At 41.7% G+C, this 278354-nt stretch overlaps 2 protein-coding genes and 2 long non-coding RNA genes across 10 annotated transcripts; 2 read left to right on the top strand and 2 right to left on the bottom strand.

Annotated features, from left to right (window-relative positions):
- Positions 1-34867: 34867 nt before the first annotated feature.
- On the bottom strand, positions 34868-48980 carry LOC118561968. The gene is made up of 3 exons (XR_004930404.1): positions 48892-48980; positions 38853-39000; positions 34868-35950 (listed from the first exon to the last, which is right to left on the bottom strand). It is a non-coding gene; the product is annotated as an uncharacterized LOC118561968 (long non-coding RNA).
- A 1114-nt stretch (positions 48981-50094) lies between these two features.
- On the top strand, positions 50095-193175 carry rcor3 (REST corepressor 3). Of its 5 annotated transcripts, XM_036134216.1 has the most exons (13): positions 50099-50551; positions 50649-50705; positions 84757-84834; positions 84911-84963; positions 86072-86233; positions 121691-121815; positions 135358-135436; positions 142975-143190; positions 148769-148846; positions 149632-149685; positions 154149-154206; positions 156382-156626; positions 156853-157407. In XM_036134216.1, exons 1-13 carry the CDS (start codon positions 50428-50430, stop codon positions 157228-157230), a joined length of 1707 nt encoding a protein of 568 aa, XP_035990109.1. In that variant the 5' UTR covers positions 50099-50427; the 3' UTR covers positions 157231-157407. The 5 variants fall into 5 exon arrangements, with proteins under 5 accessions (XP_035990110.1, XP_035990109.1, XP_035990111.1 ...); XM_036134217.1 differs by lacking the exons at positions 156382-156626; positions 156853-157407 and adding an exon at positions 155944-156064 and having other exon boundaries at positions 50095-50551; XM_012856947.3 differs by lacking the exon at positions 149632-149685 and having other exon boundaries at positions 50118-50551.
- Positions 193176-210590: 17415 nt separating this feature from the next.
- On the top strand, positions 210591-226166 carry LOC118561957. 3 transcript variants are annotated; one of them, XM_036134222.1, is made up of 2 exons: positions 210591-210625; positions 224505-226166. In XM_036134222.1, exon 2 carries the CDS (start codon positions 224954-224956, stop codon positions 226022-226024), a length of 1071 nt encoding a protein of 356 aa, XP_035990115.1. In that variant the 5' UTR covers positions 210591-210625; positions 224505-224953; the 3' UTR covers positions 226025-226166. The 3 variants fall into 3 exon arrangements, with proteins under 3 accessions (XP_035990115.1, XP_035990114.1, XP_035990113.1); XM_036134221.1 differs by lacking the exon at positions 210591-210625 and adding an exon at positions 220866-222393; XM_036134220.1 differs by lacking the exon at positions 210591-210625 and adding an exon at positions 222400-224407.
- Positions 226167-257216: 31050 nt separating this feature from the next.
- On the bottom strand, positions 257217-269352 carry LOC118561960. The gene is made up of 3 exons (XR_004930387.1): positions 269322-269352; positions 267335-267553; positions 257217-257325 (listed from the first exon to the last, which is right to left on the bottom strand). It is a non-coding gene; the product is annotated as an uncharacterized LOC118561960 (long non-coding RNA).
- Positions 269353-278354: the final 9002 nt, after the last annotated feature.

The raw sequence follows: 278354 nt of genomic DNA, 5'->3' as shown, positions 1-278354 counted from the left end.
GTGGCAGGCGCCTTGCTAAATCTTCAGAAATTTTTCAGTTAGGCGCCGCCATAGCTTGCAATGAGGAGGCAGTGCTGTGCGCAAGCACAGCACTGCCTCAATGCAAATGCATGGAGGCACCTATTACTATTCACCTCTAAACGGCTTATTATTATTCTTTATTTTTCTTACATCACGATAAATGCGCGAAACGTAGCGAGCACCCCCACGATATAGTATCAAAACTTGTGGCTCGTTACGAGAGGTGCTACTACTTTATTGGGGTTCGAGTTACCATGGCAACAAAATTAGCGAAAAACCACCCCCAAAAACCCCCATAGGAATGAATGGAGTCGGGTAGAAAGAAAGCCTCAAAAAAGCCTCCAAATGACCATTTTCAACGCTGTACTGTGTCGTCATGCTTTCACCTACGAACACCGTTTAACTTCCAGTTTGTAGATATATCTGTGAACTATTCAGAAGTGAAAACGGGATGTGGATATCTTTTATCGTCTCTTCACAGTTACTCCTCAAAGCTCATGTCCAAAAATCAGCGAAATCATCGTTTACAATGAAAGTCAATGACGGAATTCTCCAACCGCTAGAGTGGCCCACTCTAGCTTTTTAAAGATTTCAAAACTCCGAACAACTTGACCTTACTCGCTCAATTTTCACTCTATGTAGACAAATTATACATCAAAACGTAGGTATTTTTGTCAGGATTCGGGAAATGTAACCCTCATTGTGTGGCATTTATAGATTTTTCGCAAATCACCTCAGACCGACACAAACCCGAAACCTCCCCCATTCATTTCCTATGGAGCGGTTTTGAAAAATGACGTCTAAAAATCCAAAACATCACATGTTTTCGCATCGTCGCTACTCCTAAACCGTTTTATGTACAGACATGAGACTTTCACACATGAATGTCCCAACCCTTCTGGCCACTCACAAAAAAAGAATTTTGTGGATAACTGTTACGGTTTTTCCACAGGAACAATTTGTTCGGGAGTAGCGAATGTGCAAAATCCTGAAATCGCTTTGGAGCTGCATTTTCCCACATCATCCACTTTTTACATCGTCGCTGTGCCTACACCGGATTTTTGTAAAAATATGAAAATGAGCTACATGGTCAGCAAAAGCCTGCTCGATACTCACAGTGAAAGAATTATTTTGATATCTCTTATACTTTTTTAGCCAGAAGCGATTTGTTCGGGATCATTTTCAAGGATTCTGAAATTTCATAAAAATGTCCTTTAGATCATAATTTTTTACGCCTTTATTAAACTTTTCCAGCAAAAACCGATAGCAATTCTTTCTTCCCCTATCCTTTACGAAATAAAACACAGAAAAAATTACGTCTCTACCATTACGTTCCGGAGAAATCGTGCGTTGTTCGAGGCAAAGTTATCTCCATTATAATCCAATAGGCAGACTTGGACACCAAGTGTCTGCACTTTTTTTAGACTGGCCCGCTGCAGCTGTGTCAGTGAGTTTCCATGACGACGGAAACTCTGAGGGCCAGTGGGAGACGTTCCATTGAGATAGAATGGCAACTTTCGACGCCAGCTGCAGCGGCTGTGATTAATGTAGAAATCTGAAATTCGCACAGTCACTTCCTCTTAACATTTTAAAATTTTCATGTGACTTTCAGCCATGTGTCACTTTACTGTTCCATTTTGGATTTTACATGCTTTCCTATTGGGTCTTTGCTTCCAACAGGACCTGGCATGATGCCTAGACACGACCCAATTGGCCAATACAGCACCACCCACATGTGGGAAATGGCACTACACACCATTTTGGTCAAATGTTGAGTTCTGGGCCCAGATGTGGTGAGGCTGAGTTGCTAAAGGAGGCCAATCTGACCAATGAACTTTGGTCACGTTTGGTGACATTAAGTATTGGCACCCCTATTTGAGGCACTTCCCAGTACAGGATTTGGACCAAACTGACAGAGTACAATCACCCGGTGATACTGAACACAACCATGTTAGCGGCTAACTGTTAGCATGTTGCTAACCGGAAGTAGCTCTAGAAAGGTCTCACCATCTTCTGCTTCACAGAGTCTGTTCTTACTTTAGAGAGAAAGCTCCACAAGAAATTTGGGCTACGTGGCATAAGCATCTCCAAGCTATGAGGTGTCAAACATCCAATGCTTTTCAATGGGGGGACCAAACCCCTTATGGTCCCAATACTGCATGCCCATATATGGCGCTACAGTATAGCTCAGATGGAAAGTGCAGGCTTTGCATGCAAGAGGTCGTGGGATTGAACCCGGCGTGGCAGACTAAGGATTTTTGTATTATAATCCCCACAGTGTGTATATTAAAACATATTGTGCTGATCCCATGAAGTATTTTTTTGTACCACCCGCCATTTTCAGTTACCATGGCAACGTTATAAATGACGTATTTTTCTCCCTATTGAGGCTCATCCCAGTACAGGATTTGGACCAAACTAACAGAGTACACTCACCCAGTGATACCAAACACAACCATGTTAGCGGCTAACGTTTAGCATGTTGCTAACCGGAAGTAGCTCTAGGAAGCCTGTACAAACTTCTGCTTGACAGATTTGGTGAATTTTAGCATTTTCTCCCTTTTTAGGCACTTCTCAGTACAGGATTTCAACCAAACTAACAGAGTAACATCACCCGCTGATACTGAACACAGCCATGCTAGCGGCTAACCGTTAGCATGTTGCTAACCGGAAATAGCTTTAGGAAGGTCCTACCAACTGCTGCTTAGCCAGAGTTCTTCTGCCTTTACAGACAGAGAGGGCTGCAGCTCTCACTGAGTCTCCATGACAACGGTGCTAGCAAGAGGCTCCTAGGAGGTCCATTGACTTAACATGGCACCTTTCAACGGCCGCTGCGAGGGCTGTGAAGGTCATAGGAACCTGAAATTTGCAGTGTTACTTCCTCTTGCTATTTCTGACGGTACGGTACGCACCAAGTGGCAGGCGCCTTACTAAATTTCTTCAGAAATTTTTCTAGTTATTCTTTATTTTTCTTCCTTCACGATTAATACGGCCCAAAACTTAGCGTGCACCCCCACAATATAGGCATCAAAACCTGTGGCTCGATCTCGAGATGTGTGCTACTACTTTTATTGGGATTTCGAGTTACCATGGCAACAAAATTAGCGAAAAACCAACCCCCAAAAAACCCATGATAATCAATGGAGTCGGGGAGAAAGAAACCCTCAAAAAACCCTCAAAAGGACCATTTTCAAAGCTGTACTGTGTCGCCATGCTTTCACCTACGAACACCGTTTAACTTCCAGTTTGTAGATATATCTGTGACCTACTCAGAAGTGAAAACGAGATGTGGATATCTTTTATCGTCTCCTCACAGTTACTCCTCAAAGCTCATGTCCAAAAATCAGCGAAATCATCGTTTACAATGAAAGTCAATGACGGAATTCTCCAACCGCTAGAGTGGCCCACTCTAGCTTTTTTAAAGATTTCAAAACTCCGAACAACTTGACCTTTCTCGCTCAATTTTCACTCTACGTAGACAAATTATACATCAAAACGTAGGTATTTTTGTCAGGATTCGGGAAATGTAACCCTCATTGGTGTGGCATTTATAGATTTTTCGCAAATCACCTCAGAGCGACACAAACCCGAAACCTCCCCCATTCATTTCCTATGGAGCGGTTTTGAAAAATGACGTCTAAAAATCCAAAACATCACATGTTTTCGCATCGTCACTACTCCTAAACCGTTTTATGTACAGACATGAGACTTTCACACATGATTGTCCCAACCCTTCTGGCACTCAAGAAAAATGAATTTTGTGGATAACTGTTACGGTTTTTCCACAGGAACAATTTGTTCGGGAGTAGCGAATGTGCAAAATCCTGAAATCGCTTTGGAGCTGCATTTTCCCACATCATCCACTTTTTTACATCGTCGCTGTGCCTACACCGATTTTTGTAAAAATATGAAAATGAGCTACATGGTCATCAAAAGCCTGCTGATACTCACAGTGAAAGAATTATTTTGATATCTCTTATACTTTTTTAGCCAGAGCGATTTGTTCGGGATCATTTTCAGAGGATTTCTGAAATTTCATAAAAATGTCTTTTAGATCATAATTTTTTACGCCTTTATTAAACTTTTTCCAGCAAAAACCGATAGCAAGTCTTCTTCCCCTATCCGTTACGAAATAAACACAGAAAAAATTACGTCTCTACCATTTACGGTTCCGGAGAAATCGTGCGTTGTTCGAGGCAAAGTTCTCCATTATAATCCAATAGGCAGACTTGGACACCAAGTGTCTGCACTTTTTTAGACTGGCCCGCTGCAGCTGTGTCAGTGAGTTTCCATGACGACGGAACTCTGAGGGCCAGTGGGAGACGTTCCATTGAGATAGAATGGCAACTTTCGACGCCAGCTGCAGCGGCTGTGATTAATGTAGAAATCTGAAATTCGCACAGTCACTTCCTCTTAACATTTTAAAATTTTCATGTGACTTTTAGCCATGTGTCAGTTTACTGTCCCATTTTTGATTTTACATGCTTTCCTATTGGGTCATTGCTTCCAACAGGACCTGGCATGATGCCTAGACACAACCCACTTGGCCAATACAGCACCACCCACCTGTGGGAAATGGCACTACACACCATTTTGGTCAAATGTTGAGTTCTGGGCCCAGATGTGGTGAGGCTGAGTTGCTAAAGGAGGCCAATGTGACCAATGAACTTTGGTCACGTTTGGTGACATTAAGTATTGGCACCCCTATTTGAGGCACTTCCCAGTACAGGATTTGGACCAAACTGACAGAGTACAATCACCCGGTGATACTGAACACAACCTTGTTAGCGGCTAACGGTTAGCATGTTGCTAACCGGAAGTAGCTCTAGAAAGGTCTCACCATCTTCTGCTTCACAGAGTCTGTTTTTACTTTAGAGAGAAAGCTCCACAAGAAATTTGGGCTACGTGGCATAAAGCATCTCCAAGCTATCAGGTGTCAAACATCCAATGCTATTCAATGGGGGACCAAACCCCTTATGGTCCCAATACTGCATGCCCATATATGGCGCTACAGTATAGCTCAGATGGAAAGTGTAGGCTTTGCATGCAAGAGGACGTGGGATCGAAACCCGGCGTGGCAGACTAAGATTTTTGTATTATAATCCCCACAGTGTGTATATTAAAACATATGTGCTGATCCCATGAAGTATTTTTTTGTACCACCCGCCATTTTCAGTTACCATGGCAACGTTATAAACAACGTATTTTCTCCCTATTTAAGGCTCATCCCAGTACAGGATTTGGACCAAACTAACAGAGTACACTCACCCAGTGATACCAAACACAACCATGTTAGCGGCTAACGGTTAGCATGTTGCTAACCGGAAGTAGCTCTAGGAAGCCTGTACAAACTTCTGCTTTACAGATTGGGTGAATTTTAGGATTTTCTCCCTTTTTAGGCACTTTTCAGTACAGGATTTCGACCAAACTAACAGAGTAACATCACCCGGTGATACTGAACACAGCCATGCTAGCGGCTAACCGTTAGCATGTTGCTAACCGGAAATAGCTTTAGGAACTTCCTACCAACTGCTGCTTAGCCAGAGTTCTTCTGCCTTTACAGACAGAGAGGGCTGCAGCTGTCAGTGAGTCTCCATGACAACGCTGCTAGCAAGAGGCTCCTAGGAGGTCCATTGACTTAACATGGCACCTTTCAACGGCCGCTGCGAGGGCTGTGAAGACCGTAGGAACCTGAAATTCGCAGTGTTGCTTCCTGTTGCTAATTCTGACGGTACGGTACGCACCAAGTGGCAGGCGCCTTGCTAAATTTCTTCAGAAATTTTTCTAGTTAGGCGCCTGCCTTGCATGTGCAATGAGGAGGCAGTGCTGTGCGAAGCACAGCACTGCCTCCGATGCAAATGCATGGAGGCACCTATTACTATGCACCTCTAAACGGACTCTTTATTAGGCGCCTGCCATAGCATTTGCAATGAGGAGGCAGTGCTGTGCGAAGCACAGCACTGCCTCCCATGCAAATGCATGGAGGCACCTATTACTATTCACCTCTAAACGGACTATTTATTATTCTTTACTTCTTCTTCCGTCACGATTAATGCGTTCCGAACTGTAGCGTGCACCCCCACAATATAGGTATCAAAACCTGTGGCTCGATTACGAGATGTGTGCTACTACTTTTATTGGGATTTCGAGTTACCATGGCAACATAATTAGCGAAAAACCACCCCCAAAAAACCCATAGGAATGAATGGAGTCGGGTAGAAAGAAAGCTTCAAAAAAGCCTCCAAATGACCATTTTCAACGCTGTACTGTGTCGTCATGCTTTCACCTACGAACACCGTTTAACTTCCAGTTTGTAGATATATCTGTGAACTACTCAGAAGTGAAAACGGGATGTGGATATCTTTTATCGTCTCTTCACAGTTACTCCTCAAAGCTCATGTCCAAAAATCAGTGAAATCATCGTTTACAATGAAAGTCAATGACGGAATTCTTCAACCGCTAGAGTGGGCCACTCTAGCTTTTTTAAAGATTTCAAAACTCCGAACAACTTGACCTTACTCACTCAAATTTCACTCTATGTAGACAAATTATACATCAAAACGTAGGTATTTTTGTCAGGATTCGGGAAATGTAACCCTCATTGGTGTGGCATTTATAGATTTTTTGCAAATCACCTCAGACCGACACAAACCCGAAACCTCCCCCATTCATTTCCTATGGAGCGGTTTTGAAAAATGACGTCTGAAAATCCAAAACATCACATGTTTTCGCATCGTCACTACTCCTAAACCGTTTTATTTACAGGCATGAGACTTTCACACATGAATGTCCCAACCCTTCTGGCACTCAAGAAAAATTAATTTTGTGGATAACTGTTACGGTTTTTCCACAGGAACAATTTGTTTGGGAGTAGCGAATGTGCAAAATCCTGAAATCGCTTTGGAGCTGCATTTTCCCACATCATCCACTTTTTTACATCGTCGCTGTGCCTACACCGATTTTTGTAAAAATATGAAAATGAGCTACATGGTCATCAAAAGCCTGCTGATACTCACAGTGAAAGAATTATTTTGATATCTCTTATACTTTTTTAGCCAGAGCGATTTGTTCGGGACCATTTTCAGAGGATTTCTGAAATTTCATAAAAATGTCCTTTAGATCATAATTTTTTACGCCTTTATTAAACTTTTTCCAGCAAAAACCGATAGCAAGTCTTCTTCCCCTATCCTTTACGAAATAAACACAGAAAAAATTACGTCTCTACCATTTACGGTTCCGGAGAAATCGTGCGTTGTTCGAGGCAAAGTTCTCCATTATAATCCAATAGGCAGATTTGGACACCAAGTGTCTGCACTTTTTTAGACTGGCCCGCTGCAGCTGTGTCAGTGAGTTTCCATGACGACGGAACTCTGAGGGCCAGTGGGAGACGTTCCATTGAGATAGAATGGCAACTTTCGACGCCAGCTGCAGCGGCTGTGATTAATGTAGAAATCTAAAATTCGCACAGTCACTTTCTCTTAACATTTTAAATTTTTCATGTGACTTTCAGCCATGTGTCAGTTTACTGTCCCATTTTGGATTTTACATGCTTTCCTATTGGGTCTTTGCTTCCAACAGGACCTGGCATGATGCCTAGACACGACCCACTTGGCCAATACAGCACCACCCACATGTGGGAAATGGCACTACACACCATTTTGGTCAAATGTTAAGTTCTGGGCCCAGATGTGGTGAGGCTGAGTTGCTAAAGGAGGCCAATCTGACCAATGAACTTTGGTCACGTTTGGTGACATTAAGTATTGGCACCCCTATTTGAGGCACTTCCCAGTACAGGATTTGGACCAAACTGACAGAGTACAATCACCCGGTGATACTGAACACAACCATGTTAGCGGCTAACTGTTAGCATGTTGCTAACCGGAAGTAGCTCTAGAAAGGTCTCACCATATTCTGCTTCACAGAGTCTGTTCTTACTTTAGAGAGAAAGCTCCACAAGAAATTTGGGCTACGTGGCATAAAGCATCTCCAAGCTATGAGGTGTCAAACATCCAATGCTTTTCAATGGGGGACCAAACCCCTTATGGTCCCAATACTGCATGCCCATATATGGCGCTACAGTATAGCTCAGATGGAAAGTGCAGGCTTTGCATGCAAGAGGTCGTGGGATCGAAACCCGGCGTGGCAGACTAAGATTTTTGTATTATAATCCCCACAGTGTGTATATTAAAACATATGTGCTGATCCCATGAAGTATTTTTTTGTACCACCCGCCATTTTCAGTTACCATGGCAACGTTATAAACGACGTTTTTTCTCCCTATTTAAGGCTCATCCCAGTACAGGATTTGGACCAAACTAACAGAGTACACTCACCCAGTGATACCAAACACAACCATGTTAGCGGCTAACGGTTAGCATGTTGCTAACCGGAAGTAGCTCTAGGAAGCCTGTACAAACTTCTGCTTGACAGATTTGGTGAATTTTAGGATTTTCTCCCTTTTTAGGCACTTCTCAGTACAGGATTTCAACCAAACTAACAGAGTAACATCACCCGCTGATACTGAACACAGCCATGCTAGCGGCTAACCGTTAGCATGTTGCTAACGGAAATAGCTTTAGGAAGGTCCTACCAACTGCTGCTTAGCCAGAGTTCTTCTGCCTTTACAGACAGAGAGAGGGCTGCAGCTGTCAGTGAGTCTCCATGACAACGCTGCTAGCAAGAGGCTCCTAGGAGGTCCATTGACTTAACATGGCACCTTTCAACGGCCGCTGCGAGGGCTGTGAAGACCTTAGGAAGCTGAAATTCGCAGTGTTGCTTCCTGTTGCTATTTCTGACGGTACGGTACGCACCAAGTGGCAGGCGCCTTGCTAAATTTCTTCAGAAATTTTTCTAGTTATTCTTTATTTTTCTTCCTTCACGATTAATACGGCCCAAAACTTAGCGTGCACCCCCACAATATAGGCATCAAAACCTGTGGCTCGATCTCGAGATGTGTGCTACTACTTTTATTGGGATTTCGAGTTACCATGGCAACAATATCAGCGAAAAACCAACGCCCAAAAAACCCATGATAATCAATGGAGTCGGGTAGAAAGAAAGCCTCAAAAAACCCTCAAAAGGACCATTTTCAAAGCTGTACTGTGTCGCCATGCTTTCACCTATGAACACCGTTTAACTTCCAGTTTGTAGATATATCTGTGACCTACTCAGAAGTGAAAACGGGATGTGGATATCTGTTATCGTCTCCTCACAAGTACTCCTCAAAGCTCATGTCCAAAAATCAGCGAAATCATCGTTTACAATGAAAGTCAATGACGGAATTCTCCAACCGCTAGAGTGGCCCACTCTAGCTTTTTTAAATATTTCAAAACTCCGAACAACTTGACCTTTCTCGCTCAATTTTCACTCTACGTAGACAAATTATACATCAAAACGTAGGTATTTTTGTCAGGATTCGGGAAATGTAACCCTCATTGGTGTGGCATTTATAGATTTTTCGCAAATCACCTCAGACCGACACAAACCCGAAACCTCCCCCATTCATTTCCTATGGAGCGGTTTTGAAAAATGACGACTGGAAATCCAAAACATCACATGTTTTCGCATCGTCACTACTCCTAAACCGTTTTATTTATAGGCATGAGACTTTCACACATGAATGTCCCAACCCTTCTGGCACTCAAGAAAAATGAATTTTGTGGATAACTGTTACTGTTTTTCCACAGGAACAATTTGTTCGGGAGTAGCGAATGTGCAAAATCCTGAAATCGCTTTGGAGCTGCATTTTCCCACATCATCCACTTTTTTACATCGTCGCTGTGCCTACACCGATTTTTGTAAAAATATGAAAATGAGCTACATGGTCATCAAAAGCCTGCTGATACTCACAGTGAAAGAATTATTTTGATATCTCTTATACTTTTTTAGCCAGAGCGATTTGTTCGGGACCATTTTCAGAGGATTTCTGAAATTTCATAAAAATGTCCTTTAGATCATAATTTTTTACGCCTTTATTAAACTTTTTCCAGCAAAAACCGATAGCAAGTCTTCTTCCCCTATCCTTTACGAAATAAACACATAGAAAATTACGTCTCTACCATTTACGGTTCCGGAGAAATCGTGCGTTGTTCGAGGCAAAGTTCTCCATTATAATCCAATAGGCAGACTTGGACACCAAGTGTCTGCACTTTTTTAGACTGGCCCGCTGCAGCTGTGTCAGTGAGTTTCCATGACGACGGAACTCTGAGGGCCAGTGGGAGACGTTCCATTGAGATAGAATGGCAACTTTCGACGCCAGCTGCAGCGGCTGTGATTAATGTAGAAATCTGAAATTCGCACAGTCACTTCCTCTTTACATTTTAAAATTTTCATGTGACTTTCAGCCATGTGTCACTTTTCTGTGCCATTTGGGATTTCACATGCTTTCCTATTGGGCCTTTGCTTCCAACAGGACCTGGCATGATAACCAGACACAACCCAATTGGCCAATACAGCACCACCCACGTGTGGGAAATGGCGCTACTGACAATTTTGGTCAAATGTTGAGTTCTGGGCGCAGATGTGGTGAGGCTGAGTTGCTAAAGGAGGCCAATCTAAACCCATGAACTTTGGTCACGTTTGGTGACATTAAGTATTGGCACCCCTTTTTGAGGCACTTCCCAGTACATGATTTGGACCAAACTTACAGAGTACAATCACCCGGTGATACTGAACACAAGCTTGTTAGCAGCTAACTGTTAGCATGTTGCTAACCGGAAGTAGCTCTAGGAAGGTCTCACTATCTTGTGCTTCACAGAGTCTGTTCTTACTTTAGAGAGAAAGCTCCACAAGAAATTTGGGCTACGTGGCATAAAGCATCTCAAAGCTATGAGGTGTCAAACATCCAATGCTTTTTAATGGGGGACCAAACCCCTCTGGTCCCAATAATGCATGCCCATATATGGCGCTACAGTGTAGCACAGATGGAAAGTGCAGGTTTTGCATGCAAGAGGTCGTGGGATCGATTCCCAGTGTGGAAGACTTGGAGTTTTGTATTATAATCCCCACATTGTGTATATCAAAACATGTGTACTGATCCCATTAAGTATTTTTTTGTACCACCCGCCATTTTGCGGTACCATGGCAACGTTATAAACTACTTATTTTCTCCCTATTTAAGGCACATCCCAGTACAGGATTTTGACCAAACTGACAGAGTACAATCACTCGGTGATACTGAACACAACCATGCTAGCGGCTAATGGTTAGCATGTTGCTATCCGGAAATAACTATAAGAAGCTTGTACAAACTCCTACTTGACAGATTTGGTGAATCTTAGGATTTTCTCCCTTTTTAGGCACTTCTCAGTACAGGATTTCAACCAAACTAACAGAGTAACATCACCCGGTGATACTGAACACAACCATGCTAGCGGCTAACCAGAAGTAGCTTTGGGAAGGTTAGCCAGGGTTCTTCTGCCTTTACAGACAGAGAGAGGGCTGCAGCTGTCAGTGAGTCTCCATGACAACGCTGCTAGCAAGAGGCTTCTAGGAGGTCCATTGACTTAACATGGCACCTTTCGACGGCCGCTGCGGGGGCTGTGAAGACCATAGGAAGCTTAAATTTGCAGTGTTGCTTCCTGTTGCCATTTCTGACGGTACGGTACGCACCAAGTGGCAGGCGCCTTGCTAAATTTCTTCCGACATTTTTCTAGTTTATTTATATTCCACAACAAGATAAGCTGACAGCTTAGAGCTACTTTGCACTTTTAAAAGATGGCGATTATGACAACATATGACCTTCAATCTTGCGTGACGTGTGAGGAGGAGGTCTCAATGACGTCTTTGGTGCACACGCCTAGTGAAGGGCGGCCTTTAGCCAGGAGGTAGTTTTACTCCTGAACACGGACTTCAAAGAAAGTGAGCAAAACTGAAAAAGGTAGACAAAGCGATCAAAAATGAATGTTAGAAGAGAAAGAGAAAAGTGGCCCTCGGGCAGGGTCCGCTTACAATCAAACCAAAAACAACACAGCCAAAATCACTTATAAAATGCATGCACACACATCAGAAATATCCAGCACAGTTAAACAACTCCGTCTCGGAGTTATTAAATGTGGCAAGAGCGGTACACTTGGTACTCTAAACACTAGCACTGTACAGGGATCAACCAACGCCACCCCAGGAATTTCACCTGGGGAGTATGAAGTGGGAAACACTGAACCTAAGGTGCACAGGTGCGATATACATAAGAAGGGCCGCAGACACTGATCCAGTTTACTTGTTTATTGAAACTCACAATCAAATAGTAAAAGTAATTCATCTTTATTTCATCAGTTTGTTAATAAAACAATTGCTTCTCAGTATAAAACACACTCACGCTAAAACACACACACACACACCAACAGGGGACTGAGGCCACTCTGGGACGTGGACAACCAAGGAGGGGCTACACACAACACAAAAAAACACACCACCACTTACAGTGCATTGCAAAGTCAAATACCACTACCAGAGGGACCACCACCGCTGTGTTGTAATTTGTTATAAGCAGGTTTTGTTTTGTTGTGAAGGGCCCAGCAGGAAGCACTTGGCGTACTTCCGGGTGGATGTGTTGAGAAGCAAAATAAAACGAGACAAAGTTGTTCTACAATAAGTTGCCTGGCTTCTTTTAAAAACCATGAACACGACATGGTGTCAGAAGTGGTGAGGACTGCTTGAAAGAGCTATTATCGGAGAGTGACTTTGACCAGCTCTGGGAGCGAGAACGTGAGTTTTATCAAGTTAAAACTATGTCGGATGCACTGCCTCGAGCTGTACCGTCCCAACCGCAGGCAGATGGCAGCAACAATGCTAACGCCAACCCACCTCCTAATGCTACATTCACCATTCAGCCTCCAGAAGCATTTGATTTCGCAAAGCCACAGCAATGGGAAAAGTAGATACGCAGGTTTGAAAGGTTCAGACTGGCTAGCAACCTACACCTTAGCCCCGTCCGTCCGTCTTCTTCTGCTTATCCGGGGTCGGGTCGCGGGGGGTAGCAGCTTCAGTAGGGAGGCCTAGACGTCCCTCTCCCTGGCCATTTGGGCCAGCTCCTCCAGGGGAATCCCAAGGCGTTCCCAGGCCAGGCGGGAGACATAGTCCCTCCAGCGTGTCCTGGGTCTTCCCCTGGGCCTCCTCCCGGTGGGACGTGCCCGGAACACCTCACCAGGGAGGCGTCCAGGAGGCATCCAGACCAGATGCCCGAGCCACCTCAACTGGCTCCTCTCGACATGGAGGAGCAGCGGCTCTACTCTGAGTCCTCCCCGGTTGACTGAGCTCCTCACCCTATCTCTAAGGGAGAGCCCAGACACACTACGGAGAAAACTCATTTCAGCCGCTTGTATCCGGGATCTCGTTCTTTCGGTCACGACCCAAAGCTCGTGACCATAGATGAGGGTAGGAACGTAGATCGACCGGTAAATCGAGAGCTTCGCCTTTTGGCTCAGCTCTCTCTTCACCACAACGGATCGGTACAGTGCCCGCTTCACAGCAGACGCTGCACCAATCCGCTTGTCGATCTCCCGATCCATCTTCCTCTCATTCGTGAACAAGACCCAAAGATACTTGAACTCCTCCACTAGGGGCAGCACATCCTCCCCAACCCGGAGAAGGCACTCTACCCTTTTCCGGTTCAAGACCATGGTCTCGGATTTGGAGGCACTGATTTTCATCCCGGCCACTTCGCACTCGGCTGCAAACCGCTCCAGTGAGAGCTGTAGATCATGCCCTGATGAAGCCAATAGGACCACGTCATCCGCAAATAGATGCAATCCTAAGGCCACCAAAACGGATCCCCTCAACACCTTGGCTGCGCCTAGAAATTCTGTCCATAAAAGTTATGAACAGAATCAGTGATAAAGGGCAACCTTGGCAGAGTCCAACTCTCACTGGAAACGAATCCGACTTACTGCCGGCAATGCGGACCAGACTGTGACACCGGTCGTACAGAGACCTGACAGCACTTATTAAAGGTTCCGGTACTCCATACTCCCGGAGTACCCCCCACGGGATCCCTCGGGGGACACGGTTGAATGCCCTCTCCAGATCCACAAAGCACATGTAGACTGGTTGGGCAAACTCCCATGCCCCCTCCAGAATTCTGCTGAGGGTATAGAGCTGGTCCAGTGTTCTACGGCCAGGACGAAAACCACACTGCTCTTCCTGAATCCGAGATTCAACTATCCAACGGACCCTCCTTTCCAGAACCCCTGAATAGACCTTACCAGGAAGGCTTAAGAGTGTGATTCCTCTGTAGTTGGAACACAACCTCCGATCCCCCTTTTTAAATAGGGGGACCACCACCCCAGTCTGCCAATCCAGGGGAACTGCCCCCGATGTCCACGCAATGCTGCAGAGCCGCGTTAACCAACACAGCCCCACAACATCCAGAGCCTTAAGGTACTCATCCATCCCCGAATCTCATCCATCCCCGGGGCCTTGCCACCGAGTAGCTTCTTAACAATTCAATTCAATTTATTTATATAGCGCCAAATCATGAAACATGTCATCTCAAGGCACTTTACAAAATCAAGTTCAATCATATTATACAGATTGGGTCAGATTATACAGATTGGTCAAAAATGTCCTATATAAGGAAACCAGTTGATTGCATCAAAGTCCCGACAATCAGCATTCACTCCTGGGGAACCGTAGAGCCACAGGGAGAGTCGTCTGCATTGTACATGGCTTTGCTGCAATCCCTCATACTGAGCAAGCATGAAGCGACAGTGGGAAGAAAAACCACCCATTAACGGGAAGGAAAAACCTCCGGCAGAACCGGGCTCAGTATGAACGGTCATCTGCCTCGACCGACTGGGGTTACAGAAGACAGAGCAGAGACACAACAAGAGAGACAAAAAAGCACAGAAGCACACATTGATCTAGTAATCTGTTCTACATTAGATGGTAGTAGCGGGTGAGCCGTCTTCTCTGGATGATGTCACAGTTAACAGAACGCCAGACCAGGTGTACCTACTATGAAGAAAAAGAGAGAGAGCAAAACTGGAGATCAGTAGACTGAAGAACAGTAGAAATCAGTAGAGTGAGAAAATTAGACCCTGATGTCCTCCAGCAGCCTAGGCCTATCACAGCACAACTATAGAGATAGCTCAGGGTATGAGCCACTCTAACTATAAGCTTTGTCAAAAAGGAAAGTTTTAACATTAGTCTTAAAAATAGATAGGGTGTCTGCCTCGGCAACCTCAGCACCAAAGATGGGAGAACCCGACCCAGAGTCCTCAGGCTCTGCTTCCGCAATGGAAGACGTGTTGGTGGGATTAAGGAGGTCTTCGAAGTATTCCGCCCACTGAAACACGACGTCCCGAGTCGAGGTCAGCAGCACACCACCCCCACTGTAAACAGTGTTGGTACTGCACTGCTTCCCCCTCCTAAGACGTCGGATAGTGGACCAGAATCGCTTCAAGCCGTACGGAAGTCCTTCTCCATGGCCTCTCCGAACTCTTCCCACACCCGAGATTTTGCCTCGGCGACCAGTCGAGCCGCCTGCCGCTTCGACTGCCGGTACACATCAGCTGCTTCCGGAGTCCCACAGGCCAAAAAAGCCCGGTAGGACTCCTTCTTCAGCTTGACGGCTTCCCTCACCGCTGGTGTCCACCAGCGGGTTCGAGGGTTGCCGCCACGACATGCACCAACAACCTTGCGGCCACAGCTCCGACTAGCCGCCTCAACAATAGAGGCGCGGAACATGGTCCATTCAGACTAAATGTCAGTGTTTAAAGTTCTCCAGGAGGTGGGAGTTAAAGCTCCGTCTAGTGGGGGACTCTACCAGATGTTCCCAGCAAACCCTCACAGTACGTTTGGGCCTGCCTGGTCGGACCGGCTTCCTCCCCCGCCATCGGAGCCAACTCACCACCAGGTAGTGGTCGGTGGAGAGCTCCGCCCCTCTCTTCACCCGAGTGTCCAAGACATGCGGCCACAGATCAGATGAAACGACAACAAAGTCGATCATTGAACTGCGACCTAGGGTGTCCTGGTGCCAAGAGCACATATGGACACCCTTATGCTTGAACATGGTGTTTGTGATGGACAATCCATGACGAGCACAGAAGTCCAACAGCAAAACACCACTCGAGTTCAGATCAGGTGGGCCATTCCTCCCAACCACGCCCCTCCAGGTCCCACTGTCATTGCCCACGTGAGCGTTGAAGTCCCCCAGCAAAACGAGGGAGTCCCCAGGAGGGGCACTCTCCAGTACCCATTCCAAGGACTCCAAAAAGGGTGGGTAATCTGAACTGCTGTTTGGCGCATAAGCGCAAACAACAGTCAGAACCCGTCCCCCCACACAAATGCGGAGGGAGGCCACCCTCTCGTTCACTGGGGAAAACCCCAACGTGCAGGCACCGAGATGAGGGGCAACAAGTATGCCCACCCCTGCTCGGCGCCTCTCACCAGGGGCAACTCCAAAGTGGAAGAATGTCCAGCCCCTCTCAAGGAGACTGGTTCCAGAGCCAGAGCGGTGCGTCAAGGTGAGTCCGACTATCTCTAGTCGGAACCTCTCAACCTCGCGCACAAGCTCAGGCTCCTTCCCCACCAGAGAGGTGACACGTCCCAAGAGCCAGCTTCTGCAGCCAAGGATCGGAACACCAAGGTCCCCGCCCTGTACTGCTACATTGCACAATGCACCCGACCCCTTTGGCCCCTCCGACAGGTGGTGAGCCCATCGGAAGGGGGACCATGTTACCTCTTCGGGCTGAGCCCAGCCGGGCTCCATGGGCAAAAGCTTGGCCACCAGACGCTCGCCAATGTGCCCCACCTCCAGGCCTGGCTCCAGAGTGGGGCCCCACAGACCCGCGTCCGGGCGAGGGAACACGACGTCCAATAATTGTACTGGGTGCGATTTGCCGGGGGGGGATTACCCCCCCCCCCCCTCTGCTTGTGACGTCCCCCCCGTCTGGTCATTCATGTTTTATCCCTGGGGGGGATACATTCCTCCCCCCCTCTGGTCTGAATTTAAAAATGTATATGAATTAGGGCTGTCAGTTTTAACGCGTAAGACCACAACGCCGACACTTTTTTTTTGTTGCCTTTAATCGCGCGTCAAAACACACACACACACCGTTCCCCTAATGTTTTTCCCCACCGCGCTCTCCGGATTGAGGTTTCTTTTAACCTTGGTGCTTTCCATAATTTCAAGAGCCTTAGAGACTGTAGCAAAACAGACCCGCGCTCACTGTTGCACAGCCTGTTCATTTCATGCGACTTTGGGCTTCTTCTATTCTAAAGGCGCTTGTAAATTTTGTAAAGTCACGGGTTGCGTTTTGTTTTTGGGCACGTTTCTGAAAATGAAATCCCTTATTCGGGCTCTAAAATAAGTGACGACACAGCGGTTATTAAGAGACCTGCCTGCACCAGACACTTTGTATCCAGTTGAAATATCCCTCCGCCATAGAAGCCGACAGTAGCAAAGGCAGACAGAGCAGCTCTGTCTGTATTTTCTGCAGTTTACGTTGCAATAACCGGTGTTAACTGCTGAAAGTAGATTCCTTGGTGCAGATCACCATTTTGAGCAGACATTGGTTCTGAAGATGAGCTTTTAACATGCTGAGAACATTGCAGAAACCCAACCCATAAACCACACTTTAATGCTTATTAATTTGTTTTCTCTGTATTTGACAAACTAAGACTAAATTTTGTTGCCAAACAAAGGACCTGGAGTTACTAAACAGTTGCTAAACAGTCTCATTTAGGGTATTAAGCTCCTGCCCAGTTGCAAGCAAAGTGTAAGACTGGAATGACCTGGAGATTTAAAACCTTTTTCCAGGCTTAAACTCTATGAATATGGATATAAACAGCAAGCAAAAATATTCAAAGAAATTATTGTTGGTGTGAAAGCTCAGAATAGATGTGTGTGTGTGTGTGTGTGTGTGTGTGTGTGTGTGTGTGTGTGTGTGTGTGTGTGTGTGTGTGTGTGTGTGTGTGTGTGTGTGTGAGAGAGAGAGAGTGAAAAAACGAACAATAAAACTTATGACTTTATTGAAATGCAAAATTTTTATTAATGCCTTTTATTAATGCCATGTCTATCTTTGTTTAAGAGGCAAAAAAATATATTGGCATGGTATTTATTTACAAATTTATTTACACATTGTGTAAACATCAGGGTGGCATGATTAGTCATTTAGCCGTTATAGTCCAGAGTTTAACATTTGGCACTAGGATGTTTTCATTCCAATTCTCAAAAGTGCTTGAAAAATAACAAAATAAATTTTTTTGTACAAGCATGAATTTTATTAGTGTCATTTATTGCAAAATTGCATATTAAAATTCCCAAACAGGCTATTACACTTTCAGAAATAAAAGGATAAAACATACAATTAATTAGCAATTATTCTCTAGTTACCTATCAACATTATGAGATTAATCTAGGAAATGACCCCCCCCCCCCCTCTGTTTTTTTTGCAAATCGCACACTGATTGTACTCATAATAAGGGGCTTTTTGGGCTGCGCTTTGTCTGGTCCCTCACCTAGGACCTGTCTGCCTTGGGTGACCCTACTAGGGGCTTAAAGCCCCTGACAGCATAGCTCCTAGGAACATTGGGACACTCAAACCCCTCCACCACGGTAAGGTGGCAGCCCAGGGAGAGGCCTACACCTTAGCTCCTAGGCTAATCAAGTGAACACACTCATCTATTGATGAAGCAGATGATATTCTGCGGGGCCAAGCATTACCAGATGCTTAAAGACACCAATACCAAGCGCTGAGAGACATTTTGGATGCATATTTTGTGCCCAGGAAAAATATTATTTATGAGAGAGCCAGATTTAACCAGAGAGTGCAGCAGCCTAATGAGACTGTTGACTCGTTTGTCACTGCGCTTTATGCTTTGGCTGAAAACTGCAACTACGGTTAATAAGTTAATAAGGGATCGCCTCGTTGTGGGATTGAGAGATACCAGCCTGGTGGAAAGACTTCAAATGGATAAAGATTTGACGCTGGAGAAAGCAGTGAATCAAGCCCGGCAGTCTGAAATCATAAAGAGGCAACAGACAGACAACAGGGGGGAAAATAAAGTGGAAATTGATGCTGTTTCGGCAAGATACAAAAAACAGAAACATCCTTCCTACAAGCCCCAAATTCAACCAAAGCACACTACAAAAGCAAAAACATCAGGTGAGAGATCATGCTACAGGTGTGGTAAATCACCCGCTCATGGAAAAGGACAATGCCCAGCAAAAGATGTGAATTGTCATACATGTGGTAAAAGAGGACATTACAGTAAAGTGTGTAAATCTGTACAATCTGTGCATGTAATAGAAACCAATGGCTGTAATGACACACCTATGTTCCTTGGTTCTGTAGAGGCAGGTTCTGATCCCTGGTATGAAGACCTTACGATCAGAAATCACAAAGTTAGATTTATGATAGACACTGGAGCTGATGTATCAGTTATTCCAGCTCAGACATACTTCTGCATTAACCCAGACACGAAAGGGCTGTGTAAACCAGATAAACCATTGTTTGGTCCAGGTGGTACTCCACTTAATGTGGTTGGTATGTTTACGGAAACCTTGTGTAGAGGGGAACATGTAGTGCAAGAAAACATGTATGTAATAGAAGATTTACATGTAGCTCTGTTAAGCAGACCAGCAAGTGTTAAGCTAAACCTTGTATCCAGAGCAGATAGCATTGACATTAAGGTGTTAAAGGACAACTACCCCAAATTGTGTCAGGGTTTAGGAGTGATGCAGCAACCGTACACCATCAAGTTGAAACCTAATGCTGTACCTTTTTCCCTGGCCACACCCAGACGCGTCCCCATCCCTTTGCTGGGAAAAGTGAAACAGGAACTAGGGGAGATGGAGTCAATGGGAGTCATCAGCAGAGTTGAAGAGCCAACGGCATGGTGTTCAGGTATGGTCCCAGTGCCAACTAAAAATGGATCAGTGCGCATATGTTTGGACCTCACTCATCTTAATGAAGCAGTGTGCAGGGAACAATACATCCTGCCCTCCGTTGAACAGACACTTGGATCCCTGGCCAGAGCAAAAGTTTTCAGTAAGCTTGACGCAAACATAGGCTTTTGGCAAGTTCCACTGTCACCAGAGTCAGCACACTACACAACATTTATCACCCCTTTTGGACGCTACCACTTTAACAGACTTCCTTTTGGGATTGCCTCAGCCCCTGAACATTTTCAGCGTAGAATGTCAGTAATCATAAATGGACTGCCAGGTGTGGTTTGTCACATGGACGACATTCTGATTTGGGGACAAGATCAGCTGGAACACAACACCAGACTTCACACCATGCTTAAGAAGTTACAAGAGGCCAGAGTCACGTAAAAACATGCACAACATGTGCACAACAAAAAGCGTTCGATCAACTGATCGAACTGAATGATCTGACGTCGACACCAGTCCTCACACTTTATGACCCAAATAAAGAGTTGAAACTGTCAGCAGATGCCTCATCCTATGGTCTGGGAGCTGTTCTATTTCAGAAGGAGGGGGCGCAGTGGAGACCTGTAGTATACGCATCACGCTCCCTAACAGAAACTGAACAGAGGTATGCACAGGTGGAGAAGGAGGCGCTTGGACTAACGTGGGGATGTGAAAGATTCAAAGACTTTCTTATTGGGAAACATTTCTCATTAGAAACGGACCATAAGCCACAACAAGCACTTACAGAGCTTCCTCCCAGGATCCAGCGGTTCCGACTCAGGCTTATGAGGTACAGCTACTCTATCACCCACACTCCAGGTAAAGCTCTCCTTACAGCAGACACACTTTCATGTGCACCCGTTAACCAAGATCCAGATCCTAGAGCTACTGCTGAACTATTGGAAGACACAAACATTTATGTGGATGAAATCATCAGAAGCCTACCTGCTAGCTCAGCGTACATCACACAGCTGAAAGAAGAGCTTATAACAGACAGTATATGTTTAGAGGTTATGTCATATTGTCAGAAAGGCTGGCCTGACTACAGCTTTCTTTCTGGCCCTATAATATATATATATATTGGCCTCATAGAGACACTCTAACTGTACTAGATGGACTGCTATTGAAAGAAACCAGACTTGTTATTCCAACCACTATGCGAAATTCTGTCCTTGTCGCCCTACATGAGGGACATCAGGGATTGTCCAGATGCAGAGAACGCGCCAGAGAGACAGTTTGGTGGCCTGGTCTGAGTGGTCAAATCAACGAACTCGTGAAAAACTGCTCTGTATGCATAAAAGACCGTGCCAACCCTGTGGAGCCTTTAATGCCTAGTGAGCTCCCAGAGAGACCCTGGCAGAAGGTCGGAGCAGATCTTTTCACCTTAAACGGCAGTAATTATTTACTTCTGGTGGACTACTACTCCAGGTTTGTGGAGATAGCTAAGCTGACTCCTACAAGATCTGAGGATGTCATTGTGCACATGAAGTCGATATTTTCCAGACATGGAATTCCCGAGCTTTTCTACAGTGACAACGGTCCCCAGTTCTCAAGCCAGCAGTTCAAAGACTTTGCAGCAGCCTATGGTTTCAGACATATAACCAGCAGCCCAAGGTTTGCTCAAAGTAACGGTGAGGCTGAACGTCATGTCCAAACTGTAAAAAGGCTGTTAAAGAAAGCAAAAGACCCCTATCTTGCACTTTTGGCTTACCGTGCAACCCCATTGGCTAATGGATATAGCCCAGCTCAATTACTAATGGGATGGAGACTTCGCACCCCTGTACCTCAGCTTCCCTCCTTGCTTATTCCCAGCTTGCCAGACAAGAATGCGGTGGAGTCGAGAGAGAGGGAGAGGAGAACAAAGGACAGCAAAATGTTCAACAGGAGACATCGGGTGAGAGACCTTCCTCAACTTTCCCCAGGACAGCATGTGTGGATAACGGACACCAAAACTGAAGGGATTGTCATCTCACGTCACTCCACGCCCTATTCGTATGTGGTGGAGAGCCCTTCTGGTGCCATCAGGAGGAACAGACATCACCTAATGCCACTACCTGACTTCACACCAAAGGTACAACTACCCAGTACACCCACAAGTCCTACAGAAGCCGCCTTGCCACACCAAACCAGCCTGAGAACAAGGTCAGGAGTCAAAGACAGTTTCACCAGCTCCTGTCAGAACAAGATCTGGTACAGAGGTTATAAAGCCTCAAAGACTCAACTTGTAATTTTGAAAAGGGTTCATATAAAGAGAGAGAGAAAAAAAATGTGTGCTCACATACGAGAAGAAATTTGATGTTAGAAAGTTGATGATGTGAGTGTTCATGTAGTGCATTGTTTTCTAAGAAAGGGGGATGTGGTGTAATTTGTTATAAGCAGGTTTTGTTTTATTGTGAAGGGCCCAGCAGGAAGCACTTGGCGTACTTCCGGGTGGATGTGTTGGGAAGCAAAATAAAACGAGACGAAGTTGTTCTACAATAAGTTGCCCCTGAAACCAGACAAACAATGTTAAAAATCAATCTCAAGACACACGGATTTACAATAGATATAAAGTACAAAATAAATATAAGATATTGCACTTCTCCCAGTAACCCGTCACGGATTACCTGTTGTAAATGTCCACTGAAAAGACAATGCTCGCCTGCCCAGAGCTCGCTGTATGCGCGTGTGTAGTTCACTATGGGTGAACAGTCTTGGCATAAAAAGACCGGCGGTGTCAACGGAGCACCGACCAGAGCCAACACAAGACGGCTACGACTACGCCGTACTATCCAGCGCCACGTGTAACCACGGCAACAGCACTAGCGTACGTGCTATTAGCACGCGAGCATACCCATATGCACACAGACAGGACAAAACGGCAGCGTCTAGGTTAGAAATGGAGGAAAGTTAAGATTAGAATTTAAAAGTTCATGCACCAGCGACAGCCACCACTCACCATTCAAGGCACTAAAACATCATGCAAGCCGTGCAGAGAGAAGCAGGGGCAGAAATCACCGCAGCCTGGAGACAGAATATTTACAACTAAGCATCTACAGACTCTAACGGCCAATCACAGGCCCGATCCCTCACCATTAAGACGTGGAGTGGCTCCTCGGTCCGCACATGTCTCCGCGCGGGTCCGTACTACAATAAAGAGTATTATTAGCGGACGGCTCTACAGTTTAAATTGGAGACATTGGGATCTCCTTACCTGCTGCGGACAAACGCGGAAGTGAATGCCGGGGGGCAGGCCCTTGCGAGAAGTCAAAAACGGGGGAACGGCAACCAAGACAGTGCTTTTATGGCCTGACCGCCAGTGCAGGCAGCCAATGAGAACCCCGTCCCTCAAGTGGCCAGGCCTACATGGCGTATTACCACATAAGCATTAAACTAATTCCTAATAGGTTCTGCCCAGGCACAAAATTTATCACCTGATCAGAATCAGAAATACTTTAATGATCCAAGAGGAAAATTACTTATCGGTGAAAAGAGAAATAAAATAGGAAAAGCAGGGATGAGTTTGATTCGGAAGTTCTCGGTCCAACGAGAAATCGAACACGTGCCACATGGGGGAAATCCCAATGAGATGAACAGCTGTGTGTGTCTCCTCAGTTTGGTGGAGTGCCAGCAAAGAAAGGAGAATTGAGCGCGCCAGTCGCCTTTATATCGTATCATAGCAACGTTACCTTGTTGCTAGGGCCGGTGGTTGCGTTAACCATATTGCATGCTGGGAGTCGGTGGCCATTTCGACCATATTACATGCTGGGAACTGGAGTCTGTCACGTCATAACAATCTATTTAAGTGGACTCTTAGAACATGACTATGCCCCATCCATACACGGCTCAACCGCAGCATCATACCACAGCAAACAATCCTCTCCCTCACAGCTTCCTGCAAAATGAGCTACGGCAGTGGCCGAACTTGCAGCAAAAGAGGCTGACTATGAGGTTGTACAACAGGAACAAAGAGGAGGAGCATAACAAACAAATGGCAAATAAGATACAAGCATATTAGTATTTGTCCATTTGCAAGAAAATATCCACAAACTAATTAGGGTTTACTATCAGAACCAATACATTCATTTAACATTAAGCACATTCTTGGATAATGAGTCCAAGAAACACATTTTACAAGCAGGGTACTGAATGTTAACACTGTGACATTCAACTCTTGTCAAGTTTGTTAATATTTGCAACTTTACAATCAGCTCTGTGTGTTTAAGAGATAAGTCCTTACTTCTGACTTTGCATTGCAAATCCAACTTTTCCAGGTCGAGTTTGCCACTGGCGGTTGCTCTCTCCATTGCTGGTTTTTGAGCACGGGCGGAAAACAGATCACAAGCACTGTTAGCTTTTGGGTCGTGTAGTTCTTTTCTTGGTAAAAACTACAAAACGGTGGCAGCGATCCTACATTTTTTATTTTCTATTTTATTTTCTGGCATCGTTCCTAGTTTATTGTACCTCCTATTGGTTTGCTCTCACTCCCGTCTGCTCCCGTTGACATTTAATCCTGTACCGTCTCAATCACATGATCTTTACTAATGTTGACTCCCATCCCGCGGGATTCCCACAGGAATCCCGTAACCCGTGGGATTCTTGAAAAAATGTCAGCCTCTACTCTGCATACATGGGGTAGTGGCGGAGTGGTGTGTGGACAACATAAAGTTCCTGGGTTGTCTTGATTATAATGGTGTTATGGTGGAGATTTATTTCTGGTGTTGTGCCATCGAGAACTGTCTCAAGTTATTCAATGTTTAATACACCACTCTCTGTCTGTTAGGTATTGTCTGGTGAATATATATGGAATAAATGAGTGAACACTTCTCTTCAAGTTCAATAATTTATTAACAGAAATAAATGAACATCCAGAGAACACCACTATAGAATGGTGTTCATCGGAATCAAGACTATATTTTAATCAACAAATCCACTCTACTAGCCTAGTAAAATGTAACTAAACTAATAAGCAAAATTAAGATAAAAAGTGTAATGGTTAATGCTGGTGAACCCGATATTAAGTTGTTACGTTTTCTTTCAAAGGTTTATTTTGAGGGATGAGTGGTGGTGGGTGAGGCAGACAAGCAGAAGCAGACTTGAGAGATGAGTTATGGCTGATGATGCAGGCAGGCTGGGATAAGCAGGAGACCAGAGGATGCAGGTAGTGACAGACCAGAACAGGCAATGTGGACCAGGGAACCACCAGAACAGGCAGAGCAAGTGGCTGGAATTCACGGGGAAACAGGCAAAACTGCAGCATGCAGACACAGGCAACCTTTAACAGAAGAGTCCAGCTGGCTGAGCACACAAGAACTGGTAGAAGCAGGGCACATCACACTAGAGGAAATGAGCGGATCAGACAGGACGAGAAGATAAGAGAAGAAACGTTCTGGCAAGGATGAGTTGACTGAGGCAGGTATAAATAGACAGGTGCACAGGTGAGCCGAGTTGACTAATTACTGGCAGCAGGTGGAGTTGATCTAGAGTAGAGTGGTGGCTGGAGGGAGGCTGAGCTCATTGGATGATGGCTGGTGGCTGAGAAGTGATAGGTGGATGGGAAAAGTCCAGAAAAGTCCAAAGCAAAAGAAACAAAACCCTAAATCATGATAGTACCCCCTCCTCAAGGGCATCTCAAAAGTCCAAAAAATCCAAGCAAAAAACAACCTAGAAAGGGTGGTGGAATGGGGCCTAGGACGGAGGGATGGAGTCCAAAAACTCCAAACAAAAAAGTAACCCAAAAAAGACAATCTAAGGGCTCAGCCGGGCAACCCTCAGCAAGGCATGATCTCTGCTGGAGACAGACCTCAGTGTGGTAACATCTCCAGTGGGCGCCCTGGAGACAGACCCCAGCTTGGCAGTGTCTCTAGCGGCGACCCCGGCGTGGCATCGTCTCTGGCAGGTGAACCCGGCATAGCAGGGGCTAAGATGGGTGGGCAGAACGGGACCAAGTCACACATCCACCGTCAGACCAAAAGACCCCAGTAGTGACATCATCCACAGAGAGTCATTAGGGTACACCCCACACAGGGCAGCTATTCCAACAAGAGAGAGCAGTGGAACCCCCACAAATTGATACATAGATGCCACCACGATGATGCCCATATCTCCTCAGCTAAAGCCCAACTCATGATTGCTACACCAGGGAGACTGCCCGGAGAGCGAAATGCAATTTGTGGACTTCATGATAGTAAAAAATTACAATAGTCCGGCCTTCGATTACCAAATGCATGGACTAGTTTTTCAGCATCACACCTGGACAGACTATTTCTAATTTGGCAATATTCTGGAGGTGAAAAATAGCCGCTTTGTTGGTTGGTATAAATGGTCTGGAAAGCACGTTCTGACTCGTTTGTTATCAATACCGGCAATTGACATGGCTGGCGATGTGGCAAATCAGCAAGACATGTCTTGACTATGAGACCTCCCGGCAGGGTGCATGAAGCCGGATGTTCAATTACAACAGATTTTTCTCTTTGCAGCGACCGAGTGGCCAGGGTTCCCTCAAGGACAGTCGTTTGGCCATCAGAGATGGTGTATAGCAAGCAATACCAAGGTTTTGGATGGTTTGATGACTGAGGTAGAGGGCGGCTGGCCTGGCGTGGTGCTGGCCTTGACTCTGTTCTTCTCTGGGCTTTCAGGAAGGATGACATCTGGCATTGGAGTTGCTGGATCTGGTTCTTCAGCTCTTTAAGCTTGTCACTAGAACTTGTGTGGCCACATGAACAAGTGCTTTGTGACTAAATGGTAACCTTTTCCCTGGAAGAACTTGACCCGATGTACTTCTTCATCAGCAACTCTTTTGCCTGTTGCCTGTCCTCTTCCGTGCGTAATAGCAGAAGAAGTTCAGAGAAAGGTGGTGGATTGTCTCTGCATTGTTCGAGCTGCAACTTGGTGATAATGTCATTGTTCCAGCATCCACGCACAAATTGTTTCAGCAGTTGTTTGTCCATATCATTAGCATTCACTCCTCCTCTTTTCCATACAGTTGTCAACATAAGCTGAAGCCGCTGGAGGTAAGATGATGCTGTCTCACCTGGGTTTTGGAGTATGTTCAGGAACTGGGCATATAACTCTTCACCGTCTTGTACCGTGCCAAAAGCTGAATCTAGATGACGCAGAAGCACAGCTGGTACAGTGTTAGGGCCCAAACCTTTAATCAAGTCAGCAGCAGGAACCAGCAAACTCTCCATGATCCTCCTAGTTACATGCAGGGCAGAAAGGCTCGGGTCTGCAAGTAATAGTTCAATTTGTGAATGCCATGATTTATAGTCTGCTTCACTACTGGGCTTCGGAACACGTCCAGAAAATGAACGGAGGCGTAGTGAAACTGAAGCAGTCAGGTCAGTATTTCTCACAACATGTTCAACAACAACCCTCTGAATTTCAGGAGGATTGAGATTGTTGGGGTTCAGAGACAATCTTTCTGCAGAACCAGTATGTATGGGATCTGCTTGGTGGCTTTTGCGTGGTTGTGCCCAAAGTGGTTCAGTGCCTGTAGAAAGAGGGGATGGCTGAGAGGGTTGAGGCGCAACTGGTGCGGTGGTCAAACCGGTCACTGGTTTCTTCTGGTTCTGCATCCGCTCCGTTTCCAGTTTCAATTGCTCCTTGGGTCTTCAAATGCTGATGGATCTGGTCCATCACTGTTTTGAGAATGTGCTCAAAACTTGTCCCACTCTTTTCAGCCATTTCTTTAAAACTGTGGATGTAGTCAGGGATAAGGCTGCTGCTCCCCGCTGTGGCAGCATACTCAACTCTGAGAGCAGTGACACAGTACACGCGGTTAGCAGCAGACTCTGATTTATATCTATAGGGCAGAAGTGAAACTTACAGCAGAAAAGCTACTTGCTTCTTCAAACTCAACGATCAGGTTTTTATAGAAGGTGCTTTTTGGATCATAAACCGATAAAACTGTTTTAAGTGAGCCGTGTGTGCGTAGTTTATCAAGGATTTCATTATCTGACGAAGTATTAGTTACACCCGAGATCAAAACAGCGTGTGCTATATTCATACCTGTTTGCGCAACAAAGTCCATCTTTAATCAGAAGATTATTCACACCGTTTGACTCCTGGCTAGCTCGCCACTTGTAACGCTTGGGCTTGAATGACTGCTAAATGAGCTCAGAAGTATATTTGGCTACAGAGTCAAGGGGTGTGAATAAAGGACAACACAAGAATTATGATTAACAGTTGCATATTTAATGTTATACTAGAAAGAATATTGGTTATATACACGTTAATAAGCTATATAATATAATTTATATGGATATGAAAAGAGTACTCACACACACTCACACACACACAAATTAGACAATCAATGTAATTTCCAGGGAGAGAAAAAAACAAAAAATGTTCCAACCGGATAATTCAAAGAAAACAACAAGGACCAAAAAAATGAAACACTTCAGTTCAGGTTGTTACAGGTTTTTCCAGTTCATGAGGTCCATTGGAAAATCAAATTCTGTGGATCCAGGCTTGTACAAAACTTTTTCCTACCACACGGTGATTCTCTGGTAGCTCGCCACCCAATGGACAGTTAAAAGAACAGCACACAAAAAACCTGACCGATGAGTAGATGATTTGGGAGAGGATTGAGGGAATGTCCATCAGGTTAGGAGGTGTAAATCGAATTGAAAGAAGCTAAAATTAACTATGGTGAAGGCATCAACAGAGTAAATTAAGCAGCGGTGGAGTGTCAAGGTGGGTTTTTTTTTTTCAAAAACAACCGAGAAGCCACAGCGAGGAGCAGTTGGGAGCAGCGTTGGCTGTAGCATTTGTGGAGCCATCTCTCTGGTTCAGGGACCCACCACCCTTTATAAAGGGACAGGGCGCACTACTATCAGATTGAACCCGGAAGTGGGGCCTTATGTGCCCTGGGTTACATTTGCAATGATTTTATGATCTTTACAATTTAGGGATTAAATAAATAACAATTAAAAGGTAATTTTTGCAAATCAGTAATTTATATACGTAATAATGAAATCACAGATAATAAAGTGCTATATAAATTAATGAAATGGTTATGGCACATTAGAGCCCGTCACCACTGATGTTTCTAAACATTTCTCTGACTTTCCTAGATTAAACAAGTTAAAGTATTGATTTCTGTTTCATGTGTCGTATATCCAAAACACTCAGTACAAGTGGGGTTGCCTTAGGGGAAAAGAGTTGGGTCTACCAAAGGTGTTTCACCGCTGACAGGGTGCAGTAGCTAACATTGAGTTACCATTTTAATTTTTGGACACCAAGCAGGTGTCTTTACTTTGAAGACATGTGATGCCTGGAAAAGTCAAACTTGCCCACAAGGTGCAACTTAATCCACTGATTGAAAGATGTTTTCAATGCAGCTGGAGCAGTGGACCAGCATCTGAGCATCAGGGGTTTATTATCACTTAACCAATGCTGGAAGATGTGATAGATGTGATACCCATAGAATCTGGAGACCTGATAATTCAGCCAACATAGAAAAAAAACATTTAAAAGTTGTATTGAATGAACTTGTGTAGATGGAACAGGAACTGACAGGAATGGACTCAGGAACTACTGTGGGGGAGAGAACAGGGTTAGTGGCTGAGAACAACTCAGTGAGATTATTTTTTTATTTTTTTTATTTATTTATTCATTTGACAGGGACAGTACAATTAAACATTGCAACCAAACAGGTGGCCGATGTCCAAGTACATAAGGCTTGTAGCCATGGGCTAATTTGCAGCCTTCGTCCCTGGTTAGGCTTTTAAAAGGTGTAAGCATTACGGGGAGGGAGGTTAGTAAAAACACACAAATACATAAAAAACAAGAAAAGTTAAAAGAAACAATACAGTACAAGCCAGTTTAGTGTTCACACTTTTGATTGTCTTTGAGCCATTTTTTCAATCTTGTGGAGAAAAGTTTAACATCAGTCTGTGACTTAAGCTCCAGAGGCAAAAAGTTCCATAAATGTGATGCTTTCACTGAGCAGGCGGACTGACCCATAGATGTCGACATCTTTTAATCCTGCAGTTCCCACTAGCTCCAGCTCTTGTCCTGATTCCTTCATCCTAATAATAATCCTAGATTTCTCTTCAGTACAGTTGCCAAACTTACCCAGAGCCACAGCTCTGTTGATCCATCCATTCCCTTAGCTCTTAGCAGTAATGATTTTATGGGATTCTTCATAAATAAAATTGATTCCATTAAAAATAAAATAATTGGCATCCTCCCAAACATGATTACCTCATCCTCAGTAAGTGAGGCAGCATTGGAGGAATCCTTAGAACCTGCGCAGTGTCTGAACTGTTTAAAAGCAGTAGAGCTTTTTGAGCTATCTAAAATTTTAGCTTCATCTAAACCTTCTACCTGTATGTTACACCCAATCCCAACCAAGTTGTTTAAGGAGGTATTCCCTCTGATCAGTGGTCCTATTTTAGACATGATTAATCTATCCTTGGTAAATGGATATGTACCACAGGCTTTTAAAGTAGCTGTTATTAAACCTTTACTTAAGAAACCATCTCTTGATCAAGATGAGTTAGTAAATTACAGACCTATATCTAATCTTCTTTTCTTATCTAAAATTCTTGAGAAAGTAGTTGCTAATCAACTATGTGAACATTTACAAAGTAATGAACTACTTGAGGAGTTTCAGTCAGGCTTCAGAGCTCATCATAGCACTGAAACAGCTCTGGTGAAGGTCACCAATGATATTCTCATGGCCTCAGATAATGGACTTGTGTCTATACTTGTCCTGTTAGATCTCAGTGCTGCATTTGATACAGTTGATCACAATATTCTCCTACAAAGACTTGAGCATACTGTAGGGATTAAGGGAAAAGCATTAGGCCTGTTTAAATCTTATCTGTTGGACAGATTCCAGTTTGTTCATGTTAATAATAAATCTTCCTCAAACTCTAGGGTCACTTGTGGAGTACCACAGGGTTCAGTCCTTGGACCAATTCTATTTACTATATATATGCTTCCGATTGGCAAAATTATCAGACAGCATGGGATTAATTTCCACTGTTATGCTGATGACACTCAGCTATATTTATCCATAAATCCTGATGAATCCAATCAGTTACTTCGACTGCAGTCATGTCTTGATGACATCAAAAGCTGGATGACTTTAAATTTCCTGCATTTAAATTCTGACAAGACAGAAGTTGTAATCTTTGGGCCAGAGTCTTCAAAAAATAAAGTTCTTAATCAATCCCTTAATCTGGATGGCATTAACTTGGCCTCTGGTAATAAAGTTAAAAATCTTGGTGTTGTTTTCGACCAAGACATGTCATTTAAATCCCATATTAAACAGGTTATAGAATATATAGCCAAAATTAGAAACATTCTGTCCAGGAGTGATGCTGAAAAACTAGTCCATGCATTTGTTACTTCAAGGCTGGACTATTGTAATTCTTTACTATCAGGAAGTCCACAAAATGCAGTTTGAAGTCTTCAGCTGATTGAAAATGCTGCGGCAAGAGTTCTGATGAAAATCAACAAGAGGGATCATATGTCTCCAATTTTAGCTTCCCTTCATTGGCTTCCTGTTAAATCAAGAATAGAATTTTAAATTCTCCTTCTAACGTATAAAGCCCTTAATAATCAAGCTCCATCATATATCAGAGCTCTGATTACCCCATATGTTCCTAACAGAGCACTTCGCTCTCAGACTGCAGGTCTGCTGGTGGTTCCTAGAGTCTCTAAAAGTAGAATGGGAGGCAGATCCTTTAGCTATCAGGCTCCTCTCCTGTGGAACCAACTCCCAGTTTTGGTCCGTGAGGCAGACACCCTATCTATTTTTTAAGACTAATGTTAAAACTTTCCTTTTTGACAAAGCTTATAGTTAGAGTGGCTCATACCCTGAGCTATCTCTATAGTTGTGCTGTGATAGGCCTAGGCTGCTGGAGGACATCAGGGTCTAATTTTCTCACTCTACTGATTTCTACTGTTCTTCAGTCTACTGTTCTCCAGTTTTGCATTGTATTACATTGAAATGACTGTCGTCATTTCAGCTTTTAACTTTTTGCTCTCTCTCTTTTTCTTCATAGTAGGTACACCTGGTCTGGCGTTCTGTTAACTGTGACATCATCCAGAGAAGACGGCTCACCCGCTACTTCCATCTAATGTAGAACAGATTACTAGATCAATGTGTGCTTCTGTGCTTTTTTGTTTCTCTTGTTGTGTCTCTGTTCTGTCTTCTGTAACCCCAGTCGGTCGAGGCAGATGACCGTTCATACTGAGCCCGGTTCTGCCGGAGGTTTTTCCTTCCCGTTAATGGGTGGTTTTTCTTCCCACTGTCGCTTCATGCTTGCTCAGTATGAGGGATTGCAGCAAAGCCATGTACAATGCAGATGACTCTTCCTGTGGCTCTACGCTTCCCCAGGAGTGAATGCTGCTTGTCGGGACTTTGATGCAATCAACTGGTTTCCTTATATAGGACATTTTTGACCAATCTGTATAATCTGACCCAATCTGTATAATATGATTGAACTTGACTTTGTAAAGTGCCTTGAGATGACATGTTTCATGATTTGGCGCTATATAAATAAAATTGAATTGAATTGAATTGAATTTGCATACTTTAGAACAAATTTACAGATTACTTCAGGGGCAAGACCATTAAGGCATTTAAAAATAGCTTTTAAAAATGAGAAATTTATAAAATTGTCAAATGTCATCATGTTGTATTTTTTAATAATTTTGCAGTGATGCCACTTTACCGGTTTTTGATCGAATATTTTTAGTGCTTGTTTGTAAAGTGAGAGTAAAGGTTTTAAAACAGACTTTGTGGCCTGGGCCCAAACGATGGAACAATAAGACATATGGGATAAAATCATTGCATGTAAATATACTTGTGCAGCTTGATTTGATACACATGGTCGAATCATTCGAAAGCAATTTATATTTGTCTTTATAGTTTTCGTCATTTTCTTAATATGGGCATCAAATTTCAATTTTGAATCTACAACTACCCCCAGATACTTAAATTCACCAGCCGGCTTTATTTCATGTTGATTAATAATTATTTTGAGTTCATTGTTTGTAATTTTCTTAAGGGAGAAACACATGGAGACAGTCTTGGTGTAATTCAGAGTTAAGCAGTTATTTTGGAGCCACTCTGATACGATGCACAACTGTCTGTTTAAAAGATCAGAGGCCTTTTCAGGTGTGTCTGCTGTCACATAAATTATTGTATCATCTGCATACATTTGACAGTTGGCATCTTTGCAGATGTTTGGAATATCATTTATGTACAAACAGAAAAGTAATGGGCCCAAAATGGACCCCTGTGGTACACCCACATTACATTTTTGGATCCCAGATTTGACGCCATTAATTTTAACGCACTGATGTCGTTGCTCAAGATAAGATTTAAACCAACTTAGGGTTTGTTTCGAAATATGTAGTTGTTCCAGTTTCCTGAGCAGAACTGTATGATTTACAGTATCGAACGCTTTTGTAAAATCTAGAAATACTGCCCCAATACATTTTCCTCCATCCAAACTACTTTTTATGTATTCCATAAAATGGCATACAGCCATTTCCGTGGAATACCTTGGTCTAAATCCAAATTGTTTGGAGTTAAGTATTCTTTTCTCCTCTAAATTGTGAGAACACTGAATAAAACTCACAAACTTTCTCAGATGTCAGGAGGGGGTAGCACTAGCTCTGATGATTGGCTCCAGTGGCTCCGTTTGTGAGATCCAGATCATGTGATGTGGATCATCCAGACTGAATGATCCACATCACATGGATGATACTCAGGGCAGAGGTAGAAGGGTAATCCAAAGTCAGGTCTTGGGTCATACACAGTAAGCACTTCACCAGGCAGATATTTCCAGGAGGGCTTGGGCAGAAGGCAAATCCGGAATCCAGGCTTTGAGTCATTAACAGGTGCACACTCCAGACAGGGGTACCCAGACAGGGTTATAGGCAGTTAGGGTTGGTAATGAAGGAACACTGGATGGTTTACTCACACAAAAGGCTTTCAAGTATCTGGCAGTTACACACCGGGAGCGGCTGGTATACATAGTGCTCATCCCAGGTGCAGTGACTCCACTTAATTGGAGCCATCCTGGTTGTAACTGCTCAGAGCTTGATTACTAGGCAGTGCAGGAGCAGGAGCAGGGATTGACATTATAAAGACTGCAGACAGGGTTTTCACAGACAGGATCAGACGTAGTCATAGCAGGAAGGTGTGGTTTGTTTATTTGTGGTTAAATCCAACAAGCCTAATCACCTATGATGTAAGCTTCTTTGGCCTGACCCAGCTTCCCCAGATGTGAAGAAAAATATATTACTTTTTTTGTTTCGTAAAGTTGCTTGTAATGATATTTATTGTGAGTCTGTACTATATATATAAACTGAGAGAAATACTGTAGTTGAAATAAAATGGAATATGTGTGAAACAAAATGATGTAATTAAGTTAAAATGGATGACTGAATGTCAACATTTCCCAGACATGTCTTAATGGATGACTGAATGTCAAGAGTTTCCAGATACTTTTTATTTATCCTTAAGAGTTATGTAAGCATACCAACTTTCGACAGTTCTACAAGCATTTTATTTGGCATAAGAGGAAAAGGACAGAACAAAGTTGGTAAACATTTACATTCTGATAGGTTTTCACATTGCTTTCAGTAAATGGTCTGAACTTATGTAGTGCTTTTCCAGTCATCCTGACCAATTCAAGTGCTTTACACTATGACCAATTGCACGTATTAACATATAAACATTCATACACCGATACGCAGATCGGTAGGAAACTTGGGGTTAGGTGCCTTGCCCTGGGGCACATTGACATGTGACAGGGAAAGCTGGAATCAAACCCACAACCTAAACCCACTCAGCCACAGTTGTCCCATGGTGCTCGATCCCTTTTGTTAACCACAGAATTATCCTATTCAGTTCCAAATAATTTTTTTAGTTATCAATCTTATTATGAACAGAACTGTAAGATTACTTCAGAAATACATACATTATGATATATTGAGAAGAGAATCAATAATGGCCTGCAATTTCTACTTTAGTCACATTTTTATTCAAGTTGAATATAGTTGCAGCACAAAAGATGACATGGAGACTGCAGGACAGTGAGGTGCTCCTGAAGTCTCAGCAGATAAGATCATTCTACCTACCGGTATGAATTAATGCCTAGAATGCCTTTCATTACAGAAAGTGTTTAATTAGACATATTTCACCAGTGACATACATACTGAAGAGAGAAATACACTGTTTTGTACAGTTTATTTCATATTTCCAACACCAGATGAAAGTAGTTTCCTGATAAATAGAATACTGTTCTGGGAAAATGTGTGGCTAATTTTAACAAATTATTTAAAACAAAGCATTTGTTTAAATTGGGAAATTAAATAGAAGAAGAAAAAATATTGACTTTGATAAAAACCTAAAAGATCAAGTATCATTTGTGTGAGTGATGTAGCCATGCAATGATTGTATATGTTTTCTTATGTAACAATGTAATGTTATTGTTACATAACATTAACATGTAACAGTAACATTCTACTCCTTTTTCATTATTATTGTTACCAGTAGTAGTACTAGTAGTAGAAGTGGTAGTAGCTGTAGTAGTAGTAGCAGCAGCAGCAGCAGGACAAGCGGTATTAGTTGTAGTAGTAGTAGCTTTAGTAGTAGCAGTAGCTGTAGTAATGGCTGGCATGTAAAACATTGTCCTGTAATAAAATAGGCTATTTGAAAAGCGTTGGCTCAAAAAAGTGAGATAGTAGTGGGCTTAACCATAGAGAATTTTATCAGTAACTAGTTTGAGCTGCCTAAAGACTCAAACCAGATACAGTTAAATTATGAAAAAAAGACAGTAGGGGTGGTCTACCAACACATCTATAGGAAAGATGTGCAAAGTCACAATCTGTACTGTGACTGTAAAAAAAGAGGTGTGTTGTAAAGTAAGCCCTCTGCATTATTCTCTTCTGTTCATTCTTTGTGTTCCTTTTGTTTATCTTTTGCATTTTAGTCCTTTTTGAAGCATTCATACAACACAAAGGTTGTCTTTTTCTTTGTCTTCCATGAGCAACTTTGCACTGTCAAGAACTCAGCTGAAGTGGGACATTCGGCTGCTGGTTCTGTAAGAAAAGAGGAAACACTTAAATCTGGCATTTTCAGAAAAATAGAGCAGAAATAATCAAAGAGCAAGGATATCAGTAAGGAGAAATACATTTTACTACAAGGAGAACAATTAAAACAGCAGGGGGCAGGAACAAAAGGCATTGCACCTGAGAACATTCAAGTTTAAGAAAGTTACAGTAAAATATATTTTGTATTAACTCTTGGAGCTGTGGGGGAAAGTAATTTGTCAGTACTTTACAATTATTGATTTCAAGCCCTTGAACCTTTGAACGGTTTGTCATATTTCAATCACAAATTTGAATTTATTTTACTTTTATGTGCATGATGTTTTCATAGTTAAGACTTCTTTCACTTGAAGTGGTAGTAAAGTGTCTGAGTTTGTGTCCAATTATATCCAATTATGTAGTAAAGTCCAATTATGTAGTAAAGTGTCTGAGTTTTTGTCCAATTATATCCCCTCTGGCACCTCTTCACCTCCTCTACCACTAACAGATTTTAGTGCCTACTCAACCTGCTGACTGACTGCAGCCCATGTAGACATTCCCCAACTGGAAATTTGGGGCATAATCTGGCAAAAAATAGTGTCCCCATAGAAACTATAGAGTGAAATAAAAAGCAGTCTAGGTCATGACCAGTCATAAGCCAATGCGAACCCAGTGAGGGCAGGGTGAGCACAGGACAGGCTGGTGGCGCACACAAGCACTGGGGAAGAATCATGCAAAGCTGAGAGATGATCTGGCAGAGACTGGCTGTGAGAGACTGCTATTATTTATAGCAGTCTGCTGTTTAATTACCAAGTTGATGATTGAACAGCAGCAGATGTTGCAGATTGTGTTGAGTGGGATGGAGCAGGAGGAGGAAAACAGCCAGTCAGCCCAAAAGCAACAGAACAGAAGCTGGTGGCAATGCAATTGTTCTGTATATTATGTTAAGGATATCTAAAAAAGCAAAGCTTGCTCAAAATTCCAGGATATGTTCTTGCTTTGCTCATTTTATCAAGGATACATTCTTGCATATGACGATATAAGATAAAAAAACTAATTTATTATCCACAATGGGGAAATTTGGGCGTGAAAGTGGTAATAGATCTATGCTTCTGCATTCTTGGGACAACAAGACCTTCTTTCAGATGTTTGTTTTGTGTCTTACATTTCTTGTGGGAAACTGCAGTGGGCAATTTCTTGAGACTTAGTTTTTTCCTAAGTCATCCTGATAGGTTTACAATTGTCTCACAATCTTCAAATGAGGGATTGAGCAGTGTTTTGTGAAATGTTTTTACAGTTTAGAATATTGTTTTAGATAACAGTGCTTCAACCTTTCCACAGCATTCTCTGTTCTGCACATTATCAGTCTCGGACTGCTCCCATTGAATCCATTTGGGGAGCTCATTGGGCGAAGTCACACCTAGTCTCCACCTAGTCTGTTCATATGTTGGTTTTAGCCAATCACAGTATCAAATGAAAATGTCGTAAGCAACAGGCACCATTAGAAACCACAAGATATGCAAGGCATGTTTATTTGGATAGTGACACTTATGACAATTGTGGAATTTGACAAAACATGTGATAGCAGAGCATCCTCCTGCTCTGCCATGTTTATTTTGGTTTGGCTGTAGGCTCAGTACCTCACCTGCTTTTGTTACAGCTGCTATTAAACCATAATACTACAATGTGAGTGGCTGTCCTGTTTTGAGTCGAATTCAAACCGTTGAGGTGGGAGTGAGACAAGAGGGATTCTCATATGTTTGTAAATGCACAAATACAGCAAGAATTCAGCTTGCAGGCAAGGTTAGCATCATCTTGGGTGAGACCAAAGTAGAGCCAATTCTGCATTGAAAGACGTCAGTTGAGGTGGGTCAGAAATCTGATTAAGATCCCTTCTGAGAACCTCCCTTTGGAGGTTTCCCGTGCTTATTTCAATCAAAGGAGGCCTGGGGAAGACACAGAACTCACAAGAGGGACAGCTTTTCTGGGCCTGTAACACCATGAGATCACCCAGAATGAGTTGGAGACTAATCGATACTATGGAACAAAAAATAAGATGTGGAGAAAACCTTCCTGCTCTCTGTTAAGTATAGTGGAGGTACTGTGATGTTTTTCTTTCAGATACCCTGGGAACTCCTTAACATACCTGCACATTTTACATAAAAACTTGAAGATTTCTCCCAGAAAACTAAAAACGGGTTGCCAGGTCTTTGAGAAGTATAGTTATGAAAGACCAAATACTCTTAAAAGAGAATATATTGCTGTGTTTTATTTTATGATCCTATTTAATGTAAAGAGCTCTAGTTTTGCTTTTAGCAATATCTCCATCAAAATAAAAAATGGTAGTTGCGGGACAATAAGGGTAGTTCTATTCTAATTTAGAGCGTAATATGTGCATTCCTTTCTGTGGTTTACTTGCAAGCCTACTTTTACATTAGAGTGCAACTCAGAGTCGGAGTCTTTGATGGTAAGCAAGCCAAGTTTTGAATATTTTTTTCAAATGTTGTATTGCTGATTCTGTGTTAAAAACAAAAAAAGACTTATATACCATCCATAAAAATATGGTTATTTTAATTTGTTTTACATCTTTACCCGGGTGTCCTGGAGGATGCCATATGCTCTGAGATTAACACTGTCAATACTTATTTGAGAGAAATGAGTTACAACAAATTAATTATGAAATCCACAAAGTTTCTTTGTTAAATGCAGATTTGGTCTGACTTTTCTTTCCTGCAGAAACATACCTATCTATAAAGTTGGAGGGAAAGAAAATCTTAGAGAAGAGTTAGGGATGTCCAAACTAGAGACTGTAAAGCTTGGCTCGTTTGTCTCTTTTTCACCAGTTACTATATTTGTTGATATATTTGGTAACGTGGACTTCAGCATTCCACCATGCAATATAAGCCATATTTACCGCTTACGTGGCCTTTGCTACTTTTGTGCGCTTCATCCTTTTTCTTCTCATGAGGGTCACCTGGGGCCTCTTTAACCCTGCGATAAGGAGCAGCAATCTGGGCCGTGACTTGGTGAGCCAGCTTCTCAGTAGTGTCCCTTTGGGGAACCTGTCGAAACATATTCAGTTTATGTTAAGGAATCTGGAATTACTCATCTATAATACCTGTAACTCTTGTCTACTTTTAAAGTGTACCTTAATACAATAAATACAATAAAAAAGTAATTCAAACCTTTCACACTTTATGTAGTCTGTGTATTACCTGGCCTTCTTGTCAAGGTCCTTGGGTGTTTTGATTTTTTGTGGCAAGCCTGGATCATGCTTTGTTTAGTTATTTAACCTTTAGTGTTTAGTTAGTGGATTCTATTAGTTCATTCTATATAATTTTGTATTAAGCTCTGTTAGATCTCTCTCTGTGTTTCTTCCCTGTTGAGCGCCTGTCAGTCATTGTCCCTGCTCCCTTAGTTTGCTGCATCCATTGCTCTTAGTTGTCACCCATAATCACCAACTTACTTTCACCTGCTCTTCATACCATCTCTCGTCACTCCTCACATTATATAAGCTACCTGGATCTCCCCCGTCATTTGCTGCTTTTTTCATAATTTTACCTCATGTTCATTTCCCTGCTCCCTCCTTTTGTAAGTTATTGTTCGATTTTATTAAACCTTATTTTTCATTATATCATCTTCGGATCCCTGTCTGCACTTTTAACCTTCTAAAGCATAACACTTCGAGTATCTGTTAGTAGTCCTGGAAGGGGTACTGTGGGTACTGTGGTATTCAGTGGTGCTCCTGGAGGGCTTCATTGCAGATTGAGGATGGGCATGCCAATTTTTGTAAAAGGCACAGATTGTCCATAGTGAACACCTTGTTCGTGCACAATTTAGTCCACACGTGTACTTGGCACCAAACCACATTAGGTCATAGGTTGAGGACCAATTTTATAATCATATCATCAGACCTCCAGCATTATGTCATGGACACGTGGACTAAGAGAGAAGTAGAGCTGTCAACTGATGGCCACCTGGTAGTGATTTGGATCTGGTGGCAGGGGAGGCTGCCGGACAGAACTGGTAAATCCAAACGAGTGTTGAGGATGAGCTGGGAACGTCTGGCTGAGGAACCTGTCTGAATGATATTCAATTGTCACCTCTGAGAGAATATATCTCTCAAAGGTAGGTATATTGAATTGGAATGGTAATGTTCCACTTCAGCTTCCAGGAGCTGTGGTCTGAAGGTTTACAGTGTTCTTTGCGGAAGAAACAAATGGACCAGCTGGTGGACACAAGTGGTGATGGAAGCCCTCAAGCAGAACATGGAGGCTTTTAGGGCTTGGTTGTCCTTGGGGACACCTGAGGCAGCTGACAAGTACCAGGCAGCCAGGGACTACATCTTTCAATTTTTTTTATTTCAATTCAATTTTATTTATATAGCGCCAAATCATGAAACATGTCATCTCAAGGCATGTCATCTTCTGTGGCTGTGGAAGCTAAAACTTTGGCATGGGAGGAATTTGGAGAAACTACCGAGAGGGACTTCCAGTGGGCCTCAAGGAAGTTCTGGAAAATTGTTTGGTGACTCAGAAAAGTGAAAAAGAGACCACCGCAAATTGTGTATGCTTTGGGAACTGTATCCACAAACTCATCACAAAGTTGAGCCTGTTCCACATGTACATTGGACTTCACCAGGGCTGCCCCTTGTCACAGATCCTGTTTGAGAGGATTAGGGACAGGATCTCAAGGCATAGTCATGGAGAGGAGGGTTTCTGGTTTGGAAACCTCAGGATCATCTTTGCTTTTAGTGAAAGGAGTTTGTCGGAGATTCCTCTGTTTTTGTTAGCCTTCAAGACGATGGAGGCTGATCCTGATTGCATCATATATTGTGCAATCAAATCTGTTAATGCAATGGCTGACTTGATATACCACACAAAGGTAAGTTATCTTTATTGTTTTAATGCAATGTGGCTGATTCATTTTAGCTAATCAACTTAAAAATGTTCTGTGGCTGCTTGTGAAGAAGAAAGATAGATTTATCTAAATTGTAGGGGTACATATGTGTGTAAGAGAGAGGAATCATTTTTACAGTAGGTTGGATTTAAAAATTATGTTGGTTCAGGTAACTATTTTTGGTTGCTCTGACACCATTATTGGGAAAGCGATATTTGTGTGATGGTCATTTGCTTGACTGGTTGGAAACTTGTGGAACCTCTCCATACAATCTTTTTCCTTTGTGCCAATAGTTGTTTGCAGTTAAGAGTTGTTTTCCAGTGATGTGTTTTTGTGTGTAATAAACAGCTTTTAACATGAGTTTATGAGATGTGGACTGTTTTTTTTCATTGAGGTAGGCGCTTTTATATTGTATTGTGGCTGGAAACAGTTAGATCTGGTAACCCTGAGTGACAGTCATCCTAGCCGTTAGCAGTTAGCATTAGCTTCCACCATTTTATTAAACTGTTTAGCAGTTAAGCATTAGTGAAACTAATAGTTTAGTTATGGATTAGTGAAGCTAACATTTTGGTTAGCTGTGCCCACCACTGGTCTCCAGCCTGTTTTAAAACTCTATGAAGCATTCAGGTTGATTATTACTAAAAGTTCCAGCACGGGAACCTTTTTGGGTCCCACATAATGATTATGGTTTCTTTGTGTTTTCTTCGTGTTCATGTGATGAGTCATCTTGTTTTCCTTTTTGTGAGTGATCACATAGATAAAATATTATCTCTGTGATCAAAGGGGTGGAATGTTATTGGAATATTATTCTGAAGTCACTATGGCCTGACACCAACTTGGACATTGGAGACACAAGGACACATAAGGAGCTGGACATCAGCTCTGCTGATTGCCAAGGCCAAATGCTTGGGGTTTACTGTGCAGATAATGAATGTCCAGGATATGACTGTAACTGTTATTGTCGGGTATTATTAGAGACACGTGAACGAAGGCTGGACAGAAACAGGGCAGACAGGCTGGCGGCCAGACCGAGGGGTGCGATTACTTTTCATCTATGTGATCTCTGCTTTGTTTCTCAGTAAAAGTGCTGGAACTTCATCATTCCACTGTTTCCTTATTCAATAACTCTAGGAAGTCTTATTGTTTAGAATTCCGATCACACAATTGGATGAGCAGAGCCAAAAAAAGGTCCGACCCTCACCTATGGTTATGAGGTATGGACAATGACTGAAATAATACGAAACATCTGAAATTATCTTTCTGGAGGGTGGCCAAGGTAAGCCCTAGAGACAGAGTGAGGAGCTCTGACATCAGGGTCGAGCTCAAAGAAGAACCGCTGTTTTTCTTCATCAAAAATAGTCTTTTGAGGTTGTTTGAGCATTGGTGCCACTGTTTCCCCTATAGTAAGAATGAACAGCAAAGTGGAGACAACTCGGGACAACTTTCTCCGCCAATGACACAAGGTGTGGAGCCATTGCTAAGCAGTGTGTGCAAGGCTGGATACATTCAATTCAATTTTTATTTATATAGCGCCAAATCATGAAACATGTCATCTCAAGGCACTTTACAAAGTCAAGTTCAATCATATTATATTATACATAAACAGAACAGCATGGCATGCATGCAAGGGTTGACCATTTGGGTTATCCATCCGAACAATGATCCAAAGCACCAGCAAGCCCACTTCAGAACGACTAGAAACAACCACAGAAAACTTTGGGGTGGCCAGGTTAATCATTTCAAAATTAATGAGATGCTATGGCATGAACTTAGACATGATTTTGAAAATATAAAAAAATCCCAAATATTAAAGTAATATTAATGTTTGAAATTGGGTCAAATTGCAATGGATATTTTTTCCTACAAGTAATCAAAATATTATTTGAAAACTCAGGGCTCTCAACTCTCACGCATTGACCGTGTGACACACGCATTTCACTGACTTCACACGCTCACACGCAACACATGACATTTCACACGCAAACATGGAATTTCTCACGCATAAAAATTACAAAGCCCATCTGGGCTGCGGACGACAAAACTCTGCCTTCTGCTGAGCTGTTTCGGCTTTTTTCACAGCTTGTGGCCATCAGTAATTCCTGCAGCAGTTCTTTTTAACAGAGCAGCAGGACGAGTAATCAGAGTTATGAATAATTTTAGTCTTAACAGTGGTGAAAGTAAGCCGGTAAGGTCCTGTATCCATGTACACAGGAGGGGAGGGGGCGGGGGGAGAGCTGCTGCCAGATGACCGGTTCATTCAGAACCAGTCATGGCTGCACGCTGGATAATAAAACAGTTCTGCTAACCAGATGCAGTTTAAAACGCCACTTAGTCTGTATATAAGTTTCGTTTTTATTAATTCTGTATTTTTTAACTACATGCACCGTACTTCTGTGCCTCAGCGCTTGCTCCTCTCCCCCCTCCTTTCCCTCGGAGCAGGTGCTTTTATCACCGTTCACCATTCAAAACGTGAATCACTACGTTTAATGTCCTCACATCGGTAGCAATGTGTGCCAGTTAAAGTCAATAGGAGAGTTGGTAGCTGTGTTTCATGCTATTTTTTTTAACATTATTCAGTGGCGCTTCGGTGGGCGTGCTGCCGTGCGCTTTAATTCAGGTGCGCACTTTTTAGGATCATTTTAAAGAACTTGTAAGATCAGGGGCTTCATCTCAGACTTGTCAGTACCCCTGTTCCCTTTATAGGAGCCCTTTACAGTAATTATGCATTTCCCCCACTGTTTATCCGTCGCACGCAGCGCACGGAGGTAAAATCCGCCCACCTCACCGCCCAAAGCGCACTGACGAGAGCAATAGAAATTTGTCTGGTCAGCACGGCGACTGACTGAGAAACCTGTCGCTGTGAAAGGTGATGAGAATGTTATAAACTGTAACAGTCTAGAAGTGCATTGATCTGAAAAGAGGGAGACATCAGCAGCTGGATCGTGCATAAAGACGCAGCGGGAACCTCTGTGTGCTTCAGTGTTGCTGCTGAGGGGAAAATGTTGACCATAAAGGCTTGATGAAATGCAGCCTGATCCACTAATCAGGTTATAGATTTACAATGATAAACAACCCATAGATGAATGTGTAACAGTGTAATAATTCGGTCAATAACTTAAAACTACTTAATTTTATTCAGTGTTATTTGAACAATTGTGTATTTTTTTATGTCCTACTCCATTAACTGAACAATAAAGTATTAATACGTCTCTTTCTCTTTTTAACAAAAGTAATACATGTCTACTTCATTGTCTGATGGAGTTGACTCCACCGGCTCTTCAAGGGTCCGGGTAGCCCCGCCCCCAAACAAGCCCACGCCCCCAAATTAGCATAATCTCACTCTTAACTTTTGATAAAAGTTGAGAGGTCTGGAATACTGCTGTTGGTTTTACGCAGGTGAGATTTGTGTAACTTTGAAATTCGCTTGATTATCCAAATTTAAATGTGACAAAGGAGCCTAAAGAAATCTGTTTGAAGGGAGATGCTTTTTCAAAGCACTGAGTTGTAATGGCAGCTGGTTACTAAGTTGCTACAGCTGCAACCTTTGTATTTGCAAGAGTTGTTACCTGCTGAGCACAAAAAACAGAGAAACCCCCCTTTTATTGTTAAGGTACACTGAAAACAGCCACAGAGAAATCTGGCAATGTTTAGAGATGGAAGGGCTTGGTGATGCTATTGTTGTTGTTTGTTGGGCTTGATGTTAAACGTAGCGAGGGTAACATTGTTTTTGTTGCTGAACCTGCTACCCCTGCTACCTCCCTTCCTTTTTTATTATCCTCGTCAAACTAGCTCCCTTAAACCTTTATGTCAAACAGTGGTCATTGATTTTCCTGAAGGAGACAGAAACAATTTTTTTCATTTATTATTTTATTATCTCCTTGTGAATATTTGTTTGCCTTTGTTTTAGTATTTTCCTCACTCCCCTTTTCTGGGCCACTGACTTATTTTTCTTCTTATATGACAGTCTACACAGCAGAATCAATTTCAGCGAGTCAAAATCTTAGATTTTCAAAATTAAAAACTCACACTAAATCAAACTCTTCTGCTTTTGCAATTGAATTTTCAGTTCCTTTACATTTATTCAGTTCCCCATTGAAGCCCAGCACCACTTCCTTCCTCTCTGCAGCAATTGCTTTCAATTACTGACCAAAGGGCGGCTTAGTTGACTAACTTTCAAATTACCAAGATACTTTCTCCCTAAAAGTAACCCAAGTATCTTAGCATCTTGCTCTCCAGTGATATTAGGATGGGAGGGGAGATGGACAGATGGATTGGGGCTTCCAACAATGGGTTAGGGTTGGGGTTCGGGTTATGGTATGAATTATGACCGAAAAATGAGATCCCAGATAAAAGCGGCACAAATGAGCTTCCTCCAGAGGGCGTCCAGGCTTGACATTAGAGAAAAGGTAAGGAGCTCTGTCATCCAAGGGGAGCTCAAAGTAGAACCGCTACTTCTCCACATCAATAGGAGTTAGTTGAGGTTACAAGATGGCCCCTGAGCGCCTCCGTTCAGAGGTTCTCTTGACACATCCCTTCGGAAGGAGACTCCAGGGAAGATCCAGAGCTCACTGGAGGGACTATATATTCCATCTGGCCAGGGAATACATTGGGATTCCTCAGAACGAGCAGGAGGATATTGCTGGGGATGAAGGAAGCATGATGTCCCCCTGCTCTGCCCCCCCCTCATGTTATTGGTCACATTTTTTGGGTGCGGTGTCACTTGCATCACCCAGGCTGGATTATAGCCAGGCATATAATCAAGAAATCCCTTTAATAGAACCTGTCTGACAACATAAATTAGACTAAAGCCATGTTCACACAACAATGATCCATTAAAAAGTAGATTATTTTTCAGTTTCTCTTAAAATGATGGTTTAATTATGACTTTTTTTGCTAATAACAATCAAAGAAATGTTAAAAACTGTGTAATTTCCCTGCCACACTACAAGTACGTGACTTGTTCTTTGAAACTCAATAACATGCGCAGCTGTACAATTATGCTTATAAAGACACCACTACCAAGTCTTACTGCTCATGTTCCGGGGTTTCCTCATACAGACATAAAAGATCTCAAAAGGCAACAAAAAGCTTGACTTAAAAAAACTTAAACAAAGACAAAACGGAAAAAGTCACTGACATTTAACAGTACACAGTGAGAGCCATTATCCACAAATGGAGAAAGCATGGGACATTAGTGAACCTTGCAAAAATTACTCCAGGAGTATATCACTGACTCACTCAAGAGGTCATTCAAGAACAACATCTAAAATACTGCAGAGCTTTCTGATCATACAATAACATTGAGACTGGTCAAAAATGGCATTCATGGGTGAAAGAGAACATTGTAATGACTGCCCAAGAACTTTGAGAAAATATTTTTTGACGGAACAGATGAAAGAGGAACTTTTTAAAAGGCGTGCTTGCCATTACAGCTGGGAAAAACCTAACATAGCATTTTCGAAATACATCAATAATAATAGTAATACATTTAATTTATACTGCACTTTCTATCAAAAGATCTCCAAGTGCTACAGGGAAAGAAAAAAAAAAGATGTGTGAGGAGGGAAACAGACTGGACATGCCCCTGCACATCATAACCTACACTGAAGTAAAGTGGTGGGGTGGGATGATGTGAGGCTAATTTACCAATGACCTAAGAGCAATTTAACCAAAGCAGAATTTAGAAATCCAGGATAAGAGAGAAAGCCAGGCTTGATGTACAACGGATGTACCAATCCGTTGTGGTGAAGAGAGAGCTGAGCCAAAAGGCGAAGCTCTCGATTTACCGGTCGATCTACGTTCCTACCCTCATCTATGGTCACGAGCTTTGGGTCGTGACCGAAAGAACGAAATCCCGGATACAAGCGGCTGAAATGAGTTTTCTCCGTAGTGTGTCTGGGCTCTCCCTTAGAGATAGGGTGAGGAGCTCAGTCATCCGGGGAGGACTCAGAGTAGAGCCGCTGCTCCTCCACGTCGAGAGGAGCCAGTTGAGGTGGCTCGGGCATCTGGTCAGGATGCCTCCTGGACGCCTCCCTGGTGAGGTGTTCCAGGCACGTCCCACCGGGAGGAGACCCAGTGGAAGACCCAGGACACGCTGGAGGGACTATGTCTCCCGGCTGGCCTGGGAACGCCTTGGGATTCCTCCTGAGGAGCTGGCCCAAGTGGCTGGGGAGAGGGACGTCTGGGCCTCCCTACTGAAGCTGCTACCCCCGCGACCCGACCCCGGATAAGCGGAAGAAGACGGACGGACGGACGGGCCAGGCTTGACTTAGTGTGATCAGTGCATCCTGGCTTTGCCCTTCTCACGAAGGCCAAACCAGGCTCAGCAGGTGCTGCTATGTCAAGCCAGGTTTAAGTAATTCAAGTTAATGCCAGTGCCCAGCTTTTTCAGGATACATTGATCACAAATTCACTGATGCTACAATGAATATGGTGCATGTGCCAAACTTCAAACCAAATGAGCAACATCCTTTGATGGAGCTTTATCATACTCAAGAAAGGAAACACTGCCACTATTATTAAGGAATACACATTTCTTTGGAGCTATGTCTTTTGCAAAAAAAAAAAAAAGTTAAACCATTTTCTGTAATCTACCCGATTTTGTGATTCTAGAGAATTTGTTTTATTGTAGAATAGCTGATATGCAATAAAATAAATAAATCATAACAATATTACTTTCCTTAACAGTTGTTAAGTCACTGAGCCTTATGGTTTGTATAGTTTTCTTTTCTTTTGGGGTCATGAGATTGCATATTTTGCTCTCTTGAGGAGAAATACTTTTCAAACAAACAGCATCTCTCTTCAAAAACACAAACAGTAATAATTCCCATATGGATAATAATAACATTAATAATGGTATAGACTACTGTAATTTTCTAATTTCATAAATATAAAATAATAATAGTACTTGATTAAATGCCAATATGTATCAGTGGTATTTTAAAGCTATAGTTGGTGATCCTATTAAGAAACACTTTTTGTTATACTGGGTGAGATGATCCTTCCATCCTGACAGTAGTCAATACATTATGTATTCTGAAAAAAGAAGTAAAAAAAAATTAGATCTCTGTGAAAGCTGCAGGCCTGTAAAAACTCTGACCAATCCCTACCATTTGGATCGGTCAGAGTTTTGGTTCTGTTCTCACCCCCTCTCTGTCCTTCAAGCTCTGGGGGTATCACCTTATCTATTGGTTGTCCCACATGCTAATCATTCTGATGTGCCAGTGAGCGTGCTCATTCATTGTTAGTTTCCGCTTGTTGGCTGTACATGCTTACTTCTTGTGTTTCAGCCTGGCTGTTAGCTTGATCTGGAGCAGACAACAGAATAAATCGCCATGGTAACTTATGTGCTACTGCTTTTGTGAAACCAAGCCCAGGCCTGATTCAGCCAGGATATCTGGAAAATCCAGGTTTAATGCTCTAACTTGGGTTTTGTGAAACTGCCTTATTGGTGATTTGCTGCAATTGATAGAACCATGGATTCTGATCTCCAGTCTGACCATTAGTTTGTGACCTTTACCTCAAGCACACTTGGGTTATGCAGCAAGACAGAACAGCAAGTCCACTTCTGAGTGAAATAACTTTAAAAAGGTTGTTCATACACAAAAAAACTCAAATGTGGTGGAACCTCAAGCAATTATCCAAAGAAGGTTGGGCCAAAATTCCTCCACATAGCTCTAAAAGACTGGCACGAGCAATTATTAAATTCAGAGGGTAAAAGCTTTCTCCACCTAGGGCCATGTTTGTTTAGATAGCTTCATTACCTTCAGAAACAAAATGATTAAGTCTTTTCTCTTTACTCAAGTTTGCTTTATCTAACATTTAAATGTGTTTATGTACTAAAAACATCTATGTGTTTTTAGACCATAAACACAAATAACTTTTAACACATCAACAAAACCCAGAGTTAGCAAATTAAATAGAGTCCAATGTCCCACTGTATGCAATCCAAGGCTAAGCTTTCGATCCTTATCACATGCTTTTATCAATTTAGGACACAATTTAGCACTAATCCCTATGTACACAAATAAAGGAAGAGAGAGAGAAATCCTTACCAATTGACCCCACACATTTGTTAGGTTATGCCCCTGGTGTCCTTACAGACACACATATATGATCGTCTCACACAGGAAGGTTCAGCCAGGATGTACAAACAACTATGTGAAATAATAGGACACCACAAACTGTTCTGGTTGGGAGGGTGAGAGCAGGGATGGAGCTTTTAAAAAAGAGGCTCGACTCAGCACTTCTGACGGCCCTAGAGTGATCCAATAACAAAAAACAAATCATGGAACAGACGTACCCAGTTCCACAATGACTGGTATAGATTGGTATGGAACGGTTCATGAATGAATAAGTGATGTACGTGACAAATGAACCTCTGCCAATTGATGTACTTGAAACATACTGATAGATGATGTTTTCCTGATTTCTATCCACCTTACTCCTAAGAAGGCTACTGTAGAAAAGATGGGCATAAGTCTTAGATTGCTGTTTTGCTGGCCTAATACAATTTAAATTTCTTATCTGTAATTTGTAATAAATCATACTGTAGCCCAGGGGTGACCAACATGGTGCCCACGGGCACCAAGTAGCCCCCTAGGACCAGATGTGGTGCCCACAAACCTGTTCTAAAAAAAAAAAAAAAAACCACAATCCACCAGTGAGCTGCATCTAAAACTTTATTTTATTCCGTTACTCATCTTGTTTAATCACACTTGCATTTATATTGTGTTAAAAATGACAATATCTCTAACAAAGCATGAAAAATGTATTTATTTTACATAAAGTTAAGGTAAACTCTGACTCTTCCAGTTCAAAGGTAGCCCTTCCTATGGCACAACAGCAAATGAATTTGCCCTCAATTTTAAAAAGATTGGTGACACCTGCTGTAGCCTAACGTATGAGAGTTTTGTGCTGTGTCTCCCTCTGCTGGTATTTGTGTAGAAGAACGATTGGTTAATAAATTTGAAAATATTAAGAAATACTCCGATTGAATAGTGAGAGTAAATTTTAGTACTTAATCCCTAAAACAATGAGAAAACTTTATCTAATTTTACTGTGATTGGGCTACTGTACCATTTTGTGATTTATACCTAATTTTGCCTTGGAGTTTCAACATAATCTAATTCAATATTGGTTTTTGTCTTTGGAGCTGTATTTGATTACTGTCGTAATAGTTTCAATTGGCATTTTCTTCATGTTTGTGTGGGTTAGTACTGCAGGCGAAATAATCTATTAGTGATAGGTTGCAACCAACATACGAGTCACATTGTAGCTGAACTTCGCGTAGAACGCTTCCGCCGCAGCAGTTAGACCCTTCGCCGTCAATGGTTATAAGAAGATAAATCTCCTCGGAGCAATCTATTTCCATATTAAAAATTAATATTCAAATAAGATCGCACCTTTGTACCTTTGTTGTCCAGTCTGTTAGAGCACAACATGTGCGTACAAACACGCCTTAGCAAAACGTAGAAAAGTGGTACAGCGTCAGGGTCTGAGGCGCGTTGGAGGGAGCCGTAGCCGAATCCCCTTCCAGTTGACGTATTATATCAAGACACCACATATTAAAGATTTATTTAATCATAGAAATGCCGGGGATGATGGATAAAGGCTCTGAGTATTTAGGAAAGGGACGGTCAAATGGGACTAAAAGTCCGTCCAACGCCTCTAACGGACATTTTTCTGACGAAAGCGGCAGCGACGACGAACATGGTGAGTAATAGCCTCGAACATTTAGTCTCGGCTCACTGTTCGGTTAGTAAAATGTTTCCCACTGGACTATGCATTTGCGGTTTTTCATCTTTTGCAGATATCGGAATGCGGGTGGGAGCAGATTATCAAGCAAACATTCCCGAATTTGAGCCCGGTGAGGTTTTTACTGGTTTTGCTGAGCGATGGATAGTGGTAGCCTCTGTCCACGTACAGTGAACGCAGACATTATTTGCGTTAAATGAGTGCATACTACAGAATTTGTCTAAGGCTTGCACTCCATGTATTATTTAAGTTCTGATTAAATACAATTGCAATAAACCCAAAACAGGGCACGGCAACAAGCAATGATCGAGGCTACCTCAACCTTTCCGGAAACAACTTGAGACCAAAATGGATTTAATGAAATTAGTTTGAATAACAGCAATTTGTGTTTGTCTAATCTTCCTTTTAATAATGAAAGTGAATATCATCTATACATCATTCTCACTTTGAGAAAAAGTACTACCTCTTTGAACTTAGTTTATAACCAATAAGCAATCTTTTTATAATAAAAAAAAGAAATAAACTATTTACAGATACACAATATAAAACCACAGACAGTAATATGTTCTAAGTAAGAAAGTATGACTACAAAATATGCAGAGGATAAAACAAAGGTTACAAATCAAATTTATCACACAAGGCTTTGAGTTTCATAGCTTTAGACAGAGTACAAAGTTTTCCCAAAAAACAACAAAAACAGCAATACAGGCCTACTGGGGTATTGAGCCAGAGGGGGAACAATGGGGGTACATTTTCCCAAGTTATATTTACACTGATAAATGTCACAGTTGCAATTTAAATATTTTTAAATATTTATAATATTTTTAATATTTAAGTTTTTAATTTTGAAATGTTTAATTTCCTTACTAAATCTTTCATTTGCAAACTAAATGTTTAGCTTGGACCTAATTATTTAGTTTGGAGCTAAATATTTAGCTTGCTGCTAACTAAATATCTAGCTTGGCTCTAAATGTTTTGCTAATATGTAAATCGACTTGCCGATAAGTGGAAGCGGACTACCAAAAGAAAAGCTTATAGCACAAAACTCTTATAAGCTTATAGCTGGTTGACAGTGTGCTTACCTGCCTCTGCTTTTGATACTCTAACCACAGCAGCGTGACCAGCTACCAAAATACCTGTTGTTGTGCACACCAATAACAAGTATTGAGAGTTGAAAGAAGCAAACCACATACAAATTTATAAGAAGAGAAAGAAATAAGGCCAGAGTGGATTGGAGAAAATAAATATTTTATTTTTACACTAATACTTTTTTTTTTGAATAAATATTTAGTTTGAAACACCAAATAAAACCTGTTTAACATGAAGTGTAATGAGGATTTTAATTTTGTTAAGATCATACCAAAAGGTTTAACTAAAAGTTTTTCATTTTCCAAAATAACAAAAGGAACACAGTGGAATGATGTTATGAATATATTAAGCCAGTACTGAGTTAACAGGATACTCTCTCTGTGTAATGTTTTTAAAGACTTCCCAAACTTTACTTGAGACAAAAAAGAATTCTTGGCAGCAACCACAACTGTTCCCAATAATCAGAATACAGGATTGTTCCAGAAGAAAATTGAAGCAGGTTTACTGATTGTATTTCTTTTGTTTATTTCTTTAATATGTTTTTTTAACACTAAGATAAGGGTCTGAATTTGCAATAGATAACTCTGGGAACAGAGGATATTGCACATAAATTTTACCTGCTGTGGATATGAGCAGTTTTAAACCTGCTGGGACAGCATTAAAAACAATAGCAAATTATTTAGGAGATACAGGGATGTTATATTCAGACAGAAATTCACCATATTTAAACATTAGTTCCTCTTTGAGCAAATAAAATATCATAATCCACCCAGTTCATAAAAAGTATTCATGTTTGTAACAAATTTTCTGGCTATTCCACACAAAACAATTATGAAGGGAAAAGTTGTGTTTATAAACCACTGTTGTAAAAGTAGTTGCTTATCTAACTCAAGTAAGTTTACAGAAGGTTTTTCTATTCGGTAGTTCTTTGAAAACCCTAGGCCACCCAATGATTTAAATGTGTAGAGAGACAGTGCTACATTGAATTTGGATTCCCCAGATATCTTTTGACACATTTTTACTTTGGACGTACAGTGTAAGGTATGAAAGTACAAGATGCTGAAACTTCCTGAACTGAGTTTATTGATAATCACATTTTTTCTAATAAGATTACTTAAAAAAAAAAATAAAATCAAATATGAGCTGATCCATTTTGTACAGAGGCTGTTAGGGGTATCAAGGGCTGAACTTGCATTGACAAGAAAGGCCAGCTGGACTCGACCAGTTAGAGTCAGGTCTTTCTGTAACTATAAATTACATCTTTGTTGAAAAAGAGGCATAATTGTATCAATGTTTTTGCTTGTTGTTGCAATTTGATCTCTTTAATTCAATTCAAATTTATTTATATAGCGCCAATTCACGAAACATGTCATCTCAAGGCACTTTACAAGGTCAAATTCAATCAGATTATACAGATTGGTCAAAAATGTCCTATATAAAGGAAACCAGTTGATTGCTTCAAAGTCCCGACAAGCAACATTCACTCCTGGAGAAGCGTAGAGCTACAGGGAGAGTCGTCTGCATTGTCCATGGCTTTGCAGCAATCCCTCATACTGAGCAAGTATGGAGTGACAGCGGAAAGAAAAACTCCCCATTAACAGGAAGGAAAACCTCCAGCAGAACCGGGCTCAGTATGAACGGCCATCTGCCTCGACCGACTGGGGTTACAGAAGACAGAGCAGAGACACAACAAGAGAGACAAAAAAGCACAGAAGCATACATTGATCCAGTAATCTGTTCTACATTAGATGGTAGTAGCGGGTGAGCCGTCTTCTCGGGATGATGTCACAGTTAACAGAACGTCAGACCAGGTGTACCTACTATGAAGAAAAAACAGAGAGAGCAAAAAGTTAAAAGCTGAAATGACAACATTCATTTCAATGCAATGCAAAACTGGAGAACAGTAGAAATCAGTAGAGTGAGAAAAATAGGCCCTGATGTCCTCCAGTAACCTAAGCCTATAGCAGCATAACTATAGAGGTAGCTCAGGGTAACATGAGCGGGCAGAGGGCTTCACCAGAGCTGTTTCAGTGCTATGATGAGCTCTGAAGCCTGACTGAAACTCCTCAAGTAAGTCATTACTTTGTAAATGTTCACAAAGTTGATTGGCAGCTACTGTCTAAAGAATTTTAGATAAGAAAAGAAGATTAGATATAGGTCTGTAATTTACTAGCTCATCTTGATCAAGAGATGGTTTCTTAAGTAAAGGTTTAATAACAGCTACTTTAAAAGCCTGTTGCACATATCCATTTACCAAGGATAGATGTCTAAAATTGTGCCACTGATCAGAGGGAATATCTCTTTAAACAACTTGGTTGGGATCGGGTCTAACATACAGGTAGAAGGTTTAGATGAAGCTAAAATTTTAGATGCACTGTAACGAATTGCTGTAAAAACTACAGCATGAGAATACAGCCATGAGGCTGGGTTTTGAAAATACAGCTCTTAGCTGTAAACAGAAATGCTTCTGGAAAGAATATAGAATTTGATTGGACCGTTGGCTCACGTGCATAACTGTACTGTAAAATTTAAATGTACAACTGCATTGTGGGACATTTACCAGCAGGAGACCAATGTTCGCGCCGGGTAGGAGAGCGGGAGGAACAAGGACTTTCTCTGGGTAAGTACTTTTTGCAGTTTTTGTGTCGATTAAAGGACATAAATAAATGTTATGTGATGATACTGAGCTTCTCACGCATTTATCGCGTTGTTTGCTTAAGCTATCCTCTGTCATTTCTAAGCTAGCATTATGTGCAGCACAACTGCTTTTTAGTTCCGTTTTTTGACATTTTTGGCAAAAATATGCCGATGGTTAGATATTTAGCTGAAATGAATATTTATAATGTTATCGGGGTTAAAGGTATACTATGCAACCGGGGTTGATTTTCTGCAAGGCTCCCCCCAGAGGGCGAAAGTAAAAGTGCACTGTCGTAAATATGCTCAGCTGTTCTCCTGGTTTCTCCGTCAAGCCAGGCGCGGTTGTTTTGAGCGCAACGAAAAGTTGAAAAAACGGCAGTACAAACAATGACCAACACAGTAAAAGTATGAACATGCACACAGAGAGAGAGAAACCATTCCAATGCAGTGTTTCCCCTAGGAATTTGCTTAGACCGGCGGAGCGGGGGAAATAGAGACAAGCTTTGCGCCGATGACTGGCGGAGCGGAGCGGGGGGGAGACAAGCTTTGTGCGCATATCGAGTTAGTTTTTTTAAATTATTAATATTTTTTGGAATGTCGCCGAGGCCGTAGCGTGAGGGAAACCCTACAATGTTACTTACAATCGCATCAGCAGAAACGAGAGGTCAGCTCAGCCTTGCAGCCTTCTTTTTCTTTTAGCTCTCGCCATTCGGAAAAAGCTTGCCCGGTGTTCACCCGTGTACGACTCCTCTCTCTGTCCAGAACCCTTTTCCTCTTTCTTGCCTGCTCCGACATGGGCTTTCGCTGTTTTCTTGCTGGTTCCGCCATGATAACTGCACAAATATCGCCACTGCGCTAGCAACGAGCATGCCTTTCACTGGGGGCGTGTAGCAGTTCTCGCCGTAAAGCAAGACCGACTCTCGCGATCTTGCACGAGATTCTGAGCCTGTGGGTGCGGGCCGAGGGCTCCTGCAATTGCAAGTGTGGTATAGGGTAGTTCATTGTTATTGTTTTGATGCGGGTTTTTCGCGCATGCGCGTCGGACTGGTAGGCAAAAACCGAACACAATGGCGGACGCAAACAGAGACACCAACGAGTTCTTTAGATAACGTATCACAAGATCGTTTTTAAAGGTAAGTTTATGGTTGATGGTATCAGATTGCCAGATCCACACAGCAAAAGCCTGAAGGGATGGAGCGAGTCTGTGAAATGCTGGCCAAGGGTTCCTTGCTGCTACAGCAGCAGCAGCCGCTTCTCCGGCCCGTGTAGCGATCGCCACCTCCCCTCCGCCGCTATTTAAGTAGAACAATGACTAGAGCAGAATTAAGTTGTATTTACCGGAGATGAAGTGTAGACTGCAAATTCTGTCGTAGTATGATGGCTCCCCCAGTCCATTGGGAGTGTCTGCCTGCGCTCTTTTCATTAAAAATATCCATTTCTTTCTTCGTCCTTCCTCCTTCGGTAAACGACAGAAACGTACATCCGACGATTTGGAATGCCTCTCTGTGCAACTGGGTGCACAACAAGTCAGAGGCATTGTTTAGATTCCAAAAATAAACGAAGTAAAAGTACGCTCTAAATCACCCGTTTTGTCATGTAGTAGACGAGAACAGTACTGTTTTTGCCTACCCGCGGGACCCGGATGTAGCGCTGACGTCACGCGTGAACTACCCTATTTCCCCCACAGACCACCAGGGCGGCCGAGAAAACCTTTGTTCAACCTGAAATGACTTATTTAATCATCCAAAACAGTATGGAACACATTAATTAACTGAAAAATGTTGCATAGTATGCCTTTAATACGTCACTTTCTGTCTGATACGTCAGTGACAACAGCAAACTGGCATATTCTGTGCCTAACTCTGGCACACTGCATCTGAGACGACATTAAAAGGTTTTTTAAGTGAGCCTCATCCAGACAGTTGCATGTTAGTTTCTGCTTTATTTGGTTAGACTTCGTTTGTAATCACTCATTCCTAAAATAATTACCATTTATACATGTATGTTCAGGCAACTACCTAAATAGTATTTGATGATGGCGGACTGGATTCACCCTCGCGCTGCCGTTACTCTTAATCAAATGTGGTCGCTAGCGCGACCTCCACTAATAAACTATTGCATCTTGCTGTACCTAACATTCACTCTGAAAAAATATATAATTTTCTGTGCGCCCATCCTACATCTAATTCGTTGTTAGAGTGAGTATCTCTCTCGGATGGTTTGATGTTAGAGCTCAGGCTACCCTGCTGTAATAAATCATATTACATAAATAAATTATAAATCTATGTACAAAAAATAATTAATCTATCTTATGTTCTTGAATTTAATAACCAGTTGCTGCTACTTTATTTGAGTCTAACGTGTGCGACATAAAATATCGTTTGTTATTAGACCTTTAATATCGGCTAAAGAGTTTTCTTCAGCTGGAGAAAAAAAGAGATTGGTGCTTTTTTTCCATTGGGCGGGAGCCTTAACTATGCTTTTTTTTGCTACACTTTACTGGTAGTTTAACAATTGTATAAACATAGGAATAGGTTTGTTTTTTTAGGTTGTGACAGTATGAGAAAATCTGAATTATTTTTAACTCTGGAACTCTCCTTATTGACTTTTTTTTAGGACCAAATGAACAAATTAACACATTAAAAATGTATGATCAGCTGATAAAGAGGTTGGGATCATGGTGGCCAAGCTTCTCCTCGCACATTTCTGAGATCAGGATGGGCTTCTGCTTTATGCAGATGTAAGTATACAAAGGTGAGATGTGCCATTAATATACGATTTTGTCTAACCTTGTTGTGATGTTTTTTTTAGAGGTGTACAGCTGCAGATCTTGAAGGAGCACACAATCTGCCACCAAGTCCACGACTCATTGCCCTTGGTAAGTAGCATATGCACAATATACTCTTCAGTGTGTCTGTTTATTCTTCTGTCTATAGACACATCAATGGAAGCTCCAGAGAGAGATTGACATCTTCTGTATCTGTTAGCCCTACATCTATAGACAGAGGGGTGGGAAATGCAATGTGGACAGAGACAGAAGATGTGCCTGAGGAGTAGCAGATACGTCTATATGTCACTGATATAGGGATGTATCTGCCATCCCTCTGTCTGTCTGCTGTCCCTAGAAATATCTCTATAGACAGTGGACACCTCATCTCATTGTGTCCATAGGCAGAGGGATGGCACATCAGCTGTTTCTGTTGCCCCTGTCTGTGCAATTCTGAATAGTCTGAATATTATTAAATGTACTGGTAACACATAAAAATAGGAAACTGAAGAAACAAAGTACCTAAACTGTAAATTAAAATGAAAAGTATCAGTGAAGATTGTTTTGTTTTTTTCAGGAGACACAAATACCCTTCATCGGTGGATGATGAGCATTGAGCCTGAAGTTGTTTGTGAAGGCACACAAGCTGAGTTCCAGGCTGGTCTCGCTGCACTTTTTGCAGTGTTTTATGTTTTTAACCTTGAGTATCCAGAGGAGGCAACATGCACACTAGAGTTTATCCAAAGGTAAGAACAAATTCACTAATCCTTTTGTTAAAATGATTTGGTATTTCTCATGCATTTTATCTAAAAAGAAAATGTATAAGAATGAAGAAATGGGTCTTTTGAACACTGATCTATGTATTCTCATCTGTTTTTTGACTATTCATGGGCCTCAATCCAGAAAGGGGAATTGAGGCCCAAAATCCAAAACAACAGAACGGCTGGTGCAAAGGAACATTCAGCGGTGAACCCACATGTCTCCATTCTACTTTCCAAGCTCATGGACTATCAGTGGAACTCCTAAAAAGGTAAAATTGCACATCTACACACAACCTGTTTTCTCAGTCTGTCCTCCTGGTCATGTTATGGACAGGAGGGCAGATTGCGAAAAAAAACTTTCTGTGTTTCTCTGTCCCTCTCTGGCCCTGTTTTTATTTCTGTCTCTGACTGTCTTTATCCCAGTTTGTCTTTCTCTTTCCCTGTTTGTCTCTGTGTGTGAGAGCGAGAGAGAGAGACACTCTCTCGCTCTCTCGCTCTCGCACTGTCTTTTTCCTTGTCTATCCTGTCCATTTCTAACAGGACAGGGAGACAGCTACAATTAGGGAAGGTCAGAGAAGGATTGTCTGTCCACTAAATCTGTCCTTCTCATCCTGTCTTTCTTTAACTGACATAAATGCAGTTAAATTTAATGAAGATGTAATTTGTTAATAAAACATTTTCTTTTGATTATCTTCTAGCAACCCCTGGCTGGTGTCTGGTGGTGTTCAGGAACAAGCCCTACTCAATACTCATGTTTCTTCCCATTCAGAAATCGATACCTTTGCTTGGCAAGGCAAGGCAAATTTATTTATATAGCACAATTCAGTACAAAGACAATGCAAAGTGCTTTACATGATTAAAATATAGCAAAATAAAACGGAGAAGAAGCAAGTAGGAATAAAATGTAGATAGAAAATGAAAAAAAAAAACTAGTGGTGTTTCAGTTAAAGGCCCATTCATACCTCACGTAAAAGACGGATACGTGTGTAGTGTTTCATACGTTCTAACCGTCGATTTCGTCCGTATTTTGACACGAAAATTCGGAGCTTACGATTACGGACGAAACGGATCACTACGGAGCAATACTACTGGAAGAGGTGGGGGCGCTATTGAGTTTGTAGTACAAAATGTCAACAAAATCACGAAGAAGGATAGAATTCTGGGCTTTAAACAATGGCGGGTTTTGAGGAATGACTTTCAGAGATTGTTCGCAACTACCCACATTTATATGATGTGTCGTGGCACAGGGACAAACAAAAAGTTATGAATAGCTTTCAGGAAATTGGGGAGGCTCTGGCCATGACAGGGGATGTCGTAAAGTCCAAGTGGGCCGCAATTAGGGAGCGCCCAGCAAAGCCACCTAGAGGAAATATTGGTTATTGCGCACCTCAACGGACGGAGGTATGAAGGAGTCAACGGATAGAACGTACGGACAGAAATACGGACGTGTAGGCCAAACGTAGGGTATGAATGGGCCTTAACTAGAACAGTTGAAGGCAATCCTAAACAAATGTGTTTTTAATCTTGATTTAAAGGAACTCAGGCTTTCCGCACTTTTACAGTTTTCTGGAAGTTTGTTCCAGATCAGTGGAGCATAGGGACTAAATGCTGCTTCTCCGTGTTTGGTTCTGGTTCTGGGTATGCAGAGCAGGCTGGTGCCAGAAGACCTTAATGGTCTGGAGGGTTGATACACTGATAACAAGTCTGTGATGTATTTCGGTGCTTGGCCATTCAGAGATTTATAAACTAACAGAAGGATTTTAAAGTCTATTCTCTGAGATACAGGGAGCCAGTGAAGGGACTTTAGGACTGGGGTGATGTGCTCTACTTTCTTAGTCTTAGTGAGAACACGGGCAGCAGCGTTCTGGATCAGCTGCAGCTGTCTGATACACTTTTTAGGCAGACCTGTGAAAACACCGTTGCAGTAATCAATTTGACTAAAAATAATAATAATAATAATAATAATAATAATAATAATAATAATAATAATAATAATAATAATAATAATAATAATAATAATAATACATTTTATTTAAAAGGCGCCTTTCTAGACACTCAAGGTCACCGTACAGAAGGGTAAAAAACAGAATGTCAGAAACAAAATCAAAACAAAAAACATTTAAAAAATAAATAAATAAATAAATACCGAGGCTGGGACAGGGAAATTGATAATTAAAGAGAATAGGTGGTCTTAAACAGATGAGTTTTGAGTTGTGATTTAAAATTTAGAAGTGAGTCCGTGTTTCTAAGTAGGGGTGGTAGAGAGTTCCAGAGGCGGGGGCAGAGCGGCTGAATGCTCTGCTCCCCATCGTGGTGAGACGGGCGGAAGGGACAGACAGGTGTAAAGCAGATGAGGATCTAAGAGCACGGGAGGGGGTGGGAATGTGCAGGAGGCCTGACAGATAAGGGGGGGCTAGGTGGTGAAGGGCTTTGAATGTCACCATGAGAATTTTATATTGAATACAGAACTGCACGGGGAGCCAGTGAAGCTGTTGGAGGACCGGGGTGATGTGGTGGATAGAGGGAGTTCTTGTTATGATGCGAACAGCTGAGTTCTGGACCAGTTGTAGTTTATGGAGTGATTTCTGAGGAAGGCCGAAGAGGAGAGAGTTGCAGTAATCCAGTCGGGAGGTGACAAGGCTGTGCACAAGTATGGCAGCAGTGTGTGGGGTAAGGGAGGGACGGAGGCGGTTGATGTTTCTTAAGTGAAAGTAGGCAGACCGGGTAATGTTATTGATATGGGACTGAAAAGATAGGGTGCTATCGAGGATGACACCCAGACTCTTAACCTGGGGGGAGGGGGAGATGGAGGAACTGTCAATAACAAGTGGGAAACTGTCGGTTTTGGAAAGGGTTGATTTGGTGCCGATGAGGAGAACCTTAGTTTTACTACTGTTTAATTGAAGGAAGTTGTTAGTGATGAAAAATGAATGCATGGATTAGTTTTTCCAGATCCTGCTGAGACATCAGTCCTTTAATCCTAGAAATGTTCTTCAGGTGATAGAAAGCCGACCTTGTAATTGTCTTTAGATGCTTTTGGAGGTTCAGGTCTGAGTCCATCACTACACCCAGATTTCGGGCCTGATCAGTGGTTTTTAGCTGAACTTAGACTTAGACTTAGACTTTTAGACTTAGACTTTCTTTATTGTCATTTTGTATGCACAGAGTGCATACAGAACGAAATTTAGTTTCCATACAGCTCAGAAAAACTGCAGTAACTCTACAGGATACCTTGTAGTGAATTACAGTACAGGATAAAAAGCGACTGAAGCTGAATGCTAACCTTTGATCTCTCCTCAATTGGTCCAAATATTATTACTTCTGTTTTGTTTTTATTCAACTGAAGAAAGTTTTGGCACATCCAGGCATTGATTTCTTCTAAACATTTACTTAGTGCCTGAACTGGTTCATAGTCACCTGGTGACATGGTGATGTGAAGTTGTGTGTCGTCTGCATAGTTATGGTAGCTGATGTTGTTTTTTATTATGAGCAAGAGGGAGCATGTAGATATTGAAGAGGAGGGGACCTAGAATGGACCCTTGGGGAACCCTGCATGTGATATTTGTAATCACTGATGTAAAGTTACTTACTGATGCAAAAAAGTCCCTGTCCTTTAAGTAGGATTTAAACCAGTGGAGAGCTGTACCAGAGAGGCCGTCCCAGTTCTCCAGGCGCTCTAACAGAATGGAGTGATCGACAGTATCAATGCTGCACTGAGGTCCAATAGAACCAGCACGGTGGTTCTTCCACAGTCTGTATTTATATGGATGTCATTAAACACCTTGATAAGGGCGGTCTCTGTACTGTGGTGAGCACGGAAGCCAGACTGGAAAACATCAAAGCGGCTGGTCGTTGTTAAGAAGGTGTTTAATTGTTGAAACACAGCTTTTTCAATAATCTTACTGATAAAGGGGAGGTTTGAGATGGGCCTGTAGTTCTGGAGTAGTAGTTTGTCTAAATTATTATTTTTCAGCAGTGGTTTGATAATTGCTGTTTTTAGTGACTGGGGGAAAACACCTGACAGAAGGGACGTGTTTATGAGTCAAATCAGACGCTATGGCAGGTAAAACCTTCTTAAGGAAAACTGTGGGTAGAACATCACGTCAAAAGGAGGAGGAACTTAGCTGCTGATTGATCTCCTCTAAGCTTTTGGAGTTTATTTGGCTGAATTGGGACATTTTGTCAGGATAAGTCCCAGTTGGATACAGCTTTGGTTCTAGAGTTAGTATGGATGTACAAACTGATCCTCTAATTTTTAGAATTTTCTCAGTAAAGAAGTTAGCAAATTCATTGCAGGCCCTGGTGGAGTGGAGTTCGGAAGCCACTGACACAAGAGGATTTGTTAATCTGTCGACAGTGGAAAATAAGACACGAGCATTATTAATGTTTTTCTTGATGATCTCTGAGAAGAAAGATTCTCTTGCATTTTTCAATTGTAAGTTATATCTGTAAAGTCTCTCTTTATAGATATCATAGTGAACCTGGAGTCTGTTCTTTCTCCACCTGCGTTCAGCTTTTCGACATTCCCTTTTTTCACCTCTAACTGCTGGAGCATTTCTCCACAGAGATTTATTCTTCCCAGAAAAAAACCTTCACTTTAACTGGAGCAATGCAGTCAATGATGTCTGAGACTTTAGAATGAAAGTTATCTACTAGTTCATCAGCTGAGTTGCAGCTCAAGGTTGAAGTAGCAGAGTAAGCTTGAATGAAGGTTTCCGTGGCATTATCCTTAAAGGTGTTTTCTTATGATGTCCCTTTGGCTAAATCACTGGAAATTATACATTCATAGGTAACAGAAAAATGATCAGATAGGGCAACATCAGTTACATTGACGTTAGAAATGTTTAGACCTTTAGTGATGATCAAGTCTAAAATATGTCCCTGTTTGTGTGTTGGCTGTTTAACATGTTGAGTTAAACCAAAGTTTCTAAGTGTGTCACACAGTTCTTTTGCACTTCTGTCTTCAGGGTTGTCAACGTGAAAGTTGAAGTCTCCCACAATAATTAAACAGTCATAATCAACACATATCACAGACAGGAGGTCACTAAAATCCTTAAAAAAGTTTGACGTGGACTTAGGAGGCCTGTAAACATTCAGAAACATAGTTTGTATCGGGCTCTTTACCTGGAGAGCCAAATGTTCAAAAGAGTCAAATTTTCCCAAAAATACCTTTTTACACTTTAGTGAATTATTAAACAATGTTGCCACTCCTCCACCTTTCCTGTATTGTCTTCTCTCACAAAGAAAATTGTAGTTTGGAGGTGTCTACTCCATCAGTATAGCTGCTTCACTAAATTCATGCAGCCATGTTTCTGTTAAAAACATTACATCAAGATTATTGTCAATAATGAAGTCATTAATTAAAAGGGATTTTCCTGACAGAGATCTAATGTTTAGTAAACCCAGTTTATATGACTTAGTGGTTGGTGGTGTCTCTGTGGCAGGTTGCGTCTGACAGTTTATGACTTTTAAGTACGATTGATTATTCCTGTTTGTTTTCCTTTTGCTTTTCTTATTTCTGCCACGTATCATAACAGATATTCCATATTCTCCGTCAAGAGGCCCAGGCTGATGCTGGAAGCAGTCTTGTCTTGATAAACGTGCAGCCAGGGCCCGGTGAACATCACAAGGAAGTTATCCGAAGGTCTTCAGGACAGGCATGTTCTGTGATATGTAGAGGAGGAGGAGGATCTGGACCTCTGCGTCCTTTGGAAGATACTGATTTAGTCACAGAACTGCGGTTTTCAGAATTAATATGTGGAGAGGATGTCAACCGTAGACTAAACTTAAGGACTTTGTTCATGTTATGAGAAAAATCAAGAAAAGGAACCTCTGGGCTTTGTGCAGAACAGGGGGAGAGCGGTGCAGTCTTGATCGGTGTTTGTGGGGGTGGAAGTTTTTGGTCCTCTGTTGAGATCCGGGATGAATCCTCCTGTAATTCTGACGTAGCCTCTTTCTGTGTCATCTTTCTGGCCATCTTTATCTTGGCTTGTTCGGGCTGTACTGGGTTTATCATTTGTTTTGGCACTGGTCGAGCTTTGTTTTGGAACAAAGCTGATTGTGCATAGTTCACAGAATAGAAGATGTTTGAAATCAGCCGCTTTGCACCTGACCTATTTAGAGAGAAACCATCTCCTTTGAACAGATGTCTCCTCTCCCAAAAGATGTTAAAGTTGTATATAAAGGTTACAGTTGTTTGTTTGCATGTTTTTTCCAGCCATTTGTTTAGCATCAGAACTCTGGAGAAGATCTCGTCTCCACAAGTAACGGGCGCTTGAGGGCCGCTGAGAAACACCTTTTTAGTTATTTGTTATTTATCTATTTTCACAACAAAACATAAAAACAGAATCATGTTTCATTAAAAAAGAAGAATATGTGATTGACAACTGCTAAAAAACCCTCAAGGGGCTTAATGAGTGGCAGTCTCCATAATAACAAATATGTTTCAAAAACAACAACATTTCAATATATAAAACAGTTAAAAATATCATTTAGACCACAAATCCATATGGAAAGTTCAGACAACTAAGTAGCAGCAATTTTACTCTCCGTTTAAATTGTTCTTTAGAATAATCTGTCAATGATGTGGGAAGACTGTTCCATATTTTTGATCCTCTGTATAATACACTAAACTGTGTTTGAGTTGTAACCCTAACCCTAACCACCTTGACATTGGGGACATCAACTAAGTTCAACAGACGAATGTAGTCCTCTTTCAATACTTCTGATTTTCTTATCTAGAGGACGTTGCCCAGGGCTTCAGCTTGTATTATGAGTTTTTCCAAGGTCGGGCGTTCTTTCAAGATCCTTGGAAGGATGTCTGATATATCAGACATCAGGCCACAGTTCGAATCGTAATAAATCAACACCTCTGTGTTTTTCTTGTTACAGAAATGTTTAATCCCACTTACAGATCGATTGCATAATATCAGGGTCCTTGGCCCCGTGGCATGTCTTTTCTCTGATGTCTTAGAGCGAAAATCATTGACGTACCTCTGATTGATGTCAAGATCCTGCTGGGTCACATTACGGAGCGGAGCAAATCTGTTTCTTAACGGAATTCCAACATTTCCAGCAGGCTTACTCCTATCATTTGTTGTGGGAACAGCCCGCTGTTGTTTCACTTGTCCTGGGACAGTTCTCTGTAGTATCGGCCAGTTTCCTTTGTCTAGGTGCGGGGTTCGTTGATCCTTCGATCTTGCACCCAGGGTGGTCCAGGGATTTAAATTTTCCTCAGGGATCTTTTTGTTCAGTGAGTTGCTAGGCTGGTGGTCGCCGTCCGGAGTCACAGGCAGGGTTGTTAAATTTCCATACGTGCCGTTTACATCATAATTCAGTTTGAGTCGGCATATCTTCTGTTCTATAACAGCGATCTTCTGTAGAAGCGTGTCAAGGTCCACCGTGGTGAAGGGAGGCATCTTTCCAAAATAAAAATAAAAAATAAATAAAAGGAAAATAAATAAAATAACTAAATCCAACTTTCTGTGGCTTTGGCAAAGAGATAAAAAGGAGATAAAAAGTAAAAGGCAGGAAAATGCAAGCAAGCAGGGAGCAGAGAAAAAACGTCCGAGCAGGCAGAGAGGCAGAGCAGTATGCTAACAGTGTGACTTCCTCATTACGTTTTGCATTAGACAATGTAGCTCCCTTGAAAAAGAAAGTGATTATTCACAGGAAGCTGGCTCCCTGGTTTAATTCAGAGCTGCGTTCCTTGAAGCACAATGTTAGGAAATTGGAGAGAAAATGGCGCTCTACACACCAAGAGGAATCCTACTTAATCTGGAGGGACAGTCTATTGTTGGATAACAAGACCCTTCGCAGAGTTAGAGCAGCATATTTTTCATCATTAATTTAGAGAACAAAAATAATCTTAGATTTCTCTTTAGTACAGTTGCCAAACTTACCCAGAGCCACAGCTCTGTTGATCCATCCATTCCCTTAGCTCTTAGTAGTAATGATTTTATGGGATTCTTCATAAATAAAATTGATGCCATTAAAAATAAAATAATTGGCATCCTCCAAAACATGATTACCTCATCCTCACTAAGTGAGGCAGCATTGGAGGAATCTTTAGAACCTGCACAGTGTTTGAACTATTTAGAAGCAGTAGAGCTTTCTAAGCTATCTAAAATTTTAGCTTCATCTAAACCTTCTACCTGTATGTTAGACCCAATCCCAACCAAGTTGTTTAACGACATATTCCCTTTGATCAGTGGCCCTATTTTGGACATGATTAATCTATCCTTAGTAAATGGATATGTAACACAGGTTTTTAAAGTAGCTGTTATTAAACCTTTACTTAAGAAACCTTCTCTTGATCAAGATGAGTTAGTAAACTACAGACCTATATCTAATCTTCTTTTCTTATCTAAAATTCTTGAGAAAGTAGTTGCTAATCAACTTTGTGAACATTTACAAAGCAATGACCTACTTGAGGAGTTTCAGTCAGGCTTCAGAGCTCATCATAGCACTGAAACAGCTCTGGTGAAGGTCACCAATGATATTCTCATGGCCTCAGATAATGGACTTGTGTCTGTACTTGTCCTGTTAGATCTCAGTGCTGCATTTGATACAGTTCATCACAATATTCTCCTACAAAGACTTGAACATACTGTAGGGATTAAGGGGAAAGCATTAGGCTGGTTTAAATCTTATCTGTCGGACAGATTCCAGTTTGTTCATGTTAATAATAAATCTTCCTCAAACTCTATGGTCACCTGTGGAGTACCACAGGGTTCAGTCCTTGGACCAATTCTCTTTACTATATATATGCTTCTGATCGGCAAAATTATGGGATTAATTTCCACTGTTAGGCTGATGACATTCAGCTATATTTATCCATAAATCCTAATGAATCCAATCAATTACTTCGACTGCAGTCATGTCTTGATGACATCAAAAGCTGGATGACTTTAAATTTCCTGCATCTCTGACAAGACCGAAGTTGTAATCTTTGGGCCTGAGTCCTCAAAAAATAAACTTCTTAACCAATCACTTAATCTGGGTGGCATTAACTTGGCCTCTGGTAATAAAGTAAAAAATCTTGGTGTTATTTTTGACCAAGACATGACATTTAAATCTCATATTAAACAGGTTTCCAGAGTTTCCTTTTTTCACCTCCGGAATATCGCCAAAATTAGAAACATTCTGTCCAGGAGTAATGCTGAAAAACTAGTCCATGCATTTGATACTTCAAGGCTGGACTATTGTAATTCTTTACTATCACGAAGTCTACAAAATGCAGTTCAAAGCCTTCAGCTGATCCAAAATGCTGCAGCAAGAGTTCTGATCAAAATCAACAAGCGGTATTATATTTCTCCAATTTTAGCTTCCCTTCATTGGCTTCCTGTTAAATCAAGAATAGAATTTAAAATTCTTTTTCTAACGTATAAAGCCCTTAATAATCAAGCTCCATCATATTTCAGAGCTCTGATTACCCCGTATGTTCCTAACAAAGCACTTCGCTCTCAGACTGCAGGTCTGCTGGTGGTTCCTAGAGTCTCTAAAAGTAGAATAGGAGGCAGATCCTTTAGCTATCAGGCTTCTCTCCTGTGGAACCAACTCCCTTTTTTGGTCCGTGAGGCAGACAACCTGTCTACTTTTAAGACTAATCTTAAAACTTTCCTTTTTGACAAAGCTTATAACTAGAGTGGCTCATGTTACTCTGAGCTACCTTTATAGTTTTACTGCTAAAGGCTTAGGCTACTGGAGGACATCAGGATCTAATTTTCTCACTCTATAGAGTTCTACTGTTCAATTATGCATTACGTGTTGTCATTTCTGCTTTAACTTTCTGTTCTCTCTCTTTTATCTTTATAGTAGGTACACCTGGTCTGGCGTTCTGTTAACTGTGACATCATACAGAGAAAACTGCTCACCCGCTATTACCATCTAATGTAGAACAGATTTCTGGATCAATGTGTGCTTCTGTGCTTTTTTTGTCTCTCTTGTTGTGTCTCTGCTCTGTCTTCTGTAACCCCCAGTCGGTCGAGGCAGATGACCGTTCATACTGAGCCCGGTTCTGCCGGAGGTTTTCCTTCCCGTTAATGGGGAGTTTTTCTTCCCACTGTCGCTTCATGCTTGCTCAGTATGAGGGATTGCAGCAAAGCCATGTACAATGCAGACGACTCTCCCTGTGGCTCTACGCTTTTCCAGGAGTGAATGCTGCTTGTTGGGACTTTGATGCAATCAACTGGTTTCCTTTATATAGGAAATTTTGGACCAATCTGTATAATCTGACTTAATCTGTATAATATGATTGAACTTGACTTTGTAAAGTGCCTTGAGATGACATGTTTGATGAATTGGCGCTATATAAATAATATTGAATTGAATTGAATGTTGCCTTTGTTTGGGTGTTCAGTAAGTTTTAACCTCCAATTTTAAAGTTTGACAGTGGTTGATCCATTTCTTCCTTTATAAGGACAAAGACATTTAGAATTTTGACAAAGGATGTTTAAAAGTTTGTTCTTGTGCCTTTGTTTGATAGACAGTTTGGAAATTTTGACCCTTAGGAACTTTTATTGTGAAGGCAATAGTATAAAGTGTATGCAATATAATATCAACATATGGGTTATGCATTTTTTTATTATCAATTGTAATGTATTAAGATGAGTTCTTGTAAAAAGCAAATTTTGCTGTTTTAAGACATGTTTTTTGTTATGCTGCATTTTGTTGGTATAAATAAAATTGAATTGAACTGAAATGAGAATGATTTGGGTTGATTTTTACAGTGAATGTCTTATAGCTCCTTTAATGAAAAGAAAACAGAGTTTAAATGTAAAAAATTACAGTAAAACTGTAATAGAATTACAGTAAATTCTCACAAAATTACAGTACAGCTGTGATAGAATTACAGTTAAACTAAATAAAATTACAGTAACCTGACAGTAAATTTTACAGTAACCGGCTGGCAACACTGCTTCCAGTTATTTACTGTAAATTCTACAGTATTTTTTACAGTGTAGCTCAGAAAGCTCCACTGCGTCTAAACAGCTCAGACACCGCGCAGCCGGCCTTCGGATTACTATAGTGATCCCAAGGCATTTAAAGGTAGAGTGGTAGATTTTTCCAGAAATGTAAGTGAGAAACACCCAGTCCCTTTTTGAACAACTGCACATGCACAAGACCATCCTACCTGCTCCTCCGCTCCTTAGGGGATCGCGTGAAAGAATCTACCAAATACACTGGTCTTATTTCTGTCTTATGAGGCCCTCCTCTTCCTCTCATAAACTTGTAAGACACTTTGCTTCTTGTAACTCTCAGCCATTTTCAGTGTATACTTCTAAATTCAACTATAGGTTGACTTTATAGACTGTAGCTATATGATCAAATATTGCATTTGGGACTACGGAGGATTCATTTAATAATTGTTTTCGGATGCTTTTTTTTTTCAACCTGGGAGAAGGATGCTTGCCTTCACTTTGATACTCTGTCTCGACCTGCAGCAGGGTATCAAAAAACAGCAGTGCTGAAAGAGCCATTTCATCTCAAATTTGAGCAGAAATTATTACACACTGCCTCATATCACCACTCATTGGGCGTGCTGTTTTACTGGGTAGGGGTAGTGTGGTCAAGGTACGTATATATCCTGGAGATGACGCATAAGGACTGCTCTATGCAGACACAGTCACGGCTCCACAAGCGCCCTTAACATTAGATACAGAAACCTTTAAATCCTAGAGATTTGATATTCGGCAGGTAGATATCCTCAATTCAACAAAACAAGTCTCTTGTAGGTATGCCCTAAAGCCAACAGGAAGTTGGCCATTTTTGGGTCAAAGTGTGATTTTTGGCAATTTATAATTTTCATACAAGTTGAACCTTAACAAACTCCTCCTAGGGATTTTGAGCTAATGAAATGATGAGCTAATGACTACATGAAAGTATGTGGGCGTAGCCAAGCCTCAAAATCTGACTTTTCGCCATGAAAGACGAAAATTTTATGATTTAAACACACTAGGTCACAGCAGCACCAAACTTTCTGTGCGTCATATAACACATTTTCACTACAGTCATGTGCTCATTTGATTACATCACTTTAGCCGCACCCACTTAAAACAGGAAGAAACCAATTTTAATCCCGGGTTTCCTTATTTTAAATGATTACTCACAACTTTCAAGCAAAGTGTAATCCAACAAAACAAGTTGATGCTGAATCCTGTTCATAAAGTAACAGTTGGCTGCCGTGTGGGCCTGACCTGGGTATTTCATTTGCAGGCGGTCTGCATACGGTTGGCTCTAAATCACACATGCATCATCCGATTTGCTTCAAACTAGATATGAATGATATTTTTCAACCTACCAAAAGCTGCATTGGATTACATTAGTATTTTGATCAATAGTGCCCCTTGATTGATTATTGGATCTTCAGATCGGTAGATTTATTGGTTTTCAGTGTTCTTGTTGAGAAATTTTGATCAATTGTATTGAGAGTCCAGCTGACCAGATGCATAATTTACAATTTTGAGGATATGTAAAAAGAGGCTCCAACAAGATTGATAGAAGCAGAAGCAGGGACGATGAGGGAGAGGAGAGGAAAGGAGAGGAGAAAAGCGTCCGCCTTCACCAAGAACAGGAAGGAAAAAAGACTGCTCCCCACAGTAAAGGCAGCAGCTGTCTGCCTTCCACTGGGGGGAGCAGCGGGGGGCTTTTGCAGAGGTGCCCGCTGAAAGCAGTTCGTACCCAGGGAATGCCGTCAAGCTCGGGAGCGCTAAATCATACCTATAAAAATAATTTCCCTGCAGTTAAAATTGTTTTGTGCTCGTCACTCATGGCATGCCTGAGGCAAGTAATCTCATCAAGCTGTACATTTTAACTCCATGAGACAAACTCACACTCTCTCTTTTACCTAGGCAGACAGAGCAGAGGAAAGTAGGCAGAAGTAGGGGTGGACAATAATTCAATATCAATTCATTTTGTGATATAAATTTATTCAATGAAGGTGATGTGACATTTCCAATATTTCACTATATATTACAGTGTATGATTACATCCATCCATCCATCTTCTGCTTACCCGGGGTCGGGTTGCGGGGGTTGCAGCTTCAGTAGGGAGGCCCAGACATCCCACTTCCCAGCCACATGGGCCAGCTCCTCTGGGGGAATCCAAAGGCGTTCTCAGGCCAGCCGAGAAACATAGTCCCTCCAGCATGTCCTGGGTCTTCCCCTGGGTTTCCTCCCGGAGGGATGTGCCTGGAACACCTCACCAGGGAGACGTCCAGTAGGCATCCTAACCAGATGCCCGATCCACCTCAACTGGCTCCTCTCGACGTGGAGGAGCAGCGGCTCTACTCTGAGTCCTCCCCGGATGACTCAGCTCCTCACTCTATCTCTAAGGGAGAGCCCAGACACACTACGGAGAAAACTCATTTCGGCCGCTTGTATCCAGGATCTTGTTCTTTCGGTCACGACCCAAAGCTAATGACCATAGATGAGGGTAGGAACATAGATCAACCGGTAAATCTAGAGCTTTGCCTTTTGGCTCAGCTCTCTCTTTACCACAACGGATTGGTACAGCGCCCGCTTCACAGCAGACGCTGCACCAATCCGCCTCTCGATCACCCGCTCCATCTTCCCCTCATTCGTGAACAAGATACTCAAACCGTCCACTAGAATCAGAATCAGAAATTCTTTAATAATCCCAGAGGGAAATTGTTGTTTCAGTACAACCGCCATTACAAACAAACAAACATCACAAACATTTTAGGGCAAGACGATTTACTGAGGCCTTGCTGCCAAGGTCACCACACGGTGCCTACATGGCGCTGCCTTACTCTGTGAAAAGATAGAGGCCACAAAAAAAGGAAGGTGTGAGAGGAAAAAACATAACTCATAGTTTATCCTATAACATGATACAGTTTGAGATATCAAAAAACCTCTTGCACAAAAAGCACAAATAAGACGAGACACATTTAGCAGAAGGTAAACATTTGAGACCAGTCACATGTACATAAGTTAATCAGTTTTTATAAACATCAGTTTTGTGTCTCTGTTTGGGTGAAAGTGTTTATATTTCCGTGAACACTTCCTGGAGGCCACTTTCCTTGATGTTATCAGCCGGCCAACAGTTCACAAAAGCATCCACAGGTGTCAGCGGGGAAGGGGGGTAGCCGGGGAGCGTTTCTGAGCATTCTCCGCCATAACAATCCAGGAGTAGAGATAGGGAGGGCAAATATGTTATTTGTTATGAAGGCAAGCTGCACTGCCTTTCCTGTCAGTTTAAGTCTTTTGCTGGCCCAAAATGGTGAAATCCAATTTTCCAAATTGTTGGGCTTTTCAATTCAATTCAATTCAATTCAATTCAATTTTATTTATATAGCGCCAAATCATGAAACATGTCATCTCAAGGCACTTTACAAAGTCAAGTTCAATCATATTATACAGATTGGGTCAGATTATACAGATTGGTCAAAAATTTCCTATATAAGGAAACCAGTTGATTGCATCAAAGTCCCGACAAGCAGCATTCACTCCTGGGGAACCGTAGAGCCACAGGAAGAATCATCTGCATTGTACATGGCTTTGCTGCAATCCCTCATACTGAGCAAGCATGAAGCGACAGTGGGAAGAAAAACCACCCATTAACGGGGAAAAAAAAAACCTCCGGCAGAACCGGGCTCAGTATGAACGGTCATCTGCCTCGACCGACTGGGGTTACAGAAGACAGAACAGAGACACAACAAGAGAAACAAAAAAGCACAGAAGCACACATTGATCTAGTAATCTGTTCTACATTAGATGGTAGTAGCGGGTGAGCCGTCTTCTCTGGATGATGTCACAGTTAACAGAACGCCAGACCAGGTGTACCTACTATGAAGAGAAAAGAGAGAGAACAGAAAGTTAAAGCAGAAATGACAACACATAATGCATAATTGAAGAACAGTAGAACTCAATATAGTGAGAAAATTAGATCCTGATATACTCCAGTAACCTAAGCCTATAGCAGTAAAACTATAAAGGTAGCTGAGAGTAACATGAGTCACTAGTTATAATTTTTGTCAAAAAGAAAAGTTTTAAGCCTAGTCTTAAAAGTAGACAGGGTGTCTGCCTCACGGACCAAAACTGGGAGTTGGTTCCACAGAAGAGGAGCCTGATAGCTAAAGGATCTGCCTCCCATTCTACTTTTAGAGACTCTAGGAACCACCAGCAGACCTGCGGTCTGAGAGCGAAGTGCTCTGTTAGGAACATACGGGGTAATCAGAGCTCTGATATATGATGGAGCTTGATTATTAAGGGCTTTATACGTTAGAAGAAGAATTTTAAATTCTATTCTTGATTTAACAGGAAGCCAATGAAGGGAAGCTAAAATTGGAGAAATATGATCCCTCTTGTTGATTTTCATCAGAACTCTTGCTGCAGCATTTTGGATCAGCTGAAGGCTTTGAACTGCATTTTGTGGACTTCCTGATAGTAAAGAATTACAATAGTCCAGCCTTGAAGTAACAAATGCATGGACCAGTTTTTCAGCATCACTCCTGGACAGAATGTTTCTAATTTTGGCGATATTCCGGAGGTGAAAAAAGGAAACTCTGGAAACCTGTTTAATATGGGATTTAAATGACATGTCTTGGTCAAAAATAACACCAAGATTTTTTACTTTATTACCAGAGGCCAGATTAATGCCACCCAGATTAAGTGATTGGTTAAGAAGTTTATTTTTTGAGGACTCTGGCCCAAAGATTAAAACTTCGGTCTTGTCAGAATTTAGATGCAGGAAATTTAAAGTCATCCAGCTTTTGATGTCATCAAGACATGACTGCAGTCGAAGTAATTGATTGGATTCATCAGGATTTATGGATAAATATAGCTGAGTATCATCAGCATAACAGTGGAAATTAATCCCATGCTGTCTGATAATTTTGCCTATCGGAAGCATATATATAGTAAAGAGAATTGGTCCAAGGACTGAACCCTGTGGTACTCCACAGGTGACCCTAGAGTTTGAGGAAGATTTATTATTAACATGAACAAATTGGAATCTGTCTGACAGATAAGATTTAAACCAGCCTAATGCTTTCCCCTTAATCCCTACAGTATGTTCAAGTCTTTGTAGGAGAATATTGTGATCAACTGTATCAAACGCAGCACTGAGATCTAACAGGACAAGTATAGACACAAGTCCATTATCTGAGGCCATGAGAATATCATTAGTGACCTTCACCAGAGCTGTTTCAGTGCTATGATGAGCTCTGAAGCCTGACTGAAACTCCTCAAGTAGGTCATTACTTTGTAAATGTTCACAAAGTTGATTAGCAACTACTTTCTCAAGAATTTTAGATATGAAAAGAAGATTAGATATAGGTCTGTAATTTACTAACTCATCTTGATCAAGAGAAGGTTTCTTAAGTAAAGGTTTAATAACAGCTACTTTCAAAACCTGTGGTACATATCCATTTACTAAGGATAGATTAATCATGTCTAAAATAGTGCCACTGATCAAAGGGAATATGTCCTTAAACAGCTTGGTTGGGATTGGGTCCAACATACAGGTAGAAGGTTTAGATGAAGCTAAAATTTTAGATAGCTCAGAAAGCTCTACTGCTTCTAAACAGTTCAAACACTGCACAGATTCTAAAGATTCCTCCAATGCTGCCTCACTTACTGAGGACGAGGTAATCATGTTTGGGAGGATGCCAATTATTTTATTTTTAATGGCATCAATTTTATTTATGAAGAATCCCATAAAATCATTACTACTAAGAGCTAAGGGAATGGATGGATCAACAGAGCTGTGGCTCTGGGTAAGTTTGGCAACTGTACTAAAGAGAAATCTAGGATTATTTTTATTCTCTTCAATTAATGATGAAAAATATGCTGCTCTAACTCTGCGGAGGGTCTTGTTATACAACAATAGTCTGTCCCTCCAGATTAAGTAGGATTCCTCTTGGTGTGTAGAGCGCCATTTTCTCTCCAATTTCCGCGCTTCACTTCCAGATTTTATCCCATCACACCTTTGAGTTCAACCACCGAAGCCAGTCTGCGTACCAGCACATCCAGCTTTTCGGCTCTGCTCCTCCACCTTCCAGAACTGTCTGTTCACTGCCTTAGTGAGCGCGTCATAAGCAGCCGGCAGCCTGATCAAGGCCAAATGGCTACCGACATCCACTGTATTTGCTGATACGTCAAAAATCCACAAAAACCAATAAGTAGGAATCCAAGTATCCTGAATCCAATCATGCAAACGTTTCAAACGTCCAAAAATGACAAAGTCGAAAGACACACCGTTTTCCATCCAAGAATTTAGGGTGTATCCCACAAAATGAGTCAAATCAGGACCCGACATGTCCCCTTTCGCTGCCTACCCGTCGAAAAAAGTTGATTAATATCATTGAGAGACCAGCTTACCAGATCCATGTTTTTCAGAGTTCGGTTGGTATGAAGAAATTGCTCAGAAAGACAAGACATAGCAGCAGGACAGGGGTGGAGTGAAAGCTGGAGAGGAGAGAAAGACACGACCGACCTCGACGAGAGACAGAACAGAAGAGGCAGCACATCCTCCCCAACCCAGAGAAGGCTCAAGACCATGGTCTCGGATTTGGAGGCACTGATTCTCATCCCGGCCGCTTCACACTTGGCTGCCACCGCTCTAGTGAGAGCTGTAGATCACGCCCTGATGAAGCCAATAGGACCACATCCTCTGCAAATAGCAGAGACGCAATTTTAAGGCCACCAAAACGGATCCCCTCAACATCTTGGCTGCGCCTAGAAATTCTGTCCATAAAAGTTATGAACAGAATCGGTGACAAAGGGCAACCTTGGGGGAGTCTAATTCTCACCGGAAACAAGTCTGACTTACTACCGGCAATGCAGACCAGACTGACACCGGTCATACAGATTCCAGTTCTCGATTTAAATGTTCAGTCTGACCATTTGTTTGTAGATGGTAGCTAGAGGTGAGGGTGTGCTTGGCGCCGAGGGCGGAGGCGAATTCTTTCCAGACACGGGAATTGAACTGTGGGCTGCGATCCGAGAGGATGCCCTGGGGAATGCCATGTAATCGAAAGACGTATTTCACAAGGAGCTGGGCAGACTGGAAGGCAGAAGGGGGCTTTCTTAAAGGAACGAGGTGACATGACTTGGAGAAGCGGTCGACTATGGTAAGGATGGTGGTCGTTCCTTGAGATGTGGGCAAACCGGTTACCAAGTCTAAGGCAATGTGAGACCAAGGGCGTTTAGGTATGGAGAGTGGCTGGAGGAGATTATGTTCTCGCCAGTATGCGTGGGACTGGCGAGAACATAATCTTTAACATCTTTGTTGAGGGATGGCCACCAAAAACTTCGGGAAATTTGAGCAATTGTTCAGCTGGTACCTGGATGTGCAAAGAGCTTGGCTGAGTGAAACCAATTAATGACTTGGGACCGTACAGCGCTGGGGATGTAGATCCAATTTGGCGGACCAAATTTCCTATATAAGGGAACCAGTTGATTGCTTCAAAGTCCCGACAAGTAGCATTCACTCCTGGAGAAGCGGAGAGCTACAGGGAGAGTTGTCTGCATTGTCCATGGCTTTGCAGCAATCCCTCATACTGAGCAAGCATGAAGCGACAGTGGAAAGAAAAACCACCCATTAGCGGGAAGGAATAACCTCCAGCAGAACCGGGCTCAGTATGAACGTCATCTGCCTCGATCGACTGGGGGTTACAGAAGACAGAGCAGAGACACAACAAGACAGACAAAAAAGCACAGAAGCACACATTGATCCAGTAATCTGTTCTACATTAGATGGTAATAGCAGGTGATCTGTCTTCTCGGGATGATGTCACAGTTAACAGAACGTCAGAACAGGTGTACCTACTATGAAGAAAAAGAGAGAGAGCAAAAAGTTAAAAGCTGAAATGACAACAGTCATTTCAATGTAATGCAATGCAAACCTGGAGAACAGTAGACTGGAGAACAGTAGAAATCACTAGAGTGAGAAAAATAGGCCCTGATGTCCTCCAGCAGCCTAAGCAGCATAACTATATAGGTAGCTCAGTGTAACATAAAAATCCGTGTATCTTTCATTCTTTTTATTTTCAATTGCAAATCAAAAAACGATAAACAAAAAATGGACAGGTTATTTTGTTTTTTGTTTCTTATGCTTAAACCAAAAACAAAAAACAAATTGGTTTTTCATATTTCAATTATAAGCTCAGATAAAAAAAAAACAAAATGGAAAAACGGACAGCAAAGCAGAATTTGATTTTAATATTTAATCGGCGCAGTTTACGTGACCCGGAAACAGCTGTTTTGCGACTTCAGTAAAGTTAGAAAGATATAGGGCTTGGGCGTCATGACGTATTACTTTGTGTGGCCGCCATATTGAATGCCTCCGCCGCCCCTACTCAGACTACTGCCTATGACTACCGCGTACTCTACTCCCTCTCTCAGCTGTGTTTTAATTTGATTAATTTTACCTTAACTTGATTTCAACCATGGTAAACCGTTGCTATGTTGTGGGCTGTAACAGCGCAACACATGATCGCCATTGGAAAAACATAGAAAATGGGTTAACTTTCCACCGCTTTCCTGCCTGGAGGCGCAACCACGGAGTTGTTGGCTCGCTTGGATCGCGGCTTTAAGACTACCGATCATAACTTTCCACAGTATCCCGATGTCAATGAGAGTGTGTTCCCTGCATTTTCATTCTGGTAAGTTAAAGATGCACGGTTTTATTTTATAGCCTACATTGTTTCTTTCCTTCAACCGCAACACCACATACATGCACATAAATACTAAAACGGCAGCGGGAAAAGGCTCAAATACGTGAGAAACCCGGACGGTTTAGGGAGGGTTGGCAGTTAACATTACTAACTACACCTTTGAAACACATAGCAGCTAGTTAAAAGTACATTACATGCGTGAGTGGTTGTTAGCACTAACGGTTAGCAGGTGCCAGAGCCTGTCTGAGCACACCTTACCTTTGTACGAATTACTGTGTTCCCACTGTTTGCTGGCTTTATGATCTGCAGCTCCTGAACCCATCCATTCATGAACTGCACATGAGACTCCAAGGACTTGTAGCTTTTGAATTGTTCTGAAGTATAGGCGCTCACACCACAAACAAGGTAGCCGAAGACGTGTGATATGCAAAACAGTGGCAACAAGTCATTGTCGGCGCTCCATAATAATGCTGATTTTGTCAACATACCGGTCCCTGGTTTCTCTATTTAATTTGTCCAGGTAAATTTCAGATCCTTTTCGGGATTTTAACATATTTTTTCTATCTATTCTTTCTCAACTCTACTTGTACGTCTCTTCGTTCAACAACGTTATGTCAGAGGTATTTTAACGTTGCGTTGCCATCAACATGGCCGCCACGTCCCACAATGCAACGCGGATCCCAAGCCCTATTCACAGATTCGGCTTTTCCGGATCAGTAACTCATCTGCAAATGATTTATTCTACAAAACAGACACCTCTCTGTAACCACAGCAAGGCAGACAGTCAGCTACAACCGTAGTTTCCTCGAAACGAGTCTCCCACCGCGCTGGGAGAATTACATTGGACCCAATGCAGAGCTCGCTGCTCCGCAGATGCTTAGGGACCGTCTGCAAGTTGCTACACCAGAAAAATAATCACAGAGAAATATTCAACAGCGTCACCAAGGAGAGGTGGATTATTATCAAATTCATTTCATATGTATCTGATCTCATGTATATCATACCACATTTATTGGATTTGAAAATAATAAATTTTTTGAGGAATTTCCCAAAGCCTAAATGGTAAATGGCACCTATTTTATTATTAGAATAAGTACAACATGAGCAATGACTACACCATAGATCATTGTAGTGCCACCAAACTTGTAGAATACACAGATAACCTCATCTAGTTCATACTATAACTCTTACTTTGGAATGATGGGCCACAGATATTTCAAATATTCTCCATGTAACATTAGGGGCATAAACTATTATCCATCCATCCATTTTCTGACCCGCTTATTCCTTCATTCATTCTTCATTCTTCATTCTGTAATTCACTGCAAGGTATCCTGTAGAGTTACTGCAATATTTCTGAGCTGTGTGAAAACGAAATTTCGTTCTGTATGCACTCTGTGCATACAAAATGACAATAAAGAAAGTCTAAGTCTAAGTCTAAGTTCATGGGATCGCTGATGCCTATCTCCAGCGATCACTGGACAGGTCGCCAGTCTGTCGCAGATAAAGTATTATCATCATTCACAAAGTAACTTTTATAAGTTGTAGGGTGACAAAAATCACATCCACATCATATCAGATTTATTTACACAGCAAAACTTGGCTTCTGAATTTTGACTCTCAATTCTGAGGAATAATTTCACATAAAAAAATAATACAAATCTTTCTCCATCGTTTTTATTAGCAGTACTCAGTTTAAACTGCAGGAATCTCTAAGCCAACACTCTTGCCCTGGAAATCCTTTTCAGCATTTCTTTTCTTTACAGGTATAATATTAATTAAAAGTACACTTGGAATCTAAAAACATGACATTTTCATGTGTTGTCATTGATTTTTACTTTATTTCAAAGATGTTTGAGCTTTGGTTAGTTATTTAATTTATTTGATTAAATGTGCTGGTATTGACTTTTTACCTCATGGTCACTGCCTTGCAACCACACCACCTGACACAATCAGACCAATTAGATGCTTATTATAATAAAGTCCCAGCCAATCATGATTAGCCATCAATTAAGGTCAGTAGAGCAATAATCTTTTTACAGTTTAGCGAAAAAGAGAGATTATGAGGAAGTTGAAATATGAACAGAATTTCCACAATAAGTCAAACCATTTTTCTTTTCCGTGTCATTTTGATAGTTGTAATGAATGATAAATGTTTATATGCCAGATTAAATTCAGTTTCGATTGTGACCTGAAGCTTGTGACCTGATTCAATGCTACATTAATTTACCCTCTCTTTAGCTACATATGTAACTGTTGGCCATATTAGATATTTTAAATTTAGACTTTAACAAGTTCTTTTTTATTTCACTTGTATTAGGTCAAATTTGGATATTATTTTTAGTAATATATATTTAGTAAAATATTTAAGTACATTATAACTTTAAAAAAATCTTTAAAAAATTAGTTTAGCACATTTTCCCAAAGTAAGAGTTGTAGTATAAACTAGATGAGGTTATCTGTGTATTCTACAAGTTTGGTGGCACTACAATGATCTATGGTGTAGTCATTGCTCATGTTGTACTTATTCTAATAATAAAATAGGTGCCATTTGCCATTTAGGCTTTGGGAAATTCCTCAAAAAATGTATTATTTTCAAATCCAATAAATGTGGTATAATATACATGAGATCAGATACTTATGAAATGAATTTGATAATAATCCACCTCTCCTTGGTGACGCTGTTGAATATATCTCTATGATTAGCAACTTGGGGTAGCAACTTGCAGACGGTTCCTAAGCATCTGCGGAGCCGCGAGCTCTGCATTGGGTCCAATGTAATTCTCCCAGCGCGGTGGGAAACTCGTTTTGAGGAAACTACGGTTGCAGCTCACTGTCTGCCTTGCTGTGGTTACAGAGAGGTGTCTGTTTTGTAGAATAAATCATCCACAGATGAGTTATTGGTCCGGAAAAGCCGAATCTGTGAATATCTTTCTAACTTCACTGAAGTCGCAAACCAGCTGTTTCCGGGTCACGTAAACTGCGCTGATTAAATAATAAAATCAAATTCTGCCTTGCTGTCCGTTTTTCCATTTTGTTGTTTTGATCTGAGCTTAGAATTGAAATATGAAAAACCAATTTGTTTTTCGTTTTTGGTTTAACCATAAGAATCAAAAAACAAAATAACCAGTCCATTTTTTGTTTTTCGTTTTTTGATTTGCAATTGAAAATAGAAAGAACGAAAGATACACGGATTCATAAGCCACTCTAATTATAAGCTTTGTCAAAAGGGAAAATTTTATGTCTAGTCTTAAAAGTAGACAGGGTGTCTGCCTCACAGACCAAAACTTGGAGTTGGTTCCACAAAAGAGGAGCCTGATACCTAAAGGATCTGCCTCCCATTCTACTTTTAGAGACTCTAGGAACCACAAGTAGACCTGAGGTCAAGAGCAAAGTGCTCTGTTAGGAACATATAAGGTAATCAGAGCTCTGATATATGATGGAGCTTGATTATTAAGGGCTTTATACGTTAGAAGAAGAATTTTAAATTCTATTCTTGATTTAACAGGAAGCCAATGAAGGGAAGCTAAATTTGGAGAAATATGATCCCGCTTGTTGATTTTGATCAGAACTCTTGCTGCAGCATTTTGGATCAGCTGAAGGCTTTGAACTGCATTTTGTGGACTTCCTGATAGTAAAGAATTACAATAGTCCAGCCTTGAAGTAACAAATGCATGGACTAGTTTTTCAGCAACACCCCTGGACAGAATGTTTCTAATTTTGGCGATATTCCGGAGGTGAAAAAAGGAAACTCTGGAAACCTGTTTATTATGGGATTTAAATGACATGTCTTGGTCAAAAATAACACCAATATTATTTACTTTATTACCAGAGGAAAAGTTAATGCCGCCCAGATTAAGTGATTTGTTAAGTTTATTTTTTGAGGACTCTGGCCCAAAGATTACAACTTCGGTCTTGTCAGAATTTAGATGCAGGAAATTTTAAGTCATCCAGCTTTTGATGTTATCAAGACATGACTGCAGTCGAAGTAATTGATTGGATTCATCAGGATTTATAGATAAATATAGCTGAGTGTCATCAGCATAACAGTGGAAATTAATCCCATGCTGTCTGATAATTTTGCCGATTGGAAGCATATATATAGTAAAGAGAGTTGGTCCAAGGACTGAACCCTGTGGTACTCCACAGGTGACCCTAGAGTTTGAGGAAGATTTATTATTAACATGAACAAACTGGAATCTGTCTGACAGATAAGATTTAAACTTTCCCCTTAATCCCTACAGTATGTTCAAGTCTTTGTAGGAGAATATTGTGATCAACTGTATCAAATGCAGCACTGAGATCTAACAGGACAAGTACAGACACAAGTCCATTATCTGAGGCCATGAAAATATCATTGGTGACCTTGACTAGAGTTGTTTCAGTGCTATGATGAGCTCTGAAGCCTGACTGAAACTCCTCAAGTAGGTCATTGCTTTGTAAATGTTCACAAAGTTGATTAGCAACTACTTTCTCAAGAATTTTAGATAAGAAAAGAAGATTAGATATAGGTCTGTAATTTACTAACTCATCTTGATCAAGAGAAGGTTTCTTAAGTAAAGGTTTAATAACAGCTACTTTCAAAACCTGTGGTACATATCCATTTACTAAGGATAGTAAATATCCTTAGTAAATGGATGTCCAAAATAGGGCCACTAATCAAAGGGAATATGTCGTTAAACAACTTGGTTGGGATTGGGTCTAACATACAGGTAGAAGGTTTAGATGAAGCTAAAATTTTAGATAGCTTAGAAAGCTCTACTGCTTCTAAACAGTTCAAACACTGTGCAGGTTCTAAAGATTCCTCCAATGCTGCCTCACTTACTGAGGATGAGGTAATCATGTTTGGGAAGATGCCAATTATTTTATTTTTAATGGCATCAATTTTATTTATGAAGAATCCCATAAAATCGTTACTACTAAGAGCTAAGGGAATGGATGGATCAACAGAGCTGTCGCTCTGGGTAAGTTTGGCAACTGTACTAAAGAGAAACTAAGATTATTTTTATTCTCAATTAATGATGAAAGATATGCTGCTCTAACTCTGCAAAGGGTTTTGTTATACAACAATAGACTGTCCCTCCAGATTAAGTAGGATCCGATAAAGATCTACTATAATGGAATCCTCTTTTGGGGGTAGAGAACTCAGTAAGATTAAACTCAAATGTTATTAAAAAATTATCAGACAGGACAAGGTTGTGAGAGAATACTGTTAATTCTTCACAATCAATGCCATATGTCAGCACAAGGTCTAAAGTATGGAGCCGAGAGTGCATCGGTTTATGCACATTTTGAGCAAAACCAATTGAATCTAGGATAGTTTTAAAGGCTACACTAAGGTTATCACATTCAGTGTTAACATGGATGTTAAAATCACCCACTATAATACCCTTGTCAGTATTTAACACCAAATCAGATAAGAAATCTGACAGCTGATCCAAAAACTGAGAGTAGGGGCCTGGTGGACGATACAAAACAACAAACAGAAGAGTTTTTTTTGCTTTGCAGTTTGGATGAGGGAAACTGAGGGTTAAATATTCAAAAGAACTGTAATTATTAATTGGCCTGGGAATAATTAATAAATCAGACTGAAAGATGGTTGCCACTCCTCCTCCTGTTCCCACAGATCTGGGAATATGAAAATTTGAATAACTGGAGGGAGTTGACTCATTTATACTAATGTAGTCCTCTTGTAGCCAGGTTTCTGTGAGACAAAACAAATCAATCTGATTATCAGAAATCAATTCATTAGCTAACAAAGTCTTTGGAGGGAGAGACCTTATACCTTTTATTTTTTGGTTCAAAGTAATCCGTATGAATTTTTATTAGATTTTTATGATTTGTTCCTTTTAGATCAGTTTTTGATCTGTTAAGTTTTGGCCGTGGGAAAGACACCGTCTCAATAGGATAATGGGTGGGTAACAGTACAGAAGCTGCAGAGAGGTGTGTTAAACTACGGCTCTGCTTCCTGGTCTGGACCCTGGGTTGTCAGCATTTAGGAGAACTAATAAATCCGGCCAGATTCCTAGAAAGAAGAGCTGCACCATCCAAAGTGGGATGAATGCCATCTCTCCTGATCAGACCAGGTTTTCCCCAGAAAGTTCAGCAGTTATCAATGTAGCCCACGTCGTTTTCTGGACACCACCTAGACAACCAGCGGTTAAATGACGACATGCGGCTAAACATGTCATCACTGGTCAGATCAGGCAGGGGACCAGAGAAAATTACAGAGTCCGACATTGTTTTAGCAAACTCACACACCGAAGCAACACCAACTTTGGTGACCTCTGATCGGCGTGACCGGGTGTCATTACCGCCAGCGTGAATAACAATTTTGCGGTATTTACGCTTATCCTTAGCCAGTAGTTTTAGGTAGGATTCTATGTCGCCCATTCTGGCCCCTGGTAGGCATTTAACTATGGTCCCTGGTTTCTTTAGTGCCACATTTCTCACTGTCGAGCTCCCAATAATTAAGGTTGGCTCCTCAGCGGGTGCGTTGCTGAGTGGTGAGACGGACTGGTGGTGATCTGGGGGCTGGGATCTAGAGCTATGCTTCCTACGAACCGTTACCAGGCTGTTCGGGTGCTACTGCTTTTGGTTCGCTACGTGAAGTCACTCTATGCGGCTCCGCGCTAGCAAATTAGCGGCTATCAGCTGGTTTTTCAACAGCATGGAGCTGGGTCTCCAATTCTGACACCCTCACCTCCAAAGATACAAAAACACTACATTTATTTCATGTACCAGTATCACTAAAGGAGGCACAGGAATAACTGAACATCTGACACAGAGAGCAGCAGATAGGAGACTTAGTCAGAGACGGAGAAGCCATTATGAGGCTAAGGCTTGGCTAACGCTAGGCTCGCTCCCTGTTATCACGCCAAAGAACAAACCGTTTGAAACACGAGGAGTTCCCAAACGTGATGAGCAGCCACAGAAAATGTTTTTAAAGTGCTTATGTTTGGAAACAGATGTTGCAGCAAAGAGGTTTAAAGATAAAAAGCGAGAGAGCCTGGAGCAAAAGACCTTCGTTCACACAGCAACAACAGGAAGTGACACAATACGCCTTACCGCAAACAGGAAGTCAGCTATCCTTTACTCAATGATGAGTCCTATAACTGTATAGCCTATATACAGCCATCACTGAAACTGACTGATCTGTTCCGCTTTAGTATCAAATCTATTTGTGATGCTTAAAAGGTTACATCTATTAAATGAAGCAGCTATACTGAAAGGTGTTTATGTTTTTGTTTTTGTGTTTGTCCACATTCAGGTTTCATTAAGTATACAGATAAAGATAGTGGTGGAATGTTGGTATGGTCTCCATATCACTCCATTGTGGACTCCAAATGTAAGTGATACAATTCTTATCCTGCTCGCGAGTCATTATACCAGGCCAGACTAACAGTGATCCTTTCCCTTCACAGTGGATGAATATATTGCTATTGCCAAAGAGAAACATGGCTACAATGTGGAGCAGGTGAGTCTCAGTCCATCTGAATCTGATTGTGTTTTTTGTATCATAAAAGAGATTGAGGAGTTTGCTTTTCATTTAACCAAATCTTAACAATTATAATATACCACTGAGGCATCTACATTCTCACAGCAGATATTTGTAACTGGTTTGTGATCTTACATAATCTAAACTTTATGTAGTAAGTGTACATCCTATGTTTCCTGTTGTTTAAATATTTCATACTAAAAAGTGCTTTGATTCCAAACCCCCAGTTTGGCATGAGACGGGGTTTCTCTTTGAATGTTTTGAACAGTAAACTTCTCTATTAAATACATTATCTTGGCATGCAAAACTTGATTTATATCTATGCCATTCTATACAACGTATTAATCCAATCTTCATAAAACAAGGGTGTCCAAAATGCAGCCACTGAACACAGTTCAAATTTAGTTTACCAGCAGAGGTAAGTGAATGGACTTTTAATTATTCTAGGGTTAGATTGCCTCTGTCAAGCTAGGGTTAGGGTAACCTTTAAGCTGGAAAATATCACCTCCACAAACATTTATTGACTTTCTGTCATAGCATGATCAGGTGCATCAATTCATTAAACTTCAGTAAATCATTTTCACAGAGACCCAATCCCGTTTTTGTTTCTGAGAAGACAAGAAAAATCACCATGGTCAGATTACTTTATTTTGATTGATATATTGCATGTTTAGTTTATTATTTAGAAGGTTAAAAAAAGTCACATGAAAGTTGGCTTTGTATTTTGCTTTTTTAAAATAATGTTTCTTTTCTGTGAATACTTTTAACTTGACCCTTTTGGCTTTTTGTCACACACAAACATTTTAACCAGGAAAAAAGAGGAGAGATTGTGGGTGGATATTGGGGTTATTTCCACTTTGACATTGTGGATAAGGCAGAAAGAGATACAAATATGTATGTATATCCTAATCAAAGCTGAACAAACATGTCAGCCAACATGGAAACAATATGTTGCAACTCATTACTATTATTTAATTAATATCTACAATAGATGAAGGTCAAACTCTGCTTCAGGATTTTATTGGAAACATGCTGCTGGATCTATCCTTGATTAACACTGCATTTATGTTTGTGGATTTTTATTCAGGCTCTTGGTATGCTGTTCTGGCACAAACACAATATAGAGAAGTCCCTGGCTGACCTGCCCAATTTCACCCCTTTCCCAGACGAGTGGACCATAGAGGACAAGGTCCTGTTTGAACAGGCCTTTAGCTTCCATGGCAAGAGCTTCCATCGTATCCAGCAGATGGTAAATCCCCAACATAACTACGGTATTTTTCGGACCATAAGGTGCACTAGATTATAGTAATAATAATAATTGATCTTTATTGATCTCACAATGGAGAAATTCACTTCTGCATCTTAACCCATCCCCTTGGGGAGCAGTGGGCTGCCACTGTGTGGCGCCTGGGGAGCAATTGGGGGTTAAGGGTCTTGCTCAGGGACCCAGAATGGCAGCTTGTGGGAGTTGAACTCAGAACCTCTGGGACAGAAGCTCTGTGCTCTAACCACTAGGCACACAGTGAATTAACGTGTCTATGTGTGCCTTTGTCCACATATAAGACACACTGGATTATAAAACGCATTACATATTTTTCCCAAGTGTGTAATATCATTCTGCCCCTCTGCTAGGGTGACCAGATGTCCCCATTTTCCGGGGACAGAACCAGTTTTGGATGACCTGTCCCAGGCAAAAGCTGTCTCCGGAAATTTCCCCGATTTCAGTGTATCCCGATGGAGTAAAACAGTTTAGCACAACAAGGGTTGTTTACCCAGTCTTGTCGCTGTCCCGACATAGTAGAGCTTTGCCAAACGCACCTTCCCTGCCCCATCGGCGTTGCAGTTCAGACAAAACAAAACAGCACCCAGGCAGAGATTCTGTGCCTAACAAAATCAGAGACGTCCCCAGTTTTCATTAGAGAAATCAAATCTGGTCACCTTAAGGAGGAAATACACTGGCTTCGTAACGTAAGCGGCGCGACTTGCATGTGTGTTTTTAAAAGCATAAATTCACATCAGACGCTTCAATGTATGCTCCACAGCTGTGTGATTCTGCGGAGAGAAGAACTTTTTCATGGGTAATTAATTAAAGAAAGACAAATTACCGGTAATATATGGGTAAGGTATTAAATTACCAGTAATATATCCCATGTTATCACCTAAAAGTCAGTGTCCTGACCATATCTGATTAGAAATCGCATATTTTAGTTTGTTAGCTTGTCACAAATACATAATCCATGCCGATTTCTTTCCAACAACTCTTATTTTGGGATACTTTCAGAAGTGAACACAGGATGTTGTTTTCCCATTTATTCCCTGCCAAACAGGAGCATATATGCATCTGAAATTAGAAGATGCACGTAATGCTGCTTTGCTGCTTTACTGCTTTGCTGCGCTTATGCACCACAGCGCGTCTAGTCTGTTTCCTCCTTAACACAACTCTCTCCTGAGAGGGAGAGTTATCAGTTTCTGCCGGGGGGACAGAGTAGTTGGACGACACTGCCCGGTTTCTAACATAAGGCCAAAATAAACTGAACTTTTATATTAAATTAACTTATTTGGTTTGTTGTTGTTGGCGCATACTCTGGGCCAGGCGCGGGCTGCCTTACATGAATGCACTTCTAGTTTAGACATTACAGTCAGGCTGTCTTGTAGACTGCTCAGGGGTCCGATCATGTAGTGACTGAGTCTACCGTAATGCTCCAAATATCCATTGAGCGGAGCGGCTTCGTTGCTAACCGAAGTCGTACTTACAGATTTAAAAATTTTTGAGCGCATTGTACCACATAAAATTGGTCAGTAAGTACAATGGTAATCATATATAAGACACACTGGTAAGGTGCACCATCCATTTATTGAAAAAATGTTATGGATTCTACGTGTGCTTAATAGTTCGAAAAATACAGTATGTTTATTTTCATATATGCTACATGTGTCATGTTCTTTAGGTCATTGAGCATTTTTAGAGGGTATTCCATTTGTACCCAAAATACATAAACCCTATGGACACCTCATAAATGTGAAACTTGTGAAAAAGTTTAGTATTTTGTTCCTCATTTTAGATAGTGAAACTTGTATTAAATAGGTTCATTACCCAGTGTAATTTTTCCAATCTTTATTGTAATTTTGTAATTAAAACTCAAAATTCAGGGTCTCAGAAATTTTTAATATCATGAAAAGGTTATATATTGGAAACTCATGGTGGCACATGATAATCAGCTAATTAACTGAAAACATCTGCAAAGGTTTCCTGAGCCTCTCAGTGCTCTCTCAGTCTGGGTCAATATCAATGGGAAGACTGTTGACCTGAGAGATGTTCAGAAGACATTGATGGACACCCTCCATAAGAAGGGTTAGCCACAAAAGGCCATTTCTAAAGAAGCTACAACAGCCTTGCATTTTTTGTCCAGAACATACTTCTAAATCATTCTAAATATGACAACAATATCCCCTGCTGTTTGGTCTGTACCTGCGGTCAGGAATATGATGACTACTATTAAGAAACTCCTAAAAAAAGTAGAAAACTTAATGTCACTGAGGTTTGTCTTTAATATTAATGGCTTGACATTCTTTTTAACATAGGTTCATAGCTAGTTAAAAGTTGACTACCGGTAGAGTCAAGCTAAAAGCCATTTATATTGTTGTTAATATTATATAGTTTAAATGTGACAATGTTGAAATATTCTAGTTTTTAGAAACCGTTGTAAATTAACCCCCTTTATACAATGTTCCTACTTTAAGGGGGGGCACAGCAGAAAACATTTGAGAAACACTGACATATTAATCAAAAGTTTGAATGAAACCTACTGTACCCAAAATATACAGTATTATTTAATAGGACATTTATGAAGTGACAGCTAAAGATAATAATAATATGGGTTTTCTGTATAGAAGTGAGTCTGTAAATACCTGAATCCAAACACCTGTAAGTATTTGTGAGAGCGCACTTGTGTATGTAAGGTTTATCCATAAGAAAAATGCTCAGTAGTGGTTGGAAGGAGCCAAAGACCCGCCCCAGAGCACTGAGAGAGCAGCAAGGGGAACCAGAACCCCAGATGCCCAAAGGGACCCCCAGAGCAAAGTTTCCCAAGAGGGGCCAACACAGGGAAAACTGCCTTCCCAAGGAAGAGCAGAGAGGAGACCCAGGCAGGAAAGGAGGGTTTGCACTCAACGAGAACGAAGAGCGAGGTCAGAACGTCAGGGACAGTGGAAAAAAGGGGAACAAAATGACTTCTTGTTGAACCAGGGGAATTCCTTCAGATGCTGCAATGCTTAACGCTTAGTTGAGAGGACCTATCCAAGGAGGATGAGTGGGGAAGGAGTTCTGTGGTCGTGAGCTTACTGACGATAGGTAGTGGCTAAGTGACGGAAGGGCTGGCAGGTGTTTTACTGGCGGCGAGCTCGAGCAGCCCACAGCAGGGGAGGCGGAAGGAGCAGCTGGAAGAACCAGGGTGAGTCCAGAAGTACCAGGGAGAATCCAGGAAGGGGAACCACGTGCCCGGCTTGGTAACACCAATTGAGTTTGAGAGGGAGATCGCCAGGGCAGAATCTGAGCAGGCAGGGATCCAGGAGACTGGTCTTCTGAGCAGGGAGCCACACGGGTGAGTAAATCCAAAAACACAACAAACTGGAGGAGACAGGAGACAAAGTCAGATCCAAAAACAAGGAATCCAAAAACTCACAGGTACGAAGGACAGAAGATCATGGCTTAGGCATACCACAACGAGGGTAACACTGGCATCTTCCAGCTGAGTGAGCACTCCCTTTAAACCCGTTCACTGGAAAGGACGGGTTTAATGTTGGAAACATGAAACGTCGGGTGGACACGGGAATGAGGTGGCAGGCGAAGATGGACCGATGATGGGCTGATGATCCTTTCGATTTCATATGGACCAGTAAAACAGGGAGCCAGTTTCTTAGGGGATAGATTGGTGAGAACGTCTCTGGAGGATAACCACAATCTCTGACCGGGGCGGTATTGGGGGGCAGGAACTTGGTGTCTGTCTGCAAACGTCTTGTTCTGCTCCGCGATGCGATTGAGAGAGGTGATGGTTGATTTACAGGTTTCTTGACAGCAGAGGATGTATTGGTTGACATAATGTACAGGTATGTGTAGTTCATTGGATGGTAAGAGGGGTGGTTGATAGCCTAAGGCTACTTCCAAAGGCGAGAGTCCGGTGGCAGAGGAAACATGAGAATTTAAGGCATACTCTACCCATGGCAAAAACTTATTCCAGTCAGACGGGGATGAAGAACAGAGACAACGGAGATTGGTTTCGAGTTGCTGGTTCATGCATTCTGTTTGGCCGTTGGACTGAGGATGATAACCGGAGGTGAAAGTATAGCAGGCACTGAGAGCGGAACAGAAATGTTTCCACACCTGGGAGACAAACTGCGGGCCCCAGTCACAGAGGATGTCAGCTGGGATTCCATGGAGTCTAAAGACATGTCTGATGAGGAGTTGAGCCGTCTGAAGGGCATTAGGTAACTTGCGGTGGGTATAAGATGACAGGACTTCGAGAATCGGTCGACCACCGTAAGTATTGTTGTCATCCCTTGAGATGAGGGCAGACCAGTGATGAAATCTAGGGCAATGTGGGGCCATGGGCATTTAGGAATGGGAAGAGGATTCAGCAGTCCAGAGGGGGTCGATTAAACTGTTTATTCTGAGCACAAACTGGGCAGGCAAGGACGTACTCACGAATGTCGTTTCTCCAAGAGGGCCACCAAAAACGTCAAGACACTTGGGACTGGGTTCTATAAATTCCGGGGTGAGCAGAGAACTTAGAATCATGAGACCAACGTAACACATCGGGACAAACAGATCGGGAAACAAACATAAGTCCTGGTGGTCCGGTTCCTGGGTCTGGATCCAGTCGTTGAGCCTAATTAATCCGATCCTCGAGATCCCACCGGAGGGCTCCAACGGTGCAGGTAGGGGGGAAGGATTGGTTCAGGTTCTTTCTCCTGTTCTTGGGGAGCATATACTCTGGACAGGGCATCCGGCTTGACATTTCTAGAACCAGGGCGATATGTGATGGACAGATTGAACCGGGAGAAAAACAGAGACAACCGTGTCTCACGGCGATTTAGACATCGGGCGAACTGCAGGTAGGAGCAGTTCTTATGATCAGTCCAAATAACTATGGGCTGCTCGGATCCCTCCAACCAGTGCCGCCACTCCTCTAAGGCTAGTTTGATGGCCAATAGCTCTCGGCCACCTACATCATAGTTACGTTCGGCTGGAGACAGCTGACAAGAGAAAAAAGCACAGGGTTGGAGCTTCTGATCAGAGCTAGATTGTTGGGATAACAGAGCTCCAACTCCGGTATCAGAGGCATCAGTCGCCAAAGTGAATTGTTTTGACGTGTCGGGGTTTATCAAAACGGGGGCTTGAGAAAACGTGTCCTTCAACTCCTTAAAGGAGGCTTCAGCCTCCGGGCTCCAAATAAACGGAGTCTTGGGGGATGTCAGAGCATGGAGAGGGGACGCTATCTGGCTGTAACCTCTGATGAATCGTCTATAGAAGTTAGCTAAGCTTAAAAAGCGTTGCAGCTGTTTTCTGGAGTCTGGTGTCAGCCGCTCAACTACGGCTTTAATCTTATTGGGATCAGACTTTACTTGTCCTCCCTCTAAAATTAAACCAAGGAAAGAAACAGGTTTGTGAAACTCACATTTCTCGCCCTTGACATACAACCCATTCTCAAGCAGGCGTTGTAACACTAAGCAAACATGTTGCTGATGTTGGACGGGATCACAAGAGTAGATTAAAATGTTATCTAGATAAACAAAAACAAAGACATTCAAAAAGTCCCTAAGGACGTCATTAACAAGGGTCTGAAAAACTGAAGGGGCAGTACAAAGGCCGAAAAGCATAACCAAGTACTCAAAATGGCTGAGGGGAGTCTTGAAGGCCATTTTCCACTCATCCCGCTGGCGGATTCGGACCAATTGGTAAGCATTGTGCAGGTCAAGTTTTGTGAAAATGACTGCATCCTGGAGTGGTTCTAAAGTGGAGGATAACAGAGGGAGCGGATACTTGTTTTTAACCGTGATTTGGTTTAACCCTCTGTAATCAATGCATAGCCGAAGAGATCCATCCTTTTTTACCCACAAAGAAAAATCCTGCACCCAAAGGAGAAGAAGAGGGACAAATTAACCCTGTAGCCAGGGACTCACCAATATACTTCTCCAGCGCCTGACGTTCTGACCTCGAGATGTTGTATAGTCGGCTGGTGGGTAAAGGTGCACCAGGTAGAAGGTCGATGGCGCAATCATATGGGCGGTGCGGTGGGAGAGAACTGACCTGACTCTTACTAAACACTAGGTGTAAATCATGATAAACTTCAGGGATCATACTAAGATCGATGGAATCCTCTGTCTTAGAGGATGAGTTGGAGGGGTGGCTAATAGGTTGGGCTGACAAAAGGCAGCGCGCATAACAACTGGGGGACCATGACTCCAAGCGGGACTCCGTCCAATTAAGGAGCGGGTTGTGTTCCTGCAGCCAAGCTAAACCTAAAACTAACGGAGCATGACTAATAGGGAAAATGAAAAAAGACAAGAACTCCCTATGATTGCCCGAGATTATTACTTCTAAAGGTTTAGTTTGATGAGTGATTAAGGTTAATTGTTTACCGTCTAATGACGAAACCTGAAGGGGTGTAGACAAAGGAACTGTCTCAATCTGAGGCTGTGTAACGAATCTCTGGTCCATTAAGTTACAATTGGAGCCAGAATCAAATAATGCCGACACACTAAGGCTATCCTGGCCAAAAACTAAGGTTGCCGGCAGGCAAAAACGAGACAGACTGGATTCGGACTATTTGGGGGAAGAAACCGCTGTCTCCCCCACTACAGGCGACGGACCTGGTCTTTTGGTCGCATGGGACAAGAGCTAATAAAGTGTCCAATAGCCTCGCAATACAGACACAGATTAGCAGCGTAACGCTGTTGTTGTTCTTCCGGGGTAAGGTGAACATGACCAAGCTGCATCGGCTCGGGGTGACGGCGGCACCGCAGCGGGTGGAAAGGCCGGCCGCGTGGTCTTCTCAGATCGCTCCTGAGCTCGACTACGTAGACGGGCATCCAAACAGACGGTAAGAGCCACCAGAGCCTCAAAAGTCTCTAGTTCATCTACACAAGCTAATTCATCCTTTAAAGATTCATCTAGCGCCTCAAAAAAGACAGCCTGCGTTGCTTCAGCTTTAACAGCTGACGGGATTGCTGAATGGGGTTTTGTTCGGCGGAGAAGACGGTCTTAAATTCACTAATGAATTGATCGAAAGTGCAGCCAAACAATTTGCAGTCCGGGAAGCGAGCCTCGGCCCATCTTAGGGCTCTACCGGTTAACAAACGTAAAATAAATGAGATTTTGGCATGATCTGTGGAAAAAGTGCGGGCGAGCGATTAAAGTTTAGGGTGCACTGAAAAAGGAATCCTCCGAACTTCTCCGGACTAGGAGACAAACCCTTGAAGAAAGGGGTAGGCTGGTCAGAGGATTTGGCTGACGGATGCCGAGAGGCGGAGCGCTAGGAGTAGCTGAAGCCGGCGGACTAGATGCGGCTGTTAGGGCAGCAGTTAGCTGATTTAGCTGCGACATACTGCATCTGTTCGTGCGCAGAGTTTACTGTGACGCCAAGAGCCAATATTTGCTCCTGCTGGGCAGCAAGCTGCCAACCAAATCTGTCTGCTGGGTCATGCTGGTCATGGTGTTCTTCTGTCATGGTTTTAAGGTGTTTGGCCCACATGCAGACAGAATCAGATCCAGGAGTCGCAGGTGTGGGCCACGCCTACCCGTCAACTGCAACCACCTGTGAATCAGAGTTAGTGGAGCACAGACACACAGAATCCTGACACTCTGGATCTATTTATCATCTGCATGTAAATCTGAGAACCAGAGGGACAGTTTTTGGCCAAAACAAACCTATTTGGTCACATTTCATTAGTTTATAGTAAAATCTTTTTTTCTACAGCTCCCTCTGGTTGTGGATGATAAGCACAATGTATTTTTAATTGGAATCCCAGAAGTTTGCTGATTTCCTGCAGAGCTTTGTTCACAAAATATGTCCCATTATCACTGGAAATGACCGCCGAGACCCCCTAATGTGGTAGGATCTCCATCAATAAAGCTTTTGTGACGGCACTGCTGTATATGTATTTTGTTGGAAAAGCTTCAACATACATGGGAAATATATCCATGACCACTAGACAATATTTCTTTCCTTCAGCAGGTGTCAACTCAATTAAATCCATCATCAGATGTTGAAATGGAAATTGTGGAGGTGGATGTGCAGCTTTAGGCTGTGCAGGAACCCTACATGGGTTATGAGAAGCACAGATCAAACTCTTTTTACAGTAATTTTCAGCTACCACTGAAAATTCGTTTGTGTACCAATATTTTTATAACCACATCCAGCATCGCCCCTCTGGATGCGTAATCCAATCCGTACGTCCATATCACAGTTTTTCCTTCCGCCAACTTACAAGCCTCAGTTAAAGTGATGAGTTCAGCTGTTTGAACAGAGTAGTGATGTATGTGGTAAAGGACCTAAGTGCAAAGGACCTGAGTCAGAACACAGCAAACATGACTTGATTCAAACCTGGAGCAGAACGGGAAGAGGAGCCATCAACATACAAGACAAGATCGGCGTTAGACAAATGGGTGTCTTGTAAATCAGGATGAGAGGTACAAACAACATTTAAGACAGCTGCACTGTCATGACTTTCCCCATCTCCTTTGTAGGCAGAAGTGTGGCTGGGATTAAAGTAGTGCATCATTTTACGGTGATGTTAGGCATGTCCAATAAAATTTAAGAATATTTGAGCTGCCTTGATGCTGATAAACGAGAAGTCTTTTGTTCCAGAAGGATGATAGAAACAGAGTGTGGAACAAAAACTGTTGTTGTAGCCAACAATGTCACGTGACGCTAGCACTGCTTTCTCAGCTGTAGCAATAGCACGCAAACAACTAGGTAAACCAGCTGGAACTGCGTCAAGTTTACTGGAATAATAAACCACAGGTCGCAATTTGTCACAGTGAGATTACAACAAAATAGACGACATAAAACTAGATTTTTCATCTACCATTTTAATAAATGGTTTGTCAGAGTTTGGCAAAGACAAGGCTGCTTTCAGAGCAGAGAAACCAGTTTTGCCTCAGACGTCCATGTGATTTTATCAGCAGCTGTTTCTTTGTGATTAATTTTGGGATTTGTAGAACCATTTCGAAGTGACAACTTCCGGCTTTTATGTGAGAGAACATGGCCATTTTTCATAGAGATGTTTAGGCAGTTTTAAGGTGTCTGCCCTGCATTGATCAGCTGATTGCACAGATGATCAAATCATCAATATTAGATTAGATTCAACTTTATTGTTATTACACAGGTACAGGTACAAGGCAACGAAATGCAGTTTAGGTCTAACCAGAAGTGCAATAGCAGCAAGTGCAGGATAAACAATGGTTCCATAAGTACAGGACATGGGTTTTCACTGAATAAATATTAAATTCAATTAAATTTTATTTATATAGCGACAATTCATGAAACATGTTATCTCGATGCACTTTACAAAGTCAAGTTCAATCATATTATACAGATTGGTCAAACATTTCCTATATAAAGGAAACCAGTTGATTGCTTCAAAGTCCCGACAAGCAGCATTCACTCCTGGAGAAGCGTAGAGCTACAGGGAGAGTCGTCTGCATTGTCCATGGCTTTGCAGCAATCCCTCATACTGAGCAAGTATGGAGTGACAGCGGAAAGAAAAACTCCCCATTAACAGGAAGGAAAACCTCCAGCAGAACCGGGCTCAGTATGAACGGTCATCTGCCTCGACTGACTAGGGGTTACAAAAGAAAGAGCAGAGACAAAACAAGAGAGACAAAAAAGCACAGAAGCACACATTGATCCAGTAATCTGTTCTACATTAGATGGTAATAGCGGGTGATCTTTCTTCTCTGGATGATGTCACAGTTAATAGAACGTTAGACCAGGTGTACCTACTATGAAGAAAAAAGAGAGAGAGCAAAAAGTTAAAAGCTGAAATGACAAGTCATTTCAATGCATTGCAATGCAAAACTGGAGAACAGTAGACTGGAGAACAGGAGAAATCAGTAGAGTGAGAAAAATAGGCCTCTTCCAGTAGCCTAAGCCTATATCAGCATAACTATAGAGGTAGCTCAGGGTAACATGAGCCACTCTAACTATAAGCTTTGTCAAAAAGGAAAGTTGTAAGATTAGTCTTAAAAGTAGACAGGGTGTCTGCCTCACAGACCAAAACTGGGAGTTGGTTCCACAGGAGAGGAGCCTGATAGCTCAAGGATCTGCCTCCCATTCTACTTTTAGAGACTCTAGGAACCACCAGCAGACTCTAGGAACCACCAGCAGCCTGAGAGCAAAGTGCTCTGTTAGGAACATACCGGGTAATCAGAGCTCTGATATATGATGGAGCTTGATTATTGAGGGCTTTATACATTAGAATAAGAATTTTAAATTCTATTCTTGATTTAATAGGAAGCCAATGAAGGGAGGCTAAAATTGGAGAAATATGATCCCTCTTGTTGATTTTGATCAGAACTCTTGCTGCAGCATTTTGGATCAGCTGAAGACTTTGAACTGCATTTTGTGGACTTCGTGGTAGTAAAGAATTACAATAGTCCAGCCTTGAAGTAACAAATGCTTGGACTAGTTTTTCAGCATCGCTCCTGGACAGAATGTTTCCAATTTTGGCGATATTCCGGAGGTGAAAAAAGGAAACTCTGGAAACCTGTTTAATATGGGATTTAAATGACATGTCTTGGTCGAAAATAATACCAAGATGTTTTACTTTATTACCAGAGGCCAAGTTAATGGCATCCAAATTAAGTGATTGATTAAGAAGTTTATTTTTTGAGGACTCTGGTCTGAAGATTACAACTTCTGTCTTGTCAGAATTTAAGTGCAGGAAATTTAAAGTCATCCAGCTTTTGATGTCATCAAGAAATGACTGCAGTCGAAGTAACTGATTGGATTCATCAGGATTTATGGATAAACATAGCTGAGTGTCATCAGCATAACAGTGGAAATTAATCCCATGCTGTCTGATAATTTTGCCGATCGGAAGCATATATATAGTAAAGAGAATTGGTCCAAGGACTGAACCCTGTGGTACTCCACAGGTGACCCTAGAGTTTGAGGAAGATTTATTATTAACCTGAACAAACTGGAATCTGTCCGACAGATAAGATTTAAACCAGCCTAATGCTTTCCCCTTAATCCCTGCAGTATGCTCAAGTCTTTGTAGGAGAATATTTTGATCAACTGTGTCATCTGAGGCCATGAGAATATCATTAGTGACCTTCACCAGAGCTGTTTCAGTGCTATGATGAGCTCTGAATCCTGACTGAAACTCCTCAAGTAGGTCAATACTTTGTAAATGTTCACAAAGTTGATTAGCAACTACTTTCTCAAGAATTTTAGATAAGATAAGAAGATTAGATATAGGTCTGTAATTTACTAACTCTTCTTAAGTAAAGGTTTAATAACAGCTACTTTAAAAGCCTGTGGTACATGTCAATTTACCAAGGATAGATTAATTATGTCTAAAATAGTGCCACTGATCAGAGGGAATATCTCTTTAAACAACTTGGTTGGGATCGGGTCTAACATACAGGTAGAAGGTTTAGATGAAGCTAAAATTTTAGATAGCTCAGAAAGCTCTACTGCGTCTAAACAGTTCAGACACTGTGTAGGTTCTAAAGATTCCTTCAACGCTTCCTCACTTACTGAGGACGAGGTAATCATGTTTGGGAGGATGCCAATTATTCTATTTTTAATGGAATCAATTTTATTTATGAAGAATCTCATAAAATCATTACTGCTAAGAACTAAGGGAATGGATGGATCAACGGAGCTATGACTCTGTGTAAGTTTGGCAACTGTACTGAAGAGAAATCTAGGATTATTTTTGTTCTCTAAATTAATGATGAAAAATATGCTGCTCTAACTCTGCAAAGGGTCTTGTTATCCAACAATAGACTGTCCCTCCAGATTAGGTAGGATTCCTCTTGGTGTGTAGAGCGCCATTTTCTCTCCAATTTCCTAACATTGTGCTTCAAGGAACACAGCTCTAAATTAAACCAGGGAGCCAGCTTCCTGTGAATAATCACCTTTTTTTTCAAGGGAGCTACATTGTCTAATGCAAAATGCAATGAGGAAGTCACACAGTTAACAAAGACATCTATTTGTGAATGGGAAGAAACAACATTGCTGCTATCTGCAGGGTATTTCTGCAATACTGACGATATTAAGAGGGGGACAGACTCTTTAAAGTTTGATGCAGCATTGTCCGATAAAGATCTACTATAATGGAATCCTCTTTTGGGGGTGGAGAACTCAGTTAGATTAAACTCAAATGTTATTAAAAAATGATCAGATACGACAGGGTTGTGAGGAAATACTGTTAATTTTTCACAATCGATGCCATATGTCAGCACAAGGTTTGAAGTATGGAGCCAAGAGTGCATCGGTTTATGCACATTTTGAGCAAAACCAATTGAATCTGGATGAGGGAAACTGAAGGTTAAATGTTCAAAAGAACTGTAGTTATTAATTGGCCTGGGACTAATTAGTAAATCAGACTGAAAGATGGTTGCCACTCCTCCTCCTCTTCCCACAGATCTGGGAATATGGAAATTTGAATAATTGGAGGGAGTTGACTCATTTATACTAACGTAGTCCTCTTGTAGCCAGGTTACTGTGAGACAAAATAAATCAATCTGTTTATCAGAAATCAATTCATTAACTAAGAAAGTCTTTGGAGGAAGAGACCTTATATTTAATAAACCACATTTAATTGTTTTATGTTTTGACTCAAGGTGAGCCGTATTGATTTTTATTCGATTTTTATGATTTGTTCCTTTTAGATCAGTTTTTGATCTGTTAAGTTTTGGCCGTGGGAAAGACGCCGTCTCAATAGGATAATGGGTGGGTAACAGTACAGAAGCTGCAGAGAGGTGTGTTAAACTACGGCTCTACTTCCTGGTCTGAACCCTGGGTTTTCAGCATTTAGGAGAACTAATAAATCCGGCCAGATTCCTAGAAAGAAGAGCTGCACCATCCAAAGTGGGATGAATGCCGTCTCTCCGGATCAGACCAGGTTTTCCCCAGAAAGTTCGCCAATTATCATTGTAGCCCACGTCGTTTTCAGGACACCACCTAGACAACCAGTGGTTGTCATCACTGGTCAGATCAGGCAGGGGACCAGAGAAAATTACTGAGTCTGACATTGTTTTAGGAAACAAATTGTTTTCCTAATAAAGCACTTCGCTCTCAGACTGCAGGTCTGCTGGTGGTTCCTAGAGTCTCTAAAAGTAGAATGGGAGGCAGATCCTTTAGCTATCAGCAGTGTTGTAGTACTCGAGTCCGAGACTCGAACTCGAGTCCGAGTCATTAGCTAAATTTAGAGACTCGTTACTTGACTTGGACTTGAGCACTGATGACTCGAACTTGGACTCGGACTCCTACATTCAGATCATTCTGACTCGGAAATTGAGAAAAAGACTCGACTTTTTTTTATATCATTAGGCTATAATTTTAATATGTCATTAGAATATTATTTGGTGTATGATTTTAATATCTAAATGTCGTACCGCGCACGTGACGTCACCATCTCATGAGCAATGCCCCTTGCCGCTAAGGTTGGGCAAACAGTGTGAGAGCGCAAGTAGCAACCAGCCATTACACATGCAACAGATACAAGGATGTGACCGACTTTACAGCTGTTAAACTTTCACAAAAGAATGTCCAGGCGCCCAGTTTACTGGTAGAACTGTGGAACAACATACCAACGTTCAGCTCAAACGATGGCTTGAGTGTCGAGGGCTTGGAAAGCCTGGAAAAACGGGCCGAGTTGATAGGAAGGTAAGTCCTTGTTTTTCTCCTGCTCGGCGTTCATGGCGTCATTTGCAGTTTTTTTCTGTTTGTAGTCACCGTCCAGGAATCGGTATAAATTTTCCGGCCCGCCAAACAATTTAGTCCGGTCCGATGGCCATGCATTATCATTATCCAACGGCTGTATCTCCTCGCTGCATCGACCGATCCACACCAGATTTGTTGTGAGTCATGTGGGAGCGCTGCCAAACGCGTTTGTGGGAATCGCCCGGTGGACGGGCAAGGAAAATGCGTGACAGCATCTGCGGTGGCGGGCGGCCGGCGGTGCGCGAACCCCGCCGGCCGCCCGGAGCCGCGGCGGGGTGCGAACCCCGCCCGCCGGCCGGCACCGCGGCGGTGTGCGAACACCGCCCGCCGGCCGGCACCGCGGCAGTGGCCAATAGGCTGGAGTGCGCTTGGCTGCGAGGGCCGATCGACGCCGCTTGCGGCTTTAACATCCTTCATATGTGGCCTATCAGCGTACCTCGAGTCGCTGTTGCACGTTCCATAACAACAATGTTTAAAAAACCATGGTTAGGAGACGTCTTAGACTTGGAAAAAGCAGTAGTTTTACCGAGTAAAACCAAGGGTAACTACAGCGAAAAAGTTATTAGTGCAATGGAATGTTACTGCTTCATGTCATACATCACACGTCAATAGTGACTCGACTCGGACTTGACTCGGATGAGTAGTGGACTCGACTCGGACTCGACTCGGATTTTTTTTTTATGACTTGGACTTGACTCGGACTTGAACACTGGTGACTCGAACCTGGACTCGGACTCGAGGCATAGTGACTTGACTACAACACTGGCTATCAGGCTCCCCTCCTGTGGAACCAACTCACAGTTTTGGTCCGTGAGGCAGACACCTTATCTATTTTTAAGACTAATGTTAAAACTTTCCTTTTTGACAAAGCTTATAGTTGGAGTGGCTCATACCCTGAGCTATCTCTATAGTTGTGCTGTGATAGGCCTAGGCTGCTGGAGAACTTTTTGCTCTCTCTCTTTTTCTTCATAGTAGGTACACCTGGTCTGGCGTTCTGTTAACTGTGACATCATCCAGTGAAGACGGCTCACCCGCTACTACCATCTAATGTAGAACAGATTACTAGATCAATGTGTGCTTCTGTGCTTTTTTGTCTGTCTTGTTGTGTCTCTGCTCTGTCTTCCGTAACCCCAGTCGGTCGAGGCAGATGACCGTTCATACTGAGCCCGGTTCTGCCGGAGGTTTTCCTTCCCGTTAATGGGGAGTTTTTCTTCCCACTGTCGCTTCATGCTTGCTCAGTATGAGGGATTGCAGCAAAGCCATGTACAATGCAGACGACTCTCCTTGTGGCTCTACGGTTCCCCAGGAGTGAATGCTGCTTGTCGGGACTTTGATGCAATCAACTGGTTTCCTTATATAGGACATTTTTTGACCATTCTGTATAATCTGACCCAATCTGTATAATATGATTGAACTTGATTTTGTAAAGTGCCTTGAGATGACATGTTTCATGATTTGGCGCTATATAAATAAAATTGAATTGAATTGAATTGAAACTTACAAACCGAAGCAACACCAACTTTTGTGACCTCCGATCGGCGTGACCGGGTGTCATTACCGCCAGCATGAATAACAGTCTTTCTGTATTTACCCTTATCCTTAGCCAGGAGGTTCAGGTAAGATTCTATCTCATCCGTTCTTGCCCCTGGCAGGCATTTGACTATGGTCCCTGGTGTCTCTAGTGCCACGTTTCTTACTATAGAGCTCCCAATAATCAGGGTCGGCTTCTCAGCGGGTGTGTCGCTGAGTGGGGAAAATCTAGAAATCTAGATCTATGCTTCCTATGAACAGTCACCCAGCCGGCCTAGTTACCCAGCTGCTCGGGTGCTTCTGGGGGACCACTACATAAAGTAACTCTATGTGGCCCTGCGCTAGCAAAGGGGCGGCTATCAGCTGGTTTGTCCATAGCACGGAGCCAGTCTCCAATTCTGACACCCTCGCCTCCAAAGCTACAAAAACACTACATTTATTACATGTACCATTATCACTAAAGGAGGCAGAGGAATAACTAAGCATCTTACACAAAGAGCAGGAGATAGGGGGAGACTTAGACAGAGATGGAAAAGCGGAGGAGAGAGTAAGGGGGGAAGCCATTGTGGAGCTAAAGCTATGCTAGGCTAAAGCTAGGCTAGCGTCCTTTTACCACGCCAAAAAAGCAAACCGTGTGAAACACGAGGAGTTCCCAAGCACGATGGGCAGCGACAGAGAATGTTTTAAAAGTGCGTATGTGTTAAAAACAGATGTTACAGCAAAGAGATTAAAGATAAAAGCGAGAGAGTCTGGAGCAACAGACCGTGAAAACAGGAAGTGACACAGTACACCTTACTGCAAACAGGAAGATGTAATATAGGGATGAATACTATTATTAACAGAATTTTACTGATAGATTTGTCCTATGAATAGAATATATAGATAACTAGTATTATGAACTAAATTTACAGCTGGATATGTACTGAATGTAATATACAGGTGGATATTATTATAAATAGAGTTTTTACAGATATGTACAATAGCATAATATGCAGATGGTTGTTATTATAACATAGTTTACAGGTGAATATGTACTATGAATATATGTACAGATTTCTATTACTATAGGTAGAATTGTAAGCATAATATACTGGAGGCTTTTACTATAAAATGAATAAAGTGTGACCAAAGCTTTTTAAATTAAAGTGAAGTGGAAGGTAATTGCATATTAGAGTTAAAGTATGACCGCCCTATGATTTATGACCCCCACTTCCAGACCCCCACACCCATCCCCCACTTCCGGAATTCACACCCGTTGCCCACTTCCGGCTGAAGTTCCGCCCCGGAAGTCCCCTTCACCCCGCCCCCAACCGCTTCTCTCTTAATATAAGCCCATTTCTCAAACCTCCGTAGTGATTGAATACTTTTCAACATGGCGTCTTAAGGGAAGAACCAAGTTTGAACCTGTTATGATATATTTTTCTGGGATGAACCCGGACTCAGCACGCACACACAGAGTCAGTTCTTATGAGGGAGTTTTATTGAATAGTTTGGAAGATGGAGGATGAGACCAGAGTCTTTCAACGGACGGAGGTGAAGGGTGTAGAAGCTGGCTAGCAGGAGGAGTGTGGAGAGACTGACCGGGAGGAACACTGGAGCCGAGCACTGGAGAGCAGGACATCTGAGCAGAGCCGTGGAGCGCAGAGCATCAGAGCCGAGCAGAGCAGTGGCGAGCAGAACGGCAGAGTCGAGCAGTGGCGAGCAGATCATCAGAGCCGAGCAGATCATCAGAGCCGAGCAGATCATCAGAGCCGAGCAGATCATCAGAGCCGAGCAGATCATCAGAGCCGAGTAGAGGCGAGCAGAGCATCAGAGCCGAGCAGAGCAGTGGCGAGCAGAACGTCAGAGTCGAGCAGTGGCGAGCAAATCATCAGAGCCGAGCAGATCATCAGAGCCGAGCAGATCATCAGAGCCGAGCAGATCATCAGAGCCGAGCAGAGGCGAGCAGAGCATCGGAGCCGAGCAGATCATCAGAGCCGAGTAGTGGAGCACAGGACGTCCGAGCCGTGCAATGGAGGGCTGAACGTCTGAGCCGAGCGGTGGAGGTCTGAACGTCTGAGCCGAGCGGTGGAGGTCTGAACGTCTGAGCCGAGCGGTGGAGGTCTGAACGTCTGAGCTGAATACTGGAGGAAACAAAACTGTCGGAAAGTCTATGGGCTGACTGTAACATGACCAGGTGAACGGAGTCTTCAGGCTGACGGGTACGAACGGAGCTGACAAGAAAAACTGGCAGGGACTGAGCGGGAGTGAACGCTATGGACCGGCGACGGGAACAGAAAGAGGTGAGTCTGATAAAGCGGTGGGAACAGGTGGAAGCAGTTGTGGGTTAATTGCAGCCTGCCAGGTGAAACTGATCAGGCTGCACAGGAACAAGAGAGAGGGAGAGAGGCTCAGCATGCAGCCAATAAGCTGCATCCTGACAGTACCCCCCCCCCAAGGCCGGACACCGGACGGCCCAGAATCCCCACGCCGGGCGGGTGGAGGGGGCCCAGGAAGGCGGGCAAGAGTCGAAACCGAACTCTGAGGGACCAAAGAGCCTGCAAACACAAAAGGGGCCAGAGAATACGGGGAACCAAAGGGGCCAGAGAACACTGATGTGCCAAAGCACAATCAGGGGGCGGCACATCAGGGAAAGGCACGAACGCTTGACTGCGCCGGGGGAAAAAGCGAGTGCTTGGCAGCGCTGGGGAAAGAGCGAGCGCAACACAGCGCCAAAGGGAAGGAACGGGCGCAACACAGCGCCAAAGGGAAGGAACGGGCGCAACACAGCGCCAAAGGGAAGGAACGGGCGCAACACAGCGCCAAAAGGGAAGGAACGGGCGCAACACAGCGCCAAAAGGGAAAGAACGGGCGTACACAACGCCAAAAGGAAAGGATCGGGCGTATGGAAACGCCAAAAAGGGAAGGATCGGGCGTATGGAAACGCCAAAAAGGGAAGGATCGGGCGTATGGAAACGCCAAGGGGAAGGAACGGGCGTATGGAAACGCCAAGGGCAAGGAACGGGCGTGTGGAAACGCCAAGGAGAAACAACGCCGAAGCGTGAGAGGAGCGCTGGGGCCCAAGGAGCGAGATCGCCGGGGCGTGAGGGAAACGCCGAGGCGAAACGGACGCATGACAGCGTCAAGGGGAAAATATAGGCGTACAAAAACGCCAAGAGGGAAGAACGGACGTACTTAACGCCAAAGGAAAAGAACGGGCGTACAAAACGCCAAGGGGAAAGAACGGGCGTACTTAACGCCAAAGGGAAGGAACGGGCGTACTTAACGCCAAAGGGAAGGAACGGGCGTACTTAACGCCAAAGGGAAGGAACGGGCGTACTTAACGCCAAGGGGAAGGAACGGGCGTACTTAACGCCAAAGGGAAGGAACGGGCGTACTTAACGCCAAAGGGAAGGAACGGGCGTACTTAACGCCAAAGGGAAGGAACGGGCGTACTTAACGCCTAAGGGAAGGAACGGGCGTACTTAACGCCAAAGGGAAGGAACGGGCGTACTTAACGCCAAAGGGAAGGAACGGGCGTACTTAACGCCAAGGGGAAGGAACGGGCGTACTTAACGCCAAAGGGAAGGAACGGGCGTACTTAACGCCAAAGGGAAGGAACAGGCGTACGACAACGCCAGAGGGAAGAACAGGCGTACGACAACGCCAGAGGGAAGAACAGGCGTACGACAACGCCAGAGGGAAGAACAGGCGTACGACAACGCCAGAGGGAAGAACAGGCGTACGACAACGCCAGAGGGAAGAACAGGCGTACGACAACGCCAGAGGGAAGAACAGGCGTACGACAACGCCAGAGGGAAGAGCAAGCGTACGACAACGCCAGAGGGAAGAACAAGCGTACGACAACGCCAGAGGGAAGAGCAAGCGTACGACAACGCCAGAGGGAAGAGCAAGCGTACGACAACGCCAGAGGGAAGAACGGGCGTACTTAACGCCTAAGGGAAGAACAGGCGTACGACAACGCCAGAGGGAAGAACAGGCGTACGACAACGCCAGAGGGAAGAGCAAGCGTACGACAACGCCAGAGGGAAGAACAAGCGTACGACAACGCCAGAGGGAAGAACAGGCGTACGAAAACACCAAGGCTCAACAACTCCTGCTGGAACACGACTGGTGTACAGAAACGCCAGGGGAAAACCCGCCGGGGCGTGAGGGAAACACCGGGGCTTGGGGAAGAGAACGCCGGGGCGTGGGGAGAACGCCGGGGCGCGAGGAAGAAGAATGCCGGGGCGCAAAGGGAACGCCGGGGCACAAGGGAAACAGGAATATCTAAAACACCAGGGAACAAGAACGGAGGGCGTACTAACACGCCGAGGAACCGAGAAAAGAGGGCGTCCTAACACGCCGGGGAACCACGAATTAGAGGGCGTCCTAACACGCCGGGAAACCGAGAATCAGAGGACGTCCTAGCACGCTGGGGAACCGAGAATCAGAAGGCGTCCTAACACGCCGGGGAACACTAAATCTAAACGCCAGGAAAACAGGACCTAAACACCAGGGAACTAGAGGGTGGGCTAGGCAGCAACAGGCCAAGCGCGCCAGAGGGCACAGACAGCGACTAAAGCACCGGAGGGCTCTGGCAGCGACCTGCGTGCGCTGGGCAGCGACAGGTTGGCGCACCAGAGGGCTCAGCCGGCGACATAGGGGCGCCGGAGGGCTCTGGCAGCGCCTAAACAAGGGAACAACAACAAGAGGGTGAGCTAGGCAGTAACAGGCCATGCGCGCCAGAGGGCACAGACAGCGACTTAAGCACCGGAGGGCTCTGGCGGCGACCTGCGTGCACTGGGTAGCGACAGGCTGGCGCACCAGAGGGCTCAGCCGGCGACATGGGTGCGCCGGAGGGCTCTGGCAGCGACCTGCACGCGCCTAAACAGGGGAACAACACAGATACACTAGGGCAAGACAGAACAAAACAACTACGGAAGGGAACTAAACTAACCTAAACAGGGCAAAACATACAACGAAAACAGGAGAAGGGTGTAGGGACCTAGAAAGCGCAGGGACCTAGAGAACGCAGGGACCTTTAAGAGCGCTGGACTCCATCCAACGCAGGAACCCATACAGCGCAGGAACCCAGATGGCGCAGGAACCCTGACACCTAAATACTAAAGGGGGGGAAAAATAAGGACAAAACAAAACTAAAAATAAGAAAAAAAAACAAAAAACAAATACAGAACAAGACTAGAACTACAGGGCTAGGACAGAAACTACAGAGGCTAGACTGGAATTACAGGGGCTAGACTGAAACTACGGGGGCTAGACAGGGACTACAGAGCTAACGAAACAGAACAGGGAGATGAGGGCAAGTACGACTAAATTAATGAAAAACTAGATAACTAAAGCTAGAAATCTGTACAGAAGCAAGCAAGAAGTCTAAAATAAAAAACTGGAACTCAAAAACAAAACTCAGAAGACTAAGGCGAACCTAGAACACTAAATCAGGGCTATGGCTAAAACAAGAAGACGGAGAACAAAACCCGAACTAGCTGACTAAGAAAACCAAAAACTAGACTACTAAAAAAAACCCGAACGACTAGAGTAAACCTGGGACACAAAAACCCGGACAAAACCAACAAAATAAAACACAATACTCAAAAGCAACATAAATCTCAAAAAATCCTAAGTAAAGCAAAAACTAAGGTTGAGCCAAAACAAAGAACAGAGGGCGGAAATAAATCTTCTAAAACAATAAAAAATACACAAAAAGACTAGAAACTAAAGCAGATCTAGAACACAACACCAAAAAATAACTCCAAACAAAAACCAGAAGGCGCTGGGCAGCAAAGTCTGAATCTGCTGGGCAGCAGCAAAAGTTAACGCTGGGCAGCGACGACGAGGAGCGCCGTCTTTAACGGCTGCGCAGCGTAGGAGGCGGAACTTGCAAAAGACGAACCAGGAAACAGAGTCAGAAGCGGGGCGTCGCGGATGCGACCTCGGCAGACGAACCAGAAGCGTAACGTCGCAATCCAGCGACCATGGCGAAACAGAAGCAAGGCGTCGCCGCACGGCGACCCAGGCGAGGCGAGACGGAAGCGTGGCGTCGCAACTATGCGACCCAGGCGAGACGAACCGGAGGCGAGGCAGATCCTACCAGCTTCTACACCAGGCTCTGTGCGTGCTCGGGTTCATCCCTTGGCCGGTCCATAATGTTATGATATATTTTTCTGGGATGAACCCGGACTCAGCACGCACACACAGAGTCAGTTCTTATGAGGGAGTTTTATTGAATAGTTTGGAAGATGGAGGATGAGACCAGAGTCTTTCAACGGACGGAGGTGAAGGGTGTAGAAGCTGGCTAGCAGGAGGAGTGTGGAGAGACTGACCGGGAGGAACACTGGAGCCGAGCACTGGAGAGCAGGACATCTGAGCAGAGCCGTGGAGCGCAGAGCATCAGAGCCGAGCAGAGCAGTGGCGAGCAGAACGGCAGAGTCGAGCAGTGGCGAGCAGATCATCAGAGCCGAGCAGATCATCAGAGCCGAGCAGATCATCAGAGCCGAGCAGATCATCAGAGCCGAGCAGATCATCAGAGCCGAGTAGAGGCGAGCAGAGCATCAGAGCCGAGCAGAGCAGTGGCGAGCAGAACGTCAGAGTCGAGCAGTGGCGAGCAAATCATCAGAGCCGAGCAGATCATCAGAGCCGAGCAGATCATCAGAGCCGAGCAGATCATCAGAGCCGAGCAGAGGCGAGCAGAGCATCGGAGCCGAGCAGATCATCAGAGCCGAGTAGTGGAGCACAGGACGTCCGAGCCGTGCAATGGAGGGCTGAACGTCTGAGCCGAGCGGTGGAGGTCTGAACGTCTGAGCCGAGCGGTGGAGGTCTGAACGTCTGAGCCGAGCGGTGGAGGTCTGAACGTCTGAGCTGAATACTGGAGGAAACAAAACTGTCGGAAAGTCTATGGGCTGACTGTAACATGACCAGGTGAACGGAGTCTTCAGGCTGACGGGTACGAACGGAGCTGACAAGAAAAACTGGCAGGGACTGAGCGGGAGTGAACGCTATGGACCGGCGACGGGAACAGAAAGAGGTGAGTCTGATAAAGCGGTGGGAACAGGTGGAAGCAGTTGTGGGTTAATTGCAGCCTGCCAGGTGAAACTGATCAGGCTGCACAGGAACAAGAGAGAGGGAGAGAGGCTCAGCATGCAGCCAATAAGCTGCATCCTGACAGAACCTATATTTTCTGAGACACCTGTCACGATCTGCCACGATCAGAGCAATTTTTGCCGAGCTCAGCAGACCCCTCACAAGGCTACGCTGTTTTTATGCAGAACTCAGATGCCTCCAACCCTACCTCTGCAAGAACAATGGTCTTTGGAACCCTATGGAGCCAGCGGTAAATGGGGGTACGTATTCAAATATGATTCCGGTGAGATGTACCTCTATCACCTGGATGAAGAAGCCGACAAGCTGCAAACTATCCACTCCTTGGGCATGCTGACATCAAACGATTGGGCTGTTCTGAAACTCGTCATGCTCCGCAGACTATGCCCTGAAGAGTCGAATGCAGCAGGCCCTGCTGTGAAACAAGAAACCGACGATGGAATCATGGATTCACCGGTCGCCAAGCGCTGCAAGCTGGACCAGCCCCTCCTGAACGAAACTGGGATATATTCAAGGAATTGGATCTTCTCCGCTACTTGGCAGTCAAGGACGGGGGTTACCGGCTGATGGTTTTTCCATTGGTTATTTTCATGCTTGAGTATTATAATTCTGACTGCGGTGTGTTCAGGACATTGCTAGCCATTCCCTTTCATGCGTGGCGTGACAAGATGATTGTAATAGCACACTGGATTTCAACGCTGTTTCACGACTGTCACTACTGGAAAGACATTTAGGCGGTCAAGAAAGCGCTCTCTTTTTAGACCCACCCCTCACAACAGCCAATATCACCCCTTCAACGATAACGCCCTTCTCAGTATAAAAAACAACCAGGCAGATTGATCGGGAATCCGTGCAGCTTCACTGACCAGACTTCTAACATATGAAACCATGAGGAACGGCGCAGGCAGCAGTTTGACATTCTGCTGGCTGGATAGCTCTCCTACTCCACCGCCATCTTCTTTAAATTATTCAAATGCTTCAACATCACTGCAGCACGTGTCCCCGGACAGCGACAAATTCTCCCCGGAGCTGTACCACCCTCCTTCGCCCGCATCCTCGGCAACTCCTGATTGTTCTTCCCAAAGCGACAGCTGGAGCGAGAGTATTCTCACAGCGCTGCAGAGGCACACCGTCGACTGGTCCAGGCCCCCCGGATGCGTGAAAGGCAGCCCTGAGTACTTTGTTTTATGAGATAAGAATTCCAGGCTTCCTACCATGCCGTCTCTATCAGAGACCCAGGACGAAGATTCACAAGCTGTGAATCTTCCAGCCTACCCCGACCCTTCTCAGTCTGAGGACTCACAACTTCCCGCTGGACAAGGAGATCCATCCTCCCTGAGGCTTTCCCAGCCTGAGGACTCACAATTTCCCCACAGCCAAGGAGAGGCTGACACGGGCTCCGATGAATACAACGACTGGATTCGCTTTGGGTTCATCAGAGCAGTGAAAACCGCGGTGCATCATCTTGTGTACGTCGCGATCAACAAGTACATGCATGATAAGTGCTACAGATGCAACATGGACCGTCCTAGTTTAAGAGACCATAAATGTTTTGAGCATCTTGAGGAAGGATTCTTTGAAAGCAATTACTATCGTGTAATGCAGGTACTCTAAAATACACGGTTCATTGATGCCATTCGGCAGTTTTTAGTCGTTCGCAACATCCATCAAGACAGCAGCACAGTCAGCGCTGTCGCACAAGCTTACTTGTATGAATTGACACTGGTCAAGCACGTGCATGACCCTATCAAAAAGGTGTATGAACAGTTGATTCGAGAAAGACCTGAAATAAGAGATCCACTTCTAGCCGCAATGCAGTACTGGCAGGGATGTTGAAACCAGAGCATGCATATTTTCTCATATCCTTCTGTTTTATATTAAATTACTGTTTTCTACAATTAGCTTTTTTTTCTCAATTATAAATTACCTTACTTTAAGAGCCTTCTTTTCATCAGGTCTGGCTTACTGATAGTCTGCTCTAAGTACTAAATATAATTAGACAAATATACACACCACCAGAGTTTTCCTTTAAAGTAGAATTCGAGCAACAAGACTTTAAGTTTGTTATGGTAAACCCTGTCTCCTTTCACATTCCTCCTTACTGATCAGTGCACCTCAATATTCCAACAGAAAGTGTCCTTTTTTGAAGATCTATTAGCAAAGATTCCACGACCTGGGTGAAAAAAATTACTGTCAGGAACCTATTGTAATTTCTTTTATGCAAGACCACTAAAATTCCTTCTACCTTTGAAACCATTCATGTATTTGATAATGAAGCCCTCTTTCGTTTCCATTGCCAGCATAGTATATTGCAACTTCCTTTGGATTAATTCATCTTTGCCTTTTCATGTTTTATTGGTGTATATATAACAACTATAAATAATAAAAAAAGCAGACAATCTGTGTCACTGTATTAATTTAAACAAAAAAGATTGATATTAAATTTATATTTAGGTACACTAGTGATGTACACAGGAGCCTTCATAACCACAGAAATTACATTTTACTTGAATCTGCTAATAAAAAAGTAGCTTTAACAACTACAAATATAATTGTTGTTGAATACAAGATTCAGATCAGACCAGTGCAAGTGCAGTCTTGCTAAAACCATCCCCTGAGTGACATGCTCAAGTATTACTTTGTTGCAACAAACAAAACAAACAAAAAAAGTTCTGCTACTCATCTTTAGTGAAAGCACAGTTTATCATCCCCACCAGAGCATGACACCTGTTGTTACAGAACAGCTTATTCCAAAAGGTCCAGAACAACCAAAGCATGGGGAACAAGTTTATATTGATGCATCTCTTCCCACATATCTTTCTCTACATGTCAGCTTTCACTAGCTTTTTCTACACAATATAAAAATTGTTGCATATCTTACCAATACCTTATACATCAACAATTGCTGTATGATAACCTGAGTATTTTTTAGGTTTAAGTGCTTTTAATTATTTATTAGCTCAGTAAGTCGAAGAATTTACTGAAAGAGGCACTGGATACCACCTCTAAGCAGTGAAATATCAGTAAAACCTTGAACACTGCACAAACATTGCTAAAGTCCTCTCACCCCTGTGTTTTACACAACTAATTGGGAGTCTGATACAGTGGCGGCTGGTGAAAAAAAATCTTGGTGGGGCTGGCCAATAGATTTCCCTGCCTAACCCAGTACATGCATTTAAATTAAAAGTCGGAAAATTACTACGATTCCACAATAAGCATTTAATTAATGAAGAAATATTGTTCACAAAGGATTATTGTGGTGTTTTTGTCTTATTAATCCTTTTCAGACTCATGCCAGACGGTTTGCATACATTGTACATGTTGAACGTTTACGTCTTGACTTAAATATATATTCTATTTTTTATTTATATAATGACTTAAGTAGAACCATGACTAGTGCAAATTTAAGTTGTATTTACCGGAGATGAGGTGTAGACTGCAAATTCTGTCGTGGTATGATGGCTCCCACAGTTGATTGGGATTGTCTGCCTGCATCCTTTTCATTGAAATTATCCACTTCTTTCTTCGTCCTTCGGTAAACGAAAGAACCATACATCCGACGATTTGGAATGCCTCTGTGTGCAACCGGGAGCACAACAAGTCGTAGGAATTGTTTAGATTCCAAAAATAAACTGAAAGCACGCTCTAATTCACCTGTTTTGTCACGGTGGTAGGCGAACAACATGGTGAACTGCAGGTTCCAATAGATCAAGACTCAATCAAATCTGTAGTCAGGTCTAAATTCTAAACAAAATTGATAAAAGGTCCCCAAATCCTCTCACAAAGGTACCGTTTGGAATTCCTAATATATGTTATTCTTTCTAATGGCAAGTTAGACAGCATCTGTTTTAACCATTGCGTGATACTTGGTCTACTGACATTTTTCCAAGCCAAAGCTGTAAATTTTTTTGCAGCCAACGAGGTTATAGCTATAAAAGTGCATTCTAGCTTGCTAAAATCATATTTCCCAGGGTATAGAGCTAACAAGAACAATTTAGGATCCAGTGGAACTTGTTTTAAGATAATATTTTTTAATTGTATCTTTCACCTCTGTCCAAAATGCTTTGATAAGTTTGTATTCCCACATACAGTGTATTAGAGTCCCTTTAGATTTACATTTTACGCAAAAATCTTGGGTGTTATTATTGTATTTATTTAATTGTACAGGCGTAGCATTAGCCATTTAAATTGTAGAATTCTAAGGAGGCTGTTTATGGACATTGTTTGAGCCTTAGTGCAGGTCTTTTCCCAATCCTGTTCACTGATATTTGCTGATAAATCTAAATTCCAGTTTATAGGCTTTTTGTTTGAGTTCTCTAATAAGTTAGAAATTAGTTCTTTATAAATGTCTGAGATGATGCCCCTCTTTGTTTTGTTCCGAGACATTAACTTTTCAAGTTTCGTAAGAGGGGACTTATTAAAACTGTTGTGTTTTGCTTTAACAAAACTTCTTATTTGAAGAAATTTGAAGTAATGTTTTTTTTTCAGCTTGAATTTGGTTTGTAGCTCTCCAAATGCCAAAAATTCATCAGAGTTTGATGAGTAAAGGTCCCCAACACTTTTTAAACCCTGTAGTGCCCATATTTTAAAAGTTCCATCTGCTCTGCATGGAGCAAACAGCTGGTTACCCCTTATTGGGCTAAATTGGGATATATCGTTATAACATCCTGCCAAATCTTTATCATATTTTTCAGGATGGGATTAGTGGTGTGTTTCTGTAATTTCTTTGATGTGTCAGAATTTATAAACAATGGAAGAGCTAAATTTAAATTGTGAGACTCCATTTTTACACAGTGAGGATTATCTTTATCTGTAAAATAGAACATAATAGTCCTTAACTGACTTGCCCAATAGTACAATTTAAAGTTGGGGCACTTTAACCCCCCTCTATCAAATGGTAAATAAAGTAGCGAGAGATGAAGTTTAGATCTTCCGTTATTCCACAAAAACCCCAAAATGCTTTTCTTTTGCCAATTGAATAGTTCAGGAGGAGGCAGCAAAGGAATACTTTGAAAGAGGTATAATAGCTTTGGAAGTATATTAATTTTCAAAACATTGACTCTTCCCAACAGAGATATAGGTAGAGATGTCCAGTTTTCAATTGAGGCGGCTATTGTTTTCATTAGATTTTCGTAATTGAATTTGACCACCTGCTGCAGCTCTGGGAAAATCTGAACACCCAAATATGAAAAATGTTCCACTACTTTAAACTGCTTAATCTCATTAATTGGATTAATCCTTTCGCCTGGATTTAATACCAGAATTTATGATTTTGTATTGTTTAATTTGTAGCCTGAGATTCTCCCATATTCCTTGATCACCTCCATCGCCTCCGGGATTGAATTTTTCAGATCTGTTAGGGATAAAATGATATCAGCGAATAAAGAGATTTTGTGCTCTGTGGGACCCACCGTGATCCCAGAGATTTGTGGATGAAGACGAATAGCTGATGCCAAAGGCTCGATCGCTAGTGTGAATAGTAAGGGAGAGAGAGGGCATCCCTGGCGACAACCCTTTTTGATTTCAATTGCCCTTGAAAATATTTTGTTCAATACAATTTCTGCAGTTGGGTTGCTATATAACATTTTAACTCATTTAATAAAATTACTTCCACAATTCAACCTTTGCAGTATGTTAAAGAGATAGGGCCATTCGATTCTATCAAAAGCTTTCTCCGCGTCTATTGAGAGAAGGGCTGTGTCATTAGCATTCTTTTTGGACCAAGTAATATTCAGGACCCTTCTAATATTATGATATCCTTGCCTCCCAGCCACAAACCCATTTTGATCTTTATTTATAATATTTGGTAAGATTCTTTACAGTCTCAATGCCAACAGATGATTTTGAGATCAGAGTTAAGTAGACTAATGGGTCTCAGATTTTCACATATATTAGGATGTTTACCCAGTTTTGGCAGCTGAATAATTAGAGCCTGATTTAAAGATGGAGGTAATGCGCTATTTTTTAATGACTACATGCCTATAAATGTTTTTGTCGATGGGGATACCATCGGGTCCTGGTTGCTTACCAGATTTCATGCCATTAATGGCCTGTGCTAGTTCCTCCTTATTTACTTCTATATTTAAGTCCACTCTGCACTCCTCTGCAATGATGGAGGTATGTAGTTTGCCCAAAAACCTGTCTAGTTCCTCTTGGTCCAGCTTTACATTAGTCATATAATTTCTCATAATAGTCTCTACAAGCATTATTAATATCCCTTGGATCTATTAGAGTTTTATCCTGTGTTTCAATTGACGTAATCGAGGTTGTTGTTTCAAGCTGTTTAATCTGCCAGGATAGAAGTTTTCCAGCCTTGTCCCCCTGTTTGTAGAAAATTTTGTTTCAATCTTAAGAGACTGGATGCAGCTCTGAGACTAGACATTTTGTCATATTCTGCTCTAAGAATCAACAGCTGTTTTTTCAATTTGGTGTCATTTATTTGCAAGACCCTCTCCTGAATGTTTTTTATTTTATTTTCTAGGTGCTGTCTTTCAGTCTTGGCTTCCTGGACTTATTGCCTGTGAAGCTAATAATATGACCTCTAATAAACACTTTAAAGGCTTCCCATCTGATGCATGCTGTTGTTTGGTTGGTGTTTAACTGAAAGTACTCATCGATTTGTCTTCCCATATATTTAACAAAATCTTCATCCTGCAACCATTTATGCTGAAAGCACCACCTAGGGATCCCTGGTAAGGTTCTTATCACAGTAGGTTAAATAGCATGGAGCATGGTCCGAAATCACTATGTTCCCATACGCACAGTTTTAATTTTGGGTATTAATTCTGATGATATTAAAAAATTATCTATTCGTTAGTAAGTCTGAAATGTTGCTGAGTAACATGAATAGGCTCTAGTTTGTTGTTGAAGTTCCCTAAATATGTCTACCATTTTAAGATTCTTCATAAACATCTGTATAGTTGTTTCTACAGGTATTATGTGTTGGATCTGCCCCTGTGGATCTATCTATTTCTGGAGTAAGAGTACAGTAAAAATCTCCTGCAATCACCTAACGTCCTTGTAGCAATGAAAGCAAGAAGAATAAATTCTGGAAGAATTCAGGATCATTTGTGTTGGGACCATAGACATTAACTAGGTTATTTTTTTCCGACAGTAAAGAGCCCTGAACTATCAAGTATCTACCCCGCCCATCCTTGACAACATTACTTACAAAAAATGGGACAGATTTGTGAATAAGGATCATACCACTTCTTGCTCGGGAAGAAAATGTTGAAGTGTATACATTGCCTCGCAACCTCCTCCTGACTCGACCCTCGTCTTTTTCCATAAGATTCGTCTCCTGTAGAAATACTATTTTGGAGTCCAAATCATGCAGTTTGTTAATAACTTGTTTGACCTTCCTCAGATGTTGTAGGCCCCTTCAGTTCCATGTAACCATTTTAAGCTTCAAGACTTGTGACATGCAAGATCCACTTAATTACCACAAATGAAGAAGAAATATGGAACACTGTTTACCCCATTCGAACACGAACATTTGAGAAGCTTAAACAACAAAACAAAACTTACAACATGTCCCTTAAACCTAAATTCCCCCACCAAGTCCGACTTCCGAGGGACTCCCTCCCCCCACCATACACCTCCCGTTACCGCATGAGACTAATCCACATGCAGTGAGTAGCAGTCAAACCACTCTATATCCAAAAAAAAAAAGTTATTTTACCGATGCTGTTCACTATATTAACAGTAATTCTAACCTTCCACTTATTTGCTTACAGGTCCGAACTTATTAGTAGGCACACCAACCGGTATGTGCGTACTTCCTCTTGCCATATCTAAGCAGAAATAAATGCATTCTTAACAGATCCCTGTTGTTTCCCCTTCAGTATAATTGACAGATAAAGGCAACAGCAAAGTTATAGGAAGCCGTATGGGCGTTAAACTCATTGCTGCCTCCCCATTAGTTTTCTTCTGGATTCTCTGTAGAAACTGACGTGCAGCCGCTGCTGTTTTGAAAGCATGAGTTCAGTCCTAATAAGTCACCAGAAGCTTGGCTGGGTGAGCCACCCCGTGTCGTAAACCCAGTTTGCGCAGTTCTGTGCGTATCGGGTCAAACTGCTTCCGAAGCTGGAAAAGATCTGCAGTGGCATCTGGGTAGGACCGGACCTGATGATCTTAGTATTTAATTTCAGTTTTAGATCTTGATGTTAAAGCAATGAGCTGCTTATCTTTGTAACTGAGAAATCTCACTATTAAGGTGTGGGGCGCTGCGGTGTTGTCCCTCCGGGGTCCAATTCGATGCGCTCTTTCCACGGCCACCGCTCTAATTCCGAGGACCTCCGGCAACAATTTCTCTAGTAACTCAAATGGATTCTGCCCTTCAGCTCCCTCTGGCAATCCGACAAGCCTTAGGTTGTTTTGCCTCAACGTAGTTTCCAAATCCATAACTTTATCTTCCAAGTATTTCTGCTTGGACTCCAGCGCATCCACCTTGTTTCGTAGCATTTCTATCTCTCCCTCCGCGTCAGAAATGCGTGTTACGGTTTCTGCAATTCTTTGGATACAGTCATTTATCTCTTTTTTCACATTGTCGATGGAGCTCAGAACTTCATCAAATCTAGAAGAGAAATTCTTCTGTATCGAGTTAACGACAGAAAGTATTTCATCCACCTTGTTGCTTTGGAAATTCGGGTTTTCTTCTCTGTCCGTGGCAGCCATTGGGACCGAGCATGAGATTGTATTAACTTTCTGCATTTCACCTCGAACATGGTATTCCGTTAGTTTATGCTGTTTCGCCTTTTCACTTATTTCTTGGGGTGTCTTTGCTGCTTTAGGTATTATTCCGAACTTGCACGCTTAGTTGTCCTTTAGTATATTTTGAAAGGAAGGAGTTTTAAGTAAATTCTTTAACTGGAACAGCAGAGCGGTGAAAAACACGTCCTCTCACATGGCCGCCCTAACCGGAAGTCCCTATTAAGAGTTAAAACACTTTCCAAAAGATGCAGACAGTGTTTTGGTGTGTCAGCCTTAAATCCATTAGAAAACATTATATTATTTAGACACAAAGAAATTTGAGTACACTTTTTAGGTGAACATTGGCATTGTCCTTAAAATACCCCGAGGTCCATGTAATATAAGTACATACCCCGTGTACACACACACACGCACACACACACTCCTCAGTCTAACATGCTGCAGGCACCTCCATCATGGATGACTAACTATTGTTCTGCCCAGAAATGCACATCTTTCAGGTCTCAGCTGTCATCCACCCCCTCTGCTTCAGATGACTACACGAATGAGCCCCGCTCCACCACCATGTCCTTCTCAACACTTCAAGCGAGGAACATTCTGCAAATAGCAATGTGAAGAAGGCTGATGGCATCAGCTCCGGGCTCCTAAGTTGCTGTGTGGATCAGCTGTGTGGCATCATGGGGCACATCTTCAACATCAGTATGAAGCAGGGAAGAGTAACACAGCTGTGGAAAACCTCATGTGTGGTACTGCACAGCCAAAAGTCCTCAACAGCTATGGGCCAGTAGCACTCATGTATCGCAGATACGGCTAGGCGCCTGACTACGGCCATAGATGTCAAAAAAGGATGTCAGATAGGTTCGACTATGGAGCCTGTGGGTGAATAATTTACAAACCAACAAGTAGTTAGTTTAAGTTACTGTATTGAACATGATATTTGTTTCACATATATTCAGGAAAATAATCAACAAACAATAATACAAAAAGAAACAACACTAATAACAAAAAACTAATTAACATAGGAACAAATGAACCTAGATAACACCCAAGAGTTTCTCTTTTTCAAGTTTGCGCTTTCGGCAGATGGTCAATGATCCATTAAACAAAATTTAATTGCCTGGATTTTTCCCAAAATCCAGGCAATAGGTCTAAAAACAAAAACAACAAATAGTTTGGTCCTACCGCACTATTTCAGTGATCTGGTAGCTCGCCATCCTGGGTTGAAATAGGGGTATGCAAAAATAACTGACCTAAACAAGGTCATACAAAACAACAATTAGCATTTAACAGGGTTAAAATGCTATCCAACCAATTAAACATTCAAAAAGAAATGACTATATTCCATAAAGTATTTATAAGGAATTATAAATAGGGGTAGGGCTTAATAAGCTTATGCTTCATCCTACTCCTTTTTGAAACATGATGTATGTTTATGAAGTATTAAATGTAAACATTGTTAAATCATATCATGTTCCAAAATAAACAACAACATAACATAACATAACTCACAATGAGTTTCAAGTTAAAAATTACATAAATGGTACAAATTCAAATAAATGTACAAGTAAAGTACATAAAGTTACCGGTCAAGTTTCAATTAAAGTCATCAAGTTAAGTTACTAATCAAGTAAAGTTATTATAAATATAAGTTATAATAAATATAATAAAGTGCACTTCCAAGTGATAATTAAGTTTAATTGGCATTAAAATCAATCAAACTCAATTAACTCAACTAATTCCAACAAACAATGGCTTGGGTGTTATTTCATTTGTTGCGTAACTCCAAAATCATTACCCCATTCCAAAATTCCATAGGCCGTCGACAAATTTAAGGAAAAGTAACTAAAATATCCCAGAAAGGGCATATTTTAGGGAAATTAAAGGGCTTAGTTAATACTTTGAAGATATAACTTCTATTCGGCTACAAAATTAAACAAAAAGAGAATGATCTTTTAACTACAAGACCATTTCCAAAACGTCAACACACAACTTTCGAGCGGGCGCGTCGCTGCCGCACTTCCACTCATGCTACAAAGCAAGCAGCATAAAACAAATGACTCACCGTCGAGTGGTCACCAGGAAACACTTATTGGAATCCTTCGTCGCGGTAAGTTTGGTAATATACTCCAGTGAGTTCGGGACAACGGCGACACGAGCAGCTAGCCACAGGGACAGCAGCATCACCAATGGAGGAGATGTCAAATTCACCTCTAGCCCGGAACCTATAGTGTGCTGCTTGTTGACCTGCCAAAATAAAATTCAGGATGATTATTTTGTGCAGGTTACACTAGCATCAAACAAGAGGCTGTTCCTTAACCATCTTTGCGCTTCAGTGGATCCCCTGCGGTTTGCCTACCAGCCTGCCATTGGGGTGGATAATGCCATTATCTACCTGCTGCACAGAGGTCTGACCCAAAGAAGAAGACCTTCTTTAACTTTGTGGTGGCATTAGCCATATTCTATGGTGTGGTTTGTTGGCACAGCAGCTTATCTGTAGCTCAGAGAAATGGGCTGGAGAAGCTCATTAAGAGGGTCAACTTTGTCCTGGGATACCCCTTGGACCCAGTGCAGGTGGTGGTGTCTCCCACCACTGTAAAAACTGTAAGAAGCTGTTTCATCGCTGGAGAGCTCTTTCAGCTCTCCAGCTTGGAGGCCCTTCCTCCCAGCTGTTAGATTTTATAGTCTCTGCTGCTCAGAACAGACTCAATAGCTGTTTACAACCATGCAAAGTCCCACAGGTTCTGATCTGATCATGAATCGTTTCACTGTCTATCAGATGCTAAGGTACACTTGCACATGCCTTAGCTACATCGAGATGCTGCTGTACTATCCTGCATAATGCATAGTATCTCATATTGTTCTTTTAATAGGCTAGTGTTTTTCCACAGTTTTACCACTATTTAACTTGAATCTTAAATTGTTTTTAACCTGAGTATGCCATATTATCAATAAAAATTCATTTCTTACTCTGGTAGTTATTTTTAGGATTCTTAGCCCACAGGAGTGAGCGAAGGCCATGCCGGGCATGACCGTTTGCCTGCCCCTTGCGGAGCAGGAAACCCTATTCTAATTGTAGTTTTTTTTCCCAAGTATTTGTCATTATTATTATTATTATTATTATTATTATTATTATTATTATTATTATTATTATTATCATCATCATCTGGTAAATGGCCCTGGCCATAAAAAAACAGAAAATGCTGGGAAAAAACTGCTAAGGTAGCCTACTTGGAAAACGGCAATGCTACTGAGACAATACATTTCAGATCCTCAAACAACTAGGGGGCGTTATTGCAAAGGGCAATGCGTTTGGGGTTGTAACTCCCAAAGCGTAAGTCTCACACTCATTGTTCAGTCCCACTGATGTACTACATGGTATTTTAGAGGTTTTTCAATCTGGTTTAAAGGTTTGCACAGTACTAAAACTGCTTTTGTAAGAGTTTTTAATGATGTGCTTTTAGCAACTGACTCAGAGGACTGTGTTATTATTGTGCTTCTGGAATTAACTGCTGCCTTTGACACAGTGACCATAATTTTTTTATTTCTTGTTTGGAGCAGTGTGTGGGTGTCAGGGCTACTGCCTTGCAGTGGTTTTAGCTGGTTCAATATCTGTTGAATATTCCTCCTATAGCTGGCTTTCTCATCAGGGATATTCTGTGCCTTGTCTTTGGAGAAGCACAGTACCTCCCTAGAGGGAAGTTTTGGTATACTATGCAGTCTGTGATGGCATTGATGTCATTACCAAGCTCTAAACAACTGTTTGCCCATATTGAACATTCGGCAAACAGTTCACAAAATGTGTTCTAATGGCCAAACCTTCCAGGAATAGGCATTGTCTTGCCAATTTTCAAACTTGGACAGCATACAGGAGGACGGGTGACTTGGGGCTGATATGTGGGAATGAATGAGCGTTGGAAGGGGAGGGGCCAGGGGAATGTGGTCGTAGTTCCAGTTACTTTTGTGTTTGGCCTTTCTGATAAACACATTCTCTGTTGCTTTAGAACTAGCTCTAGATCAGCTTGTTTTTTTTTCAATACTAAATATTGTGTGCAGCCATGTATCTTTGCCACTGCCATGCCCAAATTTCCCCATTGTGGAATAATAAAGAAAATTCTTATCTTAAATCATACCTGTCTGTTGCTGTTGCCAACGTGATGTGGGACTCCTTCAGCTTGCTGGACGCATTCTCTGATGCCGTTCCAAAATTAGAAATAAATAGTCCCATAAGATATGATTAACCCTAACTAAACAACTTTATCTAAAGGAGCGTTATATGCTGCCTCAACATTGAACTCTAACACTGATTGGCCTCTAGATGAAGACTATGTTTAGTTTTGTTAAAATCTCATCTATTACAAAACAATGCATTTTTTAGCACTAAATGTGGAATCTTTTTATGTTTCATTCAGTTACCAGACAAATCCATCTCCAGTCTTGTCAAGTACTACTATTCTTGGAAGAAAACTCGCTCCAGAACAAGTCTTATGGACCGACAGGCCCGTAAACTAGCTAACAGGAGCAGTCAGGATGACAGGTAAAACTCAACGATTACACCATCACAAAAGTGTTTGTTTGTTGATAGAACTGATCATTTTACCATCAAATCAAGTTTATTTATATTGCACATTTTGGCAACAAAGCAGTTCAAAGTGCTATACATCATGAAAACATAAAAAATTCATAAACACATCAAAAGGGTCATGAGACCAGTAACAAACATTACATTTTATTAGTTGAAAACATAAATACACATCAAATATGTTGGTCAATGTACCTGTTATTATGTGTCAAAAGCAACTCTAAATAGGTGGGTTTTATGTCTTCGTTTAAAAGGAACTCAGTGTTTCAGCTGTTTTTGCAGTTTTCTGGAAGTTCCAGATTTGTGGACCATAGGAACTAAATGCTGTTTCTGAATGTTTGGTTCTGGGTATGCAGAGCAGACCAGAACCAGAAGATCTAAGTGGTCTGCAAGCAACAGCAGGTATTTTATACAGTTTGGTGCTAAGCCGTTCAGTGATTTATAAACTTACATAGGTATTTTAAAGTCTATTCTCTGAGATACAGGGAGCCAGTGTAAGGAGCCAACTGAATACTTAACAGTCACATCTAAGGAAAACACATCTAAAGTGATTTAAATCCATACTGCTCAAATTTGTTAAAGTAACACTTTTAAATCTGAGTATGATATCAAGTCAATTAAGCCTCTGGAATATTATCTGATCAGTTAAGTAGTAAAGGGGGTTGTTAAACAGCATTGGTTATTTTTGTGTTGATGAAATCAAGACTAAAGGGACAGCAATGAGAAGACCCCAAAAATAGGAATGGTTTTGCATGTACTGTAGAGGCCACAGACATTTTTCCCTCCTGTTTTTTTGTTAACACTTTTTAGTGGTTTTGACCAGGGTGTTTATAGATAAAGAGGTAACACCTGGACGCTACAGAAGGGACACAGGCAGTCCAACTCCACCAGGATGGCACATCATTACCTGCCATTGCCAGAAAGTTTACTGTCTCTCAGCACAGTCTCAAGAGTATGAAAAGGATTCCAGATGAGAAGACTTTAAGGTGTAAAACCGTGGATTTTTTTTAGTCACTACCAAGTAGGTCCACTCACTACGTTCCTATCCCTGAAAGATATGGAACATTTTATTAAAATTAATTAACTTTTTTAATCTGGAGCATCAAGGTAAGTTTTGCAATGAGTCATGAAAGGGTCCCCATGTTTCAAATTCAAATTTACCAGTTGAGTGTTGAAGAGAACACCTAATTCTTTCCAGTTTCAGACACGACATGAGGTCACATAACCACTGCTTGTGAGTTGGAGGAGCTACACCCTTCCACCTGGTCAGAAACTGTGCGCCTCACCAACAATGAGCAAAATGCCAGTGCCTGCTGTTTAGAGGCCGGTAAAGGCAACCCCTCACCACTGAAACCAAACAAAGCCAACAGAGGGCCAGGTGTTACCACCACTCTGGCCAAACCGGACATTGTACGGAAAACATAGCTGTCCAGAACTGACCAAGAGCTGGGCAAGACCAGTACATTGGACCAGTGTGGCTATGGCAGATTTGCTTTTTTCGCAGTATGGGGTGACTTCTGGATAGAAATGGGATAATTTGTTTTTGGAGAGATGGGCTCTATGTAATATTTTAAACTGGATGAGGCAATGGCATGCACACAGATGTTGTATTCACCAGTTTAAGTATAGAGTCCCATGTCTCATCCAGTATGGTCATATGGTCTTCTTCCCATGAAGCTTTAAGTTTAATTGTGGAGGTCTCTTTCATAATCAACATTTTATTATAAAGCCATGAAACTAGCCCTTTACGAGTTGGTTTCAATAATAGGATGGTTTCCAACAGTGTGTGCTCTGGCAGAGAGATTGAGCTTGACAAGTGAGACTGAATAAAATTTGTGGTTTGTAAATATCTAAAAAAAAATGGGATTTAGGTAAACCATATTTGTTGCTGAGTTCCTCAAAGGATGCCAAATGCTTCTCTATGAAACGGTCCTTAAAGTAAGTAAGTCCCCTCCGGTGCCTCTCTAGAAACACCCCATCCTGAACAGATGGTTTAAAAAAAATGGTTAAGTGCAATTGGACTTTAGAAGGAAAAATTGTGGAGGTTAAAGTATTTCCTAAACTGGCCCCATATTTTCAGCGAGTGTTTCACTACTGGGTTTAAAATAGGGTTCGATGAGGAAAGTGAGAGTGGAGAACAGAGCATGGCCGGGATGGACAAATCATTACCACTGCATAGCTCCATAGCCACCCAGTCAGGACAGCCACCCTGGTTATGATAAAAATACCAGAACACTTGGCATCTAAGATTGGCGGCCCAGTAATAAAAACGAAAATTGGGAAGGCAACCCCCCCCTTGCTGTTTAGGTTTTTGGAGTAGTAATTTATTAAGCCTTACCCTGCCAGATGAAAGACGAAAAAGTTGAGTCTAGCTCATTAAAAAAAGTATTATAAAAATAGGTAATGCCTGAAAAAGGTATAAAAATGTGGGTAGTATATTCATTTTAATTGAGTTGATACGTCCCACAAAGGACATGGAAAAGGGTGTCCACTTTGTTAGAGGTCCCTTCACTTGGTTCAACAGCTGGATCAAATTCTCATTGAACAGATTTTTATATTTTTTTTGTCACTGTGATGCCAAGGTATGTAAATTTTTGTCTTTGAATTCTGAACGCCAGATTAGCAAAATCTGACATGCTAGCTTTATTACCTATGGGGAAAATCTTGCTTTTGGTAAGGTTCAACTTATACCCGGAAATCTGACCCAATTGGCAAAATATATTGAGAGAAAAAGGCAATGAGGTTGATGGTTTGGAAATAAAAAGTAGAAGGTCATCTGCGTAAAGCGACACTTTGTGTTCGTTGTCGTTCCTCCAAATGCCGGATATCTCTTTACTGGTTTTAAGTGCAATGGTGAGGGGCTCTATGGCCAGATCAAAAAGCAGGGGTCTAAGAGGACATCCCTGACGGGTGCTTCTTTGTAATTTAAATGGTTTTGAGATCTGAAAGTTGGTACGAACTGTGGCAGATGGTTGCTGGTATAATAGTTTAATCCATGAAATGAAGTTTCCTCCAAAGCCAAATCTGCTGAGGACCGCAAATAGATAGTCAAACTCAACCCAGTCAAAGGCTTTTTCGGCGTCCAGAGAGACAACACACTCAGCCGAATCTGTGGCACTAGAATAAACAATATTAAGCAGTCTTCTTACATTAAAATATGAGTGTCGACCTTTAATGAAGCCTGTTTGGTCTTTTGAAATAACTGAAGGTAAAACCGTTTCAAGTCTAGGGGCAACGATTTTGGCTAGAATTTTTACATCAGTATTTAGGAGAGAGATAGGTCTGTATAAGGTGCATTCCACTGGATTCTTTGCCTTTTTTAGGAATAAGTGTGGTACAAGCTTCGTAAAATGAGTGAGGAAGGGATCCGTGTTTAAAACAATCAGTAAAGGTGGAGCTGAGCTGCACAGACAGTAAGTCTGAGAATTGTTTGAAAAATTCTGCGGGGAGACCATCCGGTCCTAGACATTTGCCAGATTACATTGAGGCTATTGCTAGGAAGACTTCTGCATGGGAAATGGGTTCATCTAACTCAGGGGTCGGCAACCCGCGGCTCCGGAGCCGCATGCGGCTCTTTGATGCATCTGATGCGGCTTAGCTGTGTACCTCATGCAGGCAGTCGTCAATGCTGGCTGACGAACACTCCTCACCAGTTGGTAGCAGTAATGCGCACTGAAAAGATGTTTGCCAATTGCCAATAAACTCAAAAGGAAGAAATAATGCTTGCGAGTGGCTGCAGAGCGAAATAAGCAGAGAAGGCGGCATTTTCAGATGCTGTTTTTTTGTAGTAAATTCTACAAATGACAAGGGGACCACGGTGACACGGGACCTAAAATAACATGGACTCATTGATGAGGGTGAAGAGAGCTTAACAGCAGAGTCGTAAGAGTCGTTTCTATATCTGACATTTGGTTGTTTTCGAAGTGAGGAAAAGCGAACAGCGCTTGGCTCGAGGCTGTGAGCGGAGTCCTGCGCGGCTGAAATCGAGCTTCAGGTGCCGCCTGAACGTCTGATAGCTCGTCTAATGCAGCTGTTAGCTTGTTAGCTGGTTAATGCCAGGAGCTACGTGTGTAACTTTCCCGGATGTGATTAAAATGTGTTCAGATTAAAAGAAAAGTATTCCGAAAGTACCGTTTATATGGGATGAAAATCAAATAATCCAACCATGACGTGCGTTTACTAGCACCAAGCTTTATTCAAAATAAAAACTCTGACATTAGCAGAGTTGATGATTTCCATAAAACAATAGAAGTTTTGTACTTCTACAAAAAAAAAAGGCAAAGATGCGTTGGTTCTGCTCCCGGTCCATTGTGTTGCAAAAAAATGTGTTATATGCAGTGTGATTTAATTTAAAATTTCAAAAGGGTTTTGTGGCTCCCAGTGTTTTCTTTACTGTGTGAAACGGGTCCAAATGGCTCTTTGAGTGGTAAAGGTTGCCGACCCCTGATCTAATTTATTCGTAAGTTCTAGTGAAATTACAGGAATATGAAGCTTAGCTACAATATCACCAGTCATGTTAGAATTGGTTTGTAATTGTGAGCTGTAGAGCTCCTCATAAAAGTCCCTGAATGCATCATTAATTTGACTGTGGTCTGTGACTATACTACCATCTTGTTTTCGAATTCTGGAAATAGTTCGCCTTGCCCTAGAACCCTTGAGCATGGTTGCTAATAATTTATCAGCTTTGTCGCCATGCACATAGAACTTGGATTTGTTCGGTAAAAGCAGCCGTTAAGCTGAGTGTGTTGTCAATAGGTCAAGCCTTGTTTTAAGTTCAACACGTCTTTTAAACAGTTCAGGACATTGATTCAAAGCATATTTTATGTCCACCGCTTTGATTTGCTGAATTAGATTGTTCTGTTCATAGGTGGCTTGTTTCTTTTATTTTTGCTGAATAGGCAATAATCTGGCCTCTGATGTAGGCCTTCAAGGCATCCCATACCACAAGGCTGGAGGTCTCGTGGGAGGAGTTAGTTCCAAAAAAGAAACGTATCTCATCTTGAATAAACCTTACAAAGTTTATAAACTTTGTAAGATTTATTCAAGATGCACCTGTGTTTAACGGTTTGCAGTAGTGAAATTGGTTAATTGATAGGTCACATTATTCCAACTCCATATAAACACCCAACGAAAGGCACCTGAGGTAATTGAGGATGACTCTTTATTGTTGCTCTAGCTGGTTCATGAGTCCAATCACATAACACCTCGTCTCCGGTTAAACATGGGTTAAGATGTCCTTGTTGTAGCATACATACCATCCCTTTATCAGCAGTCTCGCATAGATCAAGGTCGTAGGTGTAGTTTGTCTGTGGGTCAAACCAATCACCATCCAGTTTCAAAAACCAATACCCATGTACAGTCACTATGGGCAATATATAATAATGACAGACAGTAGTACTATCAGTTACATCATATTGTGTCCAATGTCCTTCACACATTATATCATCACAATAGGTCTTCTGTGGTTCTAGTTGTAACCAACTATTGCTACTAATGTTCCATAGTTGTCTCCATTTGTGGAAATTTCCTGTAGTAATCACATGCTTGAACCGTTTTTGTTGTATATGAGCGTGTATCATTTGTACGTTACATACCGTCCAGTTCAAAGTTATAGAAATGTTCGTTAACACTTCTGCTGTTGCGTTTCACATTTTTAATTGCCAGCGCAGTCCTTTAAAGAAAATCTTTGCAGTTTCTTCTTGTGATGTTACAACCGTAGGCATCCACATTCCAACCTGATGAACAGCTCTTGATGCATTTATTTATTTGAATAGGGACAAAGCACATTAATGAACATCAGTATAAAAACAAATGTAAATATGCCGCATTATAGCTACAAAGCTAGTTTTCATCCGTAGTCCCTAGGCAGGCAAATACATAAGAAAGAACATATAATATGCAATATAAGCATCACAAGGAAAATGTTAAAAGTTTAGTGATCACATGACTGCATGCATGCTGTTCAGTGTTTAATAACCAGTGTTAGGCACTTTACTTTGAAAAAGTAATTTGTTATAGTTACTAGTTACTTCTCCCAAAAAGTAACTGAGTTACTAACTGAGTTACTCCACTACAAAAGTAACTAGTTACCAGTAAACGTAACTATTGCATTACTTTTTCATTTCTCTCCCCCATACCCCCCTCCCCCGGCCCCTACCTTCTCAGAGCTTGTTTCATAAGCTAGATGAGCACGACAACAAAGACAAGTACCTGCACAGAGGTTTGCTGATGAAGGCACTCTTAGTTTTATTATTTGTTCAAACAGGACTGGAAAAAAATACTTTTATCCTTAATTATACGGTGAATTTTGTTATACATATAATCTTGTACTAAACATTTGTTTTTTTTAGAAAGTAAAATTATCGATTGAGATTTTAGTGCCCTCTGGTGTACACATAATAAACTAGAGAAGACCTCGTCATTATAGCAGCCGCATTGTTTATTTTTTTACAAAAACCGAACAGGGAATAGAACAAAGAACACACATAAAGCCAAGGCATACCTTATTAAAATACATTTATTAAGCACAAAATACATACATATGCATATCAAATAAATTATAAAAAAAACCTGAAGAATATTCTAAATCAAATACGTTTCTATACACCTATACATCTATGTGTGTTTATAGCTGGGTATTTATGTACTTTCAGAAATGGTTTATATATTTTTATTTCCCTAACCACGACTGGGAAACATTTTTGCTATAAAAATAAATAAACAATGTATTTTTTAGGTATTTCTGTTGTTTAATTTTTAGAATATGCAATATTGACGCAAATACAAAGATATACAAAAAGAACCCCCCGCCTTGAAAAAATACAAAAGAATAAAAAAGTAAGAAAAAAAAAATATTGCCTACCGGAAGTTATTCTGTTTGCACACGCGCAACTGAGCTGATGGTACGGATCGTGCTACCAGTACGGATCGGGTAGTGACAAGCATAGACAATATATAATATATAATGTCTATGGTGACAAGCACTAAACACCCGCCACTGTGAATGCGGAAACACCCACCTACCCAATATCTCTGATTGGCTGAAGACGTAGTCTTACTATACATCAGCCAATAATTGCTGAGAGGTTATCTCATCCTACCTTCTCTCATGACAACATGCACACAAGTCCTATCATGAAGTGAAAAAAAAAAGTTAATTGTGTGACTTGAGTAACGTGCAGTAACGGGGTGTCGGCAATGATAACGTCATTATAGTGACAGTGAAAGTAATTAGTTAGTTTACTCGTTACTGAAAAACGTAACGGCGTTAGTAACGGCGTTTATTTCAACGTCGTTATTTCAACTATGTTAATAACATAGTTCTTGTTACTTTGGTGTCAAAAGTGTTGGAAACACTTAACACAGTTTCTGTTCCACCAAGCAACGTTTCATCCTAGTGCATGTTGGCAGAGGAGGAAAAAACACTTTCCAGTGAACTTTATTTATCGTCGATTGTGCCAATTGTTGACAAGTGTGTACAGCAGGCGCAATTTGAGTGTGTGTCTTCTTACACGCTTGTTCTGTAGATGATTCATATTGGCACAAACCTCTCCTTGAAACCACTTTAACGTTACATCCCTTGAAGACTACTGGTATGTTTCTTACACGCCACCGAGAGCATGTGTAGTCATCCTAGATTCCGTTGCGCATGCTGTCACAGTTGATACGGCTGAACCACTTTTTTCAGGATCTGGCCAGGTGTTTCTGCCCAACAGAGGTGTGCCAGCAGGACCATGGCAGCGAGGACACGGAGGATGATGGCCCCAGATCCTGCACCAGCCCTGTGGTGCCTCCCATGGTTTGGGACGTCAGCCATCCCGCTGTCACTCCGGTCGTCCAATCAGCAGATCCCACGAAAACATGGATCTGAAATCAAAATTAGTACTGCTATAAGACAAAAGAATTTGATTAGTTTTCTCTTACATAACATTTAGACACTGGCACATTTATCCATTTTTTTCCTCCCCTGAGTAATAATACTAACATAGTTGCATCACTACCTTGTGCAATGATTTCAGCTGGTCTAGGTGGACCATTTTCTTGTCTCACCCAAACTTTGGCTCCTGGTTTATCTGTTGAGCCAAACCCCCCTGTTCCTCTTACAGTGATGTTAGTGGGGGCAGCCACCCATTGAACCTCTGTCATTTCACAGGGTTTCACTAGCAGTTGTGCTATTTTTTCTCCTTTCTCAATTACCAAGGGATTTTCTCCTTGATAATCCCAATCAATCACTCCAGCTTGTATTGTCATTACCAGCTGAGACCTGCAACTCCACAGGCCCCAATGACACAGCTGTAGATGTATGGCTTTCTTAGTCAAATCTAATTCTCTTTGCTGTGCTTCTTCCCAAATAAAATGTTCTTTTTCAGGCACTTTTCAGAATTGGAATGACCACATCATTGTGCCATAAAATGGTAAATTCTAGCCAATAATGAGCTAAATCGCAAATCTTAATGCCCTGATGTTTACACAATGTATAAACAAACGTGTAAATAAATGTAGGTAAATTTCATGCTGAATATTTTTAACACCTGTATTAAGCATTTACATATACATTAATACATTTTCCATTCAGATAAAATCACAAGTTTTATTGTTCATTTATTGTTACTCTCTTATACACACATATAATCTTGAGCGGTCCCTCAGTTAGTCAAATGCAGAGGCAGTAAGTCTGCCCCTGGAGCAATTGGCCTATTATTCAATTGGGCCACTGCTTGCATCTATTTAGGCTTCCAATCTGTCAAGTCATTAATATCAGACACATACAACCTCGGAAAAAGGTTTAAAGACACTTTATCTATTTTTATTTTTTTTAAACAAAACTAGCAAAAAAAAATTCCTGTGTTGGATGAATTGCCTCTCGCAACATCTGGGCCATAGAATTTAATGGATTCAACCCAGCATAAATCCTGCTCAGTTAACTTTTATGCCTTTCTTTTGACATTTTTGTTTCAACTCAGCAGTAGATAACCTATCAATCTCTCTGCTGCAGACACCGCAGCATTTATCAGTGCCTTCCACAACATAAAACATAATGGACCCTGTTCATTTCTCCTGGTCCGTTCGCGGCCCGCAAACCTGAGTTTGTTGACATTGTGGTCTGTGTTCCTCTCGCTAGCCCCATTTTCCCAGATTTCGCAGCTCCATAATTCGAGTTTTAATAATTTCCATCGGGGCATCTGGAGCTCCCAGCATCACAGTAAAAAAAGAGAATTAAAATCTTCAATCTGTCCCCCCATTGATATCCACGCTGCACAATCCTATTGATTTTCACGAATATCCTGATTAAATGCTTCCTCCATACTGAACACTTTTACTTGTTCCTCAAGACTTAACTCAAAACTCCAGTAATTTTCCACTGTAAATTACGCTCCAGAGCTATTCTCAGTTCCCTAATACACATTTCTACACACACGAACTTACACACAAAGTCCCATTTACACACACACTCCGCAGATTCAAACATTCTCCTTTACTCATTCACACACAATAAACCCATTTTAACCGACAAGATATGACAAAGACAACATATCAGACAGACAGTCTTCTGCGACACTTTTTCTACGGAAATTTTTTCCAAGCCTTCGGGATCCCACCCAGACCCCAGTCCAGCTACAAATTAACAGACTTTTTCGGAGGCAGACGGCATAATTTTTTTGTTTCTTTTTTGTTACCACAGACACCCTAGCTACAGCTTTTTCTGCAACACTAGTTATCTGTTCCAGCTGGTTACTCAACATTTTCAGATGCTGTCGACACAGCGACTCAGCAGATTGCAGCTCTATCATTTCCTGCTTGTCTTTTAACTGCTGAGTTTTTTATTGTTGGCCAGCTTTATACTGTTGTTTCCATGCAGTGTCACAGATCCACAAACGCCACTGCAATCCGGCTACCGGAGCCTTTTTTTTTTTTTTTTTGCACTTAAATTTTCTGCAACACTGCCAATAAGTCTTTGGGTCCCGCTGCAGCACCCCAAGGTTCCGGTCTTCTTCCACTATCGCGCAAACACACCCAATTTGGCAGGTTTGCAATTCAAACAGAAAATACAGCATTCAATTTGTGTAACTGACCTGTTTGGGGCAGCTGCGCACCTTAGTTGCTGCTACTTTGTTCTAAATGCATTAAAGTGTAACTCACCCCCATGTAAAAGCATATTTCCACCCCCAGAAAAATGTCATCAAAGTGGGCGGGGATACGTGGGAAAGGGGGGCCAGCAGGCGCAAGCTTGATTTGCCGTATACCATATAATCATGGAGAGTGAGCAGAGTTATGATGGTAGTTACGCCATGGTTCAGCCTTTTGAGGTGGAGGATTTTTCACCCCCTTCGCCCTCCAAGTTTGAGGCTTTGTGAAGCCCAGCGGGACAGAGCTTTATCAGTTTGAGCCCAGCGGGATCACCGGCAGCTTTTCACATCATGATTCATTTGTAATGCGGACACGAAGCATGGTTGATCTTCACTTTGATCTTCAGTGGCACCTGCCACCTGTTCAAGCCCATACAGGGAGGCTGAGCTGGGGCTGCTGCTCTCTGTCTGCTGGCCGGCTCTTGAAGAAGCGGAATGCGAATATCCAACCTAATACTAACTTCACACCGGTCTCTCACCACACTCTTCCTGGCTGCCTACAGACACTAACGGCAGAACAATTGGTTGCTTTCACGTAAATTTGCCAATAACACATAAAAAGTTGCTATATCTGTTTCTAGCTGCTTTTTTGAAGAAGGAAAAAGTTGCTAGAGGGTTTGAAAAGTCCAACAGTGCAGACTATGAGGCACAAGAAGGAGGGAGCTGTGCTTTTTTTAATTTTTTTTTTTTTTTTAAAGACGGAGCTGCTTTTATACCCCACAGTGGCAGAGCTCCCAACAAAATAGTCTCATAAAGCAATGTTAATTCAAAATTCAATGCAGTCCACCGTTTTACCATAGGAAGGGCGCCACACTGATTTTAGACACAAAAGCAGGATTTCAACAAATATGCACAAATTTGTCAAAATATGACCAGGATATGTAGACAGTACTATAAGACAACCATGGATCCCAAATCTTATGTTTCAATGACAAATCTTCAATTGTCATTGAAACATAAGTAACAGAAGAAAATCTAAGTAGTAACATTTACAACATGGGCTTACGTTGTGTTAAGCTACACACAACAAAAACATTTCTCAGGAGTAAAGGGAAGAACCAAAAGTTAAACGGTGTTATTATTACACAAGGAAAAGAAGTAGAAAAACTTGCTAGTTTTTGGTGAGAGCAGCCAGTGTTTATGCTGAAAAGTGCATACCTGCCGAGATTTTTGTGTGCCATGTTGCAGGAATGCACATCGCTCAGTACAACTGTATGTTGACTACAAAAACACGTTAAAATATTTAGTCTGAGATACTTTTTCTTATATTCCCAATATCCACTCGTTTATTTTCTCCATATATACATCTTGAAGAACTATTTTTGGCATATTAATTCAAGAAATTGCAGCTTTTTATAAATGTTGATTAAGTCAAAAGTTTTAAATGTATCCAAAATATGTTCTCTGCTCAGTGGTTTGCAATTACGGCTCACTGTCCCCACTTTTCTACCAACTCAACAAGGTCTAAAGCTGTGTTTCACATGTAGACCTGTTAAATTAATGATTTTACGCCTGTATGGCAGTGTGGGTACGTATAGAACAATGAAAGTGAGAGTATATTTACATCCCATGTTGATGGAAAGTGTAGAGTTTGGTCTTTTGTTGGGTTGAGATAACTCAGCAGTGCAGTTATATGAAAAACATTGCATTTAAACTGGTGGACTTTGACAGAGGAAGAAGTGTTATTGACTGTTTTGAAATTTGAAGACACTAAGTTGGATGTTCAAAAACATAAAAATAAATAAATTGAACAGAATACGTTTAATTTACAAATAGTGTCTATTGTTGTAAGGAAATAAATGTATGCTTTTCTCTTATCTTTTTAATGATACTTTAAAATAAAAAAGATGTGTGTGTCTATAAAATCAAGTGCAGCATTAAATTATCAATAAGTTTGAAAAAAATCCATCCTGGGTGTTGGTGTATGTGCACCCTTCTTCAAAAGCTTGAAATGGGCCTGTTATTGTGCAGTTTTCACTGTAGCATCACTACAGAGGGAACAGCATGTAAACCTAAAGGTGCACCTTAATACCACTAGTATGTAATACGTATACATTTATGGTAAATTCTTAATTTCCTTTACATTCAATTTCTTCTTTCAAAATTAAAAATAAACCATATAATTTATATTATCAGATTGTACTGAGGGTGATTGTAAACAAGGCTATACACAAAAAGAAATAGTGGCTGGTAAAATGTTTCACTGGCTGGTACAATTTCTTTTCTACCAGCCCCTGTGGCCGGTGGAAAATTTTTAATTTTCACCCCTGCTGTTTACAGTAATAGTAACAGTAATATCATCTTTATTGTCATTGAAACATACATTACAATGAAATTTGCTCTCTGCATTTATCCCATCCCCTTGGGGAGCAATCAGGGGTTAGGGGTCTTGCTCAGGGACCCAGAGTGCAGCCACTGGGGATCGAACTGGGTACTTGCATCCTTCTCTGAGTGCAAGCGCGCTGCTCTAACCACTAGGCTGCTACTCCCCATTACAGTGATTAAGGTAATTGCCTCACACCTGGTCACAGTTTCTGTGTTAATTTGTGGTACACTTTACCTGGGTGACGTGCGTAATGGTAGAAATTGAATTGTGCTGACTTCAATTTCAGATTTGAGTTGGCTTACGGGCCTTTTTATGTATTCGAAAGGTATTTATGCATAGTTATGGCTCACCAGTGTAAGCATGAATAACATTAGCACTGTGTGCTTGTGATAAAGTCCATCTATGATGAAAACTGGGTTCTCTAAAGTCCATAGTCAATGCAGTAATTTCCTACGAAATTTTGGATCACAAAATTCTTCCTTCTGACAAAGTTTATGAAACGGCTGGTTTCATTTACCAACAAGAATTGGCATGTGCACACTGCCAAAGGTACCAAAAGCTGGTTAAATGATCACAGTGTTATTGTGATTGCCTTGCAAACTAGCCTGATCGGAACCATGTAGAGAATCTATCATCAAGGGGTATTGTCAAGAGGAAAATCAGAGTCACCAGACCCAACAATGCAGAAGACCTGAAGAGCAAAGCAACCAAGCCTTCCATTACACCTACACAGTGTCACAGGCTGATGCACTGATGCAGTAATTCATGCGAAATGAGGCCCAACCAAGTATGGAGCTCTTAGAGCTGAACATACTTTTCAGAAGCTTGACATTTTGTATAAGTATCTTTTTTATTAAACTCTGTGATATTCTGAGACATGGAATTTTGTTTTATTATTATTTATAAGACATAATCATCAACATTACCATCAATAAAGGCTGCAAATATTTTGCCCGGTTTAATTAATCTGCAATGTATGAGTTTTCATCTCATACATTTTATTTTCATTTTGAAACTTTTATGTCTTTGTTCTTGTTGTCATAGTGAGGAGGAGATGGAGGAGACCAATCATATTGAAGCAAATGATAGTGACTATGATCCAAACAAAGATGCCAAGAAAGAGGTGAGCCCAAAAGATTCAGGCCTTGAATTTGGTGCATGTCTTTCTTGTTTATATTTCTATATTTGTGTATGAATTATTCTTTTAGATAAAACAGAGGAGGCCAATTCCAGTCTTTCAGGGCTGACGTTTTGCATGTTTTAGAAGCATCCTTGCTCCCCTAGTTCAGAAATAAAGAAATAAATTATCTCTTTGACTTGTCACCATATTCTGCAGTCATCTGCTTAATATTCCTTTATTTAAATGTGCTTATTTAACAGAAATGTGTAGCAACTAGAGTACTTCTCTAGTAAGAAACAGAAACTATACTTTGAGACATTTAATTGAAACAAGCCAGAAAAATTATATAGCTCAGTACTGGGCTCTTATATTGATCACAATGCAGGAAAAAGGGAACATCAGGAAGGGCCCAGAACAAAGGTAACATCACCATTTTATAGAACCGACAATGTACACTCCCATGCAAGGGAGTGTACCCATGACACCAGTGTTTCTCACATGACATTGGAGGACAATGTCTCATCAGATTCCTGAGTTGACTAAGCTGTCTCTGTTACCTTTATTAGTTTACTTTGTCCAATCCAAGTCTGTCACTTCTCTAACGCCCACAATTTATATGAGTCATCTGTTATCTTCCCAGTAACTTCTTTCAGAAGCTACAGCAATCTGTACTTTCATAAAATACCCCCCCCCCCCCCCCCCCCCCGATGTGCCCAAGTGTCTCATCACAATCAAATAGTTCAGATAAGGCTGATAGCCCTCCTGTTAATTTGCCCAAGTGGCACAGCACAACGAAGCAATTCAGATAAATGGGCTGGAAAAAAATCAACAATCAAAAATCAACCAATAATCAGCATTAATGATTCACAAATCAACATTTTTCACTCAAGACTATCATTTTAGCATATATCTACAATTGTGGGGTCATCTGATTAAGTAAAGGCTGGTTTAGGTTACTATGTGCACATTATTTTAATTAACATTAGATTAGGTAATTAAAGCCTGTGTACTAATAAGAAGGTCTGTAGAATACAAGAGAATTCAACTTTATTGTTATTGCACGTCACACATACAAGCAATGATATGCAGTTTGCATATCATTACACAATAACATTGCATATCAGTGCACAATAACATTGTTATGATTGTTCTATAGTTATAAATATAAATGAATATAAGTATATGCAGGCTATGAGTGTAATATAACTGTAAGTATAAATATATACAGGCTATGAATGTACAAAGTATGAACAGGTTATGAATATGAAAGATTATAAACAGACTGTAGAGAATAAGTATATGAAGAGTATTTACAAACAGGCGTAGATTACCAATACAAAGTAGATTATCTATACAGTATTTACAGTTGTAGTGAGCTAACAGGTGGAAGTGCAGACAGGTAGTTGTAAGTGGTGGTTAAATCCATGTTATTGTTGTGTGTATGAAGATACAATTCATGTGTTAGTATTGTGTGTATGAGAATAAAGTCCAGTCTGTCGTTTGTTCAGATGTCAGTAGGCAGAGATCAGGAGTGTGATAGCTGTAGGGTGGATCCGGCCAATGGCGGAGCCCACAGGCTCGTACCCACTGCTCCCCAGGGAATCGCTCTGCCTCTCTGCCTGCTTGGACCCTCTTTTCTCTGCTACCTGCTTGCTTGCATTCTCCTGCCTTTTTATCTCCTTTTTATCTCTTAGCAAAAACTACACAAAGTTGGATTTAGTTATTTTATTTATTTTCTTTTATTTATTTTTTATTTAGATTTTTTCCCCCGTGTGGACTATTTTAGTTTTCAGCTAATCCACACAAGATGCCTCTTTACAACACCCCAGAGGAGTCAGTTCTCAGGAAAAACTCTCTTATGGAAAGAATTCAACATGGAGTGGATATGGAGAAGAACCCCCCCGATTCAAAGGATGCCTACCTTCAGCACAGAGGATTTTGACACGCTTCTACAGAAAATAGCTGTTATGGAGCTGAAAATCAAACCGTTCGCTGAGTCGCTCAGAATCCCTGGAACACTCTGGGTGCAAGGCCAAAAGATCATGAACCTCACACCTAGACAAAGAAAACTGGCCGATACTACAGAGAAGTCTCCCAAGAAAGGTGAAACAACAACGGGCTGTTCTCACAACAAATGATAAGAGTCAACCTGATGGAAATGTTGGAATTCCGTTACTAAACAGATTCGCTCCACTCCAAGATGTGACCCTGAAGGATCATGACAACAATCAAAGGTATGTCGACAATCTTCACTCTAAGAGAAAAAAGAAGAAAAAAGAGAAAAAGAGGGAAAAAGACGCCACAGGGCCAAGGACCCTGATATTATGCAATGGATCTGTAAGTGGGATTAAACATTTCTGTAACACAGAGGTGTTGATTTATAACCCTTTCAACTATGACCTGGTGTCTAATGTATCAGACATCCTTCCAAAGATCATGAAAAAACGCCTGACCCTGGAAAAACTCATCATACAAGCTGAAGCCCTGGGCGACTCCACCCCGAGAAAATCAGAAGTATTGAAAGAGGATTACATTCATCATTCATCTGCTGAATTTAGTTGATGGGCTTAATGTCAAGGTATTTCTTAGCGGCTCTCACATGCCCATTAAGTGTGGAGATGAGATTTTTTCCAGAGTTCTAATGCTAAACAAATGGCTGGAAAAAACATGCAAACAAACAAATGTAACCTTCATAGACAACTTTAACATCTTTTGGGAGAGGAGACATCTGTTCAGCAGAGATGGTTTCTCTCTAAATAGGTCAGGGGCAAAACGGCTGATTTCAAACATCTTCTATTCTGTGAACCATGCGTCATCAGCTTTGTTCCAAAACAAAGTACATCCAGTGCCAAAACAAATGATACGCCAAGTACAGCCCGAACAAGCCAAGATAAAGATAGCCAGAAAGATGACACAGAAAGAGGCTATGTCAGAACTACAGGAGGATTCCCAGATCTCAACAGGAGGACAAAAAGAGGACCGAAAACCTCCATCCCCTCGAACACCGATCCAGACTGCACCCACCTCCCCCTCTTCTCCACAAAGCCCTGATGTTACTTTTCTGGAATTTTCTCATAACATGAACAAAGTTTTTAAGATTGGCCTACAGCTGACATCCTCTCCACATAGCCATTCTGACAACTCGAGCTCTGTGACTAAACCAGCATCTTCCAAAAGCCGCAGAGCCCCAGATCCTCCTCCTTCTATGTATCACGGAACATGCCTGTGTTCAGGACCTTCAGATAACTTCTCTGTCATACACACCAGGCCCTGGCAGCACGTTTATCAGACATGACAGTTTCCAGCATCAGCTTGGGCCTCTTGTCGGAGAACATGGAATATCTGTGATGATATGTGGCAGAAATAAGAAAAGCAAAAGTGTAACAAACAGGACCAAACACTTAAAAGTCATAAACTGTCAAATGCAACCTGCCACAGAGACATTATCAACCACTAAGTCATATAAACTGGGTTTATTAAACATTAGATCTCTGTCAGGAAAATCCCTTTTAATTAACGACTTCATTATTGACAATAATTTTGATGTTTCTAACAGAAACATGGTTAAATGCACTTAATGAAGCACATATTCTGTTGGAGTCAGCTTCTCCAAACTACAATTTTCTTTGTGGGAGCATACTGCAAAGGAAAGGTAGGGGAGTGGTGACATTGTTTAATGATTTACTAAAGTGTAAAAAGATGTTTTTGGGAAAATATGACTGTTTTGAATATTTGGCTCTCCAGGTAAAGAGCCCGATACAAACTATGTTTCTGAATGTTTACAGGCCTCCTAAGTCCACATCAAACTTCTTTAAGGATTTTAGTGACCTCCTATCTGTGATATGTGTTGACTATGACTGTTTAATTATTGTGGGAGACTTCAATTTTCACGTTAACAACCCTGAAGACAGAAGTGCAAATAAACTGTGCGACACAATTAGAAACTTTGGTTTAACTCAACATGTTAAACAACCAACACACAAACCGGAACATATTTTAGACTTGATCATCACTAAAGGTCTAAAGATTTCAAAGGTTAATGTAACTGATGTTGCCCTATCTGATCACTTTTCTGTTACCTTTGAAAGCATCATTACCAGTGACGCATTTAGCCAAAGGGACATCTTAAGAAAACGCACCTTTAAGGACAATGCCACGGAAACTTTTATTCAAGCTTACTCTGCTACTTCAACCTTGGGCTGCAACTCAGTAGATGAGCTAGTACTTAACTTTCATTGTAAATTCTCAGACATCATTGACTGCATTGCTCCAGTTAAAGTGAAAAAAAAATTTCCGGGAAGAAAAAAACCTCCTTGGAGAAATGCTCCAGCAGTTAGAAGTGAAAAAAGGGAATGTCGAAAAGGTGAACGCAGGTGGAGAAAGACGAGCCTCCAGGTTCACTATGACATCTATAAAGAGAGACTTAACAGATATAACTTACAACTGAAAAATGCAAGGGAATCTTTCATCTCTGAGATCATCAACATGAACATTAATAATGCTTGTGCGTTATTTGCAACAGTTGATAGGTTAACAAACCCTCCTGTGTCCGTGGCTTCTGAACTCCACTCCACCAGGGTCTGCAATGAATTTCCTAACTTCTTTACTGAGAAAATCCTAAAGATCAGATGATCAGTTTGTACATACATATCAAGTTCAGTACCAAAGTTGTCTCCGACTAGAATTGATCTTGACCAAATGTCCTATTTCAGCCAAATAAACTACAAAAGCTTACAGGAGATCATTCAGCAGCTAAGTTCCTCCTCCTGCTGCTTTGATGTTCTACCCACAGCTTTCTTTAAAAAAGTTTTACCTGTCATAGCGTCTGATTTGACTCAAATAATAAACACCTCCCTTCTGTCAGGTGTTTTCCCCACCACTGAGGTGGGGAGTGGTGGCCTAGTGGTTAGAGCACAGAGCTTTGGTCCCAGAGGTTCTGAGTTCAACTCCCACAAGCTGCCATTCTGGGTCCCTGAGCAAGACCCTTAAATTGCTCCCCAGGCGCCGCACAGTGGCAGCCCACTGCTCACCAAGGGGATGGATTAAGATGCAGAAGTGAATTTCTCCATTGTGAGATCAATAAAGTTCAATTAAAGTTAAATTTTCCCCCAGTCCCTAAAAACAGCAATTATCAAACCACTGCTGAAAAAGAACAATTTAGACAAACTACTACTCCAGAACTACAGGGCCATCTTTGAAAAAGCTGTGTTTCAACAATTAAACACCTTCTTAACAATCACCAGCCGCTTTGATGTTTTCCAGTGAGGTTTTCGTGCTCACCACAGTACAGAGACCGTCCTTGTCAAGGTGTTTAATGACATCCATATAAATACAGACTGTGGAAGAACCACAGTGCTGGTACTATTGGACCTCAGTGCAGCATTCGATACTGTCGATCTCTCCATTCTGTTAGAGCGCCTGGAGAACTGGGTCGGCCTCTCTGGTACAGCTCTCCACTGGTTTAAATCCTACTTAAAGGACAGGGAATTTTTTGTATCAGTAGGTAACTTTACATTGGAGATGACAAAAATCACATGCAGGGTTCCCCAAGGGTCCATCCTGGGTCCTCTCTTCTTATATATCTACATGCTCCCACTTGCTCAGATAATAAAAAATAACATCAGCTACCATAACTATGCAGACGACACACAGCTCTACATCACCATGTCACCAGGTGATGGTTTGTTTAGAACTGCCCTCAACTGCTCAGAGGACTGCTAGTTAAACAGTTCTACTGAAACATCACTAGTTCAACTTTTTTAGTCCAACTGTTTTTAATGTTCTATTTTGTTTCTACATTTTATTCCTACTTGCTTTTATTCTGTTTTATTTTCCGATATTTTAATCATGTAAAGCACTTTGCATTATCTCTGTATTGTATTGTGCTATACAAATAAATTTGCCTTACCTTGCCTTCAGCATTGTGGCGGTTGGGGGGTTTCCTTGGGGCCGTCTCCCCTTTTCCCTTGGTGGGGGAGGCAGATTTCCGGTGTTGGCCCCTCTTGGTCACCTTTACTGTGAGGGTCCCTTTGGGTATAGGGTCTTGGGTCCCCTGGCATCTGCCTCGGTGCTCTGGGGGGCGGGTCTTTAGCTCTTCACAACCACTATTGAGTATTTTTCTTTTGGATGAACTTTACACAAGCGCACTCTCACAAAAACATACAGCTGCTTGGATCCAGGTATTTACAGACTCACTTCAATACAGAAAAAACCCTATTATTATCTTCAGCTGTCACTTTATACATGTCGTCAGCTGTCACTTTATACATGTCGTCTTAATTAATACTGTATATACTTCAGTGATGGTATCAAGGCGTTAATTTAGCGTCTGAAATGCATTCATTCTTCTTACACATCTTCTTTTAAAGCTTAGATGGCCCCTCTGTATGTATTACACCTCTTTGTTGTATTTATACTACAGCATTCTGACTACATTCCATCTATCAAAACAGTCCCATAATTTAATTTGATTAAATCAAACTTGGAATTGTTAAAGTTAGTCTTTATTTATCGTCATTGCCCCCTGCTGGCATGTTTGCTGTATTTCAAGCTGTCAGGATGAATCAGTCTGCGTTCAGACTATTTTGAAGTGTTACATCTGTCTCAACGTGTCTTGTTTTGTGAAGCTTATTATATCTTAAAGTTGCATCTTTCAAAGGTTTCACCTTTACACATTCATCAATGTGTTTCATCAATCGTGCATTTTGTTTTCAGAAAATCTGAAGTGAATTATGGTGTGTTTGCCAAACTCATCTTTGTTTCTGTTGCTGACAGGTCAGTTGAAGCTTCTCCAACTCCTCTGTCTTGGTCCCTGCTATTTGTTGTCTTTTTTCAGTGTTCTTTTTGTGGCCCCCATGTCTGCATTCAGCTGCACACCATCCGTCCACACCAGAGCAATGTCCATGAACTCCCATTCTCCAGTTCTCGTCTCTGAAAGCAGAATGCACTCTGCCAGCATCCAAAGGAAGCTTTTGGAATTTCACATAATCTAATACAAACATTATCCATCTTCTTCATCCATAGTGCATTTGCATTCTGTTTGGTGCATGTTTTGGTACATATAAACTGCTGTTTATTCTGGGTAATTTAGCATCTGAGGTTATGTTAGTCTAAATAATTTTCAATCAAAATGGTGTGCTCTCTCATCAGACTGACTTGCACTCACACATTTTACACAAAAACAGAACATATAATTTCATCTTGATGACCATAGAGTAGTACACACGTTTAATATGGATGGTAATGGTAGAAGCAGTAAATGGCAAAGCAATATCCAGAAGTTTTCCAGAAAATAATGTTTAGGCCAAAATGTTTATCTTCCTTGATTTACATATTTAACAGCTGCATATTAATGAGCACAGTTGGACAAGGAAATGTTCCAGGTTTAACCATTAGACTTTTATTTGAACCCCTTTCAATGAGCCAGGCTCTTCTAAGATACAAGTTGAATACATTTGTCTGTTGCAGTAGTCTATTGTTTGGTGCTGAAAGCCATTTGTTTGCCAATAGCTCCTCTGGTGTCTGTATCTTGTTCCCTCCAGAACCAGGCTGAATTGGCTGTGCCAGGCTCTAAGGCGGCTTTAGGGCGACGCGAGCACCAGACCTTACAGCACCGACACCACCAGCGTTCCCGCTGCCGCCCCCCAAAAGGCATGTACCTTACACAAGAAGACGTTTTGGCTGTGTCCTGTAGTGCCTCTGCTGCTAACTCACTTCTTCGTCAGCTGGACATGGAGCTGGTGTCCCTAAAGAGACAGGTAAAAGGCACAAACCTTGTGTTTTTCTCATTGTAACTCCTCCCTAACCTCCACTGGCTTCTCATGGCTGGCTATTCTAAATATAAGTCAGAGTATGCTGATTTGTGTTTTTGGTCAAGATGAGATTAAAATCATCCTGGCACAGTTTTTTGATTCACTAATCGAGGAAGTCATGATTCTTGTTATTGTATGTAACTGCCCATATTCACAAAAATTCTTAGTCTTCTCAGAGAGCTCCTATCTTATCCTAAAAATTAATACGTAGGAGTCTAAGGCTCCATCCTAATACCCTTAATAATACCTCCTAGCGCGTGCTGCTGCCCCCTCTTCCTTGGACTTTCATGAGGTCAACAGAAAGAACTCTATCATGGGTAGGAATGAAGCTTCGGACTACACCGTTGATTTCTGACAGCCTTTAACTCGAACGTCATTATATGATGGATATACACATGGAGGATGCGTGTCAATTCCGGACCTGCAGCCTTCTGAAAGTGAACTACAAAGAGCACGCTCCCTTCTCTCCAGACATTTTTGGTAATTTCTGTGAAGTGGCCTGTGCTTATACATCAACATGCCTGTGCAAATTTTCAGTTATCCAGGTCATCGCAACAGCAAACAGGCTTAAATCATAGGCAGCCGGACTTTCGCTCTGTTCTTTCTGAAAATATTTCAACACCTATCCAGGAGTCTTTGCCAATTCTGGTGTCGCACACATAAGCAACCTGCAGTTGGTGCATTTCTGTTTTTTAAAGGACATAAAAGCCCATCCTCCTTGGCGCATTCTAAGTCAGATGCAAATCAATGGCCCACCCGTCAATGTCCTGGGTCTTTAGAAGCTATTGCTTGGTGCGAGTAAGCAACCCGCATAACTGAGAATTTGCACAGGTTTGTTGCGTTACAATTTGGGAAAGATACTCTCATGTTAATGCGAGAGTATGAGCGTATTTCCAGAAAGCTTGCCAATTTCAGAAACCTCCTTCGGTTCAGTCTGAGATACAGACAGCAAAAACTGGTCCCTAACTGCATACACCTATAGTCCTCCATCAAAGGACACTGTGCGGAACAGATCATTCTGAGGGCGTAAAACCAGCTTCTGAGCGAAAGAATAAGACAGGTTTATTTCACTCTTGATGCACTCTCACAAAGGAGAGAAAGAAAACTTGTTGTTTGAGGAGGCAATCTATTTCACCAAGAAGGCTCAGCTCTTACAACACTAAGAGCGAAGAAAGGCAACAGCGAAAATCCCAGTCTCTCCTTGTGAAAACGAGTGCCACTTCTGCTACTGCTGGAGTACAGAAAGGGGGACATGATGAGAAGGCATGTAATATCACCCAAACCCTGAGGGTGAAAAATCTCTCAAAGAGAGAACTCACACAGACAGAGATGAATGTTTTGTCCAAAGGTCTCAACTTTGCCATAAACCCTAAGCAACTTCCGATAACAGAACTCATCACTGTCACTGAAAGAATCATAAGAAATAACATGGTAGAAGCAGAAGATAACAGAAGCACTCTCCAGTGCAAAAATGCCCACTTTGAAAATCACGACACCGGAAGGTATGGCTATTACATTCCTCAAAACAGACTGTAACATCACAATTTTGCCAGCAGACAAAGACAGGTGCCTAGGGGTACTTAATACAGCTGATTACCATGAGAAAATAATACATGTACTGAGGGACAGTAACACATACGAGACCCTGAAAAGGGAACCAACCAATAAAATAACTGACTCTCTACAAAAACTGAAAGTGATCAATTGCTCCCGCTACTATCAGCTGTACCCAGGTGAGACCATTCCATGCATATATGGACTTCCAAAATTATGCAAAGAAGGGGGCCTCTCAGAACTATTGTTATCAGTATTATAACAATTATAACAACATTGCAAAACACCTTGCATCAATTTTTGCTGACAACATTCCCTCTGCCACAGAGGAGAAACAAAAAGAACAAAAGCACATCAGTAAATCACTACAAACTTGTGGTTACCCAAAATGAGCCTTTGTCAAATGAGCCAACAAAGCTGGCAGAAAAAACAAAACAGTGTCAAACAGTGTCAAACCTAATAACACTATCAGACAAGAACTGATTCATCCCAAAGACAGAACACCCAAACCACAACTTAGCGGTGTTGTTGTATGCAGTCCAATGCAGCAAGGACTTCTCAGACTCCTACATTGGAGAAAGTAAACAACTGCTACATAAACGACAATGTTGTCCAGATTTTGGACAGGGAAAACAGATGGTTTGGAAGAGGGGTGAAAGAAGCCATTTTGGTCAAATGAAAGGCCATCACTAAACTGAAGGGGAGGAATGCGCTTCCAACTCCCCAGTGTTTACAGCTGGGTCCTCCAACACCTTCCAAAGTGATTAAATCAGCAGTCTCATCATGATTCAGGTGACTAATACTCCACTCAGACCAAGCAATAGCTTCTAACGACCCAGGACAGTGATAGGTGGGCCAAGGAGGATGGGCCTCTATATTCTTTAAAAAAGAGCAGTGCGCCAACTGCAGGTTGCTCAAGTGTCGAATAGCCTTGTATATTAGAAATATTTTCTTGTGCAGTCACATTATCCAGTGTAAACATTTGCTGGATGGTAGTATTAAATAATGAATAGCCAAACAGGAGTTGCAGTTCACTTCTTTTAATCCTGCACTCATCACAGCAAACTGTACAGCCTGATAATAATGTAATGTTAAAGGGGAGTTTTTCTTTCCGCTGTTGCTTCATGCTTGCTCAGTATGAGGGATTGCTGCAAAGCCATGGACAATGCAGATGACTCTCCCTGTAGCTCTACGCTTCTCCAGGAGTGAATGCTGCTTGTCGGGACTTTGAAGCAATCAACTGGTTCCCTTATATAGGACATTTTTGACCAATCAGTATAATATGATTAAATTTGACTTTGTAAAGTGCCTCAAGATGACATTCATGAATTGGCATTATATAAATATAATAATTGAATTGAATTGAATTAATTTGAATTAAATTTAATTGATATGGGCTGTGCAACAGGTCACCATGAATGTCATCTATTTTAATGGTGTACAATAGCTTAGATGAAACATTACAGATAACATTTACTGAAATGAACTTAAACTAGTACTCCTTATGGAAATGTTATTAACAGATTCACAAACTTTGTGTTTAGCTGCAAGTCTTTCAACAGCACATATGTCCTTGACCAGGAACACTGAACCAAACAGTTTTTTATTTATTAAAAGCAATAATTTAGGACATGTTTCAAAAACAACTGGCATTGACATGTGTCTGGGTCTGATTCTTTAATGAACCAACCCCAGTTCTGCTTAGAATTCAAACAGATATTCATAATTGTCTTTACAGAAATACATGTTGTTGTGCAATTATACACTGTTTAAAGTTATTTAATCTTTATAAAATAACCCTCTGTTAATTATTGTCTGGTGATAATCAGCTAAGCTGATATCAATACAATGGTTGAAAGGGATGAATTCGAGCACTAGTGATCTTTTAACAGTAAAACCTGCACAGACATAAAATAAAGTTCAAAAATTCAATAACAGAAATAAAATGAACATTCAGAGAACATCACTATGTAATGCTGTTTATCTGAATTAACATAATATTTTGATTAACAAATCCTGTCTACTAGGCTAGTGAAACTTAACTAACTATTAAGCAAAATGAAGATAAAAAGAAGCTAAGCTAAGGAACTACTTACATGCAAAACAAACAAAAGACAAACAAAAGTGGTTGGTCATAATCAGAATAAGTCATTAAATCCCGTTCACTGCAGATCTGATTAAAGAAAAACATGGAATGGAGTTAAAAAACATTTGGCATGTGTTTCAATCCATTCACAATGCGAATCCTGAGTTAAACAAAACATTATTTGATGAAATAATATTTTGTTTAAATTAAAGAACCAAAGTTCAACTTAAAGAATGTGAATTGAGGTTAAATTGGCTTGACTAACTTAAACAACATTTGACATGTGTTTCAATCCATTCACAATGCAAAGCCCCAGTTAACCAGAACATTATTTTGAGTAAATAATATTCTAAAGACTGATTTGCTCAGTAAAATCGTTTAAACCTTATGATCGCTTGCCTTTGTTTATGCGATTCTACCTCCGGGCGCTAGGGGTCGATGTAGCGACCGGTCGCTAAAGTCTAAAGTTATCAAAATTGCCTTTAAAACCGACATTAATATTCGATATTAATGCGGGAATAAGGCTCATAGCCCTATCAGCCGACAGCAGAGCCGAACGATCAAGTTTTATGCTCTAAAACAAGCTCCTTTTGAATTGTCTGGAACCGGATGTTAGCAGGAGATAATAGCATTTTGGCTAGCGGGCATTCGGTGCTAACAAATAAAAGCTTTAGCTTTATTTTTAGTCATAATGAGTGGGCTGGATAACGTAAACATTAATGTCCCATCAATGTATGAAACCCTTGTGGAGATAACCCTTGTTATGACCATAAAAACACACTCGACAATGACATGGTACTGAATGCTAGCAATGAGCCACTTAGTTAGGCCTTTGTTTCAAAGGCACCATGTGCACAACGATTCACAAAACATTTCCAAATGAACCATTTAAACTTTCCCTTTTGGTTTCTCTGCCCAAACCTGTCTTCTGCCTCTTGTGAGTCTGTCCACCTTGGCCATTCCAGGAAGGAACGCTGAAAGCAGGGAAGTTATTGTCTGTTCTTGGCGGGCTAGCGTTTAGCTCTGCAGCACCATGTGGTCGGGGTCGGAGGCCTGGTCTCGGCCACGTTCTCTGACTCGGTTGCAGTCACAATTAGAGCAGATTCTCCTCACATTCCAACACGGGCCCTTTGTTGGCTTTCCAGCTCCGTCTCGGGTTCGCTTCCCTGTAAAGGCTGAGGAGAAATACAACAAAGCTGTTTTTGACATGCAGGATCGTTCCTCCTGCATCTGATTATGAGGTTAAGACAGCAGACTTAACTCTGATTTGCCCGGAGATATTCTCCGGGCGACGAGAAGTTCCCCCAGGTGGTGGATGTGTGTCGGTCAGGCCCGGCCAGGGCCTCATTGTTCAGGCCTTCTCCTTTGTCTCTGCAGTAAGGAAGGTCCAGGGAGGTGAGTTCCACAGAACGGCTGTTCTGGGGAGCACGTGGCTTTTGGGTCTTCAGTCACATGGCTGCTAAGGAAGGAGACCCCCCCTCCTTGGGTGCCCCAGAGGAGTGCTGGTCGTCCAAGGGTTTGGAGGAGTGTGAGGAGAAGAGACTTTTTGTCTGTGGGGGGAAAACTTTTATAGCAAGAGGTAACCCCTGCTGGGAGAAGGGCCGTCCTTTCTGCCTGTGTATCCTTTGCAGCAAGAGTAGGATTCCTTTGTCATCTCTTCCCCTGTTCAGAATTCAATCTTACATCAATTATTCTTCATGGCGGTAATATAGCATAACAATGTAAACAGGTCATTATATGGTGGGCATTTCAAATATATGTAAGACCATAGTAGTAGAGAGAGGAGTGAAAAGGAGAACACTTAGTTCGACACTTTATGAAAATGGAGAAACTGAAAAAATGATATACATTTTCTCTCGACTATGTTTCTGTTTTGTTCTTCAGGTCCAAAATACTAAACAGATGAACAGTGGATTGAAGCAGCTGTTGGAGTCTGGGATTGAAGAGTATAGACTGACTGAGGTAATGCACACCTAACCTCTAAACGAAATACTGATATTTAAATTCCTCAATCATATGTACCGTGACTATCCAAAGTAAATTCAGATGGAAACACCATATTACAGTGTCATTCATAAACTACATTATAACACAAACATGTGAAATCGTAGTAGCACCCTTTGGACGCTTCTTTAAAGGCAACACCTCTAAGTAAATGACTCTTAAAACTTTTGTTGTCTTTCACATCTCTGGGTTTTTTAGGAGCAACAGTTGCTGCTAAGATGAATTACTTTCATCCTTGCAATTGTGTTTACAACAGAGTGTTAGCCACCAATGTGTTAGTACTCTGTCTACAAACCTGTCCTTCAGAAACTGGCTTTTCGGGCAAAATAGGAGCTCCAGTTTGCAAAGGACTACAATACTGTAGAACCAATGGGGCTTTTCTCAAATCATTGTCAAATTGCTAACTGTAGAACAGCAAAGTGTGCATGCGTGTAGCCATACTAGATTCAGACAAACGTTGAGGGATAAATCTTAAATAGTTTACTGTTCTGAGTCAAATAGTGAACAGATCTATCCTGAATATCATTTCAACAGACTTATTATGGCAACAACAAAACACCGATGTGTTGGTATCTGCTGGGGTGACTCGCGATATGGTGATTGTGACTACATGAAGGGAGTTTTCTTTTCCAAATCCATGAAGGATTGCCGAGTAATGTCAGTGCTGGATACAAGTGAGAGGACTTTACTATGGAATCTGACTAAAGACACCTATGTGATCTCTACATTTCGTTGGTGGTAAGGAGCCAACACTTGAATGCCCAGACCTAATACCTGCGACTGCGCCATCTGTGCAGGTAGGCTATGTTTATTTGGCTTTTTTCAGCGGAATGAAAACATCATCATACACTCCATGAGAGGTGTTCATGTGAGCTTCAGTGTTGCATAGTCCGCTTGTTATAAGCAACTTTGGGCTTGTTTTTCTCACTTGCAACTTTCGTGAGTCATCAGATGAGGTTTTTTGGGCTGTTTTTTTTGATGTGAAGTCACTTTTTTGGGCATGGCTATTTTTTCCCCAGCAGAACCTTTTTTAGGGTTTTGTGCTGCACAAGAAGAGCTAATATTACCAAAAATGTTAGACTGTTTTTTATGGAGCAAGTCACTTGCTTCTCTCAAGATTGGTGGTCTTGTTTGTGTGTGTCTGCGGAGGGGGGGGGGGGGGGGTGTGAATGGAACGATGGGATCTGAGTGTGTGGTTACAGCGGAATGATTGACTTTACAGCTTTAGAAAGTCTTATGTTTTGTCATAAACCCTATAATAATAATCTAAAACATCGGCCTGTAAAAAAAATTATATGTGTGTGTATATATGTATGTGTGTGTGTATATATATATGTATATATATATATATATATATATATATATATATATATATATATATATATATATGTATATGTATATATATATATATATATATGTGTGTGTGTATATATGTATATATATATATATATATATATATATATATATATATATATATATATATATATATATATATATATATATATATATATATACTCTCCTCAGAATTGTGGCAAGGCACAGATCTGGCCAAGGTTACAAAAGAATTGTTGCAGCACTCAAGGTTCCTAAGAGCACAGTGGCCTCCATAATACTTAAATGGAAGAAGTTTGGGATGACCAGAACTCTTCCTAGACCTGGCCGTCCAGCCAAACTGAGCCATCATGGGAGAAGAGCCTTGGTGAGAGAGGTAAAGAAGAGCCCAAAGATCACTGTGGCTGAGCTCCAGAGATGCAGTAGGGAGATGGGAGAAAGTTCCACAAAGTCAGCTATCACTGCAGCCCTCCACCAGTCGTGGCTTTATGGCAGAGTGGTCCAACGGAAGCCTCTCCTCAGTGCAAGACATATGACTTGGTGGAAAAGGCCACATAGAGTTTGCAAATAAAAAACACCCGAAGGATGCCCAGACTATGAGAAATAGGATTCCCTGGTCTGATTAACTTTTTGGCATTAATTCTAAATGGTATGTGTGGAGAACACCAGGCACTGCTCATCACCTGCCCAATACAATCCCAACAGTGAAACATGGTAATGGCAGCATCATGCTATGGGGGTGTTTGTCAGCTGCAGGGACAGGATGTCTGATTGCAATTGAAGGAAAGATGAATGTGGCCAAGTACAGAGATATCCCGGAAGAAAACCTCGTGCTCAGGACCCCAGACTGGGCCGAAGGTTCACCTTCCAACAAGACAATGATCCTAAGCACACAGCTAAAATAACAAAGGAGTTGCTTCAGAACAACTCTGTGACCAATGTTGACTGGTCCAGCCAGAGCCCTGACTTAAAACCAAGCATATATGGAGAGACCTAAAAATGGCTGTCCACCAACATTCACCACCCCAAATCCAGGTGTGAAAAACTTTGCATCATTCCTAAGAAGACTCATGGCTGTGCTAGCATCAAAGGGCACTTCTACTCAATACTTAGCAAAGGGACTGAATACTTACGACCATGTGATATTTAAGTTTTTCTTTTTTAATACATTTTCTAAAATTTCTTCATTTCTGTTTTTTTTCTGTCACAATGGGGTTCTGAGTGTACATTAATGAGAAACTAGAAAATTTCTGAAGAAATTTAGAACGGGCCTGCCACGTGCTGCGTACCGTCCTAACCATAAGAGTTAACATTGCGAATCTCAGATTCCTACGTTCATCACAGCCCCTGCTGTGGGTGTCAAAAGGTGCCATGCTAAGCCAGCTGTCTGTGCTTCACGCACATACTTTGGCTCTGTTTCTGTCTAATTGTGAAACAATGGCTAACTTTCCCTTGGACTTCACCTAATTTCTCTGGAACCGGACCAGCTACAGATGTATTTTTTACTGCGTTTAGTTTGGAACGGAAAGGGGAATACGACTAACTATCTGTTTTTGTAGGAAATATTTTAATAAAGGCGCAAAAATAATGAAATAAAGGGGAATTTTTATAAAAATCTTCAAACGCCCTAAACAGGGTCCCGAACAAATCGCTATAACTGAAAAAGTATCAGCGATATCAAAATAATAATTTCACCGTCAGTATCAGCAGGCTTTGGAGAACAACGTTGGGTATTTTTATGTTTCTACAAAAATCAGTGTAGGCGTGGCAACGATGTAAAGAAAAGTGGATGATTTTTGAACAATTGCTGTCTTAACCTGATTCAGCGATTTGCCGATTCACTACTCCTAAACAAATTATTCCCACAGCAGAACAGTAAAGGTTATCCACAAAGTTTCTTTTTTGTGAGTGCCAGAAGGGTTTGAACATCAATGTGTGAAAGTCCCATCCCTGTTCATGAAACGGTTTAGGAGAAGCGACGATGCGAAAACATGTGTTGTTTGAGAATGTCAGGTGTCATTTTTCAAGACAGCTCCATAGAATATAAATAGAGGCCGTTTTGACTTTTTGGCGCTCTGGGGTGATTTGGAAAAAATCTATAAATCTTATACCAATGAGGGTTACATTTTCTGAATCCTGACAAAAATACCTATGTTTTGGTGTATAATTTGTCTATGTAGAGCGAACAACTTCAGCCTACTCGCTCAATTTTCAGTTGTGAAATCTTTCAAAATGTTAGAGTGCGTCACTCAAGCCACCGGAAAATTCCACCATTGACTTCCATTTTAAACGATGATTCGGCTTTTGGGGTGCTTTTTCGCTAATTATGTGACCATGGTAACTCGAAATGGCATGTAGTACAAATAGCACACTTCACGGGATCAAGAAACGCGTTTTAAATATATATTTTGTGGGGGTAGACCGTATGGTGGGGCTGTATTAAGGTGACGGAAGAAAAAGAAATAATTCAATTCTTCAACAATCCAGCCACAGCAGCAGCGGCTCGGCCTGAAATCCCCAGGGAGATAAGGAAAAAGGTCTTGGGAGGCGGGTAGGGAGGAGCCGACATACCTGGAGGAAGAGATATAGACCAATGTTTCCATCTATCATGGGAAATGTGAGATCCATCCAACCACTAGTTGGTTAGACCATTGTACTTTCTCTCTGGAGGTGCTGGGTTTGCCTTCCACACACTGCCATTCTGGGTCTATGAGCAAGACCCTTAACCCCAGAATGCTCCCCGGGCACCACACAGTGGAAGCCCACTGCTCCATAAGGGATGGGTTAAGCGCAGAGGTCAAGTTTCGTTGGAATGTACAGTATGCTGCAATGACAAATAAAGATGATTGTTAATTAAACACAATTAAGCTGCTCTAACAAAACACCAGCGTATTTATAGCGTGTTAGATCTTACATGAAGCTACAGGTTGTTAGAGCTGTTGAAAGCAGTTATTAGGAAAATACCAGATGATTCATACAGATCCTTTGTCCTTATCTATGTACGTCACAGATGTGACATACGTACATAAAAATGAACAAGGGGATTGAAAAAGGGAACGGTCCATTATCTTGGGGACACCATGCTACTACACAGGCTATCAGATAATACCCATATTGTGACATATTTTCTACCTAAAACAATGGGAGAAGTGCACACCATTGCAGGGTTGTGCTTGAATTCTATAAACAACACTAACAATATTCATATGTATGTATTTATATGTACCAGACCCCCAGTTTTTGAACACTAAATATAAAATTTTGCAAATTTAAATGCACACCCAAAATGAATTTTGTAGCACCAAGGCTTAGTGGCTGGTTAGCATTCAGTTAAGCACCACAACCTAAGTAAAACACAATGAAATAGACCGTATTTCAAGTGTGTATTGATAACAGCTGTGGTTCAGGGCAGTGGAAAGGAAAGACCTGCTCTGTCGACAAGATTAGGGACACAATTTTTAATTGGGAATCTATAATTATTTCAGATTCTTTCCTACCAGAGCTTAGACAACCAGTCTGAGGGGGCTAGACCAATATTTGGCTTTGGCCAGTCAGTGGTGACTCAAAAACACAGACTGTACTAAGAATATGTTGGATCCAAATTATCTCCGAAGCAGTCATTTACTCGCCCAACAAGATTAAGAAGTTCACACACGTTATCTTCCGGGTACAGTCGGTGGACTGCTGCAGGTAAAAGAGAAAGAATACTGATTGCTGGTTTTGTATATCTTACATCATGGGAATTCCAGGTGTGAAACATGTGCTTCCTGTAAGATGTCATGTAAATATGTTAATACTGTGAATTCTGGGATTTAGAATTCTTACCAGTGTCTTTTATTTTCTGTTTAGTTCAGTCGATGTTCTCATGGCTTGACCCTAACATGTGTATGTGTATCTATTTTTTAAACCCTGTCCTTTATTTTTGTAGTCTAACCAGAAGGTAAACGCCCGCTGGACTACAGATGAGCAGCTTTTAGCTGTTCAAGGTGAGCTTCATCTCTGCTAATAACAGCAGCTTACAGGTTTAAAATGTCTACATGAATAAACTACATGATTAAACATAAGCTACTTTAATGGCACTGAATGTACGTTCTTTGTATTATGAAGGAATAAATAGTGTATGCTGTAAATCTGCATCAGCACTAAGATGTATAGAGCTCAAAAAACATGGATCCTTCCTCTGTCTCTCCAACCTAAAATAGATCGTATTGTTCCATGGAAAAATGAAAAGGCATGGAACATAAAATTGGGATTTCGTTTCTTGTTAATATCACGCTTGACATCCCTGCTAACTGCTACAGTTATGAGTACAGTATTGGATTTTTGTTGATATGTAACACTTTGAGGGTGAGAGTAATCTGGAGCCATATACACTAGACCAGCAGTTCCCAAACTTTTTTTAGCCATGCCCCCTCTTCTGTGTCCCAACCGGGTTGACGCACCCCCAATCTTCAAAAATATGTTGCAGTTACAACTTAACCATCATAACAAAGGTTATGGAAATAAAATTATTATAATAAATTATATCATAATTTGAATTAAATTGCAGTAAAGTTACACGCAAAAAGGATCCTGAGGGTTTTGAGATGCATAGGTGGCTCAGTGTGGAGCGAGAGACAGAAAGAGACTCAGATCGGTCACACCTCCACAGACAACCTGAAACATCTCTGAAGTGGAGACCATCCACGTGGATTCACGGACTAAACTCTGATGATCTACCTGTGCGTGATCTCGCTTTGTTTATTTCATGTTGCAGCTTCTAAATCTAAGTCTGGCTCACAATTTACGCCGCAAAATAGAAACACAAAGAAGTTTAATTTGATTTGTGTCCGATGACGAGAGAGAGAGAGAGAGACACTTGGTAGAGCGGCACAGAGTAACAATAACGGAGAGCTCCATAAAGCGGTTATTAATCGGAGAAAAAAAGTAGCGGTTACATCCAGCAGGTAAATACGCCCATGGTAACACACCTCAGCTCCCCGCAGCCCCACTGCCGGTTTCCCTGTTCCGGTCTGAATACGTGCAAAACTGCCTCTTTAAAATGAACTGCACCTGTCTGAATCACAATGAAAAGTATTGCTGCTCTGTGCATGAATTTAGTCAAGAAACCACGTCTATCACCAATTTCCACCCCGGCAGCAGCAGAGGCTGCAGCGGTGTGGGCGTGTCATGCGCATCAGTGGTTGTCGCAGTTTGTATCACAGCACCATGAGCAGGTTTGTAGGCGCCTACAGACCTTAGGTTTGTAGGCGCTGCGCGGTCAATATAGAGACAGTCACTCAATTTCATCTTGTAAATAAAACTTTCGTCCCAAATTAAATTTTTCCACTGCTGACGTAAACGACGTAAAGTGAGGAGAGAGAGACGTTTTCTGATTCTCGCTCGTTTTCTTCTCCCAGGTCTGTTGCAATTCTCTCCTCTGTTGCCTCCAATTCCTCTCACTCTCTTGGTTCCTCTCCTCCTTCATCACTAACTTTGACCTTAGATGTCTCAGCTGCATGACAGTTTCCCAATTTCAGTCAATTGAGCATATTTTCCAAAATGAATGCAGTAGAGGTCACAGGCTAGGTGCGCATATACAGCATAATGCGTATATTTCATCTTAAAATTAATCCTAGAAGAAGATTTCTTCTAAATAAATACGTTTTCGTGTGAATACTGTAACGTTCCGTTAAGACACCCGAGCACCAGACCGATGTTTTATTGCTAACACTTTATTTTAGGACGGACAGAACGGGACAGCTTTCACCCCGCCAGTCCCCCGAACCACCACTCCTCCCCCCCGGAAGCCACACATTTCTTCCGGTATAACCCCAAAACAACCTAACTTAAAGAAACAGTAAGTGTGCAACAGCACTTAGCAATAAAATCTAATACGGATCATTACGATACATTTTAATTTATTGATTAAATTTACAGTTTTTAATTTCAATCTTTACAAAGGAAATGTTTATTTACACGCCTTTATGGTGTAAGGAGAAAAAACAGTCAGACCGCCATTACATTTTTCATCTCGCGAACCCCCTAGACGCAGCTGTATCCCTTAGCTGTGAATCCAGTAAGAGTGAATTCAGTACAATTAATTACACGGTGTTGATTTACATTGCTACATTACATTTACATTATATTACATTTACATTACATCTGTTCCATTTATCCAGGAGTCAGGAAGTATGGCAAAAATTTCCAGGCCATCGCTGATGTCATTGGTAACAAAACAGTGGGGCAGGTGAAAAACTTCTTTGTGAACTATCGAAGGAGGTTCAACTTGGAGGAGGTACTGCAGGAGTGGGAGGCAGAGCAAGGTACTCAGGCTTCAAATGGAGACAGTGCCACCTCAGGTGAAGAGGGAAAAAACAGTTCAACAACTCCTTCAGGGAAGAGCACTGATGAGGACGATGAGGAGGTGAGACCTTTTACTTTTACATGTTTAAATTTAAACCATGTGTTTTCCCAGTTACCTTTGTAGTTCTGTGAACATGCTCTCAAACACATAATTTCACATTGATGCTTGATGTCTTTGCCAAACTAATCGCTAATTGATTCCTTTTGATTCATGGCTTTCTTTTCAGAAAAATCTAAGTTGAAGTTTATTTAAAGCAATTTTGCTCTTTGCCATTTCCTCTCTACAGGGTCATGTCACCTCTTCAGGTGCATCTCCAGCTGCCCCCTCTTCTTCAGTTCAAAATCCTGTTACTTCCAATACTTCGTCCTCTTCTCTCCACCAGCCCCCTCCACTCCTCAGGCCCTCTCTGCCAGCCACCCCTTCACTACACCGCCAGCCACCACCCCTCCAGCAACAGGCTCGCTTTCTGCAGCCTCGAGCTACACTACATCAACCCCCACCTCTCATCCGGCCCTCCAACCCCATGCCACCACGCCTCAATCCCCGCCCTACCCCTGCAAACCTTGGCAATAACCCTGGAGGTCCAGCCCAGAGCTCTGCCCTACAGCCTTCTGGCATGGCCATCCATCTGTCAGACACAGCTTCATCATCTTCCCTTCACTAACTATCTTCAGATCTTTTTAAGAACCAATGGATAAAGGTTTTTATTTTCAACCTCTTTGCAAAACTGTTGAGTGTGTAGCGAAGTCTAACATCACTCAATGTTGAAATATCTAATCATAAAAAAATATCTAATTTACACCTGGTGTTTTTCAACATTAAAATATGAAGTCAAATTGCATTTCCACAGATCTTGAATGAAACTTCTGTTTAAATATTGAGACCTGGTTTAAATAACCTGGCAAACCAGACTGATAATGTGTAGCAGTCTGCGTTCTGCACATTATCTGCTCCAGTCGAATTCATTCAGGGTAAGGAAGGACATTCAGCAGAACCTTCCGAGCTGATTGGGTGAAGGGACACCTAGTACCCGCCTACCAAAGGATGGTTTTAGCTAATCACAACATCAAATTAAAATGTCATATGCAGCAAGCACCATAAGAAACCACACGTTTAGCTAGTCTAGGCGAACTTATTTGGATAGTGACAATTGTAGATTCTGACATAATAGTTTTTATATATATATATATATATATATATATATATATATATATATATATATACACTGCTCAAGAAATAAAGGGAACACTAAAATAACATCCTTGATCTGAATGAATGATATATTCTTATTAAATACTTTGTCCTTTATATAGTTGAATGTGCTGACAACAAAATCACACAAGAATCATCAATGGAAATCTAATTTATTAACCCATGGGGGTCTGGATTTGGAGCCACACTCAAAATTAAAGTGGTAAAAACACACTACAGGCGGATCCAATTTTAATGTAATGTTCTCAAAACAAGTCGAAATTAGGCTCAGTAGTGTGTGTGGCCTCCACGTGTCTATATGACCTCCCTACAACGTCTGGGCATGCTGCTGATGAGGTGGCAGATGGTCTCCTTGTGATTTCCTCCCAGACCTGGACTAAAGCATACCGTTGGTGGATGGAGCGAGACATGATGTCCCAGATGTGCTCAATAGGATTCAGGTCTGGTGAATGGACAGGCCGGTCCATGCCATCAATACCTTCGTCTTGAAGGAACTGCTGACACACTCCAGACACATGAAGTCTAGCATTGTCTTGCATTAGGAGGAAACCATGGCCAACTGCACCAGCATAAGGTCTCACAGTGGGTCTGAGGATCTCATCTCTGTACCTAATGGCAGTAAGGCTACCTCTGGCAAGCACATGGAGGGCTGTGCGGCCCCCAAAAGAAATGCCACCCCACACCATTACTTACCCACTGCCAAATCAGTCATACTGGAGGATGTTGCAGGTAGCAGAATGTTCCCCAAGAAATCTCCAGACGCTGTTATGTCTGTCACATGTGCTCAGTGTGAACCTGCTTGAAGAGGTTGAAGAGCACAGAGCGACAGTGGCTAATTTGCCGATCTTGCTGTTCTCTGACAAATGCCAAACGTTCTTCACGGTGTTGGGCTGTAAGCACAACCCCCGCCTGTGGATGTCAGGCCCTCATACCTCCCTCGTGGAGTCTGTTTCTTATCATTTGAGCAGACACATGCACATCTGTGGCCTCCTGGAGGTAATTTTGCAGGGCTCTGGTAGTGCTCCTCCTGTTCCTCCTTGCACAAAGGCGAAGGAAGCAGGTTTGTTGTCCTCCTACGGCCTCCACGCCTCCTGATTTACTGGCCTGTCTCCTGGTAGCGCGTCCATGCTCTGGACACAAAGCTGACAGAGACAGCCAACCTTCTTGCCATAGTTCACAATGATTTGCCATCCTGGCAAATCACTGAGCTGCACTACCTGAGCCATGTGTGGGTTGTAGACTCCATCTCATGCTACCATTAGAGTCAAAACACCGCCAGCATTCAAAAATGACCAAAACATCAGCCAGAAAGCATAGCAACTGAGAAGTGGTCTATGGTCACCACCTTCAGAACCACTCCTTTATGGGGGGTGTCTTGCTAATTGCCTGTAGTTTACACGTGTTGTCTATTCTATTTGCACTACAGCACGTGGAATTGATTGCCAATCAGTGTTGCTTCTTAAGTGGACAGTTTGATTTCACAGAAATGTGATTGACTTGGGTTACATCGTGTTAAGTGTTCCCTTTATTTTTTGATATATTATATCAGTGACTTGCGGTGGGGTTCTTAGCTGGTGAGGCACTGACGTCATCAGAGTCAGATTTACAAATATATACACTCTACAGAGTAGACTCATTGCAAAGTGCTGAAGGAGACTGATTGAGCCAAATCAATTCACCAAGAGACATGAAAAAAATATTAATTCTATGATGAAAAAAATAATACTAAATTAATTGTCATTTGATTGGTAACATAAATAATTATAGCTGTCTTACCTCTACTTATAAATGAAGTCCATGCGGCGCTCTTTCTACACAAAAATATCGGTCACTTTCCGGTTAAAGTTCTCTTTATCTTCTTCAGTTTTAATAGTCTCTCAGTCTCAATGGAGATCACTGCCAGGGAGGAAAGCCTTCTTTGATCAGTCCCGTTGCAGCTGTATGTTTTGAGTCTATTTAGTGCTTTACTTGTTTAGCAAAACACGCTAATAATACATCCATAACTTGCTGTGACTCTACAGTTTTGGGATCACGAGCGGTGCCCCTTGAGTGCCCCCTGCCTAGAGGCCAAGGAACTGCCGGCCTCACCTACAACCAGTTCTTTGCTGTTTATGATCGCCCATCAGCACAAAAACATGTTACCTGCACACAGTTTGATGATCAAAACACAATTCGTAATCCACATATATTAAATTGTGGAAAATCTGTTCATAACTGTTTGAACAATTGAATTTATGATCTAGAGACAGGAAGATGCATTCACAGAATGGAAGCAAGCGCAGTTAACATGAGATTGCGCAATCTCAGGGGAGGCCAAGCTTGCTGCGACCTCACTATCAAGCGGCACCAATGATTTACATGAAAAATAGCGAAAAGTCTGAGATTTTAAAGAAAATATGATCAAAAATGGGGAAATTAGATTAAAAAAAATAACTTTTGTTACAAATGACTGAGTGAATCACAATTTATATTATGTTATCATCATTACATATTTTCTTTCATTCCATAATGACAAGTGAGGCCTGGCCTCACCTGCCTCCCCTGACTGCACGTCACTGATATATATATATATATATATATATATATATATATATATATATATATATATAGCTAGACATTAGTCTGCTCTCTAACAAAGCTGAAGTGCACACACCTTAAAGGGTAACTCACCCCTAAATCAACTTTTTTTGCCAATAACTGTTAAGCTTTATAGACCTGCTGTCAAGGCCTCATTAGAGCATGGATTTGCATGTAGATTCACCTGGAACCGATCGCCCCTCTCAATGGAGAGTCGTTAGGGCAGGGGTTAAAGCAAAAATAATCAATTTGACTGAATTTTTTTTCTAGTCAGCCCATATATTCCCGGGGCTGTGGACGTCATGCCACATTAGTTGCCTCACTTGCTTATTGTGCAAAGTGAACTTTAACCAAATCTGTTAGTTATAAAATATTCAATTCAATTCAATTTTATTTATATAGCACCAATTCATGAAACATGTCATCTCAAGGTACTTTACAAAATCAGTCAGATTATACAGATTGGGTCAGATTATACAGATTGGTCAAAATAACTCTATATGAGGGAACCAGTTGATTGCATCAAAGTCTTGACAAGCAGCATTCACTCCTGGAGAAGCGTAGAGCAACAGGGAGAGTCATCTGCATTGTCCATGGCTTTGCAGCAATCCCTCATACTGAGCAAGCATGAAGCGACAGTGGAAAGAAAAACCACCCATGAACGGGAAGAAATAACCTCCAGCAGAACCAGGCTCAGTGTGAGCAATCATCAGCCTCAACTGGCTGGGGAATTAGAGAAGACAGAGCAGAGACACAACAAGAGAGACAAACAAGCCCTGAAGCACACATTGATCCAGTAATCTGTTCTACATTAGATGGTAATAGTGGGTGATCTGTCTTCCCTGGATGATGTCACAGCTAACAGAATGCAAGACCAGGTGTACCTACTATGAAGAAAAAAAGAGAAAGAACAAAAAGTTAAAAGCTGAAATAACGACAAGCGATGCAAAACAGGAGAACAGTAGAACTCAGAGTGAGAAAAATGGAAAAATAAACCCTGATGTCCTCCAGTAGCCTAAACCTATAGCAGCATAACCATACAAGTAGCTCGGGGTAACATGAGCCACTCTAACTATTAGCTTTGTCAAAAAGGAAAGTTTTAAGATTAGTCTTAAAAGTAGACAGGGTGTCTGCCTCAAGGACCAAAACTGGGAGTTGGTTCCACAGGAGAGGAGCCTGATAGCTAAAGGATCTGCCTCCCATTCTACTTTTAGAGACTCTAGGAACCACCAGCAGACCTGCAGTCTGAGAGCGCAGTGCTCTGTTAGGAACATATGGGGTAATCAGAGCTCTGATATATGATGGAGCTTGATTATTAAGGGCTTTATACGTTAGAAGAAGAATTTTAAATTATTTTCTTGATTTAACAGGAAGCCAATGAAGGGAAGCTAAAATTGGAGAGATATGGTCCCTCCTGTTGATTTTTATCAGAACTCTTGCTGCACCATTTTGGATCAGCTGAAGACCTTGAACTGCATTTTGTGGATTTCCTGATAGTAAAGAATTACAATAGTCCAGCCTTGACGTAACAAATGCATGGACTAGTTTTTCACCATCGCTCCTGGACAGAATGTTTCTAATTTTGGCAATATTCTGGAGGTGAAACCAGAGGCCAAATTACTGCCATCCAGATTAAGTGATTGATTAAGAAGTTTATTTTTTGGTGACTCTGGTCCAAAGATGTCTGATAATTTTGCCAATCGGATGCATATATATAGTAAAGAGAATTTGCCCAAGGACTGAACCCTGTGAGACTCCACAAGTGACCCTAGAAGTTGAAGAGGATTTATTATTAACATGAACAAACTGGAATCTGTCAGACAGAATCCCTACAGTATGTTCAAGTCTTTCTAGGTGAATATTGTGATCAACTGTATCAAATGCAGCACTGAGATCTAACAGGACAAGTATAGACACAAGTCCATTATCTGAGGCCATGAGAATATCATTAGTGACCTTCACTAGAGCTGTTTCAGTGCTATGATGAGCTCTGAAGCCTTACTGAAACTCTTCATATAGGTCATTACTTTGTAAGTGTTAACATACTTGATTAGCAACTACTTTCTCAAGAATTTTAGATAGGAAAAGAAGATTAGATATAGGTCTGTAATTTATTAACTCTTGATCAAGAGAAGGTTTCTTAAGTAAAGGTTTAATAACAGCTACTTTAAAAGCCTGTGGTTCATATTCATTTACTACGGATAGATTAATAATTTCTAAAATATGACCACTGATCAAAGGGAATATCTCTTTAAACAACTTGTGACTGGGTTTAACATACAAGTAGAAGGTTTAGATGTAATTGAAATTTTAGATAGCTCAGAAAGCTCTACTGCTTCTAAACACTTCCAACATCAATCAGGTTCTAAAGATTCCTCCAGCGCTGCCTCACTTACTGAGGATGAGGGAATCATGTTTGGGAGGGTGCCAATTAATTTATTTTTAATGGAATCAATTTTATTTATGAAGAACTCGATAAAGTCATTGCCACTAAGAGCTAAGGGAATGGATGTATCAACGGAACAATGACTGGGTAAGTTTAACAACTGTACTGAAGAAAAATCTAGGTTTATTTTTATTCTCCCCAATTAATGATGACAAATATGCTGCTCTAACTCAACAAAGGGTCTTTTTCTACAACAATAGACTGTCTTTCCAGATTAGGTAGGATTCCTCATGGTGTGTAGAGCCCCATTTTCTCTCCAATTTCCTAACATTGTGCTTCAAAGAATGCAGCTCTAAATTAAACCAGGGAGCCAGCTTCCTGTGAATAATCACCTTCTTTTTCAAGAGAGCTACATTGTCTAATGCGAAACGCATTGAGGAAGTCACACGGTTAACAAAAGTGTCTATTTGTGAATGGGAAGAAACAACATTGTTGCCATCTGCAGGGCATTTCTGCAATACTGAGGGTATTAAAAGGGGGACAGACTCTTTAAAGTTTGATACAGCATTATCCGACAAAGATCTACTATAATGAAACCCTGTTTTGGGGGTAGAGAACTCAGTTAAATTGAACTCAAACGTTATTAAAAATGGTCAGATAGGACTGAGTTGTGAGGAAATACTGTTAATTCTTCACAATCAATCCCATATGTCAGCACAAGGTCTAAAGTATGAAGCCAAAAGTGCATCGGTTTATGCACATTTTGAGCAAAATCAATTAAATCTAGGATAGTTTTAAAGGCTACACTACGGTTATCACATTCTGTGTCAACATGAATGTTAAAATCCCCCACTATAATAACCTTGTCAGTGTTCAACACCAAATCAGATAAGAAGTCTGACAACTGATCCAAAAACTGAGAGTAAGGGCCTGGTGGACGATACAAAACAACAAAGAGAAGAGGTTTTACTGCTTTGCAATTTGGATGAGGGAAACTGAGGGTTAAAAGTTCCAAAGAACTGTAGTTAATAATTGGCCTGGGACTAATTAATAAATCAGACTGAAAGATGGTTGCTACTCCTCCTCCTCTCTCTGTAGACCTGGGAATATGGAAATTTTAATAATTGGAGGGAGTTGACTCATCTATACTAACATAGTCCTCTTGTAGCCAGGTTTCTGTAAGACAAAATAAGTCAATCTGATTATCAGAAATTATTTCATTAAAATCTTTGGAGGGAGAGACCTTATATTTAATATACCACATTCTATTGTTTTATTTTTTGGTTCAAGGTGAGTCGTATTTATTTTTATGATTTGTTCCTTTTAGATCCGTTTTTGATCTGTTCAGTTTTGGCCGTGGGAAAGACACTGTCTCAATAGGGTAAAGGGTGTGTAACAGTACAGAAGCTGCAGAGAGGTGTGGAAAACTTCGGCTCTGCTTCCTGGTCTGGACCCTGGGTTATCAGGACTAATAAATCCGGCCAGATTCCTAGAAAGAAGAGCTGCACCATGTCAAATATCGATTGGCAATTGCTGTATCTCTCCCACCTTTCAGCTTCAGAGCCTTGGCGTCATCCTGGACAGCCCTCTCCATCCTCTCCTTAATTTTCCACATCCATAACATCACCTGGTTAACTTACTTTCATCTTTGCAGCATCAAGCAAGTTCATCCTTCATTCTTTTGCCAAACTGGTTCACAGTCCACTCACCTCTCGAATTTACAATTTAGACTCCCTTTTCTCCCTGTCTCCCAGAAAACCCTCCATGAACTGCAACTTGTACAAAATGGTAAATGGCTTGTACTTATATAGCGCTTTAACTAGACTTCCAAAGCTAACACAGTTTAGCTAACAGCTAACACTACAGTTTAGTCATTCCCCCATTCACACACACATTCACACCCTGACAATGGTGAGCTATGTTAGTAGCTACAGCTGCCCTGGGGCAGATTGACAGAGGCGAGTCTGCCATGCACTGGCGCCACCGGGCCCTTTGACCACTGCCAGCAGGCAAAGCGGGTGAAGTGTCTTGCCCAAGGACACAATGACGGAGACAGTCAGAGCGGGGGATCGAACCGGCAACCTGTCACCGGCAACCTGTCACATTCAATATAAATCAATCTTATGAACATACAAGGCCAATCACAGCCTTGGACAATGCGGGACACATAACCAACACTATGATGACAACATACATTTAAATTTAACACACATCGCACATTACAACAGTCAGTCTCTGCTTTGCCCGTTATTGTACAGAATTAGATATTACAACTCATGAGTTTATAAAAAGGTATTAACTGTTTTGAAATTTAACAAAACGGTTATATTTTAGTCCTGTGATTGGAGATCTGTCCAGGATATACTCTGTGTCCCCACCCTCGTCCATTTACTGCTGGAGCTAGTCACCAGCCTGTACGGAAAAGCGGGTATAGAAAATTGATTATTGCAAATCACGAGGAGATCCCTGGTTGGTCGCCCGCGTAAATCAGGTTTCATTGGGTGAGAGCAGCTTCTGTTTAAAACCTTAAAGAAAAAGTCTGAACGGAACTTTTCCCGCTCGTTTTCCAATTGACGGAAATCCATAGAGACTAACAACCTGTCCAGCGTGTACCCCGCCTCTCGCCCATTGACAGCTAGAGATAGGCACCAGTATCCCTCGCGACCCCAACAGGGATAAGCGTGTTGGAAGATGGATTGATGGAAATCCTTCGCAGAGACAAAGAACTTTAACCCATGCCTTAGGCTCATAATTCGCCTGGCTCACAGGAAAAATGTGATCACATGCATATAGGTGTGGTAAAACCTAGCAGGAATCAAACCCATTGCTGCGTTGTAAGTTTTTGAAAGTTGAAACCTGAACCCTCCTCCTCTCACACCTCCACAACATTTCTGGGGGTGGAAATATGCTTCTACATGGGGGTGAGTTACACTTTAAAGTCCACAAGGTGCTGCCAACAAAACTGGCTCAAATTGACAATCATTCAAAGACTTCTAATTTCTCAAAAAACAATCGTCAATCTCGACCTGGAAAATATATTAAATGTGTTGTGTATATATGTATATACTGTTATTTATTAGATAACACCCTTCTTTTCACAGATGTTAAAATAATTTCATGATTAGGTAATTTTAATTTTATTTTACTTAAGTGCTGGTGAAGATTCTCAGTCATCCAGGTCATGGTCATTCCAAAAAAAGGTAAAAAACAAAGCAACTGGACTTGTTTTCCGTAGTTGAAGACGTTTCGCTTCCTCTCCCGGAAGCTTTCTCAATTCAAAAAGTCTGGAGTAATGATGAGTAACAAGCTTTATACCATACCAAACAAAGGCCTGTAATGGCTTAGATAACATGCAAATTCAACCGAAACAGGACCACCCCTTAGTAATGGGCGGTCGTAAAAACCATTAAGCCAGCGGGATGGACCGAAACTGGTCCACTCCTCTGTAACGAGGAGTCGTTAGAGTGTTATTGGCTTGGCTTAAAGGAACAATGTTTTAATCACCTGAATGAGGGTGAGAGTTAAGTTGACGATTGGCTGGAATTAAACCTATAGCTGTGTTGTAAGTTTTTGAGAGTTGGAACCTAAGGCCTCCTCCTCTGTTTAAGGTTGGTCTTTCTCTCTTGACGTAGATGGCTTCCTTCACACCCCTTTCAAACCATCTGTCTTCTTTGTCCAAAATGTGAACATTTTGGTCCTCAAAAGAGTGTCCTTTGTCCTTTAGGTGTAAGTGGACAGCAGAGTCTTGACCTGAGGAGGTAGCTCTCCTGTGTTGAGCCATGCGTCTGTGGAGAGGTTGTTTGGTTTCTCCAATATAAAGATCAGAACATTCCTCACTGCACTGAACTGCATACACCACTCCGCTCATCTTAGGTTTGGGGGTTTTGTCCTTGGGATGCACCAGCCTCTGTCTGAGGGTCCTGTTTGGTTTGAAATGTACTGGGATTTTATGTTTGGAGAAAATCCTCTTGAGTTTTTCAGAGACTCCAGCAACATATGGGATGACGATGTTTTTGCGTTTATTCTTCTCACCATTATGTTCTGCAGCGGGTCTTTTGGATTTTCTTGCTGATTTGACAAAAGCCCAGTTAGGGTACCCACAGGTTTGGAGGGCATCTCTGATGTGTTTCTGTTCCTTGTGCTTCCCTTCTGTTTTAGTCGGGACGTGCTCGGCCCGGTGTCGGGACGTGCTCGGGACGTCCCGAGACTGTTTTAGTCGGGACGTGCTCGGGACGTGCACCGGGCCGAGCACGTCCCGACTAAAACAGAAGGGAAGCACAAGGAACAGAAACACATCAAAGATGCCCTCCAAACCTGTGGGTACCCTAACTGGGCTTTTGTCAAATCAGCAAGAAAATCCAAAAGACCCGCTGCAGAACATAATGGTGAGAAGAATAAACGCAAAAACATCGTCATCCCATATGTTGCTGGAGTCTCTGAAAAACTCAAGAGGATTTTCTCCAAACATAAAATCCCAGTACATTTCAAACCAAACAGGACCCTCAGACAGAGGCTGGTGCATCCCAAGGACAAAACCCCCAAACCTAAGATGAGCGGAGTGGTGTATGCAGTTCAGTGCAGTGAGGAATGTTCTGATCTTTATATTGGAGAAACCAAACAACCTCTCCACAGACGCATGGCTCAACACAGGAGAGCTACCTCCTCAGGTCAAGACTCTGCTGTCCACTTACACCTAAAGGACAAAGGACACTCTTTTGAGGACCAAAATGTTCACATTTTGGACAAAGAAGACAGATGGTTTGAAAGGGGTGTGAAGGAAGCCATCTACGTCAAGAGAGAAAGACCAACCTTAAACAGAGGAGGAGGCCTTAGGTTCCAACTCTCAAAAACTTACAACACAGCTATAGGTTTAATTCCAGCCAATCGTCAACTTAACTCTCACCCTCATTCAGGTGATTAAAACATTGTTCCTTTAAGCCAAGCCAATAACACTCTAACGACTCCTCGTTACAGAGGAGTGGACCAGTTTCGGTCCATCCCGCTGGCTTAATGGTTTTTACGACCGCCCATTACTAAGGGGTGGTCCTGTTTCGGTTGAATTTGCATGTTATCTAAGCCATTACAGGCCTTTGTTTGGTATGGTATAAAGCTTGTTACTCATCATTACTCCAGACTTTTTGAATTGAGAAAGCTTCCGGGAGAGGAAGCGAAACGTCTTCAACTACGGAAAACAAGTCCAGTTGCTTTGTTTTTTACCTTTTTTTGGAATTTTATTTAAGTCCAATTTGATGTATTCGTCTGCTGCTCTCAGAACAAACAAGGAAGATAGCAAGACTAAACCCAGTACTTGACACTGAAATTCACATATTTGTTTCATTTATAGTCCTTTTTCAGGATTCAATTCAATTCAATTTTACTTATATTGCGCCAATTCATGAAACATGTCATCTCAAGGCACTTACCAAAGTCAAATTCAAGCAGATTATACAGATTGGATCAGATTATACAGATTGGTCAAAACAAATTTCCTATCTAAGGAAACCCAGTAGCAGTCTTGACGAGCAGCATTCACTCCTGAAGGGATTTGAATGAAGATTTTTCAACTCACTCAGACCTTAAAGTGTCTTTGAATTTGTTGATTTCAGTTTTCAGGGCATGGTGAAATGGTCTGTTGTTTAACAGTTTCTAAACTTGTTTAATTTTAACCTCAAGGGTGTAAAATGGATCCAGTTCTTCTGTCCAAAAACCGTATGGTACAGATCCTGATAAGATGACACATCCAGAGAAAATTAAATAAGTGTTTTTGTGTTAGCTTGATGTTTGAGTTAAATCATTTTAGAACCTTTTTGTCAGATGAAACATCTTAAACTGAGTGTAATTTCTTCTTACTAGGACTTTACCTTTGTGGGGAGATATTTGTACATACTGTTGTATTATTGTTATCACCATTGCATGCTATGATATGTTAGGATTCTAAAGTGCTGCTTTTCATCTGTCTGAAACATGCGTTGTTTGACTTTCTATATTATCTTTCTTCTGTTTAAGATCCTTCTGAACAATGACTTAATCCAGCTCTTACCTCCTTATTACCTATTTGCTGTTTATTTGTGATTCTCAACCCCTGTGGTTTTCTACATAAAATGTAAAATTTAGACTCTCCATGGAATTTATTTCGAACTATGGGTCCAAAAAATTTGTTGTTTTATTGTAAGAAGCAGGATATAGACCTGTTATTTAACCTGCAAGCGAATAATTGAAATCTTGTTGGTCCAAACTGACCTCTACTTTAAGAACTTATGCACTACCCTTTAGTTTAGAACACTAAAGATTGGGAGAAATCTTGTGGAACAAATTTTTGGATAAAAAGTGTTCTTATACCACAGTTTTCTTTCTCACAAACTTTTTGATGTGTTCATAGAGAAACTGGGAACCATGTTATCATCCTCACATGATAATGTTGCTTATGTTGACTATTATTTAGATCCTTCTTGTAATAATGGTTTGGAATTCATGTAAAAATAATCATTGTGAAAATGTTTGTAATTTTTTTCTACGTGTACATTTATGACATTTAATGTAGCTAGAATGAGAGGTTGCATTTTCATTAGAACTTTGACCTTTGATGTGAGACCCCCTAGTTTTTTTTGTGGAGTTGGACTTAATAGTTATTAAAATAAACATTTTGTACAAAATTATTTTCATTCTTTGTAAGGTCAGATTTTTTAAACATATTTTTATAATTTCCTTTCTCATAATAGTTCACAATCAGTCAGGTGGGTTAATGCCATTTGATGTTTATATCTACAAGGGATGTCTATTTTGGGGTGACTTCAGCCTTTTAAAATCTAAAGTCAGGGTCAGGCATGTACTTTATATGAATGAATAAAAATTAATATCACTAGAAGGTCTTATTGTTTATGAAAATTTATTGTGTTAATATTTAAACAAAGTTCTGGTCAAGAACCTTCCATGGCACCCTCTTAATAACTGGTTAAAAATAATAAAGAGCAAACTAATGTGTATTTTTAAAATTATTCTTAAAGTTAAATCAACAAATTTAAGTTATAAACGTTTTTTCTTCATGGATAAATTGTATTGCATTTCCCCAGAAGAATGACACTGAAACAACTAATGCTAAGTTAGCTGCTAACATCATATGTTTCAATGGGACTCAGACAGTAGTTGTTTGGTGCTGTCCAAAACTTATCTTTATGTATATGAATTCCGGTGAAGGTTCTCAGTCATCCAGGTCATGGTCATTCTAAAAAGAGTAAAAAACAAAACAACTGGACTTGTTTTCTGTAGTTTGAAGACGTTTTGCTTCCTATCCAGGGAGCTTTCTCAATTCAAAAAGTCTGGAGTAAGGTGGAGCATCAAGCTTTATACTACTGCCCAACAAAGGCCTTGTAATGGCTTAGATAACATGCAAATTCAACAGAAACAGGTCCACCCCCTTAGTAATGGGAAGTCGTTAAAGTCATTAAGCCAGCAGATTGAACCGAAACTGGTCCACTCCTCTATAATTTGGAGTTTTTAGGGTCATTATTGGCCTGGCTTGCAGGAATGATGTTTTGATCACCCGTATGAGGGTGAGAATTGAGGTGATGATTGGCCGGAATTAATCCCATAGCTGTATTATAGGTTTTTGAGAGTTGGAACCTAAGGCCCACTCCTGTGTTTAAGGTTGTTGTTTTTTTTCTCTTTTAATGTAGATGGCTTCCAACACACCCCTTTCAAACCATCTGTCTTCTTTGTCCAAAATGTGAACATTTTGGTGTTCACTCTTTTGAGGACCAAAAGGTTCCAACTCTCAAAAAGCTCTGTCCATTCAGAGCTAGGTCTAAACCCCGCCTTCTGCGGAGCTGTTTCAGCTTCTTTCATAGCTTGTGGTCATCATTAATTATTCCTGCTGCAGTACATGTTAACAGAGCAGCAGGGTGAGTGATCAGAGATAGAGATAATTTTGGTCTTAACCAGTGGTGGAAGTATAAGCCGGTCCGGTACTGCGTACGCAAGAGGGGAGAGCAACTGCCTGCCCGATAAAGCCTTCATCCAGAACCAGTCATGGCTGCACGCTGGATCAGAAAACAGATCCACTAACCAGATGCCGTCTAAAACACCATTTAGTCTGTTTATAAATGCCGTTTTTATTAATTCTGCATTTGTTTTCTCCTTTAAATGCTGTTTTTGATCACTTTGAACCTGTGTGTCTCTCCTCACTGGCCAGTATAGTTCAGTATCTCCGACCTACAAACTGTCCCTCAGACAGCATCCCCTCTCGTCTTTTTTTTTTATACTTATTTTTTATTGAACATTTCTGAACACATACAGTGGAGAGGCATCAGTACATTCAACTTCATACACAATGTTGGACAACCGTGTCCATATTTAGCTGGATACAAGAGTGGCATTCGGCCTGCGTCTGTAGTCGCTCCATTTTTCCCATTTAACATCAAACTTGTCCTCCTGCAGTCTTAGTCTATATGTGATTTTCTCCATTACAAAGATCTCTTCCACAATGCTCAGCCACTGCTCCACCGCAGGAGGGTCTTGTCTATACCATCATTTTGTGATGGTTTTCCTTGATGCAGAGAGTAATATTTTCAACAGATATTCATCGTCCTTTTGAATTACATCGTGTGTGAGGCATCCCAGGTAGAGTGTTTTACATGATCTGGGTATTCCGTATCCCAATATATTTTTCAGGATAAGGCTAACATTATGCCAGTATGTGGTTAGCTTTTGACAAGACCAAAATATGTGTGTGTGGCCTACATCAGTCTGGCCACAGAGTCTCCAGCATGGCTGTGAACTGGATACCATCCCGGACTTGATCTTTGGTGTTTGGTGTAAAAAATCTAATCATGTTTTTTCAATTAAATTCCCTCCACGCACGGGAGCAGGTGGCCGTGCACTGCATTTTACAAATTTTAAACCATTCCTCCTCGCTTATGGGCTCCTTCAATTCGTCCTCCCATTTTTCTTTGATGTACATAGTAGATGTCTTCCTGCCTGCCATCAGTCCCTGGTATAGTGCTGAAATAACCCGCAATTTATTCCCCTCATAGGCCTTATGAAATATCTCTATTATTTCACTTACGTTGGTTTTTATCTCTTTCTCATAATAATCTTTTATTTGCAGATATCTATACTGGTCTTGATCCTCCAGTTCGTACTTTCCCTTTAAGCTATTAAAGGTCAACAGATTGCCCTTTTTAGTCAATTTACACATTGCTGTGGCACCTTTATCTGGCCATTGTTTGAAACCTGTATCATAAATACCTGGTTTAAACCTCGGGTCCCAAGCAAACCAGCTCAAACTCTTTGTTTCTTTCTCTAAATTATAATTATCAATCACTGTGTTCCATATTTCAATCGTAGTTTTAGTTATTGAATCTAGCTTATTGCTTAGTTTGCCTTAGAGTGTTTTATGTGCTATTAAATTTTTAACTTCTATGTCTTTTCTACTTATTTCCATATTTTTCCATTTTGAAACATAGTCATCATTGTTGGGCTGCACAGTGGCGCAGTGGGTAGCGCTGTTGCCTTGCAGCAAGAAGGTCCTGGGTTCGAGTACACCACCCCTGGGTCTTTCTGCATGGAGTTTGCATGTTCTCCCTGTGCATGCGTGGGTTCTCTCCGGGTACTCCGGCTTCCTCCCACAGTCCAAAAACATGACTGTTAGGTTAATTGGCTTCTCCAAATTGTCCTTAGGTGTGAGTGTGTGTGTGAATGGTTGTTTGTCCTGTTTGTCTCTCTGTGTTGCCCTGCGACAGACTGGCGACCTGTCCAGGGTGTACCCCGCCTCTCGCCCAGTGAACGCTGGAGATAGGCACCAGCACCCCCCGCGACCCCATGAGGGAGAAGCGGTTTGGAAAATGGATGGATGGATGGATGGATGGAGTCATCATTGCACCAACATACGAGGGGTCTAATTTGTGCGGCCCAGAAATATTCTTTTAGGGCTGGTAAACCCAGGCCTCCTTTATCTTTTGGGAGCTGAAGTGTTTTATATCTAACCCTAGGTTTCTTCCCGTTCAATATAAACCTTGAAATCCATCTGTCCCATTCTACAAATTGTTTTTGCGGGATAATCAGTGGCAGGGACTGAAACAGGTATAACAGTCGTGGTAAAATATTTATTTTAATTATCTCCACTCTAGACCTAAGATCCAAGCCAATGTCCATCCATCGCCCCAGGTCTTTCTTAATATTGTGGTTTATTTCCAAATAATTTGCATCATAGAGTTTGTCAATTGTTTTGGTTATGTTCACCCCCAAATATTTTATAGATTTTTCATTCCACTTAAGTTTATAAGTATCCCTTATTTTCTGCTGCGGGGAGTAATTTATTGTTAGGACCTGTGTTTTTTCCACGTTAATTTTGTATCCAGAGAATTTCCCATACTCCTCAAGCAAACTTACTGTTTTTAAAAACATTTCATTTGGGTTTTTTGGATAAATCAAAATGTCATCTGCAAACAGCCCAATTTTATGTTCTTCCCCTCCTATTTCCACTCCTTTCATTTCGTGTTCCTGCCTAATCATCTGAGCTAGTGGCTCTATAAACAGTGCAAAAAGATTCGGTGAGAGGCAGCATCCCTGCCTTGTTCCTCTCTCCAGAGTAAAACTTCCTGACAGGTTGCCATTTATTTTAATCCTTCCAGTTGGGTCTTGATAAATTGATTTAATACAGTTTACAAAAGTTTCATTAAATCCAAATTTTTCTAAGACCTTATACAAAAAGTTCCAATTAACACTGTCGAAGGCTTTTTCCGCATCTATACTTATCAAAACTGCCTGTTCCCCTCTTCTTTGCAGATGGTCTATAATATGAAGAGTTCTCCTTATATTGTCTTGTGTTTGTCTTTCCTTTATAAAACCGGTTTGATCCTCTTCAATTAAATCCTCCATTCTTTTAGCTATGATAAAGGAAAACAGTTTATAGTCCACATTTAGTACCGATATCGGTCTATAGTTGTGGCAGTATTCTTGGTCTTTACCTTCCTTTGGGATTACGGAAATAATGGCTTCATTCCAAGAGGGAGGCATCTTGCCAGTCCTGAGACTATAATTAAACGAGTCATATAACAGTGGTGTTAATTGTTCTTTGAAGGTTTTATAAAAAGAAGCCCCTAAACCATCTGACCCTGGTGACTTTCCTGTTTTGGTTCTGCCAATTGCCTTTGTAATCTCTTTGTCATGTTCGGCTTGAGATGTTTCGCCCACATGCAGAATACACTCGACAAACAAGGTAGATATAGAAAAAGGTTTATTTAGTAAGGTAACTGGAAACGGCCAGACTACGCCGAACAGGATCGGAACGAGAACCAGGAGGACGGGGAACCGGATCAATCTAGGGGAAGGAGAGATGGATTAGCTACAGAAGGGAAACGAGGGGAGGGTGCTGCTGGACGTAAGCTTACCACTTAGCAGGGAAACCAGACCGGGGAGGAGGCAGTGAGGCTCAGCGCTTGTTAGGTGGAGCCACAGGTGTCTGGGAGACCAGAGAGCGGAGGCAGAGGTGGGTCCGAGCAGCACCAGGATATCCAGGGTCCAGAACAGCGGGAGAGACCAGTAGACGTCTGAAGGAGGTGGGGGTCCGAGGATGAGGAACTGACTTGAGAGGAACACGGAGGAGTCCAGAACAGGAGCCAGCACGAGTGAATGTCCTTGAGGAGTCTGACACAGGAGGAGGACTTCGAAACACACAGAGGAACCTGGGAGACACAAAGGTAAGAACAATCTTAATGTCTTAACCGAGGATTTGCAGAGCTGGAGGCTACGGCTTGGTTGCATACCACGACGGTAACACTCTGGCATCTTCCTGCTGTCTGTGAGCTGTTTAAATGGAGCTGTCTGGTGCTGCTCAACCATCCGCAGGTGTGTGGGCTCCGCCCCCTTGGTCAACACCAAACACCTGTGGAAGGAAACAAGTGCAGCAGAACCGGCAGCAAGCTACACGGTCCTGCTGGCTGAGTCCTGACACCACCCCCCCCCTCAAGGGTCGCCACCCGGCGACCCAGAAGAGGAAGTAGAAGGACGAGAGGCGATGAAGGCGTCGATAAGTGATTGGTCCGGGATGGAGGAGCCAGGGAGCCAGGAACGATCCTCCGGACCGCGACCAACCCAATCCACGAGGTATTGGACACCTCTACCTCGTGGACGGGAGGCCACGATCCCTTGGATCACACGTCCCTGATGGTCCTGGGTGGGTGGAGGGGGTTCGGCCGGAGGGCACAAGGGACTTGACACGACGGGCTTGATCTGTGAGACATGGAAGGTTGGGTGTACACGGGAGTGGGACGGGAGACGAAGACGAACAGTGGTGGGACTGATGACTGAGGTGATCTCATATGGACCGGTGAATCGGGGAGATAACTTTCGTGCGGCTGCTCGGGAGGGGAGGTCTCGGGTGGACAACCAGACTTGCTGACCAGGGTGGTAGGTGGGGGCTGGAACCCGCCTCTGGTCAGCGAATCAACGATTCTGCTCAGCGGTTTCTTGAAGGGCTTGATTAGCCTGGGTCCAGATCTGACGGCAACGGGTGATGTGGTCTTGCACAGATGGAATGGTGATCTGGTGATTGTTCTCGGGAAGGAGTGGTGGTTGGTATCCTAAGGAGATCTCGAAGGGTGAGTGGCCAGTGGCAGAGGAAACGTGACTGTTGTGAGCATACTCAATCCAGGGGAGGTATTTATTCCATTCAGTGGGGTTCTTGGACGTGAGGCAACGGAGGGCGGTCTCCAGCTCCTGGTTCATCCTCTCTGTCTGACCGTTGGTCTGAGGGTGGTAACCTGAGGTCAGAGTATACCGGGCCCCAAGGGCCGCGGCAAACTCCTTCCATACCCGAGATGTAAACTGGGGACCACGGTCAGACAGGATCTCCCGAGGAATTCCGTGAAGTCGAAAAACATGTTTAACCAGGAGCTGGGCCGTAAGGAGAGCGGAGGGGAGCTTGCGGAGTGGAATGAGATGACAGGCCTTGGAGAATCGGTCGACCACAGTGAGAATGACTGACATGCCTTGGGAGGAGGGGAGTCCGGTAACGAAATCTAGTGCAATGTGTGACCAGGGACGTTCGGGAACTGGTAAGGGCTGAAGGAGGCCGGCGGGAGGTCTGTTAGATGGTTTATTTTGTGCGCATATGGGACAGGAGAGAACAAACTCCTTAACGTCCTGGAACAAAGTGGGCCACCAAAAACTTCGGGCGATGAGAGTCTGAGTGCGATGGATTCCGGGATGTGCAGAGAACTTCTCAGAGTGAGCCCATTGAATAACTTGAGATCTTACTGAGAGAGGTACGTAGGTACGATTCGGTGGACCGGTTCCGGGGTCTGGGTCTGTAGGCAGGGCACGGGTGATGAGATCCTGGACCTCCCACTGTAGAGCTCCAAGCACCCAGGAGGGGGGTATGATGGCTGCTGGTTCCTTCTCGGAGTCGGGGGAGGTGTACAGACGGGACAGGGCGTCCGGCTTGACGTTCTTGGACCCAGGGCGATAGGAGATGGTGAGATTGAAACGGGAGAAAAACAGAGACCAGCGGGCTTGACGGGGATTTAGTCTTCTGGCAGTCTGGATGTATTCCAGGTTCTTATGGTCCGTCCAGATGAGGACCGGCTGCTCGGAACCCTCCAACCAATGTCGCCACTCCTCCAGGGCGAGCTTGATGGCCAGTAGCTCTCTGTCCCCGACGTCGTAATTTCTCTCCGCCGGGGACAAACGCCTGGAGAAGTAGGCACACGGATGGAGCTTCTGGTCTGCCTTGGACACCTGCGATAGGACGGCTCCCACACCTGTGTCGGAGGCGTCGATCTCGACAATGTACTGCCTGGAAGGGTCGGGGTAGATGAGGACGGGTGCTTGGGAGAACTGGTTCTTGAGACTGACGAAGGCTAAGTCTGCGTCAGGAGTCCAGATGAAAGGGATCTTGGTGGAGGTGAGTGCGTGAAGAGGGGCGGCGATCTGACTGTACCCGCGAATGAATTTTCTATAAAAATTGGCGAAGCCCAGGAAGCGCTGGAGGTCTCTTCTGGATCCGGGTTTGGGCCAGTCGAGGACTGCGCGGATCTTCTCGGGGTCAGATCGCACTTGGCCCCCCTCCAGGATGAGTCCAAGGAAGGTGACGGAGGATTTATGGAACTCACACTTCTCGGCTTTGACGAAGAGTCTGTTTTCGAGGAGACGCTGGAGGACTTGTCGGACGTGCTTGTGATGTTCTGATGGGTCACGGGAGTAAATCAAAATATCATCCAAATAGACAAAAACGAAAACATTGAGGAAATCTCTCAGAACATCGTTTACCAGGGCTTGGAAAACAGCAGGAGCATTGCACAGGCCGAATGGCATGACCTGGTACTCAAAATGTCCAAGTGGTGTCTTGAATGCAGTCTTCCACTCATCTCCCCGGCGGATCCGCACTAAGTGGTAAGCATTACGTAAGTCCAGCTTAGTAAAGATGGTGGCTGATTGAACTGGTTCTAATGCGGAGGAGAGGAGCGGGAGAGGGTACTTATTCTTAACAGTGATGGCATTTAAGCCACGGTAGTCTATGCAGGGCCGAAGGGAACCATCCTTTTTACCCACAAAGAAAAATCCTGCCCCTAGCGGAGAAGACGAGGTGCGTATAAGCCCTGCGGCTAGGGACTCCTTACATATTTCTCTAAAGCTAGGCGTTCGCTCTGGGAAATGTTATACAGGCGGCTGGATGGCAACGGAGCACCGGGCAGGAGGTCAATAGCACAGTCATACGGGCGGTGCGGGGGAAGAGAACTAGCCTGCTCCTTACTAAAGACCTGCCCCAGGTCGTGATATTGTCTCGGAACTAACTTAAAAACATCGGGGTCTACCTGAGCGCAGGGCAGAGCGGGGGTCTGAGGCGACGGAACAGCCGACTGTAAACAATTAGCGTGACAATTAGGTGACCAGGTCTCTACCCTACGGCCGGCCCAATTGATCAGCGGGTTATGATGTTGAAGCCACGGGAAACCTAGAACCACGGGTGCCTGCTTAACAGGAAAAATGAGGAACGAAACACGTTCATGGTGATTACCAGAAACTACGAGTTCTAATGGAACTGTTTTGTGAGTAATCTTCGGAAGATCTCCCCCATCCAGGGCAGAAACCTGGAGGGGTGAGCTAAGGGCAACCGTTTCGATTCCGGCCTGTTGAACGAATGCTCTATCTACTAGGTTGAAGTCACAACCTGAATCAATTAAAGCTGACATCTTAAACGTATCTCGGCCAGAAACGACCACGGCAGGCAAACAAAGGCGTGGAGGAGATAACTGGTGTGGGTCCGTTGGGCTCTCCTCTATAACCGACGGACCTGTTCTTTTGGCCGATCGGGGCACTCTTTAATGAAATGAGCAGGAGAAGCACAATACAGGCAGAGCCGAGAGCTCATTCGTTGTTGCCTCTCGTCGGGCGTAAGACGAACGCGGCCCAACTGCATAGGCTCCGGTGGTGAGGGAGGCGCTACAGCGGATCTGGTGGGGGTTCGCTCGCTAAGAGCCGGTCGAAAAACTGGCGGTCGCTCGAGGCGGCTCTTACTGCGCGCCCGTAAACGGTTGTCCAATCTGACCGCCAGAGCGATGAAATCATTCAAAGTGTCGGGCCGCTCAACACGCGCGAGTTCGTCCTTAAGGGACTCATCTAAGGACTGGAGAAAAACAGACGTAAGTGCTCGCTGTTCCCAGCCAGCAGCCGCCGCCACGGTACGGAACTCAATAGCGTAGTCCGCTACTCGTCTGCCCCGCTGACGTAAGGTAAGTAGTCGTTGGGACTCCTGAGCCTCATCTGATTCAGCAGCAAAGACTGTTTTAAACTCTGTAATAAAATTGTCGAAAGTGCAACCGAACTGCTGACAGTCCGGAAAACGGGACTCAGCCCACCTCAGTGCTCGGCCCGTTAAAAGCCGTAAGATAAATGATATCTTAGCATAGTCATGTGAAAAAGTACGTGGGGACCGATTAAACACAAGGGAACATTGAAAAAGAAAACCACCACATTCTCCAGCCTCCCCAGAGAACTTTTCCGGGGACGGCGAGGAAGACTCATTTACAGGCGGGGACGTATCTGCTGACGTCGGTTCGGGGGAGGAGCTGGAGGACGCGGAAGGGGCTGGTTGAAGGTTAGTACTAACCAAACCCACGAGCTGATTAAGCTGGGTGGCTAAACCCTGCAGCTGTCCTTGTAAGCCCACTACCGCGGCTTCTAACCCCCGAATCTGATCTTGTTGTGCTGTTACTGTTTGCCCGAGTGTATCTGTGGGAGTTGTTTGGCCAGAGTGTTCTTCTGTCATGTTCGGCTTGAGATGTTTCGCCCACATGCAGAATACACTCGACAAACAAGGTAGATATAGAAAAAGGTTTATTTAGTAAGGTAACTGGAAACGGCCAGACTACGCCGAACAGGATCGGAACGAGAACCAGGAGGACGGGGAACCGGATCAATCTAGGGGAAGGAGAGATGGATTAGCTACAGAAGGGAAACGAGGGGAGGGTGCTGCTGGACGTAAGCTTACCACTTAGCAGGGAAACCAGACCGGGGAGGAGGCAGTGAGGCTCAGCGCTTGTTAGGTGGAGCCACAGGTGTCTGGGAGACCAGAGAGCGGAGGCAGAGGTGGGTCCGAGCAGCACCAGGATATCCAGGGTCCAGAACAGCGGGAGAGACCAGTAGACGTCTGAAGGAGGTGGGGGTCCGAGGATGAGGAACTGACTTGAGAGGAACACGGAGGAGTCCAGAACAGGAGCCAGCACGAGTGAATGTCCTTGAGGAGTCTGACACAGGAGGAGGACTTCGAAACACACAGAGGAACCTGGGAGACACAAAGGTAAGAACAATCTTAATGTCTTAACCGAGGATTTGCAGAGCTGGAGGCTACGGCTTGGTTGCATACCACGACGGTAACACTCTGGCATCTTCCTGCTGTCTGTGAGCTGTTTAAATGGAGCTGTCTGGTGCTGCTCAACCATCCGCAGGTGTGTGGGCTCCGCCCCCTTGGTCAACACCAAACACCTGTGGAAGGAAACAAGTGCAGCAGAACCGGCAGCAAGCTACACGGTCCTGCTGGCTGAGTCCTGACACTCTTCCTCTGTAATTTGAGAAGTCAATGTCGCATTTTGTTTTGTGCCTATTGCTGGTAAATCCAATTTTTCCAGAAAATCACTCACCTCCTCTTCCCCTGCCGATGGTGGCTGTGCATATAAAGTTTTGTAGTATCGCTCAAATGTTCTTTGTATTTCTTCTTGTTCATATAAGATTGTATTGGATAGTGGATCTCTTATTTTATGTATGCTACTTAATGTTTGTTGTTTCTTAACGCGCCTAGCCAAATTTTTTGTAGCTTTCGGTCCCCCCTCATAGTACATTTGTTTAGTAAATCTAGCCTTCTTTTCTACCTCCTCCCATAAACTCTCATCCATTTCTTTCCTGGTTTCTTTAATCAGATTAAATACGTCTGGCTCATTTGTTTGTTTATGTTGTTGTTCTAAATCTCTGAGCTTTCTTATTTGTTTATTGTATGTTTCTAATCTTGCTTTTTTCATAAATGCTGTGTAAGAAATCATTTTCCCCCGTATTACTGCCTTCAGAGCATCCCAAAGAATTACTGGGTCTACTTCACCATTATCATTTTCCTCTTTATAACGGGTTATCTCCTCTCTTACTTCACCAACTAGTCCCTTGTTATTTAATATGCCTTCATTTAATCTCCACAGAGTATTGTTCTTTTTGTTGTCCAAATGAATCTTAAAATAGATTGCGTTATGATCGGAAACGTCTAAAACTCCAATCTCACACTCTTTCACTCTGTGTAGTTCTCTCTTGTTTATTAGTATATAGTCAATTCTGGAATAAATACCGTGTGGTATTGAGTAATGAGTATAATCTTGATCTAAGGGGTGAAATTCTTTCCACACATCTACAATTGCCATTTCTGACATCATGGTGTTCATGTACCTACTAATTAGTTTTTTACTATTTTTCTTGCTTGTAGTATCCATCCTATAATTTAGCACCACATTAAAGTCCCCGCTACATATCAATATTCCCTCTGCTTCCAAGTTAATGAGATCAAATATTTTCTTAAAAAGTACTTTGTCACTTTCTGGAGGGGCATATACATTGAGTAGTGTGGTTAACTGGTTTTCCAGTTTGCCCTTTATCATTAAGTATCTTCCTTCTTTATCCCCAATCTCCTCCAACAATTCAAACTTTACACTATTTGAAATCAGTGTCATAACTCCTCGCTTATGCATCACTCCAAATGAGGAGGGAAATGAGTTTCTATACCCTATTTTTTTGTACTTTTCATGCCCTTCTTTTGTTAGGTGTGTCTCCTGTAAGAGAATAACTTGTACTTTTTCTTTTCTAAATTTATTTAGGACCTTATCTCTCTTTTTGATATTATTTAAACCATTGACATTCAGTGATACCACCGTTATAACCTTAGAGATTGTTTGTATATCTTGGTTTGAATCTCAGCCTCTCCACTTGAACTATGAACACAAACTAAACTAACAACAAATCTCAACTCCCGACTAAATATGGGCCATATTCCCAAGAGGCCCTGTCCCCCTGCTGGAAAGGGAGGGGGGTATCCTTTTATGAAGAGGGCCCCCCCCCCTAGTGGTTTTGGGCAAACCTGTGTTGGGTTCCCCCGACCTGCTAGGTGAGTCCAACAGTCCCTTGTTTGGTGGATCTCCCTGTCGTTATTTATTCAAACTTCAGACAAGACTATAGTCTCTTCCATCCCCCTTCTTTAATGAGCAGTTTGTGCCCCCTTTACCTCCGCGTCTTCAGTGTCCTCCTCTTTGAAAGTCCTGCAGCCGTTCCCTCGCTCGGCTACTCACATTCTGGCCAGAGCCCGTAGCGGAGGCCCCGTCGTCCGTCCCATGCTTCTTCCCGACGCGCTGCCAGGATGCCATCGTCTGGCTCCTCTCCTCGGGCGAAGGTCCGGTGTCATTCTGGTTCTCCATCTCCAGCCCTCGTCTCCTCATGTCTATTGCAGCTTCCTCCGCATTGTTGTAAATCTTGATCCCGTCTGACCAGTGAATCCGTATTTTAGTCATTGGCGTCTGGAAGCGGATCTTTCGGTCTTTCAGAACCTTTTTAATCTTGGAGTAGGATTTGCGTTTTTCTATTACCTCAGTGGGGTAATCATGGTCGAAAAATATCCGCTTCCCCTCGACTTGGATCTTCTTTTTCCATGCTTTTGTCAGGATTTCTTCTTTGGTTTTGTATTTAAGAAAGTTAACCACTATGGACCTGGGGTTAGCTTCGGGTGGAGGTCTCTTTCCGAGGCTTCTATGAGCCCGCTGGATCTGTAGCTCGGTTCCGGCCGGTAGGGCTAGCTCACGGTGTAGCAGCTTCTCCACCCTTTCTTGGACTAATTCACCTTCTTGTTCAGCCACGTTGTAAATTTCTCATGTTGCAGCGTCTGCCGTGTTCTTCCAATTCCGTTAGCTTCTCTTGTAGTTTTCTCTGCTGTTTTAAGAGGTTCAGAATGGCGGCCTTCGCTTCCGTGTTGCTCTCTTCCAGCTCTGCTATGTGGCCCTGCGCCTCGGTCATGTCCTCTTGTTGTTTCTGTATTTCCGCATCATTCTGTGCCACTTTTTTCTTAATTTCTTCTTTAAAGCCCATAAATTCTCGCTTCACCTTCTCTTTGAATTCGTCTTTGAATTGTGTGAGGTTCTCCTTCACCTCCTTTTTAAAGTCTCGGATTTCCGCCGTGATGTTATGTTGCCCCTCCAACACGGCCTGTAGCTGACTCGAGTCGGCACTTTCTTCTTCCATTTCCTCAACGTCGGGGTTATATACTTCTGCCATTTTCTTCCTTATACTTCTCTGCTTGCGTCCTCCGCTCATTTCGTGTCTGGTTAAAATTGTATTTTGACTGATTTCCTTGGATTAGGGAGGTTTCTTTTTTTCTTCGACAAGGGAGCTCGAATTTATGCTGCCATCTTGCTCCGCTTCCACCGGAAGTTGCTCCCTCTCGTCTTTTTAAAGAGGTATTTACTACGGTGGGCTCTGTCATACTTTTATTTGTTAATTCCCCTCTTAGTACCGGATGTGTCCCAACTGCTCTTAAACATGCTGTTGTACAACCTCTGATTAAAAAGAAAAATCTAGATCCCTCTGTGTTGTCCAACTTTAGGCCTATCTCTAAATTGCCGTTTTTATCTAAACTTTAAGAGAAAGTGGTTTTTATCCAGATTCAATCATTCTTAGTGGCCAATGATATATATGAGAAGTTTCAATCTGGCTTCAAACCTTTTCATAGCACTGAGACAGCACTGTTTTTAATGATTTAATGGTGACTGTTGACTCAGGAAATCCTGCTATGCTAGTGCTCCTTGATCTAACAGCTGCCTTTGACACTGTGGACCATGGGATCCTCTTAACGCGACTTGAGCAGTGGGTGGGCATTACAGGATCTGCTCTCTCATGGTTCCAGTCCTACTTGACTGATCGGAGCTTTTCAGTGCAGCTAGGTGAATTCCCCTCATCTTCAGCCCCTTTGAGTTCTGGGGTTCCCCAAGGCTCCATTCTTGGACCTATTCTTTTTCTTCTATATATGTCACCATTAGGATCAATTTTCAGGAACCATAATATTTTCATTGTTATGCTGATGATGTCCAGATCTACTTTTCTTTAGTATCAAAATCTAACAGCCCTGTACAGTCATTTTCTGACTGCTTAAACGATGTAAAATCTTGGATGACCTCAAACTTTCTGAATCTGAATGAAAATAAGACAGAAATTATTATGTTTGGTTGTAGTCCAGCAGTTTTTTCCTCCTGGCTCCTTGGGCCCTCTTACACCTAACATTCGATCATCAGTAAAAAATCTTGGTGTAATATTTGATGATAGGTTAAAATTCGATCGCCAGGTTAGCTCGGTCGTAAAAAACAGTTTTTACCAGTTAAGAATTTTATCAAAAGTGAAAGGGTATCTGACACGCAGAGATCTGGAGACTGTTATCCATGCTTTTATTAATACAAGATTAGATTACTTCAATTCAATTTTATTTATATAGCACCAAATCATGAATTATGTCATCTCAAGGCACTTTACAAAATCAAGTTCAATCATATTATACAGATTGGTCAAAAATTTCCTATATAAGGAAATACCAGTTGATTGCATCAAAGTCCCGACAAGCAGCATTCACTCCTGGGGAAGCGTAGAGCCACAGGGAGAGTCGTCTGCATTGTACATGGCTTTGCTGCAATCCCTCATACTGAGCAAGCATGAAGCAACAGTGGGAAAAAAAACTTCCCATTAACGGGAAGGAAAACCTCCGGCAGAACCGGGCTCAGTATGAACGGTCATCTGCCTCGACCGACTGGGGTTACAGAAGACAGAGCAGAAACACAACAAGAGAGACAAAAAGCACAGAAGCACACATTGATCCAGTAATCTGTTCTACATTAGATGGTAATAGCGGGTGAGCCGTCTTCTCTGGATGATGTCACATTTAACAGAACGCCAGACCAGGTGTACCTACTATGAAGATAAAAGAGAGAGAACAGAAAGTTAAAGCAGAAAATGACAACACATAATGCATATTTGAAGAACAGTAGAACTCTATAGAGTGAGAAAATTAGATCCTGATATCCTTCAGTAGCCTAAGCCTATAGCAGCAAAACTACAAAGGCAGCCCAGACTAACATGAGCCACTCCAGGCATAAGCTTTGTAAAAAAGGAAAGTTATAAGATTAGTCTTAAAAGTAGACGGGGTGTCTGCCTCACGGACCAAAACTGGGAGTTGGTTCCACAGGAGAGGAGCCTGATAGCTAAAGGATCTGCCTCCTATTCTACTTTTAGAGACTCTAGGAACCACCAGCAGACCTGCAGTCTGAGAGCGAAGTGCTCTGTTAGGAACATATGGGGTAATCAGAGCTCTGATATATGATGGAGCTTGATTATTAAGGGCTTTATACGTAAGAAGGAGAATTTTAAATTCTATTCTTGATTTAACAGGAAGCCAATGAAGGGAAGCTAAAATTGGAGAAATATGATCCCTCTTGTTGATTTTGATCAGAACTCTTGCTGCAGCATTTTGGATCAGCTGAAGACTTTGAACTGCATTTTGTGGACTTCCTGATAGTAAAGAATTACAATAGTCCAGCCTTGAAGTAACAAATGCTTGGACCAGTTTTTCAGCATCACTCCTGGACAGAATGTTTCTAATTTTGGCGATATTCCGGAGGTGAAAAAAGGAAATTACTGGATTACTGTAATTCATTATATGCTGGCTTGGACCACTCACTTTTACACCGTCTGCAGTTGGTACAAAATGCAGCTGCCCGTCTCCTTACTGGCACACGTAAACGTGACCACATATCACCCGTTCTAGCCTCGCTGCAATGGCTTCCGGTTGTTTTTAGAATAGATTTTAAAGTTTTATTGTTTGTTTTTAAAGCTCTTAATGGTCTAGCCCCCCAGTATTTGACTAAGCTTCTCGAAATCCATGTTCCGGCCAGAACACTGAGATCCTCTAATCAGTTGCTACTGCCCATGCCTAAAACCAGACTTAAAACCAAAGGTAACCGCGCCTTTATGGCAGCGGCACCGAGACTGTGGAATAACTTGCCTTGGTATATTCGAACGGCAGGCTCCTTGGAGGTTTTTAAATCCTCTCTAAAAACACATTTCTTTTCCCTGGCTTTTAATAAAGTCTAGGTGGACATTTGGCAAATTATATTTTATTTTAACATTTATTTTATTTAAATTGAAACATTTATCCTATTATATTTTATCTGCATTCAATTTTTCTTTTTGCATTGTGTTTATGTATTTTAGCATTCAGTTTTTATCTTTTATCTGTACAGCACTTTGGTCAACCCCGGTTGTTTTAAATGTGCTTTATAAATAAAGTTTGAGTTGAGTTTTAACTACAGGCGCTGTGTTTCTGTAACCTGACAAAAGCCAGCTGTATGTCGCTCCGCCTAGCTCCACTCACATACATCTGGGACACCGCCGGTAGAAAGTGATTTCTCCAACCAGTTTTATGGTCTGGCCAATCAGGACGCAGGGCTGGCATTTCATAGATGTGACGTAGTGGAGACGTGACCATGACGTGAGACTGTTTTTATAGCAATGGCGGCTCGTTGAGGAAGCAAGCGTTAACATTGATGCTGCTATTTCTTCCGTGTTGTCCAATCTACCTAATATTATTTCATTAAAAGAACATCAGAGAACGCCTCTGAAGGCTTTTGTTGGTGGAAACGATGTTTTTGCCCTTCTCCCGACCAGATTTGGCAAGTTTTGTCCGCTGCAGACGCGGACGCGCCCCGGAGCGGTTAGCGCTAACTATGTTAGGAGGCCTTTAGTCCTCAACGCAGTCGGCCCGGGATCGACTCCGACCCGCGGCGCTTTGCTGCCTGTCTTCCCCCCTCTTCCTGTCAGCTCACTGTCAATAAAACGCATGCCACTAGAGCCGCAAACACATTATTTATTTATTTTTTTTTCCTGCGTCGCTATCATCAGCGTCACGGGTTAGCTTCGTGTGAGTGGTTGAAATAGCACGTCAATAAAGATGACAGACAAGTGGCTTATCCAATCATATGCAAGAATTTTTGATAAGGCCCAGCCTTCAATAAAGGCAATTCCTATGGCGGTGTCCCAGATGTATGTGAGTGGAGCTAGGCGGAGCAACATACAGCTGGCTTTTGTCAGGTTAGTGTTTCTGTGCTTCAACACTCTTACTGCTCATCTCCCTTCTCCAGGGGCTTTTATCGGCGGCCAGCCTTCATAACGGGAACCACTATGTATAATGTCTTTCCACTCGTAGCACAATGTCTCACTTAAAATCAATAGGAGAGTTCGTAGTTGTGTTTCATTCTATTTATTTAACAACACAGAACCGGCAGGTTGCTGGATCACTTTGCGCTTGAATTCTGGTGCGCATAATTAAGTTCCATGTAATTTAGGTGTGCACTTTTAAGGAACTTGTAACATCAGGGGCTTCAGTTCAGACCCGTCATTCCTTCTCTTTCCTCTAAATGAGCCATTAACATTTTTCCAATGTTTATTTCTCATACACATCGCACCAATGGGGGGGGGGGGGAATCCGCCCACCTCACCACCTCAAACCGTATAAAGTGTAAATTATGCAGGTACTAGACGTTACCTAAAAAATTTTGTTTTTTCTAATCACTTAGGAACCAGTTAGGCGCAGAGCTTGAAAAGCTCTGTCTATACTCATCGAATCCTGGCTTGCAATGCATGATAAGTGCTGTATTTCCTATAGGATTCAGCCTTTAAGACTATTAGTGGGCTGAAAGAGAAGCAGAAGGTAATCATTCCATTTGCTCCAGCCACAAACAATACGTGCTCAGAGAACAACTTCAAATTAGCCTTCAGCTTGCGTGATTACATTCTAGAGCTTCCTGCACAATAGAGATTTGTCTGGTAAGGGTAGAAACTGAGTTGACAAACCTGTCACTGTGAAAGGTGATTACACTGGTTATAAACTGTAACAGGCTAGAAGTGCATAGAGCTGAAAAGAGGGAAAACAGCAGTGCTGGATTATGCGTAAAGATGCAATATGAACCCAAGTGTGCTTCAAGTGTTGCAGCTGAGGGGAAGACAGTCAACCAGCCTGATATGTAAAGCTACTTGATTGAATTCAGAGTTTTGTGCAACGACAGAGCATGCGGTTACGTTCTCGCACTGTGTTTTTCGTATGACTAATAAAAACTGAACAGCAGACCTGAGCAAACGAGAGGGAGTGTGCATATGAATCAGGTCTGACAGATACTGGAAAGCAAGACCATGAAAACATTTAAAAACAAACAAAATGTCTTGGCTTTTCCCAATGATCTAACCCACATGCAGAACACACTCAGGAGATCAACAGGTTTTAGAAGGTTTATTGAGGCAAATCCGGAAATGGGAGCTCAGACCAGAGGTAGCAGAGACTCTAGAAAGGAATGGACAGTTAGGGACTGGATGAAGAGGAATATTGTGGAGAAGAATGATTGAGGTCTTACTGGGGTGGAGGAGGAGATCTACCAGGGAGGAATGAGCGTGGTCTGTTCCAGGACACAGGCGAGTCTTCAAATAGATCCAGATCTTGAGAAGGCAGGAGGACTGAAAAACCTGGAGGCTGCCAGCTGGGACTTGAGAACCAGGGAGTCTTCTGGAAGATTTGCAGGCAGGTTTGGTCGCTGGGAAACTGAGCCAGAACAGAATCAGGAGTGCGCAGGTTAGAATCTGGAGAACAGAGCACAAGGCTGTCAGAGTCAGAACTCAGGTATATTTAACAGTAGTGATGGGTCCGGCAACACTGATGCGTAGGCGCATGCGTTGAATTCATAGAGCAAAACCCATGTCAATCCACGTATCGCTATAAAGGAAGTCACGTGCCGATACAGGAACTGTTTTGAACTAATTGACGTGCCAAACTGCATTTATTAGGAAGGGAATCTATCAACGGGATGCATCTGCCAAAAGAATCTAGGATCTTTCGCGGTTCAACAAATTCATCAACAATTATGAAGCTTCCTCAAGCAAAAAGAAAGGTTTCCGCTGTGTGGGATCATTTTAAACTCATATCGGAAAATAAGGTATTTGTTTTAATTTTCTTGTTTCATCCTGTTCCTCTCATAGTTTCACTAGATCTATCTGAATTTAAATTAATTTCAAAGTGACTCTTAGTTTACTGTTTCTATTATTTTTTGCATGTTAAAGTTGCATATGTGCAACAGAGCTTTCTTATTTGAACAAAAGCACCTCCCCAATGCTGAGACATTATAGGGCCAAGCATGAGAATGAAGTCCCAGATACACCATGATAAACTCACGTATACAGCCATTTTACAACTTACTCACAGCTGCTTTGTTGATAATTCCTTCTAATTTATTCTTTAACTCACTTTCAACCATCAAGCTTCCAGGAAGCAGATGCTGGATGAGGCTCTGCTGAATTTCACCCTGAAGGATTGCCAACCCCTCACCATTGTGGAGAATGAAGGGTTCAGGGAACTGGTTCAGGTCCTTCAGCCCTCATATGGTTTGCTACTCAAAAAGGTTTGTGTGGAAATTATTTAAAGTAGTAGTTTATTTATCCAATTTGTTTCATCTTTAATTTAAATTTATTGATTTCCTTTCGGTTTGACTTGGTGCGGTTTTCAGACCATCAAACAAATGTTGGCCAAAAAGTACAAGGAGGAATGGGAACCAGTGAAAATGGAAGGACAGCAAGCTGTGGCAGTATAGTGTTCTGCCGCAGAGTGTAGCAACTCCGGTTAAACACCAAGGTAAACCACAGTCAATGAATACAGGAGTACAGGTAGAGATGAATTTTTACTCTCTGCTACTTCAATTGACAAACAGTGAAAAGACGTTTCTCGAACAACATGAATGGCTGTGGACAAGACTTAAGCATGAACAGCGTGTCGGTTTTTCCCTCTAAACAATCAGGAAATGCCCCCAAACACGAAGACTTCACCAGCAAGACGACCTTCAGAATAAAATCATCTCAAATAACCTCACTCTTTTATACAACTACTTGTGACCCAAACACACAGGTCAGCTGAAAGCTTTGCTAAGTCCCAGGACAACACAGTCTTTTTGGGGCCCCCCTCTACACCTGCCGCCACCACACACACACACACACACACACACACACACACACACACCAAAAAAAGTCAACTGAACTGTATACTTCATGCCCTGGGAATCTCTGTATTTTATATTGGATATTTTCAAAATATGGCCTTTTATGACCTGTTGTATATTAGCCAGTCCCTAACAAATTTTTCCCTTCCATTGCAGGAGGTAGAATATGTTAGATACTTTGGGAATTCTCTGCCCTCTGAATTAATTTGCCATCTCTGAGAAAGGCTTCCTTTTTGCCATTAAACGCACAATATTCATTGGATCAGAATCAGTCATTTTTGTTGGCCATATCATTGAATTATTGGATCATTGAAATTAACGGTGTGTTCTGTCTCTGAGCCACTATGCTCAGACTATCCAATCGGGCAGTAAGCCCCTCCACCTGCACTGACTCTGTTATCGCTAGGGATGGCTCGCTCTGTCTCACACACCCAATCCCTCCCACCCACCCCCTCAGCTGGCTCTACTGCTCTGCTCTGTCTTTCTAATTGTACCTGGACCCCTGCCCTCTCTCTGTTTTCTGCTCTTTTGGCGCTAAGCTTAAGTATTTCTGTAAAAGAAAACGTGTTTCCAACTTACACTAGCTAGCAGATGCTATACTTTAAAATCACATTGATAAACGCATTGCTTCTCACCTGGCTCTGCATTTCCGTCCCTAGACCATCCTCAGTTTAAAAAAAATATTTACTCATAAAATCCCTCAAGCCTTTGGTGTCATCTTCTCTTTTCTCTTTTCTTTTCTGTGCACCTGTGATTCTTAGTTTGCAGCGGAACAAACTTTCAAAGTTGCAGCCAGCCGTTGTCCTAATGGTCAAACCATTTTATGTTGGGGTGGGGGAATTCTAATGACCCCTTATTTCAAGAAAACATATTGCATATACCTAATGCAGAAATATATATATTTAGTTACTCTGATATTAAATATTTTTCACACACATATTTTCTGAAAAATTACTTCTGCCTGTATTTTAATGGTCAGAGAGTCAGTTTTGCGCCCCCCCTGTATTTTAATGGTCAGAGTGTCAGTTTTGGGCTCCCCCTCTGTCCTGGGCCTGGGACAATTGACCGGTTTGTCCCTCCCCCCCACTCCCCTCGGGGGACATGTCAGCATCTGTTAGTATGGATGCTTACCTCTTACCTGTCACTATATTAATGAAAATTTGCAGCGTTGTACATCTGTGTTTGGTGTGCAATACTTTCCACAAAGTCACACTGCTGACAATTTGGCCCAATAAAAAGGGCCATGATGGGGGACGGCTATAACCAATAAAATTAAGTGTCTTGTGACGACGCAGCACCAAACATGATTGCGTGCGCTTGACAGCTCCAAATTCGGCACTCAATTTGTATTGCACATAGTCTCAATTTATTAGTTAGAAAATCATGTGATCAGATTCCCACTCTTACATCCATCAGACACAAAGCCAGGCACATTGTCACATACTTCAGATCAAGCACTACAGCCAAGGAGAAACTTGCTCAAGTGCAGCAACAGATGAGACCACCAACCCTGAAACTTATCAATGAAGTGCCAACACCCTGGAACATATGAAATGCTGTCAAGGTTACACGATGAAAAGGAAGCAGTGTGGGTATCTCTGGCCTCTCTAAAAACAGATTTGACTCCACTTACCGCTGATGAGTTTATAATCATAGGAGAAACACTTCTCCACTACAGTGGAGTTGTCTGCAGAGAGGTGAGTGTCAGGGTTAAAGGTCATCCCAATGATAAAAATGCTCTATATGGCACTAGAATGTAATGCAGGCATGCCCAAGTCTGGCCCCTGGGCCTAATCCGGCCCGCGTCCAAATTTTCACTGGCCCGAAGCATCCTGTCATAAAATCAATAATATGTGGCCCTCCAGCATAGGGGCCACATATTTTTGTGGTCCATATGCTGGCCACAAAGATGTGAGAATTTTTATTGATGGCTAATTTCAATATATTAGTGTATGGAAGTGCATTCCATTCACCTAAGAAAAACCTATCTCATAATTACGAGATCATGATCTCGTAACGTTATGATGCAAATTTCCAAGGGGATTGCCGATATTTTCTCCAAATGCATTCTGGATAAAACTCATCACCACCAACCGCTTTTATTAAAGGGCCCGGTCATTTGCCCTGCCCCCAGCCCCACTCTGACTTATTCGGCTAGTTACTGTGTTAGTGTGAGAGTAAAATAAATTGTCAGAAAATTGTCATTGGAAAATGAATAACAGGGCACTTTTTAATGAAACTTTACGGTAAACTTCCTATCCCCTGTCCTGCTCTGTGACCAATGAGCTAACAGCATATTCGCACTCCAGCATAAAGAATATTTTGAGCCCATTGCGAAAATGGCAACTAGACAATGAGGGCAGCTGTTTCAAGGACAAGTGGAAATCTGAGTACTTTTTCACTGAGATTCGAAACAACTGTGTCTGCCTAATTTGCTAAGAGACTGTGGCTGTTTTCAAAGAATCTAATATCAAGAGGCACTACCAGATGAAACATGTTAACTACGACAAGTTAACCGCGAACGAACGCACCGAAAATCTGAAGCAACTGGAAGCCGCTTTGACAGGACAGTGAAATTTTTTCACTAGAGCCCGTGAATCAAATGAAAATTCTACAAAGGCGAGTTACGAGGTGGCAATGCTAATTGCCAAGCGCTGCAAACCTTTCACTGAGGGTGAATTTATTAAAGACTGCGTGATGCAAATGGTGGAGAGAATTTGTCCTGAGAAAAAGGATGACTTTGCCAATGTTAGCCTGGGTCGTAGCACTGTGGAATGGAGGATTGAAGAAATTTCATCTGATATCAAGAGACAGTTAGAGGCAAAAGGAGAGGAGTTTGTCTTTTTTTCGTTAGCCTGCATCGAAAGCACAGATGCGTCCTTTAATGACACCACTCAGTTACTAATTTTTTTGAGAGGACTGGACAATTAAATGAATGTGAGTGAAGAGCTTCTTGACCTTCAGAGCCTTAAGGACCAAAGGAGAGGAATAGATTTGTCCGCTTCTGTTTGTTTTACAGTAAATGACATGAAACTACAGTGGAATAAAAAAACAGGTTCCAAGAGATTCAGACATTTTGCGAAGAAAACGCTGAGCTTGTTTGGCTCGACATACTTGTGCGAGAAGACATTTTCAGTTATGAACATTAACAAGAACCGTGTGAGGACAACACTAAGGCTACGTTCACACTGCGGCCTTGATGTTCAATTCCGATTTTTTTGTGAAATCGGATTTTTTGCGTGTCCGTTCACATTTCCAACTATATGCGACTTGTTTGTGATCTCCTGTGTGAACTGCATTTACACACCTAAGTGTATGAATGTGATGACGTCATTCGTAGCGAGCATGCTCATTGTTTGCGGAAGTAAACATGGATTGTGATGCTGCAGCGTATCTTGCGTTCTATACGTTATTCTCCAAACGGAGTCAGCACATTACCAACACAATCTTTTTGTCTCCCGACAGGAGCTACAGCGACGTCCTGGAATCCATCGACAACAAGCTTACCAGTCTGAATGCTCGCCTCGCTTTGGTAGAGGTTCTCCATAAAGAGTCTCAGGCCCTGAGGGAGTCGGTGGAATTTAGCCAAGCCCAGCTAGCTTCCATCGCCGCAGAGAACAAGGCGCTGAGGGGGAAAGTTACGGAGCTCACCAAGGGGATGATGCAGCTGTCTGGCGAAAATAAGAAGATGAAAGAATCCATTCTGGACATACAGTTGCAAAGTATGAGAGATAACCTCGTCTTTGCAGGCATCCTGGAGCAGCAGGAGGAGGATCCCGAGGTGGCAATCCGTGAGTTTCTCCAGCAGAAGCTGAAAATCCCGACGGATCAGGTAAAAAACATCACCTTTCATCGGGTCCACTGGCTCGGAGGTAAGAAACCCGATAAAATAAAATCTGTCCTCGTCTGATTGTAGCTAAATTTGAGCATTATAAACAAAAAGTGTATGTTAAAAGTCAGGGCAGAGAGCTGAGAGGAACGGATTTCAGTGTTAATGACCAGTTTCCTAAGGAAATCCTAGATCGTAGGCGAGTGTTATTTCCAATCAGGAAAGAATACATTACTGAAGGCGTCAGAGCGACCGTAGCAGTTGACAAACTTTATATTAATGATCAGTTGTTCAGGGATCAGAAGATCACTCCTTGGCTTTATTAGATGCACAACAGGTGGATTCAAAGCATGTCACACTTGGGGGAAAAAAAAGGTGCATAGATCAGAACATGGTGATAAATGAAATAAATGCACAGCTCAAGTGCACGTTGGCACGGTATGGTTGTTAGTCACGGTTGGGTACACGAGGCATGGGCTGTGGTTCTTCCTCTTTCATCTTTTCTCACTCTTTGCACTCCCTTAATTCTCTGTCTTTCTTTATATTATTCGTCTGCTTCTTTCCTGCTGACCAGACAATCACAAGCACGTCAGATGATGCTACCAGGGTCTATAACTATTTTTCGGAGGACATGCACTTTTCAACTTCTCACTTTCACCTATGATGAATGTAAAGTTTGTGACATGGAATGTGCATGGAGCTGGCACCAGAGAGAAAAAGTTAAAGATCTTTAACCAGCTTACAAGATTAAAGGTAGATGTTGTCTTATTGCAAGAAACCCATAAATCAGCTGCAACTGCAAGTGATCTTAACTCACCTGAGTTCCCTAATGTGTTTGCTGCCTGCTATAACTCTAGACAGAGAGGAGTAGCAATTTTAATCTACAAAAACGTTCATCAACGTCCAAATGTTGATGAACCCTCATTCTTCCACAAACTAATCCACGCACTTTCAAAACACGGGGATTGTTCTCTAATTATTGGGGGTGACCTCAACCTTGGTCTAAATGAGGAAATAGACAGGTTGAATACAACAGGGGCTCAGCGCAGTTGGCAGTCATTAAATGTAGTCAAACAATACATGAGTGATTTTGGTCTTTGCGATGCATGGCGTTCTCTTCATCCTAATAGTAAGGAATATACTTTTTTTCAAATGTCCACCACTTTCATTCTCGTTTGGACTATTTCTTAATCAGCAGCTCGCTGCTGTCGGACATTTCAGAGGCTGTAGCCGTGTCTCAATTCGCAGGCTGCGTCCTTCAAAGGACGCATTTTAAGGCCAGTGACGTCACAACGATGCGCGGAGGCTGTCCCATTTGGCAAAAATTCTGAGGATGCTTAAAATGCAGCCTTCGAATGTGTCCTCCTTTTCCACGAATTCTGAGGATGCACCGCTACCATCCTTAGTGGCCTCGCCTGCCATAAGATTTCCCGAGGTGCTTTGCACGCTTTTTTAGTGATAGTGAAAGTAGTGATTTAAGTCAGTTATTTACAGGGTTTGTACACATTTAACTATTCAATTCAAATTACTAAAGTTACAAACATAAGCTTATATCAAGTCTTACAAATAAATATAGAATTTTATATTTAAATATATTCGTCAATCTGCTGACAAGCATTTGTTTAATAACTGGTATATTATGATCATTAGCAGGCCCGTGGGTGAAAATAATAGCAGGTAAATGTTACCTCCCCACTGCGCTCTCCCAGCCTGAGAAAAATTTGTCGCCGGTTTTGCTGCCGCCGAAGCCGTCTAAACCAACTCTCCTCCTCCAATAACAAGTAAATAAAAAAATTAAAATTAAAATTTCCAGATCCATTTTTTTGTCGTCTGTTTTTCCCAGGCTTGGGGTAGACATGATGATGTCGTGTCACAACCAGGAAGTGCTCCAAAGGCTAGACCGTCCCATTGACCAACAGTTGAGGATCCTCCGGAGCATCCTCCGATGGCTGGGTCCTTCGAAGGACGCAGCCTGCGAATTGAGACACAGCTTGTGTCTCAAAGAGTTCTGATGAAAATCAACAAGAGGGATCATATTTCTCCAATTTTAGCTTCCCTTCATTGGCTTCCTGTTAAATCAAGAATAGAATATAAAATTCTCCTTCTAACGTATAAAGCCCTTAATAATCAAGCTCCATCATATATCAGAGCTCTGATTACCCCGTATGTTCCTAACAGAGCACTTCGCTCTCAGACTGCAGGTCTGCTGGTGGTTCCTAGAGTCTCTAAAAGTAGAATGGGAGGCAGATCCTTTAGCTATCAGGCTCCTCTCCTGTGGAACCAACTCCCAGTTTTGGTCCGTGAGGCAGACACCCTATCTATTTTTAAGACTAATGTTAAAACTTTCCTTTTTGACAAAGCTTATAGTTAGAGTGGCTCATACCCTGAGCTACCTCTATAGTTGTGCTGTGATAGGCCTAGGCTGCTGGAGGACATCAGGGTCTAATTTTCTCACTCTACTGATTTGTACTGTTCTTCAGTTTTGCATTGTATTACATTGAAATGACTGTCGTCATTTCAGCTTTTAACTTTTTGCTCTCTCTCTTTTTCTTCATAGTAGGTACACCTGGTCTGGCGTTCTGTTAACTGTGACATCATACAGAGAAGACGGCTCACCCGCTACTACCATCTAATGTAGAACAGATTACTAGATCAATGTGTGCTTCTGTGCTTTTTTGTCTCTCTTGTTGTGTTTCTGCTCTGTCTTCTGTAACCCCAGTCGGTCGAGGCAGATGACCGTTCATACTGAGCCCGGTTCTGCCGGAGGTTTTCCTTCCCGTTAATGGGGAGTTTTTCTTCCCACTGTCGCTTCATGCTTGCTCAGTATGAGGGATTGCAGCAAAGCCATGTACAATGCAGACGACTCTCCTTGTGGCTCTACGGTTCCCCAGGAGTGAATGCTGCTTGTCGGGACTTTGATGCAATCAACTGGTTTCCTTATATAGGACATTTTTGACCTATCTGTATAATCTGACCCAATCTGTATAATATGATTGAACTTGACTTTGTAAAGTGCCTTGAGATGACATGTTTCATGATTTGGCGCTATATAAATAAAATTGAATTGAATTGAATTGAAAGTGAGATGAGAAAAAGAGTATATTAAATGATAACGGGGGAATGATAGAATTATTATTACTATGTCTACATATTTTATGTTATTTACTATTTTCATTTCGTTTATCATATATATTTACTCTTTACTACTAAGAAGTTTTAAGGTTTTAGATCTCTCTCTTATATTTGCAGAAGGCCTGCAGAAAGCAGAGAAATATGTTGTGACTATGATAAGTGTTTTTATGAACTCTATTCAGACATCTGTGTGAACTGCTTGTTTTTATCTGGAAGGTCACAGTTATTTTGCTTATCCCTACCCCTTAGATTCAAAATGGAACCAGGAATTCCCTTTCCTAATAAATAGAGAGGGGGCGACGGATTTGCTTCAGATCGGATTTGGACATCTGTATTAAGCATCTCCGTTCGATCTCCTTGCAAGATTATTTGAAAACCAATCTCATTGTTGTCTCTCCTTCTTGTGTTGTTAATGAAAGTTTTAGGTGTTTGAACCTGACAATAACATTATTGTTATTATTATTATTATATTATTTAATTGTAATAACGAAATAAAAACCACAAAACCCAAAAGGTCAACAGTTTCATGATACATCAAGCTTAGGGACTGGCTAATATACAGCAGGTCAAAAAAGGCCATGGTGTGGCTGCTGTTCTCTTATGAAGAAAAGATCAACTAGTGCACTAAATTCAATAGATGGGTTGAAAATATCCAGTATAAAATAAGATAAGTGTTACAACACTTTTGTTCATATGGCAGCAGAACATTAAAATAAAAGTGCTCTTTACACTACTTTTGTATTCATTCTTGGAGTTTGCGCATACAATGCGATTAATCATGATTAATCAGGCAAATTATGCGATTAATGGCGATTAAAAATTTTAATCGTTGCCCAGCCCTAGTATATATATATATATATATATATATATATATATATATATATATATATATATATATATATATATATATATATATGTATATATATATATATGTGTATGTATATATATATATATATATATATATATATATATATATGTATATATATTTGTGTGTGTGTGTATATGTGTATGTGCTATGAATATAAGGATCAATTTGTTAAATCTAAACATTGTGGTCTTCATTATTTCATAAAACCATGTCACATGTGAAACTTTAGGAACAGACTTTTTGGGGGAGTATTAAAGAGGTAAAATTACTAATATGAGAAAAAAAAGACCTAGGACAATAAAGTAAAAAACAAACAAACACAAAAGTGGTAATGTTATGAGAAAAAACGTCATATTATGAGAATTAAGAGGGAACATTTCCAGAATAGTCACATTTTGCAGAGTTATTTCACTCCTGGAGTAATAGGGCCAGGTTAGATTATTTTAATTATTTATTCTTTACGGGAATACATTCAGGAAAATGAAGCTAAAGGGATATGAAAATAAACTTGTGATATTACAAAAATAAAAATATTATGAATACAAAGTATATACTGAGTTTAAGGGGCTGAGTAACTGCAGATTTGCCACATTTAACATGACAGACGCTCTGACGCATCACAGCATAGGCAGAACCTGCCCAACGACGCGTCTACGTATATGATGTCTATGTGCAGGGGTACGAGGCACTTTATTGCAGACGAAAGAACAATATTGGATTTTGAGAGCACAAAAAGTAATCAAGAAGGTGGTGTCAAGATGTGTACTTTGTAAAAATTTCAAAGCAAGGGCTGGGCAACAGACAACTGCACCGCTACCCAAGGACAGAATAACTGAGTCACCGCCATTTGAGATCATAGGTGTGGACTTTGCAAGGCCACTCTATGCAAAGGCACAGAACTCCATGACAAAGGCTTACATAGCGCTGTTCACTTGCGCTGTAAAGAGATCTGTGCACTTAGAACTAGTCTCAGACCTATCAACAGAGAAGTTTCTGCTGGCACTGAAAAGATTTGTCTCAAGTAGAGGAATATGCAAGGTGATCTAGTCAGATAATGCCAAGACATTCAAGAGAGCCGATCAGGATCTGAAGGAACTCTGGAAAGGCATCAAAGATCCACAGCTACAATAATTCTTCTCAGAGAAAGGCATCACCTAGCGGTCCATCGCTGATAGAGCTGCCTGGTGGGGGGATTCTGGAAAAGGCTTGTAAGGTCAGTCAAAATATTTATCAGAAAGGCAAGGCAAATTTATTTGTATAGCACAATTCAGTACAGAGACAATGCAAAGTGCTTTACATGATTAAAATATAGGAAAATAACACAGAATAAAAGCAAGTAGGAATAAAATGTGGAAACAAAATAGAACATTAAAAACAGTTGGACAAAAAAAGTTGAAACTAATGATGTTTTAGTAGAACAGTTTAACTAGAGCAGTCGAACGCAGTCCTAAACAAATGTGTTTTTAATCTTGATTTAAAGGAACTCAGGCTTTCTGCACTTTTACAATTTTCTGGGAGTTTGTTCCAGATCAGTAGACCATAGGAACTAAATGCTGCTTCTCCGTGTTTGGTTCTGGTTCTAGGTATGCAGAGCAGGCTGGAGCCAGAAGACCTGAGTGGTCTGGAGGGTTAATACACTGATAACAAGTCTGTAATGTATTTAGGTGCTAAGCCATTCAGAGATTTATAGACTAACAGAAGTATTTTAAAGTCTATTCTCTGAGGTACAGGGAGCCAGTGTAATGACTTTAGAACTGTTGTAATGTGCTCTACTTTCTAAGTCTTAGTGAGGACGCGGGCAGCAGCGTTCTGGATCAGCTGTAGCTGTCTGATCCACTTTTTAGGCAGTGGTTCCTAGCTGAAGCGACTGAAGCTGTGTGCTAACTTTTGATCTCTCCTCTATTGGTCCAAAGATTATTACTTCAGTTTTGTTTTTATTCAATTGGAGACATTTTTGCACTGATTTCGTATAGGCATTTACTCAGTGCCTGAATTGGAATTGTGTGTCGTCTGCATAGTTATGGTAGCTGATGTTGTTTTTTTATTATCTGAGCAAGAGAGAGCATGTAGATATTGAAGAGGAGGGGACCCAGAATGGACCCTTGGGGAACCCCACATGTGATTTTTGTCATCTCTGATGTAAAGTTACCTACTGATACAAAAAGTTCCTGTCCTTTAAGTAGGATTTAAACCAGTTGAGAGCTGTACCAGAGAGGCCGACCCAGTTCTCCAGGTGTTCTAACAGAATGGAGTGATTGACAGTATCGAATGCTGCACTGAGGTCCAATAGAACCAGCACGGTGGTTCTTCCATACTGATAAAGGGGAGGTTTGAGATGGGCCTGTGGTTCTGGAGTAGTAGTTTGTCTAAGTTGTTCTTTTTCAGCAGTGGTTTGATATTTGCTGTTTTTAGGGAATGGGGGAAAACACCTGAAAGAAGGGAGGTGTTTATTATCCGAGTCAAATCAGATGCTATGACAGGCAAAACATTCTTAAAGAAATCTGTGGGTAGAACATCAAGGCAGCAGGAAGAGGAACTTAGCTGCTGAATGATCTCCTCTAATCTTTTGTAATTTATTTGGCTGAATTGGGACATTTTGTCAGGATAAGTCCCAGTTGGAGATAGCTTTGGTTCTGGAGTTGATATGGATGTATAGACTGATCCTCTAATTTTTAGGATTTTCTCAGTAAAGAAGTTAGCAAATTCATTGCAGGCCCTGGTGGAGTGGAGTTCAGAAGTAACGGACACAAGAGAATTTGTTAACCTGTCGACTGTGGCAAATAAGGCACGAGCATTATTAATCTCAGAGAAGAAAGATTCCCTTGCATTTTTCAATTGTAAGTTATATCTGTAAAGTCTCTCTTTATAGATATCATGGTGAACCTGAAGTCTGTTCTTTCTCCACCTGCGTTCAGCTTTTCGACACTCCCTTTTTTCGACATATCCCTTTCTAAATGAGTCACTAAAAATTATGCATTCAAAGGTAACAGAAAAGTGATCAGATAGGGAAACATCAGTTACATTGACTTTAGAAATCTTTAGACCTTTAGTGATAATCGAGTCTAAAAAATGTCCCTGTCTGTGTGTTGGCTATTTAACATGCTGAGTTAAACCAAAGTTTCTAAGTGTGTCAGACAGTTCTTTTGCATTTCTGTCTTCAGGGTTGTCTTCGTGAAAGTTGAAGTCTCCCACAATAATTAAACAGTCATAATCAACACATGTCACAGACAGGAGATCACTAAAACCATTAAAAAAGTTTGATGTCGACTTAGGAGGCCTGTAAACATTCAGAAACATAGTTCGTATCGGGCTCTTTACCTAGAGAGCCAAATGTTCAAAAGAGTCGAATTTTCCCAAAAACACCTTTTTACACTTTAATTCAATTCAATTCAATTCAATTTTATTTATATAGCGCCAATTCATGAAACATGTCATCTCGAGGCACTTTACAAAGTCAAAATCAGTCAGATTATACAGATTGGTCAAAAATTTCCTATATAAGGGAACCAGTTGATTGCTTCAAAGTCCCAACAAGCAGCATTCACTCCTGAAGAAGCGTAGAGCTACAGGAAGAGTCGTCTGCATTGTCCATGGCTTTGCAGCAATCCCTCATACTGAGCAAGCATGAAGCGACAGTGGAAAGAAAAACCACCCATTAGCGGGAAGGAAAAACCTCCAGCAGAACCGGGCTCAGTATGAACGGTCATCTGCCTCGACCGACTGGGGGTTACAGAAGACAGAGCAGAGACACAACAAGACAGACAAAAAAGCACAGAAGCACACATTGATCCAGTAATCTGTTCTACATTAGATGGTAATAGCGGGTGAGCCGTCTTCTCTGGATGAATTCACAGTTTAACAGAACGTCAGACCAGGTGTGCCTACTATGAAGAAAAAGAGAGAGAGCAAAAAGTTAAAAGCTGAAATGACGACAGTCATTTCAATGTAATACAATGCAAAACTGGAGAACAGTAGACTGAAGAACAGTAGAAATCAGTAGAGTGAGAAAATTAGACCCTGATGTCCTCCAGTAGCCTATCACAGCACAACTATAGAGGTAGCTCAGAGTAACATGAGCTACTCTAGGTATAAGCTTTGTCAAAAAGGAAAGTTTTAAGATTAGTCTCAAAAGTAGACAGGGTGTCTGCCTCACGGACCAAAACTGGGAGTTGGTTCCACAGGAGAGGAGCCTGATAGCTAAAGGATCTGCCTCCTATTCTACTTTTAGAGACTCTAGGAACCACCAGCAGACCTGCAGTCTGAGAGCGAAGTGCTCTGTTAGGAATATACGGGGTAATCAGAGCTCTGATATATGATGGAGCTTGATTATTAAGGGCTTTATACGTTAGAAGGAGAATTTTAAATTCTATTCTTGATTTAACAGGAAGCCAATGAAGGGAAGCTAAAATTGGAGAAATATGATCCCTCTTGTTGATTTTCATCAGAACTCTTGCCGCAGCATTTTGGATCAGCTGAAGACTTCGAACTGCATTTTGTGGACTTCCTGATAGTAAAGAATTACAATAGTCCAGCCTTGAAGTAACAAATGCATGGACTAGTTTTTCAGCATCACCCCTGGACAGAATGTTTCTAATTTTGGCGATATTCCTGAGGTGAAAAAAGGAAACTCTGGAAACCTGTTTGATATGGGATTTAAATGACATGTCTTGGTCGAAAACAACACCAAGATTTTTTACTTTATTACCAGAGGCCAAGTTAATGCCATCCAGATTAAGTGATTGATTAAGAACTTTATTTTTTGAGGACTCTGGCCCAAAGATTATAACTTCTGTCTTGTCAGAATTTAAATGCAGGAAATTTAAAGTCATCCAGCTTTTGATGTCATCAAGACATGACTGCAGTCGAAGTAACTGATTGGATTCATCAGGATTCATGGATAAATATAGCTGAGTGTCATCAGCATAACAGTGGAAATTAATCCCATGCTGTCTTATAATTTTGCCAATCGGAAGCATATATATAGTAAATAGAATTGGTCCAAGGACTGAACCCTGTGGTACTCCACAAGTGACCCTAGAGTTTGAGGAAGATTTATTATTAACATGAACAAACTGGAATCTGTCCGACAGATAAGATTTAAACCACCTAATGATTTCCCCTTAATCCATACAGTATGCTCAAGTCTTTGTAGGAGAATATTGTGATCAACTGTATCAAATGCAGCACTGAGATCTAACAGGACAAGTATAGACACAAGTCCATTATCTGAGGCCATGAGAATGTCATTGGTGACCTTCACCAGAGCTGTTTCAGTGCTATGATGAGCTCTAAAGCCTGACTGAAACTCCTCAAGTAGGTCATTACTTTGTAAATGTTCACATAGTTGATTAGCAACTACTTTCTCAAGAATTTTAGATAAGAAAAGAAGATTAGATATAGGTCTGTAATTTACTAACTCATCTTGATCAAGAGATGGTTTCTTGAGTAAAGGTTTGATAACAGCTACTTGAAAAGCCTGTGGTACATATCCATTTACCAAGGATAGATTAATCATGTTTAAAATAGGAGCACTGATCAGAGGGAATACCTCCTTAAACAACTTGGTTGGGATTGGGTCTAACATACAGGTAGAAGGTTTTGATGAAGCTAAAATTTTAGATAGCTCAGAAAGCTCTACTGCTTTTGAACAGTTCAAACACCGCCCAGTTCCAAAGATTCCTCCAATGCTGCCTCACTTTCTGAGGATGAGGTAATCATGTTTGGGAGGATGCCAATTATTTTATTTTTAATGGAATCAATTTTATTTATGAAGAATCCCATAAAATCATTACTCCTAAGAGCTAAGGGAATGGATGGATCAACAGAGCTATGACTCTGTGTAAGTTTGGCAACTGTACTGAAGAGAAATCTAGGATTATTCTTATTCTCCTCAATTAATGATGAAAAATATGCTGCTCTAACTCTGCGAAGGGTCTTGTTATACAACAATAGACTGTCCCTCTAGATTAGGTAGGATTCCTTTTGGTGTGTAGAGCGCCATTTTATCTCCAATTTCCTAACATTGTGCTTCAAGGAATGCAGCTCTGAATTAAACCAAGGAGCAAGCTTCCTGTGAATAATCACCTTCTTTTTCAAGGGAGCTACATTGTCTACTGCAGAACGCAATGACAAAGTCATACCGTTTACAAAGACATCTATTTGTGAATTGGAAGAAACAACATTGCTGCCATCTACAGGGCATTTCTGCAATATGGAGGATATTAAAAAGGGGACAGACTCTTTAAGTTTTAATACAGCATTATCCGATAAAGATCTACTATAATGGAACCCTCTTTTGGGGGTGGACAACTCAGTTAGATTAAACTCAAATGTTATTAAAAAATGATCAGATAGGACAGGGTTGTGAGGAAATACTGTTAATTCTTCACAATCAATGCCATATGTCAGCAAAAGGTCTAAAGTATGGAGCCAAGAGTGCGTCGGTTTATGCACATTTTGAGCAAAACCAATTGAACCTAGGACAGTTTTAAAGGCTACACTAAGGTTATCACATTCTGTGTCAACATGGATGTTAAAATCACCCACTATAATAACCTTATCAGTATTTAACACCAAATCAGATAAGAAATCTGACAACTGATCCAAAAACTGAGTGTAAGGGCCTGGTGGACGATACAAAACAACAAACAGAAGAGGTTTTATTGCTTTGCAGTTTGGATGAGGGAAACTGAGGGTTAAATGTTCAAAAGAACTGTAGTTATTAATTGGCCTGGGACTAATTAATAAATCAGACTGAAAGATGGTTGCCACTCCTCCTCCTCTTCCCACAGATCTGGGAATGTATAAATTTGAATAATTGGAGGGAGTTGACTCATTTATACTAACGTAGTCCTCTTGTAACCAGGTTTCTGTGATACAAAATAAATCAATCTGTTTATCAGAAATCAATTCATTAACTAACAAAGTCTTTGGAGGGAGAGACCTTATATTTAATAGACCACATTTAATTGTTTTATTTTTAGGTTCAAGGTGAACCGTATTGATTTTTATTAGGTTTTTATGATTTGTTCCTTTTAGATAAGTTTTTGATCTGTTAAGTTTTGGCCGTGGGAAAGACACAGTCTCAGTAGGATAATGGATGGGTAACAGTACAGAAGCTGCAGAGAGGTGTGTTAAACTACGGCTCTGCCACCTAGACAACCAGCGGTTGAATGATGACATGCGGCTAAACATATCATCACTGGTCAGATCAGGCAGGGGACCCGAGAAAATTACGGAGTCCGACATTGCTTTAGCAAACTCACACACCGAAGCAACACCAACTTTAGTGACCTCCGATCGGCGTGACCGGGTGTCATTACCGCCAGCGTGAATAACAATCTTACTGTATTTACGCTTATCCTTAGCCAGCAGTTTCAGGTAAGATTCTATGTCGCCCGTTTTGGCCCCTGGCAGGCATTTAACTATGGTCCCTGGTGTCTCTAGTGCCACGTTTCTGACTATTGAGCTCCCAATCACCATGATCGGCTTCTCAGCGGGTGTGTCGCTGAGTGGGGAAAATTTGTTAGAAACGCAGACGGGTTGGTGGTGAACTGGGGGCTGAAATCTAGAGCTATGCTTCCTATGAACCGTCACCCAGCCGGCCTGCTTACCCGGCTGCTCGGGTGCTTCTGGAGGACCACTAAGTGAAGTAACGCTAGGTCTATGTGGCTCCGCGCTAGCAAAGGGGCGGCTATCAGCTGGTTTTTCCATAGCATGGAGCCGGGTCTCTAATTCTGACACCCTCGCCTCCAAAGCTACAAAAACACTACATTTATTACAAGTACCATTATCCCTAAAGGAGGCAGAGGAATAGCTAAACATCTGACACAGAGAGCAGGAGATAAGGTGAGACTTAGTCAGAGACGGAGAAGCTGAAGTAATAGTAGGAGAGGAAGCCATTGTGGAGCTAAAGCTAGGCTAGGCTAAAGCTAGGCTAGCGCCCTTCTACCACGCCAAGAGAGCAAACCGTGAAACACGAGGAGTTCCCAAGCGTGATGTGCAGCAACAGAAAATGTTTTAAAAGTGCTTATGTGTTAGAAACATATGTTACTTCAAAGAGATTAAAGATAAAAGCAAGAGAATCGGGAGCAACAAACCGTTGCTCACGCAGTGAAAACAGGAAGTGTTTAATTAAAAGGGATTTTCCTGACAAAGATCTAATGTTTAGTAAACCCAGTTTATATGACTTAGTGGTTAATGATGTCTTTGTGCCAGGTTGCACCCGACAGTTTGTCTTTTAAGAATGATTGATTATTCCTCTTTGTTTTCCTTTTGCTTTTCTTATTTCTGCCACGTATCATCACAGATATTCCATAATCTTCGGCAAAAGGCTCAAGCTGATGCTGGAAACTGTCATGTCTGATAAATGTGCTGCCAGGGCCCAGTGTGTATCACAGAAAAGGTATCTGAAGGTCTTGAGCACAGCAATATTCCTTAATACGTAGAGGAGGATGATCTGGGCTTCTGTGGCCTTTGGAGGATGCTGGTTTAGTCACAGAGCTGCGGTTGTCAGAATGGCTATGTGGTAAGGATGTCAGCTGTAGACCAATCTTAAAGACTTTGTTCATGTTATGAGAAAATTCCAGAAAAGGAATATCTGGGCTTTGTGGAGAAGAGGGGGAGCTGGGTGCAGTCTGGACCGGTGTTCGAGGGGATGGAGGTTTTTGGTACTCTTTGGAAGATACATAGGGGTCCTCTCTTTGTCCTGCTGAGTTCTGGAATGAATCCTCCTGTAGTCCTGACATAGCCTCTTTCTGTGTCATCTTTCTGGCGATCTTTATCTTGGCTTGTTCGGGCTGTACTGGGCTTATCGTTTGTTTTGGCACTGGTTGAGCTTTGTTTTGGGACAAAGCTGATGGTGCATGAATGTGTTTGAATTCAGCCGTTTTGAAGGTTACAGTTGTTTGTTTGCATGTTTTTTTCAGCCATTTGTTTAGCATCAGAGCTCTGGAAAAAATCTCATCTCCACACTTAATGGGCTCATGAGGGCCGCTGAGAAACACCTTGACATTAATTCCATCAACTAGATTTAGCAGACGAATGTAATCCTCTTTCAATACTTCTGATTTTCTCCAGGTGGAGTCGCCCAGGGCTTCAGCTTGTATTATGAGTTTTTCCAAGGTCGGGCGTTCTTTCAAGATCCTTGGAAGGATGTCTGATATATCAGACACCAGGCCACAGTTCAAAGGATTATAAATCAACATATCTGTGTTTTTCTTGTTACCGAAATATTTTCATTGCATAATATCAGGGTCCTTGGCCCTGTGGCATGTTTTTTCTCTGGTAGCTTAGAGCGAAGATTGTTGACATACCTTTGATTGTTGTCGTGATCCTCCTGGTTCACATCTTGGAACCAAGATGTGAACCAGGGCGAGTCTGTTTAGTAACGGAATTCCAACATTTCCAGCAGGTTTACTCCTATCATTTGTTATGAGAACAGCCCATTGTTGTTGCACTTGTCTTGGGCCACTTCTCTGTAGTATTGGCCAGTTTCGTTGGTCCTTTGGTCTTGCACCCAGAGTGGTCCAGGGATTCTCAACAGAGAACTGTTTGTTCAATAAGTTGCTGGGCTGGTGGTCACTGTTCGGAATCACAGGCAGGGAAGTTTCATTTCCATACTCGCCCTTTACATCACAATTCACTTCGAGTTGGCAGATTTTCCGTTCCATAACAGCCATCTTCTGTAGAAGCGTGTCAAAGTCCTCTGTGGTGAAGGTAGGCATCTTTTGAAAAAATAAATAAAAGAAAACAAATAAAATAACTCAATCCAACTTTCTGTAGTTTTGGCTAAGAGATAAAAAGGAGATAAAAAGTAAAAGGCAGGAAAATGCAAGCAAGCAGGGAGCAGAGAAAAAAGCGACCAAGCAGACAGAGAGGTGCTTGGCAGAGCTAAACTCAACTTTGAAGAAATGTGCACCATTCTAACTGAAGTTGAAGCCATAATAAACCGCTCACTTATGCACAATGATGTGGATGAACCACAGCCGCTGACACCTGCTCACTTCTTGGTGGGTCAGAGACTGACTTGTTTATTAAGTTTTTAAAGTGTAACATACAAAAATTAGTATAAAACATACATATATTTAACAAATTACGGTCTAAGAAAAAATATACTCTTACCAATATAACAATAGAAATAAAAACATGTAATAAGTGAGGAAAAGATAAGAAAAAAAGAAAAGAAAAAAATCAGGCCAGGGAAATTATCTAAGAAACAGTTACACTGCACTAATTACCATTTACACTTTAGGATAGTACAACCTATCTATGAAGGCACGGGTGGCGTACTAAGAAACTGAGCGGGTGTCGGGGTCAGTCTTAGACTGAGAAATATGGTCTAAAACCGGCTGCCAGATACTACAGAACTTATTGGTGGAGCCCTTAACATTGTACCGCAGTTTTTTCAAATAAAGAGCCTCAGTAAAATCACTTATCCACATTTTAAACTGAGAGACCTTATGAGTTTTCCACAATCGTAATATTACTTTCTTAGCTTTTACCATTCCATAGAGACTGACTTGCTTACCCCCTAAGCCATTTCCAGCTTATACTATCAAGGAGGGGAGAATGTGCTGCCCCTAGTGGAGGAGTTCAAGTATCTTGGGGTCTTGTTCACAAATGAGGGGAAGATGGAGCGGGAGATCGACAGGCGGATTGGTGCAGCGTCTGCTGTGAAGCGGGCGCTGTACCGATCCGTTGTGGTGAAGAGAGAGCTGAGCCAAAAGGCGAAGCTCTCGATTTACCAGTCGATCTACGTTCCTACCCTCATCTATGGTCACGAGCTTTGGGTCGTGACCGAAAGAACGAGATCCCGGATACAAGCGGCTGAAATGAGTTTTCTCCGTAGTGTGTCTGGGCTCTCCCTTAGAGATAGGGTGAGGAGCTCAGTCATCCGGGGAGGACTCAAAGTAGAGCCGCTGCTCCTTCACGTCGAGAGGAGCCAGTTGAGGTGGCTCGGGCATCTGGTCAGGATGCCTCCTGGATGCCTCCCTGGTGAGGTGTTCCGGGCACGTCCCACCGGGAGGAGGCCCAGGGGAAGACCCAGGACACGCTGGAGGGACTATGTCTCCCGGCTGGCCTGGGAACGCCTTGGGATTCCTCCTGAGGAGCTGGCCCAAGTGGCTGGGGAGAGGGACGTCTGGGCATCCCTACTGAAGCTGCTACCCCCGCGACCCGACCCCGGATAAGCGGAAGAAGACGGACGGACGGACGGACGGACTATCAAGGAGGAGATAACACGGAGGTGGCGTTACAGACAGAGACTTATGACCAACTTCTGGAACAGATGGCGGAGAGAATATTTACTGGACTTGAAGTCGGCCCATCGCTGTGACTCTCCGCAGCCTTCTCTGCTGAAGGTGGGAGACGTTGTACTCATTGGAGAAGATAATATACCAAGACAGAGCTGGAAAATTGGACGAATTTAAGAACTTTTCCCAGGGCATGATGGCCTTGTCAGGTCATGTGCTTTTCGGACCAGTTCAGGCGCCCTTCTGCGGAGACTAATTCAGCTGCTATATCCTTTGGAAATTTAGATAAACTGTAGTTTATGGGGGGGATGTTGTGAATTTATTTGTTGAGGACTTATTATATAAATGATGTTAATGAGTTAAAAATATAAGTTAACATTAATATTTATAACAGTTCATGTGTTAAATGTGGTTAAATTAGAGACTAAATTTAATTTCGAGTTGCAATTTGGAGTTGATTTGGACTTCATTACCCATAATGCTCTTTATAATGTTAATTCAGATAAACAGCTCACACTGTTTATCTGAATTAACATTATATTTCAATCAACAACTCCTCTCTACAAGGCTAGTGAAACTTAACAAAAACTACTAAGCAAAATGAAGATAAAAAGAAACTAAGGAAGTATGTACACACAAAAAAGAAAAAATAAAGTGGTTCATCAGCATCATCAGAATAATTCAGCGGACCCTGGTCCACTGCAGATCTGAGTTAAAGAACCAAAGTTCATCTTAAAGAATGTGAATTGAGATCAAATTAGCTTAACTAATTCAGAGTCCCGACTTAAGCAAAACATTATTTGATTAAATAACAGTTCAAAGAATGATTATCTCAGTAAACATCTTGAACGCTCTATTTTACTAATGTGACTAGACCTCCGGGAGGCTAGGGGTCGCTGTAGCGATGAGTCGCTAAAATCGGCTGATTCATAAGTTATACAAAACACCTTTAAATCAACATTAATATTTCATATTCATGCAGCTATAACGCTCATAGCACTATCCAATCGTGGAGCGAAGTGAAACAAACCTTATGTTTGAAATTAATTGTAGTCGTGAATCCGGGAAGAGCAGCAGTTAACTGACTGATAGCATTAGGCTAGCGGACATTCGGCACTAATTTGAAAATGTTTTGGCTTTATTTTAGTTGCAGTGAGTGGACTGGATAACACAAACATCAATATCCCATCAATGTATATAACCCTTGTGGAGATAACATTTGTTATAACCATAAAAACACACTCAGATAAACACAGTGAAAAAACACAGTGAAAACACATTAAGTAAACTTCTAAATAACCCATTTAACTTTCCCTATTTATTTCTCTGCCAAACCTGTCGGTGCCTCTGCGTGAGTTCGGTTCACTTTGGGCATCCAAGGGGAAGTAGTACTCCAAGGAAACATTGGTTATTTCAGCAGTGGGCATGGAGCTCTGAGCTAGCCGAAACGCGGTCAGAGCAGGAGGATCTGGGTGGTAGTCGGGTCCCCGGCATGCAAAATTCAGCCCTGCAGCGGGCGATTTCAGCTCAGCTCTTGCTCCCATGTTGTCTGGTGAGGAAAAGAGATCGCTCAGTGCCGTCTCGAGTCAGGTTTACTGCAAAAGCTGAGAAAAAAATAAACAAAGCTGTTTTGGCATGGACGGATTATTTACGTCTGACACAGAAGTGAAGACTGCAGCCAGCAGTTGTCCCAGCCCAGTCAGATCCTCCACCCCGCAGAGGATGAGTTTCTCCCCATTGCTGTCCCAACAAAACAGCGGGAAATGAGTTTCACAGAAAGCACATTTTACTCAACTATTGAGCCCCATGTGAGGCTCTCCTTGAGAGTCCACTGGCAAGAAGAGTGAAGGGAGTGAGGTGAAGTCTGGCTTCATAGCAAGCACCCTGCTGAGAGAGGCTGTCTCTGCGTGGATGTGTGTTTCTTCCTCATGGTACATGTTCCCAATGCGGTACCGCGCACGTGACGTCACCGTCTCAAGAGCAACGCCCCTTTTGCCGCTTAGGTAGGGCATACAGGAGAGAACTCATACAGGAGAGAACGCACGGATAACGAATATGACCGACTTTACAGCTGTTAAACTTTCCCAATACGATGTCCCAGGCACACGGATTACTGGTCGCACTGTCGAAGAACACACCAACCTTCAGCTCAAACGATGGCTTGAAGTTCGATGGCTTAAAAAGACTGGAAAACTGGCCGAGTTGATGAACGGTAAGCTTTGTTTTTTTTTTCCTGCGCGGCGATCATGGCAGCGTCGGCCGTTTTTTTTTTTGTTGTTGTTGTTTGCAATCACCGTCCAGGAATGGGTATATGTTTAATGTTTGTCTCATTTGAAATGTTTTTGAGTAAGCCTGGTAGCAGGCTATCATGTTAGCGCCTGCTACCATGATAGCCTATATGCTGTCATGGTAGCAGGCGCTACTTTAATTACATGTCGGCCACCAAAATACTCTTACCTTGACTTGATGTCGCTGGAATTGGGTCAGGATGTTCTTCGGTTGTGCCCTTTCCTCCGACAAAATGCTTGCTACATATGTACTTGAATTTGGTAACTTTTTCCGGGTTGAACTGTTGTGTAGGCCGACCGCCCCGGTGTTCCAAGCGTACACATTTCTCCTTGGCAGTCTTGAAGAAAACATCCTTCATATGTGGCCGATCAGCGTAACTCGAGTCGCTGTTGCACGTTCCATAGCAACAATGTTTAAAAACCATGGTCTTAGATTTGGAAAAAGCAGTCATTTACAGAGTAAAACCAAGGGTAACGCACGTCTCTTTTACAGCGAAACAGCGACGGACTAAGCTTGCCCTACTGCGTACCACTGTGACGTTACGTTTCTAAAAATAGCTCGCTCGCGGTACGCTATTTGCTTAGGCGAGGCGGTGAGTTGGCGAAGGTGAAGTCGCTTCGCGTTTCAAAGTATCCATGTGTTTTTGCCTGTTTTTCGCTGCCATTCAGTATATGCACGCGAGAAAGCAACAACAAAAAAACGCGTGTCAACGTCAAATAAACGCAAGCATATCGAGTTAGCAAGCATTTCAGTTTAAAGTTCTTCCAGCATCGAATATGACAGAAACAAGTTAGTTGTAACCACTGCCAAGTTAAACTTTGGTATTGAACATAAAATGGTAATGCTGCTCCCTGCTGTTACCTCAGAAATTGCCTGTTTTTGGTAGATTTTTTCTCCATAAAGAGAATTCCCTGTCAGTGGCAATAAGCTGTAATTTATTATTATTGCTATTTTTTGTTTTACATGTTTAAGTTGAGCTTTACACTAAATATGTGTTACTGATAAGTGCTACAAATGTTACAACACTTTTGTTCATATGGCAGCAGAACATTAAAATAAAAGTGCTCTTTACACTACTTTTGAATTCATTCTTGGAGTTTGTAAATACAATGCGATTAATTGCGATTAATCACGATTAATCAGGGCGATTAATCGCGATTAAATATTTTAATCGTTGCCCAGCCCTAATCTTAGTACATGTAAGCTGGTGTGTTGGGTCGAAGGGCGGTTATACAGGCAATATAGCTACAGCTACAGACATAGTTGGATAGATACTTAGCCTTCAGGCAGAAACTTGCAAAAAAAATAAATAAAGTACAAGTTAGACAACAAGTTCATTGAGGTCGTGTAACTTTCTTGTTCAACAAGGTCATCTTATTGCAACTTTCTTGTTCAACAAATTCAACTAAAGTACTACCACTTTCTTTTCCAACAACTTCAAATTAAGTTTTACCACTTTTGTTGCCTTAGTCTAACAATATAATGTTTCATAAGTTAAGAATACAGCTGACCCTGAGTTCAGTGAAACTAATATACTAAAAGGTGAAACTTCATTGTCACATATAGACATCATTGTCAGCTGCCAATTGTGTATAAACTAAAGAAGATATAACAGTTTTATCGCTATAAAATATAAGATTAACTGAGGAAATGGAACATTAAAACGAGATTAGAAGCGCCTTGGGGTGTAAAGGTAGATGTCCCTTGCTGACTTTTAGTTGCCAGAGATTCTGCTGGTACTACAGCTCACTTTGTGACGGTTTTGCAAGATTCTTCTAGGTTTGTAGGTGGGTGGTTTTTTTATATAGGGGTGCCAGCCAGGTATCCCTCCTGACAAATAGGATTTTAAGTTGTTGTTTTTTTTTTAACCAGTCGGACCATACACTTCAAGATGTAGACCCTCAAGGCAGCAAAGAATTCACCCAGCCCCAATAAAATAACATAAATGTTTCCAAACCATGCTATTGTGGATTGTGAATAAATTGAAGCGGTTTGTCACATTACATCTTTCCGGACAATTATAGCTAGCCTGGTCGTGGTACCTTAAGCCACTCGTGTCGCAACGGAGTAGCCAGAGTTCAATGAAACCTAGCAGAAATACTAGGTGCAGCTATATGCACACAATCTCAAATGATGTGAATTCAAAAATGCAAAGAGAATTAAATTGTTGAAACTAAGCACAATCAGAAACACTGTCAATATGTTCAATGAAATTAACAACTTGCTAAGGTTTAGACGTAGGGTGCTAGCTGAAGTGCACCATGTAGCCTAAAATGTTGTTGGAAGGTGGGCATGCGTTAGCTTGTCAGAGAGTCAAGTTGTAAAAAGTGTGCCTTAGCTTGTCAGAGAGACAAGTTATGAAAGCTATGAAATCTAACCTAAGATATAACGACACACATTACTGGACGCAGTCAAAATCATATTTCTAGAGACTTTATTGCTAACTAGTGCTGCCACGGCGGGCTTATGATAAAGGAAACCATATTGTCCTACCTGAAATCATTGTGGCTTCATTAAATCTTGCTATTAGCTGTATGATCCATTTGTCTTCTTGCCACCCATACTATACTTACTATGTTTAAATCCTCGACTGTAATTGTATGTTCATTACATTTTCTATTCACTATTTTCTGCCATCTACACTTGGCAAGGCAAGGAAGCATGCTATAACAGATTAAAAGAAAAAAAACTAATAGGCTACCCGTCACGCTTTCGTGCCGGTGATCCAATAGAACGCATCGCGTGACAGCCTGCATGTGTCACGTTTTAAAGGAGGGGAGAGTTTTCATACATTTGGAAAATTCTAATTTGCTATGAACCTATAAATGGAGTTCCGCTTAGATATATTGTCAAGACGTTTAAAACGGGAAATGATAAACAACCTGTCAATTAACCCTAAACCAGGCGTCAATAATCCATTTTATATAACTTTTTTTTCCTACTCTTCCTTCTTGCAAAGTCATCCACTAATTCATCAAAACTAAGCTGTCTAACCAGGTCTGATTCAATGGCCAGAAGTGACAGGGAGTTTAAGCGGTTTTGGCACATCCTGATCTTGAGTTCATTCTTAATACGACTCAGTTTGGAGAATGAACTCTTCCCTTTGTAATAGGCACGGTCAAAAAAAGTTTAAGTGTTATGTAGACATTCGGAAAGGTTGACTGTAAATCCAAATCAATCATGGTTTTGAGCATTTTACTTGGACATTTTTCTTTTTCTGATATGAATGATTTGTATTGTATAAGTTCTTCTGCCAGGCTCATGTTCAAATCTGAAGGGTAAGCCGCAGTGAGTGAGTTAGCCTTTAAAGAGAGCTCGCTATTGGACATACTGTCAGGCATGAAAAGAACATCAAAGAGCTTGGTTAAGTGTGTGTATGCATTCAAACGGTGATCAAGACAGGACACGAGTTTGTCAATGACAACATTGAAAGTTTCGATCCGAAACTTATCCTTTCCTTTAAATGTTACACCTGGCTCTGCACTATCACTAGACATAATTTTGCGCTTCTTTGTGCACTGGAGGTCATGCCTGTACTCTTGGGAGACAGCAGTGGTGACATGTAAAGCTGCCCCTTCAAACACTAAAAAATTATCTTTTTGTCCTGCCACAAAGTCTCGTAAAGACAAGAGAAGTTGTGTAGCTGTACAAATGTCAATGTACAAACTGTACAAATGTCCCAGAAGTGTGCTATGAAGGCCATCTCCAGTGTGTCCATTTTGTCACAGAGAGCAGAGTCTTCACTTCGAGTTTCACGTTTCTCCTCCATGTCTGTAGACATATCATTTCAATGCCTCTCTCAGTTGCGCATAATATTTCCAAAGAGCCTTAGTCGACTCAGCCCGTGCGCTCCACCGAGTACCTGAAAGTGATTTCAGTTTAAGTTTTATATCAGTATCATGGAAAACCTTTCCCCACCTGTGTGTAGATGATGCACAAAAAGTGTACATTGCCCGTACAAAGTCAAAAAAACGTCCAGCTTCTGGGCTACTGTCAACAACATTGACACCAACTAAATTCAATGAATGTGCTGCACAGGAGACATAGCAAATCAAAGGATTTCTTCGTTTAAAGTCTAACTCTTGGACTGAATGTATTTTTACGCAGATGCATTCAAATAGTCACCAGAGTAAAGAAATATTATATGTGAATTATGTGCGCCGTTTGGAAGTAATTTCGATAAAACTTGCTGTATAAGCGAAAGAGCCCGAACATTCTTCAATCGGGCTGTTTCGGAATGTGACGTCACAAACAGAACTAGTACCGTGCATCGGGCTGCTAGCACTACGACTTTCGCTACCGATTTATTAAATTTAACTAATAACTCTTATTCTAGGTACAAAAAATTTATAAAAAAAATGTCTGATACATCTACAAACTCCACCTCAAGCATCGCTACTCCGATACCGAATATATATATGAAGAAACAGAGTTCGAACAAGGTGAACCTGAGGAGACTATATCTAACGCTGCCCAAGACATAGAGCACATGCTACATTGTAAGTACCCCTCAAAATCCTCGCTCGTGAAGTGTGAATTGCATAAAACACTTTTGTCACTGCCGGCAATCCAGTCCTTTCACGTTTCTTTTACGAATTAATCCCATTTCTTTCGGACTTTTTGATCCACCGGCCAAGTATGTAGCGCTACTTTCAGGCCTGCGCTAGACCGCGGTGAAGTTGGTTTGACATTGGACATTCAAGCTCCGCGGAGTCAGCGGAGCACTCTTGAGAAACAAAAATCAAATCAGATTTGTTGACGGTCCCACCGCGTATGGGAGAAGGGAGCAGCTGAGAGACGGTGGCTGAAATCAGAGTCCTTCAACTGGATCAACCGTGAGCTAGATCCCGCTGACTCCGTGGAGTTTGAATGTCCAATGTCAAACCAACTTCACCGCGGTCTGCACTAGGCCTATAAGCGACACTACAGCCACCAACTACGCACCTAGAAGGCATTTTATTGTGGACTTAGTTCGGCGATTTTTTTTTAAATATACGTACATGTACAATGTATGCAAACCCTCTGGCATGAGTATGTGAAAAGGAGTAATAGGACAGAAACACCGAAATAATCCTTAGTGATCAATTTTTGTTCTAACCTACTGGGCGGGTCGTCCTCTCTGCTGAAGCGCTGTGTGTCCGACTCCGCTTTCTGATGTTACACAAACAAGTCTGAACGTCCATCCATCCATTTTCTGACCCGCTTAATCCCTCATGGGGTCGCGGGGGTTGCTGGTGTCTATGTCCCAATATAAAATAATTGTAGCCGTCCAGTAGTTTCATGCTTCCATGCTCTCTCGTGTGTACTGCCTGGCGTGTTTAAAAGGCAGCTGTATATGTCGTTGTACAGAACCCTTGGCCAGCATTTCACAGACTCGCTCCGTCCCTTCAGGCTTTTGCTGTATAAATCTGGCAATCTGATACCATCAACCATCAACTTACTCTTGAAACGATCTTGCTCAAAGTAGACGTGGATCAGCAGATTTGGTGTGTGAAAGAAGATACTGGAAAACATCCATATATCCTTGTTCGCCGTACCGGTTGTACAACGTAAACGCCTGTGTGTTTCTATGCAAGTTCGCTTCGCGCATTCTCCGTGTTCTTGAACTGACGTCACACGTCGGAAATGGCCAATCGTAAACGGAGGCAGCACTAACAGTTCTATGATGCCCAAAAAAATTACCATTGTGGGCTGATCCCAGAAGCTCATCATCTTCCCTGAAAGCGTGTCCCCTCTCTCCCAAAAACTGAATGACTGCAAAAACTCTTTTCAAAACTTCCCACCAGTATTGTCTTTCTGCATCAAGCTGTTTGACAATGTCAGAGTCAATTGTAGCTGTTCCTCTGGAGCGATTATGTAATGCTAGCATGCATGTCCTATGCTCCACACTCCTCTCATGCTCACCAATCCGCTCTGAATCCGCTCATTGCCTAGTCACAGTTTGCCCAATGGGAAGAGAGCAACTAAGTAATGCTTCTATCCCTGACTGAGGCTGGGTAATTAGCACTTCTGTTTTGAAATGCAGCTTCTCCTCTACTAACAAGAATTGAGTTGCCTTGATCGGTAATGGTACTGGGCCATAAAGCAGTGTCGCTGAAAGTTTCACACCAGGAGTTGGGGTCCATGGCCTCCTCAGTTGAAAAAGGATTCTCTGAGAATGCAGCTGACTGGGCCGATTGTGGGTCTGATACACCTGGAAGTTTCATTTGATCATGATCTTTCTGCTGTGGGTGGTCTTTGCTAGCTGGGCAGGGCAGGCATTGCTGTTCAGCACCTAACTGGGTCTGTATAGGTACATCACTGACAGGTGACACTAAGCCAGCAGTGATCACAGCTTCATCACTAGAACTCTGGTCACTAACATTAGTTGTATTATTCTCACTCATATCCAGTGGCTTATCAAAGAAATTTGAGATCAGAGGAACGTGTTTTAGAAAAACTGCCTGCTTTGCCTCCTTGATCTTTTTTGCTCTTCTTTTTGAGGCACCACTTTTTTGTTTGGGGTCCATGTTATTAATGGCAAGTGTCTCTTAAGATGCTGATATAGAAGCTTGTCTTGCAAATTCCTATGGTATATGTATATAATATGTAAATATGTGCTGTAAATATGTAAATATCCTAACTTGTTTTTATTTTGTATTGAGGAAAAAAACTCAAAATCGTGGAACCAGGAACAATGTGTGAATGTACTAAAATAAAATTACCTAATAGCTATAAGCAAAATTATGTGAGTTTTGTTAATTATGTGAGTTGCTAGTTAGCAACTTTACACTAGCCTTTAAAAAGGAGTTGAACCTTTCAAAGTCTTAATGTTATTACTACTAATTTAATATAATATATAATATACTATAACACTATGTAATATAATAATATGATATTGAAATATAAAGGGCAATTAGCCTTTAAAAAAGGCTGTTGGTTTTTGATCTTATAAACTACCAAGGATAAACTATAGTTTGTATTGAGTAGAGAGCAAGTTCTTGAGCTGAACTGTCTGAATGTGAGAAATTTTGATACTGGCAGGAGGTTTTGTATCGACACTGGATTCTCACTTGGCAAAAGTTCTCAAAACACCTGATTGGGTCATTCATGTCCATGTCACTGGTCTGACAAAAATTTATAAATCAGAGTGAGATAAAGTTTCATCTGGGGGTGTGGCAAAACATTAACACAGCTGTACAGTTAGGAGTAAAACCCCAAAATATTTGTTTCCCTTACAAGACACTATCAAAATCTTCACCGGTAAATATTAAAACAAACCATCCCTGTTTTCATCAGACGCCCTATGAAATAACAATGTATTGTATCGTATATGTTGAAACAGTTTTGGTCTCGGGCCCCAGAGGGCCCTGGGCACCGGCCCCGCTTGCCCGGTCCGTAATCCATCCTTGGTGGTGATGGGGTGTAGTCAGGGCGTGTCTTGAGCAGTCAAATGACAGGAGGATAGAGGGAGAGAAGAAAACGGTGCAGCCAGCTCTGCGCAGCAAGCAGGTTATCACAACTTGAGATACTAAAACAACAAAAATAGAAGTGCCAGTGAGCTGGGATGTAAAGTAAAAGCAACTGGAGGTACAGGACTCTGACAGCTGCAAAGTCAAAGTCAGCAATGGGGATTTTGGCATAGCTTAGCCTGATCAACCTGCCAAGCTGATCAATGGGTATGGCACTTTGTTTTTATTCTATTCTTGCAGGAGATGAGCACAATCAGACAGCACATCATCAGCTTGTACACCTTACATATCTTTTAGAAACAAAGACTGAGAAAAATTGTGACCTTTGCTATGGATTCAGTGCCGATCGTGCCCCCTCCCCAGTAGAGCCATTGACGTTCGCTGTTGTTCCCCCTATTCCACCGACAGTATTATCATAAGAAAGCACAAAATAAAACAAAAAAAACTCCAAGATAATTGTATATTTATCAGGCATTGGATGAGTTTTCGTGAACCATGGGTGTAGGTTTTCATAAGGACCACAGGGACTTTTCCCTACTAAAATTTTGGACCGACCTACTTGTCCACCGATAATACGATATGAATACATGTTTATATTTTACAATACAACGATGCTGCAGTCGTTTCTTTTCCTCTTGCTGTTCTGCTGCCGCCTGCCGTTCCGTCAGACTGCCTGAACAGTCTTTCCCATCCCTTTAAATCAGCAGCGCATGTGACTATACTGTGTGCTTGTTTAACCCACAGATACTAGGCTGTTGGCCAGAGTCTGTAGGATGACTTTTTGTATGAAATGTCAGGGGGCAACTGTCTTGCACTTGGATCATTTGCTACAGATATCAGTGATCTCAAAGCACCAATGTTCCCGCATTTTCACTTGCACATTAATAAGTTACAGCCGATAAAAAATATAAACCGTTGCACTCCGGTCCAAGAGGTCATGTGATTCGAGTTTTGCTGCACAGCCAATCAGATCGGAGTGTTGTTAGCTGTGCGAGTTCAACCAGTTCTTCATGTCTGCGTCTGTAAGGTGTTATGTGCATCTGTGTCCAGACGAAGAAAGCCCAATAATAGCATTTTCTGGTGCCAGTTGGCAGAGATCTTGATGGTAAGGAAAAAGAAATAGCCCAGCTCATACATCCATCCATTTTATAACATGCTTATCCCTGCTGGGTTCGCGAGGGGTCCCGGTCTGAAGCGGTCGATGCTGGGTCTACTCTTTATATATGTGTGTGACCACCCGAGCATGTCACTACCATAGACATCATATACGTAGACGCGTCGTTGGGCATATGTTCGCACGTCAACGTCACCGCCATATTGTATGTGGCAGAAAAAAGGTTCTGTTGTAGTGAACGTGGATCAGAGAAGATGCCTCATTCCTGTGCTGCATGGAAGTGTATTTGGGCTGATTTCACTACTTGTATCTGCCTTCTATAAACTAAGGCTGCACCATGTTGCAAACCTGGACACACTAATGCTGCAGAGTGGCAACACTAGGAAAAAGCTGTACAAGACCATTCTTTTTCAAGGTTTTTAGCTTGCAGACAGACTATTGTATTTAGACATAGATTTCATATATAGATTTTCAAGTAATATAAATAAGCCAAATAAGTAGCTGTGTTTATATATATATATATATATATATATATATATATATATATATATATATATATGTGTGTGTGTGTGTGTGTGTGTGTGTGTGTGTGTGTGTATGTATGTGTATATATTAGGGCTGGGCAACGATTCCTTATGTAATTTTGTCTGTGTTGTGTGCACCTGCCTGTTGCTTTAATCATACAAATTTCCCCGTCGTGGGATAAAAAAAGGATTAGCTAATGTTATCTTATCTTAAATAACACTTTTTAATATATGTACTGGGTTCTTTCAAGGTCTTAATTACATGTTATGTGTGGGCTCCAGTAACATATGATAGATAATATCTACTTTGAAAGTTAACATGAACTGCTGCTGAAGATGAACACTGATCTACCTGGATGTTCCATGGAGGACTGAAACGCCTCAGTCAGAGACGTCTGTGGGTCTGTCGGGGCAACGACAGAAGTTTCATCTCCTCTCTCCGTTTCTGTGGCTCGACGTTTCATGTTTTTTTCACGTGCTTAGATAAATTTGTTGTGTTTCCACTGAAATGAACCGGCTTTTTACAAAACATACAGCTTGATTTCATTTACGGTATTACAATTAAATAATTATTACAATTGTCTTGTAATTGTAATAATAAAATAAAAACCACAAAACCCAAAAGGTCAACAGTTTCATGATACATCAAGCTTAGGGACTGGCTAATATACAGCAGGTCAAAAAAGGCTATATTTTGGCTCTTTACACTACTTTTGTATTCATTCTTGGAGTTTGCGCATACAATGCGATTAATCATGATTAATCGGGCAAATTATGCGATTAATCGCGATTAAAAATTTTAATCGTTGCCCAGCCCTAAAATATATATATATATATATATATATATATATATATATGTGTGTGTGTGTGTATGTATGCGTGTATATATATATATATATATATATATATATATATATATATATATACATACACACATATATATGTGTGTGTGTGTGTGTGTGTGTATGTGTATATATATATATATATATATATATATATATATATATATATTTGTGTGTGTATGTGTTATGAATATAAGGATCAATTGTTAAATCTAAACATTGTGGTCTTATTTCATAAAAGCGTGTCACATGTGAAACTTCAGGAACAGACTGAGTAATTGCAGATTTGCCACATTTAACATGGCAGACGTTCTGACGCATCACAGAATAGGCAGAACCCGCCCAACGACGCGTCTACGTATATGATGTCTATGGTCACTACCCGATCCGTACCGGTAGCGGGGGGGAGGTCCAAGAGGGCGCTGTGAACGGTCACCTATTTTGAGAGCAGCCATCAGATTGAACTTTTAATTACACTGGTAGCCTTTAAACGACATAAATTCACTCTCTTTTAAACTTTGTTGAACTTTTACTTGTCTACATCAACCCCAGAAACTGCTTCTGTGAAGTATGTCAAGTTCTAGTGGAAAAAGGAAAAGCTCAGGGAAGCCCGCGGGGGTGGAAGATACTGGCAGCGGCAACGATTGTAACGTTCTCATCGATACTTGTCATGATTATGCCGTCCGTTCTGACATCCTCTAACCCTCTGATGGAAGAAGAAGACTTCCCTCCGCTGCCCATCACTCCAGAGAAACCACCTGTTAAAAAAGGTAAAAGTGATGCAGCTAGCGCAGACATTGTTGCTACTTTGTCGAAGCTAATAACCAGCAGATCAGACGAGCTGAAATCCCTGATTCAAGAGAACGCAATGCAGATAACAAATCTGAGAGGAAATGTGGAAACTCTATGCAACCAAATGAGTGAGGTGAAGGGGAAAGTTTCACAACTTGAACATGCTCTGGATGAAGAAAAAAAACATGTTAATATGTTGGAGTCACGCATCACAGAAATGGAAAGATACTCTCGGCGGTGGAACCTGAAGTTACACGGCGTATCGGAATGCAGGGAAGAGAAGGATTTACGGAGAGAGGTGATTCGGATCTGCCAAGCGCTGCTTCCTGAGAATGCTGAGAAACTTCCAGATATTATTGACTCCATGCATTGTGTCGGAATAAAGAAGCCTAACAGCACCAGGAGCATCATGCTGCAGTTTTCCTCCTGCGTGCACTGAGCGGTGGTATGGGTGGAAGCCAAGAATTCTACTTATCTTAAGGAGAACAATCTTCGCTTCACTGAATATCTCTGCAAAGCTGACAAAGAAGCCAGGATGAAGTTGTGGCCCCTTGTAAATGAAGCACGGAAAGCTGGGAAGGTTGCTTACTTTGTGGGCTGTCGTACCTTCATTGATAAAAAGGAAATCCTTCTTCCATTTTGAAGGGGAATAATAAAGAACTCTGGAACGGTTTGTTGCTGGCCTTTTGTTTGAAGTTGTGTTTTTTGGAAGGCTACCAATATACTTTGATTTTCATTCTGATGCTGTTCTCGCATCACTTATCACAGTTTTCATTGTCAAAGCTCCTTAGCTGACTCTTTTGATTGTATGTCTTTGTCTGTTATTTCACTTAAGGCCAGGGGTTTAAGGAATAATGTGAAACGTAAAGCTATTTTTTTGTTCGGTAAGCAATGTCAAAGTGATTTCTGTTTTTTTCAAGAAACTCACACTGTTTCTGATGACGCGCAGTTTTGGAGGTCCCAATGGGGTAATGATGCTTTTTTTTACATGCTTCACAACATTCAGCTGGGGTTTGCACGTTCAAAAAACGATTTACAGGTACTATTTTACATTCAAAGAGTGACAGGAAAGGTCATTATATTTGTCAAGTTCTTAATGTTTACGACCTTTAATTTTTTAACCATTAATCTATATGGCTATACATGAAAATAAAGACTTCTTAAATAAGATAGAAAACAAAATTCTATTTTGGCTGGCCAAATTTCCAAATGCTTACCTGCTCTTTGGAGGGGACTTTAATACCACCTTGGATGATTTAATGGATAGATGGCCAGCTGGAACTCGCACTAGTTCCAATGCAAATTTAAAAATACTCATGCAAAAATTTGACTTGATAGATATATGGAGAGAAAAATATCCTTCTGTTCGAAACTTCACTTGGTGCAATAAATCAAGATCTACACAATCTAGAATAGACATGTGGTTAATTTCAAGTAATCTTAAAGAAAACACAGATGTTGAAATTCTGTCCACCCCTTTGACCGATCATAAAGCAATTTGAATTAACGTTTCTCTGATCCCTTCCTTTTGCCGTCCACATACTTCATATTGGAAACTTAATGGCTCTATTTTATCTCATGAAGCAGTTCAGTCTATGGTCAAGAGGTTGATATTAAAATTCTGGAATGAGGCTAAGGCTGACAAACTGTATAGTAAAAAATGGGAACTTTTGAAATTTGAATTAGGCAAATTTTTTTAGGAAATATTGCAGCGATCTTTCAAAGCAAAAGCGATCTGATGAAGTAAAAGTTATTTCAAAGATAGCAGCTCTATCTCTATTTCACCTGATAAATTGTCTTCTGCAGAAAAAGTGGAATTATCAGAAAACCAAAACAAATTAAGACAAATTATATCAAGTTAAGGCTGATGGTAGAAGGCAGTGGATAGAGGAAGGGGAGCAAAACTCTGCATATTTTTTTAGACTGGAAAGATCCCAAATTGCTACTAATACAATTAACAAACTTCTTATAGATAATGTTGTATGTAATGACACAACAAACATTGCTAAGTTCTGCTGTAACTTTTATAAAGATTTATACAGCTCCAAATATTGTGAGCATAATGCTAATAAGTTTCTAAATTCCTTGATAGACATAAAGCAAGTCACTCCTGATGACCAAGAATTTTGCGATCGTCCTATTACATTAAAAGAAATATTAGATTCAATTAAGTGCCTGAAGAAAAATAAATCACCTGGAACAGATGGTTTGCTGTGTGAGTTTTATAAATCATTCGCTGAAGATCTTGCTCCATTCTTACTGGCGGTTTATAATGAAAGTATTATTAAGGGAACCCTCCCTCCCTCCTTAACTCAAGGATTAATTACTCTTATTCCCAAACCAAAGAAGGATCTGTTACTTATTGACAACTGGCATCCAATTAGTCTACTAAATAACGATTAAAAGATCCTGGCCACAATTTTTGCTGAGAGATTAAAGTTAGTTCTGGATGACATTATTGAAGAAACGCAATCAGGCTTTTTAAGAAATAGACACATCTCAAATAACATTAGGCTTTTGCTCGACATATTAGATTACCCAGATTTGATAAATGATGAAAGCTTTATCCTTTTTCTTCACTTTTACAAAGCATTCGAATTGAACACAACTTTATTTTTGAAACATTAAACCTATTTGGTTTTGGTCATTTCTTTCTGCAGTACTATTAGAACATCGTATAATAATGGAAATAGCTCAATCAAATTGAAAAAAGGAACATCCCCGAGATTCGACTTAAAATTTATTTCTGTTATCCACTCACCTATTGGCTAGTCACATAATAAATAGTCAATTGGGTGGAATATCAGTTCTGGACAAAAGAATTATGATCAGCCAACTGGCTGATGATACAACAATTTTCTTAAAAGTGTGACATCAGCTGCTGTGACCCTCACACCTGCAGGTCAGTGGGTCAGCAGTGGGTCCTTTATAAGGGCGGAGCCTCCACCTGTTCGGCGTCAGATTGTTGTCTAACCCCTAGTGGTAAACACTTTCAGGCCATCTGTCCGTTAAACGTCAAGCTTTGACTAAGCCTAGTTTGTTCCCTCTCCTAACCTGCCTGTTTCTCTCCCTTGTCCAGTCTCGTCCGATTTCCTGAACCCTCGCCCGCTGCCTTGGACTCCCTGGTGACGACCTCCTGCCTGCCCGACGACTGATTCCTGGATAGCCCCAAACCCTGACTGACGCCACGGATCTGACCCTTGCCTGCCTGACCAAGAGTAGCCAATAAATACCATCTAACCGTGCCAACTGCTCTGTTTCTGAGTCCATCCGTGCCTGAAGTGCGTGACAAAAAGACTCTTCTGAAGTTTCTCCGGCACTTGAATTGATAAAGTTATTTTCGGATGCTTCTGGTCTTTGCTTAAATGTAAATAAATGTAAATTAATGGCTGTTAAGAAATGTGAACTTTCCTATCTCTGCAATATCCCAATGAAGAAACCGTTAATTACTTAGGAATAACATTATAACAACTCGTCTGGCTGACGTCACTTCCTGTTTGCGGTAGGGCGTATTGTATCACTTCCAAGATGGCGCTGCGCAGGCAGCAGCCAGTCACATCGGCGGTATCCCTTCTTTTCCTACTTTCTCCTTTTTATTGTGTTTTCTGGATTGCTTGTATATTTTTGAATTCCGCATCGGGTATTCTGAGCCTACATGCCCTGAAGAAACCAACTTTTGGGACTCTAGTGATTATATTTTTGTTACTTTCGGCACATTTCGATGCCGCGAGTGGAGATCCCTTTGTCCGCAACTCCGAGCGTCCCTTGATCTACACGAGGAACCAGCCTCTAGGACTACGTGACTCCTCGCGCTGTGGCCCCATTCATCACCACGCTGAGAAACTATACATCCCTGCAGAAATACGGAGGAGGCGGAGAGGATGTCGGGGCGGGAGGACGAAGCGGAGGAAAGGTTATTTACCATCGGTTGACACGGGAAACGTTAGATCTTTACGGAACAAGACCGAGGAACTCACAGCACTAACCCGTTTCCAGAGTAAGTACAGAGACGCTAGCATTATGTGCTTCACGGAGACGTGGTTAGATGGATCTGTCCCGAACTCAGTGATCTCCACGGACGGCTTTAAACTTATCCGCGCGGACAGAACTTTTGCGGGGAGCGGAAAGAAGAGAGGGGGAGGGCTGGCGGTGTTTGTGAATGAGAGGTGGTGTAACGCGGCGCATGTTCACGTGAAGCAGCAGATATGCTGCTCGGATGTTGAACTTCTCGCAGTGAGCTTAAGACCTTATTACTTGCCGAGAGAGTTCGGCCACGTGATCGTGCTCTGTGTTTATATCCCTCCCTGCGCGGACGCCGCCGCCGCCGCCGCGTGTGAGCGGATCAACGCCGCTGTAAACAATCTGCAAACACAATACCCCCGCGCTCTCCTGCTGATCACAGGGGATTTCAACCATGCCTCTCTCCATTCCACCCTCCCCACGCTCATCCAGTACGTCACGTGTAAAACAAGGGACAATAAAACGCTGGACCTTTTTTATGCTAACGTTAAGTACGCTTACACCTCCGCCCCCTCCCCCCTCTGGGACGCTCAGACCACAACCTCGTCTATCTGCTCCCCCATTACATTCCACTGGTGAGGAGACAAAAGGCACAGAAGAAGTCAGTGAAAGTTTGGTCAGACGAAGCCAGTGAGAAGCTGAAGGACTGTTTCAGAACCACAGACTGGAGCATGTTCCAACTCATGGTGATGACATCAACAGCCTGACTGAATGCATCACTGACTACATGAACTTCTGTGTGGAGAGCATTGTGCCAACACGACGGCTACGATGCTTTCCAAATAACCCCCGCTGGGTGACCCCTGAACTGAGAGTCCTCCTGAACCAGAAGAAGAGGGCTTTCTACTCAGGGGACAGAGAGGAGCAGCGTAGAGTCCAGCGGGAGCTCCAGTGGAAGATCAGGGCAGCAAAGAAGGACTATGGGAAGAAGATGGAGGAGCAGCTGGCACAGAACAACGTCAGGGATGTGTGGAGAGGTCTGAAGAACATCTCCGGCTTTGGGCAGAGGACCAGCAGGGCTGCAGACGGAGACACCAAGTCTGCAGATGAGTTGAACACATTCTTCACTCGGTTCGACTCCCCCCACACTGGCCCCCTCCTTGCCCTCAACTCTCCACACGTCTCCAACCACCAGCCCTCCAGAGACCTACCATCCCCCCCACCGCCACTCCTATCAACGACTGACCCATCCACACCTTCAGCCCTACCTTCCTCCCCCCTCACAATCACACCAATGCAGGTGAGAGGACAGCTGACGAGGCTGAAACAAAGTAAAGCCTCAGGACCGGACGGCATCCCCCCCAGGCTACTGAGGACCTGTGCAGATGAGCTCTGTGAGGTCCTCAGCTACATCTACAACCTGAGCCTCAGCCTCGGGGTGGTGCCCACCCTGTGGAAGACCTCCTGTGTGGTACCGGTTCCCAAAACACCACACGCCAGGGAACCGGCCGACTTCAGACCAGTCTCCCTGACCTCCCACCTGATGAAGACCATGGAGCGCCTCATCCTTGCTCACCTGCGCACTGTGGTGAGCCCCACCCTGGACCCGCTGCAGTTTGCCTACCAGCCCAACATCGGAGTAGAGGATGCCATCATCTATCTGCTGCAGCGGGCGCTAACCCACCTGGAGACCACCGGGAGCGCTGTGAGAGTCATGTTCTTTGACTTCTCCAGCGCTTTCAACACCATCAGACCGGTGCTACTGAGGGGGAAGCTGGAGGACGCTGGGGTGGACAAACATCTGGCTGACTGGACCATGGACTACCTCACTGACCGCCCTCAGTACGTGCGGCTGCACAGCTGTCAGTCAGAGGTGGCACTTTGCAGCACCGGGGCCCCCCAGGGCACCGTTCTATCTCAGTTTCTCTTCACCCTTTACACCTCGGACTTCACCTACAACACGGACAGCTGCCACCTTCAGAAGTTCTCTGACGACTCGGCCATTGTGGGCTGTGTGTCTGAGGGGAACGAGGTGGAGTACCGGTCGGTCATCATGGACTTTGTGGACTGGTGTGAGAAGAACCATCTGTGCTTAAACACCAGTAAGACCAAGGAGATGGTGATTGACTTCAGGAGAAGACCCCCACCTCACTCACCTGTGAACATCCAGGGGCAGAACATAGAAACTGTGCAGAGTTTCAAATACCTGGGTGTTCACGTCAACAATAAGCTGGACTGGACTCATAACACCGACGCCCTGTATAAGTACGGCCAGAGCCGGCTCCACCTCCTGAGGAGGCTGAGGTCCTTTGGAGTGAGCCGGCCTCTGCTAAAAACTTTCTATGACTCTGTGGTGGCCTCAGCCCTCCTCTACGCTGTCGTCTGCTGGGCTCCTGGCAGTGCAGAGCGGGACAGAAAGAGACTGAACAAGCTGGTGAGGAAGGCCACTTCTGTCCTAGGCTGCACTCTGGACTCAGTGGAGGAAGTAGCTGAGAGGAGGGTGTTGTCCAAGTTCACATCCATCATGGACAACACCTTCCACCCCCTGCACCAGACTGTAGAGGAGCTGAGCAGCTCCTTCAGTGCAAGACTTAGACATCCTGTCTGTAAAAAGGAGCGTTACCGCAGGTCATTTATTCCTGCTGCTATCAGATTTTACAATGCTGCACTGTAACTGCAACTGTGACCATAACTGTAATAATTAATGTGCAATAACCAAGGTGCAATAATCTATTTAATACACTGTCCTACAACCCGTGCAATAATCCTGATGTAGTGACTTCTGCTGCTATCACCACCTGAACATAAGTCAGCCCACATGTATGTATGTACAAATGTATACAATGTATATGCACGTACATACGCGTAGGTGCGTATGTAAGTAGGCACATAGATATATGTATATATTTAAGTATATAGATATGTTTATATATAAATATAGACCACTAAGAATGTAAATGAGACCTTTACATTCCCATTTCCTTTTTTGTATTTTTTTTTTTTTGTATTCTTTTGATCCATTGTAGATATGAAGATTTACTGTATATAACTGAATGCACCTTCCCTACTCTGCACCTTCTTGTATGAGCCGATGTGACGAGTGAATTTCTCCATTGTGAGATCAATAAAGACTATCTTATCTTATCTTCCTGTTATCACTGCGTGAGCAACGGTTTGTTGCTCCCGATTCTCTTGCTTTTATCTTTAATCTCTTTGCAGTAACATCTGTTTCTAACACATAAGCACTTTTAAAACATTTTCTGTTGCTGCACATCACGCTTGGGAACTCCTCGTGTTTCACGGTTTGCTCTCTTGGCGTGGTAGAAGGGCGCTAGCCTAGCTTTAGCCTAGCCTAGCTTTAGCTCCACAATGGCTTCCTCTCCTACTATTACTTCAGCTTCTCCGTCTCTGACTAAGTCTCACCTTATCTCCTGCTCTCTGTGTCAGATGTTTAGCTATTCCTCTGCCTCCTTTAGGGATAATGGTACTTGTAATAAATGTAGTGTTTTTGTAGCTTTGGAGGCGAGGGTGTCAGAATTAGAGACCCGGCTCCGTGCTATGGAAAAACCAGCTGATAGCCGCCCCTTTGCTAGCGCGCAGCCACATAGACCTAGCGTTACTTCACTTAGTGGTCCTCCAGAAGCACCCGAGCAGCCGGGTAAGCAGGCCGGCTGGGTGACGGTTCATAGGAAGCATAGCTCTAGATTTCAGCCCCCAGTTCACCACCAACCCGTCTGCGTTTCTAACAAATTTTCCCCACTCAGCGACACACCCGCTGAGAAGCCGATCATGGTGATTGGGAGCTCAATAGTCAGAAACGTGGCACTAGAGACACCAGGGACCATAGTTAAATGCCTGCCAGGGGCCAAAACGGGCGACATAGAATCTTACCTGAAACTGCTGGCTAAGGATAAGCGTAAATACAGTAAGATTGTTATTCACGCTGGCGGTAATGACACCTGGTCACGCCGATTGGAGGTCACTAAAGTTGGTGTTGCTTCGGTGTGTGAGTTTGCTAAAGCAATGTCGGACTCCGTAATTTTCTCGGGTCCCCTGCCTGATCTGACCAGTGATGACATGTTTAGCCGCATGTCATCATTCAACCGCTGGTTGTCTAGGTGGCAGAGCCGTAGTTTAACACACCTCTCTGCAGCTTCTGTACTGTTACCCATCGATTATCCTATTGAGACTGTATCTTTCCCACGGCCAAAACTTAACAGATCAAAAACTTATCTAAAAGGAACAAATCATAAAAACCTAATAAAAATCAATACGGTTCACCTTGAACCTAAAAATAAAACAATTAAATGTGGTCTATTAAATATAGGGTCTCTCCCTCCAAAGACTTTGTTAGTTAATGAATTGATTTCTGATAAACAGATTGATTTATTTTGTATCACAGAAACCTGGTTACAAGAGGACTACGTTAGTATAAATGAGTCAACTCCCTCCAATTATTCAAATTTATACATTCCCAGATCTGTGGGAAGAGGAGGAGTGGCAACCATCTTTCAGTCTGATTTATTAATTAGTCCCAGGCCAATTAATAACTACAGTTCTTTTGAACATTTAACCCTCAGTTTCCCTCATCCAAACTGCAAAGCAATAAAACCTCTTCTGTTTGTTGTTTTGTATCGTCCACCAGGCCCTTACACTCAGTTTTTGGATCAGTTGTCAGATTTCTTATCTGATTTGGTGTTAAATACTGATAAGGTTATTATAGTGGGTGATTTTAACATCCATGTTGACACAGAATGTGATAACCTTAGTGTAGCCTTTAAAGCTGTCGTAGATTCAATTGGTTTTGCTCAAAATGTGCATAAACCGACGCACTCTTGGCTCCATACTTTAGACCTTTTGCTGACATATGGCATTGTGAAGAATTAACAGTATTTCCTCACAACCCTGTCCTATCTGATCATTTTTTAATAACATTTGAGTTTAATCTAACTGAGTTGTCCACCCCTAAAAGAGGGTTCCATTATAGTAGATCTTTATCGGATAATGCTGTATTAAAACTTAAAGAGTCTGTCCCCTTTTTAATATCCTCCATATTGCAGAAATGCCCTGTAGATGGCAGCAATGTTGTTTCTTCCAATTCACAAATAGATGTCTTTGTAAACGGTATGACTTTGTCATTGCGTTCTGCAGTAGACAATGTAGCTCCCTTGAAAAAGAAGGTGATTATTCACAGGAAGCTTGCTCCTTGGTTTAATTCAGAGCTGCGTTCCTTGAAGCACAATGTTAGGAAATTGGAGATAAAATGGCGCTCTACACACCAAAAGGAATCCTACCTAATCTGGAGGGACAGTCTATTGTTGTATAACAAGACCCTTCGCAGAGTTAGAGCAGCATATTTTTCATCATTAATTGAGGAGAATAAGAATAATCCTAGATTTCTCTTCAGTACAGTTGCCAAACTTACACAGAGTCATAGCTCTGTTGATCCATCCATTCCCTTAGCTCTTAGGAGTAATGATTTTATGGGATTCTTCATAAATAAAATTGATTCCATTAAAAATAAAATAATTGGCATCCTCCCAAACATGATTACCTCATCCTCAGAAAGTGAGGCAGCATTGGAGGAATCTTTGGAACTGGGCGGTGTTTGAACTGTTCAAAAGCAGTAGAGCTTTATGAGCTATCTAAAATTTTAGCTTCATCAAAACCTTCTACCTGTATGTTAGACCCAATCCCAACCAAGTTGTTTAAGGAGGTATTCCCTCTGATCAGTGCTCCTATTTTAAACATGATTAATCTATCCTTGGTAAATGGATATGTACCACAGGCTTTTCAAGTAGCTGTTATCAAACCTTTACTCAAGAAACCATCTCTTGATCAAGATGAGTTAGTAAATTACAGACCTATATCTAACCTTCTTTTCTTATCTAAAATTCTTGAGAAAGTAGTTGCTAATCAACTATGTGAACATTTACAAAGTTATGACCTACTTGAGGAGTTTCAGTCAGGCTTTAGAGCTCATCATAGCACTGAAACAGCTCTGGTGAAGGTCACTAATGACATTCTCATGGCCTCAGATAATGGACTTGTGTCTATACTTGTCCTGTTAGATCTCAGTGCTGCATTTGATACAGTTGATCACAATATTCTCCTACAAAGACTTGAGCATACTGTATGGATTAAGGGGAAAGCATTAGGCTGGTTTAAATCTTATCTGTCGGACAGATTCCAGTTTGTTCATGTTAATAATAAATCTTCCTCAAGCTCTAGGGTCACTTGTGGAGTACCACAGGGTTCAGTCCTTGGACCAATTCTATTTACTATATATATGCTTCTGATTGGCAAAATTATAAGACAGCATGGGATTAATTTCCACTGTTATGCTGATGACACTCAGCTATATTTATCCATGAATCCTGATGAATCCAATCAGTTACTTCGACTGCAGTCATGTCTTGATGACATCAAAAGCTGGATGACTTTAAATTTCCTGCATTTAAATTCTGACAAGACAGAAGTTGTAATCTTTGGGCCAGAGTCCTCAAAAAATAAAGTTCTTAATCAATCACTTAATCTGGATGGCATTAACTTGGCCTCTGGTAATAAAGTAAAAAATCTTGGTGTTGTTTTTGACCAAGACATGTCATTTAAATCCCATATCAAACAGGTTTCCAGAGTTTCCTTTTTTCACCTCAGGAATATCGCCAAAATTAGAAACATTCTGTCCAGGGGTGATGCTGAAAAACTAGTCCATGCATTTGTTACTTCAAGGCTGGACTATTGTAATTCTTTACTATCAGGAAGTCCACAAAATGCAGTTCGAAGTCTTCAGCTGATCCAAAATGCTGCGGCAAGAGTTCTGATGAAAATCAACAAGAGGGATCATATTTCTCCAATTTTAGCTTCCCTTCATTGGCTTCCTGTTAAATCAAGAATAGAATTTAAAATTCTCCTTCTAACGTATAAAGCCCTTAATAATCAAGCTCCATCATATATCAGAGCTCTGATTACCCCGTATGTTCCTAACAGAGCACTTCGCTCTCAGACTGCAGGTCTGCTGGTGGTTCCTAGAGTCTCTAAAAGTAGAATGGGAGGCAGATCCTTTAGCTATCAGGCTCCTCTCCTGTGGAACCAACTCCCAGTTTTGGTCCGTGAGGCAGACACCCTATCTATTTTTAAGAATAATCTTAAAACTTTCCTTTTTGACAAAGCTTATAGTTAGAGTGGCTCATGTTACCCTGAGCTATCTCTATAGTTGTGCTGTGATAGGCCTAGGCTGCTGGAGGACATCAGGGTCTAAGTTTCTCACTCTACTGATTTCTACTGTTCTTCAGTCTACTGTTCTCCAGTTTTGAATTGTATTACATTGAAATGACTGTTGTCATTTCAGCTTTTAACTTTTTGCTTTCTCTTTTTCCCTTCATAGTAGGTACACCTGGTCTGGCGTTCTGTTAACTGTGACATCATCCAGAGAAGACAGATCACCTGCTACTACCATCTAATGTAGAACAGATTACTAGATCAATGTGTGCTTCTGTGCTTTTTTGTCTCTCTTGTTGTGTCTCTGCTCTGTCTTCTGTAACCCCAGTCGGTCGAGGCAGATGACCGTTAATACTGAGCCCGGTTCTGCCGGAGGTTTTTCTTCCCACTGTCGCTTCATACTTGCTCAGTATGAGGGATTGCAGCAAAGCCATGTACAATGCAGACGACTCTCCCTGTGGCTCTACGGTTCCTCAGGAGTGAATGCTGCTTGTCGGGACTTTGATGCAATCAACTGGTTTCTTTATATAGGACATTTTTGACCAATCTGTATAATCTGACCCAATCTGTATATATGATTGAACTTGATTTTGTAAAGTGCCTTGAGATGACATGTTTCATGATTTGGCGCTATATAAATAAAATTGAATTGAATTGAATTAAATGATGCTTAAAGTGCAGCCTACGAATGCGTCCTCCTTTTCCCCGAATTTTGAGGATGCATCGCTACCATCCTTAGTGGCCTCGCGCTTAAGATTTCCCGAGGTGCTTTGTGCGCTTTTTTAATGATAGTGAAAGTAGTGATTTAAGTCAGTTATTTACAGGGTTTGTACACATTTAACTATTCAATTTAAATTACTAATGTTACAAACATAAGTTTATATCAAGTCTTACAAATAAATATAAAATTTTATATTTAAACATATTTGTCAATCTGCTGTTTTAGTTATTTGTTTAATAACTGGTATATTATGATCATTAGCAGGCCCCTGGGTGAAAATAATAGCAGGTAAATGTTACCTCTCCACTGCGCTCTCCCAGCCTGAGAAAAATTCGTCGCCGGTTTTGCTGCCGCCAAAGCCATCTAAACCGTCTCTCCTCCAATAACAAGTAAATAAAATAAAAAAAAATTAAATTTCCATATCCATTTTTTTGTCATCTGGCGCTGTTTTTCCCGGGCTTGGGGTAGATGTGATGACGTGTGTCGCAACCAGGAAGTGCTCCAAAGGCTTAGACCGTTCCATTTACCAACGGCTGAGGATCCTCCGGAGCATCTTCCGATGGCTGGGTCCTCCTAAGGCTGTGTAGGCTGGGTCCTTCAAAGGACGCAGCCTGCGAATTGAGACACAGCTGATATCTTCCCGGACTTCTGAGCATATCCGATGATGACGTCAAGCAATACAATGGAGAGAATTTAAAACGCATCAATTTCTTGGAGAAAAGTCTACAGTATTTTCTATACGATAAAGTTTAGCATTCTTTAATGACTTAAGTATAGAAATAAGTATTTTCAGTACCGTAATTACATTATTTATTTATTTTTTGGCGACCCGGATGTTATTCTGTTCGCGCTTGCGCAAATTACCTTTTTTTTTATTGCAAATGTTACAAAATACAAAACAACGACAGGGCGAATTGTACATTCAATTCAATTCAATTCAATTTTATTTATATAGCGCCAAATCATGAAACATGTCATCTCAAGGCACTTTACAAAGTCAAGTTCAATCATATTATACAGATTGGGTCAGATTATACAGATTGGTCAAAAATGTCCTATATAAGGAAACCAGTTGATTGCATCAAAGTCCCGACAAGCAGCATTCACTCCTGGGGAACCGTAGAGCCACAGGAAGAGTCATCTGCATTGTACATGGCTTTGCTGCAATCCCTCATACTGAGCAAGCATGAAGCGACAGTGGGAAGAAAAACCACCCATTAACGGGAAGGAAAAACCTCTGGTAGAACCGGGCTCAGTATGAACGGTCATCTGCCTCGACCGACTGGGGTTACAGAAGACAGAACAGAGACACAACAAGAGAAACAAAAAAGCACAGAAGCACACATTGATCTAGTAATCTGTTCTACATTAGATGGTAGTAGTGGGTGAGCCGTCTTCTCTGGATGATGTCACAGTTAACAGAACGCCAGACCAGGTGTACCTACTATGAAGAGAAAAGAGAGAGAACAGAAAGTTAAAGCAGAAATGACAACACATAATGCATAATTGAAGAACAGTAGAACTCAATATAGTGAGAAAATTAGATCCTGATATACTCCAGTAACCTAAGCCTATAGCAGTAAAACTATAAAGGTAGCTGAGAGTAACATGAGTCACTAGTTATAATTTTTGTCAAAAAGAAAAGTTTTAAGCCTAGTCTTAAAAGTAGACAGGGTGTCTGCCTCACGGACCATAAACTGGGAGTTGGTTCCACAAGAGAGGAGCCTGATAGCTAAAGGATCTGCCTCCCATTCTACTTTTAGAGACTCTAGGAACCACCAGCAGACCTGCGGTCTGAGAGCGAAGTGCTCTGTTAGGAACATACGGGGTAATCAGAGCTCTGATATATGATGGAGTTTGATTATTAAGGGCTTTATACGTTAGAAGAAGAATTTTAAATTCTATTCTTGATTTAACAGGAAGCCAATGAAGGGAAGCTAAAATTGGAGAAATATGATCCCTCTTGTTGATTTTCATCAGAACTCTTGCTGCAGCATTTTGGATCAGCTGAAGGCTTTGAACTGCATTTTGTGGACTTCCTGATAGTAAAGAATTACAATAGTCCAGCCTTGAAGTAACAAATGCATGGACCAGTTTTTCAGCATCACTCCTGGACAGAATGTTTCTAATTTTGGCGATATTCCTGAGGTGAAAAAAGGAAACTCTGGAAACCTGTTTAATATGGGATTTAAATGACATGTCTTGGTCAAAAATAACACCAAGATTTACTTTACATGCATTTCACGTTGAAACAACTTCTTAACAGAAAAAGTCGGAGAGTGACCTGTCCTACCATAACATGGAGCATCTTCGAGCAAGTATAAAATAATTAAAACAATGAAATAATACAGAAACAGGACATCATAAACATTACATCGTTTACACACCTGAATTGTGTCTGAAATAAAATTATAACAAAACTGTACAAAAGTAAAGTAATAGAATAAAATAATAACAAAGGGCAATTTTATATCAAATTATAGTTTTCCAACAAGGATGATACTTTAACAGCGGGTTTGGAATTAGTCAGTCTCAGAGATTTATAAAATAAATCAGTCATTTTTCCAATGGCAAAAAGTGGGTTTTGTCTTAAAATACCTACATCTATGAATGAAAATTTTTCCCAACAGTATAAGGTAATTTTTCAAATATTCAAGAGCCTTATTCTCATTTTCTAAACCAAATAAAACACTTGTTTCAGATAGTGGCGACAAAACAATGTTCTTCCAGTTTAGCCAACTTTGGAAATCTTTCCAGAACTTAAAAATTGATTCACAAAAAAAAAAAAAAAAAAAAAAAAAAAAATAGATGTTTCAAACTCTCCACATTTCTCATGCAAAAACACAATATTCTGTATCAAACTTAAACGTCAAAAATTCTTTAGTTATAGTTAGTTATATTCACTAAAGAATATATTTCATTGATAATTTTGAATTGCATCTATTTCGCTTTTGGTGGCAGAGGGTAAGTTATGCAATTCTTTTTTTAATGATCTGATCTGCTGTGAAGTTCTTTATAATGTAATGTCTAATTGGATTTGGGAAAAGTTAATTTATAAAGAAATTCCTTAACATCTTATTGTTGCATCTAATATCTTGAATCTGAACATCTTCAATCTGCAATGATCTCTGTATAGGAGAAATGTCTGAGTATAAAATATTTTTAACTAGGGATCTAAACGAATAGGGTATAGATTTTAACAGTTTGTTATACAGTTTTTCGGAGCAATTAAGGTTGTACTGAACACAAAAACGACCAAAATCCAAAAAGTTCCCCTCTGAATCCATTAAATGACTAACAGACCAGATGCCTTTAGCATACCACTCCCTTTCAAATACCGACTTTCTGTTTGTCAGGGTTTTGTTTACAGACGAACTCAGGAAGCGCACACAGGACTAAAGTTTAAGAGTTTTATTTAAATGAAGTATGCTGGGTGGTGAGTGATGAAGACAGGAGGTTCAGGACTGCAGAAGGTCAGGGATGTAGGTGATGGCAGGAGCTGACGGCGCGGAGAGAGAGAGAGTCCACAATCGCTAGATGCTGCTCGGCTAGCAGGCGTCATAGCAACACCAGGACTCAGGGCGGCTAGTCAGGTTAGCAGTTCTCAGGAGACACCAGAGCACAGAGCAGAGCTTCACCAGAGCAGCTTGACAGGTTTGCAGTTCTCAGGAGACACCAGGATACAGAGCAGAGCTTCACCAGAGCAGCTTGACAGGTTAGCAGTTATCAGGAGACACCTGGACAAAGAGCAGCGCTTCTCCAGGAACAAACAGTAGAACACAAAGACTTACTGAGGGACTGGCATGGAGTGGTGGATAGCAGAAGACGGCCAGTGCTGAACTGAAGGCAGAGGGAGGTTTAAATAGAGCACTTCACAGGTGGAACAAGGGTCTGGCTAATTGACTGGTAAATTGTTAACAGGTGTGACTGACTGCTGAGGAGGTGAAGTGAAGATGACAGAAAATAACTGATGACAATGAAAACTAACAATAAATAAAGTCGAACCTAACCCGCATGAGTTAAAAAAATGAAAATAACGAAGTCAAACCAGAACTCAACCATGACACTGTTGACCAATACATATCTGTTATTCCAAATAGGAATGTTGTGTGGAGTAAAGTTATGTTTATAAATCAATTTCCAATACAAGAGTACTTGCTGATGAAACGCAGAGAGTTTGATTTGCAATGAATTACAACTAAAGTCACAACGTAAAAGAAAATCAATTCCTCCCATTTTTCCAAAAATAAAATTGGGGATCGTAAACCAAAAGGAATCTGTATTTTTGAGAAAACGTTTTAGCCATTTTAGTTTAAGGACCCCGTTCATTACATCAAAATCAGTAACATTTAATCCTCCTACAACCAATGATTTAACAACATCGTCTTTTCTTATGTAATGGCATCTATTCCTCCAAATGAATTTCAGAAGAGTATCATTAGTTCTCTTGATTAACTCCCTCGATACCGGTAGAGAAGAGGCTGGGTAAATTATTCTAGAAAGACCCTCCATTTTGGACAATAACACTCTACCAAATAAAGAAATGTCTCTCCTTAACCAGCTGTTTAAAATAGATTTACAATTATCCAATTTCTTCACAAAGTTCAAATTCTCATTTATTTTCATATTTTTGGAAATAACTATACCTAAATATTTTACCTCCGATTTAATGGTAATATTACATAAGGATTGCATTGTTGGGTTGTGTAGTGGCAATAGTTCACATTTATTTAAATTGAAGTTTAAACCTGAAACAGAGAACTGATTTATTAACTCTAGAGCTAATGGAATTTGTCCTTCATTTTTTTTAAAACAGAGTGGTATCGTCAGCTAATTGACTGATTTTAATTTGTTTATTCAACATTGAAATACCTTGGATATCACTGTTCTTAATACGGATTGAAAGAATTTCTGCAACCAGAATAAACAATAAGGGGGAGCATCCACATCCTTGTCGTATACCTCTTCTAATCTCAAACCTACGGCAAGTACCTCTTCCATAAGTAACAGAACTATGTATTCCTTTATATAAAATAGCAATCGCTTTAATAAATTTATCACCAAATCCAAAATTTTGCAGAGTTTTTAGCATAAATGTGTGCTTCAAGGAATCGAATGCTTTATAAAAATCTAAAAAAAGAATAAAACCATCTTTTTGCATCAGTTCTTTATACTTTATACTTTATACTTATATTAGATTAGTACTAGACTTAAATATTATTGTGAATGGATCGTCTTTTCAAGAAACCTGATTGTGATTCACTAATAACTGCTGAAAGGCCTTCTTTAAGTCTAGCGGCAATAGCTCCTGAGAATATTTTATAATCAACGTTAAGCAGTGTTATCGGTCTTAAATTGTCCAACAACCTTTGATCTTTTCCAGATTTAGGAATTAAGGTTATCAGCCCCTGCTTCATACTTGCTGTCAATTCTCCATTCTCCAGACATTCCTTAATGACTTTAAAATCCATCCATCCATTTTCCAAACCGCTTTATCCCTCATGGGGTCGCGGGGGTTGCTGGTGCCTGTCTCCAGCGTTCACTGGGCGGGAGGCGGGGTACACCCTGGACAGGTCACCTGTCTGTCGCAGGGCAACACAGAGACAAACAGGACAAACAACCATTCACATACACACTCACACCTAAGGACAATTTGGAGAAGCCAATTAACCTAACAGTCATGTTTTTGGACTGTGGGAGGAAGCCGGAGTACCCGGAGAGAACCCACGCATGCACAGGGAGAACATGCAAACTCCATGCAGAAAGACCCAGGGGTGTACTTGAACCCAGGACCTTCTTGCTGCAAGGCAACAGCGCTACTCACTGCACCACTCTGCAGCCCCATGACTTTAAAAAGGATGTTCCTTATATCAGCCCAAAAATGTTGATAAAAATTGGTTGTGAGGCCGTCTGTACCTGGGCTTTTGTTCAGGGACATTTTGCCAATAGCTGCATCTAATTCCTCAATCCTAAATTCAGACTCACATGAACTTTTCCAGGATTCATCAATTTGTGGAATGAATTCTTTAATTAGATCAAATATTGAATCGTCATCATCCCCAAAAGAACTAGAGTCATAAAGGGTAGAGTAAAAATTTAAAATCTCATTTTCAATGTTGGATGGATCTTTGCATTCTGTTCCATTAATTGAGAGACAAGCAACTGAATTTCTTTCCTGTCTTCTTTTTTCTAACTTGCAAAAATATGCTGAATTCTTTTCCCCTTCCTCTAACCATTTTGCTTTGGATCTTATGAAAGCTCCTTTAGCTTTTTCCAAATAGAGTTTATCTAGCTGATTTTGTAGCTGAATTAACATGTACTTATTGTGGTCATTATCATCCACTGAACTTCAGTATTGGGAAATATCCCTTAGAATGTTGCTTTCATATTCTTTTCCTTTTCTCTGTAGAGTTTTACTAAAGTAAATCGAAAATTCTCTAAATTTAAATTTAATATACTCCCATTTACTTACAAAATTTTCAAATGTTTCATCCCTTTCAATACTGTGAATAATGTGCCTTGCTTTTGAACAGTAATCCTTGTTAATCAATAAATTAGCATTACATTTCCAGTAGCTTTTGTTATTATGTAATCTTGTGGAGGGTTGTAGTGTTAGGGTTATGCAGCAGTGATCTGAAAGTGGAGCTTTAGAGATGGTTACAGATGAAACAAGCCTGGATATTTCCAAACTAACAAGCCAGTAATCAATTCTAGATTTTATATTATCATTTGGTTTAAACCATGTGAACTCTTTTCTATCAGGATTTTTCTCTCTCCAGATATCAATCAGATTATTTCTAGCCATGAAATCATAGATTATCTTGTTGAGTCTTGTTCTACCTGTTCTTGAGGGCCATCTATCATTCCATTCATCTGGACTCATATTCCAGTCTCCCCCAAACACCAAATAGCTTGTGGGATAAAGAATTTTAAGTTCCATTATGACTTTGGTTATTTTTATCAGTAACCTTTTATTTTGCATTTCATTATTGTATCCATAGACATTTGTAATAAAAAACAACCTATCCTCTTTTTTTACAACCACAATTAACCAATGTCCTGCTACATCTGCTCTGTGTGTTAAAATCTCCCCTGAAAATGTTTTAAAGCAGATAGCAACACCAGCTGACTTATTCGAGCCATGGCTGAATAACATCCTGTCGCCCCATTGGTTAGTCCAGAACGTTTCATCCACTTCTGCTGAATGAGTTTCTTGTAATAGAAAACAGTGACAGCCCTTTACAAAACAAAAAGAGTGTTTTTCTTTTCACAATGTCTTTGATGCCCCGAACATTTAAGGAACCGAATGAAAAGGTTTTGTTCATAATGAGAACTTAAAACACTTAGAAACAAAACAATTATAAGTTGAACTGCTCACCCAACTAACAGCAGATGGCTTCCTTCCCTAACAAACCAGTGTGTTCCGTATTTATGTCGTTCTGAAAACTTCTCCGTCTGCCTCTCTTAGCCGTCTCCAATCCTGCGTCCCTCAATGAAGCCGTGTGGACCTTGGAAAAAGGCTTGTTTCCCTGCGCGCCTGGCCAGCTCGATTTGTGGCCACAGCCTTTTCCTCTCCTCCAGATCTTCTTTTGGCATCATCTCAGCAAGCTGGATCCTTGTTTCTTTGCAAACTGCCGAGTCTTTGCTTCTCTTCCAGATGTCTTCTTTCACTCGTCTGTGGGTGAAGAGAATTAAGACGTGTCGTTTTCTGTTGTCGGTCTTCCTTCCAAGCCGATGCACTATGTCTACCGCATCTTCAATTTTTCCCTTTAGGTCCGGGACAACTTTCTGGAGAATGTGGACCACTCTTGTTCGGATGTCCTCTCCCTCTCTTTCCTCCAAACCTTTGATGTGGAGACACCATCTCATTCTATATCTTTCTTGCTCTCTGACTCGTTCTGTCAACTCAGAAACTTCTTTCTTCAAGGAGTACCACAGGGTTCAGTCCTTGGACCAATTCTCTTTACTATATATATGCTTCCGATAGGCAAAATTATCAGACAGCATGGGATTAATTTCCACTGTTATGCTGATGATACTCAGCTATATTTATCCATAAATCCTGATGAATCCAATCAATTACTTCGACTGCAGTCATGTCTTGATGACATCAAAAGCTGGATGACTTTAAATTTCCTGCATCTAAATTCTGACAAGACCGAAGTTTTAATCTTTGGGCCAGAGTCCTCAAAAAATAAACTTCTTAACCAATCACTTAATCTGGGTGGCATTAACCTGGCCTCTGGTAATAAAGTAAAAAATCTTGGTGTTATTTTTGACCAAGACATGTCATTTAAATCCCATATTAAACAGGTTTCCAGAGTTTCCTTTTTTCACCTCCGGAATATCGCCAAAATTAGAAACATTCTGTCCAGGAGTGATGCTGAAAAACTGGTCCATGCATTTGTTACTTCAAGGCTGGACTATTGTAATTCTTTACTATCAGGAAGTCCACAAAATGCAGTTCAAAGCCTTCAGCTGATCCAAAATGCTGCAGCAAGAGTTCTGATGAAAATCAACAAGAGGGATCATATTTCTCCAATTTTAGCTTCCCTTCATTGGCTTCCTGTTAAATCAAGAATAGAATTTAAAATTCTTCTTCTAACGTATAAAGCCCTTAATAATCAAGCTCCATCATATATCAGAGCTCTGATTACCCCGTATGTTCCTAACAGAGCACTTCGCTCTCAGACTGCAGTTCTGCTGGTGGTTCCTAGAGTCTCTAAAAGTAGAATGGGAGGCAGATCCTTTAGCTATCAGGCTCCTCTCCTGTGGAACCAACTCCCAGTTTTGGTCCGTGAGGCAGACACCCTGTCTACTTTTAAGATTAGGCTTAAAACTTTTCTTTTTGACAAAAATTATAACTAGTGACTCATGTTACTCTCAGCTACCTTTATAGTTTTACTGCTATAGGCTTAGGTTACTGGAGTATATCAGGATCTAATTTTCTCACTATATTGAGTTCTACTGTTCTTCAATTATGCATTATGTGTTGTCATTTCTGCTTTAACTTTCTGTTCTCTCTCTTTTCTCTTCATAGTAGGTACACCTGGTCTGGCGTTCTGTTAACTGTGACATCATCCAGAGAAGACGGCTCACCTGCTACTACCATCTAATGTAGAACAGATTACTAGATCAATGTGTGCTTCTGTGCTTTTTTGTTTCTCTTGTTGTGTCTCTGTTCTGTCTTCTGTAACCCCAGTCGGTCGAGGCAGATGACCGTTCATACTGAGCCCGGTTCTGCCGGAGGTTTTTTTTCCCGTTAATGGGTGGTTTTTCTTCCCACTGTCGCTTCATGCTTGCTCAGTATGAGGGATTGCAGCAAAGCCATGTACAATGCAGATGACTCTTCCTGTGGCTCTACGGTTCCCCAGGAGTGAATGCTGCTTGTCGGGACTTTGATGCAATCAACTGGTTTCCTTATATAGGAAATTTTTGACCAATCTGTATAATCTGACCCAATCTGTATAATATGATTGAACTTGACTTTGTAAAGTGCCTTGAGATGACATGTTTCATGATTTGGCTCTATATAAATAAAATTGAATTGAATTGAATTGAATTGAATTGAAACATTTTGCTCCTCTAATTTTTTCAAATTTTTTTTGCAGTCCTGCACTTCTTCTGTATTAAACTGCACCGCTTTTGCTAAGTTAGCAAGCATTGTGCCATTCTGCCTCATTGGCTCCTTCATATCCACAAGCTGATTCTCCACTCTCTTTTCAAGATTTATAATGGCTTGAAGAATGGCTTCATTTGAGACGGGAGATTCGCTTGTTTCATTTGGCTTTGTTTTCTTTCCTGTCTGAGTCTTACTTGGAGTCGGAGGAGCAGAGTTGCCTTCACGCTCCCTCTTGTTTAACTGAGACACCTCCATCGCATAGTCGTGTTCCACATTCTTGCCGACTCGGTCGAGTTTGGCTCTAGTTCACATTCTTTAAGGTCCAGTTTAAGCTTGGCAGGTTTTATGACTTTCTGAGGCTCCATGATAAACTTTTAGGCTGGAAAAATTACAGAAGTTTGGGCAAAATTCTGGGACCTTCTGGAAAGAACGTCTGCTCAGTCCGCCATCTTAACTCCGCCCCCGCTTGCGCAAATGATCTGATGGAACGGATTGTGCTAGCCTGGGTGCCATTCCGAACTTAGTCCCGCCCACAATGTTTGAGGTCGGGAAGTTCGGTCTGGCATTGCTCAATAGTAGCGCGAGTATCAACCACGTCACCAAAGCCCGCTTGGGTTGAATTTGTTTACAACAACGATGGCTGCCGCTGGAGAGTTGAGGTGTGTATATTCTGCTATTAGGTCTGTTCTAGAAGATATCGACATCAAATTAATTAAGAGGAACAGAGAAACGCGATCAAGGCATTTGTTGAAAAGAAAGATGTTTTTGGCGTCCTTTCTACGGGATTTGGCAAAAGTTTAATTTATCAGCTGGCTCCGTCCAGCTGGCTCCGTCTAAAAAGAATACATCACTTATAAGGGGTACAGGGGTAAACTACACACCTCAACTCTCCAGCGGCAGCCATCGTTGTTTTAAACGAATTCAACCCAAGCGCGCTTTGGTGACGTGGTTGATTAGGTTACTGTTGATCATCTGTCCATCATCGTATAAAGCCCGCCCTGACAATTTGATTGGCCCGCCAGATATTGGGCGAGCATACTCACGCTACTATTGAGCAATGCCAGACCGAACTTCCCGACCTCAAACGTTGTGGGCAGGACTAAGTTCCCAGGCTAGGATCGTGCTACCGGAGTAGACCCTGTCACTACCCGATCCGTACCGGTAGCACGATCTGTACCATCAGCTCATTTGCGCACGCGCAAACAGAATAACTTCCGGTAGGCAATGTTTTGTTTTTCTTACTTTTTTATTCTTTTGTCTTTTTTTGGGCCGGGTGTTTCTTTTTATATATCTTTGTATTTGCGTAAATATTGCATATTTTAAAAATAGAGAAAAATGTAAATATATATATATATATAAAGCCTGTATATATATTTTTTAATTTTTCTTTTTAATAAGAATATATACACCATTAATTAAAGTACATAGAAACCCCAGCTATGAACATGTTTAGGAGTATAGAAACGTATTTTATTTTGAATATTCTTCAGGTTTTTTTTATCATTTATTTGATTTGCATATGTATCTGTGTATTTTGTACTTAAAAAAATGCATTTTAAAAAAAAGTATGCCTTGAAAAAAAAAGAGAAAAAAAAGGGGGGGGGGAAGTATGCCTTGGCTTTGTTATGTGCTCTTTGTTCTATTCCCTGTTCGGTTTTTGTAAAAAAAAAATAAACAATGCGGATATTTTAATGACGGGGTCTTCTCTTGTTTATGATTTGTACACCAGAGGGCGCTAAACTCTTAATATATGGTTTTAACTTTCTAATAAAACTAAATTTTAGTACAAAATTATTTAAATAACAAAATTCACCTTATAATTAAGGAGAAAAATATTTTTTCCAGTCCTCTTTGATCAAATAATAAAACTTATAGAGTGTATTCAGACAATACAGACAAACGTTGCGCAATAATATATTCCCCACTGAGCTATATTATACACTGGAGTGCTAATCACCGTCTGTTTGAACGAGTCGCTTTGAAGCCACCAGCCGCCATATTGGTACTCCCTATTTCCCCCCAGTAACTAGGGAATATGTGCGCTACAGCATCGAATAACGAGGATTTTCTCATGTTCAGGGGGGGCTTAAAACTTTTAAAATGTCAAATGCCATATAGTTTTATGTTATGTTCTAAAAATATCAAGTACTGAGAAAGTCATGTGCTGAAATATTTTGCATTTTATTCATTTAAATATATATGTTTAACATTTTTAAATATATAAATAACAATATACAAAAACATATATTTACATATGTGTATCCATATATATACATATATACATATTCACATACTTATATATACATATATATATATTTAATATGAATAACAATAAAATATTTCAGCACCTAATTTCCTAGTAGTTGATAGTGTTAGTACATCCACTGACTGTAGAATTACCTGTGAAACGTTTTCACTCAGCCAGAAAACTGCTTGTTGTTGCAACCAAATCCTGTGGGATTCTGTGAGAGTAGGGAGTAGCAAGGGGGTTCGCTCAAGATGGCGGAGTGAGGAGACGTTCTCTACCGAGATCTGCACAAAAATTCATAAAACGCGGTAAATACCTGACTTTATGAACAATAGCACTTTGGATTTTCTACAAGACAACATACTTAATAGTTATAACAGAATGCCGAACCAGAAAGGAGCGAAAAGAGGTCTAGATACATCCAAGTCCAAGCCTGCGTCTGAGACGGCTAACGAGGCTAATGAGGCTAACAAGGCTAATGAGGCTAACGCTACAACCGGTAACATGTTATTTGATAACTACCACAACTACGCAGCTGCCCCCTTATCTTTGACATTGAATGAGGAGGAAATTGCCGACTTTCCTGCCCTACCTGTTACTCCTCTGAAATCGCCAGCACCGAAAAAGGTGATGTATGAACGCAGCAACCCGGAGCCTTCTGCTACAAATGAGATAATTTCCAGTCTGTCTGCGCTGATAAACGCCCGCTCTGACAACATAGAGAGCATGGTGAAGGAGAACACGCTGAAGATTGAGGGTCTCAAAAAGACTATTGACTTTGTATGCGCAGAAATGAATGATGTGAAGGCGAAAGTGAATGACCTGGAAAAAAGAGTTACTAGAGAAGTAGGTCGGGTGGATAACTACCAGCAGAGGCTTGCTGAGTTGGAAAGATATTCCAGGAGGTGGAATCTCAAACTACAAGGAGCTGAAGAGACAGAGAAAGAAGACATACGAAGAAAAGTGATAGAAATCTGCCAGTCAGTTCTACCAGAACATAAACAGAAGCTGCCCGATGCCATCGACACTGTGCACCGTCTTGGAGCCAAACGTACAGGCAGCAACAAACCTAGAGGGGTCATCATTCAGTTCACCTCCAGACTCCTCAGAGATGCAACATGGAAAGCAGCCAAGACATCTTCGTACCTGAAGGACAACCATCTGAGATTCACTGAGGACCTAAACAAGGATGACAGAGAACGACGCAACAAACTGTGGCCCTTGATAGACAAAGCCCGCAAGGAAGGTAAACCAGCGTACTTCGTTGGAGGCCGTGGCTTCATCAGCGGATCAGAAGTCTTCCCTCCTTCACACTCAACGAATCCTTAGAAATGTTAATTTCACCTTTTCATTTACACGTTGAGGTTGATCTACACTCTGCTGTCACTTCTCGTTCCTTTTAAACATTATATATTCTCCTTTAGTCAATATAATGTAGTTATGAAGACTTACCTTGTTCTTGTTGTAAGATCCTAAAATACTATAGTTAAACCAAAATTGTTAGCAAAGTGCTACATTTCCTTTATTTTTCTTTTATTTTAAATATTTAGTCAGGCTTCTTACCGCTTTACTGTTAAAGGGTGCAGCCCTCGGTCCCCTTTCTTTGTGAACACAACTTTATCTTTAAAAAGTTTAGTTCTTGTTCTTTATTCTTTGTTGTTCCTTCTAACTAACTTTGTCTGTTTCATTTGTATCTCTTAATGCCAGGGGGTTGAGACAAACAGGTAAACGCAAAGCTTTATTCTTATTTGCCAAACAATTTAAAACAGATTTTTGTTTTTTTCAAGAGAGTCATTCTACATCTTCTGATGGCAATTTCTGGAAATCCCAGTGGGGAAATGAAATGTGGTTATCTCACGGTTCTGAACGCTCTGCTGGTGTCGCCACACTTAAAAATCATTTTTCTGGATCTATTTTACATACTGATTGCGACACTTTAGGTCACTACATTTGCTCAGTAATTGAATGCCTTAACAATACCTTTATTGTAGTTAATATATACGGTTATAATAATATATCGGATAACAACAAACTATTCGAAACAATAGAAGACAGAATTACTTTTTGGCTTTCCAAATACCCAAACTCTATCATTTTAATTGGTGGGGACTTTAACATTGCCTTAGACAATACGATGGACAGATGGCCTCCTAAGCAGCAGACCTCATTCAGTGCCAATTTAAAAAATTTTATGGAGAAATTTAATGTTGTTGATGCATGGAGAGAAAAATTCCCCAATGACAAAATATTTACATGGAGCAATAAAACAGGTTCCAGACAATCCCGAATAGATTTTTGGCTTATTTCCAAATGTATTTGTAAAGACAATATCGCTGTTAACATACTTGCCACCCCTCTTACTGATCATAGAGCTATTAGCATTAGCATCCAACTTTGTACTCCAGATAATACTCCTTACAAATATGCTTACTGGAAACTAAATAACTCATTGCTAAAGCATGAAGTAGTTAAAGCTCATATTAATAAATTAGTTATATATTACTGGAATAAGGCTAACAAGGAAGGGTCTTTCTGCAACAATTGGGAACTTTTCAAATTCGAAATTGGCAAATTTTTAAGACATTATGGAAGTCAGATTTCTAAATTAAAGAAAGCTGAAGAGGAAGACGTCATAAGCAAGATCACATCCTATTACCTAAAATCCCCAGAAGAAGTTTCAGAGGTAGATAAATTAAGTTTAATAGAAAATCAGAACAAACTGGATGCCTTATATAAACACAAGGCTGAAGGCGCCTTCATCAGATCCAGGAAACGATGGCTGAAAGAAGGAGAACAAAATTCTGCTTACTTTTTTAGGCTTGAAAAATACCGATCAAAAATAAACTCTATTTACCAACTAAATATCAATGGCGTTATCTCAAACAATCCTAAAGAAATTGCAACTTTTTGTGCCAAATTTTACTCTAATTTATACAGCTCAAAATATAATAAAGAGATTTCAGTATGGAGATAATTTCTTGACAAAACGTTGTAAGCAAAAAAATGTGTTGCACACAAATAAAACTTGTTTTGCACACAAAAAGATATGTTTCACACACAAAAAATTGTTTTGCAAACTGTTCGCCAACCTTGCACTCAAAATATCATTTATAAGTTTTCCTCGGGTACAAAACGGTCTCTGCTCGCACAAAGCAGCCTCTGCTCGAGTACGAAACAATCCCACCACCGCTGCGGTAAATTTGTGCCAAAAGTCACGTGATGCATTAAGAGTTGTTGTTGTTGTTGTTCAGACTTCCCGACAGCAGGGGGCGCACCCGAAAGAAACTGAAACGCGCCGGTTTGGCTGAGGAAGAAAGACGTGATATCATAGCTCAGTGCAGCTAACAGCATCAGCACCCCACAGGTAACTTTCAAAGCTTTCCCGGTGAAAAAGTATCAGCTCACTTTGCAGATAGAACATGTAAGATTTCAGTTAAAGGTACTGCTGTGTTACAGTAAGGGACCATGTTACGTTTTAGAGCAAATTACATGAAAGCTAGCCTTAGGTTGAACGCCATGCTAAAACAACTTTTGCTTTGTAATGTAACCCCACTGGTTGGCTTCTCCCTTTACTTTGTTGTCAAATAAATAGTACCTGAGTGGATACCCAGATAAATGCATTGTTAACAGATTATAATGTGTTTTTATGTTGTTTTCAACTGACTGTCTGTTGTTCTTATTGGTGTAAACCTAAATTGGTGTTTGGATATGATAATTTATCCTAAAACTGTTAAACCAATGCATGTATGCTTATGTGCAAAACGGATTCTTAAGCAATTTAAAATAATTGCAACGAGTGGATATTGATTATTTGAAAATTGGTAAGGAAATTAATTAAAAATTGCGTTTTCTAACATAAATATGAATGTTACAACAAGTAAAGCATATAGCAGCAGATCTAGATTATATCTCACTACCTTTCTAACTCCTTAATTTCTTCAAAGTAAAAATGAGGTCATCTGTGCCCAATTGCAAATATGTGTTGTGCACTTAATAAAATTGGTTTGGCCATGGCAAAAACCACAGCTGGAATTGGCCACATAAGCAGATATTTTCTTAAAACGTTTGTTTTCCTCTTGGTAATTTTTTTTTTCTTTAAGAGGAGTATTATCCTTTACATATCCATAACACATATCTGTTTTCCAGCATCCACTGATGAGGTGAAGGTCATCAAAGTTCTGGGCTGGATGGAAGGCTACCAGATCATCAACCTGCTTTGAGACACGCCGACTTCCATCACAAGACTACCAAGACTTGAACAATTCAAAATTTTATGTAATCTTTAAACATACGGCAGATGATTTGAGCTTGTTTAAAAATAACTTAATATGTAACCGTTTTAGTTCCCAGTATTAACTACTTTGATCACTAACTGTTGCAGCATGTCCTTCATAGCTCTTAGTGGAGCCGTTTAGGCTGGGAAAAAAAGGCCAGGTTTGAGGTTCTAAATTTCCTGACAGTCTTACATGCAGAAATTGTTTTTCAGTCCTGTTTTTGGCTTCATCCATTTCATCAGCCAGTTTGTTTTATACAGCCCGCTTTATGATAATACATGGATTGTTTACTGGGAAAAACCTGGAGAATTAATGGAGTTCTTTCAGTCTTGATTTCAACAATAAAAGCAATCCTTGTGGAAAGGTGTATTCACTTTGATTGATATTGGTAAGAATTGGAAATGAAGACTTTATGAAAGGGTATGTTTATTATGCAATGTGGAAAATAAAGGACTGTTTAATTTTCCCACACTGTTTGCATCCTCAGGTTTATTAACAGCTCCATGTGCCCTTTTTTCCAATAACCTCAGCATTTTCAAAATTTTTATACAGTACCTTACACATTTACTATCATAATCCCAGCAGTTCTACACTTTTATTCAGTGAATGCACTAACTTAGTAACATTTCCCTGGCTAGATTTTACTACTTAAAAACCTTTTGCAACAATGGTAACCACAATAAGATTAAAACCGTAAAGTGTTGGTCATACTGGAGAGTAGCAACATATATATATATATATATATATATATATATATATATATATATATATATATATATATTCTGAGCCGTGCGATTCAGAATGTCCCGTGCATCCATGGCTGCCCTCAGTGCTACCAAGTTGTTCAGGGCTCAACACATCGCCAGTTTCAGAAATAGTGACCCCACAGTGTGGGTCATCCAGCAGTCCACTGTTGTCCCAGTCAATATGAGGCAGGCAGAGTCCCTGCAAGAAAGATATATAGAGAATAAAAAAGAGGCCGTGATTCTGTTGCTACAACTTACTGAATATAATTAAATTTATGAAGCTAAGGATGGAAAAGCAAATGACTCCAAAATCCATTAATTATTTTGAAGGACCATAATAAACAGATTTCAAAGAAACCAGTTTCAGTGCCACCTCTCTGATGTACTCAATGTTTTGTTGTATTGGAGTGATCAGATAAATGATCAGATAAATTCATTTCTGGTTTGAAATATACGCATTAATGTGAGAAACTGTATAATAGCCAGCACAAAAAAATCCTTCTTACCTCTGTGATTTCTGGTTCTACCACAGCATGCTGGATGCTTCCCATCTCCCATAACTGACTGAGTGTTAGATTCCCCTCAGTTCTGAGTGAATGGTCATCTCAGCCACTGCTGATGGTGTGAAAACTTAGTTGTAGTCTTGGGACAAATAAATGGTGACAACAGAAGTTATCTAACATGTTTGACAGGTCAAGCGAATTGTTGTCCTCTCCTGAGTGCAGCACATTGTTGTGTATGTTAGTTCCTGCGCACCACAAGTCTCTCCAAAGACGTTTAATTCTGAAAGGAGAGTAAAGATCAAATCATAGTCTAAATACATTATTTTTCAAAAGTCCGTTACACAGCATTTTTAGATCAGAGATAAAACTAAACAGGGCCTTTAACTAAAATCTTACATGATCTATCAGTGAGCTGTTACTTTTTCACCGGGAAAGTTTTGAAAGTTACCTGTGGGGTGCTGATGCTGTTAGCTGTGATATCACGTCTCTCTTCCTCAGCCAAACCGGTGCGTTTCAGTTTTTTTGGGTGCGCCCCCTGCTGTCGGGAAGACTGAACAACAACTCAATGCATCACGTGACTTTTGGCACAAATTTACCGCAGCGGTGGTGGGATTGTTTCGTACTCGAGCAGAGGCTGTTTTGTGCAAGCACAGACCGTTTTGTACTCGAGGAAAACTTATAAATGATATTTTGAGTGCAAGGTTGGCGAACAGTTTGCAAAACAATTTTTTGTGTGTGAGACATATCATTTTTGTGTGCAAAACAGGTTTTATTTGTGTGCAACACATTTTTTTGCTTACAACGTTTTGGCAGGAAATTATCTCCATATTTCAGTATCATTTCTTAACAATATTAAAAATTTACAAACTATTGTTGTAGAAGATAGAAACTACTGTGACAGCCCGTTTACTGTGGAGGAAATTTCTAAGTGCATCAAAGCTCTGAAGGCCAATAAATCTCCTGGCACAGATGGTTTATCTGCTGAGTTTTATCAATCATTCTCTAATCATATAGCTCCATTTCTCTTACAGGTATTTCTAGAAAGTATAGAGAACAACACTCTCCCTCCTACCCTGACTCAAGGCCTAATAACACTCATTCCAAAACCAAACAAAAACCCACTCTTTATTGATAATTGGAGACCTATAAGTCTACTCAATAATGATTATAAAATTATGGCTTCAATACTTGCTTCCAGAGTTAAAGAGGTTTTGGACACAGTTATTGATGAGACACAATCAGGCTTTATGAGGAACAGACACATCTCTAACAACATCAGACTTGTTCTAGACCTACTTGATTATTCATATTTGGTACCTGATGAAAGTTTTATTCTTTTCCTGGATTTCTATAGGGCCTTTGACACAATTGAACATCAATTCATTTTTCAATCCTTAAGAAAATTTGGTTTTGGTCCCTTTTTTTGTAACGCAGTCAAAACATTATACTCCAATTGCAATAGTGCTATTAAATTGCCAAACGGCACCACCCCTAGATTTGACCTAAAACGTGGCATTCGTCAAGGATGTCCCGTCTCACCATATTTATTCTTACTTTGCTCTCAAATCCTTACAACTCATGTTTCCAATAGTGCCGTACAAGGAATCTGCATAGCTGATAAAGAGCTCATTATCAGCCAGCTGGCTGATGACACCACACTATTTTTAAGGAATGCAAACCAGATCCCTCTGGCCTTAGATGTGATTAATACTTTTTCCAAGGCCTCCGGATTATTTTTACATTTAAAAAAATGTGAATTGCTACCGATTAAGGATTGTCATGTTAATGATATTTGCAATATTCCTGTTAAGCAAGAAGTTTCTTATTTAGGAATTTTAATCTCTAAAGACCAGAAGTTAAGATGCTCTTCTAATTTAATACCAATTATACAGAAAACCAAAACTAAACTACAAGTGGCTTCAGAGGGATTTATCTCTAAGAGGAAGAGTGTTGATTTCTAAAGCTGAAGGATTATCCCGACTGACTTATGCTGCTCTCCCCTTACATTTAGACAGCAAAATATGTAGAGATATTGATCGTATGCTTCTTAATTTTATATGGAAAAATCGTACTCACTATATTAAAAAAACCGTTATTATGAATAATTACGAATCAGGTGGACTTAACTTTCTGGATTTCTCTACCCTAAATAACACATTTAAAATTAAATGGGCTAAACACTTCCTTAAGAATCCAGCCTCTATCTGGAACCTCATACCGCATCACATTTTCTCGCGCTTTGGTGGATTCAACTTCATATTACATTGTAATTACAATGTTGAGAAACTTCCTGTAAAACTCTCATCTTTCCATAAGCAGGTACTATTGGCGTGGACGCTCATTTATAAGCATAACTTCTCACCTCACAAATACCTCATCTGGAACAACAGAGATATTTTGTTTAAAAATAGGTCACTGTATCTTGAAACTTGGGTTCAAAATGGAGTCTTACTGGTGGCTCAGCTGATTAATAAAGTGGGAGAATTAATAAATTACAATGAGTTCTGCTCAATATATAATTTTCCAGTTAGTTAGTATCCAGGAATTCTCTATGGTGATTAATGCTATACCTTTGGGTACCTTAATGCTGTTTAAAAACACTAATTATACTCTGTCTGTTCCATCTGGTATCCCTGTTCTAGCCGAATCATCTGTGGGTAAAATCTGTTTTTCACTGGAGTTTAGGAAAAGCAATGAGAGAATACGCAGATTGTTCCAAGAAATTATTGTTTCTCGCCCAGCCATAACATTTTACTGGAGCCGTTACATCCCAGATATTCATTGGAAAACAGTTTGGATGATTCCCCATAAATATTTAATTGTAAACAAGGTGAAGGAAGTGTCATTTAAAATTCTCCATAAAATTTACCCTGCTAAACACTATATGACAAAATTTAAAAGCGACATAAACACTAATTGCAGTTTCTGTGAAGGCCATCCAGAAACGGTGACACATCTCTTTTGGCTCTGCCCTTTTATACAAAGGTTTTGGTCAGAATTTAGCAAGTTTATTGAAGACCATATTTTGAAGAACTTTTCCTTATGCTGGAAAAATGTTTTATTTTGTTTCTATAGATTTCATAGAAAGGATGCTAATCATTTCTTTATAATAAACTTGCTAATACTCTTTGCTAAATTTCATATTCATAAATGTAAATTTGCTAATAAAACACCGTGTTTCTCTTTTTTCATTAAAGATATGGATTTATATATCAAATCAATAACAGATTCTACAAATGAAAAGGCTCAAAGGACAATCTCAATATGTACGTCTTTGCATGTTCTTATCTAATCAACCCTGGCTGTGTTGTTGTATTGTGTTGTATTGTATACTTCATTATGTTTTTTTGATGTATACTAATTTCACTTAAATAAAGTTCTTTGAAAAAAAAAAAAAAAAAAAAAAAAAAAGTAGGGAGTAGCAAGATGGCGGCCAGTGACTTCAGTTTTTCGGCAAAATCAGCACTCCAGTGTAATATATAGCTCAGTGATATTCCCGGACTTCTGAGCATATCCGATGATGACGTCAGGCATTGCAACGTACAGAATGTAAAACGCATCAATTTCTTCCAAAAAACTATTAAATATTTTCTATACAACATAGTTTAGCATTCTTTAATGATTAAAGTATAGAAATAAGTATTTTCAGTACCGTAATTACATTATTTGTTGGCGACCCGGAAGTTATTCTGTTCGCGCGTGCGCAAATGAGCTGATGGTACCATAGACATAATATAAGAGTAGACGCGTCACTGGGCGGGTTCTGCCTATGCTGCGATGCGTCAGAGCGTCCGCCATCTTAAATGTGGCAAATCTGCAGTTACTCAGTCACTTAAACAGTATCAGAGGGACTTTAATCTCTGAATATACTTTGTATTCGTAGTATTTTTTTGTAATATTACAAGTTTATTTTCGTATCCCTTTAGCTTCATTCTCCTGAAATTATTCTCCTAAAGAATAAAAATAATTAAAATTATCTAACCTGGCCCTATTACTCCAGGAGTGAAATAATTCTGCAAACTGTGATTATTCTGGAAATGTTCCCCCTTAATTCTCATAATATGACGTTTTTATCATAACATTATCACTTTTGTGATAATGTTATGATAAAAACTTTATTGACCTAGGACTTTTTTTCTCATATTATTAATTTTACCTCTTTAATACTCCCCCAACAAGTCTGTTCCTAAAGGTTCACATGTGACACGGTTTTATGAAATAATGAAGACCACAATGTTTAGATTTAACAAATTGATCCTTATATTCATAACACATACACACAAATATATATATATATATATATATATATATATATATATATATATATATATATATATATATATATATATATATATATATATATAATGTGTGTGTGTATTTATTGCAGCACAGGAATGAGGCATCTTCTCTGATCCACGTTCACAATAACAGAACTCAACTTTTTTCTGCCACATACAATATGGCGGTGACGTTGACGTGCAAACCTGCGCCCTATGACGCGTCTACGTATATATGTCTGTGGATGGTACGGATCGGGTAGTGACAGACCTCGCATTGACTGTCGCGGCGCAGGAATTACGGCCGCCATCTATGGGCGGTCGACCTGCTACCCTTTTTCAGCTGATTCAAGCTGAACACACTAATGATACCTCAGCACTGTGCGGCGTACTTTTGTTTAAATCGACGGACTATTGACGTCAGGGCTCGAGGGATAACTTTTCACAAGTAAGATTAAAAGATATTGTTTATATTAGAATGTGATTTTTCTAATATTAGATAGAGAGATACAGGTCTACGTGTCCAAGTTTTTGTGACTTAGTCTCTCCAAAATTGCATCTACTCCGTAAGGGCATCAGAGCTATAGACATTGGGGAATATTTTTTTTTAATATATATATATATATATATATATATATATATATATATATATTTGTGTGTGTGAGTGGCTGTGTTTTGCAGCATACATAAATTCTGTCAGAATATTCAATTACTTTTAACCACACTAAGAACATTTAAATGCACTGAACCATTTGTTATAATAGCTATAGCTTTAAAACTTTCAGGAAAAAAACAACGTGAAAATTAGTTCAATAATCAGCGAGTATAGTTGACTAAAATTGATTCTGCACCTGGTTAACACATTACACTGAGCGGAGGTTTCGACCGCCCCAAGATGGCGACCCTAGATGCGGGGTTTACTCTTTATTTATATCTATGCGTCAGCCTAGCGGTCGGCAGCGTCCAGTGGGGCGTGTATATAATGTCTATAGCTACCGGTACGGATCGGGTCACTCAGTGGATCGGGTAGTGACAGAGGAGACCAGCAGCACCTGATTTCTGAAGGTGAGACTACCGGTAATCTGCTTTGTTGCTTGTCTTGTCCTGAACATTTCGGAATGATGTATGACGTTATGTTTGGTGGAAAACCTGTAGTACTGAATATGGTGTTCAAAATGGCTGCAGGCTCACTAGGTTATTAAATTAAATCTACAGCTCACTTATTCAGATACCTGCAATCCGGTGTTACACCATATTCTGTGACCACCGTATTTTGTGACTGTGTTTTATTCTGTGAGGTGCTATTGAGTTATCATAGCTTAACTCATCCTAAAGTTAAGCTATGACTTAACCCTAACCCTAAAAAGTTACGTCAGCAATGCGAACATAAAAATGTTAATGTCCGGTGCCAGGTTTTTGTCAAAAACTTCCCTGACCTTCTAAACTACTACTAACAATAAACATTGTGTCACAGGTTACTTATTACTTTTTATTTAATTTATGAAGTAGGCCACCAGAAACAGTTTGGGTATTATTTTACACTACAGTGCAGTCACAATATATGGTAGCACCTGTCACGTGATGTCTATATTTCTATAATAATCATAATGGCACAAGAACTTTTTTTTTGACAAAAACCTGGGACCGGACTTTAACATTTTTATGTTCGGATTGCTGGTGTAACTTTTGGTGTAACATATTCTACTTTAGGCCAAGTCACGCTATGAAAACGCAACAGCACCTCCCAGAGTCACAAAATTCGGTGTAGCAAAAATTTTATTTTTATTACAAAGATTTCGAATAGAAAACTTTAAACATGGCAATAAGTCAGGAAGCTTCTTAGTTAAGCAGCTAAAAATAAGTAAAGAAAAAACAAATATATTTGCAGTTACAGACTGTTATGGGAGGTTTGGGTGGAATATTAAACAATAGTAACTGAGTTCCCATCTTTACTAAATGACGAGACGGTGGTATAACGTTCCAGCACTTTTATTGAGAAACAGAGCAGAGATTCACATAGTTGGAAAGTAATCGCACCCTTCGGTTCCGCTGCAGTCTCTGTCTGCCCTGTCTCTGTCTGCCTCGCTTTTCGGGCTTCCCCTAATACTGCACCGTGGCCTTCCCATGAGACAAAACAAAGACAGTCTATCGTAAACAATCAGTATCCCTCAGCAGCTGCAGCATTTGGCCTTGCAATCAGAAAACAGTGGATCTCATACACAGACATCAGGTCTCCAGGCCTCCTCTGTCCGAGTGGTGTGAGGCCATAGTGACTTCAGAATAATAATTCTTATAACACAGACTCAACTGGGAATGCATTATATGACCCTGAAAATATAAACAGCTTGTGAGATTTCTACAGATCCTTATACACATAGCAGATAAACCCAATAACACTTCTTAAATGATCAGATAGTCAAACTATGACCCTGGATTCACCACTGACAATAGCTGAAATTCAGAAAGCTCTCAAAAGCATGCCCAATAAAAAGGCTCCAGGTCCAAATGGATTTCCAGCAGAAATCTTTAAAAATATTAGCATGTCATACATGCTTTAAAAATATTAACATTAGCTTTACTTTGACAGCATGGTGGGAGTTTCTTAAAATGACGAAGTCATCCCTTATCCTATGCAGTAGTACACCCATCTGGAATAACCCTGACATCCTACAAAATAATAATATGATAAACTTTACATTTCGGAAGAATAAAGGTATTGAATACCTGGAACATTTACTTGACGGAACCGAGTTTATCACTTTTACCAAATTAAATATGCAATATGGCATTAGTAAAAATAGATTCTTAGAATATGAACAAATCAAATCTATAATTAGAAATAAATTTAAGCATATTGAAGGAGTTTTACAAATCCCAACTAATATATTAGACTTTCTAGATTTAACCCCCCCACCCAACTACTGTCTAAATCATACAGGACACTGACTAAACTAGATGATTCAATATCTCTTCCTATTATGAAATGGAAAGAGGATTTATCAATTGGCTTTGAACAAAACATCTGGACTCAGATATGTCTAAGAACTTTCAAATTCAGAGTACACTATACACGTCAAAGATTATTCAAGATGGGTTTCGCACAATCTAATATCTGTCCACACTGCATAGGCAATCATCCTGATAAATATATTCATGTGTTATGGTTATGCACACCTGTCCAGAGGTTCTGGGCACAGATATGCAAGAACTTATCAAAGTGCCTGAGTTGTAAAATTTCACCTTCCCCATCAGTTTGCTTGCTGGGTAACTTTGAGGAAAGCCCTCTGGAAAAAAAATAGTTTACATGGTTTTCACTGCCTTATGTATCGCAAAGAAAACTATCCTCATGAATTGGAAAAGTAAGGAAAATCTCAGTATTAATCAGTATAGAGATCTTTTGTTAGATCATATTAATCTTGAGACAGCATCCGCATCAGATCGATCTCTCTGGGCTCCTTTAATCGGCTCCATCACTTAGTGGAATGGGGGGCTGTAGGGGCGCTGGGGATGGCTGGGGGGGTCTCTGGGTCCTGGAGCTCTGGGGCCCCCCTGAGGTGGGGCCCCCGGTGGGTCTGACCCCGGGGTCTGTTGCCCTCATCTGGGTGGGGTTTGGAAGGCCTTGGGGTGGCCAACAGCTCCCGCTTGTGGCGCTCTCGTGGGGTTCCGTAGTGACGGATGTGGGATTCTGACCTGGTAGCTGTGCTGCCGCTGGGTGGGTCTGGGGGCCCGGGGTCCCTGAGGTGTGCCGCCCTCGGGCGGGGGCCCAGGCGGGGCCTTGGGGGGTTCGGTACCTGTGGGGTATGCCGCTTGGGGTCTGGGCCGGTGTGCGCCCGGGTATCAGCCCCGGCACGGGGCCTCTGGTGTGCTGGGAGGCCTTGGGGCCTGTTGAGCTGGTAGGGGGGGGATGGACAATAACATCTCATGGCAGATGCTCTCCCCCATCTTTGGGTTGACATTCTGCTAGTGGGGTGAGGGGAGGGAGGGGGAGTGGGGACTAACCCAGCCTGGATGACTATTGTGGTATGTATGGTGAGTTGTTTAAATGTTAGTGTTGGGGTGGGATTACATCTATGAGTGGGGTGGTGGATGTGGACGTTTGGAGGGCTCTGTGTCCGGACCCCTATCTCGGTCCTGGTCCGTGCTGTCCCCCGGAGTGGGTTGATCCCCATCTGGATGGCTTGCACGGGCTAGCTGGCCGGGGTCCCCCCCTTTCCTTTTATTTTCAGAAGGTTTGGTGGGTGTGTTGGGGGGGGTGGAATTGTTGGTCCTGATGGTGGTTGGCTCGCGGGTCCTGCCGCCTATCACTGGCCCCCGGGCTACGGTGGTGCGGCTGGCGGGGCCCCCATCTCTGGGTAGGCTCTCGGGAAGCTGGCTCCCTGGGAGTGCAGCAGGCTCACCAGTCGTTTTCTCCCCCTCCCCGTAGTCCTCCTTCTGCCTGCTCCATCATGCTGCCACACATGTAGGACCTTGGGAGGGGGGCGTTACTGGAGGTTGCCACTTTCTGATGACGTCCCTCACCCCAATTTTATTATGCATTTTAGACACTTTCACTAAAAACATTTTCACAATGCATATACAGAGGTTGGAAAATGAAACTGAAACACCTCTCATTTTAATGTGGGAGGTTTCATGGCCAATCTTCATTAATTGCACATTGAACCAATAAGAGCAGAGTGTGAAGGTCCAATAAGCAGGGTAAGAGCAGAGTTTTGCTCAAAATATTGCAATGCACACAACGTTATGGGTGACATACCAGAGTTCAAAAGAGGACAAATTGTTGGTGAACGTCCTGCTGGCGCACCTGTGACCAAGACAGCAAGTCTTTGTGATGTATCAAGAGCCACGGTATCCAGGGTAATGTCAGCATACCACCAAAAAGGATGAACCACATCCAACAGGATTAACTGTGGACGCAAGAGGAAGCTGTCTGAAAGGGATGTTCGGGTGCTAACCCGGATTGTATCCAAAAAACATAAAACCATGGCTCCCCAAATCACGGCAGAATTAAATGTGCACCTCAACTCTCCTGTGTCCACCAAAACTGTCCGTCGGGAGCTCCACAGGGTAAATATCCACGGCTAGGCTGCTATAGCCAAATCTTTGGTCTCTCGTGCCAATGCCAAACGTCGGTTTCAGTGGTGCAAGGAGCACAAATCTTGGGCTGTGGACAATTTGAAACACGTATTTTTCTCTGATGAGTCCACCTTTACTGTTTTCCCCACATCCGGTAGAGTTACGGTGTGGAGAAGCCCCAAAGAAGCGTACCATCCAGACTGTTGCATGCCCAGAGTGAAGCATGGGGGTGGATCAGTGATGGTCTGGGCTGCCATATCATGGCATTCCCTTGGCCCCATACTTGTGCTAGATGGGCGCGTCACTGCCAAGGACTACCAAACCATTCTGGAGGACCATGTGCATCCAATGGTTCAAACATTGTATCCTGAAGGAGGTGCCGTGCATCAGGATGACAATGCACCAATACAGACAGCAAGACTGGTGAAAGATTGGTTTGATGAACATGAAAGTGAAGTTGAACATCTCCCATGGCCTGCACAGTCACCAGATCTAAATATTATTGAGCCACTTTGGGGGTGTTTTAGAGGGTCTTTCTGCATAGAGTTTGCATGTTCTCCCTGTGCATGCGTGGGTTCTCTCCATGTACTCCGGCTTCCTCCCACAGTCCAAAAACATGGCCTCTCTAAATTGGCCTTAGGTGTGAGTGTGTGCGTGAATGGTTGTTTGTCCTGTTTGTCCTGTCTGTCTCTGTGTTGCCCTGCGACAGACTAGCGACCTGTCCAGGGTGTACCCCGCTTCTCGCCCAGTGAATGCTGGAGATGGGCTCCAGCAACCCCCGCGACCCCATGAGGGATTAAGCGGGTTAGAAAATGGATGGAAGATGCACATCTTCTTAAAAATCCTACAGAAGACTAAAAATAAAGGGCGCTAGATCTGCCTTACTTTCATCACTACTTCCTAGCAAATAGGCTACAATACATCTCAAAATGGATAAGGTATAAGTCAGAAGGTTATTCATTTATAACATTCTGACAACACACATGGGGGGGGGGACTGATTGTGTATGCCTCACCCCTGGTGGCAACCATCAGTTGGTTTTGCTGTTCTTTTTATATCTCTCTTTGCAGGTGAAAAAGCAGACTCAGAGAATGCTATCTTGCTCTCTCTTCCGTTCCTCTCCTCTTTTGTCTTTCACATTTTCTCCCTTTTCTCCTCTGTTTCTTATTTTACCTTCCCATTTCAGTGTCCATTGAAAATGAAATGGTCCTAGCATCCATCCATCCATTTTCTAACACGTCTATCCCTTGTGGGGTTGCGAGGGGTGATGGTGCCCATCTCCAGCTGTCACTGGGCGAGAGGCGGGGTACACCCTGGACAGGTCGCCAGTCTATTGCAGGGCAACACAGAGACAAACAGGACAAACAAGCATTCTCGCACACACTCACACCTAAGGCCAATTTAGAGAGGCCAATTAACCTAACAGTCATGTTTTTGGACTGAGGGAGGAAGCCGTAGTAACTGGAGAGGCCACGCATGCACAGGGAGAACATGCAAACATGCAGAAAGACCCAGGACCCAGGACATGAACCCAGGACCTTCTACTGTACTGTGCAGCCCAGTAAAATCTAATAAAGCTTCTTGCATATATAAATCAAGCGGATCACTATGGCGAAAGCAGTGAGGCTCCACTTATGAAAGTAAAATTTTTTTGGCATTAAGACCACAATTCTTAGTGGCACATTGTCAGACAGGACACACACAAAAATAAAAATACGGTGTAACACAAGCTACAAGTTTTTTCTTTTTCTTTTTTTAGGCCTCATAATTTTAATGGAAAATATCAAGTTTTTCTACATAAAAGTAAGTTTACATTTATGAAAGATTAGTTTGAGAAGGACACATGGTCCATTGTAGCCTACTGTTCATAGTTATGTTGTATGCTTAGTGGTTAAATTAAACGGTAATGTGGTTAAATTAAAGGGTAATGCTTGATGCTAGTTGTACTGTGTTTAATGTGTTTTGATATATTTATATTTCAACTTCTGGTTGCTTAAGTTGAGTCTTAGCCAGCTATGAATAGTTAACAGGACTCTAAGTGTTTAATGGGAAGTATAATGTAAGATTTGCACTCCTAATGTAGACTTTCACTGTTTATGTTATGGATTGTATAATCTTACCCAATCTGTTTAATATGATTGAACTTGATTTTGTAAAGTGCCTTGAGATGACATGTTTCATGATTTGGCGCTATATAAATAAAATTGAATTGAATTGAATAGCCGAATGGCAGCATAAAAACATCTACTGCTGTCTGCAGTAACTATTTTAACTTACTAATTTACATTTTTTTTTTTTTTTTTTCCCCAGTGTCCTGTCTAGCACTATGGCAATAGGAATTGATATCTCAATGCCAGATGGAGCTCGACAGATTTTGCTTTTACAAGTGGAGCAAACAGCTTTCGCCATAGTGCTCCACTTGATTTATGCTTTTAAATAGCTTTATTATGATTCCTGCAAGGAGAATTTCAAATTATATGGACATGACAATGGGAGAGTAAAGGAAGAACAAAAAGTGAAAGAAAAGAAAAAGAGTAGAGGTGAAAGAAAGAGGAGATAAAAGGAAGAGAATGATAAAATGTCCTCTGTCTGCTCCATCACCTGGAAAGAGACACAAAAAGAACAGCACAACCAATAGACATAAAGCAACAGATACACTCGAATAACACCTAGATGCCATTGCTAAATCATATATATTATTATGTAAGCTGACATGTGTAATGTGATATTTGAAAAAAGAAAGTGACACAACATAAATAAATAAATAAATAAATAAATTATAAGATTACTGTATATAAGTGAACACTTAATACCTGGGACCCAGCACCAGTGGGAGATGTGAAAGTGCACTAGTTTAGGTGAAGATTATCCAGAAATAGCTTGATAGTGATTGTGGAGAACCAAAGAGCCACCTTCCCCGAGCACAGAGGCAGGCGTCAGGGGACCCGTAGCCCCGGACTCCCAAAGGGGTCCCTAAAGCAGGTCGCCCAGGAGGGGCCGACACAGGATATCTGCAACCCCCCCCCCCCAAGGAAGGAGCAGAGACGACCCCGAGGAAATCCCCCAGCCACCGCAATGCCGACGCCCTCAAGAGCCGCGGAGACGAGCCCGTGGGCTCCGCCGGCAGCCAGCCCCGCTGAAGTGGTCCCGGCCATGGGCCCTGAGGGCCAGAGGCCCCAGGGGCGCCCCGCCCCCGCGACGAGGGCCCCGGCCGCCCCCCGGGGGGCCAGGCCCCGCGAAGAGGCCGCCAGGAGCGGGCCGGCGCACGCCCGGGAACCCGCCCCAAACCCGAAGCCAACTAATGCGCCAGGGGGCCAAGGCGCCCGCCAACGAAGTGGAGGAGGGCAGGACGTGGGGGGATGGGCTCCGCACCTATCGGAGACTTGAGATGTTCTTGGGAGAGGGAGCGGACCACACCCATACCTGGAAAAAAAAAAAAAAAAAAAAAAAAAACTCATTCACCCCATCCCTCCCTTGTGCCCCACTCGCCACACACAAAAAAAAAAAAAAAAAAAAAAAAAAAGACGCTGTACACACATTCCCACATAACACTCACATCCAACACTGACCAAAGGGGGGAGGGTCACCCCAAATCGACTATAAGACTGCTTGTGCCCGACCCCCGGCCCCGGCCCCCGACCAGACGCCCCCCGGACCGGGGGGCGTCTGGTCGAGCCGCACGAGCCACCCGGCCAGAGCCCCCCCCTCCCCCTAAATACCTAATAAACCCACTCCCTCCCCCCACCTTGCCCTTGCCATCCCTGCCCCCCGTCCCCTGGGGGGAGCGGAGGCATCAGCCCCAGACCTGGCAGGCCGCTGACTGCACACCGCAGCCCCCCGCCAAGACCCCGGACACAGTGGCCCGCACCTCCTCCAGGCCCCAGACTCCTTGCCTCCATCGGAGAACGGGGGTGTGCAGAAGACCCCGACCCTCCCTACGCCTGCTCAAATGTTGTGTTGTTGCATGTTGTTCTCAAGTGCGTTTAAAAACTGGGAGCGCCGAAGGGGATGCACGGCACAGCCCACCCCCCTTTCGGAAGGAAGCTGTTGCCAGCGCACCCCCTCCGTGTGACTGCCCAGAACCCTCAATGTCTAAGTGGGAGAGGAGGTGAAGGGAGCCGTCCGAGGTGAGGCCCACACAACATAAGCCCCCTCCCAGACGTCTTCCCCCCACCCCCCCCCCCCTACCATGGCCTATATGAGTGTGTGATGTGAAAAATGTTTGAAGTGAAAGTGTCTAAGATGCAAAATAAAATTGGGGAGAGGGGCGTCACCAGAAAGTGGCAACCTCCAGTAACGCCCCCTCCCTCATGACCTACATGTGTGGCGGCGTGATGGAGCAGGCAGAGGGAGGAGTCCGGGGATGGGGAGCAAATGACTGGGAAGCCAACCCAGGGAGCCAGCTCCCCTACTGACTCCAATAGGCACCCCCGCTCCCCGAAAGCCCCACCTAGAGAAGGGGGCCTCGCCAGCGGCACCACCGTAGCCCGGGGGCCAGGGAGAGGCCGCAGGGCCCGCCAGCCAACCACCCACCAGGACCAACACCTAAGCCCCCCCCAGCCCACCCACCAAGCCTACTTAAACTAAATAAATAAAATTAATAAATAAATAAATACATAAATACATAAATAAATAAATAATAATAATAATAATAATAATAATAATAATAATAATAATAAGAGGGGGGGACCCTGGCCAGCCGGCCCGCACGAGCCACCCCAACCCCACCCCCCAGGTGAAACCCGCACCGGAAGACGACACGGACCAGGACCGGGACAGGGGGCCGGACACAAGCCCACCAGAACGTCAACCCCCCCCAACCCCCCCCCCACCCGTGGATTTAATCCCTCCCCAACATTAACGTTCAAACAACTCACCATACATTCGACAGTAGACATCCAGGCTGGGTAGATCCCTACTCCCCCTCCTTTCCCCCTCCCCCCACTGGCAGAGTGCCTTTCCAATAAAGGAGAAGAGCATCTGCCCAGAGGTGTTAATGACCATGCCCCCCTACCAGCTCAACGGGCCCCGAGGCCCCCCAGCGCACCAGAGGCCCCGTGCAGGGGCGGACACCCGGGCGCGCGCCGGCCCACACCAAAAGCGGCACACCCCCCGGAACCGGAACCCCCGAGGCCCCGCCGGGGCCCGCGCCCGAGGGCGGCGCGCCCCAGGGACCCCAGACCCCCAGACCCACCCCGGCCCCACCCAGCGGCAGCACAGCTACCAGGTCAGTAACCCACGTCCGTCAACACGCAGCTCCCAAAGAGCGCCGCAAGCGGCTGCTGTAGGCCACCCGTAGGCCTCCCAAACTCCTCCCAGATGGGGGCAACAGACCCCGGAGCCGGATCCACCAGGCGCCCTACTCCAAGTGCCCCCAGGGCCCCAGGTACCCCTCCATCCAGCCACTGCGCCCTGCAGGAAGCAACCCACCGCCCCCCTATTCCACTAAGTGATGGTGTTGATCAGAGGAGCCCAAAAAGACCAATCAGATGTGGAAGCAGATGCTGTCTCTAGATTAATATGATCCAACAAAAGGTCTCTATACTGATTGATACTGAGATTTTGTTTACTTTTCCAATTCATGAGGATAGTTTTCTTTGCGATGCATAAAGCAGTAAAAACCATGTAAACTATTTCTTTTTTCAGAGGACTTTCCTCAAAATTACCGAGCAGGCAAACTGATGGGGATGGTGTAATCTTACAGCTCAAGCACCTTGATAAGTCCTTACATATCTGTGTCCAGAACCTCTGGACTGGTGTGCATAACCATAACGCATGAAAATAATTATCAGGATGATTGCCTATGCAGTGTGGGCAGATATTAGATTGTGCCAGACCCATCTTGAATAATCTTTGTCCTGTGTAATGTACTCTGTGAAGGATTTTGTATTGTATTAGTTGTAAGTTGGTGTTTCTAGTCAATTTGAAAGTTCTTAGACATGTCTGAGCCCAGAAATTTTGTTCAAAGGTGCCAGATAAATCTTTTTCCCACTTCATTATAGGAAGAGATATCGAATCATCTATTTTAGTCAGTGTCCTGTATGATTTAGACAGTAGTTTGGGGGGGGTTAAATCTAAGAACTCTATTATATTAGTTGGGACTTGTAAACCACCATTAATATGCTTATATTTATTTTTAATTATAGATTTAAGTTGTTCATATTCCAAGAATTTATTTTTACTAATGCCATATTGCATATTTAGTTTAGCAAAATTGATGAACTCGGTTCCGTCAAGTAGATGTTCCAGATATTTAATACCTTTATTCTTCCAGTATGTAAAATTTATCATTTTATTATTTTGTAGGATATCAGGGTTATTCCAGATAGGTGTACGACTGCATGGGATAAGGGATGACTTTGTCATTTTGAGGAACTCCCACCATGCTGTCAGAGTAGAACTAATGTTGATATATTTGAAGCATGTATGCCGTTTTATATTTGAGCTTATAAACGGCAGATCTGAAATCATGATATTATTGCACATTTCCTGTTCTATATCTAACCAAGGCTCATCTAAAAGACTATTTTTTATCCATTTAGAGATGTATTGTAGCCTATTTGCTAAGTAATAGTTATGGAAGTTAGGCAAATCTAATCCTCCCCTGTCTTTAGTCTTCTGTATTGTCTTTAAGCTAATACGTGGGGGTTTATCTTTCCAAAGAAATCTAGAAATGGCAGAGTCTAGAGATTTAAACCAGTCAGATGATGGTTTATTGGGGACCATTGAAAATAAATAATTAATTCTAGGTAGGACCATCATTTTTATTGAAGCTACCCTACCCATAAGTGTGATTGGAAGCGATTTCCATCTTTCAAGGTCCTCTTCTATCCTGTTTAAAAGTGGGGCATGGTTAAGTTTAAGTAAATCTGTTAATTTATTCGACACAGTAATACCTAAATATTTAATATTTCCTGATTGCATTTGTAAATTTAGGGAGTTTTCGAGAGAGCAATTAATTGACAGTACCGTAGATTTAGACCAGTTTAACGAGTAATCTGATACTTTGGAGTAATTTACATTTTAAGTGGAGTATTTAAACTTGGACTGTAATGTACATTTATCTGTGATTACCTTGACATAACTTCACTGACTTGATGTACAACTCATTTGAAACTTTTTTTTTTCACCTGTTTTGTCTTTAATGTTGGTAGATAAGGCAAATTTGCCTTACCAGATGCCTTTGTTGACACTTTGAGTTTCACTATCACTGCCATTGCAACTTCTTTGTTGTTGTGAAGTTAGATTAGCCTGGGGTACATACCTGCGTGGGCGGAGCAATCTTATGGGAAATTCAGACCAAGTGTGATTTGAGCGTCTGGTTTTCATGTGGTTTTCAGGTCTGTGATGGACTTGCGTCTCAGCAAGTTGAGAGGTCCTGTGGCGCATTTTGATGCGTGTCGCGTGCTTGGTCTGAAGACAGCGTTACACTCTTGGTCATGCCACTTGGCTCCATGATCAATGAGTTAGAGTTGTGGTACACCTATCACAGAGCAACACAATGGCACTAAGACAAGCCACCATAACAACCATATTGCCCCTTCCCTAATAAAAGTTTTACTCTCACAGAAACCTTTGTATGGTTAGGGCAGTGGTCTGACTCAACAGTGTTGAGTCAGACCAACTCCAGTGTTTGTTTAAACAATATGTACTGTCCTATTTTGCTGTTTCACAGCCCACTATATATATGTTGCAATCACAAATGTTATGTTTTTTAATGCATGATGCTTTGTGTCAGCGTTAATGCATCTGTGCATAATTATTCCTTGATCCTTTTTTGTCTGTCTTGTTGTGTCTCTGTTCTGTCTTCTGTAACCCCAGTCGGTCGAGGCAGATGACCGTTCATACTGAGCCCGGTTCTGCCGGAGGTTTTTCCTTCCCGCTAATGGGTGGTTTTTCTTCCCACTGTCGCTTCATGCTTGCTCAGTATGAGGGATTGCAGCAAAGCCATGTACAATGCAGACGACTCTCCCTGTGGCTCTACGGTTCCCCAGGAGTGAATGCTGCTTGTCGGGACTTTGATGCAATCAACTGGTTTCCTTATATAGGACATTTTTCACCAATCTGTATAATCTGACCCAATCTGTATAATATGATTGAACTTGACTTTGTAAAGTGCCTTGAGATGACATGTTTCATGATTGAATTAGCTAAAAGTAAGCTTTTGTTTGCTTTGTTCAGCTTGCTTTGTATCAGTAATGGGTCTTCGAGAGTTTTGGAGGAACTACAAAGTCCTGATTGTGATGGGACCAAGCCTGGGACTGATTCACTGGGGCTGGTACAACTTGAAGTCAAACCCAGCGCTGCAGAAGAACAGAGAGGAGTACATTCCTGAGCCTGGCATTGTTGCTTATGTTTCACCTCCTGCTGCTCCTCCTTCTAAAAGCAAGTAACACACTAAGGTAGGGATGGGTATCGTTAAGGATTTATCAATACTACTACTCTTAAATATACTCCTTATCAATCTGGTGTTTTATTGGTACCATTATCGATACTTATTTTTTACTTAAACAGGGTAAAAAAAAAGATAATGTTCACTGACCGTTTTTTTTTTTTTTTTAACATTTGGAACGAAAGCAAAAGAAATAAAAGTACAAAATACATATTTTTTTATAGAAATAGAACAATCCAGACAACATTATTCATGGTTTTTATATTACCAATTTTAACCAAAAGATAGCAGAGGCACCCTTTGTGGATCAGGTGAATAAATGACAGAGGCTGCCCAAGAATCAGTTACAGGGAAGGATCAACTTATTGTATTTTTCGGACCATAAGGCGCACCAGAGAATAAGGCGCATCGTGAATGAACGTGTCTATGTGTGTCTTTGTCCACATATTAGGCACATTGGATTATAAGGCACACTAAATATTCTTCCCAGGTGTGCAATTTCTCTCCGCCCTTCACTACATAGTTCTCTCCTGAGAGAGAGAGCTATTCATTGCTCTGTATCCAGTGTAGTTGGACTACACTGCCCTGTTTCTAAAATAAGGCCAAAATAAACATGATTTTTATTGTGAATTAACTTAGTAGGTTTATTGTTTCTAGTGCGTACTCCAGGCGCAGCCTGCCTAAAGGCTCTCGCATACTCGGCCGTACTGTGCGCATACTGTGAGCTGCTCGGACTCTATGCTGATTCACCAAAGTCAGCTGACTGTCCGCGTTTTTTCCGCCGTGTCTAGCTGCACGTCCCGATTCACACTCCATTCAGACAAATTTCAGACATTCATAATAATACTAGCTTCCTTACCGTGCCACACGATTTCCAGAGATGATTCTACTTAGCAGTGTGATGAACCTCAGTGTCTGTCGTTGTTTCCTGCATCTGTAAATCCTTATTAGACGTCCGTTTGTCTTATCCACGTCCCAAAAGCCGACTCTGTCTAACCATAACATCCTGAATGTTACGGGCGCCGCCATTTTGATTTGCTCGGTCCCGCCTTCAATCCAAGAGAGCAGCAGTACCGCAGATCGTCAGGAGGCTAGGAGCAACCAAGGAACCGGGATAGTGTGGTGTGTAAATGGTCGTCTCAGCTTGGTTAACTGATCCAAGCTCAGACTGGTCTCGGCTCGGCTAAAAAAGTGTAGTGTAAATGGGGCTATGGAGATTCAGCACAGAGTCCGTGAGGCTCACAGTATGTGCACAGTATGCCCGAGTATGTGGGAGCCTTTAGTCAAGACAAAGTCACAGTTACACATTCAACTAAGTGGAATAAAATTTAGTTGGCCATCATACATGGATCAGTGCTGTGAAACCGCCGCTCCCCCCAAAATAGGCTGTGTCTCGATTTTGTGTTGGTAGCAAAAAATATTGTAGAGGTAGTAAAAAAGGAATTTAATTCAACTCTGCAATCAGGGACGGATTAAAGTACGTTCATTACATTTTTTATTCACTATTTTCTGCCATCTACACTTGGGGAGGCAAGGAAGCATGCTATAACAGATTAAAAGAAAAAAAACTAATAGGCTACCCGTCGCGCTTTCGTGCTGGTGATCCAATAGAACGCATCGCGTGACAGCCTGCATGTGTCACGTTTTAAAGGAGGGGAGAGTTTTCATACATTTGGAAAATTCTAATTTGCTATGAACCTATAAATGAAGTTCCGATTAGATATATTGTCAAGACGTTTAAAACGGGAAATGATAAACAACCTGTCAATTAACCCTAAACCAGGCGTCAATAATCCATTTTATATAACTTTTTTTTCCTACTCTTCCTTCTTGCAAAGTCATCCACTAATTCATCAAAATTAAGCTGTCTAACCAGGTCTGATTCAATGGCCAGAAGTGACAGGGAGTTTAAGCGGTTTTGGCACATCCTGATCTTGAGTTCATTCTTAATACGACTCAGTTTGGAGAATGAACTCTTCCCTTCACAGTTTGTAATAGGCACGGTCAAAAAAAGTTTAAGTGTTATGTAGACATTCGGAAAGGTTGACTGTAAATCCAAATCAATCATGGTTTTGAGCATTTTACTTGGACATTTTTCTTTTTCTGATATGAATGATTTGTATTGTATAAGTTCATCTGCCAGGCTCATGTTCAAATCTGAAGGGTAAGCTGCAGTGAGTGAGTTAGCCTTTAAAGAGAGCTCGCTATTGGACATACTGTCAGGCATGAAAAGAACATCAAAGAGCTTGGTTAAGTGTGTGTATGCATTCAAACGGTGATCAAGACAGGACACGAGTTTGTCAATGACAACATTGAAAGTTTCGATCCGAAACTTATCCTTTCCTTTAAATGTTACACCTGGCTCTGCACTATCACCAGACATAATTTTGCGCTTCTTTGTGCACTGGAGGTCATGCCTGTACTCTTGGGAGACAGCAGTGGTGACATGTAAAGCTGCCCCTTCAAACACTAAAAAATTATCTTTTTGTCCTGCCACAAAGTCTCGTAAAGACAAGAGAAGTTGTGTAGCTGTACAAATGTCAATGTACAAACTGTACAAATGTCCCAGAAGTGTGCCATGAAGGCCATCTCCAGTGTGTCCATTTTGTCACAGAGAGCAGAGTCTTCACTTCGAGTTTCACGTTTCTCCTCCATGTCTGTAGACATATCATTTCAATGCCTCTCTCAGTTGCGCATAATATTTCCAAAGAGCCTTAGTCGACTCAGCCCGTGCGCTCCACCGAGTACCTGAAAGTGATTTCAGTTTAAGTTTTATATCAGTATCATGGAAAACCTTTCCCCACCTGTGTGTAGATGATGCACAAAAAGTGTACATTGCCCGTACAAAGTCAAAAAAACGTCCAGCTTCTGGGCTACTGTCAACAACATTGACACCAACTAAATTCAATGAATGTGCTGCACAGGAGACATAGCAAATCAAAGGATTTCTTCGTTTAAAGTCTAACTCTTGGACTGAATGTATTTTTACGCAGATGCATTCAAATAGTCACCAGAGTAAAGAAATATTATATGTGAATTATGTGCGCCGTTTGGAAGTAATTTCGATAAAACTTGCTGTATAAGCGAAAGAGCCCGAACATTCTTCAATCGGGCTGTTTCGGAATGTGACGTCACAAACAGAACTAGTACCGTGCATCGGGCTGCTAGCACTACGACTTTCGCTACAGATTTATTAAATTTAACTAATAACTCTTATTCTAGGTACAAAAAATTAATAAAAGAAATGTCTGATACATCTACAAACTCCACCTCAAGCATCGCTACTCCGATACCGAATATATATATGAAGAAACAGAGTTTGAACAAGGTGAACCTGAGGAGACTATATCTAACGCTGCCCAAGACATAGAGCACATGCTACATTGTAAGTACCCCTCAAAATCCTCGCTCGTGAAGTGTGAATTGCATAAAACACTTTTGTCACTGCCGGCAATCCAGTCCTTTCACGTTTCTTTTACGAATTAATCCCATTTCTTTCGGACTTTTTGATCCACCGGCCAAGTATGTAGCGCTACTTTCAGGCCTGCGCTAGACCGCGGTGAAGTTGGTTTGACATTGGACATTCACGCTCCGCGGAGTCAGCGGAGCGTCTTGAGAAACAAAAATCAAATCAGATTTGTTGACGGTCCCACCGCGTATGGGAGAAGGGAGCAGCTGAGAGACGATGGCTGAAATCAGAGTCCTTCAACTGGATCAACCGTGAGCTAGATCCCGCTGACTCCGTGGAGTTTGAATGTCCAATGTCAAACCAACTTCACCGCGGTCTGCACTAGGCCTATAAGCGACACTACAGCCACCAACTACGCACCTAGAAGGCATTTTATTGTGGACTTAGTTCGGCGATTTTAATTTTTTTTTTAAATATACGTACATGTACAATGTATGCAAACCCTCTGGCATGAGTATGTGAAAAGGAGTAATAGGACAGAAACACCGAAATAATCCTTAGTGATCAATTTTTGTTCTAACCTACTGGGCGGGTCGTCCTCTCTGCTGAAGCGCTGTGTCCGACTCCGCTTTCTGATGTTACACAAACAAGTCTGAACGTCCATCCATCCATTTTCTGACCCGCTTAATCCCTCATGGGGTTGCAGGGGTTGCTGGTGTCTATGTCCCCATATAAAATAATTGTAGCCATCCAGTAGTTTCATGCTTCCATGCTCTCTCGTGTGTACTGCCTGGCGTGTTTATAAGGCAGCTGTATATGTCGCCGTACAGAACCCTTGGCCAGCATTTCTCAGACTCGCTCCATCCTTTCAGGCTTTTGCTGTATAAATCTGGCAATCTGATACCATCAACCATCAACTTACTCTTGAAACGATCTTGCTCAAAGTAGACGTGGATCAGCAGATTTGGTGTGTGAAAGAAGATACTGGAAAACATCCATATATCCTTGTTCGCCGTACCGGTTGTACAACGTAAACGCCTGTGTGTTTCTATGCAAGTTAGCTTCGCGCATTCTCCCTGTGGCTCTACGCTTCTTCAGGAGTGAATGCTGCTTGTCGGGACTTTGATGCAATCAACTGGTTTCCTTATATAGGAACATTTTTGACCAATCTGTATAATCTGACCCAATCTGTATAATATGATTGAACTTGACTTTGTAAAGTGCCTTGAGATGACATGTCTCATGAATTGGTGAATTAAGACCGTTGCTCTCTCTTTACTCCAATTTATTACACACCGCACTTGGTAGAGCACTTTGTTTCTCCCCCTTTTTTAGCCCCAGTTGTTACTATGGTAAAACACAGGTCTCATTTTACAATTAACACATCACATCACAAGTGACACATTTGTTATTTGATGTCTTGTCATTGACGGCATGTCTGAGATCCATGCTGAGATCCGTGCAGTTACAATTAGCGATGACACTACATGTGGATCGAGCTAGAGTCCACCTCTTTTAAGCATTCTAACTGGAATCCATGTGGGGCCCGCTAAAAGCACCCTTACCCGGGGCATGTGGTAAGTCAGAGGCCCCTGGTAGGGGCCCTCGAAATCAGTCAGAGGCCCACCACACCATCCATTGTCATAAGGCAAAAGCAGGGCTAGGGGCCCTGGTAGTCATGGGGCCTGCTGAAAATATCCTCCACCCCCACCCCTCATCCATTTTCATAAGGGGCCCAAAAGCAGGGCAAGGGCCCTTCCCACATCTACTCTTACCAAGGTCCCAGGGTGAGGCTGCTTTCATCAGGGCCCATGGCTGACTAGCAGGGCCAGCTGTGGAGCCCGCTAAAAGCACCCTAAGGGCCTGTGGTTAGTCAGAGGGCCCTGGTAGGAAGTACCCCCCCACCCCCCACCCCAAGCCTCAAAAGGCCCTTGGTAGCTAAATGTCAGAGGACCCCACTCCCTCCCTGTTTTCATCAGACGCCCAATGAAATAACAATGTATTGTATCGTATATGTTGAAACAGTTTTGGTTTTGGGCCCCTGGCCCCAGAGGGCCCCTGGGCTCCGGCCCCGCTGGCCCGGTCCGTTATCCATCCTTGTCTGCAATTCCTGTATAAACATTGACATTTCATCTTTCCCTCTGTTTTATTTTTCTTTCCAGTCTAGTGCGTCTTCTTTCCTGTCTCATGCTCCCTATCTACTATAGCGCTGTGTATTTTGTTTATTCTGACTCTTGTCTTCCTTCTCTCTGTGCTCCGTGTTGTTAACTGTAGTTTTGTGTCTTTTCTAATATCCTAATGAATCTCATCTGATTCAACCCTTTCCTTCTGTCCATCTTGGAGCAGAAAATTAGCTGTCAGTTTTTAACTTTTAACTCTATTTACATCCTAACATAATCAACAATTCTTAAACTGACTATAAATTTCTACATAAGTTCACTGCCAAACAGCTGTTGACTAGAAAAAACTTTTTGTTGTTTCTAACCCAGCTGGTTACCAGCCCACTTTGGGCTGGTAACCAGCTGTAAAGTAAGCGGTAAAATAAAGAGCTTTGAGACTTCCGGGTGAGCAAGCAAGATGGCGACAGCATAACCAGGGGGCTCCCCGACATATTACTGAAAATCACAGGTTTGACGCAAGTGCGGGATATAAAGTAACCTAAAAGTGGGCCGAAATGCCCAAGATTAAATCAAAGAGCACTTTGCAGTCTCGACACCTAATGTTAAGAGAGGAAGAATCGAACGAAGACGACATGGCTAACCACTCGGGCCTGGATGCTTCACTAGCGGCTAACGATTTAGCTAACGAGACAGCTAACCTACAAACTATTCTCGAAGAACTAAGAGAATCACGTCGAGAGAATAGTGAGGGCTTCCGAGAGGTTAAAGAGGAAATAAAAAATGCTAACAAAAGACTGGACGAGGCAGAAACGCGCATCTCGGAGGCGGAGAACAGGGTTCAGCAGCTCGAAGAGGTAGCATTGAAGCTAAGTAAAGTGCAGGACGAGCTCGAGGCTAAGCTAGTGGAGCTCGAGGGGAGATCGAGACGGGAAAACTTGAGGCTCCACGGCATTGCGGAGGGCTCTGAGGAAAGCTCACCATCTTTATCAGCTTTCATAGAGAATCTACTCAGAGAGAAACTGGATATTCCGACATCGCTCGACTTGAATATTGAGAGAGCCCACCGATCTCTGGGACCCAGAGCTCCACCTGAAGCCCCCCCACGTTCAATAATAGTCAGGTTTGCCACTTCCAAGGTCAAAGACGAAATATTAAGACGAGCCTGGCAAAAGAAAGGCTTCATGCTAGGAGGGAAAAAAGTCGTAGCGGACCACGACTATGCTCCAGAGGTGTTAAAACGGCGACGTGAGTACCTCGAAGTGAAGCGGGTCCTCAGAGAAAAGAAGATTAAATTTCAAACCCCGTTCCCGGCCAGGTTGAGAGTTTTCTACGAGAACAACATATGTGTCTACAACTCTGCGGCAGAAGCTACAAAAGACATGGCGAATCGAGGCTACCAAATCACCGTCATTCAGCCATCTACGACGTGGGTCGACAAAATCAAGAACACGATGTGGACCAAGTCGGGAAAGAATGACAAGGATCATCCACGAAACGGAGCGCGGGAGGATTATAAGAAGAAACTGGAGGGGTTTAGAAGAGGACAAGCACAACCATAGGAGCGGAGGGATCAAGCATATCCCGGTCTGTTTTGTTTTGATTAATAATGCTTCATCTCTTTTGTTGTTATTTGGAGTCGGGGACCACACCGCCTAGAAAATGGGACGCTATAAACAGGTAACGCCACCAGGGGGCCCTTCGCAACCACGGAGTTGCGCTGGTTTTCCCTCAAAATCGCTCACAAACTATAACATCACCGAGGTCATTAACAAGACCAGAAGAAAGGAAGTCTTTAAATGGATGCGTGTGAACTTAATTTACAATGCTAAAATGTTCTGTTTGTTCTCAGTTCTTTGTTTGAGTAGTCTAGGGTTGTCACCTATTTCACTTGCTTGGAATTTCCAACGTTATATAATCCAATGACCTCATTATCTCCACTGCGAATTGTAACCTACAATGTAAAAGGAGTTCTTAATCCTATAAAAAGGGCGAAAATATTGGGAAAGATGAAAAAGGAAGAAGCAGAGGCGTTATTCCTCCAGGAAACCCATCTCTCAGAGGTAGAGCATAATAAACTTAGAAGAATGGGCTTCAATCAGGTTTTTAGTTCATCACACAAAACGGGTCGTAGAAGGGGAGTGGCGACCTTAATATCTCGGAGGATCACATTTGAGATGATCCATGAATATAAAGACAAGGAAGGCAGATATAACATAGTAGTGGGCAGACTCGAGGGACAAGAAATTACTTTTGTCAATGTATATGCTCCACCGGGTTCGGAGTGGTTATTTTACAAACATATTTTCGATATGATGATAACTAAATCACAAGGCTTAGTAATCTGCGGTGGTGATTTTAACATAAGACTAAACCCCTCTGAAGATGCCTCTAAACAACCCAGAATTAACAGCAGCTTAGATAGGAAGATCAGGACGATGATCAAAGAGTTGGGGATAATTGATGTTTGGCGTGAATTCAATCCCAGAACGAGGGACTATACATTCTACTCGGCGGCTCATCATACATATTCTAGAATTGATTACTTCTTCATGTATAACAAGGACGTAGGACGAGTAGAAAAATGTCATATTGGGCTGATGGACCTCTCTGATCATTTCCCACTTCATATAGAAGTAAATGTTAATAAAACCAAAACCCCGTTTTTATGGAGACTTAATTCTAGTATACTCAAGGGCAGAATTAAAGAGGAGTTAAGGCAAGAAATTCAGACATATATGCAGGACAATGATAATGGAGAAGTCTCACCTGCAATATTATGGGATGCATGTAAAGCTGTCCTGAGAGGAAAAATAATTGCAAAATCATCTCTTATAAAAAAAACTAAACAAGAAAAATTAAACAATTTAAAACATGTCTTGACTGAATTAGAGGGGAAAAAATAAAACAAATCAGAGACGAAAATTGATCATGAATTGCAGACCAACATACAGAAGAAACTTTTATTCCTAAGGCAAAGTTACTATGAATCTGGCCCCAAGTCATCAAATTTTTTAGCGTACAGACTAAGAAAACAACAAGAGGAAAGAACTATATATAAAATTAGAGAACCAACAACTAATAAAGTTTCATATAACGGTACAGAAATAAGAAAATGCTTTGAAAAATACTACCAAAAATTATATGCCTTAAGAGAACAAGAAGGAAAAGATGAAGCTAACACACTACTGAACAAATTGTTTCTGCCCACTGTAACAAACGAGCAAAATGAAAGCCTAACCAAAAATATAACGCCTCAAGAAATTGAAAAAGCAATAAATAACTTAAAATTAAACAAATCACCAGGACCAGACGGATTCAGCGCTGAATGGTATAAGATCTATTTAAAAGAGCTGTCTCCTATTCTTTTGAGAACATTTAATTGGGTTTTAAATGGGGGGCAAATTCCTCCCTCCTGGAGGGAAACAATGATTACAGTTATCCCAAAGGAAGGTAAAGACAAACTAAACTGTTCGAACTACCGTCCAATCAGTCTTCTTAATCAAGACTATAAAATCTTTACAGCCATATTAGCTAAAAGACTAGAACATGTTCTTCCAGATATAATAAATTTAGACCAGACAGGATTCATAAAGATGAGACGTACCAGAGATAATATTAGAAGAACCCTAAACGTGATTAATCATATTAAGAGGACTGACGAACAAGCAATAATACTGGGTCTAGACGCCCAAAAAGCATTTGACACTGTGGACTGGGCATTTTTATTCAGAGTCTTGTCCCGATTCAACTTTTCCAATAAATTTATAAAGATAATTCAGGAATTGTACAACAAACCTACAGGTAGGATTCGGATCAACGGGGGATTATCAGAAGAAATAAAAATCGAGCAAGGGTGCAGACAAGGATGCTCTATATCCCCATTATTATTTGCCATATTTATTGAACCTTTAGCACAATGGATTAGACAGAGCACCAAAATACATGGCATTAAGATAAATCATACTGAACAAAAATTAGCGCTTTTCGCAAACGATTTTTTTTTTATTTTTTTTTTTTAATGTTTTTTTTTCCTTTTGGTGCGATACAATATTATACATTTTTTTTTTTTTTTTTTTTTTTTTTTTTTTTTTTTTTATATTTTCTTTTTCCCCAGTGTCCTGTCTAGCAATGTGGCAATAAAAATTGATATCTTAATGCCAAGTAGAGCTCGACAGATTTTACTTTCACAAGTGGAGCAAACAGCTTTCGCCATAATGCTCCGCTTGATTTGTGCGTGTAAATAGCTTTATTGTGATTCCTGCAGGGAGAATTTCAAATTATATGGACACTACAATGGGAAAGTAGGAGAGTAAAAGAAAAACAAGAAGAGAAAAAAAAGAGAAAGAAGAGGTGAAAGAAAGAA

This window comes from Fundulus heteroclitus, unplaced genomic scaffold (genome assembly GCF_011125445.2).
Source record: "Fundulus heteroclitus isolate FHET01 unplaced genomic scaffold, MU-UCD_Fhet_4.1 scaffold_77, whole genome shotgun sequence".
NCBI classification, from domain to species: Eukaryota; Metazoa; Chordata; class Actinopteri; order Cyprinodontiformes; family Fundulidae; genus Fundulus; species Fundulus heteroclitus.
Note: the sequence above shows the minus strand (reverse complement) of the source record. Positions and strands in the feature narration are given on the sequence as shown.

What these genes read in the sequence shown, in the direction of transcription:
- rcor3 (XM_036134216.1), top strand. Translation starts at nt 50,428, where the DNA reads ATGCCGGGGATGATGGATAAAGGCTCTGAGTATTTAGGAAAGGGACGG. An exon ending in TCCATCGTATCCAGCAGATG is followed by an intron (nt 86,234 to 121,690) that starts GTAAATCCCCAA and finishes TGTTTCATTCAG; the next exon opens with TTACCAGACAAATCCATCTC. An exon ending in TGGTGTCCCTAAAGAGACAG is followed by an intron (nt 143,191 to 148,768) that starts GTAAAAGGCACA and finishes TTTGTTCTTCAG; the next exon opens with GTCCAAAATACTAAACAGAT.
- LOC118561957 (XM_036134222.1), top strand. Translation starts at nt 224,954, where the DNA reads ATGGCGCTGCGCAGGCAGCAGCCAGTCACATCGGCGGTATCCCTTCTT.